The sequence below is a fragment of the Brienomyrus brachyistius genome, chromosome 4 (assembly GCF_023856365.1).
Source record: "Brienomyrus brachyistius isolate T26 chromosome 4, BBRACH_0.4, whole genome shotgun sequence".
Taxonomy (NCBI): Eukaryota; Metazoa; Chordata; class Actinopteri; order Osteoglossiformes; family Mormyridae; genus Brienomyrus; species Brienomyrus brachyistius.
The window spans coordinates 7,163,135-7,451,492 of NC_064536.1; the positions used below are offsets into that span (position 1 = coordinate 7,163,135).

Consider the following 288,358-nt stretch of genomic DNA (forward strand, 5'->3'; position numbering starts at 1 on the left):
CAATCTCACTCTGTCATGTCGGGGATTAAATACCTCAGGTACAGCGCGAGCTTAAAAAAGAGAGTGAGGGGGGGAAAATGAATATTTATTCTATCAATGCGAAAGCGCTTAGGTCTGTAATTTTTGGAGTGTCACGAAAAGCACTCTCCCATATATGATGGATAGCAGTGTATAATTGTGTGCTAGGGAAAAGTGCTGAGCGCGGCAGGAAGTGCCAGCACGAGCAGCGCACCCACGCCGGTCACTGAGGGGTTAACCCCCCCCCCGCCCCACGCCGCGCTCTAAAATCTGCTGATATTCACCCTTTGCGCCGAGCAGAAAAGGCTCGAATAAGGCCCCAGAGACGCTGCCAGCATTCCTTTAAATCAAGTGAAAATTCGTAACTTTGTCTTTGCCTGTGACGACCTTCCCTGCGCCCGGCGGGAGAGGATGGGAACCGGCCAGTGGGGTACGATTCCCAACCTCCAACTCGAATCATCCGCCACACCCCCCAAATCCCCGCGTGCCGGGGGCTCGCAGGTAGCGAGTGTACGGCGCGTGTGACGTATGGCAGGCCGTGAAGGTTTGCGCACACGCTCGCGCTCATTTGCATGCCTCCACGCGCGGATTCCGCCCCGCGAAGATGACCTGGCGCGTTTGCTCTCGTCCGCGTGCTGTCTTTTCCCGGATTTTCTGGAAGGGCAAATCCGTCGCGTTGCACCTGTGACTTTCGCCGTGTTTCCCATCTTTTCTTTTTCCCCAAGTCGGTGACTGAACAGTTTTATTGACGGACTGAAGGATGAACTGAAGTTAGCAGACGTGTGGTGAGCCTGGAGTGTTAATGTCACTTGTGAGGTTGTGGATCTTCTGGGCTCAAAATTCCCCAGAGGTTTAGAGGATTCTCCGATGCCTGTTCCCTGCACGCTGCCGAGAAACACTCCACTGTCAACGAAACGTGTAATACGTTACCGAACATTTGTATTTTCCAATGATAGGCTATAAGAACATTTAGAAGGGTCGAGAATGCTTTGTGGGCTGTAAAATGCAGTTTGGTATAACCTGTGGGTGGTAATTTACCAAGTGAATCTCGGGACTTTATGTCCTTAGTTCAGGGTCACTGAACATTCCCCTCTTATTCAATTCAGAAGGATACTGGTTTTAGAATTGCGCGTGGTTTGACTTTTAAACGTTTAAACGGCTTGTGAATTTTCTTTCTAAGGGGACGTGTGTGACTCTGGGTTAGGACACTGTACTTGTACTCATAAGGTTGCTGGTTCAAATCCTGTGGTTGGCAAGGTGATTATACTATGGGGCCCTTTAGCCCAGCCCATAATGCCCCCCCCCTCCAGGCACTGCCAGTTCCTGCTTTCTCAAAAATTTATGTTACTGTTGTGCTAAATGAAATATAATGAAATGTACACAGGAGTTAGAGGCTGTTGGAATGAAGCCAGTGGCCAGATATGCTTCTTCTGTGATATTTATAGGCATATTTTTAGATGCTGTTTATATATTTTATATCCAATATGTAAAAAATAGCATGGGGAATTACAGAAAGGAACAGGAAGTCTGTGGGCTTGTAGTTGGACTGGTGACCAGGAGGATCATCCGCCCAGCTGGAGAGTCAGGCTCGGCAACGTGCATCGTTGGCTGTTGTTGAGTGTGTTGAGACGTCTCTGTAAAATGTGCTGTGCAATAAATACTCAAATGTAATCACCACACTGATAAGTCATCTATCCCTCCAGGCACCCATCTGTCTATCTTCTATTTATTTACAGCAGGATTGTTATGAATGCTAACTAATTAGAAATGTATTTTTTACATTACATCATAAAGTCAGCTCAGAATGACATATTAACACGAAAATCATTTGTTAAGTTACACCCAATGAAATGATTTCTTCTTGGTGGGGAATTTATAGAAACATGACAACTGTCGTCGACGTCCTGCGAGGCTGAAGCGTCGCCGTCTGCGTGGTATTTACAACGGCGGGGTAACTTAGGCAGTGAAAGGGTTCAGTGAACGCACTTTCCTTCTCGAGCAGGCGTGAGGTCATTCAACACTATGGCCAGCTGTCGCCCACTTCCTCGTACAGCTGGGACCTGGGGAATGTTAGACCCTCCACACATTGTGGGAAAACTCCGTCTTGCATTCTGCGCATTTTTGTACTGTTTTATTACTATACCGTATGTGTAAGAGTCGCTCCAGGCTTTTCTTGGCGACGAGGATGAAGATGAATTTAACAAAACAGTCCGGATGGAACAGATTAACAAGAGACGGTCGTTTTGGAGCTAACACAATGGGGAACGTCCCCAAAAAAACAAAACAGGCATCCGGTTGCAGAAAGGCTACATGCACAGGGGTCAAGGCATGTGATGTCCATGGTATTTGCGCCCCATTGTATGCTTTCGGAAACAGTGTTGTTATTTATTTAAGATGTTCGGTCTGGGTGGGATGTTAAGGATGGAGATGAATGAAATGCTTGCATCTGTCGATTTTAGCAAGCGCACTGTGGGTGAGGAGCCAAGGCAGCAGCCCTGCATGGGCGGGACATCAGCGGGACCGTTGCTGAAGCAGGGCGCCTTCAGGGATGATTGATCAGCTTAAGGTGTTAGCAGGGTGCGAAACAGTACCTAAGCCCCCCAGGGAGGGTTCCCGGGGCAAAAATGACGGATTCTGCGGCGTGGGCCTATTCATCTCGCGACGCCAGGCGTGCAGTCGTTCCCTGGATTCAGTCCGGGTTCTTTGTCCTCATGCTCTGGTGCCATTTGTCACGGGAAGGGGGGGGGGTGGCCACAATGAACACATAAACTCACAGAGACAACCCGGACGCTGGGTGACATACACGCACACGGTAATGTAACAGGAACATCAGTGATCTGCGGGTCAGTTCATCATACCTCTGCCAGAGTAACTTAACCTCGACTGCTGGATGGATGGATGGATGATGGATGGATGCCTGCTTTAGAATGCAATCAGCTGTATGAATGGATCAAAACTGTATACGTAATGTTATGTACAATACAATGTAGGTGGGGTTGAGTTGGAGGAAGCTATTGTGTCCAGGTTACGGAGATCATGTTGGTGGTGCCAGACTGGGGTTGTTTTATGGTGGGGGGGGGGAGGGAGGATTGGTGGGGCACTGAGAGTGAGAGTGCACATGCCCTGGACCCTGTCCACCCCCCCCACCCGGAAACTAGATACCCCTGACTCTATTTTGGGCCTGGGCTCCTCTAGCATTCGCTGCCCTCCCCATAGAAGGTAGAATTAGATTATCTGACAGGTGGGGGGATAGAATCTCTCCAGGAATGACACTACCAGTTTACACATGTCCTGAACACATGTATCAAACTCTCAGCGCACTCACACCCTCCACACGCACAGTATGTAGTACACGGTCGGGCTTAAAGGGCTAACGTTTACTCATACTAGTACACACTCTCAATGTGCAGCACTTATTTACAGTATATTTAATAACCATTCCAGTGACATATAGACCAGTGTATAACTAAAGCTGTGAAGCCATTTATACACTTTGAAGTGTGGTTCTTGTTTTGTGAGGTTAATGTTTTTCCCTTTTAACTGCCTTCCCTGGTCAGGGTCACAGCGTGGGTTTGGAGCAGAACCCTGCTAGTACTGGTGATAAGGCTGGGGTACACCCTGAATGGGATGCCAGCCTATCACAGGGTACATACCAGGATACACTCAACTCGCATTCCACTGGCGATGTAGAGATGCGCACGCGGAGAACAGATGTTGGCTTTGAACCCCCGCAGGTGCGAGGCAACAGTGCTTCCCGCTGAGCCACCGTACCACCCCTTCCGTTTTGATGTCAGGAGGAAACTTGGGAGAAAGTTGCGTGACACGGGGACAAAATGCAGACTCCGCCCATACGGGGCGGGGGAGGGCAGCAACAAGGCCAAGTCACCATGCCACCCATGAAAGTTTTGTTTCAGTTTTACGGATATTTCAAATATAATAATTGCAGGTTGCACGGTCCGACTAATGTCTCCAGGGCTGCAGTGTCGATTGTGTGTAGTTTGCATGTTCACGCCCTTGTGCACGTGGGTGTACTCAAGTTCCCACCCACCAAAGTACAAACACATAATGTGCCCTGCGATGAACTGGCATCTCCCACTTGTGCCTCGTGCTTTCTGGGACAGACTCAAGACTCCCGTGACCCTGTACTGGGGAAGCGGCAGGGAAGATGGAAGGATGGATAAACACTGTGAATAACTGTCACTGCCCTGGGCTTGAGGACAAAAGTTAAAAATTGGATTTTGCACAAGTTCCTTTACCTTAAAATATTTCCCTACAAATGTGTAGTTTGCACTACATTTATGCAACTGTGTGTGAAGCAAATCCATCCATCCATCCATCCGTCCGTCCATTCATCCCTCGGATTATCATGTAGTATGGTGGGTGTGTGTATGTGTGTGTGGTAAGTATGCCTGTACGGCCACAGTGAAAATAGCATGCATCATATGGTTTTGGATCGGTACAACATTTAAGGTCAGTTTTCACAGCGCTGATTTATTGCCGGGCTGCTGGCAGCACCAGCAGCCCGGATTTGGCCCTGATTCCGCCTAGTACTGGGTCTGCATGCCTGGCTGGAACGAGCACCGGAAGTCGTAAAAAGGCCTTGATTCCGAAACGGGCATCCCGCACGGCTCGGGAAGGCGCCCTCTGAGCACGTGTGGGGTTTCACATGAAGATTTAATTGACAGCGGCTGAGTGAGCCATGGTACCCAGCGCTGCGAGCAGGGTGGGGAGTCTCGGCACACGGCTCTAATTACAGCGTGAGCCTTGCTCAAACACACGGGGGACTACAGAACACAAATTAGCTCTCATTCATCAATTAAACTCTCTGGCAGCCCCTGCATGTCCGCAGAAAAATCCCAAACACCACTGAGTGTGTGAATCTGTGGCAGCTGCCGAAATGAGCTTCCTGGTTCAAGGGCCACAGGACGGCAACCCGGATACATTAACTGTAGCTCTGGCCTAGCTGTGGAGCATTAGAGACCGGGCATGAAGCCACTGACACCCCCCAGTTAACATCCAGGGTCAGGGTTCCCCATGGGTATGTCTCATGCCTTCCTGCGCTGGATTTACAGTTCCTTCAGGAATTGAAAGGTCAGAGGTCATGTCATGTGTGCGTCGACCTGCAGAGGGAGCATCAGGACTTAGTCTCCATTTCCCTCCAGTAGGTCAGGTGACCACATGCCTCAGCTGGGCCGTCTGGTCCCTAATTTCAAGCTGTTCAAAATGGGATCTTCGATCTCACTCGTATCGCGATGTCTTCCCAGACGGCTCGACGGATCCAAGCTCGTTCTTGTATTATGCGTGATGCTCGTGTGTTTTCTTTGTTACAGACGGCGCAGCTCTGCTCCGCAGGGATAAACAGCGTCGTTTCGAGGCTTCAGCAAGCTTCTGTGACCGACCTGGTCAGTGGACCGCATCCCAGCGTGCTCACCGCAGTTCGCCCGGACTGTAAGCTGTGGCGAGCTGTGGCAGCTGTGAAGATGAGAGCAGGGTGAGATGCCTCTGTGCCCCCCCCCCCCCCCCCCCAACACCCACCCCGGCCGCTCAGAAATAATCATTAGGGAGATGGAAATATTTGGATTGGTAGCAGGGAGAAGTGCAGCTGAGCTCAGTGTGACAGGCAGACTGGCGTGAGTTAGGGGGGAACTTTCAACACCAAGATAATCTCACACTCCCCCCTCCCTAAAAAAGACTCCTGGCCCCCCTACCACCCAAGTGTGTAGTGCTCACTTCCTTTTTAAAACCTCATGTTTACTGCACACAACAAGTTTATTTATGTGTTCAAATATATGAAAGAATATATGTTAAAATATATCAAGATTTTGTAATTGCATGTCATGCCTTTGTATGTTTCAGTTATGAAGTGGGAATATTTTTAACTTGATTAGTATTTAGGGATGTATTAAGCTACTTCCTTAAATTAGCCTGAGCTTTTCTTGGTACTGTGAGGGTCCGCCGAATAGATTTCTACCCTAGAAGCACAAAAGCCGCTCACTGTTAAGGAGAAAGCTTTGCTGAACTTTCATGGAAGACCTAAACATGTCCTTCACAGAATGCCAGGCTATAAACAACATTATAGCGTCTCTGCAGGGGCAGCGTTCCACAAATCACACAGATATTCTTCTTAAGCAGAGATGTACTGGGTACTTTTCTCACATCGGCATATAGGCGAATTAAGGAAAATTGTAAAAACTGATGTTTCGTGTCGCTTCACATCTGCGTATCTCTCTCGGGGTGGAATAAAACCCATAAACAAACAGTATTTCAAGGCTGAAACGAGGGAAACACCTCAAAGACGTATCTGTATCAGACGGTGGGTTTTATTTCCGAACTCGATAAAGCAGGGAAAGTTTAGCACGGTCTCAGCGCTGTGGTGTTAGGGTGGAATGACACCCTAATGTGTGTGTCCCTGAGACCGATTCCCTAATGCGGAGTCAGAGGTGACGCACACATCACAGACTTGCAATACAGAATAAACAGAAATGATTTTGTTTTGCTTCCTTGGGTTTGCGATCTATTTCCGTAAGCCTGCTGGAGGCCAGGTCAGCAGTACTGGTGTATAAGGGCCTTTGTGCTGAATGTGGTTAGATGTAGCCACCCTATGTCCAGGGTAGTCAGGTGTTACTAATGACAGGGGTCGTGGAAGTGAGGCTTCCCATCCCCGGGGGTTCATTAAGGGCCGGGAGGAAGCTTAACGAGTTTTTCCCTGCGCTTTGCATAAATGAGGGCCAATGTATCACCTGGCCACTCCAAAGCCATCGCTCACCAGGGCTTGAAACGACAGGACAATCCCTCTGCGTTTTCCCTGGACAGGGGGCAGCTTGTCACTGTGTCCCCAGTGTGTATTGCCCTGCCCCCTAGGCACGGGGGACCGTGTCCTCTCGCACTCTGGGGTTTTGTCCAAAATCACTTCGTTGTGTTTTCTGTCCCAGGACCTTGAGGTTCGAAAATTATTTTATTTGAAAATGAGCTGTTTAAGTGACAGAAGTAACCGAGTTTTAAGACAATGGTTTTTGGGTTTTCTTGATGATGATGCTTCTTCATACTGCTTCTGTCTGTCTCTGTGGAATGTAGGAATTGTGTATAGGGACCCTAGAAAGCAGTGTCAGGAGAGCAGCTTCAGGAATGAAGACTCAGGAGAGCAGCCTCAGGAATGAAGACTCAGGAGAGCAGCTTCAGGAATGAAGACTCAGGAGAGCAGCTTCAGGAGATCAACTTCAGGAGAACCGACTCAGAAGAGCAACTTCAGTAATGAAGATTCAGGAGAGCAACCTCAGGAATGAAGTCTCAGGAGAGCAGCTTCGGGAGAACCGACTCAGAAGAGCAACTTCAGTAATGAAGACTCAGGAGAGCAGCCTCAGGAATGAAGTCTCAGGAGAGCAGCTTCGGGAGAACAGACTCAGGAGAGCAGCTTCAGGAGAGCAGCTTCAGGAATGAAGACTCAGGAGAGCAGCTTCAGGAGAGCAGACTCTGGAAAGGAGACTCAGGAAAGCAGCTTCAGGAGAGTAACTATAGGATAAAAACTTAAGGAGATCAGTCTCTCGGGAGAGCAACTTAGGAAGAGAAGCCTGGAGAGAACAGTAGCAAGAGAAGAGCCTCGGAGGCGCTGGCTGTACTGTGAGACCCCAAAGCAGATAATGTGTGACCTACAGATGTTATGCCTGGAAGGTTGCTGCTCCTGTCACTCCTCTGTTTGCTCCACTGACCCCGAACCCTCCCTCTTCTGCTGTACACATGATTACTGTGGGAATTGTCTCACCATCAGCTGTTCAGTCCCCCCCCCCAACCTTGGAGGCGTCTGTCTTGTTTTCACCTGTTCCATTCTGTCTCCTGCAGAACCCCCCTGTCCCAGCCCTCAAACTAGAGGGGGACCTTCTTGTTCCCTTCTGTCCAGGTGACTGTCATTCTCCTGTCCCTAAAGCTGCCCAGTGTCTGTCCTGGATCTGGGGCACCTTCTGCGGAGTAAAGTGTGGTTAGTGCAGCTCAACCAGGCAGAGCTGTCTGCCTGATAGGTGACCTTTTTGCTCTGAGAAAAGACAGAAGTACACCATCCTAACAAAGAACACACACACTGTTATACAGTGTGCTTGGAATGGTGTTGATGTGTCATTTTCGCGCTTTTTGATATGAAGATATATTTTCTGAAGCTCCTCAGTTTAAAACTGGGTTCTCATTTTCGTATCACACCCTCCAGTCATACAGCATTCAGGTACGACTCAGGTGCTGCAACTTGCATCACGACTAATGTTTCTTCGCCTGATGTCCCCAAGCATATTTGAAGGAGCCTTGGAAGAAACAAAGCATGCTGGGTAGCCCCTCAGTAGCGGACGTGGCTTGTGTCCTGGTGGTGCAAGTGAGGGCTGGTGGGGTGGGGGGGTGTGGGGAGGTGACAGGGGGTCAGCTAGCCCTGCAAAAAAGCCCTCCCCCTGCACCCAACATTACTGCCCGAGGGTGCTGATCGAAGCCACTTCCCCAAACTTAAAATGCACCAGTAGCAGTAGCTAACTCCCAGTGTACAGGGGGAACAATAAAAACCCATGACTGTTTATTTATGTAACACCCCCCCCCCCCCCCCCACCACCACCACCACCACGATCCCGCCCCCGCTGCCCTCCTGCTGTCCACAGCTACCTGCATTAAATGGACTTCAGCAGATCCTCTTAGAGGTATCCTTTCAATGCATCTCGCTTACCTTCCAGTACACGGCCTGCACTTGCTTATGCAATCAAAATCCCATAATGACCCTGTGCCTTAAAATCCAAAAAAAAAACCCTATCGCGTGATTTCCTCCTCTCATCTATCACGGCTGGCAGATTTTATGTGCGTGTGTGTGTGTGTGTGTGTGTATGTGCACGAACATGTTTGTGTGTGTTTCTTGACCCGTCCTCGAGGTTCAACACCTGACCGAAGTCACATTAAAATATGTTTTCCGTTGTCTCTCTCTGGGTGCTGTTTTTCACGATTTGGCAGTGAAGGTTAAACTTTAATGCGACAACTTGATGGAAGAATATTGTGTATATTGGGATAATGGCAGTGTTCCTGAGTCAAAACCCTATCCAGATGAATGTCTGAAGGAGATGCCATTTTTTACCTTTCTTGTCCTATTCTGTGTGGTACCATATGCTTGTATGGTGTAACTGGCAGGTTGGTCTTTGGGACCCATCGCCCACAGTTTAGTGTTACCCCAAGTCTTCCACAGCTGCACAGTCTCCTGCTCCAAATACTCGGAAATGGCTCGCTGCTGACTTCTCATGGAATTCTCCGCAGATCATCCTCTCTCAACAGAATGGATCGTTTCAGATCACCTCGCCGCCAGAGCCCCGGTACACACATGAAGAATGGACGATATTGCTGTTACTCTTGCGGATTCCTTGCCTTGTTGCATATTGAGAAGCTTTGCAGTGCTTGTGCGTGTTCCTGTATGTGCTGGTGTTTGTGTGAGGACTTCAGCAGGGCCTTAGATGGAAAGCGAAGTTCCAGTCGGTTGATGTAGGTCTCAGTTTCTTAACCACTAAGCCCTTTTGGACTTCGCACAGGCATCATGCACTAGCTGTAATTGGTGGCCCTTCCCATTGTTGTGCTGCAGAAGGACTAATTCCAGGGGTCTGGGAACCGGCTCAATGGCGAGTATGGATGACAGAATCCACTTTTCCGGGTCAGACCCAGTGAGCAGCACCCCCTCTGCTTCTCCACTTTTAGAGGATGCCCCCAGTGGAGGTTGGAAAGGGCTGATACTGCCCCCCCCCCCCCCCCCCCCCATTGCCCCCTCCCTTTCCTGGACAAAGTATGTGGTGACGTCAACAACCAAATATACCAGATTGGGCTTTCGGTGAAACCGAAATCGCTTCTGCAGAGTAGCTTCTGGTTCAGTCCTGAAGTTCTGAATGTCTCTCAGCCTGGGACTGGGCCATCAGAGGGGCTGTGAGCACTGGCGGTGTCTATAGAATTTAAGTACTTCCATACCGACTAGATAAGACAGCTAGGTGTAGTCCCCCAGAGGGAGTGACATTCAAGTTCAGGCAGATCTACTGGGGGAGTGTTCAGTCCCAGCTTAGAATAAGTCGCTGTTAGTGATTACTTAATGATGCCTCAACAACCACGACAACAAAGTAACCCAATAACTACTAGTCATTCCATGTGTGTCCACAAACTTACTAGTAAATAAAAGCGTTTTTAATATATATATATTTCTTTTTCTAGGTCTTATGCAGTGGTTTCATCCACCCATCTATTTTCTGAAACAACTTGTCTTATTCAGGGGTCGCGAGGGGTCCGGAGCCCATCCCAGAGGCTACGGGCGCAAGGCAGGGAACAACCCAGGATGGAGCGCCAAACCCGTCTCAGGCGGTGGTTTCAGGTTATGTTATTTTTAGCTGTTGCTTATTAGCTCACCAGCCTCCGTGGAACAAATAAAAAAAAATCCACAGATTTATATAATGATAATAACAATAATAATAATTTTGCTGTTATTGCTACCATAATTCGTTGCTATTGGTTGTGATTATGCTGGTAATACTCCTGTACAGCTCACGCGACAAGAAGGCTGACGTCATCGTCGTCACATATAAATAAATACTGTATATTTGCGAACCAAATGTAAATTTAGGTTAATATATCCCTTTCTGCCAAATTTATTAAAGCGAGTCATTTTTGTCATATTCGTGTGTGTATGTATGGGTGTGTGGATTGGATTTATATTACTTTGTGGGGACCAAATGTCCCCCGCAATGTAATAAAAACCTGGTCTTTTGACGTTGTGGGGATCATATTTCGGGTCCCCACAAAGATCTGTGAATGCAATCCAAAAACGCCAAAAGTCTCGCGTTTTGTTTGGTTACTTATGGTTAAGGTTAGGGCTGGGTCGGTGTTAAGGTCGTCCATTTGTGATTAGAGTTTTCCCCAAAGAAATGAATGGAGAGTCCCCACAAAGATATAATTACAAACCTGTCTGTGTGATTGTATAAATTCGTACGCGAAAGTGGTTTATCTGATTAAAAGCTAATAAGAAAAGTTAAAAGAACGATTCATAAATAAGATGAAAATTCGAAACAGTACATTACTGAATTTTTGCTCGCGTGTGCTTGTAATTCAGTTTAATTTACAATCTTCGCTTTGAAATACTTCCAAAGGTCTGCAGGATCAAATCGTATTTGTTTCTCAATAAATGGCTACATAAGATTACAATTCAATCTCTGCGCTTACCTTCTCTAGCATACAACAGTACTGTTACATTTTATTTATGATATACACATACAGCAAGCAATTAATTAACATTTAACCCAACAGGTGTTACGAAAAAAACTGCTCTTAAATGGAATTCAATTGCAATGCTAGATAAATAAATTGTTCAAATTTAACATAACCTAAGTATTAATTTTCCAATTATAGATATTCGATTTGACGTGCCGGTTGTTTTAGGTAATTGGATAATTATCTGAAATTAATCATCTCTACATTCTGTGTCATACACATTTTTAAGCAATTCGATTATAAAATCTATTAATGACTTGATATTTTCTATTATTTTTAAAATGTTTATTACTTCTAGTCTTGTGTGATGTTATTGTATGTGCAATATCCGCTAACAAATCGCGACATGTTTTGATTTGCTCACGCATAACTCCAGTGACCCCTAAATAAGTCTATGCTGTTTAAGGGAGCTGCTCATAACGATTTATTATTACGCATATCATCTATAAACATTACATATTACATGCAGCGCCGAAACTAATGTTTCATATTAATGAGATTTTGTGAATTAATGCGACATAATCCTGACATTTGCATTCAGAACACGACCGCCTATATTTTAAGTCAATACGTCAATCGCGCTTTAAATATACCTGCCTCTTGGGCTTCCTTCCTTTGCACAATAAGTTGTTTTTACTATTTTAAGCACTTCACTGCGCCGGTGGAGGGTCTGCCTTCGCTGCGTGCAGTTGCACACCATGTGTCGCTAGAGGGCGCCACGACGCCTCTCTGTTCGAGAAAAATTTCCAATTAACAGCCGCAGCCGCGCCTGGCCGTATGGTCCCGTAAGAGGTTGCCGTAGGAAAATGCTAATTTCCCGGCCCTGCGTGCAGCTATTGGCTTCGGAAAGCCGTCACATTACGGGTGGGAGGGACCGGGAGACTGCGTGTATAAAGCTGCAGATTGCCCTTCGCCGCGCTTCAGGACTACGCTTGTGCGGTAAAGCTAGTGATCGGTTGGAGCGCGTGCGATGAAAGCGAACAGGAATTTGTTAGTTTAAATACACATGAATATATTTATAGCTTATTGCAGAAGGCGGACAGCGCGCTGCATGCATTTCTTGGTAAATGTGCATGAAGTGAGCCGTGCTGAGAGAGGATTTGCAGCCGGGTGTCCCACTGGAGCGAACTTCTGCGTGTTTTTGTGAACATTGAACCCCTGACAGCTTCCTGCTGTCACACGGACCGGCACGCAGCAATTAGATTACGATCACTCTATACATGCCCAAAGCGTTCTGTGAATTATTCTTCTTGTTATTTTTAATTTTTTTGCAATTGTTATATTATGGGGCTTTTAAAGCTCATGCATCATACATGTATTTTTTTCTTAAGAGACTGAAAACCAACTTGAGAAAAGACGGGAAGAAATATTCAGAAGTAGCCTTCAGTAAGTCAAGTTGGTCTCTCTGACTTCGCTGTCTGAAGTTTTCGCTTTTGTGCTTGTGGTGTTACGGTGAACTTTTAATCGAATATAAGTGGTCAACAAGGAAACGGTCGATCCGACAGCTCAGGTTGTTATACTGACATCTGCAAAAATAATAACTGTTTTATTTTTTATTTTTTGCGGACTAACGACTAGACCGGGTACATTTCCGCGTGTACGTTTTGATTTCCAAAGGCCATTCCTGGTGGCGATCACCGTCATATTGGCATTACGGACAGGTGTCGTTGCATGAACTGACATGGCCACCGACCTCGCCATGAGCGCCGAACTGCCCAACAGCCCCCTGGCCATCGAGTACGTCAACGACTTCGACCTGATGAAGTTCGAGGTTAAGAAGGAGCCCCCCGAAGCAGAGCGGTACTGCCACCGCCTGCCCACAGGCTCCCTGTCCTCCACCCCCGCTCAGCACACCCTGTTCGTCCGTGCCTTCCTCGCCCAGTTTTTTGTGCCCCCAGTCCTGGGACACAGCCCGCCCCCAACCCCAACAACGGCGTGGGCAGCAGCATCAGCAACACCAACCAAAGCTCCACGAGCAAGGGGCAGTTGGAGGACCTTTACTGGATTCCTAATTACCAACACCACCTGAACCCAGAAGCCCTCAACCTGACACCGGAGGACGCCGTGGAGGCCCTTATTGGCAACGCGCATCACCACCACCACCATCACCACCATCAGCCCTTCGACAATTACCGAGGCCAGCAATACGCTGGGGAGGACCTGTCCACCGCCTCCACAGGACACCACCACCAGGCCCACCACCACCACCATCACCACCCACCACGGCCACCACCTGCGTCTGGAGGACCGCTTCACGGACGAGCAGTTGGTCAGCATGACGGTGAGGGAGCTGAACCGGCAGCTGCGCGGATTCAGTAAGGAGGAGGTCATCCGCTTGAAGCAGAAGCGCAGGACCCTGAAGAACCGCGGATACGCGCAGTCGTGCCGCTACAAGCGCGTACAGCAGCGGCACATGTTGGAGAGCGAGAAGTGCACCCTGCAGAACCAGGTGGAGCAGCTGAAGCAGGAGGCCGCCCGCCTGGCCAAGGAGAGAGATCTCTACAAGGAGAAGTACGAGAAGCTGGCGAGCCGCAGCTTCACGGCCAGCGGCAAGGACTCCCCCGGCAGCAGCCACGGAAAAGCCGGCTCGGCCGAGTTCTTCATGTGAGCTCTCTTTCCTTTAAAGACTTTTTAGGCGCTTTGGTCGAGCGACTGTTTTTTACTTATGTTTTGTTTGTTTTTCTCTTGGTTTGAGGACTTTTTGTTCAAAGCTATTATTTTAACAACACAAAGTAATGTGATATTTGGATATTGTAAATACAGAAATTATATAGAGATATTTATGGAATTGTAAATGCGAGAGATGTATATGTCACGTGGGCGGGTCAGAAACGCTAGCTGCGACTTAGATTTGGTTTGGCCCAAGGTTTCCATAAGGAATTAAAGCTTTGAATTGAAGAAATTGTATTAGGATACACAGTTATAAAAGTAGTGTAAGGGAGGACCCCAGATTTCTGGAAAGGGGATCATCATTACTTCGTCTAATTCTCATAGACAAAGTTTAAAAGGCATAGATTACAACGTTTTCTTAACATTATAAGTCTTACTGAAACTTATATCGATGTAACCCTAACGATGGAGGGAAGTGGCACAGTTTTCTTGATTTTTTTGATTTAAGCATTTTTGAGTGTCTTAATACGAACGAGTCTTACGAACGGGGATGAAGACGGGACGTCCGGACTAAACGTGTTTCCTGAAACTGGAATTAAGACACGCTGAAGGAGGCGAAGCAATACATTTTTATAAACGAGGTGTCGGACGGGTCTGTCAGAGGGACTCCCAACTGGATCCACAGGGGAACCAATGTACTGTGAAAGGACTACACGACCATCACAAGTCTTGTATAGCAACTTTTAGCAGCCCAGCATGCAGGACATGTATGGTTTTACGACCCCCCCCCCCCCATTATAACAACCCCCAATTTAACAATATGTGAGGGTGGGCACATGTACGCATGTATCCCCCCCCCGCCCCCTACCCCCACCTCTCTACCACCGCCACCTCCAGTCGACCCCCCGCTGCATACTTTCCTCTTTCGCTTAGGCAGATAGGGTACTTAGACATCCGCCTTGCAGGGGGACCCCCCCCCACCCCCCCCCGGGTGAGATACTGTAGGAGACCGCGAATGTCCCGTTTCAATGGAGCGGCTGTTGCTCTTAAGTTAGATTTTTTCTATCGTTTTCGAACAAAACCCAATCTGAGCCAGGTTTTACAGGTATTTATTTTCACTTGTAAATAATGTAGTAGTACAATTCTCTTATTTCCATTTATTTGTGCAAGCGGTTTTTTGACTGAGTTAAATGTCTTAATAAAATGTTTGTATGTCACAGCATGCAAATAATGTGCGATACTGTCATTCGAACGATCGCAAGCATAATGCACTATAGCGGTATTAACTGGGGAATCACAGCCAGCTAAGTTTCATAAGAAGCAAAGCTGTCCTCCCATCGCGACTCTAGAATAAGATATTTACTAACGCAGTCGAGAAACGGCATCCAATATTACAGCTGGTAATGTAAAGGACTGCAATTGCTGCTACTTGTCTGTTCGCCAATTTTGTTCAACGGCGAATCAATGTATACAAACAATTTGTTTTAATTGTTTTAGATGTTAATAGATACGAAATGTATGATCGTTTGATTATCTAATAAGTGTACATCTACGGTCATGTAGTTCAAATTAAAGATCTTTTATCAATACATGTTTGTATAATGTCAGGTTTACCGCGGTGATGGAGATTACATTAGATTATTTTCTATAAATTTATTTATTTTAAATGACATGCTTAGATTGCCTGATTCACTATAACGTACCGTACCACAGATAATAATAAGGGTTATACTGTGGGCAGAGCGGCACTGTCATTTTCCCTAATAAATGCTTTAATGTGATACATTGGAATACGTTGTATCATCCTGCGTATACGCCAATATGCGTTTGACACTTTAAGAGAAAAAGAAAACAGGTTTCTTAAAGTTTTCACGTCTTTATCAAACTCTTGACTAGAAATGGGAAACCGCGAACGGCAGCGAGCAACTCTGTTTATATCCGGTTAAATCAAATGAGGATCCGAAAAATAAAACCACAAATTAATTGACCATAGTAGCAGATATATAAAAAATACAGCATGCAAAATTGTACTGTATCATTTACATGTAAGGAATTATCTCAGCAATCTTAACAATCTAATTTAATTAAAAACGCATAATGGCGTATAGGCAAGATGGGTGGAACAGTCTTGTATGTAGCGATATGTCTGTACTATTGATACGTACAAATTGGAGAAACATTTTAGTGTCCTGGGATATTAACGTTAAAACTCAGTGTTTCCAAACGGAATGTTGTTCAGAATAATGTTTTAATAATATTTAATAAAAAATAAATCTGTGCCCCGGTTTTTTTTCTGTTCCTTCATGCTAACTGTCATTAACAGGAAACAACGTTAAATCTGACAGGTTGTATAATGCAAACATCATTACACGTAAAGCGTGATCGAAATCCGATGGGCGCGACGATTCCTTATCTCACTAAGAAAAACGGCAGGTAAACCACGGTTTTCTCTTTCATTTCAGCGCTGCGTCACTAACCAAATGTCATTTTCTGAGATTTTACCAACATTATCGACAGCCATCTAGAATAATAACTGTCTACATTTTCTTGGCAACTATTTCGTTAAATAATATGTTTAAATAGTTTCAAATAACTGCTATACTTAAATCATTATTAATCAGGCCTAATTAAAATTCCACATCCTTCGTAAATAATTATATCCTTCATTGCAAATTTCTGAAATACCGGTAAAAAGGTAATGATCAGACAAATGAAGTATATCCAACCATATCCTGCTTTAGTAATCACCACCTAGGCCGAGTTTTATTTAATAATACTGAATCGTTTTCTTCTCTGAGTGACCTAAAGATAATCGTTTTACTATAAATAGTTACGTAGTAATCTTTTTTTAATATATATATTCCTGAAATATAAAAAACCAACCAACGTGGATAGCAAAATATCTGAAAATAAATTATAATTACGAGATATTTTTATGAACAGAGGGAATGCAAACAAAACAACTCGTTTATATAACAATCAACTAAATGAAAAAACATTCGCATCGACAAAGTGCGGATGCCATTAAAGGTTACTCCTGAAAATTAGTTCGAGCATTAAACTCGCAGACAGCATTCCGAAATGACTATTACTTGCTATTTTAAAACTTGCCATGTTGTGAGTTTTCATGAAAAATAAGTAAGCATACAGGCCCATTTAACTTTACTTGAAAACGAGTAACAGTAAATGTTTTCTCGGTAAACCCTGAAGTACAGCAGACTTACACTGCGGGGGTAGGGGAGAGTCGGAATTTTTGATAAAGTTATACCGCTTAAACCAAACTGTAATATTTGAGTGGCCATTATGTAATGGATAATGACGTGTTGCGGATAGACATTACCTCGAACTCGCATTTGAAAATCTTACCCTTAACACCTCAGTAACACCAGATGAGAAATTAAGAGTAAAAAAAGATGTCGGATTTATTTAGCAGTACCTGTACTATAGTTTTAGCGCACCCAAAGTGTCTGAAGTAGCCTTGGCGGGTGGTTGTCTGATATACAGAATGTAAAGGTGTGTGAGTTTTTTTTTTTTTTTTTTGCGCGATTAGTGAAAATTGATATTTTTCCATTATAGAGCAGCCTCGACCTACATGTAGACGCCCAGCTGCTCACGTGTCCTGGCCTGGATGCGTCCAGCGGGATTTTATTTTCGACTTTCTGTCTAAAGCCCGCAGATACGAGTGAGACATTAACTGAGGTGACTCGTTTCCCGAAGCAACCTTTTATATTTGCCGTTTATTTTCTCTCTCATACCACGAGACCAGATCTTATGAAAGTTTGCAGGAAAAAGTCGCATCAGACGTTTTACACTAATTATTCCACACGGGGAACATATATTTACACCAAGTAATTCGCCAAAGCCATTTTAAAAAGCTTTTTCCGAGGGTTCATGTGCCATTTAGAAACACGTAAGCTCTGCCCTCCTCGAGTTTGTCCGAAAAATTTGCATGGTTTTCGATGTGCCGTCGATATCTGCAGGAATTTAAAAATTGTAACATAATTGACTTTATTAATTTTTGTGTTGCGTGTCAAAGTTTGAGGTCACTTGTGGCAGAGCAAAAAAAATCAGGCCGCCGATCACCATCTTTTTTTCACTTTGCAGAGTGAACAGCCTTACATTCTCTGAGTAATAAAAACCATTAATGCACGTACAAAGACAAGTGCATCGCTTGATGCATATACATCCATAACATTCCATCGTAAATATCGGCTACCCCCTGACGGAGTTACGCCCCGCCTGGAGCCGGACGCCAGTCCATTACGGGTGCAGTACGGAGTTGGCAACATTAGTCAGCTGGCTGGCGTGAGATTTTCAATTCAAGACAAGTCTACACACGCATTTGCATGTATGTAAGAGTTTTATTACTTTGTAAATAGTCTGTAGGGTTTGGAAACTACCCCCAACGCTCTTGAAATCGCTTATTTTAGATGGAATGTTATGGAATAATATAGATTTGCCATAAGATTTTCTTGCGTGAGCCCGACAGTCAGAAAGCGTGAGCGTCACGCCAGATGCGTGAGAGCTGGCGGCCCCTGGCATGAACACTCAGCTTAAGAGCGGCTCGGGGGTCGCTGATTTACGCTGATAGACTATCGGCAGCATTCCAAGAGCGTCTGAAAGGGAGTGGAATACGCGCAGAACTACTCCTGTAATCTTTATCTACAAACGTTTATTTTTTATTTTTTTCTTTCTTTAAAGGCCGATACATTAGTATTTTGTGCGTGTTCTTCCTTTTCAGACAGAATTATGCAAGCTCACGTTCAACAAGGACTGCTGCAGGAGATTTTTGACCCCCGGTTTTGTGACATGGCCTGAATAACAGTCTGCAACCATTTGACCTGGTTGAGTTTTTGTTCCTGAAAGATTTGGAAAGTCTACTGTGGGGGAGGAGGAGTCTGATGACACCCTGTGAGATCCTCCAATCAGACAGGGCTGCATCACCAGGCCCCCTCTTACTGAACCCTCTTGACCTCCAGGCGTTATGTGTTAGATCTGCGTTTTTGCCCTCATTTAAACTTTTATTTTGCATATTATTCTGATCGGTGTTAGAATATCCGGCGTCTGTGTTCACTCAGTCCGCTGGCCACAAACGCAGTTCAGCTTGGTTGCCACATCCTCGCTGCTGGTCTTTTTAAATACCATATTATTTTTGAAACCCTCATTGATGACTTAACACGAATCAGTCACTCGGTTTGAACCGCCGTTGATGCTGCATTCGTGGGGGTTACCCTGGGCTGCAGAGGCAGATCGTGTCAGCGTGATAAAACACCTATTAGCTTATGTTTCTTAGGCCGAAATGCAAATATCGCATTAAAAACAGGACTAAAGCAGCTAGCTTGCGTTCCCTAAGCATGCATGTGAAAACATTAAGCGCCTGTGTGTATGTAGCATTCTTTTCATTAGCTACGGAGAGTACTTCAGACCGCTGCCCGGGCTAACTCAGCAAAACCCTCCCCCCAGCCTCCCCCTGCATTCACTTCCCCTTATTTCTGCTGATTCAGGGCATAGTGCAGCCTGTCTGTCAGCTCTCTCTGCAGCCTTCTCCGTGCGTGCGTGCGTGTGTGTGTGTTATAACGCACTGTGCCCATACGCGTGCCGCTACGTCTCCACCCGTCTTATTTCAGGTAACCTGGGTTGACGTCACAGTCCTGCACCCCCCAGCAGGATCAGACAAATGAGCGACCTCATGCCCTTGAACCCGAAAAACGAATTAAAGGCATATGAAGAGCGATTCCGCTTCTGGGCACGTTCCTGAGTGTATGTGCCCCGCGTGAGTGTGCATTCTGAGCGCACCTGCGCTGTGTAGGTTACGCATATGGAGCAGGGTGCATGATGGAGTCCCTCAGTGTCTCTGCAGTGAGCCTCTCTGGGATTCGGCGTACAGGGCCCTACATCTCTCTCTCTCTGTGTATTAGTGTGTCTGCACACGCGTGTGAGTTCCCCACAGATCTTAATATAGCTGATCGCGCTGAGTGGTGACGGCGCCGTGTCCCAGAGTCCCGTACGGTGTGTTCCCCTTGCCGGCTGAGGACGAGCGGCATCCCAGAGCGACTCCGGGTGGAGCTGAGGTTAACTCCCTCTCCGGCACGGGCACGCAGCAGCGGGGTCCTGACACTTGGTGATGGCACCACAGTCGGATAAAAATAACCGAAGATGCCGCTATTCTTGTACCCAGAGCATCAACAGCTCTGTGATGGACAAACTGACATGCTGAAAGAATAGGTAGCAAGGCTCAGCGGGTTAGGACACTGCGCTTACGCTCGGAAGGTCGCTGGTTCAAATCCAAGAGTTGGCAGAATGACTTCACTGTTGGGCCCCTGAGCGACGCCCTTAACCCCTAATACTTCCAGGCACTGTCTTCCCCTGCTTTCTCAATTATTTAAGTCTCTTGGATGAAAACATCTGCCGGATATAAGTGGTGCTCTGTCTACATTTAATTTCACCAATCAGTTTTCCTACATACAGGATACACTTGATCCTGTGTGAAGATTGTGACTGTGTGATCGCTTATAAACAGCAGGCGTCCACAATATGACGAAGCTTCCGGAGGGACTCGTGGTGGAGTCCCCCCACCCTCAGGAGGTGCCCTGCCCTCCCCCTCCACCCCCTGGGGAGGCCTGGGGCTATACTCCGTGGCCTGTGCGTGTAATCAGAAGAAAAATGAATGAAGAGGCTGAGTGGTCTCCTCGGCCAGCCTCAATCGACAATCAATTATTCTATTAACCTTGGCAGAAGCCGCAGTACTGAAAGTGGCTCACCGGAGCTCTAGGAAAGATCCGGAAAAGCTTCCATTCCAGGTAACACATATGTATGAACTGTCTCTCTCCAGCATGCACTAAGACACACACACACACACACACCGGTTTGTAATTATATCTTTGTGGGGACTCTCCATTCATTTCTATGGGGAAAACCCTAATCCCAACTATGACGACCTTAAGCCCTACCCAGCCCTAACCTTAAACATAAACAGTATATTAACCTATTGGCATTTTTAATTTTTTGATTGCGTTCTCAGATTTTTACAAGTCAAGGTTATCGACAAGGTGAAACATTAGAAATTTTCATCACGTTGTGGGATAATCTGGTCCTCACAATGTACCAATTACAAACACACACGCACTCTGCATCTTAAACACGTGCAGTCCAGTTGTGTAGAAATGCTCAGCCAGATCCAGACACAGGCAAATGATGGCCCCACCGGTACAAGGGGCCCCAGATGAATTCATGAAAAAATATATTACATAGCTGGCTCAGTTTACACCTTTCCTTTATGGCATCTTTCCGTTTCTATAATGTTAGCATTCCCAGAATATTATTCTGTACGTGTGATGTAGTAACGCATCGCTGCATGCCCATTTAAGGCGCGTTTGGGTGAAAATCACTGTATAGGAATAAAGTGAATTAAACTGATTCATCAGTTTTCTTGGTAGGAGGGGCTCCCAAGTTAGCTTTGCCTAGGGCCCCCTGAAAAGGTAGATCAGATCTCAAACCCACACTGACGGTCTTTCTGTCAAACTCACAGAAACACAGACTCATACGTGCCGATGCTGGAGAAGCATTGAGCATGTCTTCCCGGAGGAGGGCACATGAATCATGTGCTGGCCATTGAGGATGGGATTTCTGGGCTCCCTTCTGGAGAAGCTGGGAGACCTGTCGTTATTATCGCACATTACTTATCCCAACATGCATAACGGAGCTTGTAGAGTTCAGTGTGTCTCTAGTGCTGCACTGGGATGCTGCATTGCTTGGTAGGTTAGGCGGTTGTGCCGGAAGGTTGCGGGTTCAAATCCCAAGGCTCCTGAGGTCTCAGTTTGCTTCAGGGATTGGCTGATCCAGCTTTTCCAAAAATGTACATCTGTTAAATTTAAAGTAGATAAATAAAACAGCGGTCCTGCTTAAATGTGGAAACTTATGACGATGATGGTGATGATGCACCACCAGCATTTCCCAGCCATGATCGGCCCCGATGAGATGGACGTGGCCCCCGGCTCTGCTGTGACATCAAGGCACAAGCACCTCACGTGCCCTCCTATGCAGTTTAGTGCTGTGTAAATGCTCCTGGTGATAAATGGATCACCTGTGAGTCAGTGCAGCAGATTTAGCTGTGCAGAAACGCTCACCTACGTTAGAGGGCGCGTCCAGGAGTGGGGAGAGGGAGTTGAGGGGACAAGCCGGACAGGACAGCCCTTATCAGCCGTCCACTCTCAGATGGCAAGAGGAAGAAGCAACTTTAATACAACACACAGAATGTTCTCCTGTGTCAGATGTACTAGCAGCTCTGCGATAAATCTAATGAATAAAAGAGGAATGTTTGAATGTTCCATAATACAGACACATGTCTTTAGTCCCTTATAAAATTAAAACGAAAGCCCATTGGCCAATCGCCGAATAAGATCAGAATCTATTGGCTGCGCCCCTTCTGAAGTAAAAAGCGATTGGTCACTCATGGAGCGAAAAGTGAAGGGGTGCTGGATTTTTTGAAGTGAAATGTGATCGGCCTCCCCGTGATCTCCAGACCGTCCATCAGGTGGAGCAGTTTTGCTGCAACACGTTCCTCAGGATTAATCTCCTCGAAGGTGGCTTCAGTTTGCTGGTGGGTTTTAATAAGATTCAGTGTGTCTGATTTTGGGCTTTACTGGGGCGGTATTTTCTCCTTGGTCTGGAATCGGATGATTACCACGGTCAGCAGAACTGTAACCATTAAGATACCTACGTCTGGGTTATTTGTGGCTTCCTTTAGGGCTGAACCTGCCTCATCCTTAAGAAAAGAACCCTGTTTGAGGCAGAAGCTGGAGCAGGACCCCAAGGTCCTGGGTTCGAGTCAACCCCTATGCATGCGGAGATTGCCATTTTTCCCAAGAATCCAAAGGCCATCTGTGCCCCTGGTTAGTGTGTACCTCTGCGTGTGCCATAACCCTGCATCTTCTCCTGAATATGTGCAGCACAAAGCCTGCTGGGAGATCTGGGACACAGTGCCCCCTGCTGGATAAAGCAATGAGCCTATTCCATGAAGTTCAGGGCATGATGCATGGGACACACTGAACCGGACAGCACCAATAGTGAAAATTAACTTTATATAAATATAAACGTAATTTGCAGGCACAGTAGTGGGAAAAACACTTCACCGTGTTCCCTTAAATTATCAGTGAATACATTTACTCAGGTGTCAGTGGATTGTTAAGTTAATTGAATCCCGATTGGACGAAGTGGTAATGTGGTGTCTGCACACTGGAGGCCGTCAGCGTCTGTGACGTTTGTGTCTGTCATGTCAGACAACCCAGTTCCTTTCAGACAGGAAATGTGGCCGCTTCTATGGGGACGGTGGGCTGATGTGGATCTAGTCTTTGATTTGATGGAGATCTGGATCACCGCAGACTGGCAGGAGCTTGGAGATGGTTTTGAGGAGAAGCTCAAGCCAGCTGAAGAAAGAGTTGATCAAGATGAAGAGGAGAGAGAGCATCACCTGAAGGTCCAGGAAAGGCACAGGAACTAAGATGTGTGTCTTGGACACTTAACAAAATGCACTCATTATATCTGACACCGTAATCACTTCAGAAATGGCATAAACACCTGCAGGCTGTAAACCCCAGGAGTCAGACCTTCTGCTAGCAGACCCGTCGCTGAAACCTCGCCGCGCTCCGAAAGACGCAAAAAACGCTGAGGGTGTCGACTTATGGGACGGCTGTTAAGCGAAAACCCTGGGGTTGCTGGCGGGCAGCAAAATGAACTGCGTGTTTCGCAGCCGATGTTCGCGGACTGTCAGACAGACGGCGGTGTCCCAAAACACACCGGGATTAACGTCGCTTCATCCCTGCTGTCGCGCCAGTCTCTGACGCGCCGGGAGGGACCTGGCGACGAAGACAGAGAGGGAAGTGAAGGAGAAGTCCATGGTGGGATACGGAAATAACACGAGGTTCACGGCAAACCTGCATCCATCTCAAAGCCTGTTAAGAAAAGAGCATGAGGTCCGGGTGACGTGTTACCCTCATGGTACAACCCCACCGCCCTGTGTCTATCGCTCACTGCTGGTGTCTGCTTGAGGTGGGGGGGTCGGGGGTGGGGGTTAAGCAGTGTCTCCCATTACTGATGAAGCCCCCCCCCTGGGAGCCACTCTCCAGTGCCCAGCGGGCTTTGTGTATGTGCCGTCCTTCCGGATTCTTCCACAGACTCGGCAGACATGAAAAACGTTGACATTAATGGCCGGAGCGGGGGGTGAATGCGTTTGGTTCGCTGTTTATAAACGCACCCTTGACACCTGTCACTCGCAGACGAGCGCAACAGCCACGACTCCCGTGTGATGGTGATGAATTATTGGGGGCTGGGGGGGGGGTCCAGGAAGGAGCTGTCCGGGCCGCCCTTAGCAAGATGATTAAAGCGGCACAGGAATCTGCTTACATAACAGCTCTCGGAACAATGCGATCAAAGGCGGAGCAACCTCAAACTGCCACCTCTGCTCGCCTGGGCCGTGACGACGTGCCCGGCCTGCTGCACTCCCCCATCTCTCCCTCTTTGTGTCTGTACCTCCAGTCTGCGACTGTAACAATAATGACGAATGAAGCGGCGTAATTCATAGCCGTGCAGGGTGACGCCAGCACTGCCGACACGAGTAATTATCATAACAATCATAGTAGTATTAATACTCGGAGCTTTTGTGTTTTTTTTGCGCTGTGAAAGGGGCCAAAGAGATCATGTGATGCGGTGGTGGGATAGGGATTTGGGGGCGTTATTGGGGGCGTTATTGTGGCGTGGGGACCAGATGATTTTAGGGAGCAGGAGAAAACGGGCATACAAATCAGCCAGTGAATGACTGGGCTGACTTTACCCATCTCTGGGATGTCCTTGTCCCCCCCAATGTGGTAAAGCCTCACCCTTCACTGAGACATCTTTTCTCAATCTCATATTTTCTGCTTTCAGGTTCCTGGGTGGGTCAGTCGCAGGGCTACATGTCTGGGACTGGTGGTGGTGATTGGGAGCGGGGGGATGCAGGCCCCCATGTCCTCTTTGTTTCACCTAATCTCTCTCAGGCCTTGAGGTAAGTGACACCCCCCATGCAGGAGATTAAGGGTCTCAGTCCTCTGTCTGACTGATCAGATCTACAGCTCCAGCACATGGCAGCTATTAAGGTATAACACGACCAAGGTGTAAAATGTCAGGGAATTTTGCTTAACGTGCATTAAACATGCAAAACAAGTGTGAAAATATGTCTGCGGTCTGGAACTCAAAAAAGGCGGCTTAGATATTGTGCTGCAGTTAGCATGAGGTTGCAAGGTGTGTGTGTTTGTGTGAGTGAGTTGGGACCCTGCAGAGAGACATTTCCGCACCTAGACACCTGCTGCAATTCCTGAAGGCTTGTGTCCCTCTCTTGGTCGTGTATTTCATCAGTCTGAAGTCACCTCGGAAGGTGGGGGGGGGGGGGGGGCGGGGTGGCAGAAGTCTGACACTAGAACAGGCCAACTGGAAGTATCTTAAATGTCTCCAGTAACATGAATTATTATAGGGAGGGGAGGGGAGATGAGGTGGGGGGGGGGGGGTGGGAGGTAGGGCTGAGAGAGGCGATGTTGGGGGTTTATGCATTCGGTTTGAAATAGGGTTTATCACTGATTTATCTATATGCTGCAATGTAAATAAAGAAATGAATCGACGGACCTACAGATGAAAAAGGAAATTAAGACAAACATACTTGAGAAGAACGAAAACAGGCATGAATGTATAATTGGCAGGTGGGTGTTGTCTGGGCTGCTCCCCCCACAGAGATTAGAGGGGCAACAACACATGCACCTCAATGTAGGAGGGACAGCAAGGAGCCACGACCCAAACATATAGAAAAGAGTCTTGAATCTTGAAGAGTACGGGACCTAAAAAGACAGCATGTGGGTCAGCGGGCTAAGACTGTGTGCTTGTCTTAGGGAGGACGCCGCTCTGAGCCTGGCCTTGGCGAAAACAGTCATTTCCGGGGTCTGCTGCCCTTTGCTGGCATGGTGGCTGCCCTTTGCTGGCAAGTTTGTTCTCTCTCTTCAGGTGTGTCATGGAAAGCAAGATGGGGGTAGGCAAAAAGAGAATTTCCCCACGGGGATCAATAAAGTGTTATTGTTAGACCACCTCCACAGAGCTTCAGGACCTCAGTTACACTGGAAGGCCTAGTGCGAGAGCCTCTAGCTGGAGGGGGACAAGAAGCCTGGGGCATTCCAGGTCTCACTGAAGCTGGTGGAGTGGATGATGTCGTCCCGGTGCTGGTGAAACATCTCCGTCTGCTGATGCGAAGTCCTCCCTGGATGGGATATTGGGTTCCCCCCCCCCCCCCCCCCATTGCTCCAGAGGAAGTCTCTACATCAGCAAGAACTGCCCTTGGCCTTTCCTGACGCTTTCAGACCCCAAAGGCAACCAGGGATACTGTATTACTAACACTGCAAAGGATTATGGGAAAGGATTATGGTTTACGGTTAGGTTTAAGGGTAGGTTTTGGGACGACAGTAACAGTAGCAGCTGATATAAACGAGTGAGAAGGAGGAAGACAGACTCCTGGTTTCTTTGCCCTGATCATGTGACACGCTTCCCCCTTAAAAACCGTAATGGTGTTTCACACATGAAGCTATAACTGAACAGCACAGCGCAACTTTGGCTAGGCGAGAAGAGAAATTATTCATAAGTGTATAACTCAGATTCTGTGAGGCGGCCGTGTGGCAGGGGGTGGCTGCAGTTCTGCTTGCAAGGAGCTTCTAGTTAAATTTAATTGGATGAGATCAAACTCTCAGCTAGCTCAGCCAGGCCTCATTGAACACCCCACCCCCCAAACCGAGACCCACCGCCCCCTCACAAAAAAAAGACACAAAAGCCAGAAACAACTGAGATACAGACAAGCGGACGGCGGTGTGAATAATTCAGGCCCTCCGTCGCATTCCAGCTGTCTCCGTTTGTGTCAGGCTCAGTCCGTGTCACTGGGGACTAGCACCGGTCAGCCACTGGCAACATGTGAAGATCACATGGGTATCAGGGTATCATGCGGCAGCTGGATAGCAGGGTATCTCACGGCAGCTGGGTAACAGGGTATCACACGTGTAATAGGGTATCACGCGGCAGCTGGGTAATGGGGTATCGCGGGGCAGCTGGGTAACAGGGTATCACGCGGCAGCTGGGTAACAGGGCGTCACATGGGTAACAGGGTATCACATGGCATCTGGGTAACAGGGTATCACGTGGCAGTTGGGTAACAGGGTATCACAAGGCAGCTGGGTAACAGGGTATCAAATGGGTAACGGTATCACATGGCAGCTGGGTAACAGGGTATCACGCGGCAGCTGGGTAACAGGGCGTCACATGGGTAACAGGGTATCACATGGCAGCTGGGTAACAGGGTGTCACATGGCAGCTGGGTAACAGGGTATCACATGGGTAACGGTATCATATGGCAGCTGGGTAACAGGGTATCACAAGGCAGCTGGGTAACAGGGTATCACATGGGTAACGGTATCACATGGCAGCTGGGTAACAGGGTATCTCGCGGCAGCTGGGTAACAGAGTATCACATGGGTAATGGTATCACGTGGCAGCTGGGTAACAGGGCATCACATGGCAGCTGGGTAACAGGGTATCACATGGGTAACAGTATCACATGGCAGCTGGGTAACAGGGTATCACATGGCAGCTGGGTAACAGGGTGTCACATGGCAGCTGGGTAACAGGGTATCACATGGGTAACGGTATCACATGGCAGCTGGGTAACAGGGTATCACATGGCAGCTGGGTAACAGGGTGTCACATGGCAGCTGGGTAACAGGGTATCACATGGGTAACGGTATCACATGGCAGCTGGGTAACAGGGTGTCACATGGCAGCTGGGTAACAGGGCATCACATGGCAGCTGGGTAACAGGGTATCAAATGGGTAACGGTATCACATGGCAGCTGGGTAACAGGGTATCACATGGGTAATGGTATCACATGGCAGCTGGGTAACAGGGTATCACATGGCAGCTGGGTAACAGGGTGTCACATGGCAGCTGGGTAACAGGGTATCACATGGGTAACGGTATCACATGGCAGCTGGGTAACAGGGTGTCACATGGCAGCTGGGTAACAGGGCATCACATGGCAGCTGGGTAACAGGGTATCACATGGGTAACGGTATCATATGGCAGCTGGGTAACAGGGTATCACAAGGCAGCTGGGTAACAGGGTATCACATGGGTAACGGTATCACATGGCAGCTGGGTAACAGGGTATCTCGCGGCAGCTGGGTAACAGAGTATCACATGGGTAATGGTATCACGTGGCAGCTGGGTAACAGGGCATCACATGGCAGCTGGGTAACAGGGTATCACATGGGTAACAGTATCACATGGCAGCTGGGTAACAGGGTATCACATGGCAGCTGGGTAACAGGGTGTCACATGGCAGCTGGGTAACAGGGTATCACATGGGTAACGGTATCACATGGCAGCTGGGTAACAGGGTATCACATGGCAGCTGGGTAACAGGGTGTCACATGGCAGCTGGGTAACAGGGTATCACATGGGTAACGGTATCACATGGCAGCTGGGTAACAGGGTGTCACATGGCAGCTGGGTAACAGGGTGTCACATGGCAGCTGGGTAACAGGGTATCACATGGGTAACGGTATCACATGGCAGCTGGGTAACAGGGTGTCACATGGCAGCTGGGTAACAGGGCATCACATGGCAGCTGGGTAACAGGGTATCAAATGGGTAACGGTATCACATGGCAGCTGGGTAACAGGGTATCACATGGGTAACGGTATCACATGGCAGCTGGGTAACAGGGTATCACATGGCAGCTGGGTAACAGGGTGTCACATGGCAGCTGGGTAACAGGGTATCACATGGGTAACGGTATCACATGGCAGCTGGGTAACAGGGTGTCACATGGCAGCTGGGTAACAGGGCATCACATGGCAGCTGGGTAACAGGGTATCAAATGGGTAACGGTATCACATGGCAGCTGGGTAACAGGGCATCACATGGCAGCTGGGTAACAGGGTGCTATATGGCAGCTGGGTAATGAAGGGTGAGTTTTGGCTTGCCAGGACTTGCACACTGCTTCCTGCCAACTCTCTGAGATATCCGTTCGTAATGGAAGAGGATGTGGATGGAGGAGTTAAAGCGAAAGTGTGACACGGTCTCTTTGCCCAAACTGCCAGTCAGCGCCGCTGAATTCAGGAGCAAGATTGAGGTTCTGGACCGAAGTCCGGGCTCATTTCTATACTGGAGTGATGTGATGTCTGTATAATGGGGTCATAAACCCAGCTAAACGCCGCTCAGGCATCGTGGACACGACTTTTCCCGACTGAGTCCCCAGGCCTTGAAATCGCAAGATGCTGCCAACTGGGCCTCAGAAAAATAAGAGGTTAACGTCGACGTGACGGCATGCAGCGGGACGAATTTGCCAAGCGACACATGGACACAGGAGCCTTAGATTTTCCAGAGTGACAGAGTGCCAGGGGCTATTCTGTGATTTTTTATGGCTGGGGGAGGCGTAAGAGGGGCCATAATTATACAGAGGGGCCAACATTATTATTGAGCAATGAGGTTTTGAACGAGAGTGACAGGGCCCAATCAGCTTTTAGCTGGGAGCAGTGCCTCTGTGACTCCGCCCGTGTGGCTCCGCCCCTGTCTCCACTCCTGAAGATACTACCCTCAGTTTGCTTTGGACCGGGCCGGTGCACTCAAGCCTGCCTGATGACTACAGGTTGCCTAGAGGTTGTGCCGGCCCCCCTTTCCCGCAGTGTGGGCGTACAGGGCCACCGGGGTGCTTTTACTTGAGTGACCTCACACCCCCCAAGGGGGGCGGGGGAGAACAAATACGTTAATTGTCAGCAGAACAGACCCCCGTTCTGCTGAGTGAAGGGCTTTAAATCGTCGTGTCAGATATCCGCCCATCCCTGGCGACGGCAGGCCAACTCACCTGAACGTCGTCGCGCAGCAACCCCAGTCCCAGCTGGGACAGAATCCCCGGCAGATTAATCGCGGGTAATGGCCCTCTTACCGCATGGGCGCTTCTACGGACCCCGGTGGCCCTGGAACATCCCGGACAGCACCCCTGGCGTTAGCGCAAACGCCCCACTGGCCCCTCCCTCCTCGTTAACCTCCTTTAAGTTAATTCTGTTAACAAGGATCTGCTTCGATTATCTTTTTATGGGCCGGGGAGACATGCGTTTGCGTGAAGCATGACTAAGGAAGAAGAAAGGTGAAACTACAACGGCTGTTCTCCTGACGACATGTGAGAGCCGTCCCACTGCTTGCCGGCCCGGAAAAAGTCCACGGGGACAAAGCGTGCCCAAACAGCTACGGGCTGCTGATCAGGCATTGTGTTGGACACCTATGACCTCTATAGATCAAGGAGCCATGAGGGGTCAGGACAGGAAGGAATCAGAGCGAGCGAAATATATTTGGAATTCAACCTCAAATATTTTAAATTCAAAATGTACCTTTACGTATCATTATAGCTGGATCATCGGCGAATTAGGATCCACGTAAGAGGTTTTCAGGCAAAAAGTCAATCAGTCGTTGGATAAACCTCTATAAGTTAATCCTCTCGGGCATGTATGTTAAAAGTGAGAAATTACGGGGAATGTCCTTCTGCTTTTTTAAGATTATAGGACCGGATAGAGAGGAAGAGTGATCGGGAGAACAATTCTTGGCTTCAAGCCGGCAAGGTCTGTTCGGTGGTGTCTCTCCACCTATGGTAGCTAATTAGCTCTGTTTATTTAATTTAATCAGATAAGGGGAGGCAGGTGAAATGAGAGAGGAAGGTTGGGCGGGAGGGGGAGTGCGAGGAACAGGCAGAGGCTGTTATATTTGTTCCCCCCCCCATCGCCCCTCATGAGGAGTGACAAACTCATTCGCTCTCGGCAGTGTCGCTAACTCTTACCTAATTCCCTGGGAAACCATGCAGACAGCCCTGCCCCTTCTCTGACTACAGCTGGCTGTCTGTCAGGCCAACATGCTAAGCTAAGCGCTAACAGTATCACCAATAAGTTGATGTAAGAACATGTATCAACAATAAGTTGAGATGATGGACCAAGAGCTGTTTGGATGCAGCTCACAGCTACACTGGGACAGTTCCAGTATGGACCAGCCTGCTCACAGCGATACTGGGAATGTCCCAGTGTAGATTAGCCTACTATATTGTAGCCCTCCTGTAGGGGGCGCTAGTCATCACCATCTAACTCTCAGATTGATACCTTCTCCTTTACCAGCTGCCTGTTTTCCTCATTTCCTTTCTTCTTCACCCATCAGCCTCTCGTTTATCACTCCCCTTCTTTTTCCTGGAATGACAGCATAGCGAGTTTCCCAACTAAGCACAATCCACACCTGCGTCATGGTGTCGTGGCGTCCTCGGGCCTCGCACGGTGGGCAGGTGCTTTAGGTACCCGTGGCCCATAATGCACTGCTTCTGAGACACACACTAACCCACATGCATATGTGCACACACACACACACACACACACACAAACTGCAAGTAGTCATAAAAACACATACAGGAAGCACAGCAAGCCCTTCTACACACAGCCTCGAACCTCCCTCACTAAGGACAAATGAATACATTCAAACCTGAACGTAAAATGTTTTCTGGGTTATTATTTTTATTCTTTAAACCACAATTTGAAGATAAACGGATGGAAGGATGTATAATAATAATAATAATAATATATCCTTAATATAATTTTTTTATTATTGACTGAGGAACTGCTTTCAGCTGTAATGAAGACTTTCATGAGAAATGTCTGCCTGGATTTGCATAAGACCGACCGCCTGCCCATTCATTATGACCACACTGTCCCCGTAAGTAGCCCAGGTCTCAGGAGCCAGACCAGGCCGTTGCAGGACCCCACCCCCCCCTCCCCGATAAGACCTTAAATGTGCATCTTGTTATGCTTCTCTTTGTATATTATGGTCCCATTACAGCGTATTGCTTCAGGGACCCTAGTAATGGCAATTCCGAGGCGCTGTCACCGTGCCGAATCGGGGGTAGCCGATTGGCCAGGGGAGCGGCCTGGATGGATACCAGCGACACGCGGTGTATGTTTGCTAAGTGAGGAGATCCGGAGGAATATATGCAAGCAGGTGGTAAGATGGGGCAGGATATTACACGCTCCGCTGGCCTTTCCACAGCACGAAATCCGCGGCCCGCCCAGCACGTCCCGGAGAGGCGCGCCTGGCCTCGGCTGTCAGGCAGCCCGCCGGACCAACGCCACTCCTTGTGTTTGACCAAATATGTCACGTTCCTTCCTCCAATGTCTGCTCTCCATGTCCGACTTGGTGCCCCAAGCGTGAAATCTGTATGAATTCTTCTGTTTCCCGCTTACAAACAAATCTCTTAGCTTTTAAGTAGCTGCTCTTGGCTAAACAGCCAATGAAGTCTGGATGAATGACGTTACAGAAGGTCCTGGATAGTGGATGTCTCTAGTAACTGCTTTATGGAGCGTTGTAGATGTTTAGAGTAAGCCAGAGCGCCTTCTCGGTGTCGAATCCGGGGACATTTTAGTCAATATTGTCGTATCAGTCAGATGGGAAGAGGCCCTGGGGAAGCTCGTCTGGAAAAGGTCCACTGTGCCAGCTTCCCTGCCCACAGGCCCGATGGAGCGATTAAGGGCTGAGATGTGAGTCAGACATGTGGCACAATCAGCGTTACCGGGGGACACAAGGTGTAGCCCTGGTTGTAGATGGATGAATATTTCCATACATCCATCCACCTTTCAACTGCTTATCCTGATCAGGGTCATGAGGCACAGGGCTGGGGGGGGACACACCCTGGATGTGATTCCAGTCCATCACAGGTCACATGTATGCACTGTGAGCCACTATGTCCCTTCAGCTGAGGTCACGGTTGGTGAAAATGGCAGGAAGGAAGGCGATTGATGAACAGGTTATGGATTATAACTAAAAAGGAAGCATGTGATTCTTCTGAGCTCTGGAACCTCAATGAATAGCCTTGCTGCTTTAAAGATTCAACAGACTGCAAAAGAGCATCAAACAGGCACTCATTCAGCCCCCAGGTGGACATCTCAGCTGAATTAAATTTTCATACTCGGTGGTAAAAAAATCAAAGCAAACAGCAGGCCATCGATTGCTTACGCCTTGTTGGAACACTTTGGCTTAAAAAGTGTGAGCTGATATCATCAACAAGGGCTGGAACAGGACAGGGAAAGGCAGACGTTGTTAGAGAAATGTGTACTTTTTTATTGTCATTTTGCTAGATGCCATTTCTTAGAAATAACACCCTGCAGCAGCTTGATCTTAATTTAGCAATAACCCTTCTTAAGAACTGTCACTTGAATATTTCTACCCCATACATGGTGATAAATAATGTTGAATGTTATTTGCACATCCTGTTTGTGTACCTCAATAAAAGACACTGCGAGGGGAGTCCCTCTTCCGAAGTTGGCTGAGTTCGACTGAGAGGCTGACTCCTCGAAGTCAGGACCGGACTTCCCTTGCAGCAAGTAAAAAGACATTGCAGCTGTCCGTGTTGTTCTGTGTTCAGAGATTGGTTGGTTTCCAGCGTATCTTTAGAAGAAGATAACCCTAACAGACGTAATCCAGGCAAAACTGAGGCTGAGATGGCCCAGGTCAGGGCGAGGTAGAGATGGTCCAGGTCTGGGCGAGGCAGAGATGGCCCAGGTCAGGGCGAGGTAGAGATGGTCCAGGTCAGGGTGAGGCAGAGACGGTCCAGGTCAGGGCTGAGTCAGGGACGGTCCAGGTCTGGGTGAGGCAGAGACGGTCCAGGTCAGGGTAACGTAGAGATGGTCCAGATAATGGTGAGGCAGGGATGGTCCTTGTTAGAATAGAGGCAGACATTGACCTTTTCTCCCCAGGAAATATTTGGCTGTTTTTCTGCCAACATTCATCTGCTGTTCAATCAAGCTTGATTATAAAATGTTCTTCACTTACATTGTAAGTAACTATGCACTAGATGACAGGTGATGATCAATCCATCTGTTTCACCATGGGCACCACTCTCTGACCAAACTCAAGGTTCACATGAGCCAGGTGTAGTGGGGGGGAGGAGAATGTGGGCGGGGCCACATGACAGGCGTTCACGCCCACAACACGAGCCACTGACTGAATCATTTGCATGGTAAAAAAAAAGTCAATGAAGTAAAAAATCAGCAGAATCGGCCTGATCACTGGGGAAACTCCCACCACATTTAAAGGAGACATTATCCTAAATGAACATAGATTTATTTGATTTGCACCGCTGTCGATATTTACAGCAAATGATGAGATTCAGACAGTAGCCAATTGGGAACTCGCTCCCTGAAGGTTTCTCCAGAGACGACTCGATCCTCTCCTTCGCCCGCTGGCTTTTAACTCCGAACGAACAGTGACAAGGAGAATCCGTCTATTGATTTACGAGGAGCACGTAATGTACGTTGCGATGGACAACACGAGGCTACCATGGAGGTCTGTGCAAACAAACCTGAGTAGGTCTTTGACTGACACTGACTGATATCCCATTCAGGGTGTCCTCGTGCCGTGTGTCTGGGGGTGTCTAGGACAGGCTTCTCCTGAGAGATCCCATCCAAGTGGTTGGAAGATGGACGGATATTGTACAAAATAAAACTCCTAAAAACCTTTAAATCTATGGTTTGCTCTTAAACTTCTGGGACACCTAACTTGGATTGGAAACTTCGAAGTTTAGAGGGTTGACCTTGAGATGATGTAGCGAATGGTGTTATTGCTACGCATTGTGCACTCTAAAGCAGTGTAGAAATAGATCGCTTAGCAATGCATTATTTACTATGTGCCATAGTTCCGATCTGCTGTCAGCTTTGACTTTTGCCAGCCTGGATACTATGCAGCACTCTGGCCAATCACAGCTCGAGCTGGCAGATAATAATTAACTTCGGCGTCGTGCTTTGTGACACACTGCAGGATCCATCACGCCGACCGATGCCAGAAGTGGCAGTCCAGCAGACTCAGATGAATCTGAAGGGACTGGGACAGTGGGGACGGTTGTGTTTGAGACCCGAGGGTCGCAGGTTTGAGTCCCTTATTTGAAATGCTTGTCGACGTCTGCTAAGTGTGAATAATTAACCCACCGTCACCAAGGATCACACAGGGCCTGCAGAGGTTTTCCTGCCCACCCCCCGGAAAATCCTCCGCTAAGGGTTTTCTGGCCCTTTTCATGGTGCCCCTCACATATGGAGCCCTTTCTCCACGCCTCGCGCGGTGAAAGAAAGCTCGCGCCACCGCCGGTCCATTCTTCCTGACTAAGCTCGCGATTTACATGGCTAAGCAGCTGCGCCCGGCCCCGCGGATCCTGGATCCGGCTCGTAGTAATGTGATTTCTCTCCGGAAGGACCGGGACCATCAACGCAGATTGCTGAACCCTCCGGGAGTACACCCTGCCTCAGTCCCACCCCGCCTGCCAGACGACCCCTTTCTGCTGCTACATCTTATGGGTTATTGAGTTGGAAATGTCTGGTCTTTCAGCTCCACGGCTATTGGCTCGCAGTGCGCGGCATTTACCAGCATTTACCAGCATTTACCAGCACTCAGACCACGCATTTGCATGGGGCCTCCTATGGCCCCCTGTTGGCCACGGTCACTTAAAAAAAGCATTTTTTATTTAGAAGATGCTGCAGTAACATGTTCTGTTAACCAGCTAGCTAGATATGATATCCAGACTCTGTTATTTATATAGTTTGTTTTTGGAATATCTAAGGGGGTTTTGGGGAGGGGGGCAAAAACAGCAAATGGGTTCCTGTCCTCAGTTAGCATTAGCTATGCTGGTATTTGGTCCACACTGTGTTGTGTTCTCCATATTATCGCGATGCTCTAACCAGCTTCTGCAGAGAGCAGCATAAAAACAACAGTAGCTAATCTTGTATTTGACATTTCACCAATTTAGGAGATGCTTTTGGGTAACATGGGTCAGTTTGTGAATATTGACTGGGGACTTATCTTTACCCATCATGTAGTAGTGCTGTACTACAAAGACTACACCATTGTCATGTTGACATCAGCTCGGCCATGTTCAAGCCGGAGTATCCAATAGAGCTTATAATAGGTGTCTCAGGCCAGGAGAATTGGGCAGGAACCTGACAGTTTAGCTTCACATGGAGAATCTAAGCCAGTGTCCCCCCAAACCCCCCTCCAAGGAAGGACGAGGTCCTTATGGATGGCACAGGGACAGAGGAGCCACATCTCAGAGGCTTTGTCATTAGTGGGCTCCTGTGGTCCGTGACTCATCTTTGTGGAGTCTCTGGTGGGCTCGGGTGGGGGTAGGGTGGGGCCGGTGGGTGGCGGTGTGCTGAAATAGCGGGAAATTTAGCCCGTTGTCTGCAGATTTGGCCGGCCTCTTCAGCGGCTCTGCAGCGCTGAGGTAAACTCCGCCTCGGGCCGCTGGCTTTGGGAGGACCTTGGGCCGGGGAGGGCTTGCCGGTCGATGCACCAAGGCCTGCCGGGTGCGTCTGCTCCTGTGGGGGGGAGGTGCTGCAGAGGATCTGATTTATGAGGCTTTACGGACTCTGCTGACCCACAGCGCTGACCCAAGGCCTGTTTCCTCCCTGACCGGCGCCAGTCTCTCCCTCTCGCGTTCAGGCTCACATGCCGTGCACGAGAATGCGCCGCACGGACGCACAAAGGCGCAGATCGCGGCACGGAGCGCGAACACTAACATCACCGCCCTCCCCGCTCCCCGCGCTCAGAGACTGCACTCACCCAACGCTTCTCCTGTAATTTAAGGACATGCAGTCCAGCTGGACTCAAAACAAACCAAGTCATGTGCCGTCATACCCTCTGAATCTGTCTTTGAGCCCCTGGGACCTCGACTGGATTCACATTTGAATTCATTTGAAATTCATTTGAAAATGATCTCTCTGGACAATCCAAGTACAATGGAAAGAATAATACAGTCGAACCTCGTTACTACGTACCCCGGATACAACATTTTCACCTTTTTAACGTACAGGTTTCTAATTCCCGTTTTTAGCCTATGTATTATTCCAATAGCAGCCATAGTTTACAGCGTACACCCTTATAGCGTAAACTTATTTCTAGAGAAAATACGAAAACTAACCATCGTTACAACGTACAGCGCTCTCCCCGCCCACCACAACTTGTGTCGCTACATCTACCTGTATCTACCTGATCTTCGCCCGACAATGCACATTTGTCTATTGCGTTGTAACTTCCCGCGTTAAATGAGTTGCCTTGACCGATCATTACTGGACTGCGTAATAATGGCTTAAGTGTTGTGTGCGTATTCTTTGTTTATTAAAGCTTGTGAAATACCAGTCATGCTAATGTTTATTTTAAAAATCCATTTTGACCCCCCGTTGTGTATTGTCGTTGCAGTTTATCACCGGCCGGCACTAAGAAATTTGAAGGATCCAAATGAGCTTTGTCGAATTATTTAACAAGTAATAACGTGTTCGTTTGTTTTGTAGTCAATTTAAGGGTCTGTTCTATTAAAGTTTTATCATTTACATGGATATTTCTTAAGTTCTTTCATCCATCTTGCACTAAGTGGTTACAACGTTTTATGCTTATAACGTAAATGTTTTTTATATCCCGTCTTGTACGTAGTAATGAGGTTCGACTGTAGTACCGTAATTAACACAGCATACTGTAGATGTTAACATGGCAGCAAATGAAGGGGAGAATTACTGTGCACATTAGCAGTGTAATGGTACACGAATTCGTACCGAAAATTTTTGGTACGGATCCTTCTGTTCGGTATGCATATGTACCATGTGACATTCGGAAAGGGACGGATAAAGCCGTGTCACAATACATGCGCACATGCATCCTAAGCTGGGAGCTGTTAATGTAAATACAAGTACAGCACTGATGTGTTTAAATGCTGCTCCATACTGGATATTTATTTTGTTACGCTTGGCGTTTTTTGAGACAATATTGTGTTGCACGGTTCTGAAAGCTGCTGATGTGAATACAGTACAGATCAGGTACAGTTAATTTTCTCAACGTGCACCTTAATGGATATTTATTTTATTTTTATTTCAAAACCACGTACCAAACCGTGATTTTTGTGTACCATTACACCCCTACTACACAAGCATACATTCCGCTGCACCGACAACATACCGAACTGTGACTTCAAATCCGAGGTACGTACCAAACCGTGATTTTTGTGTACCATTACACCCCTACTACACAGAACTGTAGTTCCCACACATACATTCACACACACCACTGAGAGTGAGTAAATCTAAATCCCTCCCTGCCCCCTCGCCTTCCCCCGAGACACTACTGGGATAATTATCAAAGGGAGAGATTAAATCAGATTTTATTGCTTCTGTTCGGCTAAGGCAGTGGACAGCGGAGATATCGGAACATATCTTCCAATTCACTTCCCCGCACATCCCCACCCCATAACACCTCGGAGGGGACATTGGCCCTTTATTTTCTCCGAGATCGACACTTGTCATGACCATACAGGATGGGAGGAGGACAGCCATTGGTCAGTGTGACGTCAGACAGGCCAGTGCACAAAAGGGGACGGTTTCATTTTGTGGCTTGCAACTGAAGTGCCCAAAGGTACTGTATTTAAGGCCAAAGCTTCAGGTCTAGTTGGTCGTTTGTAATTTGGGAGGATCGTTTGTTTAACGAACCTGGTGTCGAGCAGAGCATCAGTCCTCAGGCTGGGTTAGGTGTGTGAGTGTGAGTGGGGGGGCTTGTGATGTGACCCGAGCATGGGTCTGGCCCCCAATTCTTCCAGAACACACCCTGGATGGGGGCTCGTCCTCGACAGAGAGGTACACACTTTTCTGCATTTCGAAAAACCTTTAAACTTATCCTTGGGAGTGGGTGGGGGGGGGGGGGGGGGGTATGGCTCAGTGGGTTAGGACACCATGCCTGTGATCAGAAGGTCACCAGTATAAATCCCATAGTTGGCCGAGCGATGTCACCATCGGGCCCTTTCCTTAACCCCAGATTGCTCCAGGGGCCGTCTGACGTGAGCTGACCATAAACAATCAAGCAGGAATGTATCTGGGTACTTAGCGAAAGATCGCGAAAGCCTGCAGGCTCATACGCCGAAAACAATAATGGAATGAGCTAGATATATAATATAAAAACATTAGTGATACATATTATATGGATGTGAATATCTTGTGCTATATCTTTACCATTAAAAGTCTGGCCTTGGGTCTCTCTCCTGCGTTGTATCATTCTCTGTGTCCCTGGAATCTCCCATTTCTCACTGTAATCTTTAAACTTTTCAGTGCCACTAATTTTGCATTTTTAGTAATGGGTCCAAGACAGAGTGCTCCCTGCATACTGTGGTAACCTTGTACAGGGGCGTAATGTAGATGGTTTGTGTTTTAGGTAAAAAGGTCTTGAGAGGAAATGACAAAGCAACTGGACATGCAAAGTGTACAGTACGGTACTGTGTGTGATAATAAACAGAATTTTATGTTATATTTCAGGCTGGCAGATTGTTTCGGGTTGAGGTTAGGGTTAGGGCCCAAATGTTGTTCGTGAATTTTCAAATTTGCGGGGATCCTTGGCCCCTAATGCCAGTAGCAGGGAGGTATAATGAATTTGGCCTGTAAGTGTATTGTTTCTGACAGGCAGCACATCTCAGATGCTCCCTGGTGACGTCTAGCCCCTGCGGGAGTGGGGGGGGGGGGGTGGGGGTGTAAGCGCAGCAGGGCAGATGGACCCCACTGAGGCACCACGCTCTTTGCTTCCATCGCATTCATGCACGGAAATTCTGCATCTGATGCATGGAATGCGTTCCGGCCCATTGGGAGGCTGCAGCCAGAGAGAAAAAACACGGGAGAAGCAAGATCCAGGAAAACGGGTTAAAAAAAAATGGAAAGAGACGCTCACACAGCGGAGAGAAATAGTTATTACAGCGAATTGCCCTGAGATCAAAGACGGATGACCGGTTTATCTCCGGCTCCAGAACTAGCTGGCAGATAAAGAGAGTGTGGAATAATCCGCCCTCAGCTGGACCGGCTGGAGGGGTGTCTTTGTGACACCTACCCACTTTCACCACTGGGGGGCGCCGTCGTTGCTGGGTGGTATCTCCTCTCTCAGCCTGTCCCTGCCACCGCCTGGTCTCACTGCCCCTCTATGGACAATTTTCGATTGTAGTTCAGACATCACCCTGTCCATCTCTGTCCAAACACCGGACTCCTTCATCTTCTCTGTCCCAACACCGCTCCTTCATCGTCTCTGTCTGTACCTCTCCACCTCTCTGCCCCAACACCGCTCCTTCATCGTCTCTGTCTGTACCCCTCCACCTCTCTGTCCCAACACCGCTCCTACATCTCTCTCTCTCTCTCTGTTAGCTTTGGCTAAATGTGTAGAAATCTCTTTCTGTCTGTTTATGGTTTTTTTGTTCCATCACTGTGGGTGTCTGTGTAAAGAATGCTGTTAGAGGTTTAAAGGCCTCTTCTCTCTCAGAGTCAGTATTTCTCTCGCTCTTATATCCCGTTTGCGATTTTTGTCTCATCACCACCACCCCCCCGCAACTGGCATGTGATGAGCATTAAACTGCAGTGGTTGGTGTTTCTCCATTTTCGGAACTGGGATTGCAGTGTGCAGAAGCGCGAGTGATAGTGTGGAGAACACAGGGCTGTTTCTGCATGTCATTACATCCGAGATGCTTGGGGGGGGGAATCCTCCACTGATTGGTGAGCTGGTTCAATGCCCTCCCCCCTCTCCCCCTGCCCACCTGGAGCTCTCTTCAGGGGGACGCAGTAGGTCTCATGTCATGGCCAGCTGATTGGGCAGTGAAGGGGGTGGGGGGGGGGATTAAAATTTCTGGTTGATTCACGGTCGGGGGAGAGTGATACAGCGATTAGCGGTGCAGCCGGAGCTGGCAGCCAGTCGCTGCTGAATTAGCAGCGTGTTTGAATTCGATAAAAACCCCGGCTTACCCTGGTGCCCCCCCAAAGCCCTCCCACTAATCCCACTATAGCTGTGAAATGAAGCGGGTTCATACCCGGGCCCGTGCTGGAAGAGGCCGGGTCCGGCAGGCACACGCACGCGCATATATATATATATACTGTATATATATATATAAAAATGTGGTCAGAACACCTTAGCTGTCTTGCGTATCTCATGCTCTCCCTATCTGTCACTGGAGCTGCTTGCGGATCACTTACGGACAGCTCTTTCCTGAAATGTGCCCAGACTGGCAGCTCCACAGGCTGGCAGGGATGATCCGGAACGTTCTCTGTCTTAGGTCCCCTTGGAGAGGTGCTGGCCCTGCGTTTAGGGTCACCATTCTGCTGGATGGCGAGGTTTTCTCTCCTGGATACAGTTCCTGGACCTCGATCTCATCACGCTTTCCTTCACTCCTGCAGACCGCTTCGGGCACCACTGCGGTGTAATGCCAGGGTGTCACCAGCAGGGGCAGTACAGACTCCAGTGCACATAAGCATGCAATGAGTACATGGATGCGCTCTGCATGGACGCGGTCACAGTATCACAAGCATGCAGATAAAATCACATGACTGGTGTGATTGGATGGGAAAGTCTCCAGTCAATTCTATGTACCGGGCTGGAAGTTATTGCACCATTTTAATGTCAATTTTGAGAGCAGGTACAATGGGGCAAAAAATTGTGCAGAAAATAAGTATTTGGTCAATAATAAAAGTTCACCTCAATACTTTGTAATGTAACCTTGGCTGGCAATGACAGAGGTCAAACGTTTCCTGTAGGTCTTCAGCAGGTTTGCACACATTGTTGCTGGTATTTTGGCCCATTCTTCCATGCAGATCTTCTCTAGAGCTGTGATGTTTTGGGGCTGTTGCTGGGCAACATGAACTTTCAACTTCCTCCACAGATTCTCTATTGGGTTGAGGTCTGGAGACTGGCTAGACCACTCCAGGACCTTGAAATACTTTTTACGTAGCCACTCCTTTGTTGCCCGGGCAGTGTGTTTGGGATCATTGTCATGCTGGAAGATCCAGCCATGTTTCATCTTCAGTGCTCTCCCTGATGGAAGGAGGTTTTTGCCCAAAAATCTCACGATACATGACCCCATTCATCCTTTCCTTAATACGGATCAGTCGTCCTGTCCCCTTTGCAGAAAAGCAGCCCCAAAGCATGATGTTTTCACCCCCATGCTTCACAGTGGGTATGGTGTTCTTGGGATGCAACTCAGCATTCTTCCCCCTCCAAACACGGCGAGTGGCGTTTATACCAAAGACTTCTATTTTGGTCTCATCTGACCACATGGCATTCTCCCAATCCTCTGGATCGTCCAGATGGTCTCTAGCAAACTTTAAACAGGCCTGGACATGTGCTGGCTTAAGCAGGGGGACCTTTGAGCGCTGCAGGATTTTAATCCATGACGACGTAGTGCGTTACTAATAGTAACCTTTGTTACCGTGGTCCCAGCTCTCTTCAGGACATTGACCAGTTCCCCCCTTGTAGTTCTGGGCTGTTTCCTCACTGTTTCCAAGATCAATGTACCCCACGAGGTGAGATCTTGCATGGAGCCCCGAGTCGAGGGAGATTGTCAGTGATCTTGTATTTATTCCATTTTCTAATAATTGCTCCAACGGTCGATCTCTTCTCACCAAGCTGCTTGCCTATTGCAGATTAGCTCATCCCAGTCTGGTGCAGGTGTACAATCTTGTTCCTGGTGTCCTTAGACAGCTCTCTGGTCTTTGCCATGGTGGAGGTTGGAGTCTGACTGTTTCAGGGTGTGGACAGGTGTCTTTTATACAGATAACAAGTTCAAACAAGTGCCATTTATAGAGGTAATGAGCGGAGGATAGAAGAGCTTCTTAAAGAAGACGTGCAGACCTGCGAGGGCCAGAATTCTTGCTTGTCTGTAGGTGCAAAATACTTATTTTCTGCACCGTTATGCAAATAAATTCTTTAAAAATCGTACAGTGTGATTTCCTGGATTTCGTTTTTACAGTCTGTCTCTCACAGTTGCAGTGTACCTGTGATGGAAATTACAGACCCCTCTCATCTTTTTAAGTGGGACAACTGGCACAATCGGTGGCTGCCCAAAACTTTTTTGCCCCACTGTTGAGGGATTATTAAGGAGGTGGATTCTAAATTAACCTTGTAGGGTCGACTGTAGAGACTGTCTCTGTCTCTCTCTCTCTCTCTCTCTCTCTCTCTCTCTCTCTCTCACTCTCTCTCTTGCTGTCAGATTTCCTTGAGCCCCATCTAATTATTTGGACAAACTGAGGACTAAGCGCTTTTCACGTCCCTCATTTGGTTAGTATCTGTTAACATTATATTGATGATAATTTAGCTGTAATGTAGCATTTGTGCTAATTGTGATGCAGGGAGCGTTTAATGCTGTCTGACAGAGCAGGGCTCTGCGCCGATCCCAGAGACTAAATTATTTCATTATGCCGGAGTCCTGGGCATGTCACATACAAGCCGTAAAGTAACTCCCCCCCCCCCATCTCTGTCTTCCTCTCCCTCTGTCTCTCACTCTAGGTCTCTCTGTCTCTTCCTCTCTCTTTTTCAATCACAGTCACTTCTCTATCTCAGCAGAATACGCACATCTTTGTTGGGCTCTTCAGCAAGGCCTTTAACATCATCCCCCCACCCCAAAGTGCTCCAAGGGTACCGGATAATTGGCCAGGCCCCAAGCTTTGCTTTCACTAATATGTGTCTTAGAAAAGGAGAACAAAATGGGATGAGTACAAAAACACATTGCAATATTCCTGTACTTACACATTTGGCAAATAAGGCTTCATTTCATTTAATTTCCTTTCAGGTGGCTCTTATCCAGCAAGGGAATGCGGTGGGTGAATTTGCTGGGCACATGTTGGTAATTAACAGGGTCTCATAACCTAAAGGCAGCCAGATGTCGGTCTTAGGTGGGTGGGGCTGGGGGCTTAGACGTAAAGAAAAGAGCCGGGATGCAAAATGTGCATGAGGGTGTCATCTGTGGGGCTGGACGGGGAGGAGGTCTGTGACTGGGGCTCCACCTCGCCCTCTGCACCCATCGGCCAGAGCAGCAACACGCCCAGACCCCCGTGCCCCTCGCAGACACTCCCTGCCTGCGTGTGAAATCGGTCACGGTGCCTTCTCCCCAGTCCTCCGTGCAGGGGTGCAAAATGCTCCCATTTCGCAAAGGGGGCCGGGGGGGGGGGGGGGGGTGGGGGGAGAGGCGCGCAGGAAATGCCCCAGGGAGCCATAACTGGGAATTATGGAAATGATTGGGTCCATTTTCTGAGAGGCACTGGGTAAGAATGGAATTGGCTCTGGGTGGGAGGGAGATATGGTGGTGGTGGGGGGGGGGTGCTGTCTGTGAGCGCTGATCTATCACCTGTATGGGGGGCCTCACTATGGGAGATAGTTCTCTTCTTCCTCAGAGTCCATGCAGTCAATACAGCTGCCCTGGATGGGGAGGTGGGCGGGGGAGGCAGTAAACCTACTTTGTAATATCAGTAATAAACTCTGCTATCAAGGGGTCACCACAGGCCAAGGAGGGCAGAATGAGGGGGTCACATTGGGTGAAAATATTCCAGAATACTTCAGAAGGTCTCACAGACCAGATATCATGGAACAGAGTTGCGATCTGCATTAGATGCCATCCACCATCCATCCATCTGCCCCCTAAACGCTTACACTGGTCAGGGATGTCTAATTACTCTGAGCCTTTCATTCTGCACACACTCGGCTCGGTGTCGTTTGGAAATTTTGCTCACTGTCTCTACAGCCACTGACTGTAATTGTGTGTCGTCTCTCTGTCACATACCGCAGGAGAGTCACACTGGCAAGGACATCGTGAGGAAATAAATTTACTCAACTGAATTACGCTGGACCTCAGTTGTGTGATTTAAAGGGCAGAGCGCCGCCCCCCACCTGCCTTTTAATAATGCGCTATTAACCCTGAGAAAGCTCCCAGCTACTGTGCCATGGGAGGCCCTGAGCTAGTCCTCTGGGAGATCACCCATAACCAGCAGCACCACCGAGGCCTCGTTAAAGGCACGTTAACTAACAGCCTTTTTCCATTCGTCAGCTGCCTGTCATACGGCATAAGGGACAAACAATCCAGAAGTATGTAACAGGCACTGTAAGAATAGCACTGAGGAAATTGCCCTAGGGTTAGCATTCTGGCTTGAGCTAGGATTAGGATTAGGATTAGCATTCCGGTTGGAGCTAAAGTTAGGGTTAGCATTCTGGTTTGAACTAGGATTAGGATTAGCATTCCGGTTGGAGCTAAAGTTAGGGTTAGCATTCTGGTTTGAACTAGGATTAGGATTAGCATTCCGGTTGGAGCTAAGGTTAGGGTTAGCATTCTGATTAGAGCTAGGATTAGAATTAGCATTCCGGTTGGAGCTAAGGTTAGGGTTAGCATTCTGGTTTGAGCTAGGATTAGGATTAGCATTCAGGTTGGAGCTAAGGTTAGGGATAGCATTCTGGTTTGAGCTAGGATTAGAATTAGCATTCCGGTTGGAGCTAAGGTTAGGGTTAGCATTCCGGTTTGAGCTAGGATTAGGATTAGCATTCCGGTTGGAGCTAAGGTTAGGGTTAGCATTCTGGTTTGAGCTAGGATTAGGGTTAGCATTCCGGTTGGAGCTAAGGTTAGGGTTAGCATTCTGGTTTGAGCTAGGATTAGAATTAGCATTCCGGTTGGAGCTAGGGTTAGGGTTAGCATTCTGGTTTGAACCAGGGTTACGGTTTGCATAACTCTTCCCCACTTTCCTATGGGTTTTGTCTTGGGACTGATGTCCTTCGGTGATGTTGAACTGACATTCTGTTCCATTTCAATTCTGCAGCAGCAGCCCGTAATCCTAGGACTGGGGACAGGAGTGCAGGAGACAGCTTTCAAACCGGAATCATTTCTACAAATTGTTTTAAACATAGCTGTCGGGTCTTGTTCTGTCCGTGCCGTCAGTGGGCTGAAAATGTAATTGATTGCCCCTTCCCGTCAAACTGCTACCATGATCCCACTGAAATTTCAGTGTTGTTGGCCATGTAGTTGAAGTGGACAACCGTGGGAGAGCATCAACTGAACCCCAAGAGGAAACATGGCCAACCGCGGAGTCTTACCCACGCTGGTCAGGCTGTATAAGCTGAAGATTACTGTGGCTATTAGGGTTGGCCACAAGCTCTATTCCTGCCTCACCGCCAACTCACATCTGTATCCATCTGCGTGAACAGACCACCGATAACCCGTTGCATTCAGGTAGCAATGACTCAGCAGACATGCTGAGTGAGTCACCATCTTAGAATAAGATTTTGGGAAAAAACGTAGCCCTGTACCACACCTGCCTTAGTGAGTCATTTTTTCCCCTGGTCTTCATTATTCTGGGCAGTGTCAGTCACCTTGAGTAATAGTTTCTGCTAAATAAACCATACCATTAAGAAATAAAACATTACCTGAAAAAAAAACAATAATTGAACAATAGGGTTTACTACAGCAGAAATGTAGTTTCTCGGGCTGGTTTAAGCATCAAATCGTAATGAGGGCACTAATTAGACGCAGCCCTCTGTCTCGCAGATGCCAGGAGCCACGTACTCCGGATCAGGACCGCTCGTGTCCGCCCCGAATGCTGATTGTTTTTAATCTCATCACTTGTCTTTCTTTCCAGTCAATAAACCACCCTCCCCCCCCCCCCACCCAAATCAGATTGTTACTGAACCCGACCCGGGTCTCAGTGCCAGCCGAGCCTGTGGGCTCTCAGTGTTAATGCGGTTTGTCATAATTAAGTGCAGGAGCTAATTAATCAAGGGGCCAAGATGCTAATTAGGCCGCTTTGGGGGGGTTTGGGGGGGTGGGTGACTGCGGAGAAGTGAAGGGCGGGCTTGGTGGTTGGAAATAGGGGAGGGACAAGGACTATGCCTAATCCCAAATCATGATAAGTATAATAATTATTATTAACATACTGTAGTAATAATACTGGCTCTATAGCCTCTGTACATGAAGTTTGCATGTTCTGCCCATATTCATACATGATCCCTCCTGCTATTCTGGCCTCCAGAAATAATTAATTGGTGAATCTAAATAGCCCATAGAATGTGTGTATGTGGCCTGCAATGGATTGACACCCCAGCCTTGTGCTCTGTGCTGTCTGTGACTCCAGCTCCCCCCACAACCCCGAGCAGGATAAGCGGTTATTGAAGGGGAATGACAATAGTAACATTTTCATATTTTTCGGGAGAGATTTTTAACAGCTAATGTGCATAAAACCATTTAAACGGGTCTGTAGCTGAAAAAAAAAGCAATGAAAGATTTCAGTGTGTTTCTAGCTGGAGTTTGGCTTCCACAGAGAATTTATTAATTATCTGCAAATATCAACACGTTAACAAAGCAGCCATTTATAGTCACGGAGCTGAAATTTGGATCGGACATTTAAAAATAATTGACCGACATAAATTTTCTGAACCGCGGTGCTGAAATAACGACATCATCATAATCATGATAATTACTGTTGATGTATGATATGGCCAGAGGTGATAAATCAGCCTCAGGCCCACAAAGGAGGGACAGAGGAGCACATTTCCTGACACTCCGGCTCCCGTGGGATTTAGGGGGAAATCCTCTCAAAGGCCGATTCCCTGAAATCCCATCTCGGCTCCGGACCGGGGATAGTAAAGCGATTGCCAAAGTCTGCCGGGGAGGGAATATCCAGGAAATGATGTTTCCTTGTCTCTCTGGGCTGAAGTGAGCGACTGCGGAGGTGAAGTCAGCCTTGAGACAGATAAATGCTGGCACAGCGACTTGGGGGCTAAACTTCGCTAAGTTCCTCTCCTCCTCCCGCTCTTCCCCGGTTCCCTTGAAATTTCTCTCAGGAGATTATCCGCAGGTAAGCTTGTTACCGCGGCGACCTGCATCAGCAGCTCTGCTCTCGCACTGACCACTCTGTAGGCGTGTGTGGGTGTGGGGGGGGGGGGGGCGGGCACCAAGGGAGGAGACAGTCCCTTCGTGGCTTCCGATGTGGCGTGACGACATCACAGGTCCGATGCGAATCGCTCCCGCCGCTTCCTGCAAGGGTCAGTCACACATGTTGGGAGGGGGAGGGGTGGACACCCACAGCCTCCACTGTGGCCAGACTGCCACAGTGCTGCCCCCCCCCCCCCCAGCCTAGAAGCTTGGCTCACTTGGAATTGCCCTAAATTGATTGCCCACACAGCCCACAAAGAGTATTACCTGAGTTGAGCGGTAGAGGATGGCAAGTCACACCTTCACCTATGCGCAAGTGTGTGCGTGTGTGTGTGTCTGTGTGTGTGTCTGTGTGTGTGTGTGTGTCGCACTCGGGTGCATCTGCTCTCCCTTCTCCCGTTGGCCGTCGATGTGAAACCAACGCTCTGGCGCGTGTGATTTTTTACATTTATGTCTCTCTTACTCAGTGAAGTCGTTTGCCCCTGGAGGACGTTCTCACATCCATAAATATGTCACTAATGGTGACAGGTAACAGGGAAGCAGAGGAAGGGTCATGAATAAAACATCCATTAAACATTAATAAAACATTTCTTTAACTTTTCAGATGAATTAATTAACAGGTAAGCAGCCGTCTGAGGAACCCAGGCAGGCGGGATGATAAAATAATACCCATCATCCTCCGCTGGCCTGTTTTGTTTACCTGGGCCATGTGGTTCTTTAGGGCCCCCCCATGTCATCGCCCTCAGGTCAGACTTAATCCTTTGACCCCTTGTCTGTCTGTCATCCGCTCGCTGTACTGCAAGACCTCACAGTGTTTCCTGTTTTCACTTCTTTGTCTTATTTATACGGTCCCCTCTCGGCGTGTAAACGCTGTTCTCCCTGCGCGCATCTTCACACTTGTCTCAGGCCCCCGTAACGCTGCCCTGCTGAATCCTGCTGGCTGAAGTGGCACCGGGTTCGAGCTCCTGCTCTTTGCGCTGATGGACGTTTGTGTGTTTCTGTGTGTGTGGATGTTCCATGTTCCAGGATGCATTCATGATTATTATTATTATCCTTAAAGCTACTACAGAAAAGGCTTGCCGTGACTCTTGTGCCTTTCATAACTGTGGAGTGAGATTCGTTCGTATGTGACCATTTATTTATGTTTGAATGAACCTGTCAGTGTCTGTGTGTATCTCTGAATTTCAATCTGTGTGTATCTGTGAGTGTCTGTATGTATCTGTGTGTGTCTGTGTGTATCTGTGAGTGTCTGTCTGTATCTGTGTCTGTCAGTGCTTGTATCTGTGAGTGTTTGGGTGCATCTGTGTGTATCTGTAAGTGTCTGCATGTATCTGTGTCTGTCAGTGCTTGTATCTGTGAGTGTCTGGGTGCATCTGTGAGTATCTGTGAGTACCCGTATGTATCTGTGTCTGTCAGTGCTTGTATCTGTGAGTGTCTGGGTGCATCTGTGTGTATCTGTAAGTGTCTGCATGTATCTGTGTCTGTCAGTGCTTGTATCTGTGAGTGTCTGGGTGCATCTGTGAGTATCTGTGAGTACCCGTATGTATCTGTGTCTGTCAGTGCTTGTATCTGTGAGTGTCTCGGTGTATCTGTGAGTGTCTGTATGTATCTGTGAGTGTCTGGGTGCATCTGTGTGTATCTGTGAGTGTCTGTATGTATCTGTGAGTGTCTGTATGTATCTGTGAGTGTCTGGGTGCATCTGTGAGTATCTGTGAGTACCCGTATGTATCTGTGTCTGTCAGTGCTTGTATCTGTGAGTGTCTGGGTGCATCTGTGTGTATCTGTAAGTGTCTGCATGTATCTGTGTCTGTCAGTGCTTGTATCTGTGAGTGTCTGGGTGCATCTGTGAGTATCTGTGAGTACCCGTATGTATCTGTGTCTGTCAGTGCTTGTATCTGTGAGTGTCTCGGTGTATCTGTGAGTGTCTGTGAGTGTCTGGGTGCATCTGTGAGTGTCTGGGTGCATCTGTGTGTATCTGTCAGTGTCTGTGTGTATCTGTGAGTGTCTGTATGTATCTGTGAGTGTCTGTATTTTAATGTGAGTGTCTGTATGTATCTGTGAGTGTCTATGTGTATCTGTGAATTTCAATCTGCATGTATCTGTGTGTGTCTGTGTGTATCTGTGAGTGTCTGTATGTATCTGTGAGTGTCTGTATGTACCTGTGAGTGTCTGTGTGTGAGTATCTTTGAGTACTTGAAAGTGCTTGTGTGAATCTGAATCTGTCTTTATCTGTAAGTGTCTCTGAGTGCCTTTGTGTATCTATGATTGTCTGTAAGATTCTGTATGTATCTGTGAGTGTCTTTGTGTATCTGTGAGTGTCTGTCTGTATCTGTGTCTGTCAGTGCTTGTATCTGTGAGTGTCTGGTTGTATCTGAGGGTGTCTGTATGTATCTGTGTCTGTCAGTGCTTGTATCTGTGAGTGTCTGGGTGCATCTGTGAGTATCTGTGAGTACCCGTATGTATCTGTGTCTGTCAGTGCTTGTATCTGTGAGTGTCTCGGTGTATCTGTGTGTATCTGTGAGTGTCTGTATGTATCTGTGAGTGTCTGGGTGCATCTGTGTGTATCTGTGAGTGTCTGTATGTATCTGTGAGTGTCTGGGTGCATCTGTGTGTATCTGTGAGTGTCTGTATGTATCTGTGAGTGTCTGGGTGCATCTGTGTGTATCTGTGAGTGTCTGTATGTATCTGTGAGTGTCTGGGTGCATCTGTGTGTATCTGTGAGTGTCTGGGTGCATCTGTGTATATCTGTGAGTACCTGTATGTATCTTTATGTATGTCCCCCACCCACCACCCCCAGCCCCCCAGAAGCCCTTGCCTGGTCTGAGACTCTCAGTAACATAGGCTAGAACCTGCTTCCCCCCCATTTATGCTGAACAGACTGAACAGATTAACGAGCAAAAGATGCCACCAGTGTTAATAAATTAGATTATCCGCTAAGGGGGAGGGGCGTATCCTTTGCTTGGGGGGGCCAGATTAACCATGCCTCTTGGAGATGAATAATACGGCTGACCTGGGGGAGGGGGAGGTAACCCCTCCTCATTTATAGAGCGTGCTGTCACATAGTCAATGCGTCCCTGCTGAGGCCCCCACCTGTGACCGGCCGTACCCCCACCCAACCTTCTCATTAATGAGAATCTAATAATCGCCGGTCCACCCTTCAAACACCTTCCCATTGACTGAGGTTCGATCCCTCACTCCAAGCGGCTGTCTGTCACCTGGGCGATCCCACCCACCCCCCCCTGCTGACAGATCACAACGTGTACCATTCCGCAATGCCTGGAAGTTACAGCGCGCGGTGGAAGGCGGACCCCCGATCCACGAATAAAAGCCGAGCGCGGCATTTCCGTACGAGCCGGGCTTCCCGTAACTGCATTTCCCATTTCAGCGAGTGGTGTTTGCGTGCGACGCAGGTGAGGATCCTCACCTCCGATCATATTCCCTTCATGTCCTGCGAGACCCATGATCACTGGTGCTGATCTGGTTCCCTGCCTTTAATTGATATGATGTTTGGGTGCCATTTCTGGGATGGTGTCACATGAAGCGAGATTTTTTTTTTGGGGGGGGGGGGCAGTTGTCTAAACACTTTGTAAGCACTTTAACCTGCATGCTTGATTTCTCCACCTTCATCACGCTCCCATCCTCCTCCTCGTTTGTTGTTGTTGTTGTCGTCGTCTATGTTGTCAGGTTTCCCGTTCTCCTGGTTCCCTTCAAAGCCAGGATTTTGGGTGGGGTGGGGTGGGGGGTGATGATGAAGGGAGGTCCTTTCCACCATGCGTCTCCATCTCATGGAGACGTGCTCATTACCCAGCAGCCACCCCTAGCCAGTCTCCACCATCAATTATGCATCAAACCTGGATCCTAACACCTCCCCCCCCCCCCCACCCCTGAATGCTGGCCCACCACAAAGCACTGAGATCTCACAGAGAGATGGGGGGGGGGGGGGGGGGCTTATCTCCAGAACATCCCAATCATCCAGGTTTTCCATGCGGAACAGCTGCGTCCTTTTGTGAAGATCCCACTGAATGCTGTGCGTCGTGTCTCCGCGTCTCCAGACTGCGAGCCGGTCCCTCTGAAGCTCATTATCCCTGATCGTCTGGAACATCGGAGCTGCTCGGCTTATCCGCTGTGTCTCCCGCTACTCCCGAGTCCAAGAACTAGTGCCCCTCAACAATGCTCCTCAACTGCGGTCTGCTGGCAGTAGCATTTAGCACGTGGAAACTGAGCAGAGCTGAAAGGGGTCACACCGGAGTGTGTTTCTGATTGGTTCAGTCCACATGTGCTGTTAGACGTTCCACACAGCTTAGTGGGGCTCTCCACTGATGGTTTTAGATGAACATGGAAGGCGAGGTCTACAGTCAGGCCTATAGTACTCACACACCTCTGTCATGTGACCTGAGCGACCAATCACTGTCCACCATCCCACCCCCTAATATACATATCTCAGTGTTCACTTCCACCTATTAAACTGTATCATGTCGTTAACAATAAAATAAAAATCGTCCGTTTTTGTGTTAAAGTTGCGAAGTCTGCTGTTCTTTCCATTATAAGCGATTCCTTAAAGGTTACACTCAAAAAAATCTGCATTACCCAAGTGCTTCCATTTAATTAGGGGAATACAATTGATTTACAGCACTAATTAATAGCAGCAACTGGAGAAGCTTCATCCGAAAGGCTCAATTATAGAATGAGGTCCATAAGAGAGTGAATCAGGAGGGTGTTCTTAAGGGAGCAAGCTGTACCGAAGAGTGAGTCAGGAGGGTGTTCTTAAGGGAGTGAGCTGTACCGAAGAGTGAGTCAGGAGTGTGTTTTTAAGGGAGTGAGCTGTACTGAAGAGTGAGTCAGGAGGGTGTTTTTAAGGGAGTGAGCTGTACTGAAGAGTGAGTCAGGAGGGTGTTTTTAAGGGAGCAAGCTGTACTGAAGAGTGAGTCAGGAGGGTGTTTTTAAGGGAGTGAGCTGTACGGAAGAGTGTGTCAGGAGTGTGTTTTTAAGGGAGCAAGCTGTACTGAAGAGTGAGTCAGGAGGGTGTTCTTAAGGGAGCAAGCTGTACCGAAGAGTGAGTCAGGAGTGTGTTTTTAAGGGAGTGAGCTGTACTGAAGAGTGAGTCAGGAGGGTGTTTTTAAGGGAGCAAGCTGTACTGAAGAGTGAGTCAGGAGGGTGTTTTTAAGGGAGTGAGCTGTACGGAAGAGTGAGTCAGGAGAGTGTTTTTAAGGGAGTGAGCTGTACCGAAGAGTGAGTCAGGAGGGTGTTTTTAAGGGAGTGAGCTGTACCGAAGAGTGAGTCAGGAGGGTGTTATAGAGTTAAGTAATGCCTGTAGTAATTGCCTAGATCTTGTCCAGGATGTAGCTGTACCCTAGGTTGACAGGCTAGGCTTTAGAATCTGCTGGTGCTGTAGAATGCTACTGGGTGATTCATCCCAGTCCTCCTCTTCCTGATGCTGTCCCTCTGTAAGTGAGACTGAAAGCTTGAACGACTGACTACGCTCGTCCCTATAGGTGGCTTACTGAGCATGGTCACATATCGCTTTTCCTATTGGTCCAAGCCCCGCAAACACACCCTCCTGGTTTCTATTGATGCACCATGTGACATGAAGCATCATTTTTCACCGCTGTGTCCAGAACGTGGCCACACCCTCATGATTCTCATGTCCGGCAAGAAGGGGATGACCTCGCCGTGGTGGTGGTGGGGGGGTCGTCCGTTCCCATGGGAACAGATGTACCGATCTCAGGTGTGCATGCCCCCTGCCCCTGGTCTTATATATCCCTTACCTGTGCACTCTGCCAGGGGCTCTGACATCCCACGCCACCCTGCACCAGAGAATCAATGGGACGGCGCGGACGGTCACATGACACGCCCCGGGCAGATGGCCGCTCACCGTCATTTCACCTTCCAGCGGCCTCCGATGCAGACGTTGACCGTAGAGCCTGACTGCGATCCATCATGACCTCAAGCGAACTGTCGACGCCGGGAACATCATCACTCTGTGTCTGCACTCAGACTCTCTCAACGTTTTTCGCCCAGACGTCACCTGTTCCCCTCCCCTCCCCGCTTCTCTTCACTGCCCCTCCTCCATAAGATGCCAACGTCACGTGGAATATTCCCGTCTTAACTCGGACCTTAAGACCAGCATCCTCGACCTTCTGGGATAACTGGAAATTCACACCAGGATTACATTTCCCTCTCCTGGCAGGAGGTGCTGAAAACTGGGAATTGATCTCGCGCTCAGGGGTCATTTCCAGGCTGCTTCAATTAACAATCAAAATGGAAGGACTTGCCCTCTATGGTTCCACGTTTCCAGCAGTTAGCAAGATGGATGGGGGCTAAAAGATACTCACAATTAGCTAAATATAAACCCAGGGCTTATTACAGTGTGAAGAGGACTTGCCTTTATATGTTTGCATGGGAACCGTTTAGCAGAAAGTCATTATTAGTAGGATAGTAGGACAGTGATACTGTAATACTTCATGTGTTGCAGGTATGCTAATTAAAGTAGGGGTCTGCTAACTGTCGCTTAATGATGATGTCACAGTAGTGGGCGGTCACCCATTGCAATAAACTGCTTGTAATGACCTCCCCCCCCTTCGAAAAGGGCAAGGGGTGGGAGTGGACCAGGGCTAAGCACACAGGCCCCTCCTGCAGACTCCCAGTGGCTGACTTAGAGTATCCCCCCCCCCCCGCTCATACCATTGCTCATAAAACAGTGAACTAAAACCGCTGTCTCAGCAATGAGGGCCAAAAATCAAAATATCAATAACCTCTTATAGCATTAAGAAAAATGCCTAAATCTGATGATTTTTTTTTCTTTGTTTGTGCCAATATCACTCAACCATTTATGGCTGGCAGGGAGGGAGTTAGTGAAGCTGCTGTGTGATTGTAGCTCCTCGCCAGACTATTTGCACCAACCACGGGCACACCTGCTTCACATAAGGAGAGGGATCGGTGGGTCAGCAAGGCCGCCGTCCCTGTGGCAGGAGCTACCGGCCAGCAGATCTAGACAAGCCCCTGTGAGACGCCACTAAAAGGTAGGTGATGGTGAGGAAGACGGGGATCTCTGAGGGTGAGGAAGTGGGATCCGGGAAGAAGGGGAGACAGGAGCGGAAGGGGAGGGGAAGCATTAGAGGGAGAGAAGGCAGGGATGACTGCATGGAGAGGAAGGATCCTGATGATGCAGGGTGTGAATTATTAAGCAGGGCAGGAAAAAACGCCTCAAATGTGTCTTTGACATCGGATACTGATGCAGGTCGATGGGCTGGCAGAGTATGGAGTTATGCTGGGGGGGGGGGGGTCGCCGTGGGAAACACTCAGGTCGCTTTAACCGCACCACCGTGACCACCAACAAGCGTCAACAACAGACATTATGATTATTATCATCCATCTAACAGCCACTTATCCAGTGCACTGGCATGGAGAGCCTGGAGCCTATCCCACAATGCACAGGGCACGAGGCAGGGGGCACCCTGAATGAGACGTCACCAGGGCTGGGTTTGTTGTTCTGGGGCCACGTTGAAAAAATTACTTTGGAGCCCCCCGCCCCGAATGTGCTTTGTGTGGTGGTTGAACGCCCCCACTGGATGTCAGTCCATCACCAGACACACACACAGTTGCACACTTTAGAGACGTCTGTAGGCCTTACCACATGTTTTTTGTACTTTGAGGGGAAATGCATACCTGGGGACAGTTTAACTAACACGCCACCTGCTGGTCAATAAGACAAAAATATATAAATATAGGCAGCAGAATTGTTAATGGTGCGTGTGTGTGCCTGGGGGACGAGGTTGCCTCCTGAGCCTGATGACCTCCACGGGAGGCCAGACGCCTGTCACCCAGGTCCAAATGGAGAGCCGGATGAGCCCCAACCATAACTACTGTCTGAAAGCCCAGGATCAATTTCTCAGGGCCTATGAGATGCAGTGAGGCCAGTGGCTTAGAAACCCGCCGCCATATTTACCCCAATTCATATTTCACAATAAGAGTCTGTCTGCACCCCAAAACCGACAATAATGCATTTCAAATTTAAGGTGCCCTGTCTTGTAATAAATTAATAACATTTCTTTTGCTTATCACTGCAAAACTATTTTAGCTGCAGTAGAAGGGAGATAAATCATTCTTTTCCTCCTAATTAAAAGACATCCCTGTTGCTTCCTCTCATTCTGGGTGGGGGGGGGGGGGTCTCACTGAGATCTGTCCCTGAGCCTGACATGCAGGAAATCTTTGGCCATTTTATTTGAAGCGCTAATCGGGTTATTAAGTGTCCCGCAGTGTCGTCACGTAGCTAAAGCAGATCTCTGAGGACCCTCTCCCCGGGTGTCCCGTCCTGTGGTCCCTGAGGCCCTGGGGTGCAGCGATCGGGCCCCACGGCACTGTCCCGTGTGGAGACACTCCACGGGAGGAAGCGCTGTTCCCAGACACCCCCAATGTCATTGTCCCCATGGAAACTGACCTCTCCCCCATGACGGATGGCTCCCTCACGGCGGGAGAGATGGATCGCCGCTCGTTCATAAATGGCTGCCATATGCATCATTTGCCTTGTTTATGATGCATTCATAAAGAGAACGACGCCCGCGGCCCCCCTGCAAACTGGAGTTACGCTGCCATTAAGGCCCCAACGTCACCAATAAAGCCAAGGTTAATGCCCCCCCTCCCTTTTACCTGCCCGTCCCACCCCCCCCAATCCATCAGCCCCCGGAGGCTCGTCGCCAGGAAGCAGGGCCTCCCGGGCCAATCCCAACGGCCAGAGACGGGCCATCGTGTTCGCAGGCAGCCATAAAGGGCACTTTCAGCATTCGATTGGGGGCCTAGTTTCCAGGAATTATGGGTGAACAGAAAAGGGTTGGGAGAGCGGGGTGTGGGGGGGGGGGGGGGCATGAAGGGTGTCCAGAAGAAGAGGGAGGGGGGCCATGAACACACTGCCACACACAGAATGGGGCAGGTGCGAGGGGGAATGGAGCGGGCAGAGAAATGAAGCAGAAGATGAGGGTCTCAGAATGGAGGAGAATATCTCAGATCTTCAGGGACATTTGTGGAGATACCAGATGTGGTCATAACTGTAATGTCCCATGGTATGCCAATGTGGTCTGTACTGCAATATCCCATGGCATACAGTCACAGTCCCATGGCACACAGTCACAGTCATTACTGTGATGTCCCACGGTATGCCGATGTGGTCTGTACTGCAATATCCCATGGCATACAGTCACAGTCCCATGGCACACAGTCACAGTCATTACTGTGATGTCCCACGGTATGCCGATGTGGTCTGTACTGCAATATCCCATGGCATACAGTCACAGTCCCATGGCACAGAGTCACAGTCAATTCTGCAATGTCCCATGGCACACAGTCACAGTCATTACTGTAATGTCCCACGGTATGCCGATGTGGTCTGTACTGCAATATCCCATAGCATACAGTCACAGTCCCATGGCACAGAGTCACAGTCAATTCTGCAATGTCTCATGGCAAACAGTCACAGTCATTACTGTAACGTCCCATGGTATGCCGATGTGGTCTGTACTGCAATATCCCATGGTACAGAGTCACAGTCAATTCTACAGTGTCTCATGGCAAACAGTCACAGTCATTACTGTAATGTCCCACGGTATGCTGATGTGGTCTGTACTGCAATATCCCATGGTACAGAGTCACAGTCAATTCTGCAACGTCCCATGGCACACAGTCACAGTCATTACTATAATGTCCCACGGTATGCCGATATGGTCTGTACTGCAATATCCCATGACATACAGTCCCATGGCACAGAGTCACAGTCAATTCTGCAATGTCCCAAGGCACACAGTCACAGTCATTACTATAATGTCCCACGGTATGCCGATATGGTCTGTACTGCAATATCCCATGACATACAGTCCCATGGCACAGAGTCACAGTCAATTCTGCAATGTCTCATGGCAAACAGTCACAGTCATTACAAGTAACGTCCCACGGTATGCTGATGTGGTCTGTACTGCAATATCCCATGGTACAGAGTCACAGTCAATTCTGCAATGTCCCATGGCACACAGTCACAGTCATTACTATAATGTCCCACGGTATGCCGATATGGTCTGTACTGCAATATCCCATGACATACAGTCCCATGGCACAGAGTCACAGTCAATTCTGCAATGTCCCAAGGCACACAGTCACAGTCATTACTATAATGTCCCATGGTATGCTGATGTGGTCTGTACTGCAGTATCCCATGGCATACAGAGTTGGTCATTACTGCAGTGTCCCATGGCACACAGATGCAGTCTGTACTTCAATGTCCCATAGCGTACACTCACAGTCATTACTGCAATGCAATGTCCCAAGGCACACAGTCACAGTCATTACTGCAGTGTCCCATGGCACACAGATGAAGTCTGTACTACAATGTCCCATAGCGTACACTCACAGTCATTACTGCAATGCAGTGTCCCAAGGCACACAGTCACAGTCATTACTGCAGTGTCCCATGGTACACAGATGCAGTCAGTATTGGTCAATACTATGGTGTCCTGTGGCACACAGACACTGTCCTGTGATGGGGCGTGACCCACAGATGTGGTCGGTACTGTGGTGTCCCATGTACTACACTGAAAAGTAACTCTTCGATTCCTTAGCATTAGATGACAAGCAAGTTTTCCATCGATGTAGGGAGACGATCACCCATCACTCCTACAGCTGGATTGATTTATTTTTATGGCCTTGATACTTCTAGCTAAACATTTTCTATAGCAGGTTTTAAATATGAAAAATTAAAAATTAATCTTGATGTGAGGCCTTATTTGCAGAGTGGTAATGTCTGTCTGTTTAAAGTAAAGGCATGACACGACAACAACGACTCTCTCGGAAAATAAAGTAAAGGCAGATTATCCTTATGAGGAATAAATGAAAGCAGAAGGTGAATCTCACAATGTAAACAGTACAAATGTTTTCAGCAAGACTCTCCTGCACATACGCGCACACACACGCAGACACGCACGTACACACAAGTTTGCATAAACACAAATGCACGCGCACACACATTTTTTTTTCTGGAAACCAGCTTAGAAATGCAAACGCATGCAAGCTGAAGCGCTGCTCGGGGGGGGCAGGGGCGGGGGCATTGTCTTCAGCGCACTGCGCTTTTTGAAGTGTTTGTTTACTCACAATTACCAGCTGTGATGTGATTACGACGCTTTACTCAGTAATGAGCTTCTCGGGGGGCGGGGGGGGGGGGGGGTGCATGCACACAGGACTTCTAAGGTCAGGATTGCAGGTGTATTAACTGAAGGCCTCGGTGCCGAGTCCCGGGGGGGGGGGGGCAGGGGAGGGTTAGGGGGGGCACCAGCTGTTGTACCCATGAGCCAGAAATGCCCCAGCAAAATACCCAGAAAGCAAAAAAGCCCAGAAAGACAATAAGACCCCAAGGAGACCCGACCCGTAGCGGTACTCCAGGCGGCCGGACCACAAGGGTGGTGGGGGGGGCGGCTAGGCATGTTCTAGGGGGATGAGGGTGGATTGGAGGTGCCACGGCTTGCGGAGGAATCTCGTTTATGGAAAAAGCTGAGTCGGCGTGCAATCTGGCGAGTGGCGGACCGTGGAACTGGAAGCCCAAACGTGCTGCGTGAGCCATCAGCCACCATCTATGCAAATGAGTGACATCGCTTAACAGCCGCCTCAGACGGCATCTTCTGATCAATGATGTCATTTGGAGTTGCGCTGTGCATGTGTGGTTCTGCAGGGTATTGTGCTCTATATGTGCTGTTCTGTGTGGTACCGTGCTGTGCATGGGTTGTCCTCCGCGGTACCCTACAGTATATATGCAAGTCTTTGTGGTACCGTTCTGCATATCTGTGGTTCTGCGTAGTATTATTCTTTATATGTGTGCTTCTGTGTAGAACCGTTCTATGTGTGGTTCTGTATAGAACCGTTCTATGGGTGGTTCCGTCAATGCACAATTCTGTATATGCATGGCTCTGTGCATGAATCATGTCTGTCTTCTGAATAAGAAGGGTCACATTTGTAATGCAAGATTCATCTACATTATTTTGTGTCTGTGGTTCTGCTTAAAGATAACAGAAATACAGAGGCATGGTTAAGGTTCTGGGAGATGGGTCAGGCTTTGTTTGCGTTCGTTGCGGTGGGCCTTTCATGTTGGGCATCACTCGTAGTTTGTTAATGTAAAATTCAGTCTAATCGCCACTCGTATTTCACTGCAGGTGGGGTTCAGCAGTTTCCGACCCATAAACCGTTTGACACAGAGCCTCTTCTAACAGGAGCAATAGAATCTGTGATCTGATTTATTCAGAGTTTACATATGCGACACGAAACATAAAACTCAGGGGAACGTCTTCTGACAGCTATCATTTTTAGTTACACAGCTCTCATTTTTAGTTGGACCGTTAGTAGGGCGAAGTGTTGGATACGGGACAAGATCATCCATCCATCCATCCATCCATCCATCCATCCATCCATCCATCCATCCATCCATCCATCCATCCAGGTATGTGTTTGCATGTGTACTTCCTTGCAGCACCTTCGCGCCTTAGTGTGTCTGCAGCCTCATACAGGTTCCCCTCCTGGATGTCTGGATGTCCCGTGCGTGCTGCCCTTCCGCTGCCCCCTCCCCAGGACCCTGTCCCCCTCCCCAGGACCCTGTCCCCCCCCCAGGACCCTGTCCCCCCAAGGCACCGTCATCGATGGACTGCGTGTTTGATTACACTCACCGCAGCTTAAAAGGCTCTAATAACACAGTAATTAATCCATCGATCAGACAGGCTCTGATGAACTACAACAAAGACAATATCTGTACCTTTGCCCTCCTCGCTGGGGGGGTGGGGGAGTCACACACTCATCCCTCTATCTCGTTCCTTTACTTTACTCGTTATTCCTGCACCTTCCCCATCTCCTTTTTCTGGTCCATCTCTCTGTTCTATTCTCCCTCCCTCCCGTTCATCTCACCATCTCTCCATCCCTTTCTCCCTCTCTTCCTCCATTTCATCCCTCCATCTCTGTCCCTCCCTCCCTCTCTCCCCGTCCATCTCTCCATCTTTCTGCTCTATTCTCCCTCCCTCCCAATTCATCTCACCATCTATCCATCCTATTCTCACTCTCTCTCTGCTCATCTCTCCGTTCCTTTCTCCCCATTCATTCCTCCATCTCCCTGTGACACGCTGATCAATTCCCCATCAAATCTTAATGCTGCAGTTTAACTCAAGTGTGGCATCTTAATTAGGGCGATAACTGTGTGCTGTCAGGGTCATTGACCGCACCTGCCACTGGCCAATGGCGGCCATTGACAGCCTGCCAATGAGGTGGCCGGGGGAGTGGGGGCTGGATGGAAATGGGACACCATACACCTTACCGTTACATCGGCTCAGGGAGCGAAGCTATCGGCAGAGGATAGCTAACGAGCTAATGTCATAACGATTGTTATTTAAATCATGGCGGTTCCTCATTTGCCCACAGTAGCAATAAAATGCTGCACACTCTCCCACTGTTCAGCAGCACAGCGACCGGATCAGCTTCTGAATTGCACAAAAAGATACGATTATGTTACGAGGAAATACATTAACAGCCTGGCTGGATGTCTGAAGAAGTGGAATCGCGGAAAAAGATGGATATTGAGGTCTGTAAATAATGAATGAAGTGACATGAGACTTGGCGGGAGGGGGGGGGGGGCGGTGAATGGAGGGATGAGTCTGCGTGCCTCGCTGAGAAAGCACACGCGTGTGCGGGCGCCCGTGCTCACACGCACACGCGCAGGTCGGACCGGGAAACCCGCCGCGGGAATCGATGGAGGATGCGGCCCCAGCTCCGGCCCATTCGTCACGCGGTATTTATGAAGCTGTCGTCGGCTCCTTCTCCCCCCCACTGGAACGCAGCTGGAAAGTCAGTATGTTCATCACCGCTCAGGTCGCGGGTGCCAGATGTTAGGATAGGAGTCCTGCTTCATCCCCACAAACTGCGTCACCTGCACCCACAGCGTCAGCTCGTAGTCCACACGGGGGGCAGGTCATCAGCCCCCTTCCAGGGCTGGGTCTGTGTGTGTGTGTGTGTGTGTGTGTGTGTGTGTGTGTGTGTGTGTGTGTGTGTGTGTGTGTGTGTGTGTGTGTGCACGTGCATGTGTACAATGAGGTAAATGCTATTAAAAACAACTATAACAAAAAGCAACAAAAAAAGTGAGGAGAGTAATTTAATAAGCAAAATAAAAGGGGAGGGAAAATATAAAGGCCTAACGCATGCACAATGTTAAAATAATTTAAAAATACTATTAAAACCAAAGTATGTGGTACAAGAACACAATGAAAATACATGAATGACATCCACAGTGCAATAACTAAAGTGATATTAAGCAATAAATGCATATAAAGCAAATCATAAACTGAAACCAAAACCAAAAAAGTTGTACAACAATTGCAACTGCAATCAAAATGAGCGAGCTCAAAATAAATAAATAAAAAAACAGAACATACATAAAATATATTTTCCTGTGGATTTATTAATCGTAGATCTGAAAGTGCTTCATTTTTTTGTAATACGTACCTTCCTATAACTCACTTCTGTGTTGTACTAAGTTTGACAGTCTATTTTGTATTACACACACATTTAGGGATTCTTGAGAATTGGCCTTTTTACCTAATAGATATACATTATTATACTGTGAAATTATACTGTGATTAGGTCTACAATGCAACCACACAGAATAGGGGGTCAAAGGCAAATTCGATAAAATCAACGAACTTTTACATAACCGTCCGTATATAGCTGAAAGTAATTATTCCAGATGCACTTTCACCTCGGCAGGGTGTGAGAAAGTGTATAGATCGTTGATTTAAATAATCTACTAGACGATCGTGGACTGTCAGGACGGAACCCACAACCCTGTGAGTTTTTAAATTAATTTATTATGGAAACAAACAGTATCTTGCTTGTTTTGCGTAACGTGATGATCACAATAGTAATTTAGTACGGTGAATTTAATTCCAATTAATGAAGCAATAATTCAAAACTTTAAAACTATTATTATTGTTATAACCTTGGCAGGTATGTAGCGTTATTCGTACTTATGAGGACACTTTGTTCTGAGAGGAAACAGCAATCCGCAGCGCTGTACTGGTTCGCTCGGGATTGCTTACACTCGCCAGGGAAGCACTTTGCGTAAAGGACAGAACCCCACAGCATCCCTGCATTGGATGCGAGCTCGATTAACGCGCAAACACCCCCCTCTGGTGGACAATTCGGGGAATTGCATGCATCCACCATGTAAACATTGTCTGCTCAAAAATTCAAATAATTCGAAGAATTCTAATGTATAGCAGTGACTCACCCAAATAGGACAACACAAGACAAAAAGCTGTTTTGCTATACACTCCGGCTCATTTGTCAAGCTTACCAAAGTATTAAACGCAGCAGATAAAAAGTAAGACGAAATACCGAAGCTCGCTTTTAATGACAGGAGGACCATTGAGGACTCTCAGCTTTAAATCACGGTGGTGGGTGTTATCGGCAAACATCTGGATCTGGATTAGTGTCATACCAGGACAATGCTGAAATGCTCGGATGCACTTTGCTATAGTGCTCAACTTGAAAAGGTTCAGTAACATCTATACGTTTAAACGAATACAATTAAAATATGGAGAATACAAACGGGAGGTATTACGGTAACCAATGCAGATCCACGGACTTCACAGTCCGGCCGCTCACAGGACCCTGTCTCCGTAAAACGGCGCAAATCGCAAAGGTCCAGTACAAAACAGCCATTGGATAGTCGCCCCCGGGCCAAAAGCTTGAAGTCTCATCTTGCCAAAGCAGTGCTTTTATGATGGCAAGCATCTGAGTCAAACAAGTAAACACGAGGCATATGGCACATTAAAGAATGCCTTTAATGATCTTTTAAACCTTTCAATACACGTATACACATCAACCACAAGCAACACAAATACATACATTAGATAGCATTAAATTAAATCTAGAAACGTGTTTAAAATGTGCGCAGACCACCATGCATGTTTTAGGCCTGTCTGTTCGCTGCAGTTCTTCACGAACGCATTACGATCGCTGGTGATGAGGATCCGGTCTGACCATTACTTTTAGTGAAACGCGGCACGCAATGAGATCCAGCGACTTTAAGACGCATTATTTCTCATCTGACAGATCAACCCCAGTTAAAACAAAGCTGGCTATAAAAGATTATTTTCATTTCTTCCGTGGAACCTTGTCACCCAGTGGAACCTCTTGGATTAGTTTCTATTGAAGATACAAACACAAAGACTCAGACGGGCATGCAAACCGTAACACTGTATGAAGGTGTCTCATTACTGAATGGTGTCACTATGGGGCGTGTGAAAATACCTTCAGCAGCCGAGAATAGTACGCTCTGTCCTCCTCCAGCTCCCCCCGCCAGTCGTCCACTTGGTACCGCCGACAGGCCACGAGCAGATCATTAACGTCATAAAGGAGGGCGGGGTCAATGGAATGCCCGTTGATGAGACTGACCAGATATTCTCTGTAGTGTTTCCTGAGCAGATGTAAACAGAAGCCGAAATTAAACCAGGGTTGAATAAGGACTCGGAGAATTCCCGTACTGGAGAAGCTGTTAGAAGATGAATGGAAGAATGATATACCATTTTTCATAATGTTGGATGAAATACGGCAACTACGAAACACTGGCAATATTAAACAACCTTGTATCCTGGCACCTGGAAGCTAAACGTGTGCGCGCATAAGTAATTCCGCCAGCAGTTAAAGGTACAGTTGTTATACCTGAGACATCTGCTTTTAGTTCTGCTGTTGTACCCTTGACCATGGCACTTAAGCTGGCCTTTTCTAAAAAGACATCCAGCTTGTATAAAGTGCAAAACCAAGTGTAAAAAAACAAACAAACAAACAATAAACACAACCGTTTGTTTAAAGTCTATTTGTTAGCATGAGTGTCAGTTGCTAGGGCTGCGTGGGCTGGTGGAGGAGGGAGGGGTGTGACGCACTCGCAGAGCCCCGCCTGGCCTGGCTGTGTCTGGGCCCCACATGCTGCGTCTGTCTGGTGGCCTCCATCGTCTTTCTGCTCCATCACACTGCACAGCCCTGGGGGGAGCAATGGTTATGTAATACACATATCCATCCATCCATCCATCCATCCATCCTGCCTGCTCAGACTCACGGGGGGATTTCAAGTTGCGAGCCTGGGATCCACCTTGGATGGGATGTCAGTTACATTAACAAGGTTTATAAGTACAGAGTTCAATGGCACATTCCAGTACTGAGAAGGACGCTTATGTGACATAAGCTCCACCCCCATGTACATCAGCAGTTGGAAGATGGATGGATATATATAGTTTACATGCACATAGTTTAACAGAGCACTTCAGCACCGATGGCCATGCGCTGCATGCAAATGCACCACAATTAAAACATATTTCATCTTCACAGACTGAACAGAAGCTTTTGAAATATTTGTTTTCTGAACAATATCACAGAGGACACGTTTTACAATCGGAATGGCCTCCTCATGGTATTAACACGCGTCTCACTGACTATTGAGTGTGCTAACGGCTAAACCCAGCTGAGTCACACAGGGCTAGAGGCTGCGTATTCAGCTAACCTCGCCCGGTACTAACCTACGCCTCGGTTACTAATGTGTTGCCTGTAAAGAATCATCCTTCATTTGGATAGCAAAGTTAATGAGCGTGCATTCCCAAGGTTTCATTGGCCTTACTGTGGTGGTGCTAGCTAGATATACAGTAATGTTCCCAGGGTCCAAAATCACACAGCATTACTGCACTGGGGTGCAGTAGGGACAATTCAGGGGGCCCATCATTTCAGAGGGGCCCTTGGACACATAAAATTACATTTAAAATTGGGTGGGCAGGCCCATGGTGACTTACTGTCAGGGGGCCCATCATTTTACAGAGGCCCTTGCATACATAAAATTACATTTAAAATTGGGTGGGTGGGCCCATGGTGGCTTACTGTCAGGGGGCCCATCATTTTACAGGAGCCCTTGCATACATAAAATTACATGTAAAATTGGGTGGGCGGGCCCATGGTGACTTACTGTCAGGGGGCCCAGAATTTATGCTGATGCAGTTTTCAGTCTAATTTTCAGTTATTTACTTTTAATTAACGCTAACTAACGGCTGTTGTATTCTTCTGTAAGTAACGCAGGGCCTGATCCTTAGACATGAAGGTCTGATCCTTTGGTCACAATATGCTGTTTACACTCTACTTTAAATAAACCAAATGATGCTCTTCCTCTGCATTATCACTTTTCCTCAATGACAGAAGCACTTGGAAAATGTGGCTGAAGTGGGTGGAGCTCCAGGTTGACAGCTTACCTGGCTGTATCCCATGGGGTGGCTCTGTGTTGAAGGCCACGCCCCTCTTCTGCAAACAACAAATGAAAAGAGATTAAGGGCGCACTCACACTTGAACCGGTTGCATTGAACCATACCTGAGCATGACTGTCCCCCCTCCCCTGCTGGTTGGTGCTCACACTGCTCCTGACAGTCCAGGCCCAAGCATGCTTTCAACACAACGGAGTTAATGATTAATGTCCTTATTTTGAGGTTTTTTTGTAGTCCTTTCGGGCACAATGACACACGGCCCTCTTACAGGTTTATCGCGTATGCAGCGCAGAGATTTTCATTTAATTGTGCTGCATGTATAATCAGATTCCATATTTTACCAAACATCTCAGTTTTTGTGTGCTGCATCCAATAATTCCCACGTACTCCTGTCAGCCCAAATTTCCAGCAAACACTGAACCTCTGCTGTAGACCAAACTAATCCCTTTACTGCCATGTTTGTAAAAGGTTTTTTTTTTTTTAAATCCGATAACTGGCGTAAAAATCAGTCCGGGAGCCAGCTTTTCGGTATCATACATCTAAAATTTTAATGAGAGGATTTTTACACCCGTTATCAAACCCCTGTAACTGATTATCACTATCCAATCTGTGCATGTGTGTGCCACTCACATCTTTGACATCCTATTTGTGTTCTGTACTTGAGCATAGTTAGTGATCATACTATGCATGCCGAACCAGCATGGTCAGACCTGTGTCCTGACTGACCTCTCCAAGCGGGTCAGGGCACGATACAAAGCAGTCACACGAACTGGACTGTGGTCAGTACACTCTAAATGACCACAGGTACCCTGTGAAGGGTACGGGAGGAGCCATTTGCGTGTTTGGACAGGGGTGGAAGAGCTTTGTCATGTAACCCTGAGTGTTAGCGCGCTAACACGTGCTCATCCATACAGCACCTGCAGCAGGGCCTGCAGCCGAGCCGGTTCCCAGTCCCTCAGGTAGAACAGGCAGTCCCGGGGGTGGTGAGCATGGAGACCCGTCACGCTGCAGTGGGGCACCGAGCATGTCTGCACACAGGATGCGTGGGAGCACGTTACACACCCCCATGCATCACAACACCACACCTTCGCAACAATCTTCTTCTGAAATATTATGTAACTCTGCACCTTTCTTTCACTCTCTTTGACTAGCTCTCTTCTCTTTCTTTGACTCTCCCCCTCTTTATTTCAGTTGTTTTCTCTCTTTGACCCTCTCCCTCCATGTCTCTTCCTTTCTAACCCTCTCCCTCTATGACTCACTCCCACTGACTCTTTCTCTGTCTGTGACTCTTCTCTTCTGACTCTTCCTTTCTAACTCTCTCACTCTTTGACTTTCTCCATTCGTCTTTCTTTCTAACCTTCTCCTTCTTTTTCTCTCTCCCACTCTCTTCCTTTCTAACCCTCTTTGACTCACTCCCGCAGACACTTTCTCTCTTTCCTTCCCTGCCTCTCTTTCTGCCCCTGCCTGATTCTCTCGCTCTGACTCTCCCTTTCTAACCCTCTCCCTCTTTGACTCCCTCCGTCTACACCTCTTTCTTACCACCCTCTCTCTGATTTTATTCCACTCTGATGCCCCCCATGACTCCCCATTGCTGTGACTCACAGTATGGAAAGGGTTGTTGCAGCCACTGCAGAACTGGTAGCGGCACTGGGAGCAAGTGAAGTGCATGCACCCCCCCTTGGAGAGGGCGTACTGGAATCTGCAACTGGGACAAGCTGAAGGGGAGGGTGAAGAGCCAGCATATATTTACCTGCATCATATACCATTCCTGGATAAGAAAGACTCTTATAAAGAGCAGTTACTCTTCATTCTGCACATACCCAGTGTCAGCTGTACTCTGAAACTCAAACTGTTTCCTTACTATATGGAGGTCTGTTGTTGCGACACTTGGAGATGCTATGAGAAGCTGCAGGCTTCCCCATTTACACGCGGCGCGGCGACACTCACTAATGCCGTTGTCACGCAAGTACCCAGCCAAGCCCTGTCTCTGGTACTCAGGGTCATTCTCCCTCTTCCAAGCCTGAAACTGCTCACACGTGAGCCCGGCGTGCTGAGACTCCCACTGTCGACGAGGGGAAGGAGAGGCACTGAGACTCAATGAACTCCCAAACCAGAAAACATTAACACTCAGAACTGATTATAATTCTCGCACAGTAGGCAGTACAATTTATATGGATATTAGAGAGACAATCAACTGTTTTAAGCTTTACTTTTCAATCCTTGGGAAAGACTTTGCAGTTAGATGTGCTAGAATACAGTTACTGTGCGAAAGTCTAAGGCAGTCAAAGGAAACATTTAAGGTTATTCATCTGGTTAGTTCATGCATATTTTCTCAGCAAAAACACAATTTAACATTCAATGTCTGAAAATCAACAGTAAGAAAAAAGTGAGAATTCCTTCGGTGCTCCAAAAGGTTACTGATATCTAGTTGGATGGCTAGATGAACACCGCTTCAGTTCCCAAATATTTCGCCACCAGTTCAACTGAAAGATTCGAGAAACTACTGTGGTAAAATAACTCAATATATGAACTGTGAACTGGATGGCTGCTACAAATACTGGGTTGACGATAGGAGAGGATTTGGTCAAGCTGACACACTTTGACAGACATCATAGTTTTGCACCAAAATGAAGATCATCTGAATATCATTTCCCTTGTCTGCCTCAGGCTTTTGCACAGTGCTGTACATCCAAAGGTTGATACTCACTGGTTTTTTGCACTGGGCACAAAAGCTGTTCCTGCAGTGGAAACAGGTGACTTTGAGCTGATCTCCGTCATAGATGAAACCACAGGAACACTGTTGTGGTCCATAGAGAACAGAAACAGGAAGCAATGAGATAGATAGATAGATAGATAGATAGATAGATAGATAGATAGATAGATAGATATATAGATAGATAGATAGATAGATGAATAGACAGACAGACAGACAGACAGACAGACAGACAGACAGATTATTGTAATTGCATATTGATATACAACATAATTCGGTTTCAAACAAGCTGGTTAAAGTGGCATAAATATCATAAATATCAAAGACAAAAAGGCCATGTAACTATACTGAAGTCTTTAAGATAAGTGAGCATCACACTTAAAGCACAATTACAGTGTTAAACCTTTGGCACAGAGAGAATACTGCTGTAAGTGTGGTAACGGCCATGTGTGCATCGCTGGCCGTCAGGCGGAGCACAGTGCCTCACTCACGTGGCTGCACCACAGAAACTTGGGGTCCTTGATCAGCGCTTGCTCCGTCAGCTTCTTATGGAAAAGCTCGTACACCTCAGGCTCCAGGCATTCCCGCAGCTGAACAGAGAAACGGCACATGGGCTCCCCTACAGGCCAAATGCCACACTGCGCGATCCCAGTGGAAATCGCAGCTTCTCCAGGACGGAGAAAGTAGCTTTAAAGTGGTATTGCACCACCTGATTTTCTTCCAGAGGGAAGATGATCCTCCTAAGATGTTCAGCCTCTCTCTGTACCTGAATGTCCAGGGTGGAGAAGTAGCTGTTGAGGTGCTCTGGGTCATTGATGTCAGGTTCCCAGCACACAGGACACACCATGTCACGGATGTGTTTGTCTCTCACAGCAATGGTGAAGTGCTGCTGGAAGCAATCGCAGCAGACGGAGCACTGGCAGGAGGTCAGTGACTGCATCTGTCAGGGACATGGAGAGATGAGCGCAGAACTGACAGGAGGTCAGTGACTGCATCTGTCAGGGACATGGAGAGATGAGCGCAGAACTGACAGGAGGTCAGTGACTGCATCTGTCAGGGACATGGAGGGAGGAGCACAGAACTGACAGAAGGACAGTGACTGCGGTTGGAGACTCGCCTTGCTGTGGGGGAAGACAGACAGGCAGATAGGACACTCCTTGGTGAGGACGCGGCGGATGAAGTCACGGTCATGTGACTCCCTTACGGCCTGCACCACATCCTCCAGAGTATAGGGCACCCCGGGATCCTGCAGCAGCGACAGGGCCAGCTCACAGCGCCCCCAGCTGGGCAGGTCGTAGATGGCCAGCAGTCGGCGGCACACTCGCTGCACGCAGGTCAAGAGAAGATGAGGTAAGAGGCAGGGCCCGAGGAGCACAGGCACCTAGGATGCTGTCCACCCTGCTGCGGACCCCACCTGTTTGTCGGGGTGCCGGACATCGAGGCTGGGCTCTGGCTGATCACTCCACATGCGCTGGTGGAAGGACTCCAGCAGGGGGCGCTGCAGGAGGGACAGTGCACCCCGCAGCTCTCCCCCACTCAGCCGCAGCGCCTCTGCGCACTTGCTCGTGTCGCCGAGGCCTAGCGAGCACAGCTCACGCACCTGAGGTCACGCGGGTGAAGGCGGAGTCAGGCCAACCGTACATGTAATGACTGAACAGCCCGTCACTCATCCTGCTCGCCTTACCTTGGTGTGCCTCTCCCGCAACACCAGCTTCACCGCCTTCTCAGTGTCGCCCCCTGCTGCCAGCCAGGCCTGCTTGGCCTCGGCCCGGGACAGATGAAGATTCCCACCCGGGGTTGTGGACCCTCCATCCTTCGAGGAAGAATCACATGACCTGGGGCGCTCAGAGGGAGGCACTGACTGGACAGAGGCTGCCATGGCACAGATTTCATCCAGGAGGTGGGGCAGCTCAGACTTCAGCCAATCACAGGGCGACTGGCCGCCAGCAGTGGAGATGCACGTCGCTGTGTATACCTCCTCCGGGCTGATGCCCTTCCTCTCGCCCTCCTAAGAGAACAATGGCAAAAGTCCGACAATGATTCTGCAGTGAAATGCTAATATGGTGCGACTGGTCATTAACTTTAAAGAAAAATGGCCGACAGGGGACAAATACTCATTTGGTTTCACCCACTCGAATCAGCTGAATCAGCTTTAAACCCTGCTCTCTCATCACTTTCTGCCTCTTCAGATCAGGGTCCTCTGGGGGCTGGACTTTAGGTTCGGTGGGTGCCAGGGGCACCTCCTTAACTGGAGACTGTGGGAGGAGCTTAGAAGGAGCGGGGGCGGGGTCTGGACGCGGCAGGTCACACATCTCACATATAAGGGAGGGGGTGGAGTTTGCATATGTGCAGAACTGACACACCCACTAAGAGGAAAGAGGGTAAAGAAAAACAGGGGATGAAGCTTTACTGACAAAGCAAAAATGAAAGACAGAGGAAGGTTCTTGTCCAAATGCTGAACAAGAGACGGACAAAGCAGACGAATCACTAACCTGACTATTAGTTTGTCTGGGGGGCTCTGATGCAGGCTGGGAAGAGAAGGCCGACATGACGGGGGGGGCGTGTGGCCAGACGGGGGCGCTCACACACCTCACAAAGAACACTGCTTCCGGCATTCACCACAGTGCAGCTCTTACATTGCCACTCTGAGGGAGAAAAACAGTATCTATGTATGTGTGAGAGAGAGCACACATTCCCAATTAGGCCTATGAGAGCAGTAGCCCTAACCTGTGACGGTCGAAGGTTGTAGTACTTCCTCCAGCTCAGCGGTGGCAGCAGAGAGCATGCTGACGGGGCGAGTTCGCTCACAGCTGACGCAGAACACTGCCTGGACCTTGTTCACTGTGGTGCAGTGCACGCACTGCCATGTAGAAGGGGACGACGAGCTGAGACAGAAAGATTTAAGATGTTTTCTGACCACCGACTGAGAATTTTGTTTTGGGTGGGGTCTCTTTGTTTTGGGTGGGGTCTCTTCTCACACCTTGAGGTCCTAAGAGGTTTAGCTGCAGTAATTATATCCCGGATATGGCCGGTCCTCCCCGGGTGAGAGTGGTACAGTCTGTCGCATTCTGAGCATAGTCGTTGCACGCAGGTGGGACAGTGGGCAGAGACTGGGAATATGCCACAGATGGTGCAGTTGTCTGTAAAGCAAGACAGACAGGGGAGAAAATGGACACTGGGCACATTTGGTGGTTCGTTAAAGCTGACAAGTGCCCACTCCGGGATACCGAACAGGCACTACATAATGGATGCTCACCTGGCCGGGGCACCTCTGTGAGCTCTCGCCTGTGAGAGGCCCGGCTGGGGTGGCGATGGAACACGAGGTCGCATGACTCACAGAAGGTGATGGACCCACAGGGGGGGCAGAAGAGAGAGGGGTTGCCCCCACACAGGCAGCAAACTCCTTCAGATAGATAGATAGATCAGTGACATTGGTAACATGAACTGACAGGCAAAATGGAGACAGGCAGAGGTAGGGCGTCTCACTTGCATGGGGGGAGGGGCTCTTGGAGGCGGAGACTGAAACTGGGCTCTGAGAGCTGGGAGGGCATGAGGACGTCAGAGGCTGGGCCTCAGTCTCCCACAGTTTCCCAGTGGCCAGAGCAGGCACGTCAGAAATGGACTTGGGCTCATCCTGGAAAAACAGCACTAAGGTCACTTCTACCCGACAGCACATCCCCTGATGCACATCACTGTGCTCGGAGTGTAATACAGGCAGCACATCCCCTGACACATCACTGTGCTGTGAGTGTAATACAGGCAGCACATCCCCTGATGCACATCACTGTGCTGTGAGTGTAATACAGGCAGCACATCCCCTCATGCACATCACTGTGCTGTGAGTGTAATACAGGCAGCACATCCCCTGATGCACATCACTGTGCTCGGAGTGTAATACAGGCAGCACATCCCCTGACGCACATCACTGTGCTGTGAGTGTAATACAGGCAGCACATCCCCTGATGCACATCACTGTGCTCAGAGTGTAATACAGGCAGCACATCCCCTCATGCACATCACTGTGCTGTGAGTGTAATACAGGCAGCACATCCCCTGACACACATCACTGTGCTGTGAGTGTAATACAGGCAGCACATCCCCTGACACACATCACTGTGCTGTGAGTGTAATACAGGCAGCACATCCCCTGACACACATCACTGTGCTCGGAGTGTAATACAGGCAGCACATCCCCTTATGCACATCACTGTGCTCGGAGTGTAATACAGGCAGCACATCCCCTGACACATCACTGTGCTGTGAGTGTAATACAGGCAACACATCCCCTCATGCACCTCACTGTGCTGTGAGTGTAATACAGGCAGCACATCCCCTGACACACATCACTGTGCTCGGAGTGTAATACAGGCAGCACATCCCCTGATGCACATCAATGTGCTGTGAGTGTAATACAGGCAGCACATCCCCTCATGCACCTCACTGTGCTGAGTGTAATACAGGCAGCACATCCCCTGACACACATCACTGTGCTCGGAGTGTAATACAGGCAGCACATCCCCTGACGCACATCACTGTGCTGTGAGTGTAATACAGGCAACACATCCCCTGACGCACATCACTGTGCTGTGAGTGTAATACAGGCAGCACATCCCCTGACACACATCACTGTGCTGTGAGTGTAATACAGGCAGCACATCCCCTGACACACATCACTGTGCTCGGAGTGTAATACAGGCAGCACATCCCCTTATGCACATCACTGTGCTCGGAGTGTAATACAGGCAGCACATCCCCTGACACATCACTGTGCTGTGAGTGTAATACAGGCAGCACATCCCCTGACACACATCACTGTCTTCGGAGTGTAATACAGGCAGCACATCCCCTGATACACATCACTGTTCTGTGAGTATAATACAGGCAGCACATCCCCTGATGCACATCACTGTTCTGTGAGTGTAATACAGGCAGCACATTGCCCTGCCACCCCTCCAAAGAAATTCCCAGCCATCGCCCCCTAGTGATAGAAGGAGCTCTCAACACCTGTTAAAACCACAGAATCACTCACCCTGACGTTCGACAGCCTCCCGACTCAATTAAGCCCCCCAGAATTAAATTCCGCAGCACTTGGGTGCACTTTCATGAAAACACCCAGACTAATTATAAGTACTTCTGATTCCTGCTATGTTTATTAGATTTTTATCAAAATGGCCTCTCGCCATGGAAACATCAGCATTGCATAAAGAGACACACACCTGCTCCCCCATCGGCTCCTCCTGCCTGAGAGAGGGGATGACTCTCTCGAAGAACTCCGGATGGGGGTGAGAATCCTGTACGGACACAGAGCTGATTTTACTGAGGCACAGGTGACCTACAGAGTCACTGCAGAACTTCCCCAGACAACACAACTGTTTCGTTAAAGTTTCAGACCTTGATGAGCATATCCAGCTCCATGCGTAAGGTCATCACCTCCACAGTGATGGCAGCCACCTTCGTGATGTCGGGTTCTATGACGTCGTCAGGGAAACTGAGTCCGTCTGGCTGCTGATTGGTGTATCCATAGAGACACAGCACAGCCCTTCCTCCCTATGAGATACAGACCACAAATTGCTGTAATATAATATAAAAGCTAAAAGTACAACGCATTTGCTGCTTCAGTTGCATAAATGTATCACATTTAGTCTAATACTGTGTGGAAATGTATGTAGCAGATTGCTATTGGTAAAACTACATATCCCACGATGCCCCGCTTCCAGCCTCAGTCTGACAATGGCGCATCTTCTGGCCTTACACTGATGGCATCGACGGTGGCCTTGAAGACAGGATTGTTGTGTTTCACGCTCCGCCAGTACTTGGGTCTAGTGGGACAGGTCAAGTTGCAGCCGTACTTCTCCAGTATGTTTAGGGCAGTGGACAGCCTCTGTAGAGACTGAAAGCTCTGATGTGAGGGTTAGGGAGGGGCAGGTGAATACAGGCAAGAATGCAGGAGATAGTTAGAAAGAGCAGCATGAAGGGTCATGGAACAAAAAAAGGTGACGAGAAGTTTCACGTGCAATGAGGGGAAGATGCTGTTGCACCCAACAGACACTTAACCTCAGTGTTTTATCCAAAGTGATCTACACTTCTGAGAAAGGAGGGTCAGTCCCTGAGGCAGCTGGGAGTTGGAGGCCCAATGCTGAAACCACCTTGCTGACCTTGGGATTTGGGCCTCACCTCATGACGACTCTCCCCGGCGCCGTTCCCTTCCACCATGGCCTCGGCGGCGATGTGCCGATATTTGGCCGAGAGGGGCAGCGGGATGTCGGCCATAGCCAGGATGTCGGCCTTGACCTCCGTGGACGAGCCGGTTGCCGAGAGACGGGCCTCAGCTTTGGCCCTCATCTCCTCCAGCTGGTCTGACAGGTTGGCCATGCCTCTGTGGGTGGGAGGACTGTCCAAGGGGAAGGGGGGTGCAGAGACACCAAAAGAACTGTAGGAGGCGGTAGAGTTCACTTTAACATCTCTACAGAGCCCTGCCAGGGTACTTACAGGGCACATCACCCAGAATACTACAAGTGAGAAGAAAAAGTGAGTAATGAAGCTGAACCTGCACTGGTCACTGTAATGTATTATTACTTTTCGGTTTACTCAGTCCCACTACTTTTTTTGCTGTATTTATTGTTCACATACACATTGCACTGTGTTTATAAATCCTTGTGTCCAGCCTCCCTGTTTCCAGCTGTCCTATGTTTTGCACTGAAAGTACTGTGAAAATCCCCACTTTGATACTTGCTGTTTATTTTACGTTTATTTTCGTGCTGTGATAAACCTGTACATGGATGGATGGAAATAAAGCCCACGTGACTTGAACTCCTGGAAGATGGGGATGGTGCTCTCGTTATCGTTACAGAACACAGCCCCCCCCCAAACACAATGACGAGCTATTGCATGACACACCGTGCGTTAGGTATCACCCCTGCAAGGATAACGCGATGTGTGTCAACGGGTTACCACAGCGATGACGTACACCATTACTTACTGCAATATGCATGTTTTGAACGTTTTATTCGTGTGTTTTATGGTGTTCGCATCATTTTAAAACATCATATACTGATGCAAACGCACAAAATAACTATCAAATATGTTTACAAGACTATGGAACAGAAATATTTTTAAATTGTTTAAAAGAAAACTTTTAACACGCTTGTCTAAGACAGGGTAAATAAACTGCGCATTTGAAATGATAATATTTATATATTTATCTTAAACGAATATATTGTTTTTTCAAATCCTAAATAATTTACCGCGTCGCTGAATGCGTGATTTATAGTGATAACCAAGGCATGTCATTCGCTGACAATAAAAAAGACCTTCATGCTCCACTTGTCCACCGAGCTTAACACTAACTCAGCATATTGAGCGGATGCTTATACCTTTAATAAGTAACTAATAATTTAACAATCGTGTTTGGTATAAGCTTATAAAGTGCTCTTCCAGCAGTCTGTCATGTTATCATAAATATGTTAATGTGCCAAATGCGCATAACATGAAAATAAAACGATTCAGATGGCGGCGGAGCTCCCTTCTACACGCACATGCAGGTTAATGCAGAAGCCCGTTATTTATCAGCATTTTCCCGACTGTCACCGACTGCAGGGTCGCTCCTGTCCATGCTGTCACCGTCGCCGACGCCCGGCGACACTCACGCCGGCTGCGGCTCCCGGCCTTCGTCCTCTTAGCCCAAAATGCGAATTCAGTGCGACGGTTTCATTAAAAAAAATCCCTGATCGTACATAACATGGAAAACGACCCACCGCTCCGGAAGCGGACTGCTTTCGACGACAGAGAGGGCTGTAGAGACGCGTGTCCTCCGCTAGGTGGCGCTACGCTCCAGATAAAAACAAATATTACGTTTATTTAATAGGACACTAAAATACAAGACAATAGCATGGAATCATTGTAATTCACTACCCAGTAATGTGCATGCATCCGAAGTCTGTGGTATAAAACCCCCGTCTGTGAAAAGGCGTATATAACTTAAATCTGTGCCTGCCGCTCGACTGCAAAGCCTTGACGTGTTAGGTAAATCCAACGGACTTGTTGAGTGAAGTACATTCGTTACACGACCACAGCGCACAGTAACATTTACAGCACCGCTGCTGTCAGCTGATCCAGTTTCCAGCAGCGAAATTATATCCAGTGGCTGAGCTTAGACAGCCATGCATTGCCGGAATGAATCGTCCTGCGTCATGGAAGAACAAGGATAAGTATTTAAAATGCACATCTGTATATTACGTTATATTAATACAGCAAACAAATGTTTATGCAGTCCTAGTAAAAACAGGTTCTGCATTTGAGTTTGCAGTACTGACTTGATAAGACATCCCCCCCTCGCGAAGCCCGAAATAAACAATGTACTAGTTTAAGTTTACTAAAGATTACACTGCAGACAGCATGTGTTTCTCATTCTCTAAATATAGAATGCTTCTCTCCCGGTTAGGAAGGGTTCCGCGAAAACACGTGTTCGCGCTTATACACTGCGCCTGCCCTGAAGCTGCAGCAATATCAACATTAAGGTGTATTGTTTAACTTTCCTATAACCATGACTTTCAAATACATATTACATGTCGTCAGTATAAGAACTTGTTAGTATGATAAACAATTTGTGAGTTTTTTTAATACCTAAAAAATGTGTTATACACTGCGAGAAAGAAAGAGTACCAATTTGTACCTTTGCTTGTCACTGGGGCTGTACCCTCAAGGACAAATGTACATTTTAAGATATACAAATGGACTATGAGGAAAATTTTGTTACCATTGCGGGTAACAACAATGTTGTTTGTACCTTGGGGATTTTCCGCAGAGTCCATTTCTGTTCCTTAAAACAGATGAAAAGGTACATTTACCTACAGTTAGCATAGAATTGGCAGACCTTTGAGGGTACAAATTGGTACTCTTTTTCTGACAGTGTACCTACCAAATTGGCGCGCAGCAATATCGCCAGAAGATGGCGGTAAAGTAACACAAGCGAACTTTACTCTAAATATTACAATTGCATGCTATTGTCTTGATTAATGAGTAAGAAAAACAAATAAATGTGATAACAGTAGAAACATAATAGGAAGACAGATAACTACTCAGTAATCAATATCTATAGGTATAATAAATTACCAAAAGCAGCCTTGCATTAATTTTTCCACATAAAATACTTGTGCACATACAGTGGAATCCACTTATAGTGATGACGTCTGTCTGGGTGAAATTGTTCAGTATAAGCAGATGATCATTATAACCAATTCCCCCCCCCCCCCTTTTTCTTTGACTCAGGCTGTTACGACAACGGCATGGTGCAGGCAGGAAAAAGGTGGACAATACACTTGCAGCTTAGAGACTAAAGGGGTTTATTAAACAAAACAGAATAGAGCACAAAGAGAAACCACAAAATAATAGGGGCCCAAAAGGCGTCAGAACTAAACTAGAGGAAAAAAACAAACAAAGTAAAAGAAAACCAATAAGCTAACATACAAAGGGAACCGGGCAGAACCAGAAGCATAATACACAGTAACAAAGCACAATGACTGACTGGGGAAATGAACAAAGGCAGGAACTTAAATACACTGATGATGAGGACTAACAAAGGTCAGGTGTGAACAACTAATCAACAAGACACAAGTGAAATAACTTATAATCAACAAGACCAGGAACCACGGAACCTAACAAACACTAAGTGCTTTAACAACACGAAGCAAGAACATATATAAGCTAAACCAAAGTCAGTCAGGACATAAACACGGCAAACCTAGGACAGAAAATTGAACAAAACACTGGGGAACAGAAAAGCAAATAAGAAATTAAAGATAAGGTTGGTTTGCAGCTAGTCAGAAACCCATGACTGGAGGGATATAGCTTGTGTGCCACTCACTCAAACCACTGAGCCATGCAGCAGTCTGGGGAGCAGGGAAAACACACAAGGGTCTAGCATTAAAACAGGGGGAACAGGATGGCCAGTGACACCTGCTGGCCAAAGGGAGAATAGACATGAAGGGCAGGGAGGGACAGGTATAGACCCTGACAAAGGCAGATTACCATCTAATTGACATTTGTATACTTATTACATGCATATAAAGTAATAAAATGGACAGCTTAGGTATTTACTAAATTTTATTGACTATTTCAAAATATAGTACAGCTGTTTCAAACACTTTTGTTTTTCTTAAACAGTATTTGTACAGTATTTATTCTGTTCCAAGACTTTTGATCTATATAATCGGTTGATCACTATAACAGTGATCACTATATGCGGTTTCCATTGTACGCTCAAAAAAAATTGTTGGCTCAACCTAAAAAAATATGTTAACAATTTGCATGGTTTGTTGCGTCCAGATTCAGGACACGCCTGCATTTTTGGAGCTCTCGCCACTTTACCAGTTTAGCCCCTCATTGTCTCGAAAATGATACATTTAAAATTGGAAAACACTTTGTCACGCCCAGCTGGTACGATCCTCGTGTGTGCCACGCCCCCCTGATTATCCACGAGTGCTTCCCTGATCGTACCCAGCTGTGTCTAGTTATTTTGATCTGTCCTGTCTATTTGAGTCCAAGTCTTGCCTGTGTCCCTTGTCCGTCATTGATGTTTGTCGATGTCAGTGCCAGCGTTCCGTCCTGCCCTGCTCGTTTCGCCAAAAAATCCCCAGTATTTCCCTGTATTCTGCCTGTCTGCCTGCTCCTTGTTCGCCTGCCCGAGCGATCACCTGCTTAATCGGCGCCGATCATGACACACTTTACTTTCCGAATCAAAACTAAGTAGAAACCATTTTTGTGTACTACTGGTTGACGTCACGGCTGAAAGAATCATGACATTAGCAAATGTCACGCGTCATCTTTATTCAGAAGCTGAATCCTACATATTCTTCATATATCCCAAATCGAGGAAACCTGTTTTGAAGAATTGTTCCTGCAGAGTCTTTCTGACATTGCACTTAAAGCTTCATAAAAACACTAAAGCTTCGTTTTGGGTCACGAGTCTGCAATACCTTACACGCACGCGTTGCAGCTGTTATGAGTGAGGAGAGGAGTGATCGTCTGTACGCTTCACTCCTTTTGTCGATTACCTCGGAACTCCGTGATTAGCTTGACAAGTTTGTAAACCTTTAGGATAAAAATGTTGATTTGTTATGCCTATCCCGGAAACAATGGGCAGGAGGCAGGGAACAACCCAGGATGGGGGACCAGCCCATCGCAGGGCACACTCACACATCATACACTCACACATGCACTCCTACGGGCAAGGTAGTAACTCCAATTAGCCTCAGCATGCTTTTGGACTGTGGGGGGGAAACCGGAGTACCCGGAGGAAACCCCACAACGACATGGGGAGAACATGCAAACTCCGCACACATGTAACCCAGGCGGAGAGAGAGGTGTGAGACAACAGTGCTAACCACTGCACCACCATGCCGTCCCCATTATTATTATTATTATTATTATTATTATTATCATTATTATTTTTGAATGCCATCCCATCCTGCAGTTTCCATGGTTTGTGTCCAATGATAGCCGTCAGTCCCTTTCTAGGGCAAGAGGTTGGAAGATGCGTGTGTTATTACTATTACTATATTCATCTTTTTGCAGTGACGATGCCTTTCATTATTGTATTTTCTTCATACATATGTTCCTGTCCCCACGACCCAGCTTAGGACAAGCGGTTATGGAGAATGAATGAATGAATGAATGAATGAATGAATGAATATGTTCGTGTTTACTCAGAAGTATTCCTCAACGTTGTCAACAAAGTTTAACTTAAAATACCACCGAATAAGATACACTGAACACACTATGCACGATATTATATAAGATTATGTGACATATGATTCCAGATATATTTCTGTCCCATTAACCACTACAAATGCAATGACAAAATCATTACAAATCGTTACTTCTGATTCGCATCTGCCTGCAGTTTATGCTACTGTAAGATCTTAACTGCATTAAGTGGACACAATAGTCACACCTAGCCTGTAACCACCAAAGACGCAGTGCTGGGGCACAAGGCTTTGAGTCGATAGAGTGTAGTGGTGTAGATTTGAGTAGTAACGAGTAAGTAAGTAACGAATACCAGGCTGTAACGAATCGTTACGAGTATTCTGCCGTTCAAGGATTCATTGCTGACAGTAACGAAATGACTGGTCAAACTGCCCAATCGGCACTCGCCATACAGATTCGTTGTTTGCGGCAGTTCTGGCTAGCATGCAATTGCAACTGGTTTCCATTACCTGAAGCCTGCGCTCCTTGCCTGCATGTTGTATGGCCCACATACGAGTCTGGCGGGGGGGCGCTGAACGGACTGGCCAGAGTAATTAGTCGCTTATCGTAGTTTTAACCACAGAAGATATACCTACGTCTTCAGTTTATTGTAGTAACAAGTATTAAGTAACGAATACTGGACTGCCTAGAATACAACTCACAAACATGGGGAGGTCTGACGCTGGATAATAAAGTGCACACACGGTGGGTAATTTATACAATGTTAAAGACATGCGAGGATAGGACAGGGCTCACGTAAGACATGGGCATTTAATATTTTAAAACACACACGTCAATTGGGAAATACAACAAATATTAACATTATCAAAGAGGGGGCTATATACAGTGTCCCAGTATGCTCAGTGCATCTCCCCAGCGCTACAACATTATCGGGCTGGACGATGTACCAGAGTAAAACAATTCATACTAAAACAAGTCAATGGAAAAGGGGAAAGTACCAAATGGACCGCATCAAAAGTATGGTACCTGGTGCGGTAGGAAAGCACCCAGAAGTTTCTGCCCAGATGAAACTCACTTCCTGAAGTTGCATTAACTGAGATGTTTTTTGAGATGTTAAGGGAGGGCAAAAATATGTTCAAAATACATATATAACTAAGTTGGCAGAGTATTCTTTATTTTTTATTTTGACCAACTTCTAAAATTGTGTTGGTAACTAACAGATTTATGCTGAGAAACATCTTTAAGTGTTACAACCCCCTCGATGCATTTTAGAGTGTATAAAACGCCGTTCTGTAATAAAAAAATCACGTATGTTTGGCTGATGTGCGAATCTGTAGGTACTTCTTAATAATATTTAAAATAATATATCGGATAATGCAAATGAATTGTCTACCAAATTTGGTTTTATGAGGCACAAAACGCGCACTTGACCATGAATCCACAGGTGCTGCGCTTCGGCCGCAGATACTCGGATTAAGGACGATGATAAAAACAACACGTCTCTATGTTAAAGCCGGACTTAAAAAGAGGAGGTTCTTTTACGTTAAGGGGCGGGGATTTAAGTGCGAAAGTGAAAGTTTAATTTGAGTGAACGGAAGAAAGACAGAGAGACCTAGCGATTCTCGCTTTAATGTTAAATGATCGTTTTTAACTACCTATAACTCATTTACGTCGCTGCCACAATGTCAAAAACCGCCGTTTTAAAAATAACAAAGACAAATGTCATCAAGGTAAGTAATGAAACACAGGGAAGACTAAAATGAATTGTAAGTATATCTGCAAAACGCGTCTTGTTGCTTTAGCGTAATTGGATTTCAACGCGCTACTGACGACAAATCAAATGATCAGGTAAAAATTGAGTAGAAATCCAAACTAGATGGATAATGTGCTAAATATTCCACCGTGATTACGTGTATCTTAAAACGGTTAAATGGATTATGCATGCGTACCGAAATTTGTATTGACTTTTTAACACAATTTAGGTAAAAATCATATAAAATAACCGCGCATATGTATTTCAAGTACTATACTATATTTCTTGCCGTCTTTGTCTAAAAAACACATAGTCATGCCATCCGCCAACTACCCCCATGGGTACCTAAATCGAAAGTAAATTGTCGCGATCTCCCGGTATTCCCCTAAATACTAATCAGAGAAAGGTAACGTGAACTAACCAAGCCTGTGCACTCTTGTGCATGTCTTTTCAGCTTTAATGTCATTTTATAGCCTAAGTGATATTTCATGGTTGTATAGGCCCATTGTTTTCGCCGTCCGAAGTTTCGCAGACGCGGAAGTTTTGCCATGTGTTATAGGCGAGGCACGGTCATGATTTCACTTAACGTGTAACGTTGTGCTTTTTTCGTCCCAGGTGGATAACTTCGTGCGGTCCATATGCGCACAGGTATCGCTCTGATTCATTTTTTTCGCAGCTTTGGACAGTGATGTAATGATGTTATCTAGTCTGATTTTATGCTCCTCTGGAGTTTCGTTCTTTGATTACATATATCCGCAGGCTTCTATTTGCCTTACGGGTATTTCTCGTGTTAGGGATTGCTGACGTGAATAAATATCGTTCTCTTATAAATGGCTTCTACGCATGCTCATTGACTCGGTTGCTGGTCTGCAGGCAGAGGACCTGTTTTCAAATCGCATTCCTCTGAAGATCGTACAGCTGGACAAAATGCTCAAGGTTGGTCCTCTCAATCAGCCGCATAACGACGTCATAGCAACTGAACAAGGCCGAAGGGGTGTTTGGTTCTGGACGGAAAACATCTGCTGGAATGTATATTTGGATTATTTATTCTTAAATCCCCTCTCCCCGTAGGAGCCTGACTTCTGTATCACTGACCTTGCTGCTCTCCACGCTCCTCTGGAAATTCCTATCCCTGACCCCCCCACACCAGAGGAGGAGGTCAGCTGATGTTGTGTTTCTGTCATGATCCAGACAGCTCTCGGGGGAAGCAGTAAATCGTTACGCAGAAATAAAATGGCTGTAGACGCTCGGCAGTGTCCTTTATCTTTACATTTAACCGCCAATTCTTACTTAGTTATCACTTAGTGACTTTTGCGTACAGTGACCGTACTTGTAAACAGGACTGTATTTGTTTTCTTATGAAATCCAGGAAATGGAAACTGATAAGAATGAGGAGGATGAGAAGAAGAAGAAAAAAGGTAAAATAGACAATGAAGCCGCACCTCCGAGTAGCCCTCTCTCACCTCCCGAGTAGCCCTCTCTCACCTCCCGAGTAGCCCTCTCTCACCTCCCGAGTAGCCCTCTCTCACCTCCCGAGTAGCCCCGTACTTCTGAGTGGCCCTCTCCTCCAAGTAACTCAAACCTCTGTAGGGTTCTGGGTCTAGCCGGCCAGACTGTCACACTTCCCTGTTTGTCCCCGATCAGCCCCAAAGTGCGGCTACATCCCGGGCAATGAGAAAGTGATGAAGCTGCTGGACAGGGTGAAGCCGGAGATCCGGGACCTGAAGGAGACCTGCATCCTGGTGAGTTTGTACAGCAGAGCCGTCCTGCCATCACAGAGCTGCCGGATGCTGCACAGTGGCGGCCGTTAAAATGCAGCCAGCTTATTAATATTATTATTATTATTATTATTATTGATTGGATGGATGGATAGATAATAATAATTTTACAGTAATTCTTTTTTGTTAAAATTCTTTTACATCATTGGCAGCCGCAGTTTATAACACAAATAAAAGATACGAGGTGAAAAATGTGCACTGGAGATTGTGCCAAAAAGGTAAAGGTATAGAAAACATTACATGCACATTAAACACTCAGTGAAGGTTCAAGTTCACAGTGTAATGTTAAGTATTAATTTAGCTATTCTGCTACATAAGACACAGAGCGTTATGCATTTGATGTGTATAGAAGGGTGAACATTCAGGAAGCAAGTAAATAAATACACAGGAGGGACCGGCGAACGAGAGGCGGTCGACGTTTCTGGATGTTGGAGATCAAAGCGACATAAAGACAGACCGCAGGGTCGGGTGCGAGGACGCGGCGGTTACGTGTCGCTCCTTAGCAGCAGGTGGCGCTGTATGCAGCCGCCGTGAGCTTACAGTGACAGACTCTCCTTCCTGCCTCCCCCAGGTCACCTGCTGGATCCAGCACCTCATTCCCAAGATCGAAGACGGCAACGATTTTGGTGTCGCAGTCCAGGTGACGTCAGATGCCGGAGCTGTGCACTTGTCTGTGCTGTAGCTGGGTTACAGACAAGAACGTATTGTCTTTTCAGACAGACGCATGGATAATTCTTTAAATTATGTGCTATTTTGTAGGATCTGCCGTCCAAGATTTACTAGTTACACAGAACCGTGACATTCCATCAGCCGTATTAATCGCACAATAAAATTGACTTTAAAAAAGGGCGTTTTCGAATTCAGTGATGGTTTGTTTGCAGGAAAAAATTCTGGAAAGAATTGTGGCGATAAAGACAAAGCTGGAGGGATTTCAGACCAACATCAACAAGTGAGTTGGGGTTTAACCGACAGCCGTGATCCACGGAGTGACGTTCGTCACGTCTGCCGTTCTGAAATGAACAGCTACCGTGGCACTAAATGGAATGTTGACCGGCTGATGTCAATGCCGCCCTCAGGTATTTCACAGAACGAGGTGATGGTGTAGGAAAAGCTTCCAAAGAAACACATGTGGTGAGTCTAGATCCTTCTCAATATGGTCTTTCGGCATTTAGTGGTGAGTTTCTCGAGTTGTCTTGACGTGTCAGTAAAAGTGATGTTTTGTTTTACGATATGCCTAAGCTGTGTTTTGGAACTGTGAGTCCGTTCTAATTAATGGTGTCTCTCCCCTCTGTCTCCCTCCCCTGTCCCACTCTCAGATGGATTACCGCTCACTGGTCCATGAGAAAGATGAAGCCTTGTACTCTGACATCAGAGTCATGCTCCTGGATGTCCGTGGATACTACGTGAGTGTGGGCGAGGGAAAGGGGGATCTCCGTGGTGACGGAGACATGGAGGGTGGAGAAATGTGCCGATTTGTTAACGTATTAACGTGAAATTTGGGCGGTGTACAGTTTTTGTTTTTACCAAAATTCATGACAAATCATGGGTTTCTCAATATGAAGAAGACAAAGATCGTGCTTGTGGTCTTGGCAAGACCAGTCTTGCTAACTTGCCTCCCAAGAATGAACTTGGGGTGCAATGAATCATGGGATTGGTCTCATTTGGCGAGGATGCATCCGATGTATCCTTGATATTTGGGACGGGGCAAAAAACGACATCTGCGGATTTTTACCATCCTCTGTACTTCTCTTCTTGAGTATTGGAATTGGTCTTTGGCAATGGAAGATGATGTAAATCAGGTACACAAGTACGGTCAAGTCCGCATATTGAGAAACAGCCGTGTGTCCTTCTGACCGGTGCATTGTGGGACTTCTGACATTCTTGTGGGACCTTTCTAATACAGTTTGGGAGCTGAATGTATTTTTAAATGCTATAACAGTTAAAACCATTAATACTATGACAGCTGTAAGTACACTTGGATAATGGATATACTATGATAGTTTATGTGTGCAGGGTTTTCTGAATTGTGGGACATTCGACGTGCTGCTGCCTCGCTGTCCGTCTCTGATTCCTCTCTCTTCTCTCCCCCCCAGGCGGAGCTCTATGACATCATCAGCAAGAATCTGGACAAAGTGACCAACCCCAAAGGGGAGGAGAAGCCTTCCATGTACTAAGGAGGCATGATGGGAAGGGTGGAGGGGTAGAGATGGGGGGGGGGGGGGGGGGCAGGACCCTCAAGCTCATCCCTTTGTGATAGGTGATCACTGCTCTAAAGATGCTTTCTTCTGGTTCAACTGATTTAATAAACACAATACAGGATTTCTCATGCTATAATGGCCATGTGTGACTTTCACTTTGACTCGACTGAATCGCTGCTTTTTTTTTTTTTACAGTTTTATACGGCTATGGTATGTGTGAATGACTCATGTGTTCGGTGTTGAAGGGCTTGGGATTTATGGTTATATAACTGATCATGTTACTACACTGAATGTTAATGTCATGTATAGTCTGTAGAGTAGTTTCATTACAAATGATCACTGACATGCACGGCGATTAGCTTTCTCCTGGGTAAAAGGTGACGTCGCAGAAGTCTTTGTCTTCGCAGGTAAGCTGCTTTCTTAAGTCCTGTCCTTTGTAACTGAAAACGTGCAGGTAACTTAAGCAATATTCAGTATTTTTCGGAAGAACTTAACTTCTTTAATGTAGTTGCTACGTGTATAACACATTAGAAAATTAGTGGAATATATCAGAATTTACTGTGCAGTTCACAATATAATCATACCCTCATACTATTAATTGCTTAATTGGTGTCCCTACTTTTTTTTATACAACAAGTGCGTTTGAGTATCTGCCCCGCAAATAATCAACGTCCATCCTGGGTGTCTTCTGTTTTTAGTCTGGCGCTACCCAGAATATGCTTTGTGCTCAACCAGACTGCATAAGTGGATGTGGAAGACCGATGGATGGATTATTTGCTGCATTACAAATTCATGAAAGTTTTCAGGGTCGGTATTTCTGTGGGTCGCGCAATAAATTTCGGAACCGGAAGAGGGCGCCGCTCCACGTTACGGATGCCGTGACGTCATGCACCAGGGGCAGGACTAAGCAGAGGCGGCCATCGGCTGTCAGGCATCTTGTGCCCGGCCTGTCTTCGCCTCTGCGCCGAGCCCAATCTCCGGAGGCCATGGAGCCGAAGGGCGGCGCCGTCCTACATGTTGTGGTGGTGGGATTTCACCACAAGAAGGGCGGCCAGGTAAGAACGCCCGCCACCGAGGGTTTTACCTGCGTGGTGGCTTCCGGGGTTCGGCGAATGCAGTGCGGATCCGGATCCACACTAGCGCGGCGCGTCTGTCCGGCCGGGACCAGTCCCGAATCAGGAAGCAGGACCACGTCTCTGAAGACCTGGAACTGATGCGGCATCTGCGACATCAGACACACACAAGGCGCTGCAGTCCCTCTGCGTGCCTTTTTACGGTGTATCGCAATAAACGGGATCGGAACCAGAGTTTCCGTGCGAATAGTGTTTGAGTGAGACACCCAGCGTATTCACTGCTTTTTACTGCAACAATATGACAAGTGTAGTGCAAGAGTATTGCGTCATGATATCTTTGACAGATCGCGCCACACACGTGTGCAAAGAATAGATTTCCGCTTTTTTTTAAAGCAGATACTATTTTTTTTCCTCAATATTGTGTTGTTATTTATGCTGTTTGGCTGTCAGACAATAATAAGAGCTATAAGACTCATTGTAGCATAAAAACAAAGGAACACAGTATCATTTGTTAATTGAATTTATTAATATTTCAGCCTTTATTCATCTAAACAGTTTTGTCGAGGATTTTAGGTTTATGGTGGGAGTGAATGTTATTACAGCTGTGTGTTAATCTTATGTGGCATACTTAGTGTCAGAATATCCCTGTGGGACTGAATCGGACCATGTAGGATCAGGGTGAAAGGTCTGTGTAAATACAGCCACGTGCTTGAAACCTGATCGCACCGGCAGGGACAGAGATGCTGTGGTCCTCCGCATGCCTGGAGTCACCCACCTGTCTCCACATCTCCCCCGCAGGTGGAGTTCTCATACCCCCCGCTTGCCTCTCAGGACGGCTCTGAGCGTGGTGTCCTGCCTGAGGAATGGAAATACCTGCCGTTTCTAGCCCTGCCTGATGGGGCACACAACTACCAAGAAGGTACGTACTTAATAGCCTGGGAAATGCCATAATCCAGACAGACTCACAGTGTGGTTCACATCCATCCACTTGCCAGTTCAGTCATCTACCCATCCATCCATCTTCTTTTTTCTTGGCCTGGCGAGGGTCACAGTCACTTGCAAGACTATCATATAAGACTGAAGCATATCGTGATGTACCCTGTATATTTACAGCTTTTGTTATCGATGGGTAATGAGCAGTTTTATTAATTCGTGGATGAGGTGCAGGTGTTTTTGGCGTTGAATATTTTGCTGTTAAAATGCCTTTCAACATTGATACATTTCCGAAAAATATAGCAAAGTGTTCGTACCCCAGATGTTCCCAACGGCAGCTGTTAAGTTCGCCATGTGACGTCTGTCACTTTCACCTCACGCGCTCCAGGTTGGGGGTGTCTATCCTGTGGGAAATGCAGCACACATAAATAACTGCAGTGTATTTGTGCCGCCGGCTCGTTGGAGCGGGAGAATAATAAAACGCGGGTGAAGCCGAGTCCCACGTCTCACGCCGGCAGCTTTGGCTGCTTACTGTGGCGAAGCCTGACTTTGGCTTGAGGTGACTCCCACAGGCCACACACTTGTTATAGGCAGAGTTGGGTAATTCAGGGCCAGAGTGTAAAAGTCCAGACCGGGATTTTGTTTCAACCAACCAGTTGAACGTTCAGTGACTGTGACTCTTTATGCTCAACTGGTTGGTTGAAACAAAATCCTAATCTGGATTTTCACTCCCTGGACCTGAATTACCCAACTCTGGCTGCAGCGTATCGTGTAGCTCAGGGCAGGTCTGAAGTGGTCATATGGACAGTGGATTTACTTGATACACAAAAACACGTTACACTCATTTGTAAGTCATACATAAGTAGATAGTATCGTATACTATCATATGTATGTGCACAAAACCTGGACATCTTTATCCCCATTGCATCATTTTTTTTACTTATTGTTTACTTCCTCTTATATTGCATTGTAGTGTCTTTTATGGCATTACTGTTTGTATTACACTGCTGTTTGTCCTGTATTGCCCTGCTGTCTGTCCTGTATTGCCCTGCTGTCTGTCCTGTATTGCCCTGCTGTCTGTCCTGTATTGCACTGCAGTCTGCCCTGTATTGCACTGCAGTCTGCCCTGTATTGCACTGTAGTCTGTCCTGTATTGCACTGCTGTCTGCCCTGTATTGCACTGCTGTCTGCCCTGTATTGCACTGCTGTCTGCCCTGTATTGCACTGCAGTCCGTCCTGTATTGCACTGCAGTCCGTCCTGTATTGCACTGCAGTCCGTCCTGTATTGCACTGCAGTCCGTCCTGTATTGCACTGCTGTCCGCCCTGTATTGCACTGCTGTCCGCCCTGTATTGCACTGCTGTCCGCCCTGTATTGCACTGCTGTCCGCCCTGTATTGCACTGCTGTCCGCCCTGTATTGCCCTGCTGTCTGTCCTCTTGTCCCCCCATACACCAGTCCCGCCCCCTGCAACTGTAACATAAGAATTTTACTGTGGTCCTCTGATGACGAATAACAAACTTCAAACTTGTATGCAGTGTGTGTGTGTGTGTGTGTGTGTGTGTATGCGCATAGAAGTGAATGAGCGGGCCCCATAAGGATAGGCATACCCTACGTGTGTGTGTGTGTGTGCGCACATGTATATATATTAGCAGTACATCTATAAAGCAACATGAATGTGAAATATGGTACATGGCTGTGACACTATTTCTTTCCCCGTCGTAAACAGACACTGTGTATTTCCACTTGCCGCCTCTGGGGGACGAAGCGGACTGCGTGTATGGGGTCTCCTGTTACCGGCAGATTGAGGCCAAGGTTGGTCCCTCTCCACGGAGTATTTTCCTCCTTAGAAGACGCTGAAATGGACCTGATATACAAAGTCTCATTCAGGGATGAGCTGAGGGTTGTGGGATGTAACCACACACCTTCTACACTGTGGAATAAAAGTGTCAGAGATTCCTGTCATACCCTAATCCGTCCATATCTTCCATTTTGTGTTATTAAAACACAAGCAGCCAGTGTGGATGGAAGTTATGAGGGCGACCCATGTGTATAGTTCTCAAACCTGACCTGGAGTGGGGGGGGTCAGTGTACAGCTCAGAGGGTTTGCATGATATTCCTGTGTTGGGAAGGTTATTGGTTCAAATCTCAGGGTCAGCAGGGTGATGCCACCGTTGGCTCTCTGGGCAAGACCTTTAAGCCCCAGTGACTGTCCAGCTCTGCGTTCACAAAATGTACAGCACTTTGAATAAAGCATCTAATGAATAAATAAATAGCAATTTCTTTAGCCTGACCGAGGCCTAAAGCACGAGACTGAGGTGCCAGTGATTTGATAGCCGAGCTAATTTCCTCAGCCCTTTCTCCTCAGTCACAGATGTGATGGTTTGCCTTGTGGTAATTATTTCTGCTGCAGGTCCTCAAGGTCCGCCAGGAGGACGTCACCAGGGAAACCGTGCAGAAGAGCGTGTGCATCCTCAGCAGGGTGGTGAGTCAGCGCTGCTGCCGTTTCGCTGAGTCATGCAGCCCCCGGACTGTTCCCATTGGTCGGGAACCCAGAGGGAACTGGATTATTTTCAGTGCGCCAGTCATGTCCAGGTGCACTGCTGTGGCCGGGCGTTGTGGCTCTGTGCAGCTGGCCAGCTTTTAGATGTGAAAACAGCCAGCAGAGGTTAAGTCATTATCTGCATGTTTAGCATCCTCGCAAAGAAGGGCCACGTTACCTGCAGGGGGACGACTGGAAACCGGATCTTCCGTTTTCTCTGTCCTGAGCGGGGTGGAGGTGTTTCTCACTGCTAGAAGGAGGAGGAATCCCTGAATAGAGTTACATGGGTGTAGTTACTAATCTCACAAACAGGATGCCTTGCAGGTGGCACAATGGTAGCTTCATATCTCTTTGGCAGGTCGACTCCCTGTCTGTTCTTTGCTTGGGTGTCGTTTGCATATATGCCTTATGTCCCACAGTTGTGACGTTATGGTCATTGCCACTTGCGTGTCCCTCTTAATGGGCTGGAATCCCATATAGGCTGTGCTGCAGTCTAATTCATTGGATTAGCTCTAGTCTGCCAACCCCCTATCCCTCCCCAACCCCATTCAGGATTAGTGGCGGGAAGGTAAATAGATGGCCGTCCTTCCTCCACGACCTGAGGACAGTCGTCTCATTATTTCTGGCTTGACTGCTTCATCCTGGTCCATTAATTCAGCCAAGTAGGATCATCACTGCGACCTCTGCGTAAACATACTTCATAAACTGCGCCTTGGTCCTCAGCCGCGTCCCTCGCCTTTGAGGATGGTGTCGTCAGCGTTCTCATCAAGTTGCCGAAGTGCCGGAAATGGCTGAAGCCGCTTAATTTCATTTCCTTTGTACCTCATTAGAAATCACAAGAGATAGTGATTAAGGATGTGAGGGTTTTAAATGCCCGGCTGCCGGCCTTTGCTGCTGTTTGAAGTCTCCGTTGGGACCAGCAACCTGAGTATCTAACTGGATATGCAGTACAGCAAAAAATATGGTCAAAAATCTAAATGAAATTGAGGATATTGATTGTGAAATTTTATGACTCTTTTCCTCAATGGTATTTCAGCAGTTTCAGCCATGTTTGGAAACTCAGCTTAACCCTACAAACACTTTAGTGGAGAATGACCACCAAGAGTACATGTAGAAACTAAAGACGCCCAATGACCTGCCTATGTGGAACACCTGCTGTTTTGTGTTGTGTTCAGTGATCTCTTTTATGACTGGGCACACCTCCCATTGTCACCTATTCATCCAACTCAATGAACGGCCAGGTGTACAGTAATTGTTTGAAGAAAATAAATGACATAATTTCAAAACAATTCCAAAATATGTTTTGGCTAAAACGTTTTCCTGTTTCTTTACATGACATGCATAATACTAACATTTTAGATGCTTTTTAAAGTTTGTTTTTCAATATCCTCATTCCCATTTCCATTTTTGACAGTTTTTTTTCACAGTGTACAAATAATTTCCTGGCTACACTGTATGTGTAAATGAAATGAAGTGTTGAGGAAAAGCACATATTGACACATTAAAATAAAATGATTAAAATGTCTTTCAGCCACTATATGGCCTGATCCAAGCAAAACTGCAGCTCATCACTCATGCCTACTTCGAGGAGAAAGATTTCTCTCAGATATCTATTTTGAAGGTAAGCCAAGTTCTACACATTACCTGACCATTAGCCATGTGTCGACCTGGGTTCGAGTCTCCGCCTGGGTCACATGTGTGTGGAGTTTGCATGTTCTCCCCATGTCGTCGTGGGGTTTCCTCCGGGTACTCCGGTTTCCCCCCACAGTCCAAAAACATGCTGAGGCTAATTGGAGTTGCTAAATTGCCCGTAGGAATGCATGTGTGAGTGAATGGTGTGTGAGTGTGCCCTGCGATGGGCTGGCCCCCCATCCTGGGTTGTTCCCTGCCTCGTGCCCAGTGCTTCCGGGATAGGCTCCGGACCCCCCGCGACCCAGTAGGATAAGCACTTTGGAAAATGGATGGATGGATGGATGGATGGATGGATAGCCATGTGTCGATCGCTTGAGATTCCTTATGATGGTGAAAGCTGGGTACCGAATTTGACTGTCCCTCTTTTACCTTGTTCCCCGGCAGTGTTATGTAATGTCTGGGATTCCCTTGCTGACCATTGTTATCCCCACTCTAGGAGCTGTATGATCACATGAACAACTCGCTGAGCTGCAGTAGGACCATCGAGTCCCAGGTTTACTTGGGTAAGAGTCTCCCGATGCGTACGTTCGCCTCTCAGAGCTCTGGCGTGCAGAGGATCTGCATGGAGACGCATGGGTGTAGCGCCCCCCTGTGGCGTGTAGCTGAGCTTCTCCTCGGAGCCAAACACAGACATACTTGTTCGGGCAGATTGGATGGTCTGGGTGTGTCCCGGCTGAATTTACGCATTAGCTTGGAAAAAAAAAACTTGTTTTCATGATCATGTCTTTGTAGGTTTGTCACCCACGGATTTAATACTTCACTTTCGACATAAGGTAAATAATACTCCTGAAAATAATACTCCTGAAAATAATACTCCTTATACCTCAGCAGTGTTTCGGAAGGTTCACACCATTCTCTCTCTTTAGGTCCTGATTCTTTTCAAGTTGATCTTACTTGAGAAAAAGGTATGGAAAGTTTTCAATAAGCTTCTGAAAGTCAGGGAGGTGCGTGTACAGTGACTTTGCCGAGTCGAGATTATGTGCAATTATCTCAGGAATAGATGTTTCATAGTGACACGTTGTTGTCAGATTAATTAATCCATTGCTCCCCGTTCTTTTCAGGTTCTTTTTTATGTTTCTCCAGTCAGCAGATTAGTTGGAGTCTTGATGACTCTCTTGTCGCTTTTTCCCGGTAAGGAAAATGCCGATTATTAAATCAACTTTTTAACGTGCATGTGCCCCATCACTGTCACAGACAGGAAGTTGGGGCCAGGTACTTCCTGAAGAGAGACCATTTTAACTGTACTGTTTGATCTCCCTTGGGACTTGCTGTGTGGCAGGGATGATTGAGCGTGGGCTGACCAGCTGCTCACGCTACAAATCCAGGGGCAGCGTGTCCCGGGAAGCAGGACCTGAGGAATTTGTCGCTATCTCTGCGGAGGATGTTGCCAGTGGAGAGCTTGAGCCTGGAGAGGACAGCGCCTGTGAGGAGAGGGTACCCCGGAGCTCGCTGGAGCCGGCAGCGAAGGGCTCGCCGGAGTCCTCAGAGAGCGACTGGGAGACGCTAGACCCCAGTGTGTTGGAGGACGATTCCCAAAACGGCAGCAGGCAGACGGGATCTTTGGTCACGGCCCAGCCGCAGTCCGCTAGCAGCGATTCCCCAGACCTGGAATCTGGGCTGCAAGAGGACCAATTCGGCCAGCCCCTTGCCATCTTCACCAAGGTACCATGAGAGGTTCTGTTTGAGGGTCATCTCCATGACTCTGTCATCGAGTCCCCTCTCAGCGTCAGCCATTAAGCTCAGCATCATTTTGGTTGCCAGGGTTACCTCTGCATGCCGTACATGGCCCTGCAGCAGCACCACCTGCTGTCAGATGCGACAGTGCGTGGCTTTGTTGCTGGGGCGACCAACATCCTCTTCCGGCAGCAGCGGGATTTGAGCGATGCTGTGGTGGATGTGAGTTGACGTCTCCTTTGAGACCTGAGAGTCATAGGTGGAGATTCCAGTAGACATCCCCAGTATTTCCAGTGGTCTGTAGGATCTTTGGTCAGGCCTGTTGTACCGCCAGGTGGAGGAAGCCAACATCTGCGTGCAGGACCTTGAGCTGCGGAAGATCCTGAGTCTGACCACGGCAGACCTGCGTTTTATGGACTACCTGGTCCGGCGTGTGACGGAGACACGAGAGAGCGCCCACCTGGGTGGTACCGGCTGGGAGGGAGGGGACGAGTGGATCCGGGCCCAGTTCAGACTCTACATACACTCCCTGTTATGCGCCAGCCAGCACCAGGAAGGTGAATCCTGTCCCTGGTTCCATTTGTCTTACTAATCCTCTCTTCCAGTGTTGCCGGAATTCCAGTGGTCACTGGGAAACGTGAAATTTGTTTATCATGTTTTCTTTTCACAAGTGGCAACAAAATTAGCCTGATATAGAAAAATTACGAAAGTGTGTCGCAGTTTGACCTGGAACTACCCAGGTTGATGTTAATGCGTGAGGCCATTCACAGCCCCCCCCCCCCCCCACCCTTCTCATCTTTCTGCAGACAACGAGAAACTGCGGGCTGATTACGGTGCGTCCTTCGTCTCTGCATGGAGGGTCACCAACAACTACAGGGTGTGGAGCAGCAAAGTGCGTCCGGCCGTGTCTGAGATCAGCCCAGGGTAGGTCGAGCATTTTTAGCTGCTAGGGAGGGGTTGGGGGTGGAGAGGAGGGGGAACTCGCTGGGATAATATTGACCGACTGACGGCCACGTGTCGCTCCCCTCAGGCATCCGTTCCAGGGACCATACAGCGCGGCTGATGTGAAGCTTAGGCTCTCGCAGTGAGTGTTCCTTTAATGCTCTTTTCTGCTTCATAATGTTTCCGTTTGGTCTGTTTCATGCACCATAAAAAGATGAATATGGAGTCGTTTTCACAGCCATTTGAAAATGAAGGGGTTATGATATTAGTGTTATTAAATAATAAATGAGATGCGTGCGGGTCTTTGCTTGAATGACATCCTCAAACTTTTAGTGGCGTCTCCAAGGAAACAGGAGTCCAGTACCATGGATATGAGTGCAGAGCTAATGAGGTTTAGGATGTGATCAGGCATTAATATTTTAATTAGATGGGACGAGAGAGGTGTTTGCTAGACGTAACCATTGAGGAGCTTTCTTTGACACACATGGAGAGTAGGGCAGTCATGCTCAGCCAATCACGGGCTGGTTTAAAACACCTCCCATTGGCCACTTCGAGGTTGCTATTGGATTAAAGGCAGTAACTGGTCCCTGTGTTCCCAGCTCCATGCAGAACAGCGAGAGAGGGATGAAACTGGGAAAAGCCATGATGAGTACCAGCCAGAGCGTCTACCAGACGGGGAAGGCCGTGGGTGAGGTCTGGGACCCAGTTTCCCGTGATACCTTTTGATCTATTTCTTTCTTATATTTTTTCATTTTTTTGGTGCAGTCTGGAAAATATCATGAAAATCACCTCAAACAAACTTGTTCCGAGTTTAATTCGGCATTAAACAGCCATTTCTCAGTTTGTGTTTAGTGACTAATTTTGCAGGCCATTCGTAGATCTAGCATGTAGATGTAGAAGACACGCCCCCGGTTGATGTAATTTGCTACTGTTCTTGTCCAACTGCAGGCCAGTCCATGGGTGGGGCACTTAACAGTGCCAAGTCTGCCGTGTCCTCCTGGTTCTCGTCGCTGACCCAGCCCGCAGCCATTACCGACGCCAGCGTCGCTGGACCACCAACCCGGAAGCAATAATGGCCACCCCCCCCCCCACTCTCTCCTTGAAGCTGAAGCGTCTCCGAGTTCAGCCCCCCGCGAGTAATGGGGCTGGGTGGTGTGGGAGGCAGTAGGGCACCTGGAAAACATTTCTCTCTCTCTCTCTCTCTCCCCCCCCTCCCGGCCCCACCCGCTACTCAGAGTGAAAAGGCGTGATGACATACAGGGTAGTGCAGGTCCTTATCAGTGGGGTTTAAACACATAGGAGGCCCTTCGTGTTGGTATGATCCCTGTGTGCCATTTTCCTGACGGACATTTCATGTAAGATAAAGCAGAAAATGCACTAATGTTCCGTAAATCCAGTGGTGTGGCGATGGAACGGAACATCGTCGATGCGTATTTCTTCACGAATGCTGTACGATGCCTTACGAAGGCTGGAGTCACGGTGACTCTGAGCTCATTTGCAGGTCTGTGGAAGTTTTGCTTTTAATGTTAGGTGTGGATTGAACTAATGCAAAGTGGGATCGCTTACTGACGCCAATATTACTTATTTTATACTTTGAATCGCTCAGAAAAAAAAAAGCATGCTAGGTTCTAAGGTCATCGGTGTTAAGGTAAATGTTCAAATAACGGAGTCCTTGGCCCAGAATGCAGTCTCAGACCATTAATGGATCATCTTGGTCTTAAATTGTTCTTAAATACTGTTAGTCTTGGATGTTTTAATGTATTGCTTATCCCAGGCTTCTGCTTCTGGTTCATAGAAATTGGCTGTGGGTACGGATTTAGATTCTACTGGGGAATTTGAGCTCTTCAATGAACTTAGTTGAGTGTCCCTAAAAGGCTACACGTTCTGTGGTGTTTGAGGTCATGGATGCTGGGGTAGGTGATTAACCTGAACAGCTTTTGGTAAATTATCCAGCCATACAAGTAAAATCTGTAAGTCCTGCTTGATAAAAGTATCAACTTAACCAGAACGAACTGTAGATGTCTTACTTATTTAAACTTTTACATGCCTTTTGGGACCTCAGTGATTCTGCGTCACCTACTTCTCTTGTAGACCACAAGGCCAAATGAGCTGGGGGGGGGCTGCATGGGGACCGTGTCCACACCCAATGTGCCATTGTGAGAAGATCCAAGTGCCCCCCCCCCCCCCAGCTGAACCTAGCCATCGAGTGATTGTTTTGCCTGCTTATTAAACCAAACTGGAAACACCAGCTTCAGCATCTTAATAAAAGCCCCCCGTCACGTTGTTCTTTTCCTTATGAAGCTGCAGCCCTCTCTTCACACGCAGTATGAGGTTTTCGCAGTGGAGAGTCTATGGGTTACTGTTTAAATGCATGTATTTTACATTCATATCCACCTGGCCATCCTCTGTACCAGGGGCAATTCAAGGATTTTACACCCTTTGGGCAGCTTAGCCCCCAAGAAATATGGGATGATATCGCTAGATGGAATTTAAAATAAGTTTTGGGGGGGTTAAGCCCCCCTAAATAGGTTCTAGAATCACAACATACATATAATCCGGTACGTGCAGAAAAAACATGCAAATTCCACACAGACACTGAGCAGGCATGGGATTCGAACTTAAAACCCTCAGGGTGTGAGGTTACAGTGTTGACTAATGAATGAATCAGAGGGTATTTTTACATTAAAGAAAATACCTGTTTTCCATCATCAAAAAATGCATATTAGAAAACCTGCAATCATTCTCATTAAACTGATCATGATAATTGTGTAACTAACCGGAGTGATATGGTCTCAGCCCTCTGGGGTGGCGTGAGAGAATCAAAGGCCTCCAGATGGTACTCAGATCTGTAGCTGGAGGAGAACGGATAGAGAAGCCGGCCGAACACCAGGCAGATGTGAACACGCCTTCATCCCGTACATGTTAATCTGCAGCCACATCTGCGCGGTCGACTTCATCTCCGAAGCCACCGAGCGCGGTCCGAGAAATCCGAAACATATTTCCAACATCTGTCCTGCCTCAAAGGCGAGTTGTCTCTAGTTCACAAGTATTTCCTGGCGGATTCGTTGTAAAAAGAAGCATCTGGTCTGCGGATAGGCGGAAGGACCAAGTCGTTTCAGGTGAGATTTATTTCCCAGATCTGGCTGCAGTAAGGGTGGATGTGAGTGCACGCCCTGCGATGGCCTGACAGTCTGGGCCAGGATGTTCCTCTGTCTCATACCGTGTAAGTGCTGGGAAAGACTCCAGACTTACTGTCATCCTGTACTGGATACGGGACTGCGCACGATGGATAGATCCTGCATAAAAGGACCTAAGAGACTCACATGCTCGGTTATTCAGCAGTGCGTGTTGGGAAAGTCCGGCCGAGGAATTCTGGGTCTGCCGAACATGTAAACAGCAATTCCCTCAGCAACCAAACACAGACAGACACACAAATATTCTACAGACAAAAGTAGCAGGTGGCCGAGTGCGATGATTTAACATTTTGCTTTTTTAATAAATTAACGTCATTCAAAATACAGTGCTGGAGGTACATGAGGCAGCCGAACATGCTAACATACAGTCCGTCTGGTGGGGGCCAGATGCTCATGGGGAGAAGGGGGGGTGGGGTGGGCTAACCCCTGCTGACCACCCGCCTCCCCTCTACCACTAGTGGTTCCCAGGCTGATTTGTGAAGCTATGGGTGGGGTGGGGGCTATTTGTATGATTGAGGGGTATCGGGGGGAGGTGGTATGGTTGGTGCCTGGACCTGCAGACACCATAGACGACAACCCCCCCCCCCCCGGATTGTAAGCATGACTCTTAGGAGAGGAGCCAATCTGTCCTTTATCAGGTGGAGGGGCAGGAGAAACGCTCTCTTACAGTAACCGTTGTCATGGTGATCACGACGGCAGTCCCTTCCGACGAGTCACGTTGTAAAAACAGTAAAAGGGGCCGGAAGCACCGACTGAGGGAGGGGGGAAACAAGTCAAATCAAACAGGGATCAAACCAAACGGGGACACTTACATGTTTAATCATACATGTGCTAATTCAGTCTGCGGCGAACTGTTAGTGAGGACGGCATTGAGGGTGGATGATGAGGCAGACTCCGGCAAATGAGAGCCAGCCGGGAGAAAGGGGAGTGGCCTGCTTGCTCATTATGCTATTCCTGTTCCCTATGGGACACATGAAGCAGGCCGGATTGACCCAAATACCCTAGTTACAGCTAAGCCCCCCCTTGGTTATAGGGAGGGGGGGGTGTTTGGAGCTATACGTGGGGGAGAGACATCATCTCCCCGTCCACCTCGAACTCTTCCACCCCATCGGGGGCGAAGAGGTACGCTGGGGGTTTCCAGGGTGACACTTCCAGGCAGGAGGGGTATAGCTTCCCCACGGCGCAGCGGAAGTCCTTGCCCAGGTCCCAGAGCACGCGCTCAGAGATGGCCTGTCGCGGGTACCAGCGGTCAGCCTCCACGTCGTACTGGTGGATGGCGTAGCGCGGCCGCTCGTTCATGTGTGTCTCGCGCATGAAGATGCAGAGCGAGCCCAGCAGCACCACCGCGCGCACGCACGGGTCCGAGTAGCGCTTGGCGGGGATGTTGGCGGCACGGCGCCACTCGTTCTTGACGACGTCATAGACCTCCATGGCGACCGAGGAGCCGTCCACAGTGCTGGTGGGCAGCCGGAGGCCCGAGGTACTGGCCACATGCAGGCCACCCACGTAGAAGATGAGGTCGCCGAGGGCGGCGGCCGAGGAGAAGCAGCGGCTGGTCCTGCGGGAGGCCACCTCTACCCAGGTGTCGGCCTCTGGCGAGTAGCAAAACGTCAGGTCGTGGGCCAGAGCGTAGATGCAGCCGCGCGCCGACACACAAGTGCTCCAGCTCCAAGAGCACGGCAGCGGGCTCACCAGGCTCCACTGGTCCTTCTCCCAGTCGTAGCGCTCCACGGTGCGCCGGTTCAGTTCTCCACCAACGCTGTCACCGCCCACAGCATAGATGAAGCCCCCGCAGTGCACCAGCGAGGGCCGGACGCGGGCACAGAGCATGGGCGTCTTGGCCACCCAGAGGTTCTGCTGGGCGTCGAACCAGAAGAAGCTATCCACCGAGCGGTAGACGGCCTGCATCTTGCCGGCCTTGCCGTGGTTGGCCACGGCCGCCTTCAGCGGGATCTGGCCGCCGGCGATGAAGATGTCATTGTCCGGCGTCACCAGCGTGCCCACCTTCTGGAGGTCGCCAGGCAAGTTGCAGAGCTTGTAGACCTTCTCGGCTTGGGGGCTGTAGCACACGGCTGAGTGCTGGGATCCCGAGCCGGGCCCGTCGGCCGGAGATTCGGACGCCGCTTCCACGAAAATCAGCATCTCCTCCTTGGTCATGCCCAGGCGGGGCTTGAAGAACTTGGGCATGGACTTGTAGAGGCCTTGCACGGCCACGGATTTGTCGTTGGGTGGTAGGCCCTGGAACCAGGCGCGCTGGGTGACCTCGGACAGCGTGTCGATGCGGATCTGGCTGAGCACCGAAGACAGATGCTGCGACCGCGATTCCATGTCGTGCTCCAGCCATAGCATGGCCGCCTCACGCACCGTCTCCTCCTTCTCCACGTTGAGGTTGTCGCTGCTGAGCACGTCCAGGAGAAGCTCATGCGACAGCTGCAGGAAGGCCTCCTGCTTGTAGACGGCGGGGAACTTGTGCTCCACCATGCGCTTGGCGCTCTGCTTGAGCTCGGCGCAGCTGAACATGTCCCCAATGCTCAGCATGCGCACGCAGTTGTCCACGTTGATCTTCTTCACTAGGTACTCGCGGCACTGAAGCAGCACATCCTCTACCTGCAGGGGGGGGGGGGGGAATGGTTTTCAGGAAGGTAGTTTCAATTTGTATGGTGTCCTTTGAGACACATTTTGAAGATATAAGCTAAAAAAATCATTATTGAGAAAAGTCATATTTCAGTCCATCAAACATCACAACAAACTAACGTTCACTTGAGGGGGTTTTTGTGCCAAGTCGAAAAAGAATAAATTCGCAAAACTTCAATGGAAAATACATCGGACATACACAGTAATCAGATCTAGAGCAGGGGGCGGCAATCCATCCATGCAAGCACACAGTACCAAGTACACTGACAGTTGAGTAGTACGCTTCCAATGAAATGCAGTAAACATGGTATAATATGTGGTTGAGAATGCACCGTTACGGGCGGTGAGAACATCGTAGATCCTAAACCTCGAGCGCTTCAAGAAATCTGAAGAGGCTTCCACAAATGTCACACATTGATTATCGCTGTCTTGCGACTGAATAATTGGTGCTCTCGATATCACTTTTCATTTTTAAGCTAAGGAAGAGGTTTAACCTATAGCAGTGTAATTATTGAAACGCATCTAAAAAAAAATTAAAAATCATGTCACAAGGCAGCTAAAAACAGTTCTCAATGCCAAAAACAGTAAAAACGAAAAAGATTAAACATTGAGAACTTAGAGATGGATGGACAGAGGTACATGTATTAATTTACGCCATCAGGTTTTCCCATGAGTTCAATATGCCAGAAGAAAAAGGCAAAATATTAATGTTGTGCCGATATATTGTATGCTGAAATATCGAGGTTGCGTAAAATAACTTGCCTGCTTGAACACAGCTGCAGACGTAAAATATGTAAATTTCCTGTTCAGTTCCATTTTTGTGCCTGTATTTTTGGACAACTTCTCGATATCCGCACTGCACAGAGACACTGATTAACAAGCAAGACTGCAACCCTTCACTGTTCATGCAGCTTCAGAGTTCAGCACAGTTGCTATTTTGTAGCATCTCTGGAAATGATAAAACACGGAAAGGCTTTCACTATCACGAGATACTCTGATAAAACGCTCGTTAATGTATCGGAACACTTCTTGAATTTCAAAAATAAAAATGATACAATTATGAAAATAAGGGACATGCTATTTTCCACAAAACAATGAAAATAACTTTACCCTTTTCATATGGGTGTCAAATACAAAAAATTATGCTAACCTTTTTGGAATAAATATCAGTTTCCAGTAAAATTCTGTGGCTCCAATGGTTTTCATTTTTCTAAAAACAAAAATCCAAAAGAGGCCTCTCTCAACTGGGTTGGCAACCCCCTGTTCTCGCCTGCTAACTCGCGGAAAGCCTCACTCCATGCTGAAATACGAGACGTTGATCTTAATGTCAAGGGAGGAAAATGCCAACTATTATTTGCACAACGTCAAATAATGGAAACTCAACCTATTTGCAATTTCACTTCGTCGACTCAAAGAAAATTCTTTAACAAGTTGAGCAAATCGTTAGCAAAAACACAGCTATTGAGCGTTTAAGGACAGACACAGCAAAGTCCGCAACTAACCGTCAGAGACCTGTAAAACTGTCTGATCCATTTCAGTCAGCTTCACTAAACCTCTGCATCCACAGAGCCGATTTTACAAGCTGACAGCAACTCCAGTCAGAACACCTCTCCTACCAAAGCTCCAGGGGGGTGCCCTTGCCCTCATCTCCTGGATTGCAAGTTCTACCACCTGCCCCATATTTGTGTGGGTCTCCTTCAGGTCCTCTTCTGTCCACAATCTAAACTGACCTGCTACATAGCTGGCCCTTGGCGAGTGACAGACCGGCCTGCTGTCCACGCCCGCAGAACCAGGATGTGGACCCCCCAGAAGAGGGTGAAGCAGCTTCCGGAAAAGAAGGCTCACCTGTAGGAAGCAGGCTGTCTCATATAGGGGTTCCACGGTGCCATCAGTGATAGCCAGGTTGCCCGTATATGCGTAGGTGACGATGATCCGGAGGGCAGCCAAGTTCACGCTGTGTAGATGGACCCGGCCCTGCCGGCTCTCGCTCAGCCCGCTTGTGAACATAGCCCTGCAAAGGAGGCACGGGAATACATGGAGTGTTGTATTCACCTGCTGCCACAAGGGTGGCGCTACTGAGCTCGGGGCAAAACTAGATGGACCCACTCACCTGAAGTAGGAGCTACAGGTGGCCAGCACCATCCTGTGGCAGGAGATCTCGGCATCCTCCACCACCAGCACCACATCCGTCAGCAGTCGCTGCTCAAAGAAGACCCTGAGCTGCTCCAGGAGGGAGACGGCATAGTCCGTGTTGACCGGCCGTGGCTCGCTGTAGCCCGACATGGTCGCATCCCACAGGCCGCCGCCTGCTCCCGAGTCTCGCAGCGGGGACGTCCCGGGTCAAGCTCCGGAAGACGACGTGGAGGAGGGTATGTATTTACACCCTGATGAGCACGCTAAAACGCACACGTTCGGCAACCGAGCACGAGACGTACGACGCTTCAGCTCCTGATTCCTGCAGGTGGTACACCAGTAAGGACCCGAGGTAGACAGGAAGGGTCTTGAAACACGACGATCTGTCGGTAGCAGGTCCAGCGTCTGCGAGACAAAAAAGCAGGACACCCCGAGGGATATTAACAGACGATCCCACGTCTGTATTATTTTGTTCTATTATGTCACTGAACTGTCACACGATTTGACATTTTACTTAAAGTCTTTACATAGCTCGCTTAGGTGCCACCTTTACAAGACGTGAGCCGCAATCAAAATGTCTATATAAAACAAAAGCAGCCTTTTCCTAGTCAGAACCCTATCAGGAGGTGCCTTCACCTTTAGAGACGTACAATCGTTAACTTCGTCCATTTTAAAGATTTTGTGTGCAAGCTATAAAGTTTACCCTTCTTAAATATACTGCGCAATAAACTACTATATTAAACAAATGAAGTAGCAGCCCGATCTACGGTAGGCATGCATTCTCACATGGTGGGTAAGAACTTCCTGCCAAGGCCGGGTTTTAGCATTTTCAATACGAAATATCTGTCTGTTTGTCTGTCTGTGTGCGTTTCTACAGCCGTAACATCGCTGATATTCAGCTCTGGTCACAGGTAAAAAAAACAAAAAACAGATAACAATAATAAAGAGCCGATGCTAATTAACGGAGGGAGGAAATGCGGTGCCCAATTATGGCAGCACGGTAAAGACGCCGGTTCCACGCCTGTGTTTTGCATGCAGGGCTTTTATGAAAATGCGGAAATGCAGGACTGTCACACCAAGGCAGCCTGACACCAGATCCCCGCTCCCAGGACACATATTACTCCCAAATGCGCCGGTGAAAACGGGGGCAGGGGCATCTGCCTGCTTAATCTTGCGTGTTAGTAAGGAAAGCCCGGAAATCACCACCAATCTCGGCATTTGGCGCCCCCCAATCCCGCCCGCATGGCCGTGGGCTTTGGCGACCGAGGCCCCGCCGGTGTAGCGCTCCCCTACCTTGGACGTCCCGAGCTGGGGAAGGTTGTCAGCAAGGCGTTGGGGTCCCGGTGCCCCAGTCTCGGACAGTAATAGATCAGCAGCTGCGGCGCTTCGCTTCCGGCTGCCGCCTGGCCGCATACACAGCGACACAATCCCGGGATCACAGAGACACAACCACACACACAGCGACACTACAGACACACTTCCCGGTTAAGCAAACGCCCGTCCGGCGGCGGATCCCATAAACGGCATTCAAAGGCACGTCGGAAAGCGGCGATGGGGCTCCGTGTACCCGCGTCCTACATGCTCCGCCGGTGCTGCATTACCCACATCGCGCTTATTACACACTTACTACACCCTTATTACGCTCGCATTAACGCGCGCATTGGTGAGTGTGTTACGTGCATCCGAAAGCTAAAGCCCCGCTTCCTGTGATCCCCCGCACGCACACACACAGGCACAGCAGTGCGCTCCGGAAGCCAAATTTTGCACAATTAGAGTGAAAACAGCACGGAGCCTCAGCCGACGACGCAGGCGCCGTGCGGGATCAGGGGCCAAACGGGGATACCGGGCATGCGCCCAGCCGGCAGCTGCCAGAGCGCGTTCGCGGGCAAAGCCTGCCCCCTGCTGGCCAGGCGCAGAACATGCGCACTTTCAGTTTTAATGCAGAAAGTAATGCTGAGTAGGGGTGTTCCACAGAGCAGGATTTCTCAGTTAATTTGGTTAATGCTTCTTACTTAAACTCTCAGTAGACAGTCATGCCTTTTAGCTTGAGTTAAAACAAACATTGTTTCGTGGAACATACCCCGGCCACCAGCAAGAACGGTGGGTTCAGTATACCATGTCCAAATGATCTTGCATATCATTGCGGTGGAAATGGCTCTGGTGATGTCTTGCGAGCCGCCAGTCCGTATGGCCGAGGGCGCTACCAGTAACCTGACCAGCGACCTAAAGTAAAGAAAGAATGCAAACAAGCTGAGCGTAAAACTTCCCCAGCCCAGAAAAATAAACGAATACCTACATTTATAAGAGACCGACTCAAATGGTTGGTGTTTTTAGTTTAAACTACATTATTGCATTACACGGTTGAGCCTGCACGCACACAATATCCATCACTTATTTCATATGCGTATTCCCTACGCAGATTCTATGCAGCATGTGATGGGAATACTGACGGCATGCTGAATAGCTTTGCGACACTTTCAGTAAATAAAGCTCAGGCAGTTATCGGATAAGTACACTCTCAGTTTAGTGGCTCATCGGTATATTCATTCACATGGGCGTTGGAACCCCGCATATTGAATTCGGAAAACTCTTTCCTACACCATTGTTCGTTCATTTTTACGAAACAATGCCCTTGGCCGTTTCCCAGCTTGCCATGCTTCAGTGTTTTTTTTTTCCGAGAGCCGAATTTCCCCAAAACACCTGTTTGAGTGGTGACTAATTAAACAATTACTGGAGGGCAGTTTATAAATCCGGCGGAGCAGAGGACGGACGGATACGCATAAATATATATATTTATTGTTAAGTTTCTGTGTTAGGCGCACTGGTTTATGGGAACACTGAAAGTATTCACCTTCACCACTGAGGTTTGTACTTTTGCATCGTTTTTGTGACCAAAATGTTTCATGTTCTTTGAGTCTTAAATTATTCCCAAACATGCCGTCTTTTTCTTTTTATATGCATAGTTACAGTGACTCCACTGACTGCTGTGGACCTGATACCCACTTTTCGCGTTCATTTATAGTGTATTCGGGGTATGTTGTACTCGTACTTTGTTTGTCCTGAAAACACAAGAAAACATGGAAGGTAACGTATTCTGTGAGACTTAGTGTTTGTATATATATATATATATTTTTTTTTTACTGCGAAGCGTTGGTCTAAAGCGTTTTCCCGATCTCAGAAAATGCTGCACACTCAATGGGAAATGGACAGTCACATGCAAGCAATCACTCAAGACCGTTTTTCTACGTTCAGCCACCATCTCATCCTTACTACATGTGTCAGTGGCCAATGAACAGTCCGTTTGGTCCTCATGCCTTACCTGGGTCAGGTAGGTCTGAACACCTAGCATAATTCAGTGCTATTAGTTTTAGTCAGCTGGTTTTGAATATGAGGAATGTTCTCCTCTTGGTCCTAAACTCTTAGGTATGCCTTTTGGGCGCCCATACTGGGCTCTGTATCCCTGCATGCAGTATCCAGGCTATGTAATGCCACATGCACCGATGCAGCCTGCTGACTGCAGGAGAATGTTCAGCCCACCTTTCCCCCCCACCCACGATGTCCGATTCCGCCACCAGCATCACCACCAAAGCCGTGTGCGGCGAGAGACTGCCTGCTCCGAGGTCCAGACCGACCCCAGCGACCTTGTGAATGAGCTGATTGAGAGCTTCAGCAAGTTCCGGAGTTTCTCTGTAGCCTCTGAGACCAGGAAGGAGTTGGATTCCGGTGTGGTGTCCCCGGGGGCTGGACTGTGTGTGCATCCTGGGTGTGTGGACAATGGGGAGGGGCTAACCATGGCGCTGGAGCCCCTCTCTCAAAGGCAAAGACCCACCAGGAGTGTGTCTCCTATATCTGCAACGTTGGTGGAGACCATCAGTACGACCTCTGGCATTAAGCTGAGACAGAGCTCCCATGAAGACCATATTGAGTCGGACGGCTGGCCTTTAGTGTCTGATGTTCCGCCCTTAGACAGCTCCTCTGTGCATGAGGAGACTGCTGAGGATGATGATGATGAGTTGGAGCAGGACTACGTGCCCGAGAAGCTACACCTGGCTGATGCACTTGGACCCAAAGCCCAGTCATCAGGAGTGACTCGAGCCCGGCCGAACTGCCAACCTAGCGATATGGGGCCCCCTGACACCGCCTCTGCTCAAGGCTGTGACCCCGCCCAAGTGGGGTCTCCCCCAGCTATGTCGCCTGTGAGTCGAGAGAGCATAGAGAAAGGTAGCCAGAAGATGAGGATACCCCAAGTAGAAGGAAAGGATTTCTGTGAAAAGCCCACCCCTGACTTTGAAGATCTGCCCTGTAGAATCTTGCGACTGCCGTGCGATAAAAGCGCAGCAGCTGGCATGTTTCACAAGGGGAGTCCCTTCTGGTGCATGGATCCGACACTCATGACCCCCTCCAGCTACCTGTCCTCCTTTGGGAATGCGCTATACTGCAGTTACTACCCCCAAACAGCCCAGGAGAGGCAGAGTGTCCTCAGTCCCTCCTTGGATGAGCTTTCCTCTAGGGATGAGCTCTTCTCTACTGACCTGGAGGACCTGGATTTAGTGTCGAGTCAGGGGTACACCAGCAGCGGGAGGCTGTCTAAGGATGTTCAAGAGACCCTTCTCCATGCTACAGACAGTGATGTTCCAGACCATTCCTTCCAGGAGCACTGTCCTGTCTGTCCAAAGAGAACATGCTCAGCATGTGGGATGCGCCTGTCAAAAGAGGCCCAGAGGAAATCCGCTGTTGGGCCTGGAAGCTGCGGCAATCTGGAAAGGGGGCGATCCGACGAGGAGATCGAAGAGGAGGACGTCTCCAAGAGTGCGGCAGGACAATGGAAAGCTCCAGTCGCCAAGCAGCACGTGAAAAGGCGCCCGCGTATGCCAGTTTGCCAGCCCTCCAAACAAAAGTACAAGCAGGGATATTGTGAACACGAAGAGCAAAGCAACCTTGAGCACCAAGACCAGGCTTGCCTACGGGAGCCAGAGTGCTGTGACGAGCACAAGGCATTGGCCAAGGCTGAAAGATCTCGGGATCAAGACCCAAAGTGTGTGCAATCACACCTGTGCCCAGGTATGAACTTCAGCTGCTGGTTGTATGCATCCGGCTCTTATGCTATAGCTAGTTTTAGCTAGACTTTTAAATCAATTGACCAGTGCACTTGGTTAGTACACAGTGTACTATCTGCACTTGTTCACATACCTAGCTTAAGCTAGAAGTACTGTTTGTCACTCTCTGGGATCAATAGTTAACCCAATAAAAACAAACTGACCATACGGTAGTCCCACGCATTGCAGTAACTGTTTTATTTTGGATCCATTATAGCAGGTAAAGAAACACACCTGCCACGTCTCCACTCTGCTCTTTCCCCGGACAGACGGCGGCGAGAGGACGCCTCTGCACTTTTAGACCAGGAGCATTCTGGTCTGAAACAAAGGCCCAAGTTTGCAAAGCTTTGTTCACGAGGGCAAGGTAGCGGTCTTGTTCCTGTGATTTTCATTTGGTTGGTTTGACGTTAAATCTTGTAGAGATGCTTTTTTTTGTTATACTAGTGTATGTGTGAGAGAGCTCTACAGGAGTCCTGCTGTGTATGTGTTCAGCTTTGCTCCTGTGAATCCGCAGAGAGACCTGCCCGAAGAAGAGTGCCCTTCAAGACTGAACATCAGAGGGCCAAAAGGGATGATTATGACGACCCTGACGATGAGAATCCACCACACCAGAAGGGTCAAGGTGAGCCGTTCATGCCTGTTGGATATCAGTGGCTTACTGGCAAATCTACACTTGGTTAAGTGGTAAAACTTGACACTAGTTCATTGTGGGACCCATGGTCTTGAACATTAACCTTTTATCCCTCTGGGTCTATTCAGGGTCCACAAAGAGAAGAGGTACAAGATGCTGATCAGAAATATTGCTTTTTAATTTGGCGGGGGGGGGGGGGATTCACTACAATGCACAAGGATATCACTCAAAACAGGAAACGATGCGACGGAATCACTGCATGGAAGAAGCCCCATTTGATGCGTATGCTGGTTGGTCACTTTTCCACTGAGGCCAACTCCTGACTCTTGCAGTCCTTCAGTTCTGAGCTTACAGGACATGAGCCCTGGAACTTTGGCTTAGCTTGGATAGGACAGGACCAAGGCACTGAACAGTTAGATTAAAGGGTTGATTTGACTGGCTGGTTCCTGGAGCTGCAGTGTCTTGCTGTCTGTACGATGCATTTGTATCAGATGTGGTGGTGTAATGTTGACTTGTGACGTCCATGTATCTGCATAGTGTTCATTAAAATAGCTGCATTGCACTTAACAATCCAGACTTGAACCAGTTTGTGTTTCTAACTACCTGTGGGTCTGGCTTCCTGTTGTATACACCTATCCAAAAATCTCACCTCAATTCTTTAAGGTATTAGATGGTTCAAGATGGTAAGTGTTTTATTGCAGCCATGGTGTAGGGTTTCTACCCAAATTTCAAACTGTACAGATTCCTTTACTGGTTTCATTGGCACTCCGGTTCCCCCCCCCCCCCCCCCCCCCCCCCCCCCCGCCGTCCAAAAACATGCTGAGGCTAATTGGGGTTGCTAAATTGCCCGTAGGTGTGCGTGCGTGAGTGAATGGTGTGTGAGTGTGCCCTGCGATGGGCTGGCCCCCCATCCTGGGTTGTTCCTTGCCTCGTGCCCATTACTTCCGGGATAGGCTCCGGACCCCCCGCGACCCAGTAGGATAAGCGGTTTGGAAAATGGATGAGTTTCATTGGTGTTTCTGCGGGGCTTTTAAGACCCCTGTGGTATGAAAGCAAGACCAACTTCAAAGGACTCGTTTTGAACATTTTCACTTCTACAGAAATGTAGTCCAGCTATTCATATTTTAATAACCTCTATAAACTTGTGTGATTAGTGTGCCCAGAGACTTGTCAGTTAAGTAGGCTGTTATACATGTAGATGTGTGAATTCTTAATTTCTGGACTTTTGCACTACCTCTACGTACTGCTGATTGTGCACATCATAAGTATTTCATGTTTGTAATAGGCTAGTCTCTTCTCTCTCATCTCCCTTTTTCCAGTCTGGAGCTGGGCAACTGTACATACATTTCACTGCACACTGTACTCTGACTGTGGTGAAAATTTACCTAGACATGGAGTAGGTTATTGTTCAAATGTCATTATATCCACAGTCTGAGACTAACGACTTTGGCGAAGGACTTGATTGTCCCAAATTTATATGCTAATTTCAGGCTGTAGTTCTTTACTGAAGAAGTTTATATGAATTTATCATAGTTCTGACTCAACTTTAGCATTCGGCAAGTATTTTCGCATGTCAAAATTTGAATGTGTTGTCAAATGCCGCAACTTCTACGGTACTCTATATGTATACAGAATGCACCAGACCTGGCTGATGTCAAGTGAACATCACAAGTGGATCTAATGTAGACACTTAATGCCCTGGTTGTAATCACTTTTCAACACTCCCACATTGCATTTTTCTAAGACGTGAGATTCAATACGTAAATCATTTTGAGATGGTGTATTAGCGTCAATAAGAAGTACAATTAATTCAAAAATTACTACAGCCTAAAGTCCTTAAAAGTATCTAAAATGACAAGCTAGAAAACAAGGCTGTATTATTAAACTAAAGGCAATAAGTAAATCTGCAAATAATCACAGCGTATCTAAAAAAAGTTTCTGTTAAAGTATAGTTAACACTTCACATAAAACATTCCAAGCAATAAACATAATAGGAAAATGAGGGCAGATTGCTGCGTAAACATAACAGCAGCGACTTTCCTAAAACGTCAATATATATAAAAATGGATGAGAAGACAAAGCGTGAGGAGTCCATTGATATAGGTGCTCAACCTAACGGCTGTAAAGAATGGTTTACGACATTATTAATGAATCTTAATATACGTAAGCTTATCAGTAATGCGTTGCAATATTGTAGAAATTCCCGATAGTATGCCAGACTCCTTCAACCCACATGAATTGTAAAGGTTGCAGAGACTGTCTGTGAAGATATGCTAGGAATGCTACAAATGTCGTTTTGCACATACCTGTAAGTAACACGTTTTAACTGAAACGAGTTTTATTAACTTTTACATGTACTAAACACAAGTGACAGTGACTGGTAGTGAGGACGCAGGCGAGACTGGTGCTAAGGCTACAGGTGTTAGATGATATTATTGTGCAAGGTTATTCTTTATGATAAAATGCTAATCAATTAAAAAAACTCAATGTTTAGTTAAAACATGTTTTACAGTCTAGAGGTAAACCCATTACTATACCCAGATTTCGAAACTGTTACTGAATTAGTAATATATTTATTTTTTTCCACCCAAATGTCCAAAGAGCTTAGACTTACCATGCATGCAATCTGGAATGTAAAAATTCTGGATGAAATGTGGATGCTTGTTTTGTAAACATTATGTATTTCATAATGTACGAGAATGTGAAAAAATCCCCCCCGTATAATTCTCTTTGTTGCAGCCAAACTATTCAGTGTTTTAGTTTACGAATATGACAACAGGTAACAGCAACAGTCTGACCTTCCAGTCCAGAGATAAGGCGCGGGGGGGGGGGGGGGGGGGGGGGGGGGGGGTGTTTTGGCAGGGGGGGGGGGGAAACACATTTCACTGCCATGTTGCACTTGTATTACTGCCCATTTTACACATCTTGTTTATTAGAATTTTTTGTTAAACCAATTGTTAGAAAAGTATTCGCTGGTCACCGAAAGATATGTAAAGGATTAACATTTTAAGTTGATTACCCTTAACGCTCATTTTAGGTAAAATAGTACAGTATTAAATATAACACTATTACGTGCATCCATAAAATGGTGCTTGGCGCCATCGGTTGTATTTGACTTTTTAAATTTGGGTTTATGTGTCTTTAATAACATACATTGTCTTAAACTGCCCGATAGGATATATTAAGTGGAAGACCGGAAACCTCGAGGTCACTTCGGCGGCTTTAACCGCGTTTGACGTTACGAAGCAGTGTGTACGTTCCGCAGCTGGGGTGCGCCAAACCCGCGTCTATTTAAGCGTGGATGCAGCAGCGGTTCCTCATCCAACGGAGGGAGGCAGCGCTACCGCACGCACAAGTACGAGCTGGTTGCTTACAGTGTGTTGGATGGCGGTGATGAGCGAGAAATCCCTGTCTTGTGAAAATGGCTTCCAAGAGTAGTTTGGGTTTTATTACTGCTTTGGGTGTTGTGTTAGAATTACAAGAAAACTTAGACGATTTATAAGCTGATTTGGGTCCGATTGTCAATAATGCAAACGTTTGTCGTAGCTGTTCCGTAGCGTTTATTTGCATTGAGTAAGTTTTACTGTCCCATACCCTCTTTAGTTAGCGTGCTGTTTTTTCCCCTCTGGGTGCATGTTGTGTTATTGTATTTTGCAAAGCATTATTTAAAACGCATGACTAACTCTAGCAGACATGGCAGCCGCCCGGCCGACTGTGGGTACCGTACCGCTGGGATCAGGAGCTCCTTTCTTCCCGAGACCTCTGCATGCTCCCCAAGGCCTGGCTGGCACGCGCCATGTGCTACCCGTTTACATGCACCCCCTCCCCACCGTACCTCAACTGTCAGTTCCCGGTCCCGGTACCTATTCCCTGCAGTCCTCACTTTGGCCTCCCAACCATGGGTAAGTTCATTTTAAATGCTGCTCCCGTGGGTATTGCAGGTGGTAAGAGGTGCGCAGGAGTGGCTTGGATATTAAACCTTGGTGGCTGAAGCAAATTTCGAGGAGGGTTAAAACTAGTAGCTTTATCGTTAAGTGTCTGATCGGTACCAAAAACAACTCGTATATGGTGGTCGAACCCGGTATTTTGCTGTTTTTCTACGTGCCGCCTTCTACTGGCCATTTTAATTGGATCTCGCAATTGGCAGTTAGCTGTAGATCTGCTAGGTCCGTAACCTTTTTGGGTGAGGCTGTTTGATAATATAACTGAAGTATGTGATTAATTTAAGTGCATGAAGTTCTGTTTGCCATTAAGAATTTGTACTGTTATGTGTTTTTATAATTTTGGGGAATTTTCTGAGCAGAACATATGGTCAGGGGAAGATCCTACATGAATGTTGTGGGGCAGAGGTCTCCAACTGGTCCTGGAGAGCTACTATCTAGTTGGTTTTCTATCCTATCTGGGGCCTGTACTACAAAGCGGGGTTACTGGCTTATCGGGGTAACTTGCCGCATTTAAGGAAGTCTGGGCGAAATGTAAGTGAACGAGTATGAAGTCCATTTATACTGTGGTACCTTGAATGCGATTTAGTTTGCCCCGATAAGCCAGTAACCCCCCTCGTGGTACAGACCACTGGCTTTTGAAACCACGTGTAATGAAGAACCTTCTGGAGAGTAGCTCTCCAGGATCGGAGTCGGAGACCCCTGCTGCAGGCCGCTGCTCCTGTTCCTTCTGCTGCGTGTTCCATTAGTTTGTGCCGTGCGGACTACATTCCCCCTGGCATTTACATGCTTTCCTGTCCGTTGTCTTTCCAAGGTTTAGGCATGGCCATGTTGCCGATGCCGCCGAACCATTACATGGAAGTTCCTGGGTATGTTCTGCAGTCTCCCCAGCTCCCTTTGGCCGACTTCAGGCAGGTGGTGGACCCTTCCCTCCTCATGAATCTTTATCCCCAGCGGTTCAGACCGCCAAATCCGGGCTCGATGCAGGTGGTCAGCTCGGGGGTGCAGACGGAGCCACCAGCCGCTGTCGAGCATGTCACCAAATCGGACATGAGGTCTGAGTCTGGGAGGGGGACTTGTTGTGCGGCCTCAGGGTCCCCTCTGACTTCTCCAGGCTCCACCCCCCAAACCAGTGTCTACTTACAGCCAGATAACCAGGCAGGTCTGGGGCATGAGGACTATGTCACCCAGGAGGACATCAGAAGGGCTTGTGGTGAAGTTCTGCCAAAGGGTGTTTGCCTGCACATGCCTCTGGTGGAGTTGTCTGCTCTGAAGGGATCTGCTGGCTCACACTCCGCGCAGGGTGACTGTAGGCCAGCAGATGGCGCCGTCTTTGCATACAGACCCCCACTGCATAGCAGTAGCCACTGTACAGATGTAGATGGGGGAAAGCGACGAGTTCCAGACCTCTTGGCGCGGGAGGCGTCCCAGTCGTACAGCTTGGAGGGCCACGAGCGGGGGGGCGCATCGGCACCAGATCTGAGCCCGGTACATGTCAAATCGTCCGTATGGGACAAGGAGGAGGAGGAAGAGCAGGCAAGCGATGCTGAAGACGAGATGTTTAAGATAGTCAGGCTGCCCTTTGATGGGCAGTTTGCGGCGGCATGGCGGGAAGTGGCGGAGCAGTCCGTGTGGTCCGTCGGGTCCCTACCTTCGCTTGTTCCCTCGCCACAATGGCTGGCACGGCACGGGCTTGCGCCCGGTGAGAGTGGGTCCGCGGAAGCCTGTGTGGCTCGCTCGAAGCCGGGTGACGACGTGTCGCTGGTGGTCGCTGTGACGGAAGAGCGCCAGCGGTACTCGACGTCGTCGGACTCGCTGCCTCCCTACGTTCCCGCAGCGAGCTGGCTGTCCGAGTTCAGGCACGTGCACTGCTGCGGCTGGGCCTTTCCTGGAGCCCGGGAATGCTGCGCCGCCTCTCGTGGACCACGGGGAAGGCAAGTGGTGAGATTTCAGGGGATATGTCATCCGTTTGAGTCTGACACGTCTGCTTGTGTCCCTCTGAGATTAGATGAACTTTGTTCATCCCAGGAGGAAATTCTTGTGCTTGCAGCAGCAAGTATGTAGAGCTCAGACATTCATTTAGTGCAAAACAAAGTTCAAAGACATTATGCATAGTGCGTGCAAGTAAATGCAGTACAAAGTACCTAAGTGCAATTTTGAAAGGATCTTTAAATATTAATGTATATTGTGGGTAAAATGAATTGGAACCTGGTAACTTGGTATGCAGTTTAAAAAAAAAAAAGCTAATTTTAGTGCATAAATTAGGGCTGCTATGCATGTAGGTGGCGGTATGCAGGTAAGATCTGCCTGCTTGAATCCCATTGCAGAGAAGCCATGCAGAGCAGCAGAGGCCCCAGCTGCGTCTAGGGGAGGGGGGGTCTGGATCAGGCTGAGGGGCTGGAAGCAGGAGCTGCAAGGTGAGAAGTTGGTTTATCCCGGTGCTGACCGTCAGTCGTCGGATTCCGATAATGGGCTGAAGACCAGAACCGTCGTGTGTCTACAGAACCTGAATGTGGTCTAGTTTTCAAATGCCTGGGAAGAGATGAACTTGCTGAATGTTAACCTGCCTCCAGTTTCTCTTGTTGGAATCTCGTCCCATGATATTGAGATTTAAGCAACTTTTTTTTTTTAGGGGCTGGAATAGAACATTGGCCTGCCAGAAATGTACAAATGGAGAACTGGTTTTAAATGACTTTTTGAACATTTAATAAATAGTAAATATGACAAACAAGGTGGTCTTCATTTCAGGTTCTGTCTTGGATGAGGTACAGCTTCTATACCTGTGTGCCGAGTCCCTGACTGTGCCTGGCTTTTGATCTGAGCCCTAATGCTCTCTAGTGAAATAGTTCTGTACATTCAGGTCTCGTAGTTTCAGGTACTCATTTCAGGCTATGCACACCCAGCCAATGGTGCGCTTAACTCGTAGAATGGCCATTGGACGGGGGGTGGGGTATGACATGTAACAGTTTAACATCTGAAGTTTGTTCTAGTCAAAATAAAACAACCATTGCAGTTCCTTACAATGTTACTGGACCCTACCTTATTAATGTATGATTTTAATTTTCATAGGTTTTGCCAGTAGCTCAGGTTTTGTGTAATCTATTAAAATACAGCCCCTTTGCCAAAGTTTAATAGTTTTAGAAACTAAAGGCAAAAATTCTGGATATTAAATTCTGAGGATAGTAAGTGAATTTGTAAGTCAGTGTCGTTGCATGTGAGCTAATTGGCCAAGATGGAGTGTCTGGCGACATGCAGTCGCAGACAGATCGAGGTATAGACAGTAACGGGGCTCAGCCCATTAACTATTGGAGATGTTTGTGTAATATTAAAACTTACCGCAAGCAGAAGACGAATTTGAATGTTTTAAAATATCCTGGTTGGGTGAACACTATAGTAATTCGGAAAGCTGCTTGTCCGAAACACCGGTACAATACATTTAATGCTAAACAGGTTTTTCTCCACAGAATTGCCAGCTCTTGTTACTATCTATACTGACAACTGGAAACCGGCGGCATGCGGAAATAAGACGTACGGGAAACGCTATACTGTGTGTCTCTGTAGTGTTTCTCAGGTGCGCATTGCAAAGGCAGGGCATCGGCTACTGCTACAGGGTATTTTATACCTGGTCGGTTTATCTGAATCTGAGAGACATCCTAATACGTAGTCCATTTGCGAAACATGCCAAAGTCATCGTAAGATGAATGTTACATAATCAGAGTTTGAAAAGGGTCTATCCCTTTAGGGTACCAGTGTTCCAGGGCACATTCCCATAAGCTTATAGCCGGTCGAGCTACGCGTTTTATCAGGTACGGCTGCACTCGCAGTAATAGGGCTCGAAGCTCGCTAGTGTGGAATTAATCATATGTTGAAATATGGATAAATCACGTTGGAAGAAGGGAATTAAAAATGTACGAAGGAGAGCTTATATCTGGAGGTTTGTAATTGGAATGGCGGTACGCTAGTTTTCTGTCGATAAACATAAGGACTATAAGTAACGAAGTAACATCTGAAAATGTATCCGCTCTTCATGTTTGAGTTTTGCTGTTAATGGATGTTGCTGTATATGTGATATCTAAACTATTAATAATATGATATATTTTATGGGTTGTTTATTCATGCTTAGCAAACTGATTTTAAGTTGTGTGTGTCTCTGTGTGTGTGTGCACGCGCGAATGACAATCCACAGCAGTTCCGCTCGGAAAGTAAGCTGAATTCGAAGTTGTTCAGTATCGCATCTTCGTAATCCGCCAACTGATCCATGATCGGCGTTTAAACTGCAGTCTTATCACAGTCAATATCAGATGAGAAGGACGGCAGTGGAGAGGGTCAGTGTAGAATATCTAAAGGACCAGGGGCGTCTCAGCGCACACGGTACCGTTTCTCTGCGCTGGTTCTTCATCATGCGCTGCTGTGGCGTTTGTCACCGTTGGAACGCTCGCCGTTTATTAGCGGGCACTAATCCACGCTGAGCGAGTAATACGGGACACCCGTTGAGAACAATCCTGCACGGTAATGCGTTGGTAGAGGGGGACCTTGAAGTAAATGGTTTGAAATGGATGTTGGTGATTGTGAAGCAGGGAGCAGCTCGGGGGTGAATATGTCAACTTGGGACGCGTCGAACGGAGTGGAACGTGTCTGCTGATTATTTTTGAGGGGCATTCTTGGCGGCCGTTGAACGGAGGGAAGTGCAAAACTTTTTTTTAATCGTGCTTATAAATTGTGTGTGTCAGTGATTGGAAGTGAATTTGTTGCGGTGTAACGGCGTTACCGTTATCCAATGACAATGGGTGGGTTGATTTTGGGAATGATCTGGAAAAGTAGGCCCGCTGATGATTTGAATCATATGACATATTTGTTGGTTTGCCATGGTTACATATTTGCAATGCGGTTAGCCTTGTATACGCACATAATGATTTGGATATATACTCAGCAAAAAAAGAAACGTCCCTTTTTCAGGACTGTGTATTTCAACAATAATGTTGTAAAAATCCAAATAACTTTACAGATCTTCATTGTAAAGGGTTTAAACAATGTTTTCCATGCATGTTCAGTTAACCATAATCAATTAATTAACATGCACCTGTGGAATGGTCGTTAAGACCTTAACAGCTTACAGAAAGTAGGCATTTATGGTAACAGGTCTAAAAACGCAGGACAATAAAGAGACTTGTCTACCGACTGTGAAAAACACCCAAAGAAAGATGCCCAGGGTTCCTGCTCATCTGCGTGAACGTGCATTAGGCATGCTGCAGGGAGGCACGAGGACTGCTGATGTGGCTAGGGCAATAAGGGCCATGTCCGCACTGTGAGACGCCTAAGACAGCGCTACAGGGAGACAGGAAGGACAGCTGATCATCCTCGCGGTGGAAGACCACGTGTAACAACACCTGCACAGGATCGGTACATCCGAATATCACACCTGCGTGACAGGTACAGGATGGCCACAACAACTGCCCGAGTCACACCAGGAACACACAATCCCTCCATCAGTGCTCACATCACCATTGGACTGAGCTTGTTGTCATTGCAGGCAATCTCAATGCCTTGCGGTACAGGGAAGACATCCTCCACCCTCATGTGGTACCCTTTATGCATGCTCATCCGGACATGATCCTCCAGCAGGACAATGCCACCAGCCATACTGCTCGTTCTGTGCGTGAGTTTCTGCATGACAGCAATGTCAGTGTTCTGCCATGGCCAGCGAAGAGCCCGGATCTCAATCCCATTGAGCACGTCTGGGACCTGTTGGATCACAGGGTGAGGGCTAGGGCCGTTCCCCCCAGAAATGTCCAGGAACTTGCAGGTGCCTTGGTGGAAGAGTGGGGTAACATCTCACAGCAAGAACTGACAAATCTGGTCCAGTCCATGAGGAGGAGATGCACTGCAGTACTTCAAGCAGCTGGTGGCCACACCAGATACTGACTGGTACTTTAGATTTTGAGCCCCCTTCATTCAGGGACACATTGTGAAACATTTTTAGTTTATGTCTTATGCTGTTGACTCTTAGTGTTCATACAAATACATTTATTTACACATTAAGTTTACTGAAAGTAAAAACAGTTGAAAGTCAGAGGACGTTTCTTTTTTTGCTGAGTATATTTTATCAGTGTGCATTTTTTAAAGTGCCTTCCTTCTACCCAGGAGGTGCAGCTTTTTGTGACCACTGATTGGAATAAGCTCTAGTTGGGTTAAACACCCGGTAGGTTCCAAACACCCCATATTATTCGTCCTGTATAGGGATCCAGTGGTTTTATTAATTTATTTAATCTTTTGTTCAAATAAAGGTTTGTTGTTTCCATATTCCGTTTGTTGTGTAGGCTTTGTGGGGAACTTAAGATGACTACAACCGGATCTTAACAAGGTGGTGGCAGTTGTCACATTGCAATACTATATTATTTTGGGTGGCGGGGGGAGGGGGAGTGGGAGGGGGGTGCGGGCACCCGATGTATTTCAATGAAGGATTTAAAAGGTCAGTCCGTTTCGTTTCCAACTTTCAAACTTGTTGGTCGTGTCCACATCACTGCCGCTTATACATTACATTATATCCTATATCTGTACCCGTGTGACAGTAAAATACAAGCCGATGTAAGATCCGGAATACTTACTGAAAATGTTTTCTGATTTACTGTATAAATACCGTACTTTATCGGACAGATGTTTCCTGTTTTGTCCAATGCCAGACAATCATACCAAAAAAGCGTTATGCTCGTGCGCTGATATCCTATCTTGATCTGATATTAATATTAAGGGAAGTAAATTAATTAAGCACATTCTGCCACACTGCTGTGGATTCGGATATATATACTTGATCTCTTCAGACTAGGTAATAGACGCATTTGTGTTAAAAATCCACGATTCGCTTTGTAAATTAACATAAAATACGCGGTGGTTTTGAATAGTTGATATTTCACAGTACGGGACTGGGGCGCAGTGTGTATTTCCCTTAATGACGGCGTGCTTCCACTCGGCGGCGTGCCAGCATCTCTTTGTGTGTGACAGACTGCGGCCAGAACAAAGCCAGCATTCCAGGAGGGGGGATCAGACCCCGCGTTTCCCTCATCGTCCGAGCCTGCGAAGCCCCACGGTCCCGCACTCTCCACAGCCTTTGTTAAACGCTCTCTATAGACACGGCGCTGAAAGACAATACCATCTGTTGGTATGTATTTAATTTGACTTCTTTTCCGTTGCCCGTTTCTGTCGGGATTAGGGCAGAGTACCGCTTTCTTTCGGCTGCGTTTTTACAAATGTGAATCAAAACAATATCCCGGGTATGGATGTGCTGATGCTGCTTCTGCTTCACGGTCTCGCTTTATCTTTCAACATCCCAAAACTGCCTGAACAGCAGCACACGGTTACTCTGGTTAATGCGCGGCGCCCCCTTTTTGTGACAAAGGACAGACGCTGTCCCGACACGACCCCAGCTGCGTCCCAGGGAAGGGTGACACAACGGGTACCTGAGCGAGGAATGAAATGCCAGGAGAAGTGCGTATGGTCGGTCAGGGGCTGTGCAGGTGCCGGTCCTGTAGGGGTTCAGAGTCCAAGGCTAGGGGGGGATGGGGTGGGATGGGGGGGGGGGGGGGGGTACTAGAAATATGGGTCACCGGAATGTGGAGTCCTCTGCTTCACTCTGTGTCTGGTGTTAAATAATCAAGGAATTTGTGTTTTCTTATGACCGGTAAATTTTGCTTTCAGGTGGTGAACTGAAGCCCGTTATTTAAACACACAGGCATAATTTACCTTTAATTTTCCACCCTATGGTGTAGTTTGTGTCGATGTTGTCGTGAAGTCAAAAGTATCAGGATTGCCGTATCCCGGGCTGCTCCTTTTGTTGCCAGACTGCCTTCTGCACGATCAATTCCTCTCTAGAACAAAGCAGATGCCCCAGTATCACATGGAAGAGAATTCCGCGTGTACAGTATATATGTATCCTATATATGTCCGGACGATCTGCACTAAACTGGTTCGAGGATGAGGGACGGTTGAGGAAGAGATCATGTTGATAAAGCCAGCAGCTGTGTATTTCCCCGTGTGGGGTCATACCGGCCCCCAAAGCGGGCCACCTTTCACCTGACCGCAGGTGAGACTGAGCAAGAGTCCGGTTGGCTTGAAAGCCTAACGCGGCAGCGTCCGCGTCCCTAGCCTGGAGGTACCGCCGAGTCTCACGGTGCCTCGGGATGTGTTGTCCCTGTTTATCTTCCACATCTGGCTTTGGGACATGAAGCGCAGCCAATTGGCAGGACTGCATGGGATGTAGCCCCGACCAGAACGTCTGCTTGACAGCTGCTGTCGTTAATTAGACAGACAGGTTACTGTAATCCACAGAGAGTCATCATTCTCAATCTGCTGTGCGGCACTATGTGCCTTTGCACTGGAGCAGTCTGGGTAAAATGCCTTTGTATTATGGTGCGGTGATATTTTGAATATTTGCGCGCACATTTTTTCCAGTGCATATATATAATTTTCTCCAACCTGATCTTATTGATTGGTATTCGTTGTGGAGCACAGAGAAAGACGATAACAGAAGTGCTTTAGAGATGAAAAAAATAAATAAATAAATTATATATATATATATATATATATATATATATATATATATATATATATATATATATATATATATATATGTCTTTTAGTCTATACCGTTTTGTCTGTTTCCCAGCTACCTTTCTGGACAATGTCTCTGAGATGTGCTTAACCTGAGGTTAATTGTCAGTGTGTGACATGAGCAGAGGTGCGTTAGTTTGGCCAGAGCAAGACACTTCACAGCGAGCGAGCACCAGGGGAAGGTCTGAATGTCCTCCGTTGATGGTGGATGTCATTGATTTATTAACTCCCGCCTGATTTTCGTGCCGACACATTTGTCAAAGACACATACACCACCCGACGTGTCAAAGTCAGGTGCGTTCAAAAATGTTATATGGGTCTTTTAATTGACTCGTGGATACAGTGATTTAGTGGCCGTATAATATAACGGTCCAGGTTACAGGCAGATGCAGAAATTGATTTCGACTCAGATTCGATTAGAATGTCCTCAGTTTCCGTTACTCATTTTGGTAGAATATTCTGAAATTAAAATTAGTTGGGATTTTATGGCTGACGCACATCCTGGTCGCAGATTATTGATGGGCTGATGTTCTTTTGATTATTACAGAACAACAGTCTGGGGTCAAAGCATAGTTTTGGACTGATTTGATGAGTGTCACGTGCTAATCCACACCATAAACATCATTAAAATCGCCTCGGGCACCTTGGTGTAGCTCAGCGTATTTGTAAAAATTACGAGACGTCCCAGGGGCCCGGTCCACTTACTACTCAATGGCAGGTGTAATTACGTAATTAATTATTTTTCACCGGCTAGTGGGAGCTGCGCAGTGAGCCTGACCTTCCCCTAGGGGGCCATTACCTACTCACAGCAGCACTGGTCACGTGTGCCTCTCGCCGTCATTTAAAGTGAATTTGTAAAAACAACAGAGGGCTACCCAGGAGACCCTTTGTGTAAAATTAGCACAGGGTACGAGGCACCCAGCGCCCCACTTGCTAGGATGACATCACCCGCATCCTGTATAATTTCTTTGCGCGGTGAAATTTAACTCTCTCCTCCCACCTTTTCTGTTACCCTTATGTTATACTTCAAAGACTAACATGCAGTGCAGTTTATTTTATCCTTCACCGATTTTCATTTTTAAATGGCTGACACGCGCTAATGATCCGCTTTCTTGAATTTTTTTTATCAGTCTGTTTCATCTTCAAATGTAGCGTATACAGCCTCTTTCAGCAGAGGTCTTCAGTAACTTACTGACTTGGTCTTCCAGTGACTCCTCACCTTACTGCCTCTTCCATCAAATTTGAGGCAGTCCCGCATATTTCACGCCCCAGCTTTCAGCTTGCACGACGACCTCCTTTTACCGCGGTACAGTATTTAATGTCACAAGGGCTTAAAGGAGCCTGGCTCTGATGTTCTCTATTACCCAATAATGCAATCTTCGGTTCCAGCACTAAGTTCTGAAATAGGGGAGGGGGGGGGACCCACCTCCTCCAATCAGGGATCAGATCTGAGCTTTGGCCCTCCCTGAATGTGATGGGGACCTCTGATGGTGGAGTGTCACTCTTCATCCAGGGAGGGTGTAAATTTGACAGGATGCTCCAGTCAGTGAAAGGGGCCTGCTTAACCTCCAAGGGACCAGCAAGTCACTGTGGGTAAAACTGCTCTGCTCCAGTCTGGGGTGAAGCTCATCCGCAGCCACGGTTCCTAAAGTCAACTGAAGATCTAACGGCAATATTACAAAGTAGAAATCTTTAATAGGTCAAATGACCAGTTAGATACCATTGTAGACTGAATCTGAGAGACTGGCAATGAACATGATCTCAATAACAACAGGCACTTTCTCACCACAGGAACTTTTTTTTTTCCAGAAACCAGCAGCTTTTCCAGGAACTTCTGTCTCATTCACACCGCAGGAACTCGTCCCCATTGTAGTTCCTGAGCCTTATTTTAGTCGCTACTACAGAATAGGTACTTTTTGCTCGACAAGGAACTACTGGGGTGGGACAGTGATAAGTTGCTGGTTGGTTGGCTGCCAGCACTGACACTAACTTTACTTATGCAGTTTGCAGAAGTGCAGGGAAAAGAGAGAGACGGCATTTAACCCACTGCAGGAAACAGTCTGTTTTTTCCACACAAGCCAACTCCTATCTTTCCCTTTTATCATCATTGCATCTTAATGATTTTTAATGTCTCGTTTTAAGCAAAACAACAAATGGACTTTTAATCAGGAGTTACGGGAGCTTGAAAATTAGGGTTGAGTTTCAAGCCAAGGAAAGGGACACTTTCAATCAAAGATGTAATTTCCATGTTAATTATATCGTTCGGAAACCGGATTAAAGAGCGACAGATCTTTAATAATCATTTTTTATCAGTAAGAATGTAAAATTAAGGTTTCATCTTAAAAGTGGTGTTTTTTCGTGATGAAATAATGTCTGTTTTTGCAATGTGCCTTTGAATTGGGCTTCCTGTGATGATTCATTGTGTTTAAACCGTCTTTGAACTCCTACTCCTCCGGTGGGCGCTGACACCTGTGGTTTCTTCGTTTCTCTGAGAAATGCACCGTGTCTGTCATTGTACTGGTATTTGAAAGGATCTAAAATCTTTTATTTATTGATTTTTAAGAACTATTTTGAATGTCTGGCTGCTTTTTCTGGTGGAATCTTTGCCGAAGCCTGCTTGTGATCCCCTCGAGATTACCCCCCTCCCCCAGCCTCAGAAACAGTCTACGGGCAGGTCATGATGGTATCTATGATTCTGCGAGCAGCTAGGTGGCCTGGTGTTCAAACTCAGGTGTGTGGATCACAGATGCGTCTGTTTTTGTGTCGCTTGTGACCTGGAGTGTCTGGGAGACCTTTGCTCGGTCGGCGAGACGGGGAAACGCTCTCTATGAGTGTTGGAAAGCAAAGCTCAGCACAGCCTGCCGTTTGCGGTGGAGGTGTTCTCCACCACTCAAAACCATGCATTTGTATGGGGCCCTTGCAGTTTGGGGGTCCCCTGCTGGCCACAAACAGTCACTACAGTAGGGGGGCCCAGAGGAGCCTGATGTGACTTTTTGAGTAGGGCCCCGACCACACAAACCCGCTCCGGCTCTTTGAAAGTAAACGTTTACACCAGGAGGGAATCTGCATTCCTCTACAGTATCACTGCTGCTGTGATACTCATTTGGTGGTTTGTTTTACCTTCATGGTAGTGAGAGCTGGCCCACGCTTCAGTGTCCTAGACCAGCTTCACACAGTGCTGGCTTCAGATCCTCAAGCACAGTGCTGGCTTCAGATCCTGAAGCACTGTGCTGGCTGTCACGGTGAGGACGACTACACTCTTATTTCTCTGTTCGCAGCATTGGTATTTAGATAGCAGGGTGTGTTAGCACAGCACCACATGTATTAACAGTGTACTACAGCTCAGAGAGGATTAACGTAGTATTACTAAGGTAACTGCCATGGACTTACCGGAGTTAGCTGTAACGACTATATAATGCATCCCTATACTCTTTATCTGCTGCAGATTTGCTGATTCAGTTACTGCCATAGACACACGGAGGCCCCGCCCCTGCCCGATGAGGCCCCACCTCCACATCACCAGACTCCGCCCCCAAACAATGAGGCTCCGCCCCAGACATGGTGGCTGGATGTTGACTGCCACATGACATTTGACTGACAATGCCTAGTTCTCCGCACGCCTTCTTTTGACAGCCCGCTAACCGGGCATTTTTCCGCCAAATTCTTGACAGTTTTCCGAGGGTCTTTGTTCTCCACTCTATTGTGTGAGGCGGTCTTGCGCTGCCAATCTTCCAGCTCTTTCTGTAAAATGCAGATATCGTCTTGGACAGATGCGTCTGTTCCCGAAGGTGCTTTTCAGCCCTACTAGCTCTCAGATGAGAGGATGGGCTTCATTGTGCAAATTAGACACCATCATCCAAAGCAGGAAAAAATGAACCAACAAAGGAACAGCTGGCCTTGCATGAATGGTGCCGCGTAGACGCTCCTCTGCCAAAGATACAGGCAGTTTTTATAACACCACTGAAAATGCAGGTTTGGACTTTCTTTTATCCGATCTGTCACCTGTGTTAGCAGTTAGCTCAGGAGAAAAATCACAAATCATCCAAATCTAGTCTGGCATGCCGGTGAATGGGTTAATTGTCCTGAGCTCTCTTTGTTACGCCTGGTGTCTTTAGTCTTCTCCACTTCTTCTCCTTCATCTTCTTCCTCGGCTGTGATCCCCGTCCATCATCAATGTCCTCTGTGGCAGTGCCATAGGAATTTTTGCATCACAATCTTTTTGCCTTAGGATAGGTTTATCGGAACGTAACCCCATCTTAACCTAGGGAGAGGCTGTATTTTGAATGCAAATATCTATTCTTGGGTGGACTGGGGTCATGTTGCCCCCCCCCCCCCCAAAAAAAAAAAAAAACATATTTGTAATCGAAATACAGCCTCTCCTCAGGTTGCGATGGAGTTACGTTCCAATAAACATATAAGGCGAAAATGCATTTTAAAACATTACACATAAACATAAATACCGTAGCCTAGCCTTCCTTAAATATCCTTAGAACACCTACATCAGCCTACAGCTGGGCAATATCATTATCACACAGCCTATTTTATAATAAAGTGTTGAATATATCCTGTAATTTATTGAATAGTGGACTGAAAGTGAAAAACAGTTACCCATCGTAACACACGGACCATCGTACCCCGGGAACGGTCTCTGTTTAAATTGCCCCCCACCACAGCTGTCTGCTATGCCCTTGCTCTGAGGCCTCTCTCTGCCAGCTCGTCACTAACCTCGCCCTGTCTCGCAGGTTACAGGAGATGTGACTCACGGTGAAAAGCGAGCTGGAGATCTGGCGCCCACCCCCCTGCAGATTCCCTCCCAGACGCTTTCTGAACTTGGACCCCCCCCGGTGACTCCCGCATCCTGCGATAGGGCTGGTTTCCCCACCCAAGGGGAGATGGAGCCACTCCAGCAGGTCTCCACCTCGGAGTGCCAGATCTGCTTCAACCGCTACAGCCCTCGGCGCCGGCCCAAACTGCTGGACTGCCAGCACACGTGCTGCTCGGCGTGCCTGACCCACATGCGGAGTGGGCAGCGGGAGCTGCGATGCCCCTGGTGCCGCGGTATCACACGCCTGCCCGCCGGCCTCCCCGTGTCCTGCCTCCCGGACGATCCTGCTGCCATCGCTGCCGTCGCCTTCCTGCGAGTCCCAGAGCGCGGTGCCATCCTCCCATCGCTGCCCGGGCCACCCCTGGGCGGCACCGATGAGCCACCCATGCCTCTGGGCACCCGACAGAAGGGCGTAGCCGCGGTGACGATGCCCGAGACAGAGGGGGACGTGGCAGAGCGCCGTAGCGCGGCCAGAAAGGGGCCGGCCTGCCCCGGGGTATGCACCGTGCTGCTGGTGGCCTGCGTGCTGCTCTTCCTGCTGGGCATCGTTCTACACAACATGTCCTGCATCTCCAAGCGAGTCACGCTTGTCCCGTGCGGCTGAGGGAGGAGATGGTGGGCTGGGGGGGGGGCAGATGGGCGAGAGACTGAGGCAACTGTCTGGAGTCTGGAGGACCAGAGCTCTGCTGTAAAGACAGAGACAGAATGCAGGACAGACACAGAAACTCATGGACACACAGACAGACAGACAGACAGACAGACCGACCGACCTTGATAAGATTCACACACCCATACATCTGGGCACATGCTTTAGGAACATACATCCATGTTATAAACACCCTGTATGACTCACATGCACACTGTTGAGCATCACAGAGGACCTTGCTATAGGTGGTCAATGACATTACAGACCTCCCAGTGTCATTACAGACCTGCCATCACTATTACAGCCCTCCCAGCATTGCTACAGACCTCCCAGTGCTATTATAGACCTTCCAGCACATTCCAGGCCCCACACAGTGCTATTACAGCCCTCCCAGTGCTATTATAGACCACACAGCACCATTACAGACCTCCCAGTGCTATTATAGACCACCCAGCACCATTACAGACCTTCCAGTGCCACAGAAGTCACCTGAGTGCTGAGATACATGAAATCACTAGTGAGACTTTCTGCTGTTTCTTACAAACTGTTAATCATGCAGGTACATGACCTGACAGGGAGCACAATTCAGCCGCTGAGGAGCTGCAGGGAGGTTAGCAGGCAGCTCCTGAAACACCACACACACACACACACACACACACACACACACACACACAGTCCTAACCTTAAGCATAAGTAACCATTCAAGCCTTTCAGCTATTTTAGTTTTTTGATTGTAGTGATAGATTTTTATGAAATTGAATTTCCCCTTGTAGGGACCGAAGCATGGTCTCCACAACGTCTAAATAAGGTTTTTAATCACATTGTGGTAGCATTTACATAGGTGGTTGTTCACAGGTGCTTGAAATTTTTTCTTAAATGGTTTTAGTTCCATGAAAGTAGTTTGTTTGTTTGGCATAATGAATAGGGTTACTGTACTTTGTACGTAAGTTTTCTTTTTCCTTTACTGTGTTTTATGTGAACAGGTTATAGCTGGAGATTTTTTTAAAGTTGCATTTTACACTTAGGGGCGCTGATGTGTTGATTGTAGGTCTGTGTTTGTTGTCGTCCTTCAGGATTAAGCTTGGATATCACTGTGGTCTGGTTGCCAATCATTTCCATGGAGATAATGGTTGTCTCCAGTGGCAGTGAGCACAAAAGTTTTTGACCTTCATGGTTGATTGGGAATGCTGTCCCCTAACCCTAACCCTAACCCTATCCCCCCCCCACTCCCCTACTAAGGGTGCATTGTGGTCTGTCTTCATAGCAAGACACAGGGTGCATCTGAAATCGCATACTTACGCAGTAAGTACTGGATATCTCGGGAAGCCTACCATTAATGTAGTACATACTATATGTATGCATGAGAACAATATGAATGTACTTGGACACACCATGGTGGCCATCTTGCACATTACCTGAGCTGGATATTTACCAAGGACATAGCATGACTCCCCACGAAAGTTAAATACTAGCTATGAACAAAATACATATTTGAGTCACTGGGCATTGTTTTCTACTTAAATTTGTATAGAGATGACACTTCCTCCACCATCTTGACAATTTCTGAAGTTCCTCGCCGCTTCGCCGGTCTTGTTGGGTGGTGTAGCATCCACTGGCTGCACACCTCAGCATTTCCCAGAATGTAGTATGTCATCTGGGTACCGTTCATCCGTACTGATTTGGACATACTGCTCATAACGCATACTACATTTCATCTACTACATAGTAAACAAGTATGCGATTTTGGCCACTCCCATAGTCACTTTTTCTATGAGGAGAAGAAAAAGAGGGTTATTGGGTTTTGAATGTCATGCCTTCTGAAATGTGGTAGCAATACTCATGGAACTTGTTCAAATAAACAGGAGTGTAAAGTTATTTTTCAGGTTTTTTTGGAAGAAAATGTTGAGGAGGGATACACAGAGGATGTGTGACTATCCCACCTTCTCCTCAGAAGCACCCGTTACTGCTGCACCTCCTCCTTTCTGGGTGTTTCCTTACCCGGCCGTGTCCGTGTTCCTGTCAGTGCTGACACTGTTCTCCTAAGGTCCCCGTGCTCGTGAGTGTCTGTGCGCCAAGAAGCGCAGGTGTTTCTAGTGAAAATTAAAGCGCTTCTAAAAGACACTGCTTGGTCCTGGAGTCCTCGTTCTGTCGCGAGGTCAGGTCTGGGGTAAAAGTGGGAGGTGCCCTCTACTGGAGGGAGAAGGGATGAGGGCTAGAGACCTGGCGTGGATAGGATCTGACTATCACAATGCGGGATTTCATATACAAATGTGTTGGATCATGGATAAATATACCCTTGAGAGGTAAAGTGTGCTGTCCCACAAAAACAAAGTCTTGAGAAAATGAGCTTCAAAGTTGAAATTTTTTCAAAAAAACCGGTGTGCCTATAACCTACAATTGATATATATCCTAGGTAGCACAGAGGTATGACTTAGATAATAACAACTTATCCAATTGGAAATATTCAGTAAAAAGGGGGTAAGGGTCAGAAATGTGGGATAGCCCACTTTACCTCTCAAGGGCACATATGATCAAATTATTAGGTGGTTCTGTTCAGTTCAAGCCCAGTCGGAGCTTCTTTTCAGGAAGAAGAATATCTGAAGCTGACTGCTTCATCTGAGCCCTGCATTAACATGGTGTTTTTAAACTTTCTCTTAATTAAATATGCACTTTATTGAACAAAGTCATATATCAGAAGACTGACCTAAAGCATGATCTAACACGCCGTCTGGATCCCTCTTTGGTGAATATCTGATGCTGATGAGTGAATTTATTTGTGTAACTAAAATTAAGTGATTAGAAGATGGATTGATGTATAATATATGCACGTGCATAGAAGCATCGCGCTTCATCATTTGATGTCTTGGACATCGAAGTCAACTTTCATTTTACATTCTTTTCATGTTCGTCATATTTCTTGCTTGAAATATACCACCAGGCAGGTCGACGGACTACATTCCAAGCTTTTTATTTGGACATCCAATGCTCGCTGTCTCCGATTAGCACCTGTCAAAATGTTGGTCATCGGTCGTGACACGTACAGTGATGTGAAATTCGCCATGGCAGAGCGTCACCGTGACAATGGATTGTTGTAGTTGGATAATAGGGACATTTCTAAAAAGATTCTAGCAGCATGGTCTCATACATCCATCCATCCATCCATCCATCCATCATGCATCCATCAGATCTGATTTTTGACATCGTTTGGTGTCTTCTTAGTTGGAAGTGGGTCACCTAGCCACAAAAACACCACAACTGCAGCTTTGCCGTGGCAAAATCAGCAGCTAGATATCAGCCTTCATCCAGCCAGGCTGATACACAGGTGGAGGTCTTCTAATGTGCCTGCACCAGTTCTACGTCGTGTCCGGCTGTCTGGTGCCACAAGGGGGGGGGGGGGGCGCTACCACGACGGATCTTTCCTTCCCAACACTCCATATATTAAGGCCAGCTTTTCGAATTGCGGCCCCCATTCCCGTAGGTAGCTGTAGTCCTGCGATGTGTTGGAGGGGCTGGCCACCAGTGGACTCAGGGACCCAGCTCTGGAGTCCTCCCCTTCGTAAGTGAAGGTCTGCAGGGAATCATACGGCGGGAGCCATGGGTCGCTGTTGGCCTCCTGCAGCTTAGCACAGAGAGAGTCACGCAGGAAGCCACGGCGGCCCTTATTCTCGCCGCGGCCGTCTTTGATGATCCACATGGTCGCGAGGTCAAAGGCTATGGTGTCTACTTCGCCGCCGCCCTCGTCGTCGTAGTGCACGATGTTCTCGTGGGCGGTCAGCTCCTCGTCCCGGGGGTAGTACCTCCTCCCTCGGCTCCTCAGCGACACGATCAGCAGGGCGGCGGCTGCAGGAGAGGAGGCGCGGTTAGGGGGAGAAGATCCTGTGCAAGCCCGGAGCGGCGGACATCGGAAAGCGGTTACCCAGCGAGAGGAGCGTGCAGGCCAGGACTGCGAGCAGGGCGCCCCGGCTCAGTCCTCCGGAGTGCAGCGGCTGGGGTTCGGCCGTGCAGCTCAGCACGTCTCCGCCTGGGTCGCACCGGCACACGCGCACGGTCAGCGTGCTGGTGCCCGTCTGGGTTGGCGACGCCCCGTCGCGGATGAGGATGGTGAGGTGGTAGGTGGTCTGATCCTTCACAGAAAATCCTTCTCTCAGGACCAGGACCCCAGCTGTGTTGTCTTTGGAGAAACGTATTCATCAGCTACTTTTCACCATCTTCAACTATCATCATCATCAGGGGCTAAAGAGGGGCGGAATGATCCAGGACAGCATTCCGGCGCCTTCCATTACTAAATATCTGGTTGGTTTCATACATAGTAATGTCAAGCGACTACATTATTTGTGCTGCAGTCTGACGTTCTTTGCAGCAGGTGCCGTCAAGATACTTAAGAAATCAGAAAGCAATGTCACCCCACAGCCCCGCAGAAAAGTGGTAGGTGATTTCAAATGCAACATTTTAAGAGAGCTCAACAAACACACAGGCTGCTTTAAGTAGACTTGGCTATCTGTTTTGCTGGCCGCCGATATGGTAGCTAGCACTTTAGCCAGAGTGACATTAGCTCCCGCATAGAGGCAGAGTTAGCATGGGGGTGAACGGTGCGACTGCTAGGGGTGACGCTTCTCAGGAATCCCCTACAAGGGCCCCCCTCCCCAGGCCTGTCCGAGCAGGCAGGTGATTTTAGCTCCACCACTGGTCGCTCTGCTAGTGTGAGGCTACATCCACGCTGCTATTTTTTCTTTTTTTTTAGAAACATAGACATTAGTCTCCATTTTCAACTCGTGTCCAGACTACCTCAGAGTTTTCAGCCCCCAAAAATGGAGACTTCTATCAACACTCTAACAGCCTATACTTTTAAAAACTCCATTTTAGATCTGCAGTGTGGATGAGCGAAAGCGATGACTCTTGAAAACGCAGACTCTAAAAGCGCCCCGATTGGTCCCCACTCATCACATGGCCCATCCCTGATTTGATCCCACTAGGTACATCCTCTCATTGGTTGAATGATCACCTGGTCACCCTACATGGAAGTAAACATTATTCCAACATGGTGGATATGAGGGAGCAGCGTTCAATGGCACTTTCCCTGTTGCTGGTCCCGTATGCAGATAAGCAGCGTGTTACACGGATGACCACTGCATATTTGCAGAAAAACAAAGTGTTGAAGTGTGCATGCCCAGTATAGGCTAATAGCTACGTCTCGTACATTTTGCCTTGTTTCAGTGTGCATACAAATGCCTTAGTAAACTATGTGAAAATGCTTGAGAGGATGGAGATGGTTTTTCACTTGGAGGTAATTTGGAAGTTATCTACAGGCCAGTCATTCTCCCTCACTGACCACAACATCAGATCTTAGGGCTCCTCCAACTTCCAAATCATCATCATCACCACCACCATCATCGTCACCGCCATCATCATCATCATCAGTATCATTTTCACCACCACCGCCATCATCATCGTCCTCAGCATCATCAGCATCACAATCATCATTGTCATTATCACCACCATCATCATTCATCATCATCCATCATCATTTCATCACCATCACCACAATCACCATCGCTACCATCATCATCACCATCATCATCCAATAATAATAATCAAAGAATCAACGGCAAAGCCAGCACATATTCCTCTGACCAGAGTCAAACAGGGCCCATCTGCCAGTGCAGGGGGGGGGGAACGGTCACCTTGGTTATCTCTCAGAAAGAAGTAGGAATTGTTGGTATCCTCAGCCTCTAGGCTGTAGAAGAGCGGCTGTGCTCCGTGGGGGTCGTCCTCATCGATGGCTCTTACCGTGTATATCAGCTGAGGGGCGCAGAGAGCAGACGCAGAGTGTAATGACTAGTGTAGAGTGTGTAAGGCACTCAATTAACTGTTTCCTTCAAGGCGATGAGGTACCTGGCCCCTCTTCGCATTGTCACACACGAACACGTCACACTGCTCCAGCCGAGGTGGATTGTCGTTCACGTTAAGAACTTTGATAGCGACGGACACGCTGCCCATCTGTGAGGGGTTATCTGTGAGGCGAGGGCCGTGACCGGCCAACACAGGCGCTGATTTTATAAACAATATCATGACATATATTATACTGCTAAGGTAATGCAAAACATATGTGGTTAAGTGCTGGATAACTGGGAAATGTCATTGCTTGGTAGAGTTACAGAGTCATTGTTCCGTATGTTATGTCCTCTAGAGGGAGGTGTGGGGCTCATGAGGTTACGACGCTGTGTCTACGATTGGCTAACCGCTGGTTCAAATTACAAATTAATGTAAATGGTATCTTCATGCCTTGGTTAAAATACTTTTTCTCATTAACACAGAAATTTGTTCCCTCTGCTGACTTCAACACTTCCCAAGGCCTGAATCTTATCCTCTATTCACAGCGCTCTTGGTTTAGTTTCACTATTAAAGCTTCGAGGCTGGCATAGTGATACATTACAGAAGTATGGAGCAACAGAGTAATGATTAGCAACATCTCCCAGAGTAAAGCTATCAGTATACTGTATTGTATGTATTTCACAATCCGGTCCTCGGGGATCCACAGACGGTCCACGGTTTGCTGCCTCCCAGCTCCCAAAAACAATGCGGACTGTCTGGTAGGAAACTCAGGGGGAGCAAAAACATGGACCGACTGTGGGTCCCCGAGGACCGGATTGTGTTATACTACTGAGTTGAACATAGTTCCAAAGCTGATGTTTGCTCTGGCCCAAATAACTGCAGCCCAACCTAATACACGTGAGCCCCAGTGAAATACCATGTACTGGGGGTGACAGGGGTCCTAAAACTGAATGCCCCACTGGTGCGTTATTCTGTGACAGGGAGTTATTATTGTTAACAAAACCAAAACAAACATTTTTGTAAGACAAAATAAAATGTGAAATGAAAATTTAAAAACAACTAAATGACAATTATAAGTATTGCTTCCAACTAACAAACAAAAATAAATGACAGATACTTTGTGTTATCATTTTCAGTACTATTTAGCTAAAGTAATGATTTGTTTATGTTTAATCACCATGGAAAAACCAGGAACAGGCTTTGCCCATTTTGAGTACATTAGCACACATTTCTAATTGCACATTTTCTAACTGTACCTTGGGCTATGGAAAGGCGCTATATAAATGAAACATTATTACTATTATTATTACTACTGAAACTTAAATTGAAACACAAAATATAAAACTCAATAGAAATAGATCTTCGTAAATAAAAACGAATAAGACTAGACTCAAAACTAACTGAAATTAAACTGGATTTCACCTGAAAATTAAAAAATAATATAAGAGTAAAAGCTAAATGCAAAACTGGGAGCTGTAGAAGCTCCAGACTCACTCATCTCCATGGCCAGCACGGTGATGTTGTGCCAGACGTACTGCTCTCGGTCCAGGGGACGCTCGGTGACCAGGGAGCCTGAAAAGCTGTCGATGTAGAAGAACCTCTCTGGGTCGCTCAGCCTCTCGATGGAGTACCTGATGGTCAGAGGGGGGCGAGGTCTCAGATGTCGAAGCAAGACCATTGGGAGAGGTCAGTGGCGGTATCTGGCACCACAGAAACCACGCATTTGTGGGGAAGCCCAGGTTTGTCGGCCACTAAGATCCACTACACTGAGAGGTAGGTGACCCAGAGAGGACCCAGTGCCATGAAACCCGTATCTTTCAGAGGCTACACACACTGAGAGCTCAGATAATGGAGAATCATGCATACATGCATGCATGCATGCATCCATAAATCCACAAACATCTCGAAGTGCTGTAACTCTCACATTGCCTAGTTCTCTAAGCTAGTCTAGTGCACCACGTTTTCAGTATAGCCATAGTTTGCCTGGTAGACTCTGTTTGAACATGCAGCGCAACACTTTATATATATTTTGTGACATTTTTACGAGTAATTCTTTCTCTTCTTATAGTTAAAATGGCTTCATTGCTGTTACAATCTGATTATTGCTTTAAAATCAAGTCTCATTATACTCTGTAGTTGGTGGATAAATCCCCGCAGTCAGTAAATTAGAGGTGTATTGTACAGATTTGCCCATACTATCCGTACATAATAGTCAGAATTTTTACTGACAAGAGCTTCACGATATGGTGATATAGGTGGAAACAGCACACAAGCTGCACAATACCTCCACCTAGTGGTTATATTGATGAAGTACAATGAGCCAATATTATGAAGGATGTATTCGAAGTCGAAACGATGTCAAAACTGGGTTTAACGCGCCCAGTAAGTATTAATCAATTAACTGAATATGCCTGTATGAGAAACAATTTGTTTTACATCTAGCGAATCACATGGTTACTTATATTCACTATCATGTTGTAATCGCAAATTTAGATTACAGGCAGTCCCCTGGTTGCGACGAGATCCGTTCCTCTTTAAGCCGAATTTGTATGCAAGTCGGAATAATAATAATACAGTATATAATAATAATTATTAACCTATATAGTAATATAAATTAAACTAACTATATACTGTATTGTACTTCGAGCCGACAAACCGCTGAAGCCGCACAATGTGTTCACGAGTGTCACTAATGTTGTGCGTGCCTTCGTTATCATGAACCATTACATTTAACTGGAATTTTTTATATAATAGGTTTTATGGCAGTTCGTTCGTAAGTACGAGTTGTCCGTACGTCGGACGTTGTTTCCCACCTGATGGAGTCGTTGGCCATATCAGGGTCCATGGCGGAGAAGGTCTCCAGTACTGTGCCGGGCTCCACGTCCTCTGGGACCTCGAGGTAATAGAAGGGAGCCCAGAACCGGGGCGCCTCGTCCACATCCTCCACGCTGACCCTCACGCTGGTGGCGTGGCTGAAGGGGCCCAGCCCGAGGAAACGGGGGTCCGGCTGCGTGTTCGCTGCCTCCACCCTCAGGGTGTAGCTCTGCCTGACCTCGAAGTCCAGACCCTGCGGCACCACGAAGACAGAAGAAAGCATACAAATGGGCGAATGTGAAGGGAAGCGCAACTTCGGATTTAATCTATCAGGGGAAATATCTCTGAAGGTCTAGTCACAACAACATGCATCTGAAGTGAGATTTTAAGCGGTTCATTCCACATGCGGGCAGGACAGTCCCCCTACAGGGATGGATTCGATCACAATTAGTGTCTGCATCACCTTTGTGTCATTGGCGACTCCCCCGTGGGTAGTGGGCAGTTCGGCATGATCACATGACACAGCCAAAGCTTTCAGAATGAAGTGAAACTTGTTTTTGCGGAAGAAAATGAAAGCAGCTGGCATCTGTTAGGCGTGAGTCTGTCTAGCATGTGGTCGTCTATGCCTGCAATGTACTCGTAGGCTACAAATTTATATAAAAAAGAGCGGGTAAGATATTACTGGGGGGGGGGGTGTCTGATGAATTAACACTAATTAGTGTACATTTATTTGGGGGTGGGGGCAGGGCTAAAGCCCCCCTAACACTGCCTCGGCTTGTAGTTATGTTGTGTATTCCTGCATGGAAACTGTAGCTTTGAGCTGATTGGTTGGTTTCAAACGGGTGATTAAGTTGCTGATGTGGTCTGCATCAGTCAGCTGCAATAAATCGTCCTTAGATCTTGCTCAAGGGCTCGTCGGTGATTAGACTACTCTGCCAGCCACCGGATTTGAACCCACAGCCTTCCGGATGCAGGTGCTGATCCCTAACCCGCTGTGCTACACTCTCCCCCCCCCACAGCGATCTGTACCTTCTTCACGGTGACGATGCCAAACCGGTTGGTGGGGTCTGTGCTGATGGCGAATGTGTCCTCTCCATCTCCTCCAATGATGCGGTACACCATATCGGCGTTGACCCCCTCGTCTGGGTCGTCAGCCCGGATGTAACCCACAACGGCGCCTTCGGCAGCCAGCTCAGGTACACTGAGCTGGTAAAGGTCTATTATGGTGAGGGGCATGACACAATGAGATGGAGTGTGTGTCAGGGAGAACGAGTGCTCACAGAGTGAGTTAAGCAAGAGCTGCGGTTTTACGTGACAGAATTTACAAAGAAAAACAGATATTTTGCACTATATTACTATAATTACTAAATATATATAATAATTACGGTGATATGGGATAAATCGTCATATAGCATAGTTAACAATAGTACATTGTTTTGCAGTTTAATGATTTATTTTTTAATTTATCACTTTAATGCTTGTTTTATTACTGATTTTCATTTACGTATTTACTGTCTTTTTACTATTTTGTCCTTTTGTTGGACCAAGAAATTTCCCCCAGACCGATCAATAAAGTTCCACCTTAATGCAAGCCTCCCCAAAACCACAGAACCAGGTTGAGAGAAAAATATTCATCTGAACGAATGTTCACCGTAAAAGGCGAAATCACAAATATTATCATCAATTTCTCATTTAAAACAATAGTCAATCAATATTTAATACCCCCTCTTAAGTATACATCAGATGTGTTGTAATCATATTTTAATCTAAAAAGTAAGTTGTTAACTTAGTGCCAAAAATGCAAATAATGAAAAACACGTCATGGCAGCTGACCTTGGGAGAACCTGGGTGGGCTGTCATTGACGTCGGACAGGGTGACGGTGACGGTTGTGGTGCTCGCTAGCCCCCCCTGCTGGCCGGCCATGTCCTTGGCCTGGACAACGAGGTGGTAGAGCGCCTGCTGCTCCCTGTCCATGTCGGGACGGGACACCCGGAGGATGCCTGGGAAGAAGGTTGGTGGTGACAGTTTCTTTTGTTACAGGACGGTCTGTGACTGTTACGATGTTTCAGATCCATCCACTACAGGAGCTTTGGAGCATATTTATAATGAAAGGAAATGCCTTTTCAGCATGAAATCCAGGGCTGCATTTAACACTAATGCTACTGGCTGCCACTAGGGGGCAGGATCTGCTTTGGGAATCATTCAGAGGCCATAATTGCGCTAGGTAAGGATTGTGCGCTAATACAATGCATTATATCACCCACCACATGATGAAGCACCTCAGGGATGAGAACCCAAGTGCCGCCGTGTGGCGGGTGATACCTCAGCACCACACTAGTTTAAGTGGAATGGAATAATGTGAAAAAAAAATTCTGGCGGTTGGAGAGCCAATCCTACAACCAACCCCTCAAAAAGTTGGAGGACCTGCTTGCAGGGCTGGATGTAGTTTAACATCATACCCAAGATGAAGCAATTGCAGGTTTAGGGCCCTGTTCAAGGGCCCCACAGAGTAGGGTCACTCCTCACATTCATGGGATTTGAACCAGCAACCTTCTGATCGTCAGCACAGATCCCTGGCCTCAGAGCCCCAAACAACTGCACTGCCTACAGCATTATTCCCCTGGGCATGTTTTCTCCTGTTGGGGGGGGGGGGGCGGGGGGAGGGGCTAATGGAAGGATGCGGGGCTCAGTCCCACCTGTCCTGGCCTCCACAATGAAATAGGGCTCCCCCTCCAGAAGGCTGTAGGCCACCATGGCACTGCTCCCGTATGCTGGGTCGTCGGCGTCTGTCGCCGTCACCCGGATCACCGACGTGCCTGAGGAGTCCGGGGACAAACGCTGACAGCGTTACGCAGGGGTCTCCGATACCCTCACTAACGGTGACAGCAGGTGAAAGGCCTGTAGGTGGTGTAGTCGAGCACGGTTGTGTATAACAGCTTAGTCAGCTAAAGCGAAGTCAGACATACATGCATGAATATAAGCAGTATTACATACGCATATATAACACAACATTAAAACATAGTAGGGAATCAATTCTTGTAAAACTTATAAACATATGGCGCACATCGGTGGCCTCTAACTATATTTACTGTGAGAGTTACTGGGGGTATTGTTGATGGTAAATATTGTCGACCAGGGGATGGATGTTAATTATCGTCCTCAACACGGCGCTGCTTGTGCAAAACAGAATCAAAACAAAGCAAATCTCATAGTCTCACCACCCACTGCACGAGACTTGCTTGCACTATGCCCAAGCTCTTTGTACATTACATTTTATTCATTTATTTCTTTATTTGTCCACATTTGTCTCATCATTGTACTTTTTTTTTTAAATGACTTTTTGCTATATATATTTCTTTTGAAAAATACCAGTTTTTTTTTTGCTTTATTCTAATTAGTATTTTTACATTTAGATTTTGTTTTCATTTCCTTAAGTCATGACACCACCTACACCAAAAGAAATCCCCTGCACGCCTCTGTATTTGGCGAATAAAAGATTCTGATTCGGATTGTGATGCATACAGTGCCAGTGGGCTTACTGGCTTGCCGTCAGCGATTCGCTAACCACTGTCCTAACGCAACCTCTGCGTAATAAGGAATTTAGCTAGCGACTTGGCGATGCACAGTGAAGCACGCTAGTTGATGTGGCAGCACGATGGCTGATTGTCCCGATCGACTGGGAATGTCTGAGAGACACTGGCATGTATATGTGCGTATATATGCGACACACAAATGACAAAGGGGAAGATGAACAGCTGAATACTGTGGCTTGTTTAAGATTGTGTGACATACGAAACCCCATATACATGGCTATATACACATCATACGCACTCTATATACATGGCTATATACACATCATACGCACTCTATATACATGGCTAAAAATACAGGAGAACAGAGATAACTGATCTGCTGTAAATTATATGTACATTACTTTATTACTTAGCATATTGAAAGGATGTTGTAAAAAAACGCGTTGATTTCAAAATTCATAAATGATTATTATCATCCATCCATCCATCCATCCATCCATTTTCCAAACCGCTTATCCTACTGCGTCGCGGGGGGTCCGGAGCCTATCCCGGAAGCAATGGGCACGAGGCAGGGAATGACCCAGGATGGGGGGCCAGCCCATCACAGGGCACACTCACACACCATTCACTCACACATGCACACCTACGGGCAATTTAGCTAGTCCAATCAGCCTCAGCATGTCTTTGGACTGTGGGGGGAAACCGGAGTACCCGGAGGAAACCCCACGACGACATGGGGAGAACATGCAAACTCCACACACATGTGACCCAGGCGGAGACTCGAACCCGGGTCCCAGAGGTGTGAGGCAACAGTGCTAACCACCGCACCACATGCTAAATTACATGCTAATTTATGTACTGTCACATTGACAGTGCTATTAGCCATAGCCTGTTGTTTGTAAGCTTACCTAGGGCGGACATCTCGGGTACGGTGGCCTGATAGGGTCCATCCAGAAACTTTGGCTCATTGTCATTGACGTCCTGGATGCGTATGGTGAACTGGGAGTCTGGTTCCAGCGGGAGCCCCGTGTGCCGGTGCAGAGCCCGGGCCCGCAGCACATACTGGGCCTTGGTCTCGCGGTCCAGCTTATGCAGGGCATGTAGGTCTCCTGTGCTGGCGTCCACGGTGAACACGGTTCCCGCTCCCTCACCGGACACCATGTACTCGACGGAGCCATCGCCTGAGTCCAGGTCCGAGTGCAGCTGACCGGGTTGGGGGGGGCATCACAATATCTTGTACTACTTAACATTTAAAGAGGTAACACTTGTGCTCTGGAGTGACATTATGCTGTATGTAGCTGATGGAGAAGATGCTTTACCGCAGTTACTTTTCACTGAAGCTGGGGCCCAGGAGCCTGTATCTGTGCCGTGAGTTAGAACAAGTTCATATGATTCTGCGCGATGTGAAAGAAGAGGACCAGCACTAATCTTAATACTGCAATAGTACGAGTTAGCTGTAATGCTAACCCTAATGCTTATGCTAACTCTAATGCTAACGCTAATGCTAACCCTAATGCTAACCATAATCCTGCTAACCCTAATGCTAATGCTAACCATAATCCTGCTAACCCTAATGCTAATGCTAACCATAATCCTGCTAACTCTAATGCTAACGCTAATGCTAACCCTAATGCGAACCATAATCCTGCTAACCCTAATGCTAACGCTAACCATAATCCTGCTAACCCTAATGCTAATGCTAACCATAATCCTGCTAACTCTAATGCTAACGCTAATGCTAACCCTAATGCGAACCATAATCCTGCTAACCCTAATGCTAATGCTAACCATAATCCTGCTAACTCTAATGCTAACGCTAATGCTAACCCTAATGCTAACCATAATCCTGCTAACCCTAATGCTAATGCTAACCATAATCCTGCTAACCCTAATGCTAATGCTAACCATAATCCTAATGCTAACCCTGATGCTAATCCTTACCCTTGCCGTAACCTTAAGACATCATGACAGGACTGATTTTCAGACCCAGTAACCGTAAATTTTACAGTGCAGTTTCAGTGCCCCCCCTCCTCCCCCCCCCCACCCCCTCCAAAGCAAGCTGTCTGCAAAAGCTTTGGAGACAGAGCAAAGAGATTTGTTTACTTCCATCTCTCTCAACCTGCTGTGTGGTGAGAATTGTGCTCTTCCAAATGTTCACCTTTGGCTCCCAGCATCATGTTCAGCCTTTTCATCCTTGGGAATGCTTTATTAATGCCTGTTGGCTGTCATGCCTCTTGGCCCTGCACTCTCCATGGGTGCCTGTTGAATATGGATTATTCTGAGGCCTCCTACCTTGCCCACATAGAGCGGCTGAGGTCCAGTGTACTCCTCCAGCACGTAGAACTGGTTCCAGACCCAACGCCTCCTGACCCTCCGCAGCTGCTCAGCCTTCTCCAGCCCTTGGATGGGGAGGAGCTGGACCAGAGCCACTATGCTCCACCAGCAGAGGTCCATTCTGAGAGGCGGGCTGCTGGCGACCCCCATCGCCGGGCGGACGTCTTCGGGCAGGAACAATGGGTCACTTCAGGATAACACGTTTTCAGACAGACCTAGCATCCTACTGGAGCCAAGGTATACTACTCTGCGGTACTTCCTGTCACGTTGTCATATGTAATCACAATCTAGAACAAAACACTAATACATACCTAACTCAGGGCAATGATAGCAGTGATATCACACTTCATTACTGCCTGTGTCAGGGGACTCCCCATTAAGATTTATCAGTGCTGTGCACAGACTTTTCGAGGGGGGGGTACTGAAACAAGGGGGGGGGGGGAACCATTGTAAATTTCACATTGACTGGGAATCGCTTTCCATAATTTAGAGTCCTGGGGAGTCACTCAAATCAATTCACTATATTTTATATAGCACCTTTCACAACACACCAAGGCACTTCAAGGGAGTGTGTGACATTAATATGCATAATTACATTGTTTATAAAAAAAAAAAAATGCATGAAACTGGGAAAAGGGAAAGAAAGAAGATGGAGGAGAGAAAGATCCAGAAACTCGTGAATAAAAAACAAAAACCCCTGCAGGTCCAAGGTCCACCGGCTTCCCGCACGGATAACCTGAAGTCATTAGGTAGCCGTTTAAAGTGCAGAACCCCTGTGATGCTTTGAATAATGTAACAATGCATATAAGCACTAGCTTTGAAAGTGTGGAACCTTCCAGAACATCATACCACATACCTGCTTTGGTCTGCCCATGCTTCAGTCCTGAGGGACCATGGAGAACGGCTCCACTCGCCCAGGAAAGACCACACTGAGGACACTAGGGGGGCTAACTGCTGACCTTTGGGCATTTCCTGGGTATTTCACATGTAGATGTGAGACATTGCGATGGATCGTATTCAGCCCATAGATTTTCTGCTTCAGTGTGAGCAGAAAGAGAGCGGAGTACAGCATCTTATTCCATATGCATTTGTTCAGAACATCCACGCATTTTAAAAAGAACGCTGTCATACTAATAGCATTCTCTCTTTTCTTAGGAAAACCAGCAATCTCACAATTTCTAATAACCTGCATCTAAGTGACTCTGTGACTCTCGTAACTCCGCGGTGAACTCTGACGTAAATAACGGTCTTGCACTTTTAGACCCGCTGTCAGCTTCACTCTTTCCTTCGACAGCTGACGTTCCATTGATTCGGATGAAAAACAGTTCTTAGAATGCAGTTGTGTGACATTTAAATTCAAATTTTGATGAGAGTAAGTGGCGATTCAGCTGAAGACTGAAAAGGATTTAGAGAGAATTATCATTACTGTCATTAGATCACTGTCAGTGACCTTCTCTGGCAACAGATTTTTATAAATTATTATCAGATTTTTTTTTTTTTCCGGCATTGCTACAGGTATTCATTTTGTTGTTATAAACTCCTCCAGCCAATAGGGGGCACTGGAGCCATGGAGGTTATCCTCTTGTGATCCTATCAAGAATCTGGAAAGACAAGTGTTTAGACAAAGACTTTAAAGCTGATTAATATGCATGTTGGATGTGACTTTCTGGTCTTGTCTTGCTTGTACATGTAACACTGTTTGCCTACTTCCCTTCTTTTGTTGACTTTGAACACTGTCTGTCCACCTGGATCGTATTCATCAGCTGATATTTTCCCTCGAAAAGCCATATTTTGCTCGACCTGGATTATCACCCTGCAGGCTCCGCCCTGAAGTTTCTGAATACATCAGTCTATACATCAGTGCAAACTGAGCTGCTCTTTCCATCGGCCATATGACGCCTAAACCCGCCCATTTATTCACTTGCAGGGTGTTACCATGAGATGGCGCTTTCTTTACAAAAACACATTTTAGTTGTGGTCACGAGTTTACATACAACAGGTATCAGCCAGAATCTTTTGCTAGCCATCAGCAAGCTTCTGGTATAATTGTGGCTGAATATTTGACCACTCTTCTTTGCAGAATTTCTAGTTCATTTAAACTAGCTGGTTTCCTGGCATGGACCCGGCTTTTACGCATGACCCACAAATTTTCAATAGGGTTGAGATCGGGGGGTATCTGTTGCTTTGCCGGATAACTTGTTAGATTTAAGGTAAACTGAAGACACAGCCGAAGTTTTTACAACACCAGAGACAAACGGGGCTGGGTACTTGGCTAGCGATCATGCCAGTACATACTAATCCAGCGCTATGATATTATACAGTACATACAAATACCCCTCGGACGTGCAAAGCATGTGCTTTCTATCTCTGCCTTCAACCAGACAGGAACTGCTTTGAAGCTTGGCATCCTGATCAGGAGTGACAATTGTTGTTCTAATATTCATCTATTGTTTTGTATTGTTCCAGTAATATAACGTGATTGCACTCCGGTTTCCCCCCACAGTCCAAAAACATGCTGAGGCTAATTGGACTTGCTAAATTGCCCGTAGGAATGCATGTGAGAGTGAATGGTGTGTGAGTGAGCCCTGCGATGGGCTGGCCCCCCATCCTGGGTTGTTCCCTGCCTCGTGCCCATTGCTTCCAGGATAGGCTCCGGACCCCCCAAGACCCAATAGGATAAGCGGTTTGGAAGATGGATGGATGGATGGATGGATGGATGGATAATGTGATTGCACATTTTATTCATCAACGTTTCATCCGTTAATGCATTTTATAAACTGTACAAATAAGTATTGTCTCTTTTCTTACAGTTTTTTTCAATCGCTAAGGTAGGTTAGTATCTAGGGTAGCATCTCTACACATGCATGATCCATCCTTGGCATTGCTCTAGAGAAATATCTTGGCATCCAGCATCCATTGTTTGATCTTGTGTCAGTTGAAATAATTTGTTTATATTATGTGCTTTTACAATCTATGTTAGAAAGTGTCTTGATAGTAATTTAGCAAATTGACGTATTTCAGTTCTGACGGTCTTATTAGCAGTTTTAGGGTCAGTATGTAGGCATGTGCAAAATGGCCTCTGAAAATGTAATGTTGTGAGTCAGACAGGAATACACAACTTTTGAAGCGTTTAGTCATTGATTGCATTTTGTATGAATGCAAAGAGAAATGCTTAACAGTTTAGCCCACATAAGCTAATGTTGTGGTGACTGTATGGAGAGTTTTGAGAAAGCAACTTCAGTGTTGCAGTATCTGTCTTAGCAATTGAAAAAAACTGCAAAATTCACACTGTCTTCCCAAACTGATTAGTGTGAGGAGCAGTGACAGACATTCCAGACTGATGGGCCATTGACAGTATGCAAAGGTGTGGTGACTCCAAAGTCACTTCAAAGTTGTAACACTTTAGCAATCAAACCACATACAAATTTTTTAATATCTCATTCACCTTTGTGTAGCCAGCGCCTACTGTATGTCTATAAGCTTCAGAGCTCAAAAGTCTTGGCTAGAAATGCTTATAATGTGATTTTTTTTTTTTACAATTTGTCAGCACCACTGAAAATAGGTTTTTGAAATGTACATGTTTAAAGTAGATTTTAACAAAAAAAAAAAAAATCACATTCTAAATGATCTCAGATTATCGGTGCTGAGTTTGTGCTGAATAAAAGCATTTGTAGCACTTTGGGATAAATGTTTTTTAGATAAGTGAAATATTTTGCAGTTTTTCTGAATTGTTGAAATATTAAAAATCATTTTGGGAACAAAACTGCCGATTGCCAAAAGTCATTTACTGAATCAGTCACTTGTTTGGCGAAACTTTAAACCGTGCTCACCGAGCTAGACACAATTTGCTGATCTCAGTCACCCTTTTTGCAAAACTCGAAACTTATTCTCATTCATCAAAACACATATTGTGCTATGATGAACTTTGATGCAAAATAGAAAACACAGGCCGCAGAGGTTAAGCGCAGCCAGCACACAGTAGTCATTTAAACACAATGACTCAAAACTGTTCACACACATTTCTGAACATTTGAAGAAACCAGAGAGTGACTAGAGCATAGAATAGGTACCGCATGAGAGCGCAGGTGCCATAGGTGAATAGGAGTTGAATTTTGACGTCAAGGTATGAATGGGTCACACAGAGGATCCTTTCTGCATCGCCCAAGAAGGGATAGCATCGCTTGACCCAGCCCTAAAGTGAGGAGGCAGAATGAATATTCTTCCGTGACTCAGGCTTGGCACAACATTTTACTGTAATATGCCTCTCATTTGTTTATTTTTTTCTTTGTCCTTTACAGTAACTTTTTTGGAGTATTGAATATGGCAATTGTTACATATTAGTTATCAGTCATAACTGTACAGTATATAAATATTTATTTTTCGTCTAATTTGCAGTATCTAATTTACATGCCAACAACAGTTTTGACTGGCAGTGTTTTCAATTTTTTGCTGTAGTGTGTAACGACTGTTCAGTAGTGTGTATTTAACAGACTGGCTTGATGCATGATCAGAAAACAGTGTCTGCTTTTGAGCAAAGATAATATACTGTAGTTGTGAGAAGATTGTTTGATTTTGCAAGACGAGCGAAAGGTTTTGTGAGTTTAGCTTGAATTTTAGGGTTTCTTGCTAGTGCTTTGATTAAAGGAGAGGAGATTTTTAGGAAATGGGTTTTAGCAATTCAGAAAAACTGTAAAATGTCAAGGCATGTCAGATTACTTTGAAAGTGGGTAGAGTGGGAAGTTTCTGCCACTACTGAATACTGTACTATGCAGTGCAATATAGGCACTTAAAATGCACCATTATCATCAAAATGCTGCATGATGCTCATATAACCATTAAAAACAATAATCCTCATCACCACATTCTGTTATACACATCAACATTATGGGAAAATTGATAACAAAAATATAAAGTTTTAATGGATTGTCTTAATTTCCCAGCACACGATGTATTCAGATAAATGGTCACAAATGAGGCAGAAGAGTAATATGTGCTATTGAATCTAAAAGAAAGGCAGAAATAAAAAATACACTGAGAGATTATTGTATTTTAAAAAGTACTGAAAAATACAATATGATAAGTTTCATTTTCGTATACCACTTTGCCTCATTGCTCGACAATATCAGTCTTATTACTTTGTTTAGGCCTGTAATTACTGTATTGTACACATCTTAGGTCCGCCTCATCTCCAAAAAGTAAAATAAAACATTCTAATTTCATCAATAAACTGACTAAAAACACATCTTATGAATAAGATTAATTTTCTTGCATTTAGGCATATTGTCTTATTTTAGAAAATCTTACCAAGTATATTTATATTTTTTTGCTGGTTTTAGGCCATCTTTGCCTCACAACAGAAACAACTTCTTAAATTTCACAGACCATTCATTGCAGTGCAGTCAATTTATTGATGAAATTGGAACTTTCTCTAAATATAAGAAAATTCTACTTGCTTAGATTTTCATTTTTTGCAGTGGAGTTACAATACCTGATTTCAGGTAAGTCACGTCAGCTTTCATAATCACTGCTCTCCCTGGTGGATGGGTAAATCATTGCAAGTACTTTACACGCAGAGAGTTAAGGGGCGGATCATGTCGGCCCCCTTTTTCATTACATCGTCATGGGGAATTTCATTAAAGTCAAGGTCCCACCCAGGACCTAGCAGGGACCAGCCAAGGCCTCATCATGAAAACAGGGGGAAATTCAAGTGGCTACATCTGTAACCAGTCCATCTACATGGATGTCTGCCCTGTGCTGAAATGTCCCTCGTGTTTTTGGCTTTCGGATTGTAGTCGTGACCTTGTGGCCCCGCCTTGGGTAGAGGCAAGATGCAGTAGCCAAGAAATGCTTGCTTGAATGGACATGACTACAAATCCCAGGAGGGATAACCCCCCCTCTCCCCACACACACACACACACACACACACACACACATACACACACAAAGCACCCCCCAGGACCTACCAACTCTATAACTTGACTCACTACTTTGTAAAAATGTTCGTGAGCAGCTGACTTCATTGCAAACCCAACCACGCAGCTAAATATTGATACCCGCATTTAGCTTGTGGTCAGGGACCCTTTCTGAATCCCTATACATACAAACACACACACACACACACACACACACACACACACGAACACACATGCACACACACATATACAGGCATACACACAAGCACACGGGTAATGGTGCTAAGTAAAATGTTTCCACTAAAAGTAGCTACTATAAAACCAGTCAATAAAAATGGGAATGAGGGTAACTCTAAGTTTAACTCTTTAACTGTAGCTTTAACAGCTGCAGCGCGAAAATTGACTGTGAGCTTAAACAAAAACCATTTTGTGGAAGTGGTCCTTGGCGGTTGGGAAGCAGATTACATGCAGCTCAGAGCGGCTTGATGAAGCTGACAATCCTCTGCATTCGCTCATCCGCTCATGTTCCCGTGTCCGACTGAATTCCAATCACACCTTAATGGTCCGACGCTCACTGTGTCTCAGGGGCACGGAAATCTAATCCTCCAAAGTCGAGCCCCCGCAGATAAGCTGTTTTTTCATTAGTTCTTTCCGTACACAGGAATCACCAGGTGAGGAGAGCTTACTGAAAAAAAAATAACATTGGCGAAGAAGAGATTTAATGGAGAGACCGGTGGCCGTCGAGGAGCTGATATTTATGAAATGAGAAAGACCCTGTAGAAGCAGGGACAGTATGCGGCAGCAGGGACTGGGGGGACCAGCATGGAGGGCCATTTCAGGGGGTGACACATGGATCATGGCGTGGGGGTAGGCGGGGGGATATCGCACGTTCTGAATCTGAGGTCCCCTAATCTCTCACAACTTAAAATGAGAACCTCACACAGACTGGTGGCTTCCACCCAGAGATCCATGCAGTTTCAGGTCTGTGAGATAATGTGAGATACCTGTCAGCCATATCCTCATATTCCCAGCTATTCTACGGCCTCCTAGGAATTTAAACTGGTTTTATTTGCCGTTTACAGAGAAACTGATACATTGTATAGGGCGGGAGTCCACATGTTGTTCACCATTCACCATCTTGCTTTTCTTTTTTTAAGACACACACACACACACACACACGTTCATATTCAGATCTTTGTAGATGTCCATTCATTTCTATGGGCAAATCCCTAATCCCAACAATGACAACCTTAACCCAAACCCAGGCCTAACATTAAACATAAGTAAACACAAGGTCAGCGATTCATCCAGCACCACTGGGAGGGGTTAAGGGTCTCGCTCAAGAGCCCGTCGGAGATTTGGCTACCCTGTTGATCATGGGATTTGAATGAACATTCACCCAACCCCCTAAAAAGTTTACAAACTGATCACATCACACACTCACTTATAGGATTCAGTAGGCCTATATAGGACAGCATAAATTTAACTGCATTGAACCCAGGGAGAAATTTTTGTTGTCCCACAGCACAAGTAAACATAGAACTCTCCCCTGTATGCTCAGGGTTCAGTACTGTCTACTGGAAGCACATTTCTGTGTTTGAAACCTTGTTTCTATAACGCTGTCGGAAGTTTTCTGTTTTTCCCGCCGTCGCTAATCCCCATTAGCGTCCCGCTCATGCACCCACGCCTTGTTCCCGAGTCGTCCATCCCATCAGCATCTCTGCAATCACCTGCTTCCTGTGGTGTTAGGCCCAGCGGACTGAATCCCAGCAGGGGCAGTATGGGCAGGGGGGCTTGGTATTCGTTTCTTGGCTGACCTTGCAGCGGAAACTCATGGTCACTGAAATCCTTGAGTCTCTCACATAGTAACATTACACCTTGGCTATGGGTTCGCCGAACACAACTTATACACAGAGACTGCACACTTTATATCTGTGACACTAGCATCACCGGAGTTTACTTTGCATATTCACAATTGATTCCATTCACCCTTTATTGTTTCCATCTCATGCTGCTTCTGACTGTAGGGCGGGAGTCCAGTGTTAAAAGAATGTGCAAAATTTCACGAGTACATACAGTACTTTAAAATTGTGCTGAAATTGTTTTATGTGAGTCTTTTCTTAGGAAAACCAACAATCTCAGAATCTGCGACAGCCTGTTCTTAAGCAAGGTGCGTAGCGTGCGACTTTCAGAACCTTGCGGCAAACTCGGACGTAAATAACGATTGTGCACCTTCACCTTCAGGTCTGCCGTCAGCCTCACTGGTTTTTTTTTTTTTAAATAGCTGACTTTCCATTGATTGGGATGAAAAACGGTCCTTAAAATATCGTTTCATGCAATATAAATACCAGAAGCACTGGGTGACACCCATTAAGACAAATTCCCTGTATGCTTGGTCAATAATGACATCTATGGTTCTGATTTTCGATGTGACTAGTTAAATCAGGGGAGGGGGACCTCTTCCATGGAGGGCCAGTGTGGGTGTGGATTTTTGGCTGATTGAAAGGCCATCCCAAAAATCCACACCCACCCAGAGTTAAACAGATCCCAGGTGTTAACCGGAAGCTTGCCAGAGTTATGCAGTTGACCTGTTGAGGGCTTCTGGGAATTGTCTGGGAATTCTGGGTTGTCACCCAGCTGGCAAAGAAATTGGAATAAGATATTGATTGAATTTTATTTTTCAGATTTCTTGCCTCTAAAACTGTCTGTCTTTTCCGGAACTATGCTTCTGGGGGGGGGGGGGGGGTGTCTGTTCTTTTTTCTTTAAATTCAAATGCTTCTTGACAAGTGTAGAGATTGGTAAATGATTTCAGGAGCTACAAAGCAGAGGACGTCTTAGAAGGACACGCTCTGCGCGCGCTGTCAGAATTTCAAGAGCCAGAGAGTCGAACCCTTTTGCGGAACATAACCTCTGTTTGGAAGCAGTCTGTCCAGAGTAGGACACGAATACACAGCCACCAACCCCGAGCTGACAATGCCAAATGGGCAGCGCAGTGAAGCGCGCTGTCATGTAGCTAAACTAAAATAGCCCGCAAATACGACTGATAAAAGGAAATTAGGAGAAAGAGTTCATAATCAAAGAGGAATTATTAATATCCGCATCAATCGCAGCACTCAGTGGGGGTGGCGGGTTGGGGGGGGGGTGTGATGTAGGCTGTTTTCTACCTCACAAGCAGAGCAGATGGCCATCACCCCATGCTGGCTTTAAATCTGCTGCTGCCATCTTTTTTTGTTTTTGTTTGTTTGTGTTTTTCAACACAGATATTCTATATATAGTATACAGTGTGGTTCACCCATCGTGCACCGATTATCCCGGTCACAGGAGTCACAGGAACCGGAGGTCATCTCCGTGAAGAATTATGATTCTTAGATTTGTGTGTTCATAAGTTTTGCTTAGACAATAAATTATTTGGGGTGGTGAAACTACAGAACTGGTTTCTTTTTCCACTTCTATTATCTATTAAATCGAGCCAGGCCAGGGACCCCCGTCAGCATTAGCCTGTTGCTGTTAAAACCCATTATCATTAGCCTGTAGCTGTTAAAACACATTAGCACATTAGCATGTAGTTGTCAACTCCCATTATCATTAGCCTGTAGCTGTTAAAACACATTAGCATTAGCCTGTAGTTGTTAACTCTGGTTAGCATTAGCCTGTAGTTGTTAAAACCCATTACCCTGTATCTGTTAACTCCCGTCAGCATCATCCTGTAGCTGCTTACCAGTTCCTGCAGCGATGGGAGACTCCAGCTGCCACTTGGCTTGCAGCTTAGCCCCAGGCGGCGGTCGTTTATTAAAGCCGTGACAGACGCCTGTCAGAAGCGCTGCTGGGCTCAGCGGTGTACCATGCCGCGCTCTGTGCTCTACCCATGTTTGCGGTCACACCAAATGCATTTGTACTTTATCCACAGCTGTTCTGTCGGGGGATGACCGTACAACTCCCACTTGTGCAATGCAGTGCTATTATGTTGCTCTAGATAAGGACAGTCCATCCATCCTTCCATCTTCCTGTAATCAGGGCTGGATTGTGATTAAAAATCAGCCCCGGACTCTGAAGACCCCCTATACCAGAGGTTTCCCACGATACATTTCGCAGAACAGGGCAGGGATCCCCCCCCCCCACAATGGAGGGTACCCCATTAGTTTTGCCAGCCCACATACTAATCGGCCTATCAGGAAAATACCCATTATGGCAGGCGGCCAGTGCAGGCCTGCCTGAAAAGCGCAGGATAGCAGTGCTGTTTATCCAGTGCAGCTTAAATTCCAGTTCATACAATCTATGGTCCGAATTTGATGCTTGTTTCTGTGTTTGGTATTGGGTCTATGCTTGAAGATAACTCTGACAAAGCAACAGAGAGTAATATAAAGCTAAGAAAGGACGACAGAGAGAACTGTCTGGAAAACCAAGGATCATCTGCTTGGGTGGAAGACCTTGCTATACGCAATAACAGCAAACTGTAACGAGCTGTTTTGACACCAGATAAACACGGAACGCGGGCACTGCATTGATACACCATATTTGGGCTGGCAGCTGCAGTGAAAAGGAATATTTCATCAACTCAGAGGCTGAGGGTACATCATCTACCACCAGCGAGAAAAGGATGTGAACATGTTGGTGTCTGTACTGGTGGAGCATTTTCGGGGCTCATTCATAAATTTGGGGAGTCAGCCGGTCTTTCCAGAACAAAAGCAGGACTTAAGACCCGGCAGGCAACACAGTTGGCCACCCAGGGCACCGTCTTTCGTGGGGGTGGAGATCTAGCAAGTTTATTTCACTTTGTGTCACTTTGGCGCAGCTTCTCAAGAGTCTCATTACAATATTTTTACGCTTCTTCACAAACTTACTGTACCTGTAGCTCAGCAGAGTCATATTAAAAGCGGATGTACAGGCCACACTGCCAGCTTGATGAATATAAACTACATCATTATCTTCAAAAGGACCAAAAACATGGATACCTCTGCGTTTCTTATCGACAAAGAGGATAAGCAGCACCGTACAGCATGCCGTCTGCCGGATGGTCTCTGCTGACAAGGTTTAAAGTGAAAATATTAACTTCACTCTTCTATGTGAACAGACACGTTTGCGTAACTGGATGCCAAGACATCTTCGTAGGAGAATCTTCTCTGTATACACAATACCATTTGTGTTTGCAGAGCAATCCGACACTCGGTTACCTGCTTCAGGACGTTGCTCAAGGGTCCATCGGAGATGATGCTGTCCTGCTGAGAACGGGCTTTGAACTGGCAGGTTTCCAATCACGGGCACAGAAGACCGACCTACTGACACATACAGCCCACCTGAAAAGTTCACAAACTGTTTACATCACGTCCTAAAGCAGGCACTGAGTCTGAGATTGCTTTGCAATCACAAGTGGTGTTGCACATGCAGAGAAGATTCTCCTATGAAAAAGACCATCGTAAGCTAAACACAGCGGTGCGAATATGTCAAGCCATCTCAGTTCCTGCCTGGCTCATAGAGGAGGTTTAGGAGATCAATCAGACATCATCGTTTCAAGCGCAGGGTTCTACTCTCACCACAGTTTCTCCATCTAGAATTTCCAAAAGCACTTTTATTTAATAAGCAAAGAATTACAACGGATGGAAAACACGACTTAATGTGATATCTGGAGAGAACTAAATCCAAACTATGACGTACTCTGGAAAAAATTAAGAGAAAACTTGATATTTGAGATTCTTGGTTTAACCCTGGTTCTGCCGGCAGAAGGCTACACTGCGAGGCAGGCTTCTTCCTGGCTCAAAGTGTCTAAGACAGCAGGACACAAGAACAAAGTGAAGCAGGAGAGACTGGAATGACCAAAAACCAGCCAGGTAGAGGGCAGAAGCAACTTTCTAATGCCTGAGATGACAGACAACTTATTAATACCTCGTGAATCGGAGGATGACCTCAAGTGACCTTCAAACAGAATGGGAATGGACACTGAGGGGCTCAGCAGGGTGAGTCTCTGTGCCTGTGGTCAGAAGATTGCCAGTTTGAGTCTCAGCCTTGGCAGAGCAGACACCTGTCTGAGGGTCCATGGCAAAGCCCCTAACCATCCTCCCCCTCTAGGAACAATGTATATAAGCTGACCCAGTGCTGAGTTAGGGAGAGCAAGACGGGGTCAGTGGAGAAAAGCATTCCAATGTACCTGTACTTTGCAAATGTCAAAGCATGTTTGTGTTTGAGAAGAGCACTGCTAGCTATGTCCGGCTCCTAGAAACAGGACTGAAGACCCATAAAGCAAGGAAGAAGCCCTTCATTAATGGGAAACAGAGAAGAACCAGGCTGCAGTTTGCAAAAAAATATACATTTTACACATCCATAAATCAAGAAATGAGTGACACTGAAAATTTCGCTGTGATGTCTTCATTTCTTCCAGAGCCATTTATCCCATTGAGTCATGGTGTCTATGTTGGGGTATAATTAAGCTCATTCTTCCCACAGTAATGACACAGAATCTTTGAAACCCTGACCCCCCCCCCACACACACACACACATATAAAATCTAAACACAATGCTCATGGCAAAGAGCATAACGTAGCCTACCTGCAGTGACTCTGGTCAGTCGTTGAGCGTGTAGAACCCTCAGAAGTTCTCCGCAGTCATGTTCTCGCCCTCTGCATCCACACACAGGCACGCTGTTTACTCGCCGGTGAGCGTATATAGAAGAAATCCCAGCGAGTCCGACAAGATCACAGGAGTGACGTGTCAAAATTTCCGTCTGCTACCTGCAGCCACACCGCTTGCCTGATCTAACCCCTACCCCCAAATCTCTGGAAAAGGGTCTGGTTTGGTCTCAAGCCCCTACACTATCTCATAAAGGTGTTAGCTTCCCAAAACTTCCACCTCTCCCTCTCTCTTTCCATCTCTCCTCCCTCTCTCTTTCTTCGTGCTCCTCCACCCTTCACGCATAGCTGAAGAGTACTGTGTCCACTGTCCCGGGAGCTGGAGACTCTCCAGACCGCGAGTCTTCCCCCGAGTGAGTAACAGATGTCAGGTCAGAGGGAGGCCAGTATGGTACAGGATGGCCAGGCTTAGTCCCTCGGTACCTGACCTTAAGATCCATATCTCCATGGCCGAGACGCGTGACGATCAGAGACGCCCTGCGTAGCAGACTGTAGTAGACAGTTATGTGGTGTGATATTAAGAATTACAAATTCATCTCAGCAGTAATAGGCTCTCTGTGATCTAAGAAGAGTTGTTAAGGAGAATGGATTATCGTATCACAAAAAACACAGGAGAAGAATTAAGTGGATACTATACGAAAGTCTACACAGAGCTTTGAAGGTTAAGGTCTAACTTATGAGACTTGAAGAGTGACTTTTTAGATCTGCTAACTTTTTTATCTGCAAAGTCAGTCTTGTTATAAATGTATTGAGTCTGCAGGTACTTAGTAATTCAGTTCAGAGCGTTTGCCATCCAAGGGGAGACACTTAAGCACTAGAGCTGAGCTTTGAAAGCTCTTCCTCAAATGCAGGAATCAAGCACCAGTGCAGAACTGACCCGAGGATGGGAGTAAACAGGATGGAGAGGCCGCGTTAGGGCAAAAATGAGATTTGCAAGCCGTGTGTTTCCTCGAGAGAAAGCACAGCGGAGAGGTACAGTACTGAGGAAATGTCTTAGGCGGCCAAAGAAAATTATGTTTAAATGATCTTGATGTTGCTATAAAACTATTATATTATGCTTGTCAGAGTGTGGCTACTTAGCCACTTCAATGCCTCTGCTAAAATCACCCAAGCATCTGCAGCAACCATCCAATACTTCCATTTATTTTTTGACTCGGCCACTAGCGCACCGCGTATAGCTAATCAATTAATCATTGACATTTTTTAACTAATTAAGTTAATTGATTAAGTGAGCTGGTGGTGGAATGCCCCCCTGAGGAGAGGTTTGGGAACTGAAGCAGTTTCCATCTAGCCATCCAACAACATATCAGTAACGTTTTGGAGAACAGGAGAAATTATTACTAGTGTTTATTGTGTTACTCTTAAATTTCACATGTTCCAATGTTAATGTTTTTTTGTTCTGAGCAAATGTGCATTTACTACCCAGATAAACAGCTTCAAACGTGGCTTTTAATCAGTGCTGAATAGTTCCTGTTTGTTTTATTATTGTTGGTAATGTCTGGGTTTTGTTAGTTTTGTTCCATTTTGCATTGCATTGTTGTTAAACGTTCTGCAAACTTTGTCTGAGAAAGGCGCTATATAAATAAACTACTACTACTTTTAACTGCCTAAGACTTTTGCACTGTACTGTAGCTCCAAACTCCATTTTGATTTCTAACCATCCTTTAGTTCCACGTATTTGAGGCCAGTCTCAATCCCATTGCAAGAGGGGTTCAGCCTCTGAGGCCACACACTCTACCCGCTGAGGTTTGCGGCCGCCCAGGGAGTAGGAAAATACACTAGGGACTAAGGACAAAGACAGAGGAGAGAACAGTATGACGAGCGACTAATCGCTTGGACCAGACAGGCACCGACCCTGACACTACTGCCCGGCACACTTCGGCCCCCTGCCCTCTTGTAATCCAGTTGGCTGTCAGCGACCGCATCAGACACGGGGCTCTGGGGTGAATCCAGAGTCTGGGGGTGGGGGGGGGGGGGGGGGCAGAAATCCCACACTTTGGATGGGAGCTTGTCCACCTTCCACAGATCTTTTCAAGGATAGGCATCTCTCAAACCCTGACATTGGCAGTGAGGGGGGGGCAGCTGCTTCTCATCTTTCATGTTTTCATCTTATACGTTGCCCATTTAACATTTTTCTCCTGTTTATACAGGGTTGCATACAGGGGCGGGGGCCACATGGTCACTTAAAGCTGATTGGCTCCTCCCCTGTCACTCATCAGTTCTAAGCACATTATTGATTGACTCCTCTGTATGACTCATCGGCCCTCTTTTGCCCTCTACCTTAAAAAAATCCAACAGTCGCCAAATGTATAGCCAGCCCAACCAGAATATACATGCAAGTATAAATGCATATGTGTTGCAGAGGCACACAGGCTGCAAAGGGCAGTGTCTATGAATTTCCTGCCTTAGTTCACACCCTCCCTATCCCTGGCCTCCACCCCCACACTCCTCCAGCATGGGTTTTTTTGCTGGGTCAGCCCCCCCCCCCCCCCCCCCCCCCCCCACCCGGATCTTTGATGTTCCAGCAGAAGCCTCTTCCGCATAGCCCTGGACGGAATAGCGATGCCGCATCGGAGCATTTGCCCGGCAGGGCTGCATCCGTGCCAGATCATTACCGCCGGTCTCCAGGCAACCAAACATCAAATGCCATTTTATTCACTAAATGGAAGCTTACTGGAAATTGTTTTTTTAAAATAAGTCATAGGGAGCAATTCTGACAAGTAATACAGTGCCACAAAATGCGATTTTTTAAAGGTTCCTTATAATGTGGAAACGGATAAACATTTTGTCTTCCTTCTTGCAGAGAGCAGATCATCGCCTTACGCGGGTAACGATGGGAGAGACAACAGAGTGTGATGGTGGATCGGTGGAGCACGCAGAAGAAGAGATGCTCAGATATTAAAAGAGCCTAATAATAATGGACAGTATTAAATATGCTGTCGTTAGAAGGTGCAAGAAGCTAGAAGGTGATTAACGCACTTTGAGTCAACAGTGATGTCCAAGCGTCATTAAAGCAGATGTAGAATAGGGATTTGTGCTGATGAACTGGGGTTTCTTATTCTGGTCAGGCTCGTGGGGTAAACCATTATAATAATGACAAATTATAGCGTACGTAATTTCAAAATTAGTTTAGCTAATTTTAACAAAGCTGAGCTGCGTTTAATGAATGAGTATGAAATATGCGTAATTGCATGCTGGACTGGCTGATGCTATGACATTAACTTCAGCCGCTTGTTTGATTCCTACATCGATCGGCAGAAAACGAAGGCGGAGCCTGACTGTGGCCCAGGTGACTCATTAGTAAACGGGTCAGGTTGGTGCGCAGTTCTCCTTGGAACTCTTGTGGACTTAATACAGCTTCGTATTCCTTGATGTTGTGTGTGTCTTTGTGCTGGTTCTGTTCTTTTAGGAAACACTATTGGATGTATTGGCAGCTCTGTCAGAAGTGAAATATACGTCAGAGTACGGTTATTAACGAGAAGAAACTGTTACATATAATGGTAGCAATTTACTTGAGGGGGTACAAATATTTAGAAGTAACTCCTTAAGTTACTACTGAAATATAAATCATGAACAAGTATAGCAGCAATTTGAGATTAAAGATGCGTCACGATTCATTAATGATGAACAAGCATAAGATCAGTATTTCCCTCCTGTTCTTCCTCACTTGATCCTTCAGTAGCTCGTGAAGGTTTACATAATTAACTGAAATAGCAAGAAATACAGCAACTGCTTGAGATAAAAGATGCGTCACGATTCATTAAAGAAGAACAAACATGAAATCAGTATTTAACTTATACATTACTTGTTCCTTCAATAGTTCAAAAAAGTTTGCGCAATTAACAGATATAATAACAAATACAGCAACTTATCCAGAATGATGTCATGATTCATTAGTGATGAAAAAACACAACTTATGTAAGTAAGACTCAGTTTGTGATTATTTAATACATTAGTAGGACCCATATTATTATAGTACTTGTGCCTCCTCCCCTAAAATGCTCTCCATGTAATGCTGTTAAATGTTTAACTGTTTAAAGTCACTAAATGCTTTTCCTGGGAGAGAGAAGATGTTAAGGAATAAGAGAGGAAGAAGAGGATCCCTTTCCAGTGGGTGTGGTGACCTGTTATTGTCTCCCGCAGATGTGTGGATGCATCCCTGGGATTATCCGGCTTCTCTGGCTATTTTCATTTAGAGTTTGGGCTGTGGACTGTTCGGCCGAGGTAGCAGATGGTGAGATAACAGTGTTATGGAGAATTCATATGTGCGGAGTGCCAGCGCACACACAAACACACTGTCTCACTCCATTTACCGCGTCTCCAAGTGTATCCAAGTGTGTCCAAGGCAAGAAAAAGAAAGTCAGTCTGCAGATCTTGGATCTTAGGACAGATGCATGTGATTGAATGGCAGGGATTCAGGCAATGCCCCTAATTACACATGCATGTGTTCCTCTCTTTAATAGTATAATAGGTATCACCTTCCCAAGTCCGGAGCTAAAGCAGGATGCCTTTATTTACACTTTCATGCTCAAGGCAAGCACCTCAATCTGCTGATCAAGATGATCAGCTGAGGATCAGGCGTACAGCTGAAGAACCATACTCAGAGGGATTGTAGAGAAGAAAGGCTGGAGAACGTTCAGTCCAACCTAATGAGCATCGTCAGAAAGTGGACATCTAGTTTTCATTGGTCGGCGAATATATGTGTATAAATATGTATAAATATATATGTCCTGTAGCACCATACCCCCCCTCCCCCCCAGACCCAGTGTAAAGAGGCTTGTACGGATACATTTACTGGCCTCTACTATTTTGCACCCCCCCCTGTATCTGCATTTTCTTTCTTTGTACTCACAAGCTACTGCACAAACATTATGCCTGTAGTAGCTAGCCAATGTCTCAGATATAATATCACAAAGTCATGGATCCATCGTGGCGAGCCTGACATGTAGCGTGCCGATCTGACCCAGAAATTCCACACCCAGCCTTTGTGTGTAGGTAACAGGACAATAGAGTAGCTGTGGTAAAAACCAGGGAAATGCAGGGAGGGACATATAGAGTCACACGCAGGACCGGGGGGGTAAGAGCCCACAGCACACCCCTCAGGGGAGCGAGGCCACCCTGTAACTCATCAAAACCATTAGAAAGCTATTCTCTCAATGGATTATTCTGTCCTGCTTTCATGGGAGTCACCCTAATGTGTTTAATCTTCCTGTGACCATGAGAGCTTCATCCATAATGGTCTCTTTTGTGAAAGCGGACTTGAAAAGGGCTTTTGTGCTCGTCTGAAGTATGGGATGAAACTCGGCCGAAAAGGACAGGCCTTTCTGCCAATGAATGAATCTGATGATAATGACTCCGGAGGAAAAACATGCTAAGCAGTAATGGAAAATGGAAAAATACCGCAGCCACATCCCATGTATGTACCCATGTTTTTTCAGTGTTTCTATGACTGATTTCCTTCCCGCACGTTTGCCGCACACACATCCTTCAAAGGGCACATCCCAGTCTCACGATCCCGTCTATCAAAAAGTCCACATCCTCTTTGCTGGTGGCCGGGTTGGAGAAGACGCATCGGAAAAAGTTGGGCTTCTCTCCCAGTGGCTGGTATCCGATCAGAAGCATCCCATCTTCCATCATGGCGGCTTTTATCTTGGGGGCGATCTGCTCGACGACAGAGTGAAAAAGGCCTGTCACTTGGGGGGGGGGGGGGGGGGGGGGGGGCTACCACACACACAGTAAAAATGTCCTGTTTATAGACATTACTGTTGTCTAAGGTTCGATGCTGGTACCTCGTGTAGGCGGCTGTCCCTCTGTGGTCCTCGGGCCATTGTTCTTATACTTGGCGGAAGGTACCAGAAGCAAACATTGCTGTGTTCGGGCTTCAGGAAACACGACAGGCACTCACACCAGAAATACAGTAATTGTTATATCCTTCTTAACACTTGGATAAAAATAAGGGACAATGGCAGAATTCTATGTCTACTGTCATGCTGACTGCACAAGTATTTGTGGCTCAGCAGGTTATGATGCGGTGTCTCTGATCAGAAGGGTAGGGGTTCAAATCCCAGAATTGGTGCTGTGGTTTAACCACTGAGTCCTTAAGCAAGGCCTTTAAGCCCCTATTGCTACATGAACTGTCCGACCCCTGCTTTCAACCGCATGTTGTTTTGGATAAAAGTGCTTGTTAAATAAAATAAAATAAAATAAATTTCATAAGAATGAAAGACGTGCCATTACTGGAAGAAAAGTATACGCTTACTTTAGTTTTACAGACTAGTTCAAAGTCGGTCCTTTTTTCCAGCTTATTGAACAGGTACTCTGCATTCTCCAAGCACCAGTTGACCTGAGATCCAAAGCCTTCGGACCCCTGGAAGACCACAAAATAAATGAGCAGGTTCAGATCTTTTAGAAAGCCTTACCTGCTGCAACCTTTGGGGAATGTTCGCAGAGAAGAGGACGGTAAAAGCTAAATTGAATCGAAATGAAGTAAAAATTCCTGACCACTGAGGTCACTGTCTGTGAGGAACGGTCCCATCACACTGCAGCATCGTCACCTTGGCTTTCCACATCAGCCAGAGTTTGAAGACATCGACGTGCCGTCCGCACTGGATCGACTTGTCCCCCGTGTCGTATGTGATGTCGTAGTGCTTGTCTGGCTGGAAGAGGTATTCCGCGCAGAGCTGGTTGCACTCCTGCAGAAGCCCCTGTGGATGTGCAGGTGGACATACTGTTTGTGCGGGAAGTATGGAGAGCATAGGGGGTAGAGGAAGCACGGGAAATAGTGGAAGTACAGGCAGAACAGGAAGTACAGGAGGCACTGGAAAAAGAGGAAGTACAGAGAGTACAGGAAGCACGGGAAACAGAGGAAGTACAGGAAGAGCAGAATGTACAGGGAGTACAGGAAGGACAGGGAGTAAAGGGACGGGAAATACAGAGAGTATACAAGGCTTGGGGAGTACAAGAAGCATAGGGAGTATAAGAAGCATGAGGAGTATAGTGAGTACAGGAAGTACAGAATGCACAGAAAGTACAGGAAGCACAGGGAGTATAGGGAGTATTAGAAGCATGAGGAGTATAGTGAGTACAGGAAGTACAGAATGCACAGAAAGTACAGGAAGCACAGGGAGTATTAGGGAGTATTAGAAGCATGAGGAGTCCTTACTTGGGGTTGTGGGTTGCTTAAGTATCTTGAAGCACAATCACTAATTCAAGTCAGGATTTTACCTGGACTGCTGGACTTTCTTCCTTTCCTGGCACTATAACTGTCTTTGATGTGAGTTTGAACTGTGCTCCCTTCTTTTGGGTTCAGAGGTCACCCCATAACCCCTTATAAAGTGACAAAGAGGGGGATGCTAATGATTCTGCAGGAATATGTCCATCCCCCATGTCCATCCGTGAACCTCTGACACAAGCACACAAGCTATTTAGGCATCCACGTCATCCTTAATCTCCCAGGTGGAAACTTCGGATGCCTAAATCTTAAGTAGGTGCCTTAATTATTTATAGGAATGATTGCAAAGTAAGTTAAGGGGTGATTCTGCCTCTTGGCAGCAAGTTGCTCAGAGTCAGGCCGACTCGGGCTGAACCTGGGCCCGGTGCCTTGTCCCCCTCTTCTTCTGGCTTACCTTCTGTCTCAGCAGTATGGCCGAGCACTGCAGGGGAACGCCCATCAGTTTGTGGGGATTCCATGTGACAGAGGTAGCCCTGGTGAAAAGGGGAGTGCCGTTTATCTCCAGCGCATCGCTCTTCCCGCGCAGGAAGGAGCTGACAGAACTATGTATCGACTCCATCTTTATTGATTATTTTGCAAAGAATAAAACAGGTCTTTCGTGTTTTTTTGTGTGTTTAAAGAGCCTTACGACAAGCCACCCTGCACCGAAAGCCTGTGGGACATGCCGGATCCCTTTACGCAGGGCTCGGACGTCTGTGATTCGCGCAAAGTGTTAGCGGAGCGGCTAAGCTAATTCCGGTGTGGTGCTGGCTTCTCACCTCTCGATCCCTCGCAGTTTCCCAGCATGTCTCCTGGACAGGAGGAGACCTCCCCCCCATGCGGCCTGCAGAAATGGATGCAGTATTATTAGCAACTGGATTCAGCAACATTCTTCTCTTTTACGATCCATTATTCGCATTTCACTCGCTCTTGTTCCCACCGTTGCTACGTCTTTAATTCACGAGTAATCGTGTCTGTTAATCACACGCGTCACTCGCATAAATCACATTGGAAAACGTTGATGTTCACAAGTGGCGAAGTATATTAGCAGTAAATTGTGCTGCGGAATTTTTAGAAACTTTGACAAGCCCCTGAAATGAAGGTGCAACTCCTCAGAGAAATCAAATTGTAAGGTGTGCTTTTTATCAGCCAGCTCCAGCGAGCGTGAGCCGATCGTATCAGGCATCGCTCCTTATTCAGCATGCTGTGTATTTTATCTAAACTCTTTCATACAAACCCATAACATCCAAACTCCTCCACATTCACAGTTAGGTCCCACGCATGTCTTTGAACTTTACGAGATGCTAAATTGCACTGGATATGTTTTATACATGCCATGCATTTTGTTAAAGGAAATTTTTGGGCAGCATAACGCCTTTTCTTATAACTGACACCACTAGCTTTAAGCAGCATCTTTTAGATGGCAGGTCCTAAGAATCTGTCTGTAAAAGTAGCTTGTTAGGGACTGTGGCACCATATCCATCATATGATTATGGAAGGTATGCCATTCGGTCCTGTGAGATGCTGTCCTGTTCTGTTGCCAGGGATACTAAGGGGATGAAGAATTGCAGGTAAAAATTACAGTGGGTGATGGACAAGAGTGTGGGAGAGAGTGTTATATGGGGGGGGGGGGGGGACAAAATTTAATAATTTAAACGCAAAGGTCTGTTTTTTGGGGATGTATGAATCCAACTTAAATATTTAAGAGTGCACCCCCCCCCCCATCACCCCAAGTTCCTGCATCCCTGCTAAAGGGCAGTTTTAGTCTGAAAATAGGAGAAACAGCTGAGACGACTGAATGGATGAAGATGTGTTAAGGCAGTACGTCAACGTGCATCCAGAGCCCATGTCTCTCGCAGACGTCGGCGATTCCCGGGAGAGGATCAAAGGCCCCATACACGGTGGTGCCGGCCGTGGCATTGACGTAAAAGGGGACCCATCCCTGTCATGGAGACACAGGGACACAGACACAGTGAGACACAGGCACACAAACACAAAGACACACACAGAGATATAGACACAACGAGACACAGACACAAACAAACAAACATAAAGAGACACAGACACAAAGGGACACAGACATTCAGAGACACAGACACAAAGAGACACAGACACAAACAAACAAACATAAAGAGACACAGACACAAAGAGACACAGACATTCAGAGACACACACACAAAGAGACACAGACATTCAGAGACTCAGACACAAAGAGACACAGACACAAACAAACAAACATAAAGAGACACAGACAAACAAACAAACATAAACAGACACAGACACAAAGAGACACAGACACAAAGAGACACAGACACAAACAAACAAACATAAAGAGACACAGACACAAAGAGACACAGACATTCAGAGACACAGACACAAAGAGACACAGACACAAAGAGACACAGACACAAAGAGACACAGACATTCAGAGACTCAGACACAAAGAGACACAGACACAAACAAACAAACATAAAGAGACACAGACACAAAGAGACACAGACACAAAGAGACACAGACACAAACAAACAAACACAAAGAGACACAGACACAAAGAGACACAGACATTCAGAGACACAGACACAAAGAGACACAGACACAAACAAACAAACATAAAGAGACACAGACACAAAGAGACACAGACACAAAGAGACACAGACACAAACAAACAAACATAAAGAGACACAGACACAAAGAGACACAGACATTCAGAGACTCAGACACAAAGAGACACAGACATTCAGAGACTCAGACACAGAGTCACAGACATTCAGAGACACAAACACAGAGACACAGACACAAACAAACAAACATAAAGAGACACAGACACAAAGAGACACAGACATTCAGAGACATAAACACAAAGAGACACAGACACAAACAAACAAACATAAAGAGACAAAGACAGAAACAAAGAAACAAAGAGACAGAGACACAGACACAAAGTGACACAGACATTCAGAGACACAGACACAAAGCAACACAGACATATAGACACAACGAGACACAGACACAAACAAACATAAAAAGACACAGAGACACAGACACAAAGAGACACAGATATTCAGAGACACAGACATTCAGAGACACAGATATATAGACACGAGACACAGACACAAACAAACAAAAAGAGACACAGACACAAAGAGACACAGACATAAAGAGACACAGACATTCAGAGACACAGATATAGAGACAACGAGACACAGACACAACCAAACAAATATAAACAGACACAGACACAACCAAACATAAACAGACACAGACACAACCAAACATAAACAGACACAAACAAACAAACATAAACAGACACAGACACAGAGACACACATATAGAGACAATGAGACACAGACACAACCAAACATAAACAGACACAGACACAACGAGATACAGACACAACCAAACAAACATAAAGAGACACAGACACACAGAGACACAGACACAAAGAGACACAGACATTCAGAGACACAGACACAAAGAGACACAGATAAAGACACACAGACATAGAGACATAGAGAGACAGACATACAGAGACACAGGCACACAGACACCAAGAAACAAACATTAAGAGACACAGACACGAAGAGACAAAGACATACAGAGACACAGAGACAGAGATCCTGCATTATACATCACAAGAGGCAACCTCTGCAGTATGACAGAGCTCGCAAGTCTGATTCACAGCTTGGTCACGTCACAGACCCCCAGACAATGTGGATCACAGGAATATCTACTTCACCTAATAGGGAACACGCCACTTCACCTTACACTCCTTATTTTACTGTTTTATTATATATATATATATCAGGAATCCAGGAAGCAGGTGTGACAACACAGTTCGCCATACAGATCTACAGTACATGTTTGTGCTTGTGGCAAAGGAAACTTCATCTGAGAGTCACAACCAACCCTAAAGACATGTGATGAACGTGACTTTTTGCTAAAGTTTGGCAGTAGAGTGACTCACCCCAGTCATTGCTCTTGCGATGCTGGATTCTAGGTCAGAAACGATCATCTTCCCTCTAAGGTTATGAAAGGAAAAATAGCAGATCCGTTTTAATCTTAGGGGGAAACAATTCCTGGGGAAGAAAACTGGAACAGCAACACTACAGCAAGATTTATTAGTCAGTATCTTATAAGTTGAGCCATTAATATTGTTAATTACTTGGCCCAGTTAATTACTCAGATTTGTTCTCTTTTTACCTCTTGTCACATTTTACCAAAAAAACATTCTCGGTTCCAATTCCCAGGACACCAGCAGCCTTTCTGATCGAATAGTGGCTCTGAAAATGAATATTAATAATTAATAACGTGTCTACAGTCTCCATGTATGGGATGAAAAAGACTATGCAGAATCCAAAAATACACCATGATCATTAAAAAGTAAAAGTTTCCTTTAATATACATCAGTCGTAAGGCCTGATTTCCTTCAGCCTCTAGAGAAAATCACAAGCAGCCTCTGAGAATGCTGAATTTGCTCAGTCCGCTTAGACTAATAGGTGGAATATGTTAAACTTCCTGTACTGTATTATGTTTGTTTTGCAGTCATTACATGCTCAGACGTAAAGAGGGCCAGTCTTGGAGCACATGCCATCCCCTGTGTCTTCGTCTTCGGGAAGTACCTGTACCGAGCCACCAAGATGCTGTACAGGTTGGACATGGAACCACCTGTAGGAGGGACACTGACGGTCTCAACATCGGGAGACACAGGAGAACATCAGCATGTCACGGTGTGTCTGTGGCCCATGTGAGCCCCGTCAGACAGACCCAAAGATGGTAGCGCTCTGTTTGACGGCTACACAGAGACAGCCAGGCATGCGTTAAAGTTACGAAGTCTGGCTCGCTCCTGCAGGACCTGGCATGAAGACATCTGCTAGATCATTGTGACCTGGGTGTACATCAGGCATCTGTCTGTCCGTATGTCCTTCTTTCCACCCTATCTATCTATCTATCTATCTATCTATCTATCTATCTATCTATCTATCTATCTATCTATCCATCTATCCATCCATCCATCCATCCATCCATCCATCCATCATCCATCCATCCATCCATCCATCTATCTATCTATCTATCTATCTATCTATCTATCTATCTATCTATCTATCTATCTATCTATCTATCCATCCATCCATCCATCCATCCATCCATCCATCCATCCATCCAATCTAATTTGTTTGTGTCTTTCCTAATATTCCTTTCATTATGTTCTGTCTGTGTACCGTGTAGTTTTATTCAGTTTGCCTGCACTGTCTACTTGCACTATTTCTTTGTTTGCGCTTTATGTACCTTGCTGCTCTATGCACAAGAATCCCGCATCAATAGCCTCTCTTATCTTTTATCCTAAATGGCTTGATTTTAAAATGTTTTTATAATAAGAACCATTATCTGATATTTCAGGTGGTATTTAGATACTAATTGTAATTAATCATCTCATACCTGGAGGAATTTCAGCTTTCTGAGGTCTGCCACTGTTTGATGGCTCATTTTCACCGATAAAATAATTAATTGCACAATTAAGAGCAGCAGTAAGCTATACCCTGGTATATCTGAGATTTATCTATGCTCCAAGATGACGTAAATCTACCAGGACAGAAGATTCCGTCTCCTTCCCCATGCGCCCAGCCCACTTTCTCTCGCATCTTCTTCAGAAGGACCTCCTCCATGAGGATAAATACTGGGGAGATTTCAAAAGTGAACCTGAGGGAAGACAGGAATCCAGCAGACAACAATCCGTTAGCCGCCGGCCTGCCGCAGTAAGAAGTGGATCGCCTTGATATCTGCAGAGGAGACACATACATGTTGGTGTTGGCCGCTGATGTCACCCACTCGCCTGCCAGGCCGACGACATCCAGCCCCGACGAGAGCTGATTGAAGTAGCGCGGGTGACCTGCAAGGTGGCACAAGTCAGTGAGACCCGGCGGCAAGGAGAGTGTTTAGCTCAGAGACACTCACAGCGCCCCACCTTGAGACTTTACACGGTGCTAGAAGGTCCCTTTAGCAGGAGCCCAACTTTGTGGCACAGGCTGCATAAATGCTAGCGGGTGAGATTAGCCTGTATCCAGTGCCTGGATTCTGAGACTAAAACTACCTGTTCTGTTATATAATCGAGAAAAACGCTGTACTCTATCCTCCGCTTCATGGATAAACACTTTAACAAACGAGCAAAACCGATGGCTGTCTGTATTTTTGTAAAAAAATAAAAACATTCATCTGGCAGATAAATAATATGAACTGTCCACCCACTAAATAAATATAAAGTGGGTTTATGTAACCCAGGCCTGAAAAATAAGCCCAGAAGAAAACATCCGATTACATCAATAAAGAGAGCCTGGGAATTTAAGCTTCGCTTTATCAATATTAGTCTCCAGGGTACAATATCTCAGGATACAGAAACCTGCATGGAGTGACAACGCACAGGGCGTAACTTCATTCAACATTTCACTGTTCATCACAACAGACATCTGACAAGAGTCCAACAGAGTATGACATCATTGTTGCCATAGCTACAGTGCAACAGGTACCATTGTGGTCTGAGATGTAGCTGATTTCGGATCCCTAGAAGAGCCCAACGGTCTTAATGCCCCTGTTAACGTCTGGGATCCCCAGGTCTGCTAAGTGGCTCCAGGGAAGAGTAAGGAAGGCAGATGTTTACCAGTTTTCACTCCATACTTCAGCGTGTCTCTACAGTCCACCAACAGCTGCTCCAGGTTCTCAGGATGCTCTGGAAGTTCTAGGCTGAACCCTTCCAGGCCTTCCTTGAGCTGGTGAGGGTGATGGAAGTCGAGCACTTTGGTGCTCCGGTCAAAGGTCGTCTTGACGTGTGCGAGGAGGATGTTCACCAGGGCTTGGAGGAAACCTTGGGTCAGTTCCTCGCCATCACGGTCGGGAAGCAGATCTGTATGGACGGCCGCTCGACGTTACTATCAACTCCAGCACATGCTGCTACAGAACAGCCCAGCGCTGGACTCAACAGCACATCAAAAAGCTGAAATGCTTTGTGTAATTTCGGGCTCTTAACCTCAAAACCTTCAAGTCCACGTGCCAGTGCTATAACCATGCTTTTCATGTTGCGCGCTGTGATTTTATTTAGCCTGTTCGACTAGCGGCCTGCAAGAAGCTGCCAGTAGTTCAAGCACTTACGTAACATAAATAAAACAAGGCACATTATATAATTTAAATTAACGAACGCAATGTGATTGGCTGCAACAAGATTACACCTGCCCTGCACCGTCATAACTTGGACTGCAGAACCTCAAATGGAAAGCCAGGAATGTGAGCTGACATAGTTAACATCATAAGCCTAAACGATGTAAAACTGATTGTAAAAATCACCTGTTCCAGAGCAAATGGACTGGCAGATATCGATACCATTTATACTGCAATATTAAGTTATGCTGACGCAAAGTGCGTCTCAGGAACCCAAGGGGATTTTCTTATTCGGTCCACTTCCTGCTGAAGTTGAATAGCCCTGATGTTTTCTATATGGCCAAAACAAATGGACGCCCCAGTTCATCAGAGGAATTGCCTAATTAATTTACACCCAGTGCTAACTCTGTTGCATAATTACACTTATATAATCCCACATCAAATACAAGGCCGTCCCAGAAGAGCAGCGACTATAATAACAACTAGTGTAGTCACTATTTAGATGTTTGAACATTGACATTTTGACGTTAACCTGTTAAGCTGTGGTTGACCAGGGCAGCTCTAGGTAAGGTAAGGAACAAGCACCGATACAGTGCATTGGCCCGCCCCCTAAACCAAACACCTCAGGGGTGAGAACCTGAGTGCAGCCATGTGGCAGGTGATGCCTCAGCACCACACCAGTCCAAATGGACCAGCATGGGTTTTTCTCCCAGGGCCGGAGTTCCAATCCTGCCACCAACTCCCAGGTCCATACCCAAGATGAAACAATTGCAGATTAAGAGCCTTGCACAAGGGTCCAATTGAGTAGAATCACTCTGGGCATTTTTGGGATTTGAACCAGCAACCTTCCAGTTGCTGGCACAGATCCCTAACCTCAGAGCCTGGGACTCCACAAATGAGAAATCGCCCCCCGAGTGAAACATGGAAAGGGATGACGGTCACAAGGACAAACCCCCGAGGTGGCGATGGTAGCGGGTAGGCGCACAGCAGCGTGATGGGCCTGCCTCTGAGGGCCGTCTGCCTGCAGCACCTGGCCCCGCCCTGTCTGCCGTACCTTTGCCGTAGATCACGCTGAAGTCAGTGGCTCGTCTGGAGTCGGGTTTCCCATTGTCCTCTCTGACTTTCTGGCTGCTCCCAGCCAGAGGGCATTGTGGCCAAATCAGAGCTGACTTGCCCCTCCCTCCAGACATCATTTCATTGCCGCCATCTGGAGAAGTCACGCAAACACACAGACACGCACAGTTCTTATCAACCTATCATTGTGGGGGCTTTCCATTCATTTCTATGGGCGTTACCCTCATGTTCATTATGACGACCTTAACCCCTGTCCAGCCCTAACCTTAAACATAAGTATCCAAACAAAGTACAAGACATTTGATTGGCTAATAAAAAATTTTGATTGCGTTCACATATTTTTCTTTATAAAATTGAGGTTTATAGTGTGGGGACCTGAGAAAAATGTCCCCACAAGCTAAAAAGTAACAGATTTTACTATGTGGTATAAATACAAACTGCAAACACACACACAGAATAAACTATGCAAGAGGGATAAACTATTTATTTGACACATCTATGTTTGTCGGCAATTTTTATGACGAAAGCCAACATTACCGTTTTTTTCAGCTGTATTAACTTTTTAAACTTCAAAAGTTCATTTTGCCACTTTTAAAATGAAAGTCACTGAAAGTAAAGCCTTTCATTTTTCCCACCATTGCTTTTACATTATTTAGATTTTTTTATTGCCTAATTATGTATATGTAATTCATTTTTCCCCTTTTACTTCTGAAGTATAACCCCCCTCCCCCCCCCCCAATAAAAATATGATTAAATAAAGACTATATTCTCTAGAGCATGTACTGCATCACTACATCTCAGCGTAAGGACGACTCGTCTGCAGAAAAACCAGGAGTGACTTACCGAAGAAGGCTTCCGGCGTATCCATGCTGAGTGCGTCTGCGGTTCGGGGCAGTGAAAGGTGCAGTCAGCCTGCCTGTCGAGGTTCAGGAGGCACAATATAAAGAGACCATGGCCTTGGACTAGATAAATATCACAGCGGCACCTGGGCGGATCTGCGTCGTCACATGTTCATTCAGCCTGGCTGCAGACAAGCCTGCGTCTAACTTTTATAAAGCTGCCCTGCATTAATACTCTGTTTTTCCTCCCCTGTTTTGTTTTCGTGCAGCTAATTCAGGGTCGTTCTGTTTTCGTTCTCGTCGTTTGTTTGATCCTGTGTTTATACCGAACATCAGAGCTCCCGCTGAGGTGGGGACGCTGCCGCCACAGAGGGCCTGCGTGTTCCACTCTGCGCCTCAGGATTGCGGCAAACTGTTTGCGACGCTCCTGACTGCTGCCTGTCCGTCCGCAATGCGGATCACAGTATGCGATTTCTTTAAGCGCTGTGACTGATTTGAAAACGGGATGTTAGACGCCGGGGGGGCGGGATGGAAAAATCACGCGAAGGATAGTTCAGGTGCCTGAGTGTCAGTGGATTTCCACAGAACCTACAGTGTGGTCTAGATGTCACGGGAATTAAACTGAAGTGTGACAATTGTGTGGGTAACAAAAAAAAATGCAAGATAAAAGTAACTTGAGCCTTAGTGCCCACGGGAGGTTTGCCCCTCGGAACTGGAATCTCCAGTCTGTCTAGTGTTACCAGCATAGATTCATACATAAAGAATTCTAGCTGCCTTTTGAGACCTCCGGGAGTTTTTAGGGAGTTAAAAAAAAACAGCCTACAACCAGAAATGAGGCAGCAAGGCTTGTAAACATGTTTTTGTAATCGTATTTTATAACAGTACACCCTGGATAAAGCAAATGATCACCTGGAGCAGAAATGAAATATTACATTTATTTACATGAAAATACCTCCATGCTGCTCAGGTCATTTGAATCATTGCTGAATGAATAGGCATTAAACAATGAATAACCTTAATTAATCTAGGTTGTGAAAATAATGGAAGAGGGCAACTTGAATGAGTTGGAGAATTCGGAGAAACAGGCAAATGTTCTGAAAATGGTGAAGACAGAGCCGACAACTTTGGAGATGCTTAAAGACAGACCCACAAAGGCAGAACCCTAAAGACAGACCCACAAAGGCAGAACCCTAAAGACAGACCCACAAACGCAGAACCCTAAAGACAGACCCACAAAGGCAGAACCCCAAAGACAGGCCCACAAAGGCAGAACCCTAAAGACAGACCGACAAACACAGAACCTCAGAAACAGACCCACAAATGCAGAACCCTAAAGACAGACCCACAAAGGCAGAACCCTAAAGACAGACCCACAAAGGCAGAACCCCAAAGACAGGCCCACAAAGGCAGAACCCTAAAGACAGACCCACAAAGGCAGAACCCTAAAGACAGACCCACAAATGCAGAACCCTAAAGACAGACCCACAAAGGCAGAACCCCAAAGACAGGCCCAGAAAGGCAGAACCCTAAAGACAGACCGACAAACACAGAACCTCAGAAACAGACCCACAAATGCAGAACCCTAAAGACAGACCGACAAACACAGAACCTCAGAAACAGACCCACAAAGGCAGAACCCCAAAGACAACAACAACAACAAATTTATTTTTATATAGCGCATTATCACAACATTGCATTGTCTCAAAGCGCTTTACAGTATCCTCACCCAAAGCCCCCAGTGAGTAAGCCATAGGCGACAGTGGCAAGGAAAAACTCCCTAGAAGGAAGAAACCTTGAGAGGGACCAGACTCAAAGGGGAAGCCCATCCTCCAGGGGCCGGCAGGGATAGTCAAATAGAGAGAGGAGAGCAAGGAAGATAAGCCAATGCCGAAGCCGAGTCTTCTTCCAATTGCAAAGACAGGCCCACAAAGGCAGAACCCTAAAGACAGGCCCACAAACACAGAACCTCAGAAACAGACTCACAAAGGCAGAACCTCAGAAACAGACTCACAAAGGCAGAACCCTAAAGACAGACCCACAAACACAGAACCTCAGAAACAGACTCACAAAGGCAGAACCTCAGAAACAGACTCACAAAGGCAGAACCCTAAAGACAGACCCACAAAGATAGAACCCCAAAGATAGACTCAAAAGCAGAATTTGATGTTTGCACTGGCATCCTGCTCACTTTATGTGTTACCACACATCGGCAGGGTACCAGCAAACTGCTTATGCGACGGTGCAAAATGCCAGCAAAGAACATGTGCAATGCTGGTCTTGCCAACTAATTGCAAATTCGACCCCTGAAGACAGAGACCCAAAGACAGAGACAGAGCACTGAGACTCGTAAAAATTACTGATTCAAAGGAATGTGCTGACATAGAGAATGTGGAAGGATCCACATTCTTGGTCTAGGAGCTGCTGTTTGAGGCGTGTGAGACAGGCCCCGACAGGAAGCTGATTCCCTCCTGTAGCCCCAGTACCTTTGCCTTTCAGCAACCACCAGAGATACCCTTTTGGCCCCATAGCACATGCTCAAAATTCAGCTACCTGTAGCTTCGAAAACCCAGTCATTTTCTGCTTCATGCCAGCTCTGAAAAGTCTGACTCCAAACTCGATATTGTTTTTCTTGTGGATTCACCTCCATTACAGGACCTGCTTGGGCTTAGATCTTAAATCAGATGCGGAGAAATCTTCTTACTTGCTGGGGAAAATTGCTATAAATGACTGTGTGACAGGCTGCTTGCTGGACTGCTCTTTGCAGACCGAAATGTGATCAGTCGACTGTTTAAGGGCTTTGTGGAGATGGACTCACACGAGGTGAGGTTTGCACATCACGTCATCTTCCAAAAAGCCGCTGATCAGGACATGCAAGGGCTTCATAAAATCATGTAATCGATGAAGACTTTCTGGTCCTCAGTGCAGAAAGGGTAGTAGATGGTCGGATGTTGGTCCCAGAGTCTAGTTGGGTATTTCATCCCTCAAGCCTTTCGATTCAATTATGTACTGCCAGAGGACCACAGTGCCATTCAAAGCAATCAGAAGGAACCTGCTTTCTGTTAACCGTGGCTCCAAGAACTAATTTCCCCAAGAATTGGAGAGGAAGCCAGAGAGGTGACTGATCACAGAATGATGAATTCTGCTTTATTTCCATTGAAACGGCTCCCCCGCTAGAGGACAGACCCGCACTCTTAATGCCTTCCCTCAAACGGTCAAAGACACCAAGCATGCTGCCGGCCAGCGGAGAGCTGAGGGGACGTGAGCAGACTGTAAGGCATCAGCGTCACACACGTGCTGTTAGATTGCACACTAAAACGTGACACTCACCACTTTGTCATTTTGCCACATGTTTGTTTATTCCACTGCGAATTTAACCTTGATTACTCTGAGCATTTTTTTAAAGAAACATACTCATTCATTCCTTACACGAGTAGGCATTTTGTGGGAGGAATTTGGATTGAGCACCATACTCAAGGGTGCCACTCTTTAAGGATTTCTGTGGTCTGAGCTGGCAGACCCCATACTGCAGAAGCACGCCGCCAGGCTCTGTGCCTGACTCTGTGGCTTCTGAGGGGTCAGGCCTATTAGGATGAGTATCACTGCAGACCGAACAGGCTGTTAAAGTGGGCGGATCCCACTACGGGGCAATTATGTCGAAGGGCAGGATGTGAAGCTCACTGATGAGTCAACCAGTGACTATGTGGTAATGAAGTAATTACACTGAAAACTGAGGCTGAGTTTTATGCCACTTGAATTGTACTTGGAGACCTAATTTAATTTTGTGCTATATTGCATTTCCGCATTCTTTATATTTGTTATTTTTACAAAAAAGGGGCACCTATAATTTACTAATTTACTAAATAACTGGCAGACTATTTTAGCATTTATGAATATACCATAAATACCAAGTAGTGGAACACACTAGCCATCATTTTAATGTTGAACTTAACAAACAGAGCCTATTACAGGATATACGAGGGACAGGTTGACCGGAAAACCAGAGACGGATCGGATTTATAAATCACACAGTATCAGTACTGAAGGAACCATACATGAACGGCACTACCTAAGTGAAATGAATTTATAAGAAGTTCAAACGAAAACCTTAAATACGAAAAAGAAGTCTAAAAATATAGATGAATGACCAAATTAACGTTAAAGGTGATTAAATATGCTCAAGATAAGCCTGATCTTAACATTTGGTGTTTTGACCGAAATTCCTCAGAAATGCTGTCCATTTTCTGTACTGTTTCCCCATTGATTCTGTACATGCTTGTTTTAAGCAAGTGGACTGCATTCTCCGCTTAACTACCCAGGGATGCCTAACATCACCGCGGCTCGCAGACATACGGAGGCACCGGGACCTTGGAAGCGGTTCGAGAAAGAATGAGGTTCAATTACTGTCTTTTTTCTTTAGTCTGATTTTCCACAGCATATTACTCGTCCTGTAACATCAGCATACAAGTGATGCGGCTTTTCTTTCTTGCACTGAGTTAAGCAAACAGAGCTGATAATTAATACAAGATAAAGCAGATTCCTCAGCTGATGTTTCATACTTCACATTACAGGCTTCCCATTAGGTAAAGGACCTCCAGCCGGCCAATCACAAGGCACCAAATTATATCTCTGACAACACAAAAGGCAGGTGTCTCTGAGTCATGTTGGCACGTCACCCATGTTGGCTAAAGGCATTTTATTATATATCGGTGTTGAGAACAGCTACACGCGCATTTGGTAACAATCTGAAGGGCATGTGCCTGGCGGAACATGTGACCTTGGTTATGACTGACCGACATGCAAATCAGGGGATTTACATAATCCGTAAAAAAAACCGTGCATATCGGCCAGATGGAATGGAGATGGCTTGTGTTTATCAAAACGCTGCTTCATGCTCGTAGAATCTGCCACAAATCCATGCACATCGGATAAACCTCAGTGCTATCCACTTATGCGTGTAACCATCAAGACAAATATGAAACAGACTATCTACAACTACTGCAATCAAGACCACATTCATTCTAAATATATCTAAATACTTAAAGTTCAGCTGTATAGTAATTTATTAAAAGTTTAAAGTAAACTAAATATGAAAGGAAGTAAGTAGCACCAAATGAACAGAAAGCAAAGCTAATTAAAATAAAGCTTTCTTTGATAGGAACCCTAATTATTCTGCTGCTCTCCGAGCACGATCTCAAATCTCATGGCTTCTGCAGGAGCCAGTACAAGTCAGTCCATCTTCCAACCATTATTCCGGATTATTCTACTCTTACATATAGAGATGCAGCCTACATAAGTTTCCCACCCCTAGTATATATGACTACATGTCAAATTCACACGTAAAACTAAGTCGCCAGGTAAGAGCATCCAATGGATGACTAATCACTAATTAAAACGGTACTTACGATGTTTGGAAAGCAATCCAGCTGGTGATCCACCAGGTTCCCTCGAATGAAACAGCTGTCCGCCTCTCTCGCCCTTCTCATTCTGCAAGGACAGTTTAATGGGCTCCACCGAACTTGTGCTGACTTGACTCTACAACTGTCTTGAAGATTATCCATCTGCTTAAGCTCTGAGTTCAGTGCTGTGTGGAATTTCCTGAAGGGACCGCCTGGAAATGTACGTCGGTCAAGATGTTACTGCCCCTCAGTATCAAGTTTGGGCACTCAAAAAGTCACAGGTGCAGTGGCTATTTGTGGCCAACAGGGGGCCCACAAACCTTGAGTAGTTTGACTGGTATTAAACTCTGAGTACAGGGCTAAGTAATCTGCCTGGAGTGCATTAAGCTATTGCTGTTATTATGGTTTACTGTGATAAATGTAGTGTACTGTGGTATATGTAGATACATAAACATCTCATTTACTGTACCTGTAGCAGTTATTGTTTCATGGGTATTAGGGTATATTATGGCAATTGTAGTGTATTGCGGTAAATGTATATACACATGCAGCTCATTTACCTGTAAAGTATGATCTTAACACCAGTCACATGTGTCAAAGTCTTACATTAACTGCTATGAGTAGTTGCAGTAGGCGTTATCTGTGAATGTTATCTGCTGTTTTAATGGGTGCTTTGTCAGTGAGCCGTCTTTGCATGTCATTGTCCCACACTTTCTATGATTAGCCACCGTGCCTGGGAACACAAAGTCTCAGTGACATAGACCGGGCCGAGTAGGGGAACGGCGCACACTAGGGGGCGTCAGTTAAGTGGAGATTAATGGCTGCGCCGGACCCAAAGCCAAGCACAGATAATCAGCTCCCCGGCTCACGAGCAGGCGGCCGATACGCAGCCCTGCTTCAGTGGTTTCCGGGTGCGAGACCCTGACGGGGACACTGCTGGTGTGCATTTCCACAGAGGAGCCTGCGGACAGACGCCATGTAAGGGCAAAGCTCGGATCAACTGCTGGACCTGAGGAGTCAGCAGATGTGCTTTGCACCTTGCTGCTGTAATAACGGCACAGGGGCGGCTCCAGCTTCGAAGTGCCGGGGGGGGGGGCGTAGAATTATCTAAGGGGACTAGGGGCCAGTAGCAGAGCCAGAAATCATAGTGTGGGTGAGCTGGCAGAAAATCAGGTGGGCCAGTCCCATAGCACTTCACTTGGTGACAAAATCACACTACAGACTCAACTACAGATATACAGACACACACAGGTTTCTAATTATATCTTTGCGGGGATTCTCCATTCCAAAATGACGACCTTAACCCCAACTCAGCCCAGACCATAACCATAGGTAACCAAACAAAATATGAGACTTTGGACATTTTTACTTTTTTAATTGCATTCACAGATCTTTGTGGGGACCTGGAAAATTGTTCCCACAATGTCAAAATAACAGGTTTTCATGACATTGGTCCCCACAACGTAATATAAACATAATCCACACACACAAAGACACACACACAATACTATCAAAAGTTGTAGGCTGGCAAAGAAAATGATGATTAAATTAAATGTGTCAGCTCAGCCATTTCAAAACCTCTGCTGAAGTCACCCCAGTATTTGCAGCGACCATCCAACACACCCACGTATTTTTGACTTGACTGCTAGCAGACCTCATATGGCTAATCAATACCTCTCTGACTTCCATCCATCCATCCATTTTCTAAACCACTTATCCTACTGGGTCGCGGGGGGTCCGGAGCCTATACCGGAAGCAATGGGCACGAGGCAGGGAACAACCCAGGATGGGGGGGCCAGCCCATCGCAGGGCACACTCACACACCAGTCACTCACGCATGCACTCCTATGGGCAATTTAGCAACTCCAATTAGCCTCAGCATGTTTTTGGACTGTGGGGGGAAACCGGAGTACCCGGAGGAAACCCCACGACGACATGGGGAGAACATGCGAACTCCACACACATGTGGCCCAGGCAGAGACTCGAACCCGGGTGGGCACCCCAGCCATTCCAGGTATTTATTAAATGTTGCCACTGGCTTACTTAATTTATTAACTAAATTAGTATTTGAAAGTCAGAGCGGTGGGGGCGGCATGGTGGTGCAGTGGTTAGCACTGTTGCCTCACACCTCTGGGACCTGGGTTCGAGTCTCTGCCTGGGCCACATGTGTGCGGAGTTTGCATGTTCTCCCCATGTCGTCATGGGGTTTCCTCTGGGTACTCCAGTTTCCCCCCACAGTCTGAAGAGTGCTAATTGGAGTAATTGGAGGCTAATTGGAGTTGCTAAATTGCCCGTAGGTGTGCATGCGTGAGTGAATGGTGTGTGAGTGTGCCCTGCGATGGGCTGGCCCCCCATCCTGGGTTGTTCTCTGCCTCGTGCCCATTGCTTCCGGGATAGACTCCGGACCCCCCGCGACCCAGTAGGATAAGCGGTTTTGAAACTGGATGGATGGATGGATAATACGTTATTTCTGAGCAAATGTGCACTTATTACCCAGAGGAAAAGATTTGAACATTTCCTTTGATTACTTAAGACTTTTGCACAGCAGATATATTATATAATCAATAGAGAAAGAAAAATCTGATGCTCAGCAGCACATTTCCTCTGATAAATGTAACTGTGCACAATCCTATGCCTGTTTTATCATACTGTGTCCCTCGACGGGTTCCCACCTGTGCCATTGTGGTATCCAGAGACCGTACAGCCAGCCCTGGCTGCAGACATAGAAGATACCTGGAGGGCGTATAAAGAGGCAGACACTAAACTGAGGGGAAGGCAGGACACGGTAGCGTGGAGGAAATAGGGGTGCTGAAGGTGCTTTAGCACCCCCTCTGGTTTTTGCAGGTAATGCAGTATCAGAATACTGTCGGAAACACGGGGCTGCCAACCGTCACGCATCTGACGTGAGTCTCACACTTTCAAACTCCCTCATGAGAGCAAATTTATATTCATTCATTATAATCCTAAAATTAGCTACATTCATAACGTTGGCGGTAGATTTCAAACCCTAAAGACTAATTACAAGGTAATGAAACTACATGTAAATACGTGTGCATGTGTGTGGAGACTTGTCTCGAATGGAAAATCTCACTCCAGCCACAGAAACTGGAAACCATGGAAACGTTATTTACGTCGCACTCAGATGCGATTATATGATAATTCCTCCCAAAAAGACTACCGAACCACCACCAAAAAGTCTTTTAGCCGTTCCGAATTTCAACACCCTGAGCTCAAAACCCCCTACCAGCGCCTACGTAGGGCGTCGCGCATGGGAAACGCGAGAACCTCAACTTTACGGAATTCACGTAGAATATCACTCCCAATAAGGTTATATTCATCAGTCAGGGAACCGCGGGCAGGTTGCGGTGCTGCACTGGCGGGTCCCTCCATCTGTCAGCGGGCATCGGGGTCTGAGGTGTGACAGGTGCCGTCTGCCCGCCCTCGCTTCTTAATTACAGAGCCGGTGACCGGGGCTCCGGATTAATTAAACTCACATTTAATTAACACTCACCCTGTGCCTCATACAGCCTCGTTTAATACCTCATGCATCCATGCAGGCGCAATTAATCTCTGCCTCTTTGAAGAAGCTGTTTGTTAATCGTATTATCATGTTATTAAATTATCTATTGCAATTATTGAGGTCTCAAATGTGACGGTGATGTTTTAAGCTACAAAGCTTCCTGGAGAGGGCGCTCCAGTTCCCGATTGTCTACCTTCACTCAAGCTCTCATGATCGGCACCTCACCACTTTGCCTTCTTCCTTCATGTGCTTCTACAACTTCTTTAGAGTATAACTCCATCCAGTCAAAACCGAATGTAATGCATAAATCACTACCAGAAATTGCATATATTTGCATTTCTAACCTAAGGTGAAGTCAGCAAAAGTGGAACATATAAGATTTGCCCTGTGCTACTTAAAAAAAGTCAACAACCAATGAAAACCAACAGTGCTAAATGCTATAACCGAGCCTGGTTTTCAACTACTGCTTTCATGGGTGTGGCATGTTGATGACGACTGTGTTCATAATTTCAAGACAAGCTGTGTAGCGAAAGTGGAAAGTGTCTAAATAGCTGCTAGAAGCATATAATGGGTGTGTTGTTTAAGTTGTTGTATTTTATTAAAAGAGGGCTGGAGATTGTTTCAGAAATAAAGCACATTTTTGAAGAAATACATTCGGTTTTTTGTTTGCTTTGACTTTTAAATTAATAAAAAACTAATAGTGCTGTGCCTCTTTTGTGGAACAGTACTTTTCAGATAAAATGGGACACATTTTTACATGTAAATAATGTATATCAGGGGTCCCCAGCTGGTCGATCAAGACCGTCCAGATGTTTCTATGTAAATGGATAATACTTCTGCGATTGGCTGGCCCCCCATCCTGGGTTGTTCCCCGCCTCGTGCCCATTGCTCCCGGGATAGGCTCCGGACCCCCCGGGACCCAGTAGGATAAGCGGTTTGGAAAATGCATGGATGGATAATACTTTATTTCATTGGCAGCTAACCGGTCAATGCGATCGCCTGATAATACGTAGGGAACGCGCCCCCCACCGCCCCCGACCAAAAGTGGGCAAAATATGCCAAGAAAGGTTTTCTGAGATTTAAGGACACTCATGAAATGAAAAAGAAAACAATTACTTATTTACACAAAGGTAGCTGGTTCTTGTGAACAAAATGTTGCAATGAATTTATTTATGGTGTTTTTTTCGTCAATAAAATATAGATTTGCGCAATTATATGTTGTCTCTATATAAAAAACTAAAGCCCCACTTTACCTGGACAAGCTCATCAAGAAACGAGAGGTGCCTCTCTGTTTTATTCCATTTAACCTTTAAATATTATACAGGCTGTTTAAATTTCCACGCGAAACTTTTTAAAGGAGACAAGCAGTTAATAGAAAAAAATATTAGTTTGAGCAAATGGCTTTCATGAGATTTTTCTAAATCATTTACCAAAAAGTGTCACACTTTTGCATAGTTCACCTTACATGCAGTATTTACACAGTTACATTAGACACGACGCACTAATTCTTTAGTATTATTTTAAATACGAACTACATGCTCTGATGCATTATTTGTGAGAATCATGTCATTGTGTAAAATTAACGGGTGGTGGAGCGGTTCAGGATACTTCCGGGGTAGGGGGGTAATATCTGAGTGTATATTTTGCAGAGGTGTAAAGTTCAAGTTCAGGTCCAGAAAGTACTTACTGGGCCTGAATTTCCACCTCAGATTTTATGAATCTCATGGATATATAAACTTCGGAACCGCAAAAACCAACTGCACTGGGCAGAACCGAGCCCTGGACGCACGTTTCTTCTCAATAGACGGGAAAGGAAAAACACTCAGACTGCTTTTTTGGGAAGCGGACAGGAACACGAGTGACACATTCTTTAAAATAGCGCCTCTTTGTCACGAAACGCGTGTGCAGCATTCAGACCGTGTAGCTAAAACGGGAAGGATCCAGAATGGGACACGACTGGAAGAAAAAAGACAAATCATATTTATTAAAACTATACCCACTCCGACATCGATAATGAAAGCTCGTTATTTCACAGGATAAGGACAACAAGCAGCCTGATAACACTACATACACAGGAATGACAGGGACAGGGAAGCCGGCCGGAGAATTTCCGCGCTCAGGTCACACGGAAAGCGCACACAGATCCGCAAACGCGCAACTTTACGCGGACACCGGGAAACCAGAAGCTGCCACATTCGGATCGCATAACTATTTATACGTGTTTCATGTTTACAGAAATTGATAATTTGTTCGTTTCAGCCATAAACTGTGCGATGAAACACAAAAGCGGCCATGCAAACATTTCATTTTTATAGTTTTCCGATCCATACACCTATCGGTATGCGTGTTTGTCCTATAAAGTGCGTCACCATATATTTGTGCCAAATTATTCCGTTTGCGCTTTGTCCTCGTAAATAAAGCTGAACATTTTGACATGTTCGGTTTTCTTTCCTCTTCGACCGCATCCAAATGGATGTTTTTAATACATGTCATAGCTGCAGCCAGGCTGTTCTGCGTGACACAGAATGCATTTTTTTTTAAATTAGAAAGCACATCCACCGGAAATAGTCTGTCTTTCCATCAGCCGACCTACCTCCTGAGGAGGGAAGGCGACACAAACTACCGCGTTATCGAGAAGTGAGGGGAACGTTAAACTGGGCATAAGGCGTCAAAAGCGAATGTTGTCGTTTCTCTTTGAAGCACCGTCAGCCACTGGGCATTTCGCAGATGCAGGAACTGGTGAGGCCGTACCAGCAGCAGAAGATCTCCTTGAAGGTCTTCCTCATCTCTTGGCTGCGAAAGGCGTAGATGATGGGGTCGATGACGGAGTTGCACATGATGAGGATGAGGTACATGTTGAAGTGCGACATGAAGCAGACGCAGTAGGGGTTCCGCGGGCAGGAGATCATCAGGATGAGGTGAAGGAAGAAGGGGGCCCAGCACACCACGAAGACGCCCAGCAGGATGGTGAGAGTGATGGCGCCCTTCATGTTGGCCGCCTGCCACACGGGGGCGCTGCCTGGCAAGGCGGCGATGCGCTTCATGTGCAGACGTGCCAAGAGAAACATGTGCACGTAGAGGGACGCCATTAGGGCCAGCATGGCGAAGAACATGGTGATGAGGAGGATGAGCACGGTGGTGCTCTCCGAGTAGACGATGAAGAGCACCCCCGACACCGTGCAGCACGCCCAAATGCAGGTGATGATGGCCGCCGCCCTCCGCACCGTCACGATGTTGTGGTAGCGCAGCGCGTAGAAGATGGTGACGTAGCGATCCACGGCGATGGCCAGCAGGCTGCAGATGGAAGCCAGCAGCGAGCTGCAGATCATGGAGTCGAATACGTTGTCGATGCTCTTGATGAGGCTGACGCGGATGTTCAGCTCGTCGTTGGTGATCAGTGCTATGACGATGGTCTCCGTGGCATTGGAGACACTGACCAGCATGTCCGCCACAGCCAAGCTGCAGATGAACAGGTACATGGGCGAGTGCAGGTTCTTGTTTTTGACGATGGCGGTGACCACCAAGATGTTCTCCAGCAGGCTGATGATGCCCAGGGTCAAGAAGACCTCTGTGGAGATCAGGAGCTGCTCATAGCAGCCGGAGGACGAGGGGCCCTTTCCTCCGGTGGATTCATTGCTGGAGGTACCCAAACTCAGGTTCCTGGGATGGATGGGCCCTTGATGAGAGACATTCATCTTCCAGATCAAGGCTAAGCTTTTTTGCCACGATCTTCTTCTTGATATTCAGTCCAGGAGATGCCTCTACCAGGGCTTCTCTTCTCCACGTGGGAGCAGATGGTGCCTGGGCATAGTGCAACTGAACACAAGCTGCTGCTCCCCCTGCCCTACCTCTGGGGAGGCTTTCTACCTGCTCCCCTGACCCCCCACTATACACCCCCTGCTAAGCTCCCCACCAATCCACAAGCAGCCCCGGAACACCTCCTTGTGAATGCTCATCCCCCCAGCTGGGGAAACAGGGGGAGCGAGAGAGGGAGAGAGAGTGGAAGTAAAGAGAGAGAAAGAGAGAGAGAGAAGCTGGATGAGTCACAGAGCAGAGAAGACTGTCATTCGGAGATGAGGGAAGCGGCGGGCGTATCACACCTCGGTAGGCGAGCTCAGCCGGCCTTGGGCTTTATGGGATGTGCTTCGTCACTCTCGCATCTGGCTCCTCCCACTGCTCTCCCCGCAGCCAATCAGGACAGGCAGGGGGTGGTAGGCTTTGTGTACATGTGTGTCTTGGGGTCTGACAGCCGAGCTGGATCTAGTTAATGGGCTTTGAAGCAAACTAAGGAGGACTAAAGAACTAATTCTTTAAAGTTTCTTTGTTTGGGTTCTTGTTTTGAGAGTTTTCCAGATGCATTAACAGTTCCTAAGGTAACAGGAAGGAGAAAAATAATATTACATGTCTTTGGAGTGAGAGGAAACTAAAAAAGATAAATAGTCACATTCTAATGATTCTAATGAGACCCCAGGAACGACTGTTATGTGACTGAAACTGAAATCCTTCGTTCTGAATCACCCAGTTGGACAGACGCTCTGTTGCTTGGTGGGTGTCTGTTCAATGAACCAGTTCTGTACAGCCTGAGGTACGAGACGGAGACATCATAGCTGCTCCAGATTTGTCCGTAACCTCTAAACCAGGGCTCTTCAAATCTGGCCCTAGAGTCCGAATCCAGGCCGTGTTTTCAGTTCTCCCAGTTAGTTAGTTTAATAATTACTGGTTATGATTGGCTTCACACTTGGCTCATAGGTAAAGGACGACTGGAAGATGAACAGCACTCGGACCTCGAGGACCGTGATTGGAATAGCTGGTATGACCTATTGTACAGGAGGCAGAAATGCCGGCATTCCTAGAGCACGTCTGAAAAATCACCTCAGTAATAACAGAAACCAAACTTGTAGTGAACTTTAGAGTCCATCCTTAGGGACTCTTCCTAGGACACACCTCAAGCTCCGCCCCCCAGCCACGTAAACAGGGACAGGCTTGTTATTTCTGCCCCCCGCCCCATGTTTCAAAAACTGAACAGTTAGCGAATAGAGCTGTATCTAGCTAGCTGGTTAGCAGAACATGCTGCTTCAGCATCTCCCAAATTACTAATGTGTTTATTTAATATTTAGTGTGGTTACAGTTTTTTGCCAGCAGAGGGCTCCCAAACCTCAGGGCCCCTATGCAAATGCATGGTTCGGATGGTGGTACGCTTCCAATGCCCGTAAGGGATGGGCAACACTCTCCCACTCTCACAGAAACAAATCCATCGATTTTCAAGCAGTCAAACCATTTAAATGAACCATTAAGCATTTCGTTTTTTTTTTTATAAGGCATGAAACTGTGCAGAAACTGCTGAATTAGAAATAAGTTGGAGAAACAAACTGAATTCTACCATTTTTAAAAAGGTTTCCAATACCTTATGTGATAGTTTAGATTACACTAGTATAATATACTGAAAATAAGTTGAATGCAATTTCATGGGTGATTAAGTACAAACCAAGACTGAAAATGCTTCTCTGCACTATCTGATTATAGCTGTGCAGCTTGAACAAAATAAACGGGCGCTTATATAATGAATTTCGATGTAAATATGTGACCAGCGTTCTGTACATCACTCGCAGTCAGTTGGGAATTAATTCAGATTAAGCTCGACTAGCCTTGTGCAGTGACCCGCCTGGATCTTACAGTGGCACTTTAAATTACATGCGATTGGACGCCTCGAACAGACTGCTGGAAATGCGTCACTGGTCAAGTGTTGCCACGGTTACCTTGGGAAGCCCGGCCCAGTTCGAAGGTCAGCCTCTCTGCTAAGTTTGGGGCTGAACCTTATCTCAGTGTGGGAGGGGGGGCATTGGAGCCCCCCGCAAAGACCCAGTGAGATGATCACAACAGAGGCGTCTCCAATAAGCAGGGCAGCTGAGTATAGACCTGCGGGCTTCTTCTCCGTAGATCATTAGTAGGAAAAAGCAAACCTAATTTCGAAGAATCAAGATCTTAACTTGTGAGGACTCTGAAAACATAGGTTAACTTTTTCAATATGCCTTCTAAATCCTGCACGTTATGTTATATATACTGCAGTAAGGGGCAGGCGGGTTTACTGCAGTGGAAGACCAGGGTTCCAGTGGTATCATGACCCTCCCCCCCAAAAAAAAGAATAATTTGTAAGCTTTTAAAAATCTCACACTGACAATTATAAACTGCTGGTATATACGGCCAGAGTAAATTTGGTCGGAGGTAATAGTGACTCCTACAGGCATTTAGAGACTGAAACAATGGCCAGCATCTCTCCGTCACAGTCAGGCATGATAAGGGGTGTAGATTGGGAGCTGGACGCCTGATGGGACTGTGTTCTGTACCCCTCCAGTGCTGCATTTATCAGCTGCACCCTAACTCAACGTCCCCTGAAAGCACCTTCAGTATCCCTTTTCCCTCCATATATAAATCAGATTTTTTTGACCCGAGGTTCGAGCACTCGATGCTGTGCCGAACGCCCCTTTGGCGAGACGAATCTCTGAAGAATGTACCTGAATTTTTAACAAGCACAGAGCACCGCCTTTCCAGTGAAATGGGTTTGCTGTAATACACCCCCCCCCCCCCCCCCAAGCGGCCGTGCGGGGGAATAGGAGCTGGGATGTCTGATTATTATTTTCTCCCAAACATCAGGGAGAGAGAGCAGAAGAGCGACTCGGGAGGGGCTCAGGGCCCCAGGTTCTCAGCTGGAGAAAGGATGGGGTCACAGCGTGAACCACCACCCAGCTCAACAGAACTAATGTCATTTTACATTTAAGAGAGGTGGGCATTTTTATATATATATACACACTGCACTTGTCTATAGCCCCCTCGAAACACTCACTTACAGACACATGGGAAACGTGTTACACTCCAAGGATGATCAGGGACTCGTTGGTGTATCACTGCATCTCATGTGTTTTTATCTGATGTTTTTCTTATCTAATGGTCTGAACACTGTATCCAGATGTGACTCATCGGCATTAAGCTGAACGGGCTGGAAACTCACTGTGCCGAACGTGCGGCCAGATTCTTGGAAGTTCTACTAAATTATATTTCCTGATTCCTCCTCAAATGTTTTATACACAGAATCAGCTGATATTGTTTCCCGAAGGTAACCCAGCTCAGATATCCATCCATCCATCCATCCATCCATCCATCTTTCCATCCATCCATCCTTTCTTCCGTCCGTCCATCCATCCATCCATCCTTCCGTCCGTCCTTCCATCCATCAGTCCGTCCATCCATCCGTCCGTCCTTCCATCCATCAATCCGTCCATCCATCCGTCCGTCCCTCTGTCTTGCACCCACCTGCCCAGTTCCCCGAGGGACGGCCATCCCACCCAGGGAGTCAGACACTCATGAGCTTCCTGGAACGGGTGCCAGGGTCACCTCGACCCCGCCTTACATAAAACAAGAGGCCGGGACGATCATAATTCAGAAAATTATTACTGCGGTTAGTACATTATAAATAGCAGTAATTCCAGGTATTTGATATGACTGTTCATAATTTAATATCTAGGAACCTTTATAAAAACAATTCCACAGAAATGTCCGAATACGGCAGAGAGGGAATGTTTTCGTGCTCATTTCATGGCACAAATGAAAAATGAAAACACCTGCCGCATTATGACAGCACCCGTGTCTGGTGCTGCTTCGCATAAACCATCCTCACAGGCAGGCTCCTCATTGCAGAAACAAGTACTACTTCAGCTAAACGCCTCAAACTTGCTGGTGCCCCTAAGTCCCCCTGCCTGCTGCCCCCCTGACACTTAATGAGCTTAAATTCTAGCGTTGTGTGACCCTAGCTGGGTGTCTCAGGGTATTAAAGGAAACTCTAGCAACTCTTTTCATTAATCTTTTTTAAAAGCCTTGCTTTTCACATTTGATGGGTATGACGTCTTTTCGGGCTGTATTTTGGTTGTGTTTTATCCGCTTCTGTCCTGCCATTTTGTTAGCTGTTCTCCCTCACTCTAAATGCCCCCCCCCAAACTGTGATTGACGCCGGATTCTCCAGACGCTGATTCCATCTTCTCTCGCTATCTACCCACTGCTGGGATTATACACTTTGGTTACCAGACCTCTGCACACAAAGCTTATGAGGTATTAACAGCGCCGTGCTCAATGCACTTATCATATGCAAACCCACGATCTAATTTACTCTAATTTTCCAGGTCTAGCAAATAAAATACGAGCGCATGGTAATTAAATAAAGGCGGCAGGACCATTTGGCAGCGATTCGCTGACTGGGGCTCGTAGCTATAGTTGCATCTCCTGCTCTCTGTTGACACTTTGGAGTATAAGAGACTTGTGGGATCTACTTTAATGCGATCACCACCATTCTTTATTATATTTACAGTATTCTGCGTCACATGCGCAGCAAGGTGAGGTCATGTGATCGCACAGCAATGAATTCTGGGAAGCACGCAGCGGGGACGCATTGACCTCCTGGCAGCCCTCAGTCGGTGACGCCACACCAGCTCAACCCTTAGCAGAACAGCGGCTCTTTATGGGGGCTTAATGGTCGAATCTCAGTCTCAGTGCCATTGCATCAATTCGAGCCTCAGCGGTCATCAAGGTTCCGTACGGAGCCGTTAGTCAGGAGCTGAGCTGAGTGAATGGCTTCCCTCTGTGGGCAGCATTACCTATAAAAGTAATTACAGCGCACTTTTCAGTTACATAAATTATTTTGTAATTTTCCGTCGCTATTTTAAAATTTGAATTAGAGAGATTTTTCACGTAGACATTGTTAAGAGTTTTGCTCCAGCTACTCAACCAGTAATTTTGGTCGTTTTATTTAGATCCGCAGACACACATGTATCATCGCTACTTTTCAGTTTTTCAATTCTCTACCATTAAAAAAAAAACGAAGCCACACGGAGATGAAGACCTGCCCTGCGTTTTTGAGGATTACTGCTGTATTCTGCACCTGGGAGAACACAATCATTCACAAACAACTTCAGGTCACATCAGCAAACCCTTGGCGACGGCCGGTTGCTATGCAACTAACAACAGAAATAAAACTGCGGAAATACCTCAAAACTTTTCTATAATAAAAGTAACATGATGAGGTTGTGGGCTCATAGAGGTAACTTGCACCAAAAACCGCATTTATGAGGAGATGTATACCACAAAATACGTGTGATGCTGCAATCCTGTGTCACATGAGCTGATTGTTAAATCGCTTTCATTTTATCTAGTAGAAGCATTCGTCCAAGCAACGGACATTTTTTTTTTGAGAAAGCCGAGTCAGCCCGTCCCTGCAGCACCTGGGGGCTAAGCCTTGCTCAGGGGCTCAGCAGTGAAAGTCACTCTGCAGAGCCTGGGATTTGAACCAGCAACCATCCGATCACACACACCACTCCCTTACTTCACAGTGTAATGTTATACACTGTCCTGTCTGGATATTTAATAGATATTCAGTGCAGGGTTTCATCTCTTTGTCATCCCAACCATGCTGTCCATCGGTAGGTGAAAACTACCTCGCGTTTGGGCTGGAGGTTATCTGATCACGACTCATAAAACCTCATCCACCTGTTTGTCAGTCCTGACACGGGTTCGAAACTAACACCTAGCTGGGTATTATAGCACATGCTGTGGAGGTTTGAGAAGTTTACCTTCCCATGGCCAGTCAAAGCCCCCCCCCCCCAACATCTCTGAAAAGAGAATGCTAGACATGAACCTGGCCGGTCCAGTCATGTGGTTCCGAATGAGGAACACTTTCTTCCCTGGAAGATTAAGCATGACACATACCCCACCTAGCTTGGCCAAAGTTGTCCTGCTCCTCCTCTCGTCTGCTGCATGTCTGGCAGGAGTTGATTGGTCCTTAACATCATGCTGCTCACCAGCTCCGCGGGTACCAGTGTCATCAGAGCCCATTTCCTGTCAGCCTGGATCTCTGCCTCCATAACATAGCTGAGAAAATGTAATGTTGGGGGATGAACCTCGTTCCTGAACTTTGGTGACCCTGGTCAGAATTGCAAGCCCCTCCTCCCTTCTCCAGGGTCTAACCAATCAACTGCGGGATGACTCCCTGATCCCAGTCTGCATGTCAATAGACCAGCAGCTGATGGTTTAAAATCCCAAAGTGGTTGTTGATACTTCACTGAGCACCTGCAGCTACAGTGCTAGATCGTTTCAGTTAAAATGCACCATTGGGGAGATGTTCTGGCTCCATGCCCAGGGCTGAACTGAAGCGCAAGACTGTAGTGGGAGAGAGAGAGCATCATGAGGAGCACCTGGCCAGATGGAGCCTGAGAATCCTGGGAATGTCCTACATCCTCTGGAAGAACCACATCCAAGCACCTACATCAGCTGGAGGGCTGAGGGGCCACACAGGCTGTGTGTGCAGATTCCGCTTGTCTACTCTCAGGATTAATTTATACATACTGGTTCTGTACAGCCAGGTTATTCATTATTTCACTATTGCTGTTTCTGTTGCTGTATCGCACAGTAGCAGCCTGATTCTCATCACACAGTATTTAGGTAATGCTGCTGTCTGTTGTATCGAGCGTCGTTATTGTATGCTTGCTTAGTGTTTTGTTTTTTCAAATTCCCGTGACTGCAATATGACACCCGTGCCAAATCCCTCGTGCAAAAGCCTTAGGCAACCAAAGGAAATCATGTTTAAATGATCTTCCTGTTGGTATAAAACTACGATTTTGTCCACTGAAGTGTGTCAGCTTGGCCATTTCGAAACCTCCCCCAAAGTCACCTCAGTATTCGCAGCGACCGTCCGCCATGATCAGGTAAGCAAAATTCCAGGAGGATCATTTTCTAATTCAGTTAGAATTTGAATGGGAACTGAAGCTGTAAATTTTATTGCCATCCAACAAGACATCAGGAACATTTTACGCATCTGTATTTCAATGTTGATTTTTTTTTCTCAATAAATATACATTTAGTACAAACATAAATAGCTTTAAACAAATTTTTCTTTGGCTGCCTAAGGATTTTTCACAGTGCTGTATGTAGTTAGTGATAATAAAACTGATTCTGAGAAATGATTTAGATGCTGAAGGCCACCGAGGTATCAGTGTAGATCACTGCTCTTCCCGTCTCACTGCGAAGAGGTGAAACACAGAAACCGGAAGAGCCAGACGAACGGCAACGTTGCCGCAAGCCACACTCCAGAACGGTAAAACGGTAAAAGGCTGTTTAACACTAAACTGTCCTCAGGGCAAACAACAAACCGGCCCACCCACGGCCCATCGCTCCACTCCCCCTCCCCCCACCATCCACAATCATGCCATTAGCTGGGGGAGGCACTTAACCCGCGTTGCCTTGGTAAAACTCATCCATCGGATGGATTGAAATTTTCACTAAGCACCTAAATGTGAATATAGTCTTTGCCATCAGTGACCTGCAGCGTGTTCCGGGGGGATAATTAAGGACCTGCACTGGTGTTGTTTGTTGAATACAGCGAGACTTTTCTTCATCTCCGAAGCTTTGCTTTGTGACTCTCAGGAGATATAATTACCTTTTGGGGGGGGGGGGGGGGGGGGGCTTACCCAGCCATTTCTCATTATTACTTCCAGCTAGACGGCCAGAATCCCACCTGGGAAGCCCAGCCCCCTCAACAGGCCCCACCCCCACAAGCAAGCTCCACCCCCTGCAGGTCCCACTTCTGCTTCACATATACTAAACCTCAGCTGGAGGTGTCATTTATAGATGGAGAGACACCCTGACTTACTGAAAACCCTCCCACTGCCCCCTTGATGCTTTGGCACAGATGAATATTGTTTAGGTAAATAAATAGTCTGGGTACTGACCATGTCTGCCATTTGTTAGCTTCAGATGGGGGCGGCCACAGAGCCAATTCAAGACACAGGGTGCCCCAGAGAGCGATGCCCATGTGACACCAGCATCAGAGAGACAGCCCAAGATGCACAGGACACCCACTGAGACTGCCTACCCCCCCCCCCCCCCCCCCCCCATGCATTCCATTTCATTCGCTCATGGGTGTTTTACTAGAAGGAAAGATGACTAGTTCAAAGGGTTAACCAATCAGATTGAATAGGAGGTGGGATCAAGCCACTAGAGGAGGTGGGACCAACCAATCAGATGTCTCGGCCCGATTCCTCTAGTTGCGTGTGTGACCTCCTCCACAATTTGATTGGTTACCCCTCTGAACCAATCAGAATTTCCTTCTGCCCTCAGAACATTTTTGTGCAAGTAAAACTCCTCCTCCTATAGTTAAATCAAAAGTGCCCCCCATTCTGTACCCCTCCCTCCCTCCCTGTCCTGCCATCACTCTGATTGTAGGATGCTTTACATGGCGATCAGTTAGCTTTCAACGTAAAAGTACAATTTACTTTATTCATGATTAGCATTTAATAACTGTCAGATATGACAAATGCTAGTAGTTCCAAATGAGAGTTGGGGTCTTTGCCGTTTTGCTTGATGGATCCAATATTGTCCGTCATCTGTGCAGAGAGGCACTTTCTGTAGATAAAGCTACAAACTGATGTTTTTTTATAAATACTGATGCATGATCTTCCTGGCAGAACCGGGAATTCCGCTTTAATATCCGTTATTCCCGACACACCAGACAGATCCATCTATCAGTCGCGACACATCACTCAGCCAAGGGCCGCTGTTCTGCCTCTGCAGCTCCAGGAGCCCCCACATCTGCCTCCTCATACTCCCTGTGGACGTCCAGCGGGCCGTACAGCTCTTCCAGGGTCTCCAGCACCCCCTTCTGGATGGACTCCACCTGCACGATCGGGCAGTACTCGTCCAGGCTGGATCTGTCCAACATGTGGAAAATCTCAGGAATACCAGGTACACTCCAGAATGCGGGATTGATCAGGGCGGGAACTTCACAGCCTATTCTCTGTCTGACACTAATCTCACACACACACACACACACGCGGAAACATGCCAGAATGATACAAATAATAAATCCATCAAACTGATCTAAAAGCTAATAACATTCATTTTAACTATCCCCAAGCAATTATCTTTTCTTTCTGTGGGGAAATAACAATGGTCCCAGGGATTATTTGTGAGAAGTGGGTGCTTTTTAAAAACTGTAGTTTCAGTGGTAAATACTTACTGGCAGGAGCATGTGCGTCTAAACACAGAGTTCACATACTCCTGTCACTGTGGGGACTCTCCATGCCTCTCTATGGGCATAAGCCAAATCCCAACAATAATGACCTTACGCCCGACCCAGTCCTAACCTGAACCACAGCCTGAACCACAGCCTGAGTTTTTTTATTACATTTACTGTATTTTTTATTGAGTTTTAGAACATGAAGACCTGAAAAATTATCCCACAAGCTAATATATATATACATACATCCATTTTCCAAACCGTTTATCCTACTGGGTCGCGGGGGGTCCGGAGCCTATCCCGGAAGCAATGGGCACGAGGCAGGGAACAACCCAGGATGGGGGGCCAGCCCATCGCAGGGCACACTCACACACCATTCACTCTCATAAGCATTCCTACAGGCAATTTAGTCTTTGGCATGTCTTCAGACTGTGGGGGGAAACCAGAGTACCCGGAGGAAACCCCACGACGACACGGGGAGAACATGCAAACTCCGCACACATGTGACCCAGGCGGAGACTCGAACCCGGGTCCCAGAGGTGTGAGGCGACAGTGCTAACCACTGCACCACCATGCCGCCCCTATATTATATATATATATATATATATATATATATATATATATATATATATATATATATATATATATATATATATATATATATATATATATATATATAAATATAAAAATGTGGAAAAAACAAACCTGCAAACACATATCTTGATGTACACACAGAGACACACACACAGACACACACACCATACTATGTATGAGATCCATGAGACACATCCATGTTTAAAAATAGTTTTAAAGACAAATTGCAACATTTTCTTTTTTCCCAGCTGTATTAACTTTTTAAACTTTAAACCTCTGGTCAGTTTTAAAATGAAAGCCATTAAAATGAAAGTCTTTAAAGCAGCCATCATTACTTTCAAATTGCTTAGATTTTATTGAGGTTTATATTATGGGAAGCTGAAAAAAGGCTAAATCATACCAGGTTTTACCATATTGTGGGGAAATTTGGTCCCAATAACATGGTAAATATAAAACCACAGGTGCAGACACACACACACACACACACACACACACACACACACACACACACACACACACACACACACACACACACACAGATACACACAGATACACACACACACTCTCCCTGTGTGTCGTCACAGTGCCATCCTGCCTGTACACATAACATACACATTATTTACTAAAACGTGGGGGGGGGGGGGCATTTGACTCTGATTAAAATAACGCGAAATGCCAAATGGCCCGCGGAGGTGGGGCCTGCAGCGCTACACTGGCTTCCCAGCTCCCTCTCTGCCGGAAGCTTTCAGGAGGAGAATAAAAGGAATTACAGCCTGACCTTTAAGAAGCAGGAAGAAAATCACTGGCAAAAAAATACATCTGTGTGTAACCCAGGAGTCGAAAGCGGGGCTCTAAACACACAGGATGCAGAGCCAGTTTGTGGCAGCTACAACCGCCCCCCCCCCCCCCCCCCCCCCCCAAAAAAAAAATCTTTTGGTTATTTTCTTGCTAACAAGCTAACAGTCTAACGCCTCAGGGCCGGCAAACCTTGTAACAAACCCAGACGCCCACCAGGTGGCCTTCAACCTCAACGTATCACGTGAGACACACGCGTGTGCCAGACGCTGCGAACCCGGAAGCCTTTAAGGAGGGTGCAGTCTCCAGGTTCGAGGGCCAGGTAGCGACGGGGGAGGTACCTTCGCGGTGCAGCATGTCACATGGCGCCGCTAAACCAGAATCCACCTCTGCTCTGGGCTTTTTATCTGGTCCTTGTTATTTTCTGCTGGTCTGCATTTCTGCTGTTGTACTCTGTTTTCATAGAGCGCGAGTCACACACACACACACACACAGACACACACACACACACACACACACACACACACACAAAGACACACACACACACACACACACACACACACACACACACACACACACACACACACACACACACACAAAGACACACACAAACGCCCCCAGATATAAAAGCACAGCCCCTCACACAAACAAACACACCCCCCCCATAGAGGTCCCAAACAGGTAGACCAAAACGGGGCCCCCATAAAGGGGACCTACCACCCTTCACACCAGTCAAACCAGAACATCCACAGCTGGGAGGAGGCCTCTTACCTGGACATGGTGACCAGTGTGGGCTTGGGAAGCCCCTGGAGGAGGAGGTGCACAGCCCCCACGAGCCGACGCACCTCCTGCAGGTCGCTGACATGGTGAGGAAGCTCAGAGTGGTCACACGTCAGCCCGGCTTGGTGGACCTGGGGGTGGGGGGGTCAGCAGTCACGTGACAGCCGCAGCACACCCCCTCAGCAATGATTTCATGGAACATGGAACAGAACATACTGTATGTACAGCTCTGTGCAAAAGTCTTAGGCAGTGAAAGAAAATGTTTAAAGTTATTTACAGGGGTTAGTAGCACATGCAAATTGACAGTAACACAATAATAATTAAAAACGAAAAAAGAAGAAAACAAAAATGTCTTCTGTAGTCCAGAAGGCTGCTGGTTGGTTAGATGAAGACCACTTCGGTTCCCGAACCTCTCCTCAGGGGCATCGCAGCCATTCCATGCATTTGCTAAATTTCACCACCAGCTCAATTCATTAATTAACATTACTTAAATAACTCAGTGAGGAGGATTAGCCAAACTTAGGTAGCATTCAGGTCAAAAACTACATGGACGTAGCGGACTGGGTTGGGAAACACTGGCATAGTGGATGGTTACTGAAAATACTGGGTGACTTTAGGGGCTTTGAAATGGCTAAAAGACAAAATCACAGCCTTACACCAACATGAAGATTGTTAATCTGACATACTTTACAGACACCTATATGAAGACCATTTAAATATCATTTTCTCTGCCGGCATCAGACTTTTGCACAGTGCTGTGCATTCAGTGCATCCCGGAACCACAGAGGTCCATGAGGAGAGGGGCTCCTTGCCATTTCGTAATCGGGGGTTCCCGTCCGCGCCCGCAGACTCTGCACCAGCCTGCCGATGCCTTTCATCCTGCACACACAGACACAGCGTAACGGTTTGCGGAAACCCCGCCCCCTCAAGCCTCCAGCGGTTTCCAGGGAAACGTGCCTGAAGGGTCCAAAATTCACACATCACAGCAAAAGCTGCAACCATATATATATATACATGTATATATAGTAAAAAGAAAATAAATGTAAAAAATTTAAATACAGCATGTCAGTTAGATGCTGTAATTTGTAATATCGATGTCAAATTCCGCAGCAGGCAAAAGGGTCAGCCTGCTCACTAGGGGGCGCCCTCAGCTCACCCTGGGCTCGCTTCCCAGCGCGCCACGGTTTCCCCCCCGTCGTCCTCGATGAAATCGGCGAAGGCGGCCTCCAGGGCCTCCAGCTGCCGGAGGCGCCTCTCCACGCAGTCCATGATCTCCTCCTGAGCCAGGAAAACGCGCGGTGAGATGTGAGCAGACGTGAGGACCACACTGGGAAGCGGGCCGGACGCTTACTCTACCTCATCAGCGTCTTCATGGGGCTTCTGAAAGCTGTAGAGCTCCTTCAGAAGCTCATACTCCTCCTGCAGAAGACAAGCGGGCAGGGTCACCTGCGGGATCCTCACAGAGCTACTAAACCAGGCAATTGACTGGGGAATCTGCAACCTATGCTGCAGACTCTCTGTCCCACCAGGACCAGAACTGGGGACCCTGCTCTGTTCTGCCAGGATTGGCTGACAGGTACACATACATACCAGTGCAGATTTCTTATTCTTGTTAAGCATTGGAAAGTTGACTGAACAACTATAAATGAAAGTCAATTAAAACAAGTTTCCTTTATAAAATGGAAAAGTGCATGTCTGACATCCTATTAACCGGTTGTGTGGTGATGGCAGAGTGAAATTATAGGCTGTCCTTTAGCTTTAAACACACTAGTTAACTGTTTCCTCCCAAGAAACAGAGCAGTATTTAACGTCCCTTGTAGAAAAGATTGTCTCGAATTTTCTCTGCTGTTATAACTGCTAGAGGAGGTTTGATGAATCACAGATATGACATTTTCTTGGCAATAAAGGTGTTCAAAGCGTGAACATACTGTAAATTTGTTAGCAGAGAATATTGATTGTATTGTTAGTAAATGTTAAATGAGTAACATGCAAATGTATGTGCAAATGTGTGCCTTTCTGGAATTTTCCGTTCTGTGAGACCAAATGTTACAAGCACCCACGAACCCCCCATTCCGTGATAATGGAGGAGCCTATGAAAATGCTAATATTTCATTTGCTGACGTGACTGGGCATCAGACTGTCGTGTTTTCGTCACACGGCCCGCGATTCTAACGTCATTCTTACGTACTTGATTTCGCACTTTGGCACCCATGTGCTAAATCAAGATGGGGGGGGGGGGGGGGGGGGGGGGTCCCGGTACAGTCCACAGACGAAGAAACTCTCATGGCACAGAAACTGCCGCGGCGAAAGCGGCGACTGAAATGCAGGCCGTATTTTTTTTTGTTAGGTATTGCTTCTCTTCTGAACACGGGGTGTAAAGTTTTAGGGGGCCAATAAACACAGGCAGTGGGAACTAGAAGACTGGGGGTGGGGGAGGGAAGCCCCTGGGCGACAGGAAAAGGACGGCAGACGCCACCCGCGACTCCGATACGTGGCACAGTCGTGGTGTTTATTTTTCACTTCTTTAACTGGCCACTCAATCCCTGGATGGGGCAGAATGGGGCTGGTTTTCCCAAGGAGGGGGTGGGCAGAGGTATGCATCGTCAACCCCCCCCCCCCCCAATTTACTGTTCATTCTGAGAGAGGAAGAAAAGAAAACGTTTAACCGCTTGGTAAATTCACCACGCAAGGACGGATGCACTGACCAACAAGGCCTCATTCAGGGGGTGACCATGACAACAGAGCCGGCGGATAACAGGAGGCTGAAACCTTCTGGAAATAAAGCTCTGGATGTTACATGCGGTTAGAATACCTTCCTGAAAATATTTCCTGGGAAATTACTTCACAATGACTGCCAGAGGAAGCTGGCGGCGGGATGGATGGAGGTGTGTTCACTGAGGCAGCTCAGCTGGAGCCCAGAGGCAGCGGTGATGGCCGGTGATGGGGGGGGAGCACATTACAGGCGGCACCTTTATCCTTCTGCGTCGATTCGATTTAGATTAAAGAACAGCTTCTTTCTCGAAGCCAGCCGCATTTCCAACACCTGCAGTTCCCGTGACAGTCCTACCCATGCCACTGGCAGGTTAAAGCACAGGCAGATGTGGCACAGGGCAGCAGCCATTTGACTAACCAGCTTGGCTTCGCATATGAAATTCAGGGTAACTGAGGGAGAAGGATAATGATCCCTCAGTGTTTAAAGACCCTTTAAATGAACGGCAGGGACAGCTCGGGAGATCCCAACAGCTTAAAGAAATCGAAGTCAGAGCCTGAGATGGCCCCACTGCTGAGCCCCCCGCTGCTGAGACCCCCGCTTGGGTTGCAGTCTTTACCTCTGTGTACATCTCCTTGAAGGGGTTCTTGCAGGAAAAGAAATCCAGGTCAATATCGAGGATGTAGGAGTCCGTCTTCTCGATGACCGGCAGGAGACGGTCGAGCACATAAGCCGTAGATCCCGCTCCGGTGTTCGGAGTCGTGGGAGAGCAGCACGTCGCCTTGTCGCTATTCGTGCTGCTGTTGCTACTGCCTGACGCGTTGCTGCCATCTTGTGACCGGCAGCTGCCAGTGTCAGGGGTCTGGCTAACACCATCCTGTGCCTCTGATCCATCCGCGTTAGAAGATGCACGTTTTAATTTCTTAGCGCCACATCCCACAGGTTCCCGGACTTTGCCGCTTTCACCCTGGACTGGGTCGACTCTGATAACCCTCAGATGTAGCTGCTTCGCTTCTTCCAGCTGATCCAGAGGAACGTAAAGCCCATCACTTAAGAAATAATTATCCTTACTCGTAACCCTGCAGAAAGAGAGAGGATTCCAGTAACTACTGTCAGGACACCACATATTGCCCTATTGCACCCCCCCCCCCACTTGTCCCCTATCCTGCAACTGTGGCATAAGAATTTCACTGTGTTCCTTAGAACATGTGACAATAAAAACTAAAACTTGAAAGTCTGGACATGTTCATGTAACGAAAAGTACATCAGGTAACCAAGAGGGCTTATCATAAGATAACTTTTATTCAAGAGTAAGAAACAGGTAAACAAGTCTACTGCTTCATTCATGACTATTACAAATGATATCTGCTGATCTACGCAAAAAGGTTAATTTCTCATCAAGTGCGATAAGAGATTTCAGAAGCATTATAGAAACATGCCAGAGCCGCGAGTCAGAAGCCTGAGTCAATGCAAAGGACATCCAGCTATAAAAGGCTGTAGTTTTAAACCTCCCACCTGATTGTGGTTGTTGAGGAGTCTCTCCCTACAAACATGCTGTGCTCTCCTTCCAGTATCTGCTGAGCCCAGTACGGATGGAGCCACATGACATGAGACACGTGACCGGCATAAACCATGGGCATGATCCAATTCTCAATGTTAAGCTCACTGTGATCGAAAGAGAAATGAGAACACAGTACGAAGAAAGCAGTCTTTAAAATGCGCTCCATTATGTCTCTGTGCAAGTGACTATTTATAAACAAGTGAGGCGGCCCACCTTAAGAGCGCTTCCTTATCGAAAACGGTGTCAGCGGGCATGCTTACAGGAATCAACAGGTCCGGGTGCGAATCCAAATGGACCAGTTTTATCTTATCTGCCGGGACATGCTTGGAACCAATCGCCCTATATATATGCTGAACTACCTAAACAACAACAAACAGGCAATAAACTGTTATAAAATAATATTAAGATTCAGATAAAAACTTTATTTAACCCAGGAAGAAATTCTTGTGCATACAACATCATGTACGTAGTGCACAGGTGAACACACACATATAGTGGAAAACAAACAAAGTGTAAAGACAGTATACAAAGTGCAAACAAACAATGAAACAAACAAATGAATAGCTAACTAATACATTTCGGCAAAAATGTATTAGTGTCCAAGGGTAAACTATATTTAGTCGCAGCTATAATGCGTACGGAATCTAAGGTAGATCATCTGACTTAAAAGTAACTTATCCCCGTTGCATTTTTAGGGCTGCACAAAATCGGATAGCTATCTGATATTTTGTAAATACCCACCAAATTAAGTAGATCTGAACAATCAAATTAAAAAGAATTTAATTCCACACATGCACATATCAACAACGCTTAAAGCACTCATGGATCATTTCAGTTGCCAAAATGCTCACATCGTGGTGATCTTCGACTATCCATACGGGCAGACGCGAGTATACTCTTTTCGGTGCCTGCATGCTCATTTTTTAAAACAATGATTATAATATTATAGCTGTTTATGAATATCTAGTCCTCTTTTAAGATGTATTGCTGCTCCCGGAGGTTATAATTAAACAGACATACGACAGCACCTAAGGTCCGATTGGCTGAATATGACACATACGGCATATGATTGGTCCAAAGAAGTCCATCGTTGTTTCGGTGTCGACTGGAAACACGAGATTCGCTTTTAAATCCCCTCTCTAAGAAACCATCCTACTAATACGGCAATGACAACGACAACGATTATTACTACTGCTACTGCTAATAATAGTTTCTATTATTTACATAGAATCAATCTTATCGTATTACAAACGTAATCAGCGGACCGAATAACAACAACAACAACAACAACAATAACAATAATAATAATAATAATAATAATAATAATAATAATAATAATAAACATTTACACGAAGGCTGCTGCTGGTAATAGCCCACGTCCCCTGTCTCCCAGGTCCCAACATATTTAATGAGCAACATTTCAAGCATATATTTTCGGACTGAAATTTTGACAGTGATGAGGAATTCGTTTAAATAATAGCACTGTATGTTTAACTATACTTTACACCGCCTATATTTAAAGAAGTAAAGATAATATAAACAGAACCTATATAAATAACAAATAATTATAAAAAAAATCAACAGTTTATTTATGCGGCTGCGGCGTGGCATAATTTGGAGTTAATCTAATGAGCAGATGTTCCTGCCTATGACTACATTACCAAAGAGAGGGAAAAGCAAAAAGAGGCGAAATCCCAAGCATCCAAGCAACTAATTAAATAACTGCCTGAAGCGACCACTTAAATATGTTGTCTAGTGTGGGTGAGTTAGGATGAAATATTGATGTTTTGCGTCGCTCGCTGAAGCATTATTTTTTCACGTGAATCGGCAACCCCCTAGCGGTCGAAAAACGTAAAACAATATCTCCGAGACGCCTCCAGACATTTCTCGTTCTGTCCACAAATAGCGCTCTTTCCTCACTCACCCAGTGGCACGTTGGTTCGGTATGTAGCATTGTCCCCTTGCTCTGCCAGGGCGGGGGGTTTTAAATCCTTCTCCTGCTTCTCTGTGTGTGGATTTCACGTGCACTCTTCACATTTGTACAGGATTCCTACTGAAGTCTAGAATCATGCAGTTGAATACTTCCCCAAAAATGCCTGTAGCGTGGATATGGCTGTGCTCTGTGCTTCCTGGTATAGACTCCAGGCTTGCCATAACTCTGAACTGGATAAGTGGTATGGGTGGATGGATGAATATAGATTAAATGACAAGAGTTTTAAAATGTGACAATTTATGTCACTGAGCAAAAATTGATGGTTGTCAACACTCTGTTTAGCCCTGCGGGCAGGCCATGCTGCGTGGGGGGCTGCCCTGCACCGTTGGCCGTCTGCTCTGGGTGGATAACAGACCTCATACTTGGGTAACTCTGCAGCAGAAACCTCTCATTCTATCTATCCCCTCGGCCACAGAGGACATGCAAAAAAGGCTTCGCCGATCATTAGGTCTTAGGACACACACTGCTCATCTTCCATCCTGGTTAGGGAATTATGTCCATCATCTCACATGTCTACGTGGTGTTTCATCACCAGAAAATGCCATATTTCCTAATTATCTTACTTGAGAAGTTCTAGACTGACAGTTGTAATCTTAATGGGTTCCAGTGAGTGCATACATTACCCAGTCATGTGCCTACACAGGCGGAGATTAGCCAAAATTACATTAGCTTCCCTCAGGCAAAATTGATCAATAAGATCTACATGTTTCTCGTGTCCTGAACAGAATTACTGTAGCATGGAAAAGGTGTGAATGTGTGTCAGTCTGTTAACATTTCGGGTGCCTACCCTAATCAGGCCTCCATTTTGTAAAAAGATAATCCTCGTCCGTCTCCGATAAAGCTGCCTCAATTCTACGCCGTCATTTTCGCAACAGCTGCTTGCAGCACCGCTGGAACATAAACACGGACATCTGTGCGTCCCGCAGAGTTCTTCGGAAGCTTAAAACCGCATGTTATTTTGCGAGACTGAAACATATCGGAACAATTATCAATTTTCAGCCTGTTTAAATAATAACAATGTCATTCATCAAGCTCGGAGGTTATAACTGCAGATAGGATTCTGTTGCTTCAGATGGAGCTCAGTGAGGAATGATGAATGATCTTATAGGGTTACCCTACAAGGACAGGTTAGAACTGTATCTTTACAGAGTTATGCCTTAGGGGCACGATCAGAATGATAGTGGAATGGAGAAGACTGGGGCTGGTGACTGTATTAAGGCTGCAACCGATTCAAGGACACAATGCCTTACGTGGGAAGTGGTGATTCAATCCAGAGCAACAGGCTGCTGTATCGAGGTTTTGGAGTTGATTGGCAGTTTGGATACAGTCTGTACACTCATTCAGGATCTAAGTACAGAAAATTTTACAGTCATTTGTTTGCGTATGCTTACATAAGCTTACAGCATTTCTCATATGTTAATCTCCTAATAATGGAAGATTAAACTGCCTGTCCGTCAGAGTTAATTGAGTAGATAACTTATTAGCCTCTGTCGTCATGGTGAATGAAAACATCCCTCTCGGGCCCGGACCTGCGGCGAGGTTCCCGTCTCGGGTCTGTCGCCCGAGAATAGCGGTCACATCGATTCTGGATCTGTCGAGAAGTTTCATCTCCCGGCAGGTAGGAGAAGCTCATTGTCTCTCCGTGTCTCATTTTCACAACCTGTTTCTGACGCTCTGCCTCCAGGCGTGCCGTGCGGTGAAGGACTCTCACTAAGTCGATACCTGTTTCCTTTTTTTTTGCTCTCTCTTTCTCTCTTTATCGCTACTTTTTATGCCAGCTCTTGTCAGAGGTGCAGATGTATCACTGAGTTCTCCATACCGACGAATGAATGATCTCGCTTTAAAATTACCTTCATGCTTCTGTGTGTATTTACACAATGGGCTATAACGTCGTTACTCGGTGCGGTAAAAGGAGGTTGAGAGTCTTAAGATTTTAATTAAATACATAAATGCATAATTTTGAATGACTCTAAGCCAGGGATCGACAACCTTAATTGCAATAAGAGCTACTTCTACATTTATCTAGGGTTTTCCATTCTACTACCTCAAATAGTAGAGCATTGTGCTGACAATGCAAAGGTCATGGGTTCAAGTCCCAGCGAACACATATGAATTGTGACCTTTCCCTCTAGTATAAGTCATTTTGGATAAAAGCCTCAGATAAATTGGCTTAAATGTACTGCTACAAAGAAAATAACCTGGGGGATACATGTTTGACTCTCTGCAGGCTGCTTGTGGCCAGTGTGGTGGTGAGACTGGACAGGGGGTGCATGGGAAGGGTCTGGATGGGATGCGAGCCCATTATGGGCTGTACCCATGCATGTCTTTGCACTGACTACCATGAGGACGCTCACATAAACACAGAGGGAAGATGTGGACCTGGGGCCCCCACAGGTGTGATGGGGGGGTGTGGCTCAGTGGCTTCTGTGTCTGTGACCAGAACGTTGCTGGTTCAAATCCCAGGGTCAGCAGAGTGATTTCACCTTTGGGCTCGTGAGCAAGGTGGTGGGAACTGGGGGTGGGGGGGATCCATTCAAATAGGCTGGAAAACTGGCTCAGGCTCATCCCCCAATTGCTTATGGGACTGGATGACCCTCCTTTCTCAACTTTTTTGTCACGTAAATAAATAAGTCGCTATATAATGATGAGAGAACTGTGTCTCTTCGGCGAATCCTTGGGCACCGCTGGTTTGACTTTGTGTGGAATGAGCTGTTGCTAGGGGAGTCCCGAATGAGGCTCATTACCGGCACTGTGAGGGAGTGTCAGTTACGGCACTTTGGCCATGTGGCGCGTTTCCCTGACGGTGATCCGACTCGCAGGATCCTCATTGCTGGAGTCCCGAATGAGGCTCATTACCGGTATTGTGAGGGAGCTTCAGTTACGGCACTTTGGCCATGTGGCGCGTTTCCCTGACGGTGATCCGACTCACAGGATCCTCATTGCTGGAGTCCCGAATGAGGCTCATTACCGGCACTGTGAGGGAGCGTCAGTTACGGCACTTTGGCCATGTGGCGCGTTTCCCTGACAGTGATCCGACTCGCAGGATCCTCATTGCTGGAGTCCCGAATGAGGTTCATTACGGCACTGTGAGGGAGCGTCAGTTACGGCACTTTGGCCATGTGGCGCGTTTCCCTGACGGTAATCCGACTCGCAGGATCCTCATTGCTGACGCCCATGTAACACCTGGCTGTGGCAGATGGATGGCCATTTCTGGAGGGTGGGATTGGACCGTATATCTGCCTGGGGGGTTGCCAGCTGGCATCCCGAGGTGTTTCGCCCGGTGGTGGGTGTGGCAACTCGCTGCATCAGCTCATGCTCCCCAACCTGACCTGACCTGACAGCTCGTCAGTCCCTGTGACCAATGACCACAAATATCAGACACATGTCAGTTGACGCTGACCACACCCCTAGACACATGTCAGTTGACGCTGACCACACCCCTAGACACATGTCAGTTGACGCTGACCACACCCCTAGACACATGTCAGTTGATGCTGACCACACCCCCAGACACATGTCAGTTGACGCTGACCACACCCCCAGACACATGTCAGTTGACGCTGACCACACCCCCAGACACATGTCAGTTGACGCTGACCACACCCCCAGACGCTGCAGTCTGGCCCCGTTCAGACTGGCTCCTCTTTACAGCTTCATTCCCTTTGTACCAAAGCCAAAATGGCTGCCTTATATTCTTGCGTCTCCCCACTTTTTCATGACACCCATGCCCTAAATACCTCCCCCCCACTGCATCCCCCCACCTGCACACCCCTGCCTGAGCCGGTCTTCCAGCCAAATGGCATGGATACACCCCCCCCCCCCCCCCATTCCCACTGCCTAGCCCCTATGGACAGGCACCACGGGAGCGTGTAAAGATCCCATTGCTCAGCGTGGACCCGATTCTGACTCCAGGATGGAATTTGTCACACCCCCCCGGCGGGCTCAGCCACTTTTTCCCTCTCCCTTTTCCCTCCTCCTCCCCCCCCCAGCAGTAATGTGACACATAATTCACATTTATCACAGCTAACAGTCACGGGGAAGCCTGCCCCATCTATCACTCTTCATCTGCAGCTGCCTTGGGGGTGGGGGGGGGGGGGGGAATCTGTGGCGGGGGGGTCGGAGGGCGGCGCATCCCGTCACTCTCTCCTTCTCAAGGTGAACAGTCAAAGCTTTATATATCATGCCATGTATTATACCGCCTAGTTGGTCTCATTTCAGGGCTCTTGCGATGGAACTATTGAATCTCTTACAGGTCATTGTTCAGGATAAAGAGTATTCAGCGCAATCTTGCTGTAAGTCTCCTTTAATAAGTCCTTCCTGTTTCATTTCCATCTTCTGTGAAAGGAAGCTGAAGCTCTTTCTGCCGGGTTCATATTTATGTCGCGGATTTTAACACCCATATAATATCCGGTTGAAAGCTCACTGACAGATACCTTTCTGTTGTGGGGGGGCGGTGACTTTCTCTTTCTCAGGCCAGTCATGGAGAAGGTTTCTCCCTGAATAGCGACACACAGGCAGGACGACCCTAACTATTCTGTGACGGATGGACACCCTCATCCTGTGCTTGTTACTTGCTCTCCCTCTGAACTTTATTTTTACATCCTAAAGTACATTCCAGGTGTTTTTTTTTTTTTTTTATCAGAGAAGCTATTTGCTGGCGAAGGAAAAGGTCTGGAAGAAAAAACAGAACAGACACTAATACTGAAAGAAACCTGAAGGCTGAACCTTGACCTTTAACCTCATATTTGCTGATGTCACACGTTACGTGAGAAAACCTTTCTGGCTTGACAGAGCTGTCCGTTTGTCACCGATAATGATGCCCGAGAGCTCGGAGAGACCTATTTCTATTTTGGCAACATCTGTGGCATGTTCAAGTTCAGTGTTTCAAGTACGCCGAGGTAACTTGTGATGCTGACGTTTTTCCTTCAGCGGACACGCCACCTCAGCGGGTGTCCTTTGCTCCCCGTCAGGCGGGATGTTGACAGATTTAATTGAGACTAAAACCAGCGCAGAGCAGCTCACACAAAAATGTTCTGAGGGCAGAATGAAAAATGATTGGTTCAGAGAGATAGCCAATCAGATTGTAAAGGAGGCGGGTCCAAGCAACTAGAGCAGGCGGGTCCAAGACATCTGATCTAGTTGCCGGGACCCGCCTCCCCAACAATTTGATTGGTTATCTCTCTGAACCAATCATTTTTCATTCTGCCCTCAGAACATTTTTGTGCAAAGTAAAATAAAATTCCAACGAGCCACCGAGTAGCATGGCAAGCAGGGGCATTGATGCAGGTGTGGTGAGTGTGAGGGAGATGTCACATGTCGAGAGCTTTTTCCCTTCACACGAGAGCCACACGTGTTCATTTATTCATCATGAACACTATTGCAGTAATAACAAACATCAGCGTCTCTTCTCACTTTATTCCTAGAAAAGCATCTCAAAATGTTTTTCCCTGAGTATTGAATATGTTAACTTTTGATAATTAAGCAATCTGGGTGAGTTGGGGTGATTCTTGGATTTGACCCTGAGGGTAGTTCAGTCCCCAGCAGGGTCACCACTTTTATGGGACGAATCGTTAAATGTTCCCGCCTCCTCTAGTTGGTTCGAGCCACCTCCGTCACAATCTGATTGGTTATCTCTGTGAACCAATCATTTTTTTGCTGTGCCCTCAGAACATTTTTGCGCGAGTAAAACTCCAATGACCTAAATGGACTAAGAAAAATATGTTTTTCTGGGGAACTGAGACAAAAAATGGGTGGGAATCACAAAAGACAAAAGGGTCTAGAATTGCATATGGTTAGAGGTTTTTATGAATGTTTTGTTAATATCGTGATACTCGATTGACTTGTCAGTGCTGATTGGAACCCTTCTTGAGCTCTTTTCAACGCATTATGGCTATTTGTACTTTTTTACATATGGAGTGTGTAAGACGGTTACAAACTGCCGCATTATGATAGGCTTCCATGGCCGAAACTCTGGTACGGCTGAGCAATCGCTTCGGGCTGTTCTCTAATTTTGGCGATAACACGTGTGGCTTTTACTCCGAGGTAAACGAAAGCCTATTTTCCTGTTGCTGCCACCACCAGCAGCCAGCCGTCCAGGCAGCTTCTCTCAGGGGGGGGTTACACACTAAGCCTCCCACCCCCCCACCCCCCCAAGAGCATGCAGTGACCCACTTTCTACTCCCAAAAGCCCAAATCCTGCTAAAATCAAGACTTGGGGTCGTTTATAACAGTATGAGGAGAGAGAGAGAGAGAGACTCTGTTCCTCCATCTTCTTCTTTGTGTTTTCTTAGCATGTATTTTAATAGGGAATAAAACATTAAAGGCAAGCGCCATCCCAGACTTTCAGGCTGCCCCGTTATCCATTTCTTCGGCAGACCAGTAGAGGGCGCTGTGATCACACTCTTGGGCTGCGTATAAGCACATTGTCGGAGCTGTCTTTCAGAGACTCATATCCAGGGTGATGTGTCTGGCCCGTTCGGAGCAGAATCGGCTCTGTCATGCGGCAAAGCCAATCAGCACGTGTCCTTCAAGACGTTTCCTTCTTCTGTGTGCAATACGAGCATCATTATGGCTGCGGCTTTATTACTTGCTGGCTTTATTAGCTTGCATGTTCTCCCAGCGGGGTCCCCTGTGGCTTCTGTGCTTTCTGCTAACGGAAAGGAGTGAGGTTTTGCAGAAGCGCTGACCTTGAACTGTCCTTGGTGAGTAAATACGTGAGTGGGTCCGTCCAGTGTGACATTTTAACAGCCTTTAGATCGATTCATCATTACGTTTACTTTTCATTCATTTAGCAGACACTTATATTCACAGTAATGTACAACTGAGAAGGGGGGGTGTGGTCAGACAGTCCTTGGAGCAAAAGGCAGTTAAGGGCCTCACTTAGGGGTCCAATGGTAAAAACATGGGGAAATGGGATCCGAACCAGTGACCTTCTGATCACAAACATAACATTCAAACCAGAGCCACACACTGCTCCACGCACACTGGCAGGATTGACAGTGGGGCAGCAATGGGGGAGATGGGCCGAGAGGGGAAGCTTGGGAGTGGATTCTGGGTGTCCGAGGCCAGGGTGGGGGGAGGGGGGCAGAGATGGAGAGGAAGACGAGGGACGGAGCCGGGGTGACTGGGTGGCAGACGGAAGCCGCCTCCCCCTCTGTTCCGCGCAGCCAATTTAGCCCTTACCCTTTGCCTCCAGTCAGCCAATTAGGGGGCTGGAATGAACGAATGAGCGAATAAACAAATGAAGTGACAGGAAGTTGTCGCTGGTCAGACTCGCCTGGCCGAGAGAGACGGAGATTCCGGAAGCTGGGAGAAGGAATGAGGTCGATTAGAGACGGAAGGCGGAACAGCATCCAATGGGGGAGGAGGCTTCATTAGGAACTGAATCAAGGTCCATTGTGAACATAATTTGTAATTCAATGCAAATTAACACGATGTGCTCATTTGCATTTTCGACATACACACTGGACAATGTTTTATATACTGTTGATTTCAGGCCCCATGTAATTATCACCTCGTCCTTCATTCCTCGTGTGAGGCGATAATAAATCTTTGTTTTTCTTTGGCTTGTAAACATGTCGACTCCTCAGGGTCATGGGGGGTGGAATTGGGGCTGGAGCCCATCCCAGACAGCACTGGGCACAAGACCGGGGCGCACGCTGGATGGGATCCCAATCCATCACAGACCATTGTTATATAAATACCATTTTTATATATAAAAATTGCAGGCTCTGGCTAAAGTGTCTCCTGTCTAAATGAAAGTCTGAACATTTTGTTAGTGATATCAAATTGCATTTGAAGCCCCTATTTCCAGTTATGCCTCTCGTTTGACTCTTTAACTGATTAGATGTTCCTGAACAGACAGGGGAGGCATGATTGTCACTGTGGATTTTGACGAGCCTGTCGTTTACAGACAAAGAGGCGTCAGCGAGCGGCGAGCGTTTCCCATCGCCTTGTCATGCGGCGGCTGTGCGCGTGACCAAACGGGAACACACCCCGATAAAGTTTGAGACAGTGTGCATCGGGTCCATGTGGGTCAGGCTCCTGGAATACTGGGTTGGGAGGGGGGGATGGTTCATCTCCACATCCCTTGCCCTAAATGTAAAATTCCCCGAGCGAGGTAGCAGACAAATTGAACAGGCCTCACGCCACAGAAACTGCGATTCGCAATCCCGGGAGCTGTTATAGGTGTTCTAAATCAAAGTCAGCCCCGAACAAAGTCTCTACTTCTGTACTTTTTGAGTTTTGTGTTGCCCGGTGATTACATTTCATTACCGAGCTGTGATCAGGTCATTTTTACACGTCTCAACAGTTCTCACATATTTCTCGTGCGTATCCAAAAATAGAAACCCAGAAACAATAAATTCGTACAGTGGTGACTTCATACAGTCTTTTATTAATGTATTGGCTCTGCGTGGCTGTGTATTAGAATGTCCCTCATTGCTGCATTCTAACAGACCTCTCACCACCGTATTTCACATGCATTATTTCCTCATTTAATATTCTTCCTGTTGTTTGACATTAATGAGATGGGATTCACACACACTTGTGTTACAGGAAAGCTTCCATGGAAACATAAATTACAATAAATAATAATATATCATACGAAGAATTCCTCGGTGAAACATGTTGTCACAATATGATACTGACAGTATGTGGAATATATCATTTTCATACCATTTCACACGTATCGCACGTTATTGCCAGGAATTATTCATAATGTTGTTGATTTAAATTCAGGCGAACGTCTGTGGATCACCGGTAGCTACATTGTTTTTAATTCTCTTTCCTGATTATGATTTTTCTTCCCTGATGTGGTATGATTGTTGTCAAATTGAAACCCATGGGCTTTTCTCTCTATATTATATCGAAATATGGTTATATAAAGAATTAAACATTGCGCAAAATATCACACTCCATTTTATTTTTGTTTTTATTTCCTTGCAGATGTTGTCCTCATTACTGTATCAGTCAAAGCCCATGTGACGACCTATGCGAGCTTCACCTCTGGCGCCCCCTGCCTTAGCCAAAGTGAAATTGGCTTGTAAGCTGGCGCCCACTCAAAAGATGGTGCCCTAGACGGCTGCCTATGGGGTTGACGGGCGCAGCCTGATGATGACATCAGTCTGACAGGTCTGGCCCTTTGCGCACTGCTTTTTGGTTATAATTAATTAAATATCTGTCTAGATACTGAAAATGAGCATCTGTAAGAACAGTAGATGTGGCATTTAAGGAACCACCAGTCCAGACCAGGCCCTCGGTGGTACTGTCAGGAATGAATAATTCTTCCAGGGTACCATTTCCTCACGGCTGCATATTAATACCCGTGACTTCTCGCTTTATGCGATATGGAGCCAATCAGAGGACATCGTGAGCGAAACCGCTGTTCAATTTGAAGGAAAATGCTCCAGACGGGCGTAAGAGGAGTCGCCCGGCGTGCCTGCGTAAGCGTGTATTCCACGAGCGAAGGAGCCCGGCGGTCAATTCCCGAAATACCAGGGAGAGGACGTCACTGTCCGATGCTCGCCAGCACCCCCAGGAGGAGGGAATCGCTTTGTGACCCGCGTGATGGAGATACACACGGGGGTGCTTTGTAAAGGGCGGCGTGCCTCTGCAGTCTGGTAGCTCTCTGAAGTGCCGGCGGACTCGTTCGGCGCCCGCCAGCGTCGTCGGGAGAAACTGCTGACAAGACGGGCGCTCCGGACGACAAAGCGGGTGCTCTTTGTAGAGTGGAGAGCTAAGGAGCGGGTTTGACAGCAGATTTAAACCGTGCAGGAGAGGAAAGCATGTGGCATGCCTCCGTGTAGCCCTCGCTGAAGACAAGCACTGCGTCTGGTGTCTAATCTCCAGAGGAAAAGCTAGACTTTTTCATTATGTGTGATATAAATTGAAAATTCAGCCCACATACTGAGGTGCTGAGGCTTACACGCTAACGGGGTGAAGGTTTGTGAAGCCCGCGTGTCTGTGCTAATCTCCACCTCTCCCTGTCTCTACCACGCTTCACTTTGATAAGGTGCTGTACCTACAGCTGCATGTGCGTGTTTGACAATCGCTCCGACGGATTCCTTAAGGATAATGCGAGTTTGTCGCAAAACGCTTGACAGTGACGGACAGAGAAACGCGAGAATATTCTGAGCCACATTCAGAAAGTAGTACATCTGTGTCTACAGCACTCACCAAAAACTACCGCTCTTATTTACAGTACTGTGTAAAAATCTTAATTAGTCAAAGAAAATGTTTAAAGATATTTATCTGCTCGGAAAGAAAAACACAATTTAACAGAACATAGGCAACTTAAGAAAATCACAATAAAAACTAACAAGAATTTCTTCTGCTCTCCATAAAGTTATGGATACCTTGTTGGATGGCTAGATGAACATCTCAAACATCTCCTCAGGGGCACCTCAGCTATTCCATGTACTCATTTATTTTCACAAACACCTCAATTCATTAACTTAATTGGTTAAATGACTTTAACCAAACATGGTGTGCCAGAGATCTAGTCAAAAAATGCATGGGTGTACAAGATGGTCACTGGAAATACTTTGGTGACTTTAGGAGAGGTTTTGAATCAGCTGACACACTTTGACAGAAGTAATATGGTAGTTTCACACCAACATGAAAATAATTTAAAAACAACTTTCTTTGACTGCCGAACAGTTTCGCACAGTACTGTATAAAAGAACTATCCATAACGTATAACTGCAAGAAGTGTAGAAAATCTTTGTGAAAGATTGAAATGAGGCAGGTCAAGGCAGATGAGGATGGCATACTTCTGGATCCAGTTGACGATCTGTTTAGGTGCTGAAAAGTGCAGGTTCCTAATGTTCTGTAAAGTAAAACTTCATTCAAAGCATGTTTACAAGAAATCTTTTGAAAGAAAGTTATAAAGGGCCCTCTTGTGTACAGCATTGTGTTAAAAAATATGTATGTAACCTACATGTTGGTAGACTCACTTAAAACACCCGTTCGTTCGAGTTTGTGTCGTGCAAGTCGATGACACATGCTGTCTAGTAGCAAACAAACATCGGTAATATTTGTCAAAGAAAAAACTTCCGTGGAGTGACTGTTGAAAGTAAAACATACAGGAGGACAGTTTCTGTAAATTCTTGGAAATATTCTTCATATGTTCCTTACAGTCCAGGAGGGAACGTACCCCAGGGCACATCCTGTGAGATTGTTTGCATTTCGTTTGCATTTTAATGAATAGTCGAGTGTGTAAACGTTGCTTCAGGCAATGTTTTAATCTTCATCTTCACAGAATGTTTATTAAACGATCGACTTATCCGCCTGCCCGGAAGGTTCCGATACACATGAGTGCTTGTGTGCCAGGGATTATTCTTGTTACACTCGTTTACTCCAGTCCTCTGAGCTCAGGGCCAGCTGTCGCACCGGTGATGTTTCTGCAATGCAAGTGAGAGTGGTTCACCCGTGTCCTTCAGACCCAGGGTTAGAGAAGGAAGGAGTGGACGACGAGGCCTCGGGTCGCCCTTGTGCGCAGAGAGTCGACGTTGCGACTCACGGCTTTGCGAAGATGCTCCATGGATGTGTAGACACTGGACAGGTGATACGTAACCTCAGGATACAAGACCCAAACAGCCTGCATACTAAATATTTTCCTGCAACACATGCTGTCAAGTAAAGAGCAGGGCTGTTGCATATTCCCGAATGATTATGTATGACTGTCTGTACTGTGAAATTGAGCTGGTACAATGGCAGCGGAAGAAATATGTGCAACGCCGGCTTTGGTAACTTTGACTGGGGCATCTTGCAAAAAAAAATAACAAACCCAAAGAAATGCTGGATGCTGTGTTTTGTGCAGAAACCCCCTTTTTTAGCGTTTAGACATGGACGCTCAGGTCAAGCCTGGTCTTTTAATATTTAATTTAATCTTCCTTCCATTAACATACAATGCTTTATGCAATGCTACAAACCATACTACACAGTGTACCTAAAATGGTTGGTTGATGGATGGCAACTGTTTTTTTAGGAGGTCAGTATTCAAGGAGTTTTCTTTGAAACTAAGGGCAACCCTCCCACTGATGAAGGATTGGGTTACAGTAGATAGCTAAGGACTCTTATGATTCCAGCTGTAACATGGCCATCCATGGAAGGTGGCATTTTATTTATTTAACAGATGCATTTACCCAAGCAATATATATTTTCTTTATGAGAAGGCAGCATCAGATGCTCCTTGGGGGAATTGGGTGGTTAAATGCCTTGCTTAAGGCCTCAATGGAAAATCGCTCGTGGGAAAATGATTGGTTCAGAGAGATAACCAATCAGATTGTAGTGGAGGTGGGTCCCAACCAAGACTTCTGATTGGACCCATGAACTGCAAAATTCCTCTGTTAACCACAGGATTCAAACCAGCAATCTTACAATCAAAGACACAGCATCCCAAACCATTGAACTAACTGCCAGCCCTAGATATACGCAGAGACTTAAGCTGGCTGGGATAATCTTACCCTCTCATGCATTTCCACAGATCCACCTGTCCTCTTTGAGGCTAGATCCTGTCTCAGGAAGCAGAGGGTATCAAGAGGTCTACACTATGGACTCAATGGCAGTCCATCACAGAGCAGCTACAAAGACACACCCAGTAAAGGCAAGATGGAGAAACTGATCCACTTAACCAGACATTGGGCTCCTGAAGGAAAACAGAAGACAAAGAAGAAACCCCCCACAAATGGTAACAGAATAAAGGCAGGAGCTCTGGAGGAGCGTTGGCACAATGCTGCCCCCATAATAAATCCCAGCCCCCTCCCCTTTCTGGTCTACTGCATCTTTACAACTATGTTATAGCTCATCGTTGAGCTACAGCTCCCACAAAGGCATTGATTAATGCTGGTCAGGTGATTGTCTTGTTCAAACCACCATCTGGCATCAGATTAATGCAATTTATACTAATGTGGAGCTGGCTAAGAAACACCTTTGAGAAGGCTAAAACGCTATTGCTAAAATCTCCCCTGCTAGATCAGGGTGTAAAAGCAATGCATCATCCAGAGCTTCAGCTACATCGAGCTACTTGAAGACCAAAGGAGAAGGCTCATTTCAAGCACCTAACAATCTTGGCTAAGCAAAGGCTTTGTATTCAATCAGAAGTTGGACTCCTTAGCTGCCTGAGGATTTTTCTTCTTTCTTTGAGGCAGTGTAGGGTTGGGGCTTCCTGGTAATGAGGACAAAGTGAAAATGAAAGAAGGTCAAACCATCAGCTCCGGATGGAGATGACACATCCTACAACTCCTGAACTGTAACACCGATGTTCAGATAGATGCCATCAATCACGTTCTTCAGTGACCCGTAAAGGAGAACACGGGACAACACGGAACACGTCAAAAAGCTGAGGAAACGAGGCTGTCCTGGATGAAATACCCGCTGACCTCGAAGAAGGTGGAACGGGGTTTCTGAACTATATAGCGGCCTGCTCTAAAATATCTGTCACGAGGAGGGAGCCTCAATAAACATTATTATGCTAGAGTTATAGCACTGTACTTGAAGCTGTCATCTATAATGCATTATAACAGTGGGTAAAAGCATTAAGGATGATTTGTACTGCATTATAAAGGTATCTATAGTACATTATAGATGAGAGCTTCATAAAGCATTCATAATGCATTATAAAAATGGCTATAATGTGCTATGATACCTTTTGGTAAATATTTATAGTTATGTTTATAATGCTTTATGAATGCATTATAATGTGTTCATAGATTTTTTATAGAAATTGCATTCGTAGTGTTACCATTATAACACATGTATTTTTAAAAAGAGAAGACTGCACACATGAATGTCTCTTACAGTTTACCAGGTGGTGAAATACTCATACATGGATCAGACACCTTTATCATTATTGACTTAGAGGAAATGATTCCCAAACTGTGTGTCTTTTTCCCACTTAAAGGCACATATTAAAGCTTCAAGACAACCAGCTTCTGTAAACTATTGCAACCTGATTTTCTGACCTGATTCCGTCAAAAAAAGAAGAAAAAAATAATGTCCTAGGTAATATCTTCACGCTGGTGTTACTTCCGGCGACGTGTTGACGACTGTTCACAGTAGCCGTGGGTGTAAAAAGCAAAGCACTTTAAGGTTCAATCGAGGGCTAAGGATGTTTTTGTGACCATACTCCTGCTAAGATCCCAAACAGAATGCATGAAGGCTCATAACTCCATCAGAGACAATGCCATTATATAGCAAAATATGTATTTTTTAAGTTTACTATTCTGTGGTCTATTTGCATATTTATTACTGAATGTTTACTCATTCATACAACTGTCTGTCCTGTATTGGTCTGCTGTTTGTTCCGTATTGCTCTGCTGTTTTTTTCCTGTATTGCATTGCTTTCTGGTCCGTATTTCACTGCTGTCTCTCCTGTATTGCACTGCTGTTTGTCCTGTGTTACATGACTGTTTGTCCTATTTGTCCCCCCATGCACTTGTCCCCTCACCCGCAACTGCCGCACAAGAATTTCACTGTGTTCCTTCCAGCACGTGACAATAAAAATTTCAAATAAATGAGTATGTAGGTGTTGTTGCTGGACGTGACCACTTGATGAGGGTCCGCGATCATAAGTCTCGGCGGTCAGATGATGTAGGTGAGGAGATCCAGAGGTTACTAGACATGACCACCAGCGTCCCAACTCAGTGTTGGGTTTGTCTAACGATGCGGGGGAGTGTGAATGAGGTGAGGGGGTCTGAAAAGGAAATAAAAAGAGGTTGAAATGGAAGGAAAAGAAGGGATTTTCACTGCTGGCAGAGCAGGGCACAGCGGGCGTGATTGGCCATCTCCAGCCACGCGTACATGTAGGTGTATCGCTGCATCCCTGTGCTGCCCAGCTGTCCAGCAGCACACCGGGCCTGAAGTTTTGACAGGTGGCTGCTGATCGTGGTGTCCGCCGCTTGGAATGTCCCAGGGGGTGCCGTTGTGACAGGATACAAACTTCTGGGTCTCTGTTTGAAAACCGAACCACACACTGATCTGTCCCTAAGGAGACGTGGTTGATAAGGAGCCTTAAATTCATAGACTCCTCTCTCCTGCTTGGTCACCTTCTCCACCTCAGAGCAGACATTCAGGCTGAAATTTCAATATGGCCAAAGTTGTGCTCAAGGTGAATGAGAAAAAGAGCTATTTTTGGAATTAGGACAATATGGGTTAAGATCTTCTCACTTCCAAGCACATCCACACAGTCTGGACAGAATCTTTACCATAACCCAGGGCGTACCAGGAAATTCTGAGGACCCTGGCACAATGTTAACTTGGGCCCCAGGAGATTTTGTTGACTGGATGGGAGTCCCTCTCGGAGGTGTTTGCTGATAAGGTCCCTGATGTGGGTGGTGTGGTGGCTCGTTGGTCTGCATTAATGCCTCAGACATCTGGGACCTGAGTTTGATTCTCTGCCATGGTTCCTTGTGTGTGGAGTTTGCATGTTCTCCTTGTGTTGTCATGGGGTTTCCTCTATGTACTCTGCTTTCCCACCACTGTCCAAAAACATGCTGAGGTGAATTGGTGTAACCAATTGCCTGTAGGTGTATATGTGTGAGTGACTGGTGCGTGGGTGTGTACTGTGATAGGTTGTACCCCCTCGTAACCTTGAATTGGACAAGTGGTTTAAAAAAAAAATTAGATATCTAGATAGATGGATGGATGGATGGAGGCCCCCAACATGGGAGTTTGGGGCCCCTGTGAAATGTTGAAGCCTCTGAATCCTCCAGAGTATCTATACCCCTCCAACACCCCTACCATGCACATGCCACTGCGGCATCATTCGAGACACTATCAAATAACTTATATCAAAGGTCCAACCACATGTACGGGTTTGAAGCAGTTATCTGACGAGATCCAGGTGCTTGACCTGTCTGGCCAAAGACTCACCCCACATCTGTGCTCCCTAAGCTGCCAAATTTCCCGCCTGGGTAGTTTTATTAGAGGTTCCACCCCCTCGCAATTCCTAGCCTTGTGCTTGATGTCGGTAAAATGGAGCGACGTATTGTACCGGCTTCACCGGCCGAGGCCCTGCTACCCCGGAAAAAGCCTGTCATTAGACTCGCTATTAACCTTACAACGTCCTCTGGAGGCAGGAGGTCACAGGGGCGTCCATGGGATGCAAGCGGCTCCCCCCGGGGCTCACCGGCGGCGTTGGCTCCAGGAAAGCGGCGCTGCGTCGAAAATTAATGCCAGCCATTTTCATAAATGGACCATTTTTTTCCCCCTTGGTAATGGAGCATGATTTTAGCGGTCCCGCTGGAGAGGGGTGACGTATTGAGCACGCACACCTGGGGGATATTTATCCTGCTGCGCCTCTCGCTTTTCAGAGGCGGCCATATTTTGTCTTGAATGTGCTATGATTTGTGCTTATGATGGTACCAATGTGTGGGAATCTAGTTAAACTTTGTTTAATTTTTTACCAATAATTAGTCTTGGCTATTTTATCTACGGAGGCTCTTGAAGCTACAGTTTTGCATAAGCGCTTGTTTCATGCAGGTCACCTAGACGTCCACGTTAGCTGGCACTGTGCTAGCACACGTTAGGCGCCACTTATCTACTTATTTACATTAGATTTTTCTTTGCAATTGATTTTGTTTTTGCTACGTTGTCTATGCATGAATTTGGAGTTCATGGTATGGAAGGGAAGATGCAATTATTTATGAATATTAATACATTGAAACCTTTAACTTTTAGCAATAGCTATTTTTGTGGTCATAACCACAATCACGGCACATATTGGATTATAGAGTTATTTTAAAAAGTAGCTACGTCAAAAGTGTTGGGATAGTTTGCAAACCCTACAGGCTATTTTCAGGTTAATAAAACTGTCACATATGTGAAAATGCATGTGGATGCATATTACCTGGCAGCCTGTTAGCATCCATGTTAGCTGGCAGTTACCCGGTGGCATTATAGCATACATTGTTACCTGGTGGCAGCTGCGCATGCGTGTTAGCTGGTGGTGCGTTAGCATGCATGTTAGCTGGCGGTGTTAGCTGGTGGTGCGTTAGCATGCATGTTAGCTGGCAGCGTGTTAGCATGCATGTTAGCTGGCGGCGTGTTAGCATGCATGTTAGCCGGTGGTAGCTGTGCATGCATATTAGCTGGCAGCCTGTTAGCATACATGCTAGCACATGACCCCAATCACCAATCTGCAATGCTTACTGTGGTCTCTAGAGCCCCGGTATAAGGGCAGTGTTTTTAGCAAAGGCCCCCTTTGTGGAGGAGACCCCCCCCTGCTGGAGAGACTGCGGTGGATGGGAAATGAGTAATAACCGGCCCGAGAGAGCAAAAATGCTGCCATTGACAAAGCTCTTGCCATGTCTGCCGGCCTGTTACATATTAACCACCCAGAGCTCTGTCTGTCCCTTTGCCTGTTCTCTCTGTTAATATATTGCACCTCAACTTTCCTTTGCATACAAGAGGGTCATAATGTAACCTTGTAACCATGGTGATTAGTCGACGCACAGAAATGGAGAAAACACACGTGTTTAGTGTAGGGAGACGTGGGAAACATGGTTGTAAGCGGACTAAGGGGTGATGGGACACGTGTGTGTGTGGGGGGGGGTGCTTGTTTACTTAAGGAAAAATGACAAACACAGACTTTGAGAGGCTGGTGTGGGGCTGATGGGAGGCGAGAGTGTCCCTCTCACACCGCAGTCACACTGTTTAGCAGACACAAGCGTTTCTGCAGCTAATCCGGGGTCAGCCAGTGGACAATGCTAGTCGAGGGGTTAAGCACTGGAAGTGATGAGTCTTACTTTGGTGGGTTTCATTTGCATCGCATTTCCTCCAGAAGTGTAACTGTAGGAAAGTCTAGAAATGCTATGTTTACGTCACTGACCCCTTTTGTTTCTGAATGACTGTACAAAGACGACTGAACAGGCTGCATTTCCCTGCACGGTAGATGTTCCTGTGATCTGTCTGTTGATCTGCTTGTTTTTGTTACATTTTTCTTTGTAATTGATTTTGTTTTTGCTAAGGAAATTAAGGCAATTAGGGCAGAATTTGTAGTTCCTGGCACGGAAGAGAAGATGTAATTATTTATCAATATTAATACATTGAAGCCTTTGACTTTTAGCAAAAGCTGTATTTGTGCCCATAATCACAGTCACCGCATATTGTGGATTATGGAGTTACTGTCATTTTTATGCAAATGACCGAGTCATGGCAACGTTTTTGCTGGTACCGGCACGGCCCGGTAGGAGTCAAAGACGCTGAAATGCTGCCGAATGCAGCCTTACGGGTCAGAGCCTCCATCTGGTAAGGAGGTTCTGGTATCAGTCCATTTAGTAATGAGTTCCCTCTTCACACCTTGCTGCGTGATGAGACAGATTAAGGATGAGTTCATCTCCTTCCCAGGAATCTCAGGGGAGTCCTATCTTCCTTGCGTATTATTGTTGCGAGCATAACTGAACACCTGATAACTATCTCATTGGCTCCCATGCTCCCCTTTTCTATTGGCTCCTGACCTCCTCTAGCCCTAACTATCCACACTGTCCACAGGCATCCATCTGTGACGCTGCTGTTGCTAAACGTGTTCTATGACGGTTATGCCGGGCGCATTATATAAAGACGAATAGAATTTAGGACGTTCTGCAGAATTACGGAGTTATGTCCCGTCTCTGATCCCATCCACGCTGTTCCCTGCCCGGCGCCGGCTCCCTTCCAGCGAAGAACCTTGAAGATGGATGGCCGGATCAAACCCCACGGCTTTTATAAGCGCTGTAATTCGTGACCACGTCTCAGTGCTGTATTTTCCTCTCACCTATCCGGACAGGATCACATTGATTAGCAGGCTGTCCCGGAAATAATGGACAGAGAGACAACCCTGGTTCACCACACGCCGGGATAACAGGAAGAATGTAGGAACTGCCTGCAGGCAAGGCTAGGAGATGTTCGATTCCAATGATGATCCTCAAAACCTACTTCTACAATTTTCTTCAGGATTAATAAAGTATCTATCTATCTATCTATCTATCTATCTATCTATCTATCTATCTATCTATCTATCTATCTATCTATCTATCTATCTATCTATCTATCTATCATCTATCTATCTATCTATCTATCTATCTATCTATCTATCATCTATCTATCTATCTATCTATCTATCTATCTATCTATCTATCTATCTATCTATCTAATTCTGATTATTATTATATTATTATTATTTACCAATAATAATAAATTATTGTGATTTTCATAAATTAAGAATTGCAGGTTTTTAAGCTTAAAATGTCTTTGTTCTCGTATAGTTTTTAAGCAGTTCTTTCGACTTTAACTGAGTGCTATTCTCTGTTTTATCTATATAAAGCACAAATGTAGCCAGAGCCTGTAGTGGCTACCGAGCCAAAGAAAATACAGCATTTGAAGGTGAAGGACTCGACTGTCCTTGACCCCCCCCTCCCCCCCCTCCCATTACCCTAGTAGGTAGTAAAGAGAGTATTAATCTTTGCTCCATTCACTACCACTCGAAGGGGTTAGTGTGCTTGGTTCACGTGTGCGGGCGGAACGGCATTGACACCACTGTTTGGGCCTTTCACACATCAAATAAAAAGCACGCCTTGGAAATGGCTACCCTGTGATCAGAGTTCATCGAGTGGAATCAAAAAGAATACTTCGATTTGGAGCGGCCCGTGTGTTGCCATGGATACACGTCTTCGGCGAGCGCTTCAATGTGAGGGGCCTTAGGGCTGACAGTTGTTGTTTCCAGGCAGGCGCCCTGCGGACGGAGGAACAAAAAAGGGAGAGAGTGTGGCAGCAGTGTCACTGAAGCCTGTCTAACACGCAGCTACAGAGCACTTCGTAACGCCTTCATAATGACCTTCAAAAGATGATCCGCTCCACTTCTGAAAAGACCAAATGTAGGGCAGAACTTTTCGACAGCGGCCTTTGGGTCTAGTTAGAGGTGCATGGCTTGGTTCTAGGCAGTCCGAAGTGATGGTGGGATCCGCAAGGTACACCAGTGTCTTTCATCCTTCTCGCTGGTATTTTCTGCTCTTTAAGAAACGGCCAGTGCTCCATTGTGCTATTTGAAATGAAACTGTATTTACCATTCGTGCAAAAAACGTTGGAATGTGTCTTTTGCGAACCCTTTCTTAGAATTAAGGAACACAGACATATACAGAGCAAAGCTTTGAAATCAAACCAACAACCCTTTCCGATGAGAAGCACAAAGGACCAGCCCGCAGAGCTAAGCTGGGAAATACATTCAGCTGTATATTCGGACACTGGATTGATTGCTGATGGGGGGGCGGGGGGGTCAGCATTTATCTTGAATGGGGATTGTCGAGAATTCACTTCTAGCAGACTGCTGGTTATCACTGCTCACTGACTGAGTGGTCCCAGTTCAGTTCATTGCATTCCCAGCTCAGACATTAGGACTAGTTGGCTGGGATGTTGACCTCTCAGCACCGATAACATTCCACGCTGGATGAACTTCCAGGCAGCTTACGCCAGAAAGAGTTTGTTTTGAAAGAGGAAATGGAAGGAAACAAACGCCAGGGTTTTTTTTACGAGGTTCCCCGGGCTCATCCTTAACTTTCAACTTCAGGTGGCTTCGCGTCTTTCCTGCAACTTTAAATCTCTGCAGCAGCGAAATCGATATTAAATATGGCGTGTTTAAAACCCCTTGGAAATACACCGGGACACAGATGAAGAAAACATCTCCGCCTGAAGGAAATGTTGAAACCCTCTACACCTCCTACGTTTAAGCGATCTACCTTTATTCCCTGGATGGTTCCATCGACAGACATACATCTGACCAAAACGGAACGACGATGGAACTTCACTTACACCCTGGATAATATCGATGTTGGTGTTTTGTTTTTTTCCAATATACTTGATGCAATTATGTAATATTATCAGAGATTGGGCGATTAAAATTAAATCACAACTTGAAAGCATAGCATATGTTAAGATTTTGTTTATTTGACTGGTCCTTTTATCCAAAGTGATACAGTTGAGGGTCAGACGGTTCCTGGAGCAATTGGGGGGGGGGGGGGTTAAGGGCCCTGCTCAGGGGCCCAACAGTGAAATTACTTCACCTACCATGGGATAAAACATATATACATGAATGCATCTATAAAAAAAATCATGTTTAAGATGGTATGTCTTTTACTGCAGGCAGCTATTGCTGCAAGGGTTGAGAATTTAAAGGGTAAATTTAAACTGTGTTTTGCTTCACTTGGTAAAATTTGTACGGGACTGCAGCACTGAAGAGCTAGGAACTTTAATTGGGTTTGTTGGACTGAATCTCGGGTCGATAAGTGAAGCTGGAGAAAGTCGAGGTCTCTGACTCGAGGACAACAGGAGGATATAAAATGTCAGAAAACCGCAACAGAAATGAAATATGAATGAAAAGCGGTTTGTATTACAAACTGGGACGGAACACAACATATCAATCAGATAAATTAGCAAACTCTTCAGAGGGAATCAATGCTAGGGGATGCAAACTTTTGTACAAACACCACCCAGGAAGGTAGCCCCTCTCCACCATGTGCATTGCTTTCTCCTTGCATATTCGCCACTAACATCTCAGCGTTATCAGATCTTTAACCCAAACTGAATATTAGATAAAAGATCACCTGAGCCAACAAAGACAAAATTCATTCTTTGTTGAATAAATGATGAAAGAAAGTTGCACAACATTTCTTGAAAAAGTATCTGCTCCTATCTCCTGAAGCCCTTCACTGTAGCTGCAACGTCGGTGACTATAACCAAGCACTTCTCGTAGATGTCGATTGGTCTCGTGCATCTTGGTAGAAGAACTCTGGCCCGTTCCACTAATGAGTCTCATGAGATTTGCCTAGTATGCGCTTCAACTGAACGTGTCAAACTCGCTAACTTGCCGATTGCTAAGCGTCAGGATAAGTGATGGCCAAAACAACGCTTTATGAACCATTTGTTGTATTTTCTTACCCTACTACATGGTGCTCTTGGTTTGGGGCATGCTTTGAGCCCTTGTCTGAATGGAGAGCACACACTGGAGTAGTGGAGTAGTGAGTCACAGCCACCATGTGGCCGGGCAAACGCGCAGCACAAATGCAAAGGATCGCATTAAGCGGAGGGGCACTGAAAGCAACAGGGCTATAGAAAATTTTATGATAATTTATAAAAATTTGTGAAATATTTTTAGATGAATATAATCTAAGACCTTGACCTGAGCAATGCATACAAAAAGTTTGATTCTTTTAGGCTTGAAAACCAGTTTGACTGATTCACTGAAAAGAACCGTCACAGTTGTTCACTTGGAGTTTTGTGTATTCGTGTAGCTCATATAGTGCTTTTCTCTCCGGCCGCAAACCCTACAAATACGAGCAGGATTTCGGGTTGCGTTGGTCTGGTCCCGTGCATCACGGCGGCGAAAGACGAGGAGGCTTGCTTAACGGGGAAAAGAAGACTGATTTATGACGCCCTTTAAAGGACTAACACAGGCATTAAACATCCACCAAACCACACCACCCAAAAACAGGGCGGTCTGACCCCAGACAGTAAGGTTCACACAGGGTGTGTACTTTAGAAACACATGAGGATTGGACAGGGTTCGCACAGGACAAAAGCAAGGGAATACATCCAGAACACAGCAAGTATCAAAAATAACATACAGGGGCCATATCCCAGCATGCTCCAGTTCTACAATATCAATACACAGCAATACAATTAGCGGTGTGATTTCACGCATTGTAGCAGGTCTGACTTTATATACATACACACACATACATTCATACATACATATGTCCATCCATCCATCCATCCATCCATCCATCCATCCATCCATCCATCCATCCATCTTCTAACCACTTAACTTGGACAAGGTCACAAGGAGGCCTGGAGCCTATCCCAGGCAGCACAGTGCACAAGGCTGAGGTCACCCTGGATGAGATACCACTTCTTTGGAATATACCCAATTCAAAGGCCACCAAATTTACATGTTAGTGTTTTTTTAAACTTGTCTTCCATCTCAACAGAAAAAAAAGAATTAAATTCAGAATTGGCAAATAGCCATAAAGAACAATAAATATTTAAATTAAAATAAACATAATTATGAGACAGTCTCAGGTTTGTGGATGTGGAAGCAATTTAAAAATGCATTTTCTTCACACTATATCCAATTTCCTGCCTGTCGAAAAGTTAATTGTTTATTATTTTCTAATTAGTCAGAACAGAATTACAATATGAATGAGAAATACAATGTTTGTTTGCTACTAGTATGATTTACAATTTATAGCAGCGTTGATTGGTTTTAATGACATGCAATATAGCTAAAATTTCAGACAATTGGAATTAATTAATGGCATAAGAAGCCAGTATAGCTTTTATTTTAATGGCATGGAAGGATAATAAACCCAACTGATAGCATTAGCTCACCTTTTGGGGAGGCCCACACTCATGATGAGGTCGCTAATACGACGGCCAGGCCAACTACCACTAATCGGATCATATATTCAGGGAGCCTGAATCTTTATGGAGAGCTAAGTGCTCGGACGCCTGTTTAACAGTCCTCCCGGATAGCGAAACCGTAACAATAGGAGGGGAGTGACAGCTGACAGTCACCAACCGAACGGAGTCTGTGGCTATAGCCGGAGTCTCCACATTTGTCTTCCTCTCTCCCATTGTCTTATTCTTCAACGTCGAGCCCTTTGGAGGGAGGATGCACTTAGGGCAATCAGTGTTCTCTGGGAGTCAGGCGTTAAGGGGCGTGGCTTGGTCTGGGGCGCTCAGTTGTTGCTCCAGGTGCTGAAGTGTCGGCAGGTGACTGCTATCCACTTCCCAGGGAGCTGACGAGACGCCAAGAACCCTGGAGACAACGTACTCAACAGATACTTTAACCTCAGTCAATGAATCGATGAATTTATACATAGAAATCTTACGGACAGAATATGGCCTGTATGTAAACCAAGAGAGGGCAGAGTCACAGCACAGGTCTGGAATTTAGAAGTACCTCATCGTCATGGCGATGGAATCACCCTGACAAACAGCGCTATGGTAACGACCCTTAAATGATTCAATGGACTGACAGGGATTAATGGAGTGGGAAGAAAGGTGAGCATCACCTGCTTTATATCCAAGGTCAATGGCCACCTGAAGTACCCCATTCCTGAATACCATTATGGTCACACTCTCAACAGATCAATATCAGTGTTTCCCTTAAAGCGCAAATACACGTAACTTGAAAAATTGTAAAAATCCATCTGTGGTTCCATCCATCTTTCTTGTAACCCTGTATTCTGGTCAGGGTTACGGGGGCTGGAGCCTGTCCCAGGCGGCATGGGGCAGAAGGCTGCAGTACACCCTGGATGGGATCCCACAGTGGCATGCGCAAACTTAATCATCAATATTGCAGCCTTTGCAGACAGGTGAACGTCGCTGCAGAGGTATCCTCAGAGACGGAGGTATAAGAATTTCCAGACAGACATATTTCTTCTCGTAAAGAAAGATAAGCTCGTATTTTAACTTTTAAGCCACAAACTCAAAGAACTAATAAAAAAGTAAAAAATAGCAGAAATGTCCGTATGAGGTAAAAACTGTTAGGTTTTTACTACATTATGTGGACATTTGTTTCCCATAATGTAGTACACACACACACACACACACACACACACACGTTTATATTCATATCTTTGTGGGGACCGTCCATTCATTTCTATGGACATAACCCTAATCCCAACTATGACGACCTTAACCCCGATTCAGCCCTAACCTTAACCATAAGTAACCAAACAAAATTTGGCATTTACAATTTTTTGATTGCATTCACAGAGATTTTCATAAAATTCGGTTTCCTATCGGGGGCACCAGAAAAATGTCCCTGCAAGGTCAAAATAACCGATTTATATCACATTACGGGGGGGATATGCTCAGTCTCCCTGGGATTCACCTCAATACCAGCCTCAGCTCCATCTAGTTCAGTTTCTTTTAAATTCCTGCCCTTCCCAACGTCTTAATATAGGTTTAATGGCTAGAATCGCACCTTAAATTAATAAAATAGCAGTTAATTTCACACTGCATTAAGTACTGAAGGAGCCAGAGGAGGAACACCTGGGCACGTGGTCTTCATCCAAATCAGAGACAGGTGTGAATGTTCCTGAGAGCAGAAGAGGAACACGAGCTTCTGGTGGGTCCTGGAAAAAGCCACCAGGGGTGCAAGACAGGGGGAGGGGGTACAGCCTGAGATCCAGACGGCAGACGGAACATCAGCTTTGTTTTAGGTGAGCAGGACTAAAACAAGTTATGATGAAATAGGTCTTCAGTTCCGATTGAAATACATAAAAAGAGAGAGTGTGAAGCAGCTCTCCCCAAAGATGGTGGACGGCTCCATGTAGTAGGAGCCCAATAACTGAAAGCTTTAAACAAACTTCCCTTTCATTAATACGACCAGCATCCCCACAGTCGGAGATCACATTCTGGACCGTATGCGTCAATCAGCCCAGTTAGACAAACAGGGGGCCTTACAGACGAGCAAAACCAGCATGAATTTAATGGCCTAACCCCCCACCCCCGCCAATCACGTTGAGGTTTGAGTCTTGACAGAAACAGAACAATCTGAAATGTTTACTGGGGGGGGAGCTGAGCTGGATGTGAATATCCATGAAGAAACTGCAAATGCACCTGTTTGTCTTTTTGCTACTGACATGGGACCCTGTGTTGCAGTGACCTCATAACCTGAGAGTAACCTGATGACCTCCTGTGACCTCATAACCTGAGAGTAACCTCATGACCTCCTGTGACCTCACAGCCTCCTGTAGCATCACTTGTGATAAGCAAATCACGAGTCCATATAATCTCCGACAAAAAGCTCTTAGTCGCATACCCTGAACTTTCATCCATGTCGAAGCACCTAAAAACTCTAATTTATGTATTAAAAAGCATAAAAAGCACTGTATTAAAAGCAAAGTCTATTCTTCTTTTCTTAAAAAATGTCATTTATTTAATAAATGTGTAATAATACATTGCTGCTCGAGCGCTACACTGCTCCAATGTTCCAATATACAGTTCAAAAGTCACAATATTTTTTCCTGTTATTTCTCCTGTTGGTTTATGCTTCTTAACTGTCAGGGAGAGTCATATAAATGTTTGGTACAAAATGTCACATTACAAAGCACATTAGCATTCGATTTATGAACTCAATGCACATAATCTCAGCTTCCTTTGAACAAAATGGTTTAGCTACAATAAAAAAATCACCAACAAAATTGGGACAATGAACCAGCCAGAGGTAATTAATAATTTGAGTGTACACCTACTAGCAGAATTGTAAAGATCCTATATACAGTAAGTCCTCACTTAATGACATATTGTTCCATTTATAGCAGAATGCAAGACTCACTTAACATCATAAAGATTTGAATTTCAGAACTCAGTATTGGAAAAGGCTTTGCCAAGAGTACTAGGCAGTTTTTACTGCAATATCAAACATTTAATTAATATGTTTAAGCTTATTAAGTTAAATTAATTTAAATGTATTCATTAAAATTTCCATAGAGTTCTTGACCAAGTTTCCACAGTCATGTTACAATTTTCTGGGAGAACATACATGAAAAATTTCTTTAATTCATTTCCTCCACTGCTTAGCTACATCAGGGAATAATATCGCACTTGATTTTTGTTTTTTCAGACAAGCAGATTTTCCCTTGATCGTACTAGAGTTTCCTTCATGGCATGCCGGTGAATACTTTCTCAGAACGTGTTACAATTATTCCTGATATAGTCATAGTAACTCCTTCACAAAGGTCATTGTTCTAGTTAAAGTTACAGTAAACAGTAGAAGAGTGCCCCCTGTAGATTTAGGGTGGTTAAGCCATCCACCTTTGTTCATATAGCAAACTCACTGCCCTCCCCCCATGACACGTTGATTTTGGCAGACGGATCTTTTCAACCCTGAGAGGTACACATGACGAAAATACAGAAACGAAACAGAAAAATATATAACAACGAAAATATAAAGTAAAACAACACGTAACAGGTTATTTCTCAAATAGAAATGATTACCCTTCATCTCCATGCCATGTCATAAAAAACATCACAACACGAGTCAAGTCAAGTTTGGGCTTTGCCATCAAAAAAAAAAAACGTAGTAATTAAAAGCGGAGATAAAAGATACTGAGAGATACTGTCATCCAATACACGAGCCTCCATTAATTTAGAACCTGCTCCTCTGCAAGTGTACATCAAGCTGAAGGAAACGGCAGTTAAAAATCAGCATTTAAGAGATTACAAACTTGTCATTATGAAACACAAAGGGCTTGACGGAACGTTTAAGACTCAGCTCACAAACGGCGCACGTGTCCCGGGGATCACGTAAAAGTATGCAAGTAAGTTCGTCAAAGATTTTCCGTAAAAAGTGAAAAAAAAATCCCATCTCACACGGTGAACGGAGTGGCAACAAAAGCCTGTAAGAGAGGGAAACACATTTTAATGTCTGTATGCTGAGGAAACGTAGACGGTTAGAGAACCCGCATCTGTTGGGACCAGTCTGGTCAGCGAAAGGATGAACAGATGAGGATTATATGAAAAGAAAAAGGGCACTTGGTCAAAGTGGGGGCCGCGTTTCTGCCCTCTCCCCGAGCGGCCGTCTTCAGTGCCAGGATAGATCCTTTGTGCCTGTTTTCTGCTCTTTCCTGTTCCCCAGTTTTGTTCCCGGTATTCCCACCAATGATCCATTAGGAATATCGACGGCAGTCCTCCCCACCGTACATTTCCGCCAGTTTCCTAAAACGGGGCCCCCACTCTCTGAGGTAATCATAGTCCTGGTCTCCCTCAGTGGAGGCCGAGCCTAGTGAGCTCAGAGAATCGGCGATCGAGCCGCTCCCCTCGTAGGCATACGTGGCAAGGGAGTCATAAGGGGGCGCTGTGGGGTTGCTGTCGTTGTCATGCACCCGCTGGTTGATGAAGTTGCGGACGTCGGCGTTGTCCCTTGCCGGGCCGGCCGCCGCGCAGCGGGCGGGCAGGTACAGCGCCTCAGGGACAATGTCACGCCGTGCCTTGCTCTCCTCCACCGCCTCCGGGTGGCGCAGCGTGCCGATGTCGAAGGCCTGCGTGTCTTCCTCGCCGCCGCCTTCGTCGTTGTAGCTGACGATGTTGTCTCGCACGTCGTCCTTGGAGAATATCAGCGGCTCCTTCTTCCTCTGTCGCCTCAGGGCCGTGAAGAGCACCACCGTCGCTGTTGGAGGGGGGTGAGAGGATAGGGGCATCATGTGACCGGATATCCTATGCAGATAATGTAGGCTCATCTTTGAAATCACTGTTATCTCTACATATTTAGAGATGTGATTTTAATTTTCAAATACCTTTAAGTGGTGCAATTCACAATATCTTTTAATATAAAAAGGCAATTATACGTTATTTGGAATATTTTAATATATTTGATCTCTTTAATTAAGTATACAGAAAGTCACTGACATAGGAGAACATTTGATGGGGGGGGCAACTTAATAATTTAAACGCAAAGGTCCATTTTTTTGGGAGGCAGGATTGAAGCCAAATGAAATATTGGGGGACATACGTCCCCCTCTGCCCCCTGGAACCTACAGCTTTTGCAGCAAGTGGCTACAAGATATTAAATGTGATTATATCTCTGAAATGGTTAATCTGCTGAGGATAATGCCGATGCTCACTGAGGAGGATGACGATGCAGAGGAGGATGGCCACCAGGGCGGCGGTGCTGAGTCCGGCAGATTGGGACAGGGCCTCCAGGTTACATGACTCCACGTTGTAGTAGCGGTCGCACGGGCACACGTGCACCAGCAGCGTGTTGGTGCTGCTCTGCCGGGGGTAATCACCGTCGGTGATAACCACAGGAATCAGGTAGCTACTTTTCTGCAGACGGCTGAAGCCTCCATGCCGGGTCAGAATGGAAGCCGTGTTATCTGTATAAAAGGGAGGGGGGGGGAGGGGGGGGGATGCACGTGATGTCAAATATGCAGTGTTTCCCAGGGATTCAGTGCATCAACAGCAGTGCAAAAAAGAAACAAGAAACAAATAAAATATAGCACGTTTTCCAGTGTATCATTTACATCAAAAATCCAAAAGATACAGCATATTAACCATTTATCTACAAAAACAATACCATTTACTATACTTTATCCTTCATTATAGTGGCATCGGTATATAGAAGTATATAAATATATTTACTGTTCACTTAGATTCACATATTTACAGGATAATTGCTGCGTAAAATCCCATACTTATACATATATACTTAATTTGCAGAGCATTTCACATCTGAGACTGTGGGAATTTTTCAGAGGCTTTCAGATCACCAAGGAGGGGTCCAGATGTAACCCCCATGTCTGAAAACGGAAACGTTTACCAGAGGATTTTCTCTACATGGTAATCATGCCGCCCCTTAATGTGTGTTTTTTTTATTAATGAATACTGCATTCATTTGATTTCTTATTTTCACTTATATGTACAATTAGCAGCCTCAGTTACTGCAGGCATGTCTTATTTCCATATGCGTGGGAGTTTTCCTGATGCTTATATTTGTACTAACCAAACAAAGGCTTGTTTGTGTGGTTAAATGTGATTTATTTCACACTGCCTTTTTGCTGCACAGTCATTCCCCTACGGGCCCCATTCCCTTTGTAATTTTAATGATGTTTTAACAAAGTTTAATCTGGTCACTACGTTTTTTATGTTGTTCACGGAAACCACAGGTATCTTTAATTAGGCAGCACAGCAATTTATGATAGAAATAGCTCTTAGATACTCTGAGTTATGATAGATGTGCAGATTTGAGGCTAGCTCTGCTGTAGTAACTGGAGGTGGACCAGCTCTACTCTCAGGGAATGACTGCGGAAAATCTGGAAGACTGGCTCTACTCTCAGGGAATGACTGCGGAAAAGAGGGAAGAGCGGCTCTACTCTCAGGGACTGACAGGAAAAGGGGAAAGACTGTCTCTACTGTCAGGGAATGACTGTGGAAAAGGAGGAAGACTGGCTCTACTCTCAGGGAATGACTGTGGAAAATGAGGAAGACTGGTTCCACTCTCAGGGAACGACTGTGGAAAATGAAGAAGACTGGTTCTACTGTCAGGGAACGACTGTGGAAAATGAGGAAGACTGGCTCTACTCACAGGGAACGACTGCAGAAAAGGGGGCACATTGGCTGTATCCAAAAGGGGGAACACCGGCCTAACCAAAGTGTATTTCTTGTGCCTTTTAAAGCTTTGATAGTTCCTTTCCGGTTTTAGAGTTTATTAAAGGGTAGAGCTCCATTCCGAAACTGTAGCATGAGCCTGCCCCGAATACTGGACACTTCCCTTCCTTTCAGAAAGGAACAGCAGGAATGGAGGGCTCCCACAGGTCCATAAAAGGGCGGGTTCGAAAGGCTAAATCTCAGGAGAGCTGGAAGGCAGCAAGGAGTGTGAGCAAGAACTCAGGGCCTGATGACTGTGCGTTACTGTTAGCATTAGCAAGTCATTCATAATGAGGGTGAGTAACAGCAGTTCAGTGCACATTCTTCCTGTTAAGTGTCTGTATCTGTCTGTAAGGTAAGTGGCCCATGCTGTACACCATGGGGTGATTGTCTGTCTCTCTGTCTACGTCCGTCCTCTTACCTTTGTTGTCACGGACTGAGAAGTTGGCTCTGACGGTGCTCTCCGAGTCCAACATGAAGGAGAACTTATGTCCTCCCAGCGGAGCGTCAGCGTCCGTGGCGCTCACGTTTAGTATGACCTGCAGAGTCACAGAGAGGGATCGCCTTAGCGACACAGTACAAAATACAAGCACAAGCACGACACAGCTATGCTAAACCCAAGCCTCAAACTCAAGTATACTCTCTGTGGGGAGGGTCGGCCCACTTTGGCCTCCACCAGCTTCAAGGGTACATGAGCTGTGTGCGCACAGAGGATTTCTGCATACCAGCGTTGTACTGAGCTGTTATTTTTGCAGTCGTGGCCCTTCCTGTTAGCTTTAACGAGTCTGGCCATTCTCTTCTGACCTCTCTCATTAAAGAGGCGTTTTAGGCCACAGAGCTGCCGCTGACTGGATGCTTTTCTGTACATGACACATTTCCCTATAAACTCCTAACACTGCAGTGTGTGAAAATCCCAGGAGGGCGGCTGTTTCTGAGAGGCTAGAACTGCCACGTCTGGTGCCAACAATCACACCTCGTTCAAAATCGCTTAGATCGGGCACCATAGCTAGTTGAAGTCAAGCAGTAATGGAAGCTCTTGACCCTCTCTATGTGCTGCGTATATTCACCTGAACCTCTGTTTGTCGGAGCAGGCTTATTGCACTGACTTAATAAACCGACCACTTGCTGTAAATATACGCCAGGTCTTTGCAACAGTAAGTTGAGTGCTGATCTCATCTACCCTTTCACTTGTGTTCCCAAGTTGTAATTTCTCTGGAATTTCACTAATTTTCATACCTGTAACTTCAAACGGTTGACCTACATTCAAATTCCACTTAATTCAGTGAGTCTGCTACATCCCACTCTCTTCTTACAGGCCCTGACAGGAATTTTTATGAAAGGGTTGACATTTACGATCTTCTGGGACGGCTCCATAACCTCGTACAGACTGACGCCGGCGGAATCCGCGGAGTTAAGATCGGGACATTGTATCTGACGGGGCTACTTTACGTGGAACATGTTCCACCATATTCTCCAGAGTTTCCTTGGGTGAACGGGAACGAACGTGTCTAACCAGAACCACAGGGTGGAAATATCACACCATAAAGACGTCGACTTTGAGAAATGAGGACCAGGATTAGGAATAAACTACATGCAGAGACTCATACCTGCTAGCACTTGTGCAGTGACTGTGTTTATCACCCTGAAATATGAAAATGTGTCTTGCAAGCATCTTTCCATGTTAATGTTGTGTACATGTCTTTATTATTAGTTTCCCTTCAAAAGTAATTAACTACTCCTTTCCTGAAGGTGACCATATTTTAAAATTAATTTTTAAAAGAATGATTATCGTATTCTAGCAATAATACTCGCATTTTACTCTCTGGTGCAGTACAAGCCATTGTCTTTGCAGACTAATGACTCGTCTGCGGCGTGATAACCGCCACACATACCCCCCCCCCCCCCCCAACCCCAGGGCTCTGTACCTGGCCACCCTTGACACCTTCACACATGTGTGCCTCATAGAAAAAGGAGAAGGTGGGCGCGTTATCATTGACGTCCAGCAGCTGGATGTAGACGGGCACCTCACTGCTCTGTCGCTGGCTACCTGTCATCACACACGAAGGAGACATTCAGCTCGTTTTATCCAGCGTTAGGTGGGTTAGGTGACAGACACGTTGCCCTGTTACTGACCATGTCGTGCTGAGCCCTGCAGAGCCAGCTGCCTGACCTTGCCTCCTGGGTTTCCCCTCACACCGTCCAATCCTGTCCCTATACCCACCTCCCATCCCACACTACATACTTCCGTGCCCCATCTCATGTGGGCCAAGGCAGACATTGTTTTAAGCACAAATTGCATTGTACTGGAGAAATCCTCAACAGTGACTCACTAAGAGGGATCTGAACCAGCAACATTTAGGTTACAGGTTTTTACACAGTGTGCCTGTGATCAGAAGGTTGTTGGTTCAAATCCCAGGGTTAGCAGGGTGGTATCAACAGGGAGCAAGGCTTTTAACCTGCAATTGTTCCTGAGACTAGCTGACATGTCGCTTTGAATTAGAGCATCAGCCAATGACATATAACACAAGTATAATTACCATGACCGATATATAACCATGAAATAAAAACCAATTCTTTATTTAACAGATTTTGTATGGTTTATTTTGCAAACCTTACAACAGTCTTGGCTGAAAGGTTGCTAACTAAGGTTTTTATTCATCTGAAAGCACTAAACCCAATGCTGAATCCTTTGAAAATGCGATTTAAGGTACAGTGTTATCGGCTGGGTAGGGAGATGCTCCTCGTAATCTGATTCGGAGGGCAGACGGGACAGGTCGCAGAAATTAAATTCTTCATCAGGCCAGGCATTGTTAAAGCAGACCCGTGGGTAAAGTGGAACAGGGAGTCATTTGCTTTCCTGATTTGCAGACTCCTTTCCAAGGTCCTCGTTTAATACGCTTTGTGGCACAGGGAGATTGGAAAACCTTTGATCACTTAATAACACGGTATGTCTTAGAACTTTGCGCACGTGCAGAAGTGTATAATTTTTCCGCGGAGAAAACAATGACGCATCGGATGGGATTATGAAGCTGGAGGGGACATCTTTCACGCCATCATGCATTTTCTGTGCCTGCTGCTCACTTTCATGTTTTAAGCAGAGGTGATATTCCGGCAGCGAGTCATTTGCTGCCGGTTCGGCTGTCAGAGGAGCCCTTGCTTACTAAGCTCGGTGGCGATCACGGAGATGTTGTGCCAGACAGCTTCCTCGCGGTCCAGTGACTTCTGGGTAAATATGGATCCGTTGACCGGGTCCACGCTGAAAAGCCGGTCGAGGTCTCTGTGACGATTAATGGAGTACCTGTAAATAAAATAAAGAAAGAATGAAACGCACGGGTCTTCAGTTTCTGGGTAACCTGGTCAAACATTATTAAAGCCCATTCAGTAGAGTGTTGCCAAACCAAACCCCCGGTGGAATCAGGTGACCTAGTCGCGGCCCCTGATTGGCCGACATCATTTGCAAAAACAACAGAGTGAGAATCGAGAGAAATGCTTTTCTAATTACAAAAAAAAAAACAAAAAACTGGGGCTGCTTAAAACAGTCCATAAAAAGAGCTGAAAGAGTTTGTCACAATAAATGTGAAGCAGGTCAGAAGAGAATGATGTGGAATGAGCTGGAAGTGTCATTTCCGCTGAGTGCACTCTCATCGAATGCTCAGCTCACAGCTCTGTGTGGCCCCAATCACAAGAAGTCAGTTATTATTCATGACTAACTGCAACCGGACAGACATTTGGAGGCAGACCTGATTGAGAGGTCAAAACATGTAAATTAACATGGACTGTTATTTTGTTTTTTTTTAAACGATCTCGCTCCATTTTAGTGCTTGGAAGTGAAAGACTTTGGTCTTGTATTTCTAAGCAAAATTCAATGGTTATAAAAATGAGCAGCACCTAATTGCTACGCTAATTTTCTCACAGATTTGCCATCTGCCTCTAATACAACTGATCTTTTGTTAATCTGCTAAGCGGCTATATTTTTAAGCGTAGCTTATTATCGTTTGACATGGGGGCACCGATTACTATTTCCGCCTTATTTAGCCATTAGCATAGCAGGCCATGTTTTAATGAAATAATGTGATATTGCTTTGTGAACAGGTGTGATTCCACTGTATAGGCTATTCTAGACCCCATTTTAGGGGGGGGGGTTCAGTTTTCTCACAGTGCCATTTAAAAATCCATCCATCCATCCATTTTCCAAACCGCTTATCCTACTGGGTCGTGGGGGGGTCCGGAGCCTATCCCAGAAGCAACGGGCACGTGGCAGGGAACAACCCAGGATGGGGGGCCAGCCCATCGCAGGGCACACTCACACACCATTCACTCTCACATGCACACCTACGGGCAATTTAGCAACTCCAATTAGCCTCAGCATGTTTTTGGACTGTGGGGGCAACCAGAGTACCTGGAGAAAACCCCACGACGACATGGGGAGAACATGCAAACTCCACACACATGTGACCCAGGCGGAGACTCAAACCCGGGTCCCAGAGGTGTGAGGCAACAGTGCTAACCACTGCACCACCATGCTGCCCCCATTTCAAAAATATTTTTCTAAATCCATTTAGTGTTTTGACCCCCCCCTCAATCCCCTTAGCAAATTTTATCGTAGAAAACCTGAGTGGGGGGGTATAGTCAATCTACTGGGAGCTGAGCCCCCCTACGCGTGAAATCCTAGGATCGGCCCTCTTCTGCCCTACAGTATATGGTTCTCCTGGGTTTAGCGAGATCGCCCCCTACCTGACGGGGTTGCGTATGGCGTCGTGGTCGGAGGCAGTCACGGAGCCAACGGCTGTTCCCACGGCTACATCCTCTTTCACCTCCATGATGTAGGAGGCCTTTTCGAACATCGGGGGCTCGTCCACATCTCTGACGGCGATGCGCACCATGGTCGTGGCCTTGGCAGAGTCACCCCATAGGAAGCGGGGGTCTGGGTACGTGTTCTCAGCCTGCACCTTCAGTGTGTATGACTTCTTTTTCTCGTAGTCCAAAGGCTGCGGCACATTGGAGAGGGGTGGGATTCTCAGTCAGAACCATTGTGACAAGATCTTCAGGCAGGGGTGCTGTAAGGGGGGGGCGGGGGAGGGTACGGATGATGCTAAGGGCCCCTGAGTGACAGGAGCCCTAAATATTTGGAACATAACTAGATTGGTCTGGGTTGGGGGCCCAATATGATATATTTTCACTGGGGCCAAAAAAGTCTAGTGGCACCCCTGCCATCAACAATGACTTTAAACTGGTCCCTAAAGCTGCAATCAGCCAGCAAGCTGTTAAATCTGAACTGCATTTGAAGGAGAAATGAAGTCCTGCTTCAGTAAAGGTACCTTCAAGGTTATCTCAGGTCAAATACTGTCAAGCCAAAACTTCAAAACTGTGTTATACACTTCAGGGTGAAATAATCAAAAACAATAAGAAATTAATTAGTCTTTCATTTCAGTTATGCAGTGCCCACCCTACACCAGCAGGGGGGAGTCATTTCTGCTAACGGCTTCCCTCACCTTCTTCACAGTAATGACGCCTCCCTGAGTGGCCGCGTCCGTGGTGATTTTGAACATGTCCAACCCGTCCCCTTCGACGATGCTGTAGGTGACCTCAGCGTTTCTGCCGATGTCTGCATCCACGGCATTCACCTTTCCCACTAGGTATCCCACATCCGTGGCCTCCAGGGCGCTGAACTCAGACAGACCTTGACACGGAAAGTGCGGGTACGACCCGGGATGATTATCGGTGTGTAAATGCAGAGGCTAAGAGGCACTCAGTTTAGCTCAGACATCGAGCTGGGATTGTATAGGCTATCAGGAAACGGATCACAACGTTAAGCCTTAAGCTGCAAGCTGGCTTTAGCATGTTAGAAGGTTTTCCTGGATCAGTCAGGGCTGGGTCGATACTGGCTTCCAGTTACAGATCTCAGGAGCGTTTTGTTTCCATCTCATCAGGGCTGGCTGGCAAGCTTGTTATCCATCCATCCATCCATCCATCCATCCATCCATCCATCCATCCATCCATCCATCCATCCATCCATACATTTATCTATGGGGAGGCACTCACTCTGCGGGAATTGTGGCGGGTTGTCATTCACATCCAGCAGGGTGATGCTGACGGTGGCCGAGCTATACAGGCCCCCAATCTGCCCCGCCATGTCTTTGGCCTTGATCACTACCTTGTAACTGGCCAGCTTCTCCCTGTCTAAGTTGGGGAGGGCTGTCCTGATGATGCCTGTTGGTGGTGGTGGGGGAGGCAGAGACAAAGTGGAAAAACATTTACATCTGAAAAGTACACACTATGCACAGACCATGAGAGTACTGACCAAAGCAGTACAGACTAGGCAGTACAGACCATGACAGCACAGACCATCACAGTACTGATAAGCAATACAGACCAGGTAACACATACTAAGGCAATACAGACCATGACAGTACAGACTAGGCAGTACAGACCATGACAGCACAGACCATCACAGTACAGATAAGCAATACAGACCAGGTAACACATACTAAGGCAATACAGACCATCACAGTACAGATAAGCAATACAGACCAGGTAACACATACTAAGGCAATACAGACCATGACAGTACAGACTAGGCAGTACAGACCATGACAGTACAGACTCGGCAACACAGACCAAGGCAGTACAGCCCAGACATGCAAGATTAAACTACAAAGAATTATTAATGAAGTGCTTGTCTTATAACCCAGGTGTAGAATGCTAAATAATACATAATGGTAGATTATAATGTGCTGCTAATGAGTTGTTCCTAAAATCACAGTGCTATTGTGTTTGGGGAAAATCTCATATTAACGTAAATCCTTACATTAAAAACATAATACTCAGATTTTCTTGCAGGCGAAATGGGTTAGTGTGAGTATGAGCACACTGACCCGTGTCCGAATCGACTGGGAAGCAGTACAAGGGTCGGGGTTATTATTATGATAATTATGATTAATATAGAAGTGTAACCGTGAGTGTAAGCACACTGACCTGTTTCCGGATCGACCGAGAAGTAGGGCTGCCCCTCCAGCAGGCTGTACGCCAGCTTGGCGCTGGTGCCGTACGTGCTGTCATCAGCGTCTATGGCCGTCACCTGAGTCACAGATGTGCCTGGGGAGGTTGTGTCACTTTAGAAGCATTGAAAACCCGCCATGGAAAAGCCTATGCAAAAGCCTCGCTTTCTGAAAGTGATTCATCAGCACCACGGAAGCAGTAAATATGGCCACGCACCCACGGGTGACATTTCCAGCACGCTGGCTGTGTAGGGCTCCTCCGTGAATGTCGGGGCGTTGTCGTTGATGTCGTGGATCTTTACCACGAATTCGGTCTCGCGCTCGATGGGCTGCCCGGTGACCTTGTTCTGAGCCCGGACCCTCAGCATGTACTGGGCCTTCTCCTCGCGGTCCAGACGCTTTATGGCGTGCAGGTTGCCGGTGGCTTCCTCGATAGTGAAGATGGAGCCGGCCCCCTCCCCTGAGAGGATGTACTGCACGCTGCCGTCACCTTTGTCCAGGTCCGACTGGAGCTGGAAGGCGGGGCAGGGGGGCAGAGAGTGAGCGGTGCTCATGCACACGATGACTTTCCGCCCTTTCTAATGAATTACAAATTCATTCTGGACGGTTCTGCTTCAGACATTTCACACACCAACATTCTGCTTTAAATATTGAACCAAAATCTAATTCAGCAAATCGAATTCTAGCCAAGAATAAATAATGAATTTGAACGTAAATATGAATATTTCTGTTTGAACTGCCGGTTTAACTTTAATTTAATTCTACTAATGATTATAAAGTCAGGATAAGTACACAGTCTGGTAAGTGGCAGGATAAAAGTAAAGTTGAGCTTTCTTCAGAAACTAAAGGTCTGTAAGTTTCTTACTCGGGGGTTTTGGAAAGGGTGAAAAAAAGAAAACAGGTAGAAGATGGCTTACAGCACGTATGTTAGCTACCACTGGATTACTTTATCAATCAAGTGTCAGTATTTTACATTAGCTTTAGTTACATGTCTGTTTATATGCATCATAAATCTCTTCTATATTACTATTTCCTGCTATATGCAGCAGAATGTCCTAGTATTGATACAAAAAAAAAACATTACTATATTTACATGATGACAATTTAATGAACACTGACACTGTAAAGTCTCACTGTCAGCTGAAAGATTCATACACTGCTGCTGATATCGCTGACAGACGGTCACTCTTCACCCCATCGAATACAACAGGCATCTTCACGGCAGACTTCTGCAAATCATTTTACCCAGAAAGTTGGCAGCAAGACGTTGCTTTGGGAATCGGCATCACTTAAATTCAAATGCGACAGCTGCATTTTTCAGCCGGCAAGAAAGGTGGCGCCGTGGATCAACCGGTTTCCCAGGATACGAACCTTTCCGATGTACTGCTTCTCGGTCCCCATGTACTCCTCTTGTAAAAAGAACTGGTTCCACATCCAGCCGCGTTTCGAGCGCCTCAGGGTTCCTCCACTCGTGCCCTCTGAGCTCTCCTTCCCCGCAGTCCATCGCAAAAAGGCGTCGCTGTGTCCTAGCAACCACAGCCACAGCAGCCACGCCGCGTAGCTTCTTATCGTATCCATCGCACTGCAGCCCAACCTCTATCCACACAAGCTTCGCTCTTCCGTTAAAGAAGCTAACCCAACGCTCATAGTCTCCTGCATGCAGCTCTCCCGGGGATCACGGTTGACCTGAAAAAATAAAGAAAAATGAATTAATATCAGCGGGTTTCTACTTTGATCAGCGTGAGGGCCCGCCCTCTTTAATCCATCTCCAAATGGGCGATATTTGATTATTTTTTTCTTTTAGGAAGGTCCTGGAGGAAGTCGCTACCATCCAGAGTTACTCCACCAAGGGGGGGCACCAAGAGATCAAAGGGCAGAAGACACAGAGACACAGTAGGGCTAATCTCCAGGCCTCATGGAGAAAGAGCAGCGTTGACCCTCACTGCATATCAGCCCATCCCCGCTTATCCCGGAGAACCACAAGGGGCACCGCCGATTTAATTCAGTCTATCGCAGGACAGATATAGTACAGACACCAAACCGCTGAACCCATACAGACCATGAGAGTAAACCCACATAAACAGCAAACTGCGGGCAGGAGCTGGGGGTTGTAGAGGTGTGAGGTGACTGTGCCTCCCATCTCTAGGTATCACACCAGCTACACCTGTATTTCCGCCTATATAGCCCAACACCCAGATCAAGGACCTCGGACTCTTCAGCCAAAGAGATCTTCAACCCAAATGGACCACTAGAGCTATTTTTATGAACAATGTAACATCTAAATTCAGCTAATCAGTCTTGGGAGGTAGGAAATTTCCGTTATTTTTTTTCTCTGTGGAAAAAAAAAAGATTGATCTGAGGGCCACATTTAATAATGAATGAAAAATATGTAACAGGCTGTATAAAATTGGACAAAATCAGCCAGATCCAACCCATGGGCAGATAGATGGAGACCTCTGGTCCTGATGGAGCAGTACCTCTTCTTAGCACAGGTTTCACTGAAGCTAACTCTAGGTGGACTGGAATATTTCATGCACCCAATACTCAAAGGCAGAGACACATCCATATGTGATGTCCACATCCATCCCTGGCCAGCTGAGGACAGAGACACATCCATATGTGATGTCCACATCTATCCCTGGCTGGCTGAAGACTGAGACACATCAACATGTCATGTCGATATCCATCCCTGGCCGGCTGAGGACAGAGACACATCCATAAGTGATGTCCACGTCCATCCCTGGCTGGCTGAGGACTGAGACACATCGACATGTGATGTCGATATCCATCCCCGGCCAGCTGAGGACAGAGACACATCCATATGTGATGTGCACATCCATCCCTGGCTGGCTGAGGACTGAGACACATCGACACGTGATGTCCACATCCATTCCTGGCTGGCTGAGGACTGAGACACATTGACACGTGATGTCCACATCCATTCCTGGCTGGCTGAGGACTGAGACACATCGACACATGATGTCCACATCCATCCCTGGCCAGCTGAGGACTGAGACACATCGACACGTGATGTCCACATCCATTCCTGGCCAGCTGAGGACTGAGACACATCGACACGTGATGTCCACATCCATTCCTGGCTGGCTGAGGACTGAGACACATCAACACATGATGTCCACATCCATCCCTGGCCAGCTGAGGACAGAGACACATCCATATGTGATGTCCACATCCATCCCTGGCCAGCTGAGGACTGAGACACATCGACACGTGATGTCCACATCCATTCCTGGCTGGCTGAGGACTGAGACACATCGACACGTGATGTCCACATCCATCCCTGGCTGGCTGAGGACTGAGACACATCGACACGTGATGTCCACATCCATTCCTGGCTGGCTGAGGACTGAGACACATCGACACGTGATGTCCACATCCATCCCTGGCTGGCTGAGGACTGAGACACATCGACACGTGATGTCCACATCCATCCATGGCTGGCTGAGGACTGAGAGATCAAGCTGCAGCTGCCTCCCTGTCGTCAGCTGTCAGTCCCACCTCCCCTCATACGCCTCCTCTCGGCTGACCCTGCTCACCCCCACCTCGCTGTCTGATGTATCTCGCTTCACATCCATGCTTCTGAGCCACTTGTGAAGACAGACAGGCATGACAAACTTGCAGGTCAGTGCCGTCTGCCCAGCGGAGGGAATGGAGGTTGTGAAGGGGGGAAGATATAGAGGTACCAGCAATTAAATGACTGTTGGAGTTAAACTGGTATGAACACAGGAGGATTACATCCATCTATTCATCTGAACTGTCTATCCATCCATCCATCCATCTGTCTGTCCATCCAGCCATCTATCCATCCATGCATCCATCCTTCCATGTGTCTGGCCATCCATTCATCTTCTAGTGGCTTATCCTGGTCTGGTATTTTTGAGTACTTTCCATTCCATTAGTCCCCAATTTCATCTATGCTGCAAAAAATCTCCTATTGGACCATCAATGCCAAACTGATGTTTAGGCTCTAGTGCATTTGCTGTGCAGTAAGTAACAGGCAGAATACTGTTCAGTGATTGGCAGAGTACCATCCATTAACAAGCAGAATACTGGCCAGTGATAGGCAGAGTACTAGCCAGTAACAGGCAGAATACTGGCCAGTGATAGGCAGAGTACCAGCCAGTAACAGGCAGAATACTGGCCAGTGATAGGCAGAGTACCAGCCAGTAACAGACAGCATACTGGGCAGTGAAAGTCAGAGTACTGCAGGCTGGAGGTTCAGTACAGTTCTCTCAGCTCAGAGATCCGGCTTGTGTGTCGCCATGGAAGCCAATGTCCTGATATAAATATCGTTAGGCCTGATGTCAGTCTGATGGGAGAGGGCTCCAGACAGGGGAGTCACCTCCGTCAGCTTTGTAAGCCTCTGAGTTCCTTTAAGTCCCAAGGGAAGATATTAACTGAGCCTGTGACCACCCTGCTACATCTGGACACGTCGGCGTGCACAGCCCAGCCCTGCCAGCCCTGAGCTGGTGTATATCCCCTAATTAATTGAACTTTTCTAATCTCTCTCCGGCAGTTCGGGCAGTTAAGGTGCCATTATTGTAAAAGTTAAACTCGCCTTGTGGCATTAATAGGTCCTCGGTGCCGAATCCAGTAAGGAGCGAGCTTCAGACAGCCCGAGAAGATCTCCGTCTGGCAGCTTTCACCTCTGCCAGCGAGGCATGTTTCAAAGGCGGCCGCCGGCTTTCACCACGCTGACGCTCGCAATCCCGCTTCCCCGCTAACTGTTTGTCAGTGTTTTAGCTGCAGTAAACTGGAGGTGAGTGAGCATGAGCAGGCAGGGAGAGTGCGAGGTAAATCCGAGCGGCTCTGTAAACACAGCGTAATCTCATTACTCCGTGCTGCTTTCTGTCCGTTTGTTTGTAAAACTTCTCCGCCGTTTGCAGAGAGACAAGCACAACGATCTCCGGGTCTGTAACCGCAGCGGTGGAGGGAAATTGAACCACCGCACCCCCCCCTCCCATACCCTCGCGCCCCTCCCGGAGCGCGGACACCCTCCCCCACAGCCTCCGTTGCACCCCCGGCTTCTCCGACGATCCCCACGGGAGCAATTAGAAGCAGAAATGCCGGGAATGTCAGCCGTGATTGGAAGACAGGTAGAAGTCGTCCTAGCGAAAAGGGAGGGGGGACAGGGAGGGCTAGCTTTCTGACGCTGCTGCGGTATCAGGCACAATTAAAGAGGAGCACATCACTGGTGAACAGCCCTCACTTCCTTTCTCTGTAACCATGGCGATTGTTGGCATCTGTGGATTGGATTTTTTTTTTTTAGAATTTACATTTATACGGTTAATTTCACTTACATAAGGGCTTCTAACACAGATTACTTAGGTCTGCCCATGTGCATTATTCTGTGACATTATTGACATGGAAACTATCAATCTCTTGGTGTGATTCTCAATACTTTGGGTGTTTCTCTGCATACTTGACCATACTTGTGCTCTCATTTACCCGTTTTACCTCATCTTCCATTGCTGAAAATCAGTTCCAATGCTAAGAACAGAAGTACGGAGGACGGTAAAAATCCCCGGATGTCCTTCTTGTCCCACATCAAATATCAAGGATACATCAGCTGCATCCTCGCCAAGTGAGACCCATGATTCACTGCAGCCAAGTTCATTCTTGGAAAGAAGACCAGTCTTGCCAAGACTACAAGTACGACCTTTGCATTTTGGGTAATGAAATTCATCCCTGAAGTCCAGCAGAGTGAAAAGGGGGCGTGGCCAGTGCAGACCTGAGCGCCCTCTCGGTCCTGCAGAAAGCCGTCTGCGGAGAGCTCGCGCACAAGCCTTTCGGGGAGCTTTCGTTTGACCTTAGATGCCAAGCTTCACGGATCTGTCGATATCTACTGATTTCCCAGTTTCACAGGGGGAAAGGTCTCTGCACTCCAGAGGATGTAAGGGTATTCCAAATTCTTCATATTTCCATTTCGTAAAACCGGCTTTCTTAGTGATACTAGCGGCTACCCTTTAACGTCGTTTTCTCGTTTCTTTATCGTTCTGCTCGTGTAGCTAAAAATCTCCAAATTACTCTCGTTAGACCCTGGAATATGTAGCTGGAGAGGTCAGGTCCGGTCCCACGCTGAGTCAGGCTGGTGAGTCACAGGCAAACCCCTGCGTTGCTATGGCACTAGCCCCGTGTTCACCACAGCGTCTGCCTGCCAGCCCCCCCCCCGGGACCGGGCTGGACCATCACTCGCAGCAGTGCTCCTGTGACAAAGGAATCATCTACAGATGTCAGCTCTTTATACAGCACGCCAAATGTCATGTGATTTGGACACAGAGTTTTAATAATTTAATTGGTCCAGATTTGTCCATCCAGCCATCCATTTTCTAAGGCCGCTAGTTCTTTGTGGGGACACCAGGGTTTGGACTCTATCCAGGAAGCTACAGGCACAAGGCAGGAAAAATATCAGCATGTTGTGTCAAGCCATTACACATCATTTATATACACAGGATCCAGTTTTCAGACTGGTAGGAAACTGCAGTCTCTAACTGGAGAACATGCAAGCTCTACACATGGATCTGGGATGGTGATTCAAGCCCCTGGTCCTAGAGGTGTGAGGCAACAGTGCCAAACATTGTACCGCTGTGGCCACCCTGAAATATCAACATCTGATGAAGGTGGTAGGAGCGTTTTCCCTAGCCCTCTTTTTAAAAAAGCTTAGATCAGGTCCTCGGTGTTTGCGCACAGATGTTCCAGCTTGTTTTCCATTTTTAATCCGTATTTAAATGCGGTCTGGTTCCAGTGCCAGCAGGAGGCGCTCTCAGGGGGATGTGAGCGTGTCTTTGTCCTTTCAGTGCCGGTCATAATTAGATCGTGAGACCCTCTGTCTGACCCACGCTCTCTGTCAGGGCACAGACACAGCATCAGACGCTCTCTGGGTCTCAAATCCCAGCACGCTGATGCACTTGGGTCACTCTCTCGACCAGCAGAGTCGTCCGACACGCCTCAACACATATCATCAGATCCCACCTTCCTCGGTGTGATAGATGGGTAGAAAATGAATAGCGGCCCATTAAAAAATATATTTCCACTCTTTTCATGTCATCAAAACCCCACAAAAGCACTTATTCACCTTGTCCTTCAAGTGTGGCGGGGGTCAGAGCCTCCTCCCTCTCCCCCCTTACATAGTAAATCGGCCGTTTCCCCCCACAAATCCCACTCTGAGCTTTACTGAGCTTCAGCTCAGGAGGGGGAACAGACTCACTTGAACGGGAGCCTAATTGAAATTGATTTTGCAAAGAGAAAGAGGTAAAGTGGACCCCAGGCCTGAGTTTTCCCAGTGTCCCGCTAATCCGCCAGTAAGCCCCCACTTCCCAGTCCCCCCACCACTGTACGCACAATGTAATTAAGCTTTGTGGCCTAGGGTCCCGGAGGACACTCTGGAAGGTGTGCTTTCCTCAGTGACGCCGCCATCACTCTTAATTATGTTTCGGGTTAACGATGTCCCTGCTGTACGTACTTTCCAGTGTTCGGTAAGTGCATATCGGGCTTGAGTCACATCTTTCTCACACACACACACACACACACACACACACACACGTTTGTAATTATCTCTAGCTGGAGACTCTCAATTCATTTCTATGGGCAAAACCCGAATCCCAACTCGACGACCTTAACCCCTGTCCAGCCCTAACCTTAACCATAAGTAACCAAACTCAATATGGGACTTTTGGCATTTTTAGTTTTTTGATTAAATTCACAACGTCAAAACAACAGATTTTATCATATTGTGGGGGACATTTGGTCCCCACAATATAATATAAACATAATCCGCACACACACACACACACACACACACACACACACACACACACACACACACACACACACACACACACAGTGCCCTTTCCTCTAGGGTGATGTCCATTCGCTCACTTGAATAGCCTTAATGCAATATAACAGGCAAAACATCCAAGGAATTTCACAGTACTTTAATTTGCTCTGCTGGACAACAAGAATTTAAATCCCCCCCCCCCCCTCCCGTCTCTCACCTGTGTGTTTGAGCAGCGCGATGCTAAAAAACAAATTCACATTCATAATTAATCATAGTGAGTGACAAATGTAACACATATATCACAAAGTATATACCGGTAGTTCCCAACTGATGTAAATAATCGATTCTACAAGCCCTTCTCTAAGTTAAATTATATGTATGTTGGATCTACTCTCCTACAGCGGAGGAAAGTCCACACCCAGATTTTGTTCCAACCAACCAGTTGAGTACTCTGTCAATGTGACTTCATACGCAACTGGTTGGTCCGGATTTTATTTCCTAAACACTGATCTTTCCTCTCCTGTACCACTGGAGGCACCTTACAGCAGACATCCCACCTCTTCTGGAAGTGCCAGGCATCTTCCACAAATGGGCAGCAGCACCCCGACAGCTGCGAATGATGCGTAATGTCCTGAAAATCTATCTGCGGAGAATTAAAAACGATCTAACGCAGGGGTGTGCTTCTTGCCGCTGCCATCCCCCGTCAACAAATTTCACAGCCAGCACTTGCCAATCCTCCCTCATCCACCCCTAAAATCAATATGCCTGAGGTAGGATGTCTGTTATAGAAAAAAAAAAAACACAAGCCTAAAATACACTAGTAATTGACATGCAAACAATAAATGAAAAGATAGTGTAAATTTATGTGCAGGCACGTTGCCTTTTCGCGTTGCATCTCGGATATTTTTTGTGCAAGTCCGAATTTACGTAATTACGTATTTTACGAGAGTTGCCTGTACATTTTCCTTGACTTCTGCGACTGAAATACACTATTTCTAAATAGACCCGACCAGCATCTTCGTGTGGTCCTGCTCCATCCCTGTGAGCGACAGCACACTCTGAAACTAATTCCACTGCCTGGTGTCGAGGTTGTCCAACACAGCACAATATTTGGTGACCTTTCCGTATGTCCAGCTCAGGGTCCACCCACCGCCAGCAGGATAATTACACAGCCTGGCCTGTGGTGATAGACTCCGATTTGACAGCCGTGGGTTAGGGCACCAGTCAACATAAAACGTGTCTTCGGATACATCAAGAAGAAAACAGGGGATCAAAAATACTCTCCACTCCTCCTCAGAAATAAATAAAAAATAATCTCTCTAGTCCCCCAGCCTTCATGTACAAGGAACTTTCTAGAGGGAAACTGCAAGCTCTCGTCTTTGTGTGCTCGGGAAATAAAGATTTTGAAGCAAGAAAAGATGGTTTTCCTTGGGTAAATCTGGAGATATCACAAGTATGGGTCAGCCTCCGTCTTTTATACTTCCTGTCATCATTACTGTCATCACCTCGCCAAGAGTGTTTTGTGCATTTTCCCCTGTTATCAAGAATATCTCATTTTCAAGAGACTTTATCTTGTCTCCTTCTCATATTTAAGCATACACCTACACTCGGTTAAACTTGGGGAATGTATAACAGCATTTTATACCATTATCAAGCCAACAATACTCTTGTGAAGGCCAGATCTCCGTGCCTGACGCAAGGCAGGGAACGATGGCGGTTACTCGCATTCACTTTGATGAACGTAATGCACGAGTTTGTACGCCGCAATTTACATGTGAATTCCCCTATTCATGCTCTCCCCGCATGTAGGCGGAAGACACAGAAGCAGATCAGAGAGACATCAAATGTCACTGTCGCTAGCGGCATAAATAAATAAATTTTGTCAAAATAAAAGACTCACTTCCTTTCATCGTTCTTTCCATCCGAGACAGAGGTCACAAAGGCAATGACAGTGACACTGATTCCTCCTGTGCTGAACATCAGTGCATGTCCACGGAAAGATAACTCAAATACAACGCCGCTTAACAGCCCTTGACCAGCAGGGGGCAGTGTCGTTCAGGAGAGCCGGCCAGGCTTTTGGTGCTGAGAGCAAACCGGGTCCTTTGAGGGCTGCTGGAAAAGTGACGCTCCCTTTACCCCCCATCATGTGACCTGGCTGATGACCCCATGCATTAACTACCCCAAAGGACAAAGAATGCTCAGAGGAATGGCGCGGACTAGACTATCCGTCGTGTAACTGGCGGCAATGTACCTCTGGCCCACACTTCACTGAGCGGCAATCCGCTTTGGCCAGCAGTTTGCCCCGACACAGCGAAGCCTGTCCAGCAGGAGGGGAGATAACCGTATCCTGCTTCTCCCCTTTCCTACATGCGTTTGTGTTCATGCTAACCTCGATGTTAGTGAGTCAACCCTGGGATGGACAGAGGACCACGCAGTCCTCACGCATCAGGAGCAATTACAATACAAACGGATCTGAACAATCTCAGTTTCACCTCTTAAATTCCCTAGCAACTCCACCACAGAAATCGTGGTGTTTTACAGTTGATTAGCATGACGCTGGCGGCTTCATTAGCGGCGTCCGCCTTCAAACACTCAAGCACCACTGGCTGTGTTGTTCATCAAACCAGTGATTTAAACACAGCTTGCAATGCCTGTCTATAACCAGTACTAAATACGCAATTCAGTTATGAGCCTCTGGGCTGTTCCCCACTGCACACTGCAGTAGTCTTTAATATTCTCTGTTTTACTGATTCTGTTCCTTTATAAATTGATTAACATGATTTCGACTCTAAGCTTAAAATAAGCATGGCATTCACTAGGACTGGTTGCTATGGTTATTTGTCAGTGCACTAACTCTACCCCTAAATGTAACTTCATCTCCATCAATACAGCTGAATATTTAAATGGGGGCAATTTAAAGAAAGCACCTTGTTCAGAGGTAAAAAAACATAGGTGAGTCGGTCTCAGTAGCCTTCCTGTGTCTGTAAGCTGTTATTTACCCACTGCATGTTGGACTTCAGACAATTACTGCACTTTTTCATGTCAAGAAGTGACATTTTAACAAAGTATTGACTTGAAAGGTCAGGGACGCCTTTAGTTCTGATGATTATTAGAAGGAAAGTACTTTCAGAGTGAGCTTTCACGTGAATAACAGTCGATAGAGAGGCAGTGCGAATTTCTCTGATAAACTGACCTGGGGGGCCAGATGGCAAAATAAACTAAATCATTAACAGCTACACTGTCCACTGAACCTGCCTTTGATGCAAACTTTTTGTGCAAATTTTTACCTTGGTGTTGAGGGGACAATTACGCCGAGCGGAGCATGTAGGTATTGCTTTGTCCACAAGGGGGCATGATAGCTGGGACAGATTTCACATGCTTCAGCAACACTGATCTTAAATCCCACATTAGAAATTGAATCTCAGGTTCAAAATCAAATTCACAATAATACGGGAAAAATAATTATTAGAAAGTTGGAATTCAATGGATTCAATACGCGTAATTATGTTATGTGATAAAATGTTATGCAGAACAAAATTATAAGATAAGCAAAAAACAAACAAGCTTTGTTTCCAGCGGTCAAAACAATCGCATTTTACACTGGCAAAACCGAAAACATTATACAAATAGAGAGTAATTGATTCAATTTGATTAATAAACATTTAAGTATTGGGTAATTACAGTGCAATTTGTTAATATTGGTAAAAACAAACAAACAAACAGAAAACCCTGAAAGTATTACACAATCACGCTGTACTTCGTTCCATGATCTTGTGAAAAACAATTACGATAACACTGAACTCCCTTCAGTCGTCCTCACATCCAAGAACATCCGAGTAGTCAAAGCGCACTATTCCGTACAATAACATGCATCTGCAAACGATATCTTGGACCCACTCATATACAGGCCTACTATTTTGTTGTTGTGGTTCTGGAATTATTCTACACAGAATCTTGGACCCAAATACACTAAAGCTTTACAGGATTAAAATACGACTCTCTTGAGTCGTGTTGAACACATTGTTGAAACCTTTTCCCACAATTCATCAAATGCCAGTTAAATACAAATTAAAAGCCTGGAAGACGAAACAGTTAAACAGCAGTTAATTAAACGATAGTTTAACAAAAGAAGAAGAAGAAAAAATATAGGCCTTAAAAGTTGATACAGGTGACAGTCTTTAACTCACTATACAGACTGTAATTCTCGGTACCGACTCGGATGTACAATATTTCGCATAAACAATTATTCCCCTTCAGCAGGAAATGCACGTCAGTAACATATATAGTGACTGCTTCGTATATAAACTCTCGTCAGAAGCCCACAGCTCCTTGTTTTGTAAGATATTAATCACGCTGTAGCGCTTGAACTCACTTTAAATGACAGGTTTATCTACTGAACACGATGCACAACACAGTGCCTCCGTAATGACACACAAATGAGTATAGGCGTGTATTTGTCACACACCGGCTCTCATTATTATGAAAATACTTATTGCTCAAATTAATTTAGATTGCTGACATAAAGTTCCGTAAATCAAATTCTGTTACAATTTACAATATGGTGATTAGTTATGTTTGCACTGGTCATATGTCTTGTTGCTTATTGTCAGCTGGCATAAATTATGAATATTAAGTGGAACAAGTGACACAATCCAAAAAAGTTTCAGGATTTAAATTCACCGATTTTTGCCCAGTTCAAAGAGAACTATGTAGCCCGCATTCACACGCCTAACAAACCTTTTACAAATAACTCTGAATATTGCGATTAACAACAGTTACCATAGTACATATAAAGCCGCATCATTCTTTTTCACAAGAAGATTAGCAACAACGCCAATAATAATAATAATAATAATAATAATAATAATAATCCTAACAAAAACAATAAGGTTCCATAGCACTTCGTGCTTTGGACCCTTAATAATAATAATAATAATAATAATAATAACAATTATTACACTTTATCCGTTTATAGGTATGGTGAGTGAAAGAATGATCTTGTCGAATAATTTCTAGTGTACTTTTAACATGATTATGATAACTTACAGAGTTGAGATGAGCTCGGATTTAAGCGGCGCTCCGTCACTCAGTCGGTCACTGAGCTGTCAGCGAGCGCAGTTCGCAGGATCACGCCGCAGCCACCGCGCCTCTCCGCCTCTTTACTGCCGCCGCCGTCGCTACTGGGGGAGCCGCGACACTACGGCGCTGGACAAAGCGCTGCTGATTGGCTGCCAGGCAGAGAGGTCCCAAGTCGGAGAGAGAGAGGGAGGGGAGGGAGAGAGAGGGAGGGTCGGAGGGAGAGCAAGAGAAGACGAGATAGAAACAGAGGAGGACGGAAAGATGGGGAGAGATAGAGAGAGACTGCAAAAAAAAAAACGCATGTCTGATGAAGTTGTGGCATTGTCAATAGCAAGAGGATGAAGTTTAGCTTTAAGGACAGTGCTTTTTTTCCTCCTGAAATCCTGGAGAAGAGGCCTTTTAAGATATTTATTCCAGTTTCTCCAGTTACTTATTTAATTGTCCAATGTGTGATATTTCTAAACATTATTTGATTGTCTATAAACATTACCTCCAATGTTCATGTAGCGATTTTTAAAGCATAATGCAAAAAAATCAAAATTCCACAATTTTGGCCACTAGTGTACGTGCAGAAGAATGTGTTAAGAGTTCGAAGTGCTGTGAGAATTTCCCTGCAGTAAGTCATCTGGACTGGCAGAGCTGAACACCGTATTGCCCCCGACAATCCCCCCAACACGATCGTGTCCCAGAGAATCCCCCTCCTCGTCTTCCTGTCCAAAGTCCTACAATGAATCTTTTCAGGGCTTTTGTCTCAGGGTGCATGATTGCTCTGCTCCTCAGTCCAAGCTTCAGATTTGGGAGGACATCTCCTGTCAATCTCCTCAATAGACTGAGGAACTAACATGTTAGTGAAGGTGAGCTGAACAGCTCCACCGTGACCAGGTAAAGTTATATCAACACATGAAGTCTGCATCCTGCTGGATGTTTTAGTGAAGCAGTTCATGTTAAACACCATGCATGAGGGTATTAGAGCACTGCCCAGTCTGGGACTGGAACCTGCAGCTTTTCAAAATTTCAGGTAGGGACTTAATCACTATGGTGCCTGTCATTTGTGTCAAATGTTTGGTTACAAAGCTGAGGAGGAACCATTCTGTTCTTACGTTCTCACTCTGGGGCTGGATGCAGCGCTGAAAGCCAACACAACTGCTCTGTGAAAGGCCTTCTGGAATTATGGGATGTCTGTTTCGAAGTATATCAGAGCTCTCTCTTCATGAAACCTACAGCCAAATGCCTCAACGGAAAAGCTTGACTCAGGGGAGTAATCAGAATGAATAAGCACTTGGGACAGTTACGATCCAAAGGAACGGACATCTTCTCCGGCGTGACCTGCCCTGTGTCCATGTCACCGACGACTTCACCACTCCTTGCACGGGGGACACGAGTCGGACGAGGTGGTGCGTCAGCTCTCCTGCTGAAAGGAGGTTAGCCAAGAGCTCCAGGCCTGCCTAGGACGGGGGGGAGGGGGGGGGGGTACAGTGACACCACCCCCGGTCCCCTGCATCACTGGTGTCACCCCTGCAGCCATGACACTGTCGCCCTGAAAGGTCCTTTAATGCGTGACGACCGTGTAGCTCAGCTTATGGGGCTCCTGCATTTGCATATCAATGGACCCCCCCCCAGACGCTGAGCAGCTACTGCGAAATATTCAAATAAAACCCGCAAGCATCTAGACCCCCTGGCCTCGAGCTGCCCACCTCTACCTCCTTGAAGCTGCATTAGAAAATAACATCCTCTGCAGCTGGAATTGAGGTTGTTTGAAAGAGCGGGAGCCTTTAGATTAGACCCCGCGTTGCAATTGCACCCGAGATATGGAAGGCCGCGGATATTTCGGGAGAAAGTGGGGCAGGAATAGTGACATGCCTACCTGTCGGTCACGTAACTCAGAAGCCGACTCCGAGTAAGATAAACAGCTGCCGCGTCGATGGGCTTATCGGTGAAATTTGAGTAACAAGACAATGACGGTTGACGTCCACTCAACCTGCCATCTTTGCTTTTGATGCCACCGATACAAAGTTGCTATTATTCTTTCGGTTGTCGTGCTCCCTCAGAACGCAAACCAAGCCTGAGAGGATTCTGTGAACATTTTCTCGGCGAGTCAATTTAAATTCGCGACACGCTGCAGAAGTCATTTCCTGCTCCTTCTAGAGACGCCTGAGTGTTTCTCGAAAGCGCGACTGTTCCTCGCAGGTAGCCCTACCCCGAACACGGCCGGCCACTTTTGTGCCAAGGTGTTTCAGGGCAATAATTGCTTCCTGAGTGCTTTTCCTATTGTGACGCCAAAACCCTTTCAGCGACTTTTACATCGGTGTCCTGTGGCCTGTTTGCGTGGATAATGGCCCCGGGTGATGTCACTCGCCAAAGAGCGGGACGCATTCATATGCAAATCAGGGATGTGGTGGCACGCTGGCGCTCTGCGCTGATAAGGAGTGTCGTTTCGGTAAACACTGAAGATTTATTTAACGCGATCTAATCCTGACGTGACCCAAATGCATTTTCTGACATGATTGATGTCCGTTTCGCCCAATTGCTGATGTGGCTAAATTCTTAGCAGGAAGAACGGGAGACAGTGTGCTCCGCAAGTCGACGTGCATGCGAACAGGTGGTGGGGGGGGGGGGGGGGGGGCAAAGTTGGTGTGCAAATGGAAATGTCCTTCATGTGGAATATGACGTCATCGCGATTCGTCACCTTCTGAAGGTATAAAAGCAAAAGCATGCTACGCTCTACCCCCCAATACAGAATTTCAGGAATGCTTCTAGAACATTCTACCCTGGGGCACCAAAGAGGTTTGTGGGAGGTTGAACTACTATTTAGTCTTTTTGTCTGTATACCTACATCATAAAGCCATAAAGCCGTGAGTGGTCCTGTCCCCCCTCCCCGTGCAGCCAAGCTGAATGAGATTAGACACTTACACAATCTTCATGGTGGTTTGTTTTGAATCAGGACATGCGGCCACACTGCAGGTTTGCCCTTCATCTGTGTAGGATGATTACCGCAAGATTTCCCTGAAAGCATGTCTTGGATTAAAAGGAGCGGATTTAGAAGTGACCACAGTGACAATGTTACAGCAGTAAGTCTGCTTTTGTTTAGTAGTGAAGCCAACTTCCAAGACACACAATGTAAACGGGGATTAGTGATTAAGAAGTAAATCCTTTAAGATGGTGTTGTCGAATTAATGCTGTCATTTCTACTGACAAACTTGCGCCGATAACACCTTTTATTATAGCTGGTTGTAAAAGAGATTTTGCAGATAAAAATTTGGAAAAAAAACCCATCTGCAATGAGATACTCAAGTAGTCTAACCCTAAGATTTACCCTTAAGATTCCCTCAAAATAGCAAAAAGCTAGGCGTTATGAGATCCATACACATATATATTTTTTTTTACCATCCTGTTGAAGAAGTAAGTCGATATGCAGGAATGCTGTAGGGTGAGGGAGTATGAGGTTAAACTCGGGGAGAGAGAACAAATCCACAGGCCGCCTAGGTATCAGCGGACGGGGTTGCTCACAACGGCCCAAAAATGGAGTGATTCTGACCTCAGCGCTCGGCCTGGGTGGGACACCCCCCCCCCCCAAAGTCCCAAAGGAGAGGGCAAGGCTGGAGTAAACAATAAAGCTGGAGGCATCATGAGACATTTATCTTAAGAAGATAAAAAAAAGTACCACAAGGGCAGTGGGAGCCTAATGGCTGGAGAGGTGTGCTTGTGAGTGAGAGGTTGCTGTTTTGAATCCCAAGGTACCGCTGAGGTACCCTGAACAAGGTACCACCCCCACACTGTTCCCTGGGTACTGAATTAGCTGCCCACTGTCAAGTCACATATAGGTTAAACGCAGAGGACAATTTCACTGTGGTGTGTGAACAATGACGTTATTCAATTCTCGAAATGGGCCACATCTGAATGTTCAAAGAAAAACAGCCCGATTCCAGTCCTCTTATACAACGCGATGCTCAAAACCTGGACGCAAATAATTTCTGGCTTCCGCTTCACCTTGATTCATTATTTCCCCTAAATTTGACACGCCCAGAATCCTGCCAGGCTGACGTTCTCCGAAGAAGCATCAGTCTCTGAGCTAAATGATTATTTATAAATGATTATTTTCAACATTCCTTATGAGACTGAGCTCACTCAAGTCGCCACTCCCCATCTGGTTAAAAAAAACAGCGCAACGTTTGATGGCATCGTAAATCAGCCGCGCTGGCAGGCCATTGGTGCTTAGGGAGAAGGTCTCTGCTTTGACTTCGGGTCTCCCTGGGTGCTGGGGGAGTCTGGGAAAGGAGTGGGGGGGGTTGAGGCGATCTCTGATATCGAGGCTACGGGTCCCTTAATGAGGACTGGAGTGGAGTGCCTTCGAGACCCCCCCTCACATACAGACTTAACACTGAAGTGCTACAGGCACGCACAGCATCAAACTACCTCCTCACATGTTAATGCATGCAACAGACATCATTAACCGATTAATTACTATCAATTACACTGTTATCCAGAGGGGATCTGTGGAATGTGTGCCTTTAAAGTTAATCTATTTACATGCAGATCCTTCACTGGAGCAGTAAGGACAAACGGATTAACCCTTCAGTGAAAATGCTGAAACTTTTCCCTAATTAAGCACTGGTGGGATATAGAATCCTCGAAGGGCGGGGCCATGGCCCAGGGCCAATAACGGAGCGGAAGAAACGTGAGTCAGAGGAAATCATCTCATTCGCTTTTCACGCCTGGGGTGGGACTAAAGACTCCTGGTCAACCACTGTAGGACCTCGCCTGTTCTCCAGAGGTAAATCCCCTAGCGATGTGGGGTAATAACCAACACCCCCACCTTCAATGTGGCAGGGCTCCGGTCTTAATATAGCACCCCCCCAAACCAGTCTGCAGGAGGAATAACATGGGCAGCGTAGCCCCTGAAAAATGTAGTTACTATCAGTGATGCGACCCGCATTGTGATGTTAATTCAGCGATTTGCAGTTAGCCTGATCATCCAGCTACATCCGGCCGCACGGGGGGGGATTAGCGAGCGGCGATTTGCTGTAAAGAACACGCAGACTGTATTCCTGTTAGGAACAAAGGCTGGAACGTGTTCGTACAACAAGAGCAGCTGTCACCCAGCGGCTGCGTGAAGGATACTGTGCCCTTTGAAAGAAAAATCACGTTTTTCCCCCAAATGCTACCGTTTAACTCCACAATGGCTGCAGTCAACCTCTTGTGCTATTTACTCTCTTTAGAGGGGGATGAGTCTACTAATCCCCAGGGCTTGTGCTATCAGAACAGGAAATTAGCCAAACGTAGGAACAGACCCTTAATGCCTGTCTCGTTTCGGATTTGGGGCTTTGTGGGGCTCATTCAGGTGTTGATGGTACGTAAATCCATGGCACTTAATCCCTGACCTGTAGAGATTTCCTTACTGGCTGAACAACCATTCATGCATATACAAAGGGGGAGGTAACTGACCCCATGGAGTGAACTGATTTTAGAGTCGCCCCTGCCTTCATTACAAACAAAAGGAAAATAATTAAAAGAAAAATTTAAAGGTTCCCGCCAAGGTCCTGAAAAGGGTGGTAATGAGTCGGTACTTACAAATGTACTCAAAATGTTCCCACTGCCATGGAAACGATGGATTCCTTTATACGATACAAAAAGAGAGGGCAGGGAAAGTTGTTTTTTTGAAAGATGTGGCCTGGTGAAAAGTTATATAAATACCTTAAACCGTAGACGCACCAAGGGAAGTCAGTAAAGGGCCAATTCAGCCATCGTTTGCCTCTGAAGGTGGCCTGATGTACAGGGTCCAACGGAAGCATGTCTGCGGTGGTCATCGTCATCTAAAAGCAAACACTGGTTAATTGCCTTAAAATGAAACAACCCACTAAACCACACGTTCACACATCTGCCACCACAAATGTAGAATGTATTCTTTTACAGGCGTTTTTATTGAGCTGACATTGAGTTGTGCTGATTTTATTGAACTGGCCTTACCAGTAGAGAGCAAAGCACCCTAATACATCTTTAGTTCCATCCATCTTTTCATTTTCAAAACACAGGTCAGGGTTTTGGAGGGGGGGTCTGTAGAAAATGACAGTTGGAGGTGCTGGACTGGAGTGCTATATCCACTACTATATCCACCAGGGGGACTGGCAGCTCATCACAGGACAGGCAGTTTAGAAATTCCAGTGTCCTTGGCTCTGAATTCTTCGAAAGAATCCCACACATCATGGACAGAACATGCAAACTCCACATGCAGACCGGGGGTGTGATTCAAACCCCTCACCCAGGTTTACCCACCGAGCCTCCGTATCTTTAGTACGTCTGTTCTTCAGCCTTACTTTCGTCTGAATGCTCGTCTCAGCCAGTTCCTTTATTTTTCTTCGGCACAGACACCTTTATTAAGGCCTTGCAGGGGACGTTAACTCCTCCCTTTCTCTCCCCAGAGCTGGCCTTTCTTTCTTTCCAGCCATTGCTCCTGCAGCTACACCTCCCACCTTCCCTACTAAGGAAAGAGGAAGAGAAGTCAGTCCCCGCTGAGACCCCCAGCACGGCTGGACTCTGGGGAACAGCTGGACTCTGGAATAACAATAGAAGGAACTGGCTGAAAGCCTCTTACAGACTGCAGCTTGTCCTGCTCCTTCAGTTATTAAAGCGAAATGCCCATTAGCTGCTGAAGGCTTAATCGCAGCTTATGAAACTCCTTTACATCTCCCCGGACCGCACTCAGACCTCCGCCGTCGACGTTAATTCATCTATTACTTGTTAAACCTCTTCAGAGATACCAGAGATGGGGGGTTAACATTTCTGCGCAAGACGGTGACCCTCCCCTGCATAAACAATACGGAAAATTGATAAAAGCACGGGCGGCTGTTTCATTGTTTGACATTAAGTCTCTTCTTTGGCTACGGTCTGTTGCAACATATTGCATGAGTCACATTATTGGGTTATGTAAAAGGATTAGAGAGAAGCAGAAACGTCTGCAGATTTTGACAAGTGCATATCAAAAAGAAAACATTTTTGTTGTGTTTATAAAGCCCTTGGCAAAGAGGACGTTCGTGTAATTCGTATCGTTAAACTGCAATCAAGAGATGCTGTAAATTACTCATAGGGCTCCTACTAAGGATCTGTCTCCAGCAATAATGACAGTGAGAGAAACGTGCCGAATCAATATTGCAAGTCATTAAGAGTAAATAATTTACAGCCCTTCCCTGAGACATGCAGTGAAACTCGAACTGAAAATAAGCTGTCGCCGATGCTGTTTATTGATAGAAATGATTTGCCTGGAAATATGTTAGAAGGTGCAATCCCATATGTATAATATGGGCCATATATGTGACGGATTTAGCTACCAGCAGTATCGGAAATGCACATTGACCTGGATTCTGTGCATTTCGAAGATGCGAACCAAGAAACCATTATTGTAAAAAGTCAAATTTGGAAAAAAAAACCCTCAAATATCGCAAAAAAGTAATTATGTTCAAGGAAGTAATTTTTTGTCGTAATTGTGAGTAATTCGCAAAACTGCAATACAAACAGAATTTGTGAATTAGTGAACACATAGGTGGTGGAGCGCAGAAATGGGGAAAGCTAGGAGGTTTCGAAGGGCCCCTGAGTGACATAGGCCCTAAGAAAACTGCAACATAATTGGATTGGTCTGGGTTGGGAGCCCAATAGGATATGCTTCCATGGGGCCCGCAAACTCTAGCAGCATTCCTATATGTAGGAAGTACATGCTGAAGTGCAACACACTGATCTTAATCCTTAATAAAATGTGCATAACATCCATTAATGAAAACACACCATATTCGCAGTTCCACTTTGTCGATTTATTGAAAATCATTGAAATTCCGATTTGCGCAGAACTTTAACGTAAACTTTGCTACTGACGTATGCAGTGACGCGATGGACCTCGGCCAACCACGCACATGCTTATTCTTCCCTACGAAGGAGGTCCTCTGGGTAATCTCCCATCTCTGTGTCCTTTATGTGGAGATGGTACGAATTGTATTTTTAGGTGAAGGTATAGAGGAGTATCGAGTTACGACAAAACGGCAAAGTGGGACTGCGCTGTTTCCTGAGTGGTCCAGCCAGCATTTGCCATCTTATATCCCAGCGGTGCTGTCATGTGGGAAGACATTTCATTATCAGTGTTTGCCGAGTGAATTTGGGGTCTCCATTCCTAGGAGAGTCATCAGGGTCACCGGTAGGTCTGCTCAGATGACCAGAACAGTTTTCTGACCCGAAAAGAGCAAAACAAGAGCCCAGCACACAGATTACTGGACCTTAAATCTATCTGATGCAATTAAAGCATTTATTTCATTAAATATGGGGTCTGGGTGTACAGAACGTGCTTGATGTGAAATTTAAATTGATATTTTGAGCCCTTAAATGATTTGGATGGCAGAGCTAAATTATTACATCTACAGCAGCTAAAATAAATGTTTTTCCTCATGGCATGATAATTGCATGATATTACAGCGATCGTTTGAAATATAGAGCACGTCAAATAACACGGATGTGTAAACACTGCAGCGCTAGAATGTCGACTGTCTAGAAAATCTAACCACCTGTATATTGGAAAGCATCCGTACCACAACATTTCAATTAGCGGTATCATGTTTTCAATGAACTGTAAATTACACTTAATTCATTTTGGTGAAGTTTAAATAAAGAAACGGCATGGCTTCAACAAAGTCGTGTAAACATTTTTTTTCTAATATTCAATGGAAACTGTCAGTATGAATGACTGAGCAGGGAAATTTAACTGCCCACAAATGAATACTCTGACATTATTACAGACACTAGCTGTACTGGATAAGTGGCAAGATGGATAGATGGGTGGATGTATGGCTATACAAGTGACCGCATGTAGAAATATCCTTTATCACAGAAATAAATAACAAACCATGTTTTCTGTATACATCTGTATATGTACTAAAGTACACTGACAGTATGCAAATATAAATGAATATAAAACACTATTTAACCGACCACTACTGCCAAAAGCAAACAACCAGCATATACGCGTATGCTACAGCAGTGCTTGAAGTGGGGAAAAACAGGTGCCGGTACTCACTTTGTTAGTCAGTATCAGGTGCCGGTACTCATTTTGTTAGTCAGTACCAGGTACCGGTACTCACTTTGTTAGTCAGTACCAGGTGCCGGTACTCATTTTGTTAGTCAGTACCAGGTACCGGTACTCACTTTGTTAGTCAGTACCAGGTGCCGGTACTCATTTTGTTAGTCAATACCAGGTACCGGTACTCACTTTGTTAGTCAGTACCAGGTTCTGGTACTCACTTTGTTAGTCAGTACCAGGTGTCGGTGTTCCCTTTGTTATTCAGTCCCACTTGCCAGTACTCACCTTGTTATTCAGTACCAGTTGCCAATACTCACCTTGTTATTCAATACCAGTTGCCAATACTCACCTTGTTATTCAGTGCCAGGTGCCAATACTCACTTTGTTATTCAGTGCCAGGTGCCAATACTCACTTTGTTATTCAGTACTAGGTGCCTGTATTCCCTTTGTTAGTCAGTACCAGGTGCCGGTACTCACTTTGTTAGTCAGTGCCAGGTGCCAATACTCACTTTGTTATTCAGTACTAGGTGCCGGTATTCCCTTTGTTATTCAGTACCAGGTTCCAGTATTCACTTTGTTATTCAGTACCAGGGGCCGGTACTCCCCCTGTTATTCATTACCAGGTACCAGTATTCCCCTTGTTACTCAGTACATCAGAAAAAAGTGTTTATCTATTTGCTTTTTTTGGAAGTTTCATACACTTACTGGGTGTTCAAGCCTCCCGTTAAGAATGTACACACTTACAGATTGATTTGCCCTGTGGGAAAATCCTGGATGTGGAGCTTGTGTTCAGCTATGCTGTGGGATACCAAATCCACTAAAGTACTTTAAAGTATAAAATAATGTCTATTAGAAGTAGCAAATTCAGACTATCCAGGACCAATATGCTAAATCAAACTAGCCTAGGCCATCCATCCATCCATTGCCCTATTCAGGGTTGCGGTGGGTCTGGAGCTACTGGTGCAAAGCAGAGGAAAAATCCAAGATGGGGTGCATACCTGTACCAGGGCACACTCACACATGCACATTTACAGACAATTTGGCAACTCCAGTTAACCTCAGCATGTTTTTGGACTGTACCCGGAGGAAATCCCCCAACAACATGGGAAGGACATGCAAACTCCACACACATGGAACTCTGGTGGAGACTCAGATCCCAGACATGTGAAGCAACAGTGCTAACCACTGCACCACCATGCCGTCCAACTAGCTAAGGCAAGTGAGATAATTCAAACTAGTCAGGGTTAACATGCCAATTCAAATTAGCCAGGGCAAGTAAGCTTATTCAAACTAGCCAAGGCCAACATGCTAATTCACACTAGTCTAGCCAAGTGAGCTAATTCAAACTAGCCAAGGCTAACATGCTATTTCACACTAGCCTAGGCAAGTGAGCTTATTCAGACTAGCTAAGGCCAACATGCTAATTCACACTAGCCTAGGCAAGTGAGCTTATTCAAACTAGCCATGGCCAACATGCTAATTCACACTAGCCTAGGCAAGTGAGCTTATTCAGACTAGCCAAGGCCAACATGCTAATTCACACTAGCCTAGGCAAGTGAGCTTATTCAGACTAGCCAAGGCCAACATGCTAATTCACACTAGCCTAGGCAAGTGAGCTTATTCAGACTAGCCAAGGCCAACATGCTAATTCACACTAGCCTAGGCAAGTGAGCTTATTCAGACTAGCCAAGGCCAACATGCTAATTCACACTAGCCTAGGCAAGTGAGCTAATTCAAACTAGCCAAGGCCAACATGCTAATTGACACTAGCCTAAGCAAGTGAACCAATTCAACCTGGCCTGGGCTAGTGTTTGGAAAAATAAAACTAGCTAGGCTGAATGTGCAAATTCAAACTATCTTGGACTAGTGTGCTAAATCAAACCTCCCTGGGCAAGCATGCAAACTCAGATTAGCCTGATTGAGTGTGCTAATTCAAAATGAGGTGAGTGTGTTAATGGGTGAGTGTGTTAATTCTTTATTTGGATATGATTCCCCAGGTTAACGTGTAAATTATTGATATTGGCTAGATTTGAATTGATCCAGTAAAATCGGTTCCGACTAAGGATTGTACTCTTCAGCAGTCAGCACAGTAAAAACACAGTATAAATTAATCATTAATTAAGTGGGGGAAAACTGATATCCTGATGTTTATTTAAGAGAAAAACTCGTTAGTAAAATGATAAAGTCACTGAGGGAAACTTTGGTCTTCAGATCATCGAAGGTGGAGTTTACTGTCATACCAAAGGGTAGGATTAATTATCCAAGCTATTCAAGCTTAAAAAACTATTTCCTCCCTAATAAGAGTTTCCATCTTTAATATCAGAGGCCACCTTGCAGGTTTCAATGGGCCAAATTTCTGGTCAGGACTAAACGCTGGGGAATGTTCACAGGAACCTTCAAAAAGTTTGATGGAAATTGGTTTTAATTTCCAGTGCCTCCCAGATTAGCCTTTTTTTTGAGGGTTATCCCCAAACATGACAACATGACAGAGCTGGGATAGAGTGGGAATATATATACCCAGTTTGCAGGCGATGATTCCGCGGTGTAATAACGGAGCTGAGTACACAGAGAGAGCGGGGCACCTCGTGTAAACAGCCATCGCAGATCCACTCCGGGTCAGTGCAGTTAGCACTTTGATTTGAAGGCAAACCGTGGAAAACTACCATGTTCATGATCTTCTGGCACAATCCATGGAGGTCATAGAGGACCAGGGGTGGGGGTCCAAAATCAGCTGGCAGACTGGACAGCACTGACCACTGCTAATATGCAAATGCTTGTTCTGTTTTTGCCCAGCTTAAATATGATATGCACGCTCTTTGCTTTACTTTTTTTAAGGAGGACTTGACTTGAGATTTCTCTCACCTTTTCGGTTTTTACACAGATCCCAACAAAGAATTATATAAAAATGAAAGATATTTTTAAGTTCATTCTAAGGAACTGGGCAGAAATGTGTAACAGCTCTTTCCCAGGGGAATCAAAAGGAGGTCACAGACATTCAAAGTTTATTGCTAGCTTCTAGCATGGTCAAAGATGAAGGACAGCCTGGAGACGGAAGTCAAAAGGTTATCCACTTCACTTGGTCAGCAGTCGTCCCTCGTCCCTGACCTGGGCAAGCAGTTAGAAGATGGATGGATGCATGGATGTTTGGGGCTCATATGGAAAGTTAAATTAATATGGAAAGTTAATAAGCTTTACCATTATTAGAAAGTGTAGGGATACTGGAAGAATGGATGTCCTTTAATTATAAAAGAAGCAAAAGGAAAATCAATTGGCAACAGCGCTGCCCTCTAGTGATTCAAAGGCATAACGAACTAAAAGCTCTGATGAGTATTTTTTTTTGTTTGTTTGTTTCTTTTTTGATCTGAACACAAACATTTTGTTTTGCCATGGAAAGAACAAAGGCCAGGCCCTGATTTTCAGCCGCAGCATACGAGGTGAGTGTTTTTGGGATTTTACTTTGAAGGCGAACCCCGGGGCCGTTGTCAAGACTGATGAAATCACAAACCCCTGAAAGTACGGAAACATGCTGGACAAACACCTTGTTCCCTCTGCCAGGAGACAGAAGCTTGCCTTCAAGTGGACCTTCCAGCAAGACCATGATCCCGAACATCTAACATCAAAATCGATCAAGATCTCACTTCAAACTCAAGGCTCTAAATCTGAGCGACCAGTCCATAGCAAAAAGCAAAAAGAAAAAAGAATTTCATCAGCAAAACCCCATTGACATCACGCACGTTCAAAACATCAACAGGAATGAAATGATGAAAAGGCAAATATTTCTACACTCAAAGCTAACAAAGCCTGTTCAGGTAGTCTAAACAGCTGCGGAATCTCGTTTATATATAAATACGCTAATGTCAAAGGCTGAATTTTCCCCTGTGTCCTGCAAAATATACAATAGAAGTAATAACAATCTAAATACTCACCATAGACATTTGTTTTTTGAATGAATTTAACTTTCTGTGTCCATATAAAATATACAACTTAGAGATGCATGTTTTTATACTTGGAAACAGCTTTATCTAAATCGTGCCTTTCCTCCTGCTACGCATACACCGGACATAGTCAGCGCCTTCATTTGACCTCTGGCATGGTGTTAAATCTCTCATCTACAGTACGATAAGCTAGCTCCTGTCAAGCAGAAAACAATAGTTCCTGATGAGACTCCACATTGTAACATTGACCCTGATGCAAGCTGATAGTGGAAAGCCTGTGCGGAATGCAGATTATTTTGTGGATGGCCTTCACATCACAGTGTACACTAAAGAGTGCACACTTCGGCGTGTACACTTGAGAGTGTGCTACCCAGAATGCAATGTTACGATGACACGGAATTCTCACAACGTACACGCAGTTTGACCTCATTCCTTCAAAGATCATCTTCCATTCAGCTAGTAACGAGTGTTATCATTATTCTCAGCATTACCTTTTTAAACGGTAAGAGTGAAACATTGAAATAACGATAAAGTATTCTTGCAGGCAACCAAGGCTGGAGCCCAGTCACAGCCCTGGACTCACGCAGCGCGCCATTTCTGGACGTGTTTTTGGGCTTCTCTAAAGTAGCATTTTACGCCTGTACTGATCGCCAGCCATTGTGCCAAAGTAACTGTTCCTGCTGGAGCCGACTTTATCCTTACAAATTCTCACAGAGATTTAAAGTAGCTGGGGGAAACTTTATAAATTGCACACGGCTGAACAGTTGCCACAGAAACAGCAATAAAAAGCATGACGGAGACCTAGAAGTGAATCGTTCTATGAAACAGTCGTTCTGAGGTTCTACCTGTGTACCTGTCTGTCCATAGGGCTGTTTGTCTGTCTGTCTGCCTATCAGATGGTTGGTTCCGACTGTCTGTCTATCAGTCGTTCTCTCTGTTTGGCTATCGATTAGTCTGTCTGTCAGTTGTTCTGTCTGTCAGTCTGACGGCCAACCGGCACTGCTTCTGCTCAGAATTCGTCAGGGACTGGAGACAGGTGAGCAAGGTGTGGAGGACAGTGGGATCATAAACCAGAAGGGGATTGGCACCGCAAATGAGACAGAGGGTTTTGGATGGCACATAGCAGGATAGAGCAGTGGAATCCTGGCCATTACACCTGGGGGAGCAGATACCCATGTGAAAAACCTCCGTGGTTATAATTAGACTTTCCCAAGTCCAAATGAATGTGTGGTGCCCTCACTGGATCAATGCATTTCAGGAGTAATATTTACTCTGACTGATGCGTTCTTATTACATTGTAATTATTTGTACAAATTGCAAACTGCAGTGTTTGTGATGCTAGACTGCTGATGACAGTTACCCTCTAGTGAGGTATCCTTCCGAAAATGACAAACGAACGTGTTTATTTAAAGACACTGTTCAAAGATAAGCTTTAACTATTGGGCACGGAGATTTGAAGTGCACTGTACTTTGACAGCCGGCAACCTCGAGCACGAGTCTACAGTTGACAGATTTTTATTTTATTTTTTTTTGGGAAGGTTTTCTGAATAAAATTGAGGCACCTAGTGGACAATAAATCTCACTTGAGCTTCAAATTGGCCACGGCGTTTAAACAGGCACAGGAGAGCGGACATTTTGCATTAATGAGCCTTTCCGGACTGTGTCTTCCAGGTAAGATGGGAACTGGTGAGTTGCCCCGGTTTCGAAGATGCGATAAGGTCCGCCTCAGCCCAAATCAAGCGCTCTCATTATCCACCGACGCTCAAAAGTTACACGACCGGCATCCATTATGAAAGGGAACAGTGGACACAACAGCCCAACATCACAAATAAAAAGGTTGTTGCGTCTCTTGGGGATCTGACAGAACAATGGTCTTCCATAGTACAAGTTTATCGCATGATATGTAATGTATTCTTCGAACACAGCCCATAATAGTATGCTGCCTTCTCATCACTGTAACAGAGACGTACGCGTTTGGAGGCTGGCCCCTGCCAGCGACCGCTCTTCAGCGATACTGCAATGCTTTTGGTCGCCATTAAAGGGAGGCCTTTTGTAAAGTGGGGTATTAATTTTGGCGACGCGTTTAATGCTTAAGAACGAGGATTTTTATCTGGGTGGTGGGACAGGACTGCAGACACTGTATGGCAGGCAGGTCTGCTGAAAAAATGATTCCTTCAGAGACTGGGTTAGGTAGATACCAACCAAACATGGAGGATGTCCATAAAGACAAATGCAAGCACTTTATTGCTGGTGAAAGTAATAGCCACAATTGCTGGACATGACTTTAAAATTAAGCATGCCTTGACATGATTGGTCCATGGTGTTTCCCAATTTCAAAATGGCTTGACGTGATTGGTCCATGGTGTTTCCCAACTTCAAAATGGTTTGACATGATTGGTCCATGGTGTACCCCAACATCAAAATGGCTTGGCATGACTGGCTCAGTGTTTACCCTAGCCTTATGCTACCTGAGATAAGCTCCAGGCCCTATGACCTTGACCAAGATTAGTGATTAGAAAATGGATAATATTATCGCAAGAAATTTTGACACACTTTACATGGTGTTAAATGTTAACTTAAAAATTGCTTTTCCAAAGATTTTAAAATATATTACCATGGGCGTTAGTGTGCAAGGGGCATGATCTCAGTGGCGATGTGGTTCAATTGCAAATGAAAAATTATACATATTCTAAACAGTTGGGTTTATAAAGAGTTTCTTTTGGAACAATTAAACAACCAAAAAGGCGTTAAATACACTTTAAAAAAATCAACCAACATTTATAAGATAAATATTGGTTAAATTTAGGGAGAGTAATTTTACAAAGCATAGCCTTATAAAAAATAAAATCAAAACAAAACATCTTTTTTTGTCATTTTTTGTCAGAAAAAAAGGAAAAAAAAACAATAAGTGTCAATTTTATTTTTCTCCCTGGTTTCAAGCAATTGTTTCTCTACAGGAAACATCTGGAAAGCGACGATTGGTTTATTGCGGCTGTAAGATTAACGTATTATTCGAACTCGATCATCATTTCATATATAGGCACATGCGAGCCTCTTTTTCCCCATGACACAACAAACTATGCTGAGAGACAAATGTCCGTAACACCTGCGGGTTTGTTGCCGTTTGTTACGAGTCATTTCCTCCATTATTCGCCGCTGGTCGAGTCAGAAACAGCAACTGTAGCGTACTGCCAGATAATGAGAACATGAAGGAATTCTCCCCAAGATAATAAAGACAGTCAACCTCATATTTTACCGAGAATCTCGTCTCTTAAAAGGTGTTTGTCTGACGCTTCCATCTGTAACCATCCAGTTAAAAGCGGCAACATTAAAAGAAACACCTTGTTACTTTTTTTCCCAATGTGATTTTCAACAGTCAAAGTGCACAAATTCTGACGATTATTTGTAAGGAATCAAAAAAGAGCTTCTAACAGTCAGCAGGAAACATGTCGGCGGAAAATTTCCTAAAGAAATGAAAGCGTCCGCGGCCAGCGGGCACCACGGCGTTTGGCGCAGCGGGAAGGAGACCATTTGGGGAGCCGCCGTGATTTTCATTAGCGCACTTCTGTCTGGCCGCTAACACTGCAGTTTAATGCGCAACAAAAGCTGCGCGGAAGAGAAGAAGGGATGAAGATTAGAGGGCAGGCGCAGAGGAGCATGAAATGATGCCCGAGAGAGGTCGCCTGGAATACAGGGCTTTCATCTCCCGCTGCCCAGCTACGCATCACGCGTAATCTATTCAGCGCCTCAAAGAGTCAATGAAAATAATGGAAATATGCTTCCCCCAGCATTTAAAGTCGCTCGCTACTTTATTGTTATGTCTGAAGGTGCCGTAGAATGAGGGGAGAAAATAACTGACGGTGCGAATACTGGCGTTTTGGGGGGGAACTGTATAGCCCCCCATTATGCGAAATGGAACTGCTGACACCGACTGCCTCGGCTTCCAAGGGGGGAGTAGATTAATTATTCTGCCATTACAGCCTCGCAGATTTTTGTCTTTGTGTAAATAAGATGATAATGTGACTGGGTTCAAAGACAGCTATAAATAAAGTTCATGCATAAAGTTCACTTTACTGGGTAAAATTGCTAGAGTCGTTTTTAATCTTCTTATTCTTATTTGAATAATGGCATTTTACACACACGCACATATTTGGTCCCCACGATGTACTATAAACCTTATCCACACGCAGGTTTGTAATTATCTCTTTGTGGGGGCTGTCCATTCATTTCTATGGGCACAACCCTAATACCAACATGACGACCTTAACCCCCACCCAGCCCTAACCTTTTGGCATTTTTGTTTTCTTGATTTGCATTTGCAGATTTTTATAAAATTGACTCTCCCTTTGTGGGGACTGATACAGTGTCCTGACGATGTCAAAAAGACCACAGTGTAACACACACGCACATTCTCCTCAGCTGGAAATAACTTAAACGTTTAGCGAGAAAATGAGATGATATAAATAGCGGGTTTCCCTGAGCCACTGATGACATATTTGCTAGCTGCCCCGGCTCGTCACGGCGAGATCAATATCTTCCTGTCACGCTTTAGCCTCGCGGTGCCCCCCCCCCAGCCCCGGGTGGGACTGACGGCTTCCGCTCTTTCAGCGCATTACTATCGGTTATTTTGTTTGGCCTGGATGTTTTTCTTGCCTCAGAAATAATAAAATTAAATCCACAGGAGAGAATGCTTTCTGTAACCCATAATGCACTGTGCTACACCCACCCTTCACCCCCTGCCACTCCCTGCACGCACACACTCGCAAATGCAAACCCACCAGTGCGGGAATAAGAACGAACAAGTGCTTGATTCCAGCACGTGGCAGAGGAAGTGAGGGTGGGGGGCTGGGGGCATTAATGACACGTCCCCGCCGGTAATTACTGCCTCTTGCAGGGGTGGCTTGTCTTGGCTCGTTATTGTCACGGCGGGAGCAGCACTGGTGATGGCGGACAGTGTGCCCCCCCCCCCCCACCGTCTCCCCCGTTACTTCCTGGTGGGTGCCTCACCCCCCCCTAATGGCTGGTCCCTTTTCTCAACCCGTGGCTGTTTTTCAGCTCTTCATTTCCGGCCTATCAGCCTTTCATAAGGTACGAAGGAAGGCCGCCGTTCTCGCTTCTGCGACTGAGCGACCGTGCCTTCGGTGTTTTGTTCCCGATGGCGGAACGTGGGAAGTTTTGGCGAGCCAGGACAGGAGACCTGAGTGTCCCCCCTCTCGGGGACGGCAGGGAGTGGGCTGGGGGGGCGGCAGCAGGGCGGCAACAGACGATAAAAGACCTCCTGTCCAAACATGAGGTCGCCCAAATAAACCGGCAAACACACGGGCGTGTAGCTGCTGCAGTTCTCTCAGCGAAGCTCGACAGCACACACTGCACACCCAGGTACAGATGGAACAAATCAATATGGATAATTGCAGTCACCTGCTCCCCCCCCGCCCGCCCCTCCCTTAAGGGACGGGCATTGCTCCCCCGCATTCTCATTTTTCGGTTGTTGATTTTCAGAAAAGTGAAAGAGACCTTCAGATAGTTCTGCACTGGGGACTCAGGCCATGTTTACGGACCTCCTACACATCTGGGCCTAACAGCCAGCCGTATAAAAGGTCAGGAAGTCCCAGCATCCCGGCTGATTTCCAGTGCTCAAAGGCACTGATTACAACCTTTGTGAAACCACTAACTTGAACGTCTTATTTGTTACTGTTTAGTAATATCTTCTCTACTCACGAAATGTGTGTGTTGTGCTACGGTAAACCTGTAATTTCCTATCTATCTATCTATCTATCTATCTATCTATCTATCTATCTATCTATCTATCTATCTATCTATCTATCTATCTATCTATCTATCTGCTGTGTTATGCTGTGACACAGAGAACAGGCCTGCTTGTGGCAGGGTGTTGCTCTCACTGTGTGCTTAGTATTCAGGGGGCTCTGATACCGTTTGTACCTTCTCTGTATCGACTTTAATTTATAGCGGCCGAGCCGCTAGCGGCTGGGAAGGCCGGTGATTTGCAGGCGGGGCCTTGGGCGCCCCATCAAGTGTAACTAGAGAAAGCAGATCCCATCGCACTACAGCCATTCATTTCATGGCTCATAGGAGCATCGCAATGGAAGCCATTGACATTGAAGCTGAAAACCATTAGGGGGAGAACGTCTCCACACGGTCGTGAAGTTCTCCTCTTCGGCTCGTCTTCCATTAGCCCAAAGAATGCTAAATAATCTTAGCATGACTTAATGCTGTCATGTGACATGGGCCACATTGTACAAATGCAGCCCTTGCTGGTTTACAGCAGTTTTTCTCGATTGCTTTGCCACACTTCATGAAACATACTTACATTCTCAAGACTCTAAGAGCATTTCTCAAAACAATTCATGCATACTGCACAACACTACAGTTTAGCTGCAAAAACCTGTAACTCATCCAAAACAATTAATTCATGTCTCAAAAGCAAATAATTCCACATTTCACCAATGAATTAGTCAGTGCCATCAAAATGAAAAGCACAATCAGCTTTGTTTTAACCATGAGAGCAAAATGCTTCGATGCTTTGTCAGTATGTCAGTGTAAGTATGCTCCTGAGCTCCACAATTCTGAATGATAGTCGGTTCCCACTTTCTCGTTGTTGCTGACTGATCATTTTCCTTTAAAACTGTTACTGATTCACGTCAAAGACACCAGTTTCAGCAGTGCAAGGCTCTTCATTACAGCATGTAAAGTTCACTGGCGAGAGAAAGCACTCGCAAGCGCGTGTGACTTCTTCAGATCTCAAGACACCGTTCCATAGCAAACAAAAAAGTCACACAGCACTGTATAACACGAAAACAGCAACACGGCATTAGAATAACAACAGAAGGGCAGCAAAATCATGTACTGCGGGAAGCAAAAACACATCAGTGTCACTGCAATTTATGGAATGTATTTTACAGTAAAATGATTTTGAAAGCTTGGTTAACTGTATTGCATGTGGTGACCAACACGATTATCAGACAGATATATTGTTTTGGGTGTAAAATTACCACAGTGGGAGACTACATAATCTATTTTTACCATCAAGACTAAAACAACTGAAAATTGTGCCCAATGATGACAAGTGTACAAATCCATTTGAATAACATCTACTAAATCATTTGGAAATTTGTGCAATGCAGTTATAAATGATGTTCTGCTGTGCAGAAGAGATTTTGTGGTGTGGGGATTATACTTCTGCGATTGTTAATTGTCATTTGGGAAATATTCTAAAGCAATCGAGAAAAAATGTAAAAAGCGTTTAGCCGTTTTTTAAAACTGTAGGACGAGATTTAATGGAATTGAGTTGACTGACTAGAGATTCTGGAGTTAACACACACACACACACTTTTTTATTCACAACTTTGTGGGGACCATCCACTCATTTCTATGGACATAATCCTAATCCCTACAATGACAACCGGAACCCTTACCCAGCCCCAACCGCAATCATAAGTAATCGAACAAAATACGAGTATTAGTTAGTTTTTTGATCGCAGTTACAGATCTTTTTAAAGATTGAGTTTCCCCTTGTGGGGACTGAAAGATGGTCCTCACAAGGTCAAAATAACAGGTTTTATCACATTGTGGGGACATTGGTGAGAGTGCCAATTAACCGGGAGAATGTACTAACTCAAACCTCCAACCACAGAGAGCACAGCACTATGTACATATTACCCCCCCCCCATTCATTTTATATTACATTTTAAGCAGGTGTTCATTGGAGTAACAGTCCTCTAGCAACAATGAAAAAACTAAGTGAACTCCGTTTTCATTCAGAGCGTCAGAAGATGCCGTGGAGCAGGAGCAGGTTGGGGATCCCGCTCTGAGTCCTCAGGAGCCAGCAACGCTTCTGAAATCATTCTGCCTGTCAGCAGCCGACTCCTCTGGCGCGACGTGCCGGTAAGTTCCGGAAAAGACAGACCATAATACCTGTAATCACTGGCAAGGTGCTCGAAATGTTGCAGGGAATGAAGTCTTCGTGTGGGCTCAGGGTATCAGGGCTCGTTTTGTGGAAGTGGAACGGGACTCAGCGGGGGGGGGGGGGGGGGGGGCAAAGAAGGATCCGGAAAGAAAAAAAACGCACAGATTACTGCCGGGATGAGGGCAGCTGAGTTCCGAAAGGTAGTGGCACACCAGAGGGCGTCCCCAACGCTACATCTGGGCATCCTGCAAAGCCTTCTGGGAAACTACGCAGCAGATGACCAGATGAGTCGGCCTGGAAGGTCGTATCTTAACCCAATGATGCTTCAGGCGTGCCATCAAGAGCGAGGATGTGAATGGAGATGTGGGACATCGGGGTCAGGTTAGGAGATGAATTTTGTTATAACCGTGTCAGTGCTGTACAGCAGTACCACAATGTTGGCCTCCTCCGTTCACACACGGGAGCGTATGCATGACATGCGGATATATAGCAAGGTGCAGGAATGCAAGTAGCTCGACGAAATAAAATACAAAATACAATGATCCATTCACGATTCAAGGAAGACAGGAGCGTTGGATGCTTGCAGGACCTCATTTAAAGATAACTGCAATTTAGCAATAACCTAAGAATAACATTAATAAAAAGTGTTCATTCTGCACAAGAAGGAGACACAGTCCTGAATAATAATCCGGACGATTGAAAATGAATGTATATCTACTGTACATTAAGAAAACAATTCCATGCAGGTGATACTGCATCACAAATGATGCATCTGAGACTCGTTTTAAGGGTCATAACGGAAAATGCGGCCATTGTCCTGCTATTGTTTACATGAATCTCTGGGACTGAGAGACACAAACGGACACAGATGGCAGGCTTTGAATTGTCCTCTGTCCGTCTGTCAAGGTCTGAGAGGACGTGGGTAAGCACTGTCGGAGGCCACTGCCAGGCACGCCCACCTGAAATCACGCCCACGTCAAAACACTGCCATTCCAGGGCTCTCCGTTTTTTTCCGACTGGCTGCTCTTCATCGGTTTCTATTTCTGTCCTCTTCTGAAAACGTTGCCTACAAATATTGTGCACATTTTGTTCTGTCATCATTTATTTTTCATTCTACTTGTTCCTCTTGTCTAGAAAGAGCCTCTTGCCCCCCCACCTTGTGCCTCGCCTGGGGTATTAACGCAATTCCCCAGAGTTATCGCAAGCAATCCCGTCCCCGTAATATGCTGGGAGTCTCCCGCCCAGCTCCCAGACCCGCCTCCTCGCATCTGTAAATAAATCCGCCGTTTCCAGCGACAAATCCGATTTCCAGCCAAAATACCAGGTGGCTTCTTTGTGCCGGGGCTGTAATTTATTTCTCGAGTGCGGTAAAGTGGGGTGCTTTTCAGATCACGCTGCAAAAATGCAAATGTTTGACGGGGAGAAAGGAATCAGAAGGCGCCGCGTTTGACAGAATGGCCGTCCTCTCCGCTGTGAAGGGCGGTGGTGTTAACCATGCGGGGAAACTATTAGGAGCAGTTCTGTGTACAGATGGTCCACACGAGTTAGCTATTACAGACACTCCTCGGCATGCCCAAATAGACCATTCGTCATCCCCTTACACACGTATCAAAATTTACATATGTCAGATTCCCCCTCCTCCCCAGCCTAGCTGAACCTAGGCTAGCCTACCCTGACCTACCCTAGCCTAACCTATCCTAGCCTACCCTAACCTTACCCACCCTAGCCTAGCCCTCCCTGACTTACCCCAGGCTAACCTATCCTAGTCTAGCCTAACCTATCCTAGCCTACCCTAGCCTGACCTACCCCAGCCTAACCCACACTAACCTACCCTAGCCTGACCTACCCCAGGCTAACCTATCCCACTCTAGCCTAACCTATCCTAACCTACCCCAGCCTAGCCTACCCTAGCCTTTACCTACCCCAGTCTAACCCAGACTACTCTAGCCTAGCATACCCCAGCCTAGCCTATCCTAACCTAGCTTAGCCTAACCTACCCCAGATAAGACTGCCTCAGCCTATCCTAACAACCTACCCGAGCCTAATAAACTTTAGGCATTTGTTGGAAACACAGGCATGAAAAAATACACAATTAATAATTCTCTAGTAAATGTCAGACACATCAAATACTGTAATCCACCGTAGGCTTGGTCAATAAAATGAATTCTTTAAATTTGCATAAGGGCCTATACTATTTAGAATAGATGCATTCCCAACACCAGACACACAAGAACTGGGAAGATGCAGACGTCTGCTTTGTCAGAAGGTTTGTGTAAGGGCTTCCTGTAAATAATGTGTATGACACAAGTCTGTACACAAGCCAGACTTATGCAAGTAGAGTTTTGTCTGTGATATTATAAGGTATATGCTAGAGACAAGGACTAACAGCAGGGGGCGCAGCGGTTTAGGGGCTGACTGACAGTGTGTGGGCTGCCACATTCTTCCATGGTGAATTGCAATATTTTGGGTCTGAATTTTCTTGAATTTACTTGAAAAAGATGCTACCTAGAAACTCACATTCACACTGGTTTTGGGATTTCCACAGTGGTTGCCTTAAAATGTTAACTTGTATAACTCGGCCTCACCAAACCTGGCCATACAGTTATTTTTCCATTATCCATGAACGCAACACGGACCCTAAATGTTGCCATTAAGTTGAGAGACGAAAATAATTGAAAAGTACCTCAGCTGTTCATCTGTAGCCTGTGCCGCTTTGACAAACATATAAAAAAATGTATCTAACGTCTCTAATGATACACACGGGCACGCAGAACGTCTTAAAGGTTTTTTTTCACAACTTACAGAAGTTGCAGAATGTCCACCTAAAGTCCTCTGTGAAACGAGCAATGCTAAGCTGGATAGCCTTCAAGTTCAACAGGGTAAACGAACAGGACCAGGGGATCTGATGGGTCAAAGGTGTGGCTGAGTTGCTCAGAAGCATGGGCCCTGAGAAATAACCCTGAAGGGGACATAGACACACACACACTCACACACACACACACACACACACACACACACACACACACACACACACACACACACACACACACACACACACACACACACACTCACACACAAATATATCTTTATGGGGACCGCTCAATCATTTCTATGGGAAAAATGCTAATGCTAACTATGACAACCTTAACCCCCACCCTGCCCTAACCATAAGTAACCAAATAAAATACAGGAGTTTTTGCAGAATCCCACAAAATCCTTTAATTCAGCACCCCAGCAGCTCTGAGGAGGTTGAGTAAGGGTAGAGTTTAAGCCAGGACAAAACATACTATGTTCGCGGGCCAGCCAGAGAAGGGAGTGTCATTACAGGGAGACTGACAGCCCAGCTTGTCTGTATTACACAAATGTCATTATGTACCAATTAGCATTTAATGGTAGCATGTGTTGCCTATTGACAACTGAAGTCAACTGGCCAATTAGGAGACCTCTGGGGGTTTGAAAGTCATTAAGGTGTCAGGTACAAACAGTTTGAAACTATGGTATTTAAGTAAAAACATCTGCTTAATTGACCTTAATTGACGGCACTTTACTCACCTTGCTGTCAGTTATTAACGCTTCTGAGTTGTTTCTTACAGCTATTCATCCCGGGGGGGCAGCCCAGGCCTTCAGAAGACAGAGCTCCTAACTTTGGCGGGTGACCTTGAAGGCGCTGAGCAAATTATCTTTTCAAACTGCAATTCATGTCTCACCCTGGGTATTTATAAGTTAGTCCACGCACCTATCTGCGGTCAGCAATCTGAGCCATTCATTGGGATCCAGTCTGGCCTCTTTACAAAGGCCTGTTGGGGGAATGTTCAGAGGGGCTTTTTCTCAAAACCTGATTGGATGCCCCTTCCCAGTGCCCTGGCCCCGCCCACTTTCACTGGCTCAAAGTGATGTCATTCATGTAACGTATTTCCTGTAACTTCTCGAGATAAACACACGAACAAAAAGGCATCACGGGCATAATTACTGTGCAATTTAAGAAAGTATGTTTCCCTGTTTTGTTTGTGCACTAGTGACAACCTTCATTTTGCCTCCTGGAGACACCATGCCGCATGCCTGGCCCACCTTGCTCTCTTATTTATGGACATGCAAGCTGATATATTTATAATGTAATGGTTTTATAAATTTGTACATGAAGGCCGGGGCAGCAGAACTGCAATAACTAGGAAGGTTGATGGCTATGGATGAAGGCAAGGGCACAGGGGGTGGGGGGGCGTGTATACAGTCTCCCTGGAGACAGTGGACGGGGTCTAAAGAGGGCACCATCCCTCCACAAAGTCATTAAATTGATTAGGATTTACATGTATGTAAATACAGATTATGCCGCTCTTAATCAGTAACGCAGTGCGACAGCCAGGAAGCGCACAGCACATTAATGGCGTTTTACGACGTTGTCATTATCACGTAGATCTGGTCCTCCGAGACCTGTCTCCGTGGGTTTCACCAAATATTTGACCATATCTAAAATCCCCTGTCTGCGTGTGTGTGTGTCCACCTTTGACTAAACACTCTGTCGGCGTATAATGTTCACTGACAGGGAACCATTTGTGTTAAATTACACGTTGTGCTCTGTGTTAAGTGCCAGCGGTCGAGAGCGTCCTTGAACGTGACTTTCGATTCCTGCTACGACGTCTGAATATTTCCACGTTGGCTGCTGCTTCCTGAAATCAGCCGTTCGTGCTTGAAGCCTCCCATGGGCCGGACCATTCTGATGACATACTGACGTCTCTTCTCCAGTGTTACTGCCTTTTCCGCGGCCCTTGGTGATCTTCTGAGACTCTCTGCGAGCCTTTAAGGCTCATTTACACTTCTCTGATGCTGGGGGGGGGGGTGCACAGCTGCCTGACGGGGACCCCTCCCTGGCCAACGTGGTACAATCCCCCTGCATCATATAACACGTTTATTTATAAAAGGCCATTAAATGCTCAGCGATGTGAGCAATTACACTGATCTTTATCACCTTAATGATGTTGTCTTTGCTTTGCCAAGGCGTGACAAATGGGGTGGGGGTTAATCTACTGGGGGAAAGGTAAGCAGAGGAGATAACACCTGTCACCTCGCCCACCCCAACAATGTACACATAGAGCAAGTTTAAGCAGGAATAAACAAATAAGGCACTCGTCTGAAAGTCGTATGAATCCTATGAGTTTTTTTCGCCAGGGATTGATCTTAATGAGATGTGAGACCCTGATGCATGCTGGGCAGCACATGCAGATACGTGAAGTGTGTTCCGGAAGATTCCAGCAGATTCTGGGTGTCTGTCACAGCTCCTTTGCCACACCCATAGCTGTCTGCATGTGCAAAGCATCGAAGCCTCCGCCATCGTTAATTCAGCCTGTTTCCCTGCCTCGTACACAATTTCCCCTCGTAATGGTCAGGTGTTAGAGATACCGGAAGATGAATCCGAGGTTCTGGGAGAAGACTTTGGAGCTGTTTACTGGCCTGCGATATATCCAGCTGGGAATGAGGCCTTTAAGCACTGGTGCCTTTATGTGCTGTAGTGAGGTGTGTCGTCGCCCCAAGTTGGGGACATTTTAATAGAATTAGGCTGATGAATAGGTGCTTCAGATCGCGACAGTGAATCTTTCAGCAGTAAAAGTCTCCTTCCGTCGCAGTTTATCCTTCGACTTGCTCCCTGCGGGAAACCCCCTTATTGTTGGATATTGCAAGCGCAGAGGACGAGTCTCCAGTGTATCGCCGGTCTGGGTGCCGCACGTGCAAGGCCACCCCGAGTATGGGGGGGGGGGGGGTTTGGTGACCTGTGACCCCCCCCCCTTTGCACAATGCAGGGGAAGCAGGTGTCAAAAGAGACCCGCCTCCTTTCAGGGATTAGGGGACTTCTGAAACACCCCTGGATGTCAGCCCGACTCATAAGGCAAGAATGCGCTGCCCCCATGTCCCCAAATGCCCCCCCCACACACACACATTCTGTCTAAATTAGTCAGCTGTTTATATCCCGGAAACACCTTCCACTGTATCATCCTCTTAAAGTTCTCAAAGATGTCATTTTTATTGCGATTTTTCAAATGTCTCTCTGCATATCTGTTCATCCGTCCGTCCATCTCCCAGCGTGGTCAGGGCTGGGAGGGACTGGAGCCTATCCAAGACTGGGGGTCACCCTGGACGGGATGATGCCGTAATGTTTCCGAGATTTTGTTGTTTTGATCTGGTGAAAGGTTTATCGGAGTGTATACCGTTACCGATGGCCTTAACCCAGCATCCTGTGGTGCTCTCTGGCTCCTGCACGTCTGTATCCTGTGTCTGCTGGACCTTCTCTCCCGCTCACGGGCTACATGCAGCCCTGTCTGTCGATTCGGCCGGCTCAGACTGTGCTGTTGGTCCCATTGTACCTATAGGGCATTTTGCAAAGCTCTTTGTATGTGTATTGTTAGAAAATACTCTTAAAAGTCAAATATTATTTAGGTAATATTAGAAGTCCTCAACTGAAAAATTACTTCAGGTATAGCTAACTCAAGCTGCAGATTTTGTTATTCTGGATCAAAGCCACGATGTCATGTCTTTCGTTAACCTAGAGTTACCTCTTAACTAAGGGGTATATGTAAATTCGTATCTACCCACCAGAAGTGATACTGAAGGGTTAACCGTGACCAAACTGGTCACAAACGACTAGTCGCAGTCAGGGTTTGCTTTACCCAGCCGTTAATGAAAAAGCTGACCGACCGAAACTGGGATCATTATGGGATGCCTTTCAAAATGGGATTAGTCACGTACCATTTGGCTCCGGAAGCCGAACTGGAACAAAAACACAGGGGAGAGGTCTGAAAATCACGCTGTGCGACACACATCGCTCGTTAAGAGGCATCACAAAGCATTCTGTTTAAGGGAATGCTCATCAAATGCACAAGCAAAACGCTACAGCGAATCACAGCTGGAAGGTTTTACTGCCATCCAAAATTTTTTAATTAAGGAACAGAACACCGAATGTATTTAACGTTACAATTTATTGTCAATTAATTATTATTTATCAGTTAGTTATTGACAATATATTATAATGATTCTGTTGACGAGTTTTGAGCCGTGCGACCTGCCCAGGATAAGCATTCAGAAGGATGGATGAATGGATGGATAGATGGATGGATGGATGGATGGATTTTTGCATAGTGCTATAGTTCCTGTTGATCACATCTGTCAGTTACAGCCCTGCCTTGTGTAACGTGCATGTTGACCCTTATGCTGTGTAATTGAACATCTGCTGAATGTGAGTACGTTACTCACTGAGTAGGCCGAAAAAAGGGTTTATGCAAAGTCATATGGGAATCTGGATTCCCGGAATTCTGTCCCGATTCTGCCGGAACCGTGGAAACGGGGGTGAGGAAGAGGGCAGATCCCACCGGTGGGCGAGACGATTCTGACCTCATCGGTCTCGTTTTGCCGCAATCATGTCCGGCAATCAAAACAACTTTGAACGTCTCATTAATAGAACAGGGAATGAAGGATTTCTGTGACAATTTTTATCTTCTATCTATAGCGGAATGGTAGCTAAAAATAATGAAAAGCAGGTTGGATGGAAAGACTACAACCCCCCCCCTCCCAAACACACCACCTAGTCCACCCATAAGCTGCATCCTGAGGCCTCTGCTGAGTCAGGAACATCTGGCTCCTCTGTCTTTGACGAGGCGGTTCGGACCGCCCACGATACCGGCCTGGATGGGCCACTGAGGAGGCAATATTTTCAGCTCCCTGCAAATGTCCGATGTGGCGAATTCAGCCCAAAGCGAGGGGGCGAAGGGGGTTTAATTAGGAAACAAAAAGCATGTGTGGTCACATGCTTAGCAAATGAAAATCTGGGCATGAATTAGTCTGATCGATCTGAGGATTGCTGGGGTTTTATGGGTCCAGGGAAAGGTGACGATCCGGACCAACTTCACGCCACCGGCTGAGAAGTGTAGCGAAGGTCGAGAATGGATGATGGAGTCAAATCAAGAGAGATAGATAAGACATGGCAGGGAAACTACAAGCATGTGGTCCTGTACCACAGTCTTTGGTAGTCAACAGAAAATGATGTTTAAATGATCTTCCTGTTGGTGTAAGACTATAATTTTATGGGTTATGTCACATAACATCTCCTAAACATCTCCTAAAGTCACCGCAGTATATTTGCAGTGACTGTCCAATACAACCGTGCAGTTTTTGACTCCACCACTAGCTCACCTTGTTTGACTAATCAATATCGCATAGATATATTAAACTAATTATGCTAATTAATTAAGTGAGCTGGTAGTGAAATAAAAAAAAATTCATGGAATGACCCAGGTTCCCCTGAGGAGAGGTTAGGGAACCGAAGCAGTGTCCATCTAGCCATCCAAAAAGTTAAGAAAGAAATTTTTACTAGTTTTTATTGTGTTACTCTTAATTTGCATATGTTTACATTTTGAATTGTGTTTTGTTTCTGAGCAAATATACATTTACTCTCCAGATAAATAGCTTTAAACATTTAATTTAGCTACCCAAGTCTCTGGCGCTGTACTGTATATAAAACAAAATATGAGATATTTGCATATCTGCTCGATCGGATCTGTGACACATTCCTGCTGTTTGGGACTTTAACTGATCCTCAGAGGAGGGGTGGGAAGCTGGAATACGAGCCGCCCTGCCTTATAAATGTCAGAAAACTCCCCGTTACGGACAAAAATGCAGTTTGGCAGCGTGCTCCACCGATGCGTCAAAGGCAGCGGTTCGGTTAGGAGAAGTCATGTGACTCGGCAGGCCGTCCCCTCACTTTTAACGGCCTGTTAGGGAGCCCTTAATCCTTCCCCTCACACCCACTCTCATCACCGGCCGCCTGACCCCGCTTTCATCATGGGCGGCCAGATTCCGGAAGAATCCCGCCTGGTTAAGTCGCACTCGCACGGTTAATCCCAGCGAACGTCAAGCGAAACCCCGGTGTTTGATGCAAACGGGCTGTGCTCACAGAGGAGTCGTCGCTTAAACGCGACCTGCTGGAATGTGTGGTAATGAGCTTATTTAATCACCATGGGGAGGCAACAACCACACTGACACAAGCACTCGCGCTGGAGAACTTCTTTTACACGTATTGTCACTATGTGTTATTTTTTCAGCTGCCAAAAAAATCTGATAAATTGAGTTTTGGGACAGTATTATGCACAACCGCATCTCTATAATAATAATATTAATAATAATAATTATTATGTTTTTTATATAGCGTCGCTGTTGGTCACACCTGTCAATTCCACCACTGCCTTGTCTAACCTGCAGGTTGAATCTTATGCTGTATAATTCAGCAGCTGCTGAATGTGAAAATGCGGTAATGCATTACTACATTATTTATACTGAATAATACAAAAACTCTTAAAGAATGAATGAATAAAAGAAAGAAAGAAAGAAAGAGCCAGATGATAACAGAGGAGAGGAACCAAGTAGAGAGAAAATAAACTTTGTGGTTTGTCAACATTATTGAAAACACACTGAGAGCATGTATGTACTCATATTCATAGATGGGTCTACATAATCCTTCTCTAGAGGTTGTACTTCACTTCATGCTGCAGGTTGGTCCTCATCTAGGCTACCCTCCTACAGAGCTCTAAGTTCTGCCTTGAATTCTATATTTCATTTAAAAAAATTAAACCAATTTCATCAGTTGGTTCAGCATCTGCTCCCATCCATCTTCTGCTTCTTATTGCGCTTAATTCCCGATAACATGATTAACCCCACCGTCTTCGTTTTACTTCCACTGCATCTCCCTTGGGCGCCGTTTGAAATCTGTAAAACTGAAGGACAACTTAAATGTAGGGGCTGAAAAGCACACGAGAATGAAAGAAAATGCACTGTTTACGACGATGTGGCCTGTTAAGCACGTGATAGCTTAGAAGGACAGGGCTCTCGTACTCTAGCTCAGCTCTCCAAGGCCAGACAATATAATCAATGATTGGCTAACCAGCCTGTCAGTCAGTCAGAGCAGCCAGCCAATCACAGTAAGAGAGGCCTGCCAATCTCAATCAGACCGGCAGGCCAATCACAATAAGAGAGTCCTGCCAATCACAGTCAGAGCAGCCAAGCCAGATGCATTTTTTGCTGAATGAGGATAACTCAGAATGGGGCACGGTTGAAACATCAATCACAGTACACATATCGAGGCATATAATCTTTACAAATTTTCATCCATTTGTTTTAAAAGGAAAATCAAATCATATGTATTAAAGATAAAATATTAACTTCGCATATTGGAGAGTGAATCATGACATAAATTAACGGTGTAATTAATGCCAATTATTGCAACAAGAAGCCACTTACACAGCAGATCTACTAAGGCAGAAATTAATTAGACTTTATCGACTGTCAGACGAGAGCACAGCCTTTCGCTTTAGTACCTGTGAATCTTGCCTGTTAATGTCGAAATCTCTGCCCACTCCTGACCAAGATTCCAGTTCTGTGTTTTTGTTTCTCCGCGTGCAGATTGCGCCGTCGTCGTCCCGAATTACTGGCTGTCACCGGCGAATCTGTCAGAAACATGGACTCCTATTCGGGTGGGTCGAGCCCCCATCCTGAGGAAATCCATTAGGAAATTCAGCCGTGCTTTTAAAAGAGACGTTCAAATCCCAAAAAGCCCCATTCTGTGCTGCTCCCTGAATGGATCAGCTAAGCCTGTACGTCTGCTGTTCCCTTCTCTGCCATTTTACTCTTTGTTACTGGGTTTCATATTCCAGGGGGCCCAGCTTTCTAGCTCAGAGTGTTTTTTTTTGTTAAGGAAGCATGTGGCCAGTACAGATGCTTTGGCCTGATTTTAAGGATTGTCCTCTGGTAGTCATACATGTGAGAGAGACTGGGCTTCCAGCCGAGCTGTTGTGTGGGATTGCGTGCATATGCGTCTGTGCAAATACTCTGTCGGTCCTACGTTCAGCGTCCTGCCCCCGGACAGAGGGAATTCACTTGCGCAAAGCTGGAAAATAGCTCCCGATGTTAATTTATCTTCATGAAGAAAGTGCGCGATTGTACTCTCCGGTATCAGGTCAGAAGTGGGTCAGGAAAATACGGGCGTTTACTGTGGGTTCAGAATGGGTCCCGGGGAGTGCATGCTAGGACAGGCGGCTTAGGAAAAAAGGAGGGGCCGGCAGTTACCGGCTTGGTACACACCAAGGACCTCTGTGAAGGCAGCGTGTGTCACGCTGAGCATCAGGCGGGTGGGAAACATTAATGAGGAAGGAGGGAGCAGGAAGATGGAGGGGGTGTGACACCGGGCGCTGTGACCTCACCAGGCACACGCCATCACCGCTGCCCATTGATACAGGGAACAAAGACACTAGGGAATCTGACTGGATTGACTGTTACTATTTAAACTGGTTATTCAAATCACAACAACTCTAATAGTATTTAATAACATGTTTATTTGATAATAATAATAATGATGATGATGATGATGGGGGGCCGGCATGGTGGCGCAGTGGTTAGCACTGTTACCTCACACCTCTGGGACCTGGGTTCGAGTCTCCGCCTGGGTCACATGTGTGTGGAGTTTGCATGTTCTCCCCATGTCGTCGTGGGATTTCCTCCGGGTACTCCGGTTTCCCCCCACAGTCCAAAAACATGCTGAGGCTAATTGGAGTTGCTGAATTGCCCGTAGGTGTGCATGTGTGAGTGAATGGTGTGTGAGTGTGCCCTGCGATGGGCTGGCCCCCCATCCTGGGTTGTTCCCTGCCTCGTGCCCATTGATTCCGGGATAGGCTCCGGACCCCCCGCGACCCAATAGGATAAGCGGTTTGGAAAATGGATGGATGGATGATGATGATGATGGGGGGCCGGCATGGTGGCGCAGTGGTTAGCACTGTTACCTCACACCTCTGGGACCTGGGTTCGAGTCTCCGCCTGGGTCACATGTGTGTGGAGTTTGCATGTTCTCCCCATGTCGTCGTGGGATTTCCTCCGGGTACTCCGGTTTCCCCCCACAGTCCAAAAACATGCTGAGGCTAATTGGAGTTGCTAAATTGCCCGTAGGAGTGCCTGTGTGAATGAATGGTGTGTGTGAATGTGCCCTGTGATGGGCTGCCCCCCCCCCCATCCTGGGTTGTTCCCTGCCTCGTGCCCATTGCTTCCGGGATAGGCTCCGGACCCCCCGCGACCCAGAAGGATAAGCAGTTTGGTAAATGGATGGATGGATAATGATGATGGCTGTGATCATCCTCATAGCAATTGCAGCAGTAACCTGTAGGGGGCGCCCCACATAACTCCCTGCCTGGGACTGGTTAGAGGGTCTCCCTGCAGACGGTGTCTCATCCTGAGAAGGCCTGGGGTGAGCACCCCCTCCCTGACAGTGCAGCTTTCCGCAGCCTCTGAACTCAACTGGCGCCGGCCGCAGCTGGGTGGGCTTGGGGTGAGGGGTGGCTTGGGGGGAGCGACAGAGTGCCCAGGCTGAACCGCACTCCAGCTGGACCTCGCCTGCATCTTCCTGATGAAAAACCGTTGCTCCAGCCGTGAGCAGCACTGCCTCCTACGCAATCACCCACTGCACGGGATTCATTCAGACACTGTGAACTTCATAGGCCCGTATGCTTGTATCTGGCTTGTGTGCTTTACATCCGGGCGCCTCACCTTTGTTTATGTCTGGATCTTCATTCCTGTTTCAACTTCAGCTTTGCTCGTATTGTATTTGTTCGTTTTTGTACTCTTCACTTGATTGTATGTTTAATTGCATACAGCAGGGCGCCACCTGTGCCAAACCAGTCCCTGCAGTTTTGTGAACACGCACTGTGGCAGATGAAATAAAACTCAGTGAAATATATGTGACACAGTGTAGTTCAGTGGAATCTCGTGCCGATTAAAGCGTTCTGCTGGGGAGGGCGCAGTTTCACTCCGAACCGTTTCCTGTACGTGGAGAATGTAGGGAAATGTGAGTCTAATGCAGGGACACCCCCGAATACGTTGAAGAAGTGAGATGGAGCCGAATGCTAAAAGAGTGTATGTGGGGGGGCTGGATTTCAGGGGGAGGCCAAGACGATAGCTGCCTTCCCCCCACTCAACATGCTGTACTTCAGACGGAGATTTTCCCCGCTAGACAGAGCTCACCATGCCACCCCCCGTGTCAAAAGCGCGACCGAATTACCCCCCTGCATCAAGCACCCCGCCACCTGAACTGCATACCTCCCTTTCTGCATTCTGTCTATCTCTGTAGGAAGGATTTGCAGGTGTGAACCCAAAAATCAACAGCTTTTCACGGTGCTTTCTAGAAAGACACTCTTTCCGTCTCCACCCGGTCGCTGTCGCTACGGTCTGGGGGAACGCACTAGCTACACCCGTCGACTTCAAAAACGCCTTACCATAGAAAGGAGCAGAAATAATTCCCTCTATAAGACTTTCTTCGGGCAGCGTGTCGAATAAAAGCAGCAGGCGAGGGGTGTAGCAAAGTGAGGGGGGTGGAAGATATGAAGAGCTATTGGGGGAAAACGAAAAAGGCCTAGAGAGGGGGATGCCATTCTGCCATCAGGCTGTAGGGTGAAGAGAGAAAAGAAAGAAAGAAAGAAAGAATGAAAGAGAGAGAGAAGCCGCAGGTATAGCAAATTAATCAAGTGAATCTGCTCCAACCTCAACAATCTGCCCTAATTCAACAAGATAGAACAGAACCATCATTTAGCTGCTCTTTTTCAGATTGACAGGCCGTTCAACCAATTAGAGGGTTGCACTCCTGTTGAGGCGAGGTGGGACACAATCTCCCCCATCCTGGATCGTCTGCCCTTATTTAATAAGATTCAATAAAAGAATACAATTTAGGTGTTTTGTCTGTGATTGACAGGACATTCTACCAATCAAGAGCTGTACTACTGTAGAGGAGAGGCGGGAAATAAACGTCAGAGTTACTGACGACACTGAAGCCAATCAAATATTATTCACAAAGGCTGGTGATGAACGGAAATTTGGCTTTTGTTCACCTTCAAATTTCTTCGCCGAGTTATTACTGTGTGATGCATTTAAAACATACAGTTATTCTTCTACAAGGAAACACCAAGTAGGTTTTATAAAAAGAGGATAAAATTTCCATGTAAGTCAGGTGTGTAAAGAAAGGGGACATAGACTTGAATTTTTTGCAGTGTCCTGTAGCTGGACTCAGAGGTTTGAAGCGTATTCTTGGTTTTGCCTTGTTTGTTTTGTGAAAAACAATAAAATAAACACTCCGTTTCGATGCGGTGAGGTAGATTCCGGTTCCCCGCTGTCTGTTTCGTGCTTATTTATGTCTCCTGGCATCGAATCACCTCAGGGTTTAACACCTCTGTTCAGCGCTAACAGCAGCCGTTTATGGTACTGTGCTTTTCCGAAACAAAAAGTAAATAAAAGACTTTGAAAATGGGAAGTTAGTGACTTATGGACTGACAAAGAATGGGGTTCAAACATGTATTTACATTGCAAGGAAGTTAATAGTCAGTCTGCAGGAAACAACATTTGGGCTCTGTACTATTTTAATGGATCAATGAAAAAAAGGTTTGAACATCTCTTCCAGTCTTGAAGTACTCGTCATTCTGATGTGGACACATTAATGTATATGGAGAGCAAAGATTGGGTTAAATTCCAGAAATAAAGATCAGCCTTCGTGTATGTAGCAAGCTCTAAATGTAAGATTTTTTTACGCTGTTACAGACTAAGTGTAACATGTTCGGAGAGGCTGAATGTGTGAGGTCTGCCCCCCTCCTTCGTAAAATCTCCATTAAGACCATCAGCACACCAAGCCTCACCTGAACCTGAAAGCTGAGGCTGGATTCACCCTTTATCTGTACTTCATACCGAGCACATTTCCACCAACGGCAGCGTTTCCTATAAAGTATTTTCGGGAAGATGAAGGTATGTGTGTGTGTGTGTGTGTGTAGATGGGTGTGATCCTGTGGCTTTGGGGCATGAAAGAGAAAAAAGAACATCATCTCTCTCTTTCCTCCGGCCGACGGGATCGTCACCCTGGAGATCACCCCGGATACGCTAGATTGACTCCCGTCATCTTCCTTTCTCGCCCGTCAGCCTCCAAAATCCAGACCGTGATGGAAGAACTGGTCCATGTGGACCCTGGCCAGAGCCGCGAAGCCCTCCGCGCCGACGATGCTGGGCTGACGTTTCAAATTAGTGCCAGGAGTTCCCAGGTATCCCTTTGGGCTGAAATCGCCGCATTTTGTAGCTTCAATGCACTTTTAAACCCGAGCATCAAAGCTTTACATCAATTTCGAAATCATACAAAACGAGCTAATGATCGAGACTATGGTGAGATTAATACTCCACTGGTAGAGGCGGCCGCAGAGATCTAACCAGCTCGTGAAACATGGTCTCAGTATCAGAGAGTTTAGTGCAGGGTTATTCAAATTACAGTCCTAAAGGTCCAAGCGCGGCTTATTTTCCATCCTCCCTTTACCTGGGAGCCAGGTGTGAAGCCTGATTTAGTAGGATTGATAGCAGGAGAAGTGGGTATACAAGTCTGATCAACTCATCACAATGTAGATTCAGTATCAGAGAGTATAGTGGGATTGATACGCCAGAAAGAGAGGTGAGTATACAAGTCTGATCAGCTCATCACAATGTAGATTCAGTATTAGAGAGTATAGTGGGATTGATACGCCAGGAAGAGAGGTGAGTATGCAAGTCTGATCAGCTCATCACAATGTAGATTCAGTATCAGAGAGTATAGTGGGATTGATACGCCAGGAAGAGAGGTGAGTATGCAAGTCTGATCAGCTCCTCACAATATAGTTTCATTATTGGAGAGTATAGTGGGCTTGATACTCCAGCAGGAGAGGTGGGTGCACAGGTGAGACCAGCTCGCCTAACGTGATCGCAATATCAGGACAGAAAGCCCAAACGTCACCACCATCCTGAAACCAGACATATGGTGAGACAAGATGTTCAGATTAAATTCCATATGTGGTGGGTGGGTCACCATTTAGAGTTACATGACAGGTGAAGAGATTTGATGCATGTGTGTGTCAAAACTCACAAACACGCACACACTCACGAACGTGCACAGACACAAATACAGATTCACAAACATGCACGCACTCACAGCACATACGATCTGAGAAACTGTGCGATTTAAGCATGGATCATCTCAAACAAATGTAAGCTTCTGGACATCCTGGTAGGCTTTCCTTGAGCAGCCCCCCTCCCCCCCCCCATTTTCTTTGTTTGGGAATAAAAGCACATCTCATCGGTGTTTTATGTTCATGGTGACATGCTGACACTGTAGTGTAAGTCCTAGCGGACCCTGAGGGACAGAACGAGCTGGAAACCAGATGTCATCTCATTCAGATTGAAAAAAAATATCAGTAAATAAGTAATAAGACTAATAAAATCACCTCCCTTCCCACCTCTTCCCAACAGTGTGTAGTGCAGCCCCTGATTGGTCGAATGGCCTGTCAGTTACAGTCAGAGCACATGTGGTGGTTCTGACTGGCAGGCGAAAAGAGCAGCGGAGATGTGGACAAGTGCTGTACATTTGTAATTAATTTAATCAGCCTTTTGAGCGTGCAGCCGGCCTGGGCGGAGAGTGTGCTTTTCACGTCCATTAGCTTTGACGCGACCGGGACGCCTCCGATTTTTAATCTGACACCACCATACGAAAGTGCGTTATAGCCGTTAGCTGACTGACAGAGCGAATCAGCTCCGCCGCCTTCAGTGTGCCATGTGTGTCCCCGGCTCCGCCTCTTTGACCGTAAGACACCCAGCACCAAGTGGAGGACCTCTGAACTGAGATGGGGGGGGTGGGGGTGGGCGGTTCAATCGATCTTCGCTCCAGTCCGGTTTTCGGCCCGTGCTGAGGGGGCCGAGGAGCAGGTACTAATTTCAACCTCTCCGACTTCAACAGCCGGGTGTAGCCAAGCGGGAAATCGCAAGTTCTTAAAAACACACACAAACAAACAGCAGAGTGAATGAAGAATACAACCCTTCGCTTCAGATGAAAAGCCCACCCCAGCGTTTCGCGTGAACTTGGCCCAGATGCAGAATCACAGGATCATAGAAGAGGTTTGTATTCGGTCATTGGTACGACTCCATGAAAGTTCATTCTTCCGCACCGCTGAAGTCTTGC

General features: G+C 46.4%; 13 protein-coding genes and 1 long non-coding RNA gene across 18 annotated transcripts; 7 read left to right on the forward strand and 7 right to left on the reverse strand.

The window, feature by feature from the left end:
- Positions 1-612: 612 nt before the first annotated feature.
- On the forward strand, positions 613-8,036 carry LOC125740655 (uncharacterized). The gene is made up of 3 exons (XR_007397729.1): positions 613-803; positions 5,349-5,509; positions 7,093-8,036. It is a non-coding gene; the product is annotated as an uncharacterized LOC125740655 (long non-coding RNA).
- Positions 8,037-12,204: 4,168 nt separating this feature from the next.
- On the forward strand, positions 12,205-15,006 carry LOC125740772 (transcription factor MafAa-like). The gene is given in 4 exon segments (XM_049012423.1): positions 12,205-13,108; positions 13,110-13,151; positions 13,153-13,484; positions 13,486-15,006. Coding segments are annotated over 4 exon segments (924 nt in total). The 5' UTR covers positions 12,205-12,949; the 3' UTR covers positions 13,877-15,006.
- Positions 15,007-63,519: 48,513 nt separating this feature from the next.
- On the reverse strand, positions 63,520-76,756 carry LOC125739793 (E3 ubiquitin-protein ligase RNF31). Its single transcript, XM_049010247.1, is given in 26 exon segments — positions 63,520-63,902; positions 64,008-64,173; positions 64,640-64,736; positions 65,987-66,035; positions 66,913-67,023; positions 67,598-67,710; positions 67,943-68,057; positions 68,703-68,792; positions 69,200-69,298; positions 69,475-69,648; positions 69,826-70,032; positions 70,123-70,308; positions 70,393-70,716; positions 70,841-71,074; positions 71,201-71,266; positions 71,268-71,353; positions 71,436-71,593; positions 71,689-71,848; positions 71,965-72,111; positions 72,195-72,342; positions 73,925-73,999; positions 74,100-74,255; positions 74,461-74,607; positions 74,883-75,099; positions 76,463-76,531; positions 76,620-76,756. Coding segments are annotated over 24 exon segments (3,357 nt in total). The 5' UTR covers positions 75,081-75,099; positions 76,463-76,531; positions 76,620-76,756; the 3' UTR covers positions 63,520-63,851.
- A 5,198-nt stretch (positions 76,757-81,954) lies between these two features.
- Positions 81,955-86,163, forward strand: psme2 (proteasome activator subunit 2). The gene is made up of 11 exons (XM_049010255.1): positions 81,955-82,141; positions 82,780-82,812; positions 83,038-83,100; positions 83,236-83,322; positions 83,534-83,582; positions 83,809-83,906; positions 84,514-84,582; positions 84,824-84,891; positions 85,019-85,073; positions 85,259-85,345; positions 86,036-86,163. The coding sequence occupies exons 1-11, from the start codon at positions 82,094-82,096 to the stop codon at positions 86,114-86,116; spliced, it is 738 nt and encodes a 245-aa protein (XP_048866212.1). The 5' UTR covers positions 81,955-82,093; the 3' UTR covers positions 86,117-86,163.
- Positions 86,157-97,002, forward strand: LOC125739795 (late secretory pathway protein AVL9 homolog). 2 transcript variants are annotated; one of them, XM_049010253.1, is made up of 16 exons: positions 86,157-87,195; positions 88,012-88,132; positions 89,874-89,959; positions 90,558-90,629; positions 92,218-92,307; positions 92,815-92,881; positions 93,111-93,151; positions 93,245-93,283; positions 93,440-93,509; positions 93,658-94,040; positions 94,140-94,274; positions 94,387-94,609; positions 94,859-94,976; positions 95,083-95,136; positions 95,594-95,687; positions 95,943-97,002. In XM_049010253.1, exons 1-16 carry the CDS (start codon positions 86,857-86,859, stop codon positions 96,006-96,008), a joined length of 1,998 nt encoding a protein of 665 aa, XP_048866210.1. In that variant the 5' UTR covers positions 86,157-86,856; the 3' UTR covers positions 96,009-97,002. The 2 variants fall into 2 exon arrangements, with proteins under 2 accessions (XP_048866210.1, XP_048866209.1); XM_049010252.1 differs by having other exon boundaries at positions 95,594-95,682.
- Positions 97,003-98,464: 1,462 nt separating this feature from the next.
- Positions 98,465-104,805, reverse strand: LOC125739796 (kelch repeat and BTB domain-containing protein 2-like). Its single transcript, XM_049010254.1, has 4 exons — positions 104,249-104,805; positions 102,933-103,360; positions 102,668-102,833; positions 98,465-100,795 (listed from the first exon to the last, which is right to left on the reverse strand). Exons 2-4 carry the CDS (start codon positions 103,103-103,105, stop codon positions 99,242-99,244), a joined length of 1,893 nt encoding a protein of 630 aa, XP_048866211.1. The 5' UTR covers positions 103,106-103,360; positions 104,249-104,805; the 3' UTR covers positions 98,465-99,241.
- An 815-nt stretch (positions 104,806-105,620) lies between these two features.
- LOC125739794 (bucky ball-like) lies at positions 105,621-109,249 on the forward strand. 3 transcript variants are annotated; one of them, XM_049010251.1, is made up of 7 exons: positions 105,621-105,819; positions 105,919-106,039; positions 106,134-106,283; positions 106,379-108,016; positions 108,272-108,415; positions 108,566-108,673; positions 108,811-109,249. In XM_049010251.1, exons 2-7 carry the CDS (start codon positions 106,033-106,035, stop codon positions 108,840-108,842), a joined length of 2,079 nt encoding a protein of 692 aa, XP_048866208.1. In that variant the 5' UTR covers positions 105,621-105,819; positions 105,919-106,032; the 3' UTR covers positions 108,843-109,249. The 3 variants fall into 3 exon arrangements, with proteins under 3 accessions (XP_048866208.1, XP_048866207.1, XP_048866206.1); XM_049010250.1 differs by having other exon boundaries at positions 105,628-105,819; positions 105,978-106,039; positions 108,269-108,415; XM_049010249.1 differs by having other exon boundaries at positions 105,631-105,819; positions 108,269-108,415.
- Positions 109,250-112,007: 2,758 nt separating this feature from the next.
- Positions 112,008-115,354, forward strand: LOC125740190 (uncharacterized). Its single transcript, XM_049011066.1, has 5 exons — positions 112,008-112,037; positions 112,371-112,584; positions 113,438-114,564; positions 114,951-115,040; positions 115,256-115,354. The coding sequence occupies exons 2-4, from the start codon at positions 112,449-112,451 to the stop codon at positions 115,014-115,016; spliced, it is 1,329 nt and encodes a 442-aa protein (XP_048867023.1). The 5' UTR covers positions 112,008-112,037; positions 112,371-112,448; the 3' UTR covers positions 115,017-115,040; positions 115,256-115,354.
- A 3,766-nt stretch (positions 115,355-119,120) lies between these two features.
- LOC125740545 (E3 ubiquitin-protein ligase RNF152-like) lies at positions 119,121-126,656 on the forward strand. The gene is made up of 3 exons (XM_049011795.1): positions 119,121-119,208; positions 119,603-119,779; positions 125,970-126,656. Exon 3 carries the CDS (start codon positions 126,120-126,122, stop codon positions 126,654-126,656), a length of 537 nt encoding a protein of 178 aa, XP_048867752.1. The 5' UTR covers positions 119,121-119,208; positions 119,603-119,779; positions 125,970-126,119.
- A 2,994-nt stretch (positions 126,657-129,650) lies between these two features.
- Positions 129,651-154,028, reverse strand: LOC125740717 (cadherin-20-like). Its single transcript, XM_049012251.1, has 12 exons — positions 153,666-154,028; positions 141,171-141,376; positions 139,787-140,081; positions 138,042-138,161; positions 137,178-137,345; positions 136,374-136,561; positions 135,344-135,597; positions 134,025-134,161; positions 132,591-132,709; positions 132,380-132,497; positions 130,615-130,869; positions 129,651-130,538 (listed from the first exon to the last, which is right to left on the reverse strand). The coding sequence occupies exons 2-12, from the start codon at positions 141,360-141,362 to the stop codon at positions 130,099-130,101; spliced, it is 2,286 nt and encodes a 761-aa protein (XP_048868208.1). The 5' UTR covers positions 141,363-141,376; positions 153,666-154,028; the 3' UTR covers positions 129,651-130,098.
- A 3,505-nt stretch (positions 154,029-157,533) lies between these two features.
- Positions 157,534-175,556, reverse strand: gad3 (glutamate decarboxylase 3). The gene is made up of 16 exons (XM_049011362.1): positions 175,417-175,556; positions 170,019-170,091; positions 169,156-169,308; positions 167,608-167,850; positions 166,752-166,842; positions 166,540-166,652; positions 165,505-165,620; positions 165,156-165,235; positions 164,920-164,974; positions 162,781-162,897; positions 161,735-161,799; positions 161,371-161,449; positions 160,300-160,449; positions 160,005-160,112; positions 159,535-159,624; positions 157,534-159,406 (listed from the first exon to the last, which is right to left on the reverse strand). The coding sequence occupies exons 2-16, from the start codon at positions 170,041-170,043 to the stop codon at positions 159,233-159,235; spliced, it is 1,659 nt and encodes a 552-aa protein (XP_048867319.1). The 5' UTR covers positions 170,044-170,091; positions 175,417-175,556; the 3' UTR covers positions 157,534-159,232.
- A 5,338-nt stretch (positions 175,557-180,894) lies between these two features.
- On the reverse strand, positions 180,895-183,734 carry LOC125740394 (melanocortin receptor 4-like). The gene is made up of 2 exons (XM_049011363.1): positions 183,031-183,734; positions 180,895-182,894 (listed from the first exon to the last, which is right to left on the reverse strand). The coding sequence occupies exon 2, from the start codon at positions 182,623-182,625 to the stop codon at positions 181,636-181,638; it is 990 nt and encodes a 329-aa protein (XP_048867320.1). The 5' UTR covers positions 182,626-182,894; positions 183,031-183,734; the 3' UTR covers positions 180,895-181,635.
- A 7,491-nt stretch (positions 183,735-191,225) lies between these two features.
- Positions 191,226-199,444, reverse strand: c4h5orf22 (chromosome 4 C5orf22 homolog). 2 transcript variants are annotated; one of them, XM_049011364.1, is made up of 9 exons: positions 199,276-199,444; positions 198,638-198,783; positions 198,379-198,528; positions 197,483-197,942; positions 195,510-195,572; positions 195,310-195,431; positions 194,966-195,032; positions 194,145-194,284; positions 191,226-191,676 (listed from the first exon to the last, which is right to left on the reverse strand). In XM_049011364.1, the coding sequence occupies exons 1-9, from the start codon at positions 199,342-199,344 to the stop codon at positions 191,505-191,507; spliced, it is 1,389 nt and encodes a 462-aa protein (XP_048867321.1). In that variant the 5' UTR covers positions 199,345-199,444; the 3' UTR covers positions 191,226-191,504. The 2 variants fall into 2 exon arrangements, with proteins under 2 accessions (XP_048867321.1, XP_048867322.1); XM_049011365.1 differs by having other exon boundaries at positions 199,166-199,298.
- Positions 199,445-226,312: 26,868 nt separating this feature from the next.
- On the reverse strand, positions 226,313-250,551 carry LOC125740550 (cadherin-6-like). Its single transcript, XM_049011801.1, has 12 exons — positions 250,386-250,551; positions 238,913-239,227; positions 237,759-238,053; positions 237,519-237,638; positions 236,586-236,753; positions 236,036-236,223; positions 235,278-235,531; positions 233,705-233,841; positions 232,469-232,590; positions 230,965-231,082; positions 229,022-229,273; positions 226,313-228,567 (listed from the first exon to the last, which is right to left on the reverse strand). The coding sequence occupies exons 2-12, from the start codon at positions 239,117-239,119 to the stop codon at positions 228,068-228,070; spliced, it is 2,361 nt and encodes a 786-aa protein (XP_048867758.1). The 5' UTR covers positions 239,120-239,227; positions 250,386-250,551; the 3' UTR covers positions 226,313-228,067.
- Positions 250,552-288,358: the final 37,807 nt, after the last annotated feature.

Excerpts from the sequence above, each read along its gene's own strand:
- LOC125740545 (XM_049011795.1), top strand. The coding sequence starts at position 126,120 with ATGGAGCCACTCCAGCAGGTCTCCACCTCGGAGTGCCAGATCTGCTTC.
- c4h5orf22 (XM_049011364.1), bottom strand. The coding sequence starts at position 199,344 with ATGAGCATGCAGGCACCGAAAAGAGTATACTCGCGTCTGCCCGTATGG. Across the intron at positions 197,943-198,378 it reads TCCTCAACAACCACAATCAG|GGTTACGAGTAAGGATAATT; the intron begins GTGGGAGGTTTA and ends CTCTTTCTGCAG. Across the intron at positions 195,033-195,309 it reads CGCTGGGAAGCGAGCCCAGG|GATGAAAGGCATCGGCAGGC; the intron begins GTGAGCTGAGGG and ends CTGTGTGTGCAG.
- LOC125739794 (XM_049010250.1), top strand. Across the intron at positions 108,017-108,268 it reads GCAATCACACCTGTGCCCAG|CAGGTAAAGAAACACACCTG; the intron begins GTATGAACTTCA and ends GATCCATTATAG. Across the intron at positions 108,416-108,565 it reads GCTTTGTTCACGAGGGCAAG|AGAGACCTGCCCGAAGAAGA; the intron begins GTAGCGGTCTTG and ends GTGAATCCGCAG.
- gad3 (XM_049011362.1), bottom strand. The coding sequence starts at position 170,043 with ATGGATACGCCGGAAGCCTTCTTCG. Across the intron at positions 167,851-169,155 it reads CAGCGTGATCTACGGCAAAG|ATCTGCTTCCCGACCGTGAT; the intron begins GTACGGCAGACA and ends CCGTCCATACAG. Across the intron at positions 166,843-167,607 it reads GAAGTATGGAGTGAAAACTG|GTCACCCGCGCTACTTCAAT; the intron begins GTAAACATCTGC and ends GCCACCTTGCAG.
- LOC125739795 (XM_049010252.1), top strand. The coding sequence starts at position 86,857 with ATGCTTTGTGCTCAACCAGACTGCATAAGTGGATGTGGAAGACCGATG. Across the intron at positions 90,630-92,217 it reads TGTGCATCCTCAGCAGGGTG|CCACTATATGGCCTGATCCA; the intron begins GTGAGTCAGCGC and ends AATGTCTTTCAG. Across the intron at positions 93,284-93,439 it reads TGATCTTACTTGAGAAAAAG|GTTCTTTTTTATGTTTCTCC; the intron begins GTATGGAAAGTT and ends CGTTCTTTTCAG.
- LOC125739796 (XM_049010254.1), bottom strand. The coding sequence starts at position 103,105 with ATGTCGGGCTACAGCGAGCCACGGCCGGTCAACACGGACTATGCCGTC. Across the intron at positions 102,834-102,932 it reads ACCTGTAGCTCCTACTTCAG|GGCTATGTTCACAAGCGGGC; the intron begins GTGAGTGGGTCC and ends CCTCCTTTGCAG. Across the intron at positions 100,796-102,667 it reads AGACAGCCTGCTTCCTACAG|GTAGAGGATGTGCTGCTTCA; the intron begins GTGAGCCTTCTT and ends CCCCCCCTGCAG.
- LOC125740394 (XM_049011363.1), bottom strand. The coding sequence starts at position 182,625 with ATGAATGTCTCTCATCAAGGGCCCATCCATCCCAGGAACCTGAGTTTG.
- LOC125740717 (XM_049012251.1), bottom strand. The coding sequence starts at position 141,362 with ATGGGGGTCGCCAGCAGCCCGCCTCTCAGAATGGACCTCTGCTGGTGG. Across the intron at positions 135,598-136,373 it reads GCATCGTCACCGTGAAGAAG|GGTCTGGACTTCGAGGTCAG; the intron begins GTACAGATCGCT and ends GTGGTGCCGCAG. Across the intron at positions 130,870-132,379 it reads CTTTCTGAGAGATAACCAAG|ACAACACAGCTGGGGTCCTG; the intron begins GTGACCGTTCCC and ends GTTTCTCCAAAG.
- LOC125740550 (XM_049011801.1), bottom strand. The coding sequence starts at position 239,119 with ATGGATACGATAAGAAGCTACGCGGCGTGGCTGCTGTGGCTGTGGTTG. Across the intron at positions 237,639-237,758 it reads GCTGGAAATGTCACCCGTGG|GCACATCTGTGACTCAGGTG; the intron begins GTGCGTGGCCAT and ends CAACCTCCCCAG. Across the intron at positions 229,274-230,964 it reads CTCAGTCCGTGACAACAAAG|ATAACACGGCTTCCATTCTG; the intron begins GTAAGAGGACGG and ends CCTTTTATACAG.
- LOC125740190 (XM_049011066.1), top strand. The coding sequence starts at position 112,449 with ATGCTCCCCAAGGCCTGGCTGGCACGCGCCATGTGCTACCCGTTTACA. Across the intron at positions 112,585-113,437 it reads CTTTGGCCTCCCAACCATGG|GTTTAGGCATGGCCATGTTG; the intron begins GTAAGTTCATTT and ends TGTCTTTCCAAG. Across the intron at positions 114,565-114,950 it reads GACCACGGGGAAGGCAAGTG|AGAAGCCATGCAGAGCAGCA; the intron begins GTGAGATTTCAG and ends ATCCCATTGCAG.
- psme2 (XM_049010255.1), top strand. The coding sequence starts at position 82,094 with ATGTCAAAAACCGCCGTTTTAAAAATAACAAAGACAAATGTCATCAAG. Across the intron at positions 82,813-83,037 it reads TGCGGTCCATATGCGCACAG|GCAGAGGACCTGTTTTCAAA; the intron begins GTATCGCTCTGA and ends GCTGGTCTGCAG. Across the intron at positions 83,907-84,513 it reads TGAAGGAGACCTGCATCCTG|GTCACCTGCTGGATCCAGCA; the intron begins GTGAGTTTGTAC and ends TGCCTCCCCCAG.